Below are 203,037 nucleotides of genomic sequence, written 5' to 3' on the forward strand. Positions count from 1 at the left end.
AAGGAAGATGACCTAGATAGATATATGCAAGAATAATTACATAAGCAAAGAGGGCTGAAATGTTATTTAAGTCCTGAGAAGCAAGATAGCATTTGGAAGAGACTCAGGCAGGCTCCTCCCCGATTCACCGGGATACAAGAAAGAGGAGAGGTAAAGCATAACCAGGTTTGCAAGATTTTGTTATTATAAGCTATCTTTTTTTTAATCTGTTCAATACTGCCTGCTTCTTGGAGATTGCCTGGACAAGTCCCTGCATTTTTCTTGGCAAGGTTTGTCAGAGGTGGTTTGCAATTGCTTCCTTCCTAGGGCTGAGAGAGAAGGACTGGCCCAAGTCACCCAGCTGGCTTTGTGTCTAAGGCAGGACTAGAACTCATGGTCTCCTGGTTTCTACCCTGATGCACTAACCACTGCACCCAACTGGCTGTTATAACCTATCTTAATAAAATGTAATTGTACTCTTCCTGAAGAGTAGGTTTTCTGGTCAGATCTCCCTAGTAGGGCTGATACTATTAGGACAAGTAAAGAAGCCACCTTGTGGATCTGATCTGGTTTCTCATGAAAGAACAACATTGCATTTCTCCTTCCAGGGAGGAGAAATTGGCTCATGAAATGAGTGGCCCCAAAGCTTACTAGCCTTGGATGCCATGCACCTTAATTTGGGTTAGGGTGGTCCTTTGCTGCCCATTTAATCTCAGAGTTGGACCAACTGAAAGAAGCAACTGCATCTGCTGAATTTAACTTTTTCATCCTTACAGGGGGGATGAAAGGTACAGAAACATTGTCCAAGAACAGGGCTTTGTACACAGGCTTTCTGGAATGGAAGAGCATCTTTTCTGGCTTGGTGCTTCATTTAATTTTTGTGGAGGAGGTTTGCTTGTATTTATAATCCCAGCCTCCAATCTTAAAGTAAAGAAACATGCAAAATGGCTCAATAAACTTAAGTGATCTGGAAAGTGCAATCCAATTCTGTTGCAATTTAAGCTTTAAAGAGAGAAGATGTGAATTGCAGAAACCCTGCTGGCTATTAGTGCCCCAATGCAAAAATGCTGATGAATTCTAGTCAGAGGCAGGTGCATGAGCCAGTGGTGAATATCTAAGGGAAGATTGTCAGCCTTGTGAGGTAGTCCAGACAAGACACACATCCAGGGGTACTAGCTCTATCTTTATTGTAAGGTTACATTAACAGAATCTTGCAAGTCTGAAAGTACATCTCTCCCCCTCACCTTTACAGTCCAAGAAACTAGGGAGGGTCCCTTCTGAGATGTTTGCCACTCTCCCATTCCTTCTGCAGACTCAGCTGCCTCTTATCTGACCATTGCCTATCTATGGCTCATCCTCCTGTCTCCCAAGGTCATTCCCACATACCATTACAAAGAAGAAGGGAAAGCTTGAATTGTTTGGCTGTGAAAATCTTTGGAAGACGATATCCATCTACCAGTGATGACTAGTTCTGCATAACAGATTGGTAAGGTAATTGATATGTTCTCATTGGGATAACTGTGTTCAACTATCCAACTACAATAGGCAGATGTTAAATTATTGCTTAGGTTAAGCTTTATTTCTTCATTAAGAATGAAAATCAATGACAAACCATGGTTCTCAGTCAATACCTATAAATAAAAGCTATTTTCTTCCAGAAAAAAAGCAGAACCCTCCCTTAGAGCAATGGTATTTTATTTTATTCATTTCAGAAGGTCACTAGAATTTAGGATGGTAGTGGTGAGAAATGTAAAAGAATGAGGAAATACTTAGAAGTTAATCTTCTCTTCAGATGTTCCCATGGCTCTCAGGAGTAGTATGTAAGTTTTCCCCAAACAATTGGATAAAATGACATAAATAGCTGAGTTCATCTAAGTCACCTGGGAGATACACAAATGTTCAAAGAATCAAAACTCTACTTTAAAATGTACTATTTAAAGCATCCCACAATTCATAAGCCATTCTTTATGATGGTGTGGATGATCACTGTGGCCTCATGTTCTTTCTGTACCTTTTAAATACAACAATAATTAGCAGAAAGGTAAAACATAAAGTATTAAAACTGTACTGAACATTCCGTCCCAACACACTGATTACAGTCAATAAACTGTATATAGTTTATTGAAAAAGAATTTACACAATATTAAAAAAAACTATAGAAACTTAAACAGAAAAATAGAAAAAAGCAAAAGATATAAAAGAATAAAAGAAAAGTGAAGGACAGCAAAACGTAAAGAAAAAAGAAAGAAAAGAGGTTTAAAGAGATGACTTCTGATCTTTTTTGCAGCAGTTACAGACATGACTATTTACCATCCCAGCCCTCCCAAATTACGTATCTTCCCATAAACAACCATTTTAGTCAGTGAATCCCAAAATCCCAAATTCATTTTTATCCATTTTTCAGCAAAAAGTCCATAAAGGATTTCCAGTCTTTTATAAAAGTAATTGTTGTTCCCTCCTTAATCAAACAAGTCAATTTAGCCATTTCTGCAAACTATGCCATCTTCACAATCCATTCCTCCATTATGGGTATTTCTGTATTCTTCCATCTCTGTGCATATAATAACCTTGCTGCAGTTACCATATATAAAACTAACCATCCATGCGTCTTTTCTAGTTGACTATCCATAAGTCCTAGTAAGAAAACTTCCGGCTTCATCTGAATTTTAATTTTTTAAACTCTCTGCATCATCATATGTATTTGTGTCCAATAATTCTTTGCTTTCTCACAAGTCCACCATGCGTGGTAAATTGTCCCTTCATGTTTTTCACATTTCCAACAGTGATTAGAAGTACCTTTATACATCATAGACAATTTCTCAGGTGACATACAGTATAACAACAGTACATCATCTTATAGAAGTTTTCTTTTAAATTATAAGTCAATATGAATTTTAAACCTTTTAACCACATTCTGCCCCATTGGTCCATTTGAATATTATAATCAAAGTTCTCAGCCTATTTTATCATGCATTCTTTAACTTGCTCTTCTTCAGTTTCAAATCTCAGCAAAAGTGTGTACATTTTGGCAATAGCATGTTCACCATTTGTACATAATTCATTTTCAAATTCCGTTTTGTGATATTCTATTCCTGGTGCTTTTTCATCTGTATTAACTCTTTCTCTAAACTGTGCATATGAAAACCATTGAAAACTAAATCCCTCTGTAGTTAATTGTTCTCCTGATTTCATCTTAAGCTCTCCATTGACTAGATGCACTCATTGTCATGAGCACTGATGGTGAGCAGGAGGGGGCCCCTGTCCAGGGGGGAAAACGCATGCGTAGTAGCAAGACTTTGAGCTGTCATTCAAAGAGACACAGATCAGACCCGCCTTAACTTTTGGGGTTTATCTGTCTGGGTTTTTCCCACGCTTCTTCAGTTTGTTAGGATTTTCTGTCTAATGTGGCAGTAATAAAACACTAGAGACCTATTCCTTGCCTCAGTGTGGTTCCTGACTGTTAGGACAGGTGCTTCTGTTTCAAGAGCAAAACATTTTCAGATCTGCTATTTTTCCCTGACTGTTGACATCCACCTAGGTTTGGTAATCTGTGCTATTTTGCTTTTTTCAATTACTTCTACTTCACTTAGGAATAGCCAATTACTGCTACATTCCATGTCAGAATAGTTACCTCTGAAATTATTCTTTGGGTGCTGGTCAGTGATGTGAAACAGAGAACTCGGATATTTATCAATATAAGCTTTTGCAGGGAGTTCTTTAGCTTAGCAAGTTAATATAAAATCATTGTCATGAGCACTGATGGTGAGCAGGAGGGGGCCCCTATCCAGGGGGGAAAACGCATGCGTAGTAGCGAGGAATTGAGCAGTCATTCAAAGAGACACAGATCAGACCCGCCTTAACTTTTGGGGTTTATCTGTCTGGGTTTTTCCCACACTTCTTCAGTTTGTTAGGATTTTCTGTCTAATGCAGCAGTAATAAAACACTAGAGACCTATTCCTTGTCTCAGCATGGTTCCTGGCTGTTAGGACACTCATTGTATCTTTTAACCAGTTTGTAAAATGAGCTGCTATGGTGGATTTGCATATAACGTTAAGGCACAAATCAGGATTTAGAAACCATGTGGAATTCATATATCACAGCAAGCCTCTCACCCCCAAAGGCAAGACAAAATACTTGATGGCTTAGCCATCTTAGTTGTACAAGCTCTGTCACTGTTAAGTTTGTACTCAAATGTACCAACTAAACGGACAGTCTTACAAGTTCCAATATCGGGCCCTCTGAGAATCTCAATGACAAGCTAATTGTTGGTTCCCGTTCCTACTAACTCAGTCAATGATGGCTCAGAAGAAAAAGTTTGTTGTAAGGTATCTGACAGGATCAAGCTTGACAGAAATATCATGAATAGAAGTTACATGTATCTAGTAAAAAAATTAAGAAATTCAGGTTTGGGAGTGAGAGAGCTTTCTCAACCACAGTTGGCAACTTCTGTTCTTCTCAAAAGTTATGGCAAACCAAGGCCCAACTAGCACTAATCAGGATCCACAGACAGAGTATTATAGTCTAGCCTACAGAATTCTTTGAGTAGGTATATCCTTCATGACCTGTTCTTAGAAACCAGTGCTCTTTTCTACAAATGCTTTGACTTCAAGGGGACATACGGATCTGAGCGTCTCAGCAGATAGCAACCCGAAAGGACCTTGGCTGAGTTAGAAAGCTAAATGGGGTCAGCCCTGGTTAGTAGTTAGATGGAGGACAGGGAAATCTGGGAAATCTAAGACTATGGGAAATTCAGAAAAAAAAAAAATCCTGAAAGCAGGCAATGTCAAACTACTTTTCATTATGACAAGAAAATTTCATGGATGCCTCTATGTAAGTTACCAGTAGTCCAATTCAACTTGGAAACAGACTTTATGGATCTGGAAAGCAGGTACCTTAGTGGGGATTGATCTGCAAGTTTTCCAGATGAATCTGCTTTATCTCACAGCAGCACCCCCTTGGGGATGGACTGAGGAGCCTTCTTTCTGCCTGAGGAAGGCCAAGATCTGACTTTGCCTCCAGAAACTAATACAGTAAATAAGGATATATTAAATAAGGCAACAAAAACAGCTTTTATGTTGTACAGAAAGTACAATAGGATGATTATGTATATTTGGAACACTGATAGCATTTCTCATTCATTATCTCAGTTATCTATTTATTAACCTAATACAATTTTTCAGTTGAAAGAGGTAGGAATAGAAAAGTCATTTAGAGTATGTGAAAAATAGTTCCTTAAAAGGGAGAGAAATGAACCCAGTTCTATGCATCTTTACTCCCATCAGTGGGGCTCACCGCATGTGTGTAGATGACTGGAGACTCAAAGTCTGTGTGTCAATAGTTTGAATACAAGGGACTTCTCTGAGAATAAGTTAGCATTCTTGAATGCTTTTCATGATTGTTTCTATGAAAAGTCTTAGAACCTCAGACATCTACTGATGCTTTTCTACATTTTACATTGGAGAACTACCCTAAATCCTTTCTATTTCTTTGCCAAGACAAATGCAAAAGAGTCTTCAACAGTTGGGGCAACTTTTTTTCCCCCAAAGGAAACCTCGTATCAGTGCCAAACATTTTCTCTGTCAGCACCTGATCATTCGAGCATTCACACAAGCACAGTCAGGAGGCTGGGCTTCCTTTAACTGTTTTAATGAAGCATAATGAACGGTACAGAAGGCAAGCCGCAAATAAAGATTTCCTGCTCAAACCTAACTTAAAAACTACATTCTCTTAGTTAGTCCCCTTTCCCATGAAACCATGTCACTCCCCCTCCCATCCAGATGGTATTCCTGGCATATCTCAACCCCGTGTCCTTGATGTCCTCCATAGCCATAATAAACCACTTCACACTCCAACCTCACACCCCCTCCCATCTGGCGACACGGATTCCATTCCTTGGAGAAGGAAATGATGGGAGATGCTCTGATAAGGGTTTCTGTGAAACCTTTGATCGGGGGAATCTGACATTCTCTGTCATGAGTACTGATGGTGAGCAGGAGGGGGCCTCTATCCAGGGGCAAAAACGCATGCGTAGTACTAAGGAGTTAAGCAGCCATTCAAAGAGACACAGATCAGACCCGCCTTGACTTTTGGGGTTTATCTGTCTGGGTTTTTCCCACGCTTCTTCAGTTTGTTAGGATTCTGTTTAATGTAGCAGTAATAAACACTAGAGACCTACTCCTCGTCTCAGCGTGATTTCTGACTGTTAGGACATTCTCTTTCTTGAAAATAGTCCCAAGTTCTCTGACCCTACACACCCACTTATAAGCATAGAACAGCAAGATGCAATTCAGGTGGTAAATATGGCCAGTCTTTCCCATCGGTTGACTGGGTTCATTGTCTGCTTCCTTCTATTTTTTTCAGACTGTCTGATCTCATTATTTAGATGTGCCTCCATATAAATAAGCCTATTCAGAATTTGAAAAACTGCAGATAGCATTGATCAATTCACTGATACAATGCACTGCATATTTCATTATAAGTAGCCATGTTGATGAACAGTTACTCACAGACATGCTGGATGTGTGATAATTGTCTCTGATCTGCAATTGCCCAAGAGCAAAAGGGGTTCTTATTTCATCTGAGGAAGCTGTATCAGTCAGCAGCAAAATATTTTATAGCTATGTAGTACACAAGCTGCTCAAACTTGGCAAGAAGCAGATGAGATAAAAACAAAATGAACAGAATGTCCTTTGTCTTTTGTCCTCCTCTTTTCTTGTTCAAGCCATTAATAGGAGGAACTTGTAAGTTAGCCTAATCCAATACCTCAGACAAGGAAGCTGCCTGCCATAGAAGGAAGTTTCTTGTTCTTCTTCCGTTAGACTTACACTTTCACAATAGCAAGTCGGAGGACTCTTTGCCTGTGTTTGTACTAAACATTATGCTATAAAGGTCAATTAACAAGCATACCATTTTGTCCCTATTTTTAGCTACATTTTGTGGCTGATTATATCGACCAAATTTAAAATGGGTGCTGTTTGGGTTTCTGAACCAACAGATTTGTCTTGGACTGCAAGTCCTGGTTTTTGAAAACCCTAAATGGCAGTTGCTTAGTGGTTAGATGATAGAACAACCCATAAAGTTCAGTTAAGCTACCAAATGTGATCACTTGTTAGGTGAGGGTTCCATTTAGGGGATGGTGACAGGACCAGTCAAGATGAAGAACCATTCTCTTCCAATGGGATTTTTAACAAAAAGATATACTAAAAGAAGGGTTTCTGCACCATATAATGTTTTCTGCTGCCTTTTTTCCCACCTTACTTCCATTTCTCCAATGTATGCTTTCTTACCTTCTATCCTGCATTGTCTACAATTCTGGTATCTATAAGTCTATCCTCCATAGTTCTAATTTATGTATTCTTATCTTTTTTTCTGTTATATCACCTCTTCCTGAACCTGTAGACTTAGGCCAGTTCCTCCCAACCTATACTGCTCCACAGTCAGTTGTGTGGCTTCACTTGACTGGGTTGGCATCACTAACATAGACCTGCTTTAGCTCACCTTGGAGGTAACTTTACAGCTCTTTCCAGCACTTCAAGCCAGCACATGGACACCTGGTGAAGGTTGGTGTCAGCTGCTGCTGGCTGGCTGACTGCTGCCTGTTACAGTGGAGGCAGTGGCTGACTGCTGTTGAGCTCTCCTTTGCTTGGACCTTCTGAAGCTTCCTGTAGCATTCTTTTGATTATTTGGAACTGACTCCCCTCTGACCTGCCATTTCTGTTTGTTGTTGCCACAAATGTTGTTTCTGCCCACCTTACCCAATCCAACAGGATGCATCCCATCAGCTAAGGAATGTCAGCTGGCAGGGCCCAGAAGACTAGCTTTTTCTGCCACAGTGCCTGCCTTCTAGAACATTCTCCCTCCAGAGATCAGGGGGGTTCCAACCCAGCTGGCCTTTCATAAGGCCTTAAAGACCTGTTTCTATGTTTGGGCCTAGGGCCCCAAGTGTGTGAAGCAATGATTGTTGTGGTTTTCTCAGCTTTTTAAAAAAAAAAAATTGTATATGTTTGTTTGTAACTTAATACTGTTAGCCACCCAGAGTAATTTGTTGAGATGGGCAGCCATATCAATTGATTTAATAAATAAATAAAATGCCTGCCCAGGCCGTCATTAGGTTTTGTCAGCATCTAGACTCCAGGGAAATATGGCTGAGGTCTGCCAAGGCTCACAGTTGCTGCCAGTGTTCCATGTTGCATCATTAGCTGCTCTCCTCAGGACTCTTTTACTTCTCTCTTCTCCCCTGCACTTAGCTTCATTCTCCATCTTTACTTTCTCCTCTTCGTTCTTTGTTTTGTCTCCTCCTGTGGAGACACCCCACCTTCCCCTCAGCGGAACCCTGTTTAAAGGGCTAATTCACTGAAAAAGGTATGGATGGGGCCCTTAAAATAAGACCCACCACCTAGGGCCCACCAAATATTTCTAGCCTGAAGAAATGTTCTGAAAAGCTTCTGTGTTGACTTGACTGGTCCTAAAATCCAGCTATAGATTCTTGTTTTCTTGTGCCATTGAACAATAACATTACTATAACATTTATTCTGGAGTGTCAGTATGAAGCAGTCTGCTATAGTTTGTTCAATAAATTACAGTTAAAACAAATAATAGCTTTATGGGTTAGTGTGATGTATGAATCAAATATGGAAGCAAAATAAAGGGAAAATTTTAAATCTTTATTTTCAGGCTTCTTGCCAAAAAGATGAATTTGTTAGAAAAGCTAACGAAGGAGGGACTTGTCTTCTTCTTTCAAATTGTGTTCAGTTTATAAAGTTCCCAAACTATAATATTTAAGGCAAACCTCTATGAACAATGTGCCATAGGTTTCAGAAGACAGTGGTTCATCTTTTTCCTAGCTCAAGTGTTTTATGTTCTACATGGGAAAGGGGAGAATAAGAAATAACTACATAAATTGCTGCTGGAAGCAATTTCTTCCCCGGCTATCTTTTTCAGTCTTAACCATTCCTAAAGGGATAGCATATAGAGATTCTAATCAGGCCTGCTTGTTCATGTTGGGCATTTCAACAAGGCTGGGGGAAAAAACAGAAGCCCTGTTTCTTGCATCTAGAACTGTAATTTATACTCAAAGTTCATTTACCCAAAGATCCCAAATGTCAATCAATTTATTTCAGCGTGTACTTTTGAGGCATGTCACTCCAGAAGCATACAGGCAGAAGTCATCCACTAGATATTTTCTACTTGGACTTTCAGAACCTTTTGATAATTACATGACGTTTTGATTTTGGGTTTTGATGATTAAATGGTTTGATTTTTGAGAAGTAATGTTATTAAAAGTTTAAGAGTAAGAAATTAACTTTTTCATATGCTTTTATATCTGTAATGAAGAAGGTCGGAAGTCACCTGGCTTTTATATCTTTCTATCTATTATTGCACTGTTTTAGTTTTACTTGTTTCTTTTTAGATCTGTATTCTTTCTGTTTTATATTCTGCATTTTGTATTTTGATTATACTTCAAAAAATATTAAAGCTTTAATAATAATAAAAATATATAATTACCGGGTTCACACAAAAGGGGATAAAAAGCAACATTCTCTGATGATATGATGAATTTCTATACTAGGTTCCCATCTTTTTAACTTGATATGAATGTACTTGATTTCAGGACAAACAGTGAGGTAGCCACAATAAGGATCTTTAACAAAAGGATAACACATAAAACTGCCATCATCCATTTTCTCTTATGGATCTCTATGCTGCATTTTCAGAACTAAAAGTTCTTTCAAACCACAAAAAAATAATATGATATTGTACATCACCACATTACAGCCACATTATTTATTTATTTATATTTCACATTTCTATCACCACCCATCTCTCCCGAAAAGGGGACTCTGGGTGGTTACATTAGCTTCTATAAAAAGCTAGGAGGTACAGCTCCATAATACAAACAAAAACAAATATAACATCCAATAAAATATCAGTATACTGGGCAATCTTTGGGCCTGGAGGTGACCCCTCAACCCATTTTGCAATCTGCAACAGCAGAATTTGCCAACAGCATTGTATTTTGGTTTTCTGCCATTTTGAAGAGAGAAAATCCATGAAAACTGTAGTGCAAGCCGAAAACAGGCTTAACATAAAACAAATAAGCTATCCAAATCCCCTCTCTAATCTTAGCCATACCCAAGAATATCCTGTAGACCTCCTCATTTTGCATCACAATTCTGCCCTCCAACAACCTGAAATGCAACTCCAAGCCACTAAAATATTTTCCGTTGTGGCTTACACAATCTCAGGGGAAAAAAATCCTTATAACCAAAACCAATAAGTAAATGTACCCAAACCATTTAAAAGATGACAAAGATGGGGTCAAAGATCTTCTAAAGAGATGGTTCCTTTGGAATGTACACCCAACTGGTTGCACCTATGGACAGATCCAGAAGCAGGGCCTCTCAAGCTGATCTTGGAGGTAGGTAGGCAGGCAGGCTCATTTGGAGGCCAATGGCCCATCAGGTAAACTGGTTCCAAGCTTGGCACAGGTGCACAACTGTCTTGGAGCTGAGGACAGCATGCTTGACCTTGGAATGTCATGCTAGCGACTGCATTCTAGAAAGTAAGTGGTGTTAGAACCAACTTTAAGTACAGTTACTATTACGACATATGATCAGCTAAATTAGTTACATTGAATTAATTAATACTCTCCTTCTTGTTAAATCAATTGATTCTCCTCTTTAGGATATATTAGGCTTCAGCTCTCCCACCATCACTGAAATTAAGTGAATGTACTTGGGCTGCTGATACCACTAAGATCACAAGGAGAATAACGTACACATCATTACAAGTCTTCCTTTCCCCGTTTGTCAGTATTTGGCTGATTTCAAATTAGTACTGAAAATCTGCTAGCAGGTATTATGGTTGCTTTGCTTAAAAGGACAATTCCAAAAATGTTTGTTCATGTAACCGAAACTAAGGGCACCAACTGTTAAAATAATCTCTTAATGTGTTTGACTATGTTTACAGATGATTAAACTTAATTAGCACTTATCTGGAGAATCAAATCAGCTGTCTGTTCCCAGCTCTCTGTCTCTGATCACTTGGTGACCTTCAGCAAATCATTTTACCTTATTGGGTCTGTTTGCCCCAACCCACAGACTGACCGGCTGGTGTTTCCATTCTAATTTTCTCTCTCTTACCAAGTAAAATTAATTAACTGGAAAAGAATATCAAAGTGGTACAGTGGAGTTATAGAAAAGAGATTATTTCCCATCTGTTTATGTGAGTCCTGGTGAACACATCTGAAGCTGTAGGCTAACACCTTGGGCTAAATGATTGAATGAATATTCTTAAGAATAACTTCAGTGTGGAAACTTCAATGATGCACCTCCAACTCTTGTTTAGTTCCTATGTCAAGCCATGGTTTGCTCAACCAGATTTTTCAAATAAACCACAAGTGACTGTGGTCCCACAATGTGCTAAGCCAAAACCAAACAATATGCACCGCTCCTGCTTTATTTATTTGTTACATTTATTCCTGTATGCTCAGAGGCTTACAAGATATATAATACACAAAAACATTAAAAGATCTACAATAGGACTAAAAATACTAATAAAGTAACAATTCTAAAACCCTACACCAAATATAATCAAAGTGAAATATCAGAAAAGGGAAAAGAAAAGAATAAAAGACCACACAGCACTCAATTAAACCTGCTCCCCTTTTTAACAACTTCCTGAAAACCAGCAATGATCAGGCTGGCTTGATCTCCACCTGGATTGTCTTACCCTGTTGGTCTACATCAGTGTTTCTCAACCATGGCAAGTTTAAGATGTGTGGACTTCAACTCGCAGAATTCCCCAGCCAATTCTGGGAATTGAAGTCCACACATCTTAAACTTGCCAAGGTTGAGAAATGCTGTCTACATCCTGTCTGGCTGATAGAAGGAATATTGAGCACACCTTCCCCTCTCCAAATTGCCCCAGCAGTGTCACTGAAGAGCTGATCATTCACAGCTTCAGCGTATTTATCTGCAGCATGAAGCCTTGAGAAACAGTATCCACAAAATGCTTCCCTGTCAGCAATATCTCTTACTGTATGAAAGCCTTTGCGTGCTGCAGAGACTTGTTTTGTTCTAAGAGAGAGAGAGACCATTGGAAACAACTTTTCAGTGACATCCCTAGTTGACTTGGAAAGGAGAGAGACAGTTTACTCTTCCTCCTGTGCTGAACTGGGGTAATATGGGACCTGGGAACAGCATTAGAGAGGTTTTTGAAATGATTTATTCTTCTCTCCCCCTTTTATCTACAACCCATGTTTTCACACATTCTACAGAATTAGTATCAGTATGGTAAAAGTAACTTACTCCATTCTTGTCATTTCTAAAACATCTGTTCTGAAACAGTATAACACAGCTCCATATATTTGAAGATAACATTCTGTAAACAATCTTTGATGCTTCAGTAATCCAGACACTCTGATTCTTTCATCTCAGAAATTGTGTTCTAATGCAGACTTCTGCTGTCAGCTTTGTACCACTTCAGGTGATATTGTTTACCAGCACTGCAATTATCTATCCAAATTCTTAAATAAATAAATATCACAGAATGCTAAATTAAGAACTAGTGTTAAACTTTGATCCGTAAGCACTCAAAATGGGACAGATGGAACTGATCCAGAATTGCAAAAAATAAAAAAAAATGTGGTAAGTTATGAATATAAGAAGCAATCTTGGAGTGAGTTAAACACTTGTTTCATTTAACCTACTTCAACTTTCAGTAGTCATTCAAGGTCTCGGAGATCTTTCCCAACTGTGCTATCAGGACTTGTAATCCTTTGTAGTTTTGCTTATAAACTGTGCATTCAAGCCTGCACACTTTGCCGTCCTATACACACATTTTGTCCTGCAACTGTTGTCAGTCTCAGCTAGGATGGCCAATGTGTGAGGAGCAATGGAATACTGGGCTGGCCACAAATTGCTCATTCTTGCAGTACACCATATTGGTTATTGGGTTGGCCACTAATGACAGCTACAGTCCAGTTTCTGACTAAGCTTTTTGAGATTGTATTATTAGTGACAGAGAATGTTTCCCTATAATACTATTTTTTACCTTAAATCCTCCTTGGCTTGAACCTAGTAGCTTGATCCCAAATAAAGCTCTGCAGTTTTGTACTATAGTCATCTCAGCTAGTAATCCCAACACTCTTTATCTCTGATGCACTGCCTTTATTTTTATCCTGTAGGAAGATCAGAGCAGAGTGACATATCTCTGTTGAACATTGTGCAATCCGCTTCTAATCTAGTCACACAAGAGGATTTTTTTTAAGGGAGAAAAGAAGAAATTTTGGCTGACTCACTGTAGATAATGCTTTTGAGCAGCAACAATTTTAGCATGACTCAACAACCTGCAATATACATGAAAGGACACTTTTAAATAAATCCTACTTTTGACTCGAGCAGCACCTGCTGGCTTATAATAGAATTTGCACCATCAGCAAGGTATTAAAATCTCTGCAGTCTCTGCAAATGTGTCAGGCTTGTTTTATTTAGTTTCTAGATTCGAATTGGGAGAAGGGATAGGCATATTACATATATAGTCCCTCCCCCCCATATATACACACACACTTATGGTCTCATATATACAGAAAGACAGACACTCCTCTTATAAAGTCCTCTGCGTTTCAAAATAGTGAACTGAATTGTGAAGATCCCAGGATGGATAAATGAAATTACTTTTTCTCTGCAGCATAAGCTTAATGCAGTGACTACACAATGCTTTAAAAGGCTGGATTCTGTGGAAGCTAACACTAAGAAGGATTGCTAATCTTGATAGCTATATTCAGAAGCATGTTACAGGAGAGACCTGTTGCTCTCCCACTTATCTTCAGGAATATCTGGCTGGTCCTAGTGCTTGAGTGGGGCTTTGGCAAGTCTATTTTTGAGTCCCCTATGCTCTTTTCCTGGCTGCCCTCTACTCTGCTGCCTGGGTGCCAGTGAGAAAACCTTCTGGGTATCTTTGCTGCCTGTCTATTGTCTGATATGAAAGGGGGACAGACTTCCATGACTTCCATGTCATGGCAATAACTGCATGAAACAGGATCATATAGGCTTTTCACTGGATCCAGCAGGGAACTCAGTACATTAGACTTCATTTGCTACCACATGTAGCACCTATCTTCAGAACTGTTGCAATCCTTACCACAAACTTTAGACCACCAGCAAAGTCACAGCACCCCAAAGTCAGTAAATTATCGTTTTAAAAAAGAGTGGTTAACTTTAATCCATGCTATAAAAACTGTCTGGATTATAATATATCACACAATCTATCAACCTGGACAAAAATATTACTTGCTAATTTCTGCAGAATCTTTTGAAGTAAAATTTTACTGAAAATTCACACCTGAGCCACCAGAAAGTTACTCTCACTAGCCCAAAGGTTTTATCTGTGGGATTTCTTTATGCAAGCCTGAAAAATGTATAGCTACTTAAATTGACTTGTTAAAGCTGTGTCTCTAATTTGATTTCTTAGAGCAGCTGCATCTGTTTTCAATCTCATTGAGAATGAAAAAAGAGAGAGTTGCTTTTAAGAGGTATAATACTCACTTCATGAATATTTTGAAGCATTTCTTCCAGATCATGGTTGAGGCAATCATAAAAGTGGAAAAATCTATATATTTTCCTGTGGCCCTAAAGATGCAACATTTTGGGAGGAAAGGGTTTAAAACAGGAATTGGTATCCCTTAAGCCAGCAATGATGGATAGGAAAACATGCTTAGAAATGTATGGATAATACTTATATGCTCTGGATTTTCTATAATCATCATCATCATAAGAACTTGTAAGGTCCCTGAAGCTTTCAGTTTAATGAAAACCCAATTTTTGCCAAGTAGTTTTAGGCATATTGCTTTCTTATATAGTGTCAGACTCCCTTCCCTCATAATCTAGAAAATGAGTAAGTAGTAGTAATCAATTACGTCCCTAGTCGGATGGCAGCACAACAGCCATCTAAATGCTCTGTTGCTTAGGGTGGATCCTAAGTAAGGATAATCTCAGGTTCCAAATTTTATCCTTAGTGTTACAAGTTAGAGATCCCTTTAACTTGCAACACCAAGAATAAAATTTGGAACCAAGTATTAGACATTGTATGGTTCCTCAGGAGACTGAAAATGAGAAAGTTATTTCCTACTCAAACTTTAAAAAGCCTCTGCTTAGGGTTGCTAACATTCTAGTGATTAGGTTTGCATGACAGGTTTACTCATGGTTAACTGTGAACCATTACTTTGGGTCACATAATATCTGAAAGAACAGAAATTTGCACCAGTATTCACTATGGCCTACTCTGACAAGAGTAGACCATAGTGAATAGTCCTGCAAATTTCTGTTCTTTCGGATTTTTTTATTTTTATTTATTTTATGAGACCATATATTATGTGACCCAAAGTAATGGTTCACAGTTAACCATGGGTAAACCTGTCATGCATACCTAACCACTAGAATGTTAGCAGCCCTGAACTGTCTTTGATCAGGCACTGATATCTCAGATTAAGGACATTAGACTCATGAAAGGGATCCTGTGAGATTATCTTTACCAACTTCTGAATTCATAACAATGTGTTTTGACTTAGTTCTTTTTTTAATTAGGAAACACATCCATTGAAAAATAATCACAGCATAATCTGATACACATCTACTTAGAACTAAGTCCCGTTAAACTCAATGATTCTGGGTAGAATTGCATTTCCTACCACTTGTTTGTGGATCAAGTTTTTTTTTTCTCCCATAGGGCACCCCAATATTAAAAGAACATCAGAATGTAATATGTCAGAAAATAAACTATTTGAATTCTGACAAGTGCACAAACTTATATTTAAGAACTGGACTTTGACAGCTTTCAGTTCAGGCTGCTGAAATATATACATTTTACTGGCATTTCTCCAACAGGCCCCAGCACTTGAAGAGTGTGTTCTAGTTAAGATGATTATTATTAATCTTATGTATGTATTTTAAGCATCTTGCATGCACAGTTCCTGGTTCTTAGGAGGAAGCAGACTGGATAGCCTGTGGTTGTCATGGTGACCAGATATGTACTCACATTACTGAAAGAAGCAGCAGAAATGACATTTAAGTTGGTTATAGGGATAAATCTGCAACTGATGCAGAACCTCAGAGCAAAGCAGCTAACTCCATGCTTTGTTACAGTTTCCTGTGCAGCAGGTATATAAGCTGTTGTCTCATGGACTCCTAAATCTAGTGATTATTTTGGAATCCTCTGTTAAAAAGGTAAGCCTTCCCTGAGTCCACCATGATTCCTTCTGATTTCTTAGGTCCATGTAATTCTTTGGCAATAACATGGAAGGATTTCCCTTTGTGTTCTTCAAGATTGTTTTTTTAGCTGTCCATTTTAACCTACAGCTGCTGAGGTGGATTGAACTGATTGCAACAGGATACAAATGCAATAATTAAATAAATGTTTGTTTCTGGTGGTCTTCCACCCATTTACTGACCTGGCCTTGCATAGCTTCTAAGCTCAGTGTAAGAACTGACACCTTGGGTCCCAATAATGACTTGACTCATGCACACTTGAAATATGCAGAATTCAGATTTAATGAGAATGTGTACAGATCAAGCAAAAAGTTGTGATTGAAGACTCCTGCCTAAGCTACCTAATTAAAAGTTAGCAGACACCCTGCTCCCCCCTTACATCTCTTCCCACCTAATTCCAACGGTCTGGAATGCCAAGCACAGTGTCAGCACTAGATCATTCGAGCAGTCACACAATGACAGTCAGGAGACCAGGATCCTTTAACTGTTTAACGAAGCAAAATGACTAGGACAGAGTTAAAGCTGCGAATGGAGAATTCCCGCTAAAACATACATTTAAAACTACATTCCCTTGATTGCCTTCCTTTCCCATGAAAGTATGTTACCCCACTTCCCATCCAGGTGGTGTTGCTGGTGTATCTCTGCTGACTGGCCTTGATGTGAACCACCATAAATCTGTAGCCATAATAATACAATTCACACTCCAACCCAACACCCCCTCCCATCTGGCAACAGAGAGTCTACCCCATTGATAAGGAAGTAATGGAAGATGCTCCGATAAGGGGTTCTGTGCACCTTTTGATAGAGGAATCAGACATATTGCCCCCCCCCCCGCAGAAAAAACAGTACAAAAAAAACCCCCGATAGGCAAGAAAATGGATAGGGTGGGGAAAAATTTGTTAGTAAGGGGAGGGTTTGGAAGGGTACCTGAAATGAAATTTCTTTGTTAAGATAGGTGCATTTACATGACATGCATCAACCCATTCAGGATCTAGAAAGTGTTTCCATTTTATCAAATATTGCAATGTTTTGTGATGAAAATGAGAGTCCAGGATTTCTTTGACCTCAAAATGTTGATGGCCATCAATCATGATGGGTGGAGGGGTTGGTGCAGGTTGGTGCCACTTAGAACGGTCCGGAGCTGGTTTAAGTAAGCTGCAATGAAAGACAGGATGCAGTCACTTAAGAGAGGCAGGCAGTTGCAATTGTACAGTTACAGGGTTAATGATCCTAACAATAGGAAAAGGGCCAACAAATTTAGGGGCTAATTTTTTAGAAGGTTGCTGAGAACGGAGGAATTTTGTAGAAAGGTAAACTAAATCGCCCACTTTCATTTTCCACTCTGGGCGCCTGTGTCGGTCAGCAAATTTTTTTTGCATATCATGGACATGATCCAGGGCTTGACAAATGATTGGCCAGTTGTGGCCATCTGAGTAGCCCAATTGGCAACTGAAGAGGCAACAAAGTCCTGACCATAGACAATGAGGAAAGGCGAAAACCCAGTGCTTTGATGAACCGCATTGTTGTAAGCAACTTCAGCAAAGGGGAGATCAACCCAATCATCCTGCTGAAAGCTGATGTAGCAACATAGGAATTGCTCGAGAGTAGATTGAGTTTGTTCAGTCGCCCCGTCTGTCTGAGGATGGCTAGATGAGCTGAGGGATTGTTGCACTCCAATTAATTTTTAAAATGTGCGCCAAAATTTAGCAGTAAACTGGACTCCGCAATCTGAGATCACATGGTCAGGACATCTGTGGGTCCTATAGATGTGTGTCAAAAACAATTTTGCAAGTTGTTGGGTGGTAGGGATCTTGGCACAAGGGATGAAGTGTGCCTGTTTTGAAAATAGTTCAATAACAGTCCAAATCACTGTCTTATTTTACTCTTTGGAAAGTCCACAATAAAATCCATGTCTATTTCCTTCCATGGGGCTTTGGGGGAGGCAACAGGTTGTAAAAGTCCTTGCAGCTTCCCCCCCTTTCTTTTCGCTTGGGCACAGATGTGGCATGAGGTGACGTAGGTTTGCATGTCAGAGCGAAGGGAGGGCCACCAAAATTGTCGCCTGATCAAGTGCAGAGTTTTGGTGAAGGCAAAATGCCCCGCAGATTTACTGTCATGGGAATTGTGCAGAATGGTTTTGCACAAGGATTCAGGCACGTAGATTTTGTTGTTGCAATACCAGACATTGTCAATTTCAGTTAATTGGGCTTTGTTACATTGTAGCCAAGGATCGTTAGGGAGCACCTGAAGCAGTTCCTCTTTTAGGTCTGCCTGCACTTTCACTTTCCCAGCTGCTGCTTGTTTGCGTGTTACGCAAGCCATTCCAAGCTGTTTTTGAGAAAAAAACAGTATCTATAATCTCAGAGTGAGTGGTATTATATTGTAGAAGGTGAGAAAGTGCATCAGCAAGAAAGTTCCTCTTCCCAGGGAGGAAATTAAGGGTGAAATTAAAGCGGCCGAAAAATTGAGCCCAGCGAATTTGTTTGCCATTCAACTTCCTGGGAGTTTGTAAAGCTTGGAGGTTTTTATGATCAGTCCAGGCCTCAAAGGGATGTTTGGAGCCCTCCAGCAAATGCCTCCAATGTGTTAAGGCAGTTTTGACAGCAAAAGCTTCGTTTTCTCATATGTGCCAATTGTGCTCAGAGTCAGTGAACTTGCGGGAGAGGTACGCACATGGGCGAGAGAAATCATTCTCATCCTTTTGAATCAAAACAGCCCCTACTGCAGAGTCAGAGGCATCTGCCTGCAAAAAAAGGGATGGTTTGGGTCTGGGTGAGCCAAAATGGGTTCTTTGCTGAATAGAGCTTTTAAATGTTCAAATGCAGTTTGGCATTCATCCAACCAAGTGAGCTTCACTCCAGGGGAAGTCACTTTCCACGTTTCCCCACTCCTTCTTGTTTTAAGTAAATCTGTTAAAGGCAGCGAAATTTGGGCAAACTGGGGAATAAATTGTCTATAGAAATTGGCGAACCTGAGAAAACTTTGAAGCTGCCTTTTGGTGCAGGGTGGTTCCCAACCCCTGATGTCTTGTACCTTATCAGGGTCCATTTCAATCCTATTTGAAGAGATACGATACCCCAAATAGACTAGCTGGCTCTTGTGAAACTCACACTTGGAAAGCTTAGCATAGAGCTGGGCATCCCTTAGCTTTTGCAGCACTTGCCTAACCAGTGGGATGTGGTCTTCTAAGCTTTCAGAATGGATTAGAATATCATCTAAATACACTAAGACCCCTTTGTACAAATGGTCATTGAGGACCTCATTGATATATTGCATGAATACTCCAGGGGCCCCAGCCAACCCAAAAGGGAGGACCTTGTATTGGTACGATCCCAGCAGGCAATTGAAAGCCATTTTCCACTCATCCCCCTCCCTGATGCAAATTCTGAAGTAGGCTTCTCTGAGATCAAGCTTGGTGAGCACCTTGCCTTTTGACAGGTGTGACAGCATGTTTTTCATGAGAGGCAGAGGGTATTGGTTGGTTACTGAGATGGCATTTATTCCATGGTAATCAGTACATAGCCTTAAGGAGCCATCCTTCTTTGCCCGGAAAAGTACTGGGGTGGCCAATGGGGAATTAGCTGGTTTGATAAACCCCCTAGCTAGGTTTTTATCTATGAACTCCCTGAGAACTTTCTTCTCGGTTTCTGACATAGCGTACATTTTCAGCTTAGGCAGCTTAGTGCCTGGGTCAATTTCTACGGCACAGTCCATTTTTCTGTGAGGTGGTAATTGGTTAGATTCTTTCTCATCAAACACATCAACAAAGTCCATGTATTCGTCTGGTATGGCTACTGCTGCCTCTGGCTTCCCCACGGGTATCTGATTCAGCAGTATTCCCTCTAGTTGGGCTTCCCTCTGCCTATGTGGTAGGGGTGGTGGGTTACTAACCCCATCTTTAAATGTTAAAGAGCCAGTCCCCCAGTCTATCTGTGGTCTTCTACTTTTTAGCCATGGTAGCCCCAATATGATTGAATAGTTTGCTATGGGGGCTACAGTAAATTGCAAGGTTTCTTTGTTCCCCCCCAACCTCCTGGCTACAGTGTCAGTCTGAAACTCCATGGGGCCCCCATGGGCTATGGAACCATCCAACTGGGTAAAAACAACAGGCTGTTTAAGTCTCTTAGTTTTGAGGCTTAGTGTGTTGATTAGTGCGGGGTGTATTAAGCATTTAGTATACCCTGAGTCTAACATCGCCATCAGGTTGGCTTTGTGCCGTGTTCTTAAGTTTTTTAATTCCACCCTGACCAGTAACGTGGGGCAGTCATCACTCACCAGAGGGTCTTTGCTTTCCTCCTCCTCAGAAGCTGGCGTGTTGCACCTGGAATTTTCCACCTGCTCGCGGGCACAATTCAAAACAGGTGAAATTCGTTTCCCGCTGGCTTCTGTTCTTCTGGCTCTGAGTCCTCGCTTGACTCCAGTAGTGGTCCGGCATCTAGGTCTCTGTGGGCTAGCACGGTTGCGTCAGCTCCTTTGCATATGAGTGGTGGGGTCTTGGCTGGTTTCACTCCTGACTTGGCTGCCTCCAGTCCTCCATGGGGACACTCCACTGCTCGATGTGTGTCTTTACCGCATTTGAAGCAGCTGCTTTTCTTCCAGGTGTGGTCTTTGGTGTCCTCTTTCTCTCGGAACAGCCTTCGTTGAGCAAAGGGGAATTGCCCTGGAGCTCTGGTATTCCTCCCTGCCGCCTGCGCTCTGTTGCCTACAGAATTGGTACTGGGTGTTCTCAACCTCCCCAGCCAGGCAGATCCATTCTTTTAGAGTGGGGGGATCCCCTCTGCATAACGCCCATCTCAGGACCTCAGGTTGCAAGCCACCCTTGAAATAATCAATCTTGGTGGTCTCTGACCAGTCCATGACTTTCCCTGCTAGGGCTTTAAACTCCATAGCATACTCTGCCACACTTTTCCCCCCTTGCCTGAGCTGCTGGATGGCCGATTTTGCTTTCATCTTATCTAGTGGGTCCTCAAACCTCCCCCTCAGGCCTTTCATGAACTCCCTCAAGTTGTGTAGCTCAGGTGCCATGGCATTGTGCAGCTGCACATACCAATCTGCTGTGGCTCCGCGAAGCCTCACGCCAACCTGGCTCACCTTCTTGTATTCTGTGGGGAAGCAGGACCCAAACTCCCGCATATAAATGGACACGTTGGTCAAGAAAAACGCCAGCTGCCAAGGATCTCCATTGAATTTGACTTGTATCTCTTTTGGGGTCCCCAGGTGTGCCACTTTGCCTGCGGGAGGTCCTACCAATCCCTCTTGGCTTTCCGCATGGCCCCTACTCCTTCATCGCCGAATTGGGGAGTCGAAACCCTAGTGGGGGTTATCGTGTGGCGTCTCCCTCGTGGGTCCAGCGATGCCTCCCTGGAGAGCTGGGTCGAAATTTCACCCAGTCTCTGATGGTACGACCTTGACTTTCCCCCCTTAACCCAAACAGAATAGTTTCACACTCCTTGGTGTTCCCCCTCCCAACTGGTTCTTGACACGTGTTGACTTACCATGGCAGGTGAACACGATCAGACAATTCTTCAATCATTTGATTGTGGAGTCTGATACTCAGACCCAGTCAATTAGATTATACAAAACAGCATAAATAACTGCTCCCAATAGTCTTGAGACAACCATCTATTGCTTCTCCTATGTTAACCATGAGTTAACCTTACTGCTGCCTCTTCAAGCCTTCATCAGTTAAATAGTAAATTAAAAAGTTAAAATACTTTTCCTGGTATTGTATGTCTATTATGCAAGTTCAGAAAAAGGGGCATCTTCTTTAAAGACCTACCAACAAGTACAGTGAACAGGCCCTTGCTGGATCCAGAACACACCTTCAGATCGGAATCAAGAGTACTGCTAGCAAGTAAAATCTCAGACAACTCCATAACCTGGCACCCAATAGATATGTTGAAATATTGTAAAGCTCTGGGTGTCCTGGTGGAGTTGGCAGTATATAATATTGTAAATGTGTAATTAAATAAAGACACACACCCTCATCTCCCAGCCAGGATGCTTGATGAGGGATCATGGGAGTTAAAGCCCAGCTCATCTTAAAAGTTCTAGGCTGTGAAAAGCAGATTTAGGAAGGGAATCCTAGCAGCAGAAAGAAAACAGATCTAAGAAATGTGTATGGCATGTTGACTAACTGTTGAGTTTTGTTTTAGTTAATGGCCAGTGCAGTTACCATTATGTGCTATATAGCACATTATTATTATTATTATTATTATTATTATTATTATTATTATTATTATTCAAATTTAATTACTGCCCATCTCCCCCAAAAGAGGGACTCTGGGTGGTTTACAATAAAATCAAGCTCCAAACATAAACATTAAAATCTCATACAAGCAGTGACATCACAATTATTATGAAATACAATAAATAAATATAAAATCCAAGAAGGTATTAAATTTATACACTGCCCATTTCACTATAAAAGTGACTCTGGGTGGCTTACAAATAAAGAAGTCATTAAAAACCATTATGAAAATACAAAAATTACAAAAGATAGAAGATAAAATTGGAAAACTAAAAGGTGGAGAGAGTGTCTTCAAATCACCAACCACCCCCAGGGCTTGGAATCCCAAGCAAGTTGGCAGAGCCAGGTCTTGACACTCTTCTTCAAGGCCAGAAAAGTGGAGGGCAACCTTGCCTCAGGGGGCAAGATGTTCCACAGGGTGGGGGCAATGGCAGAAAAGGCTCTTTTTTTAAGGAGGAAAAAGCCGCCATCCATTATTCACTGACATAATAATTCCATCCTTTTTTGTGGAATCACATAGTGGGAAGAAATTGTCAGCTCTAACCCAAGTTAACTTACTTTATTTTAACTGCACTGTTCTGAAATAAAAATTCCAGTGAGAAAATCATTAAAACTAATAGAAAAAAAATCAAGAGAAACCAGGAAAAAGAGTGGGAGGAAAGGAAAACTTTCAGTTCCTCAAGACCAGAATGAAATAGTAAGCTGCAAAACAGGCTTTATATGTTGTTTGGTCCAAGTTGAGCTCCTCTTGCTGATGTTCTCAGCTGAGTAACAACTGTTGGGTATGGGTTGTCCTCCAGTTCCAGGACTGCCAAGAGGACCACAAAGGGGGAAGTACACTGGACCCACCCATCTATCAAAGAAAAATGTCTTTTCCGGGAAGATCACCACAAGGGAGTTAGGGAGTGGGGAAACAATCCCTTTGCAGCTACCCATTTACTGAAGAATGGAAAGGGCCAGATTACTCTTCTGTTGCCATGATGTTCTTTCTGGGAGGAAGGGAGTATAACATCCTAGGGATCCCTTGATCTACTGGATGGCAGGAAGGAGCAAAATCTGTGGGTCTTTTACAGCTTCCAGGTCCAGAGCTGAGGCTGTACATGTCTTCCTAAGCTCTAACTCACAGCCTTAGACAAGTAAGTAAGTGAAGAGACTAAGTGTTTAGCTCAGGATCAATCAGCCAGCAATTCCCATTTATTTCTATTTTTCCTGCCTAATAGACTTTGTGGAAGTCACCCAGGACTATCTTCATTCCCAGAATCTTACTCTAAATTGGAGATGCCATGGACTTCCCTTGGTCTTTGGAACCCAGGGGCTGAATTCTGGAAAGTAGGACCAGGACAAAGGAAAGGTCAACTCCAAGAAATGACATTTGTTTTAGATATAGTGAATATAATCATCCTAGTCTTCTTCTTAGCGTTTTTCCCGCGCTATGGCAGGGTCCACTTGTCGGCATATCTGTCTCCATTTGGCTCGGTCCAAGGCATCTTCAGGGGTGGCGTTCACACATTCCATGTCCTCCTTAATGCGGTCCATCCACCATTTCTTGGGTCTACCACAGGGCTGCCGGCCGCCAGGGTCCAGGCACATGGCTGTTCTCACCACCAAGTCTTTGCTGCGTATGATGTGTCCATACCATCTGAGCCTTCCTTCCTGCAGTTTTGCCATGATTGTCATGACTCCCAGTCATCGTCGGACGTCATTGTTCATGGTGTGGTCAAATTGCGTTAGTCCAAGGCACCATCAGAGCATTCGCATTTCCATCACGTGCAGGGCCTGCTTATGCTTTGCTGTTGCTGGCCAGCACTCTGATCTGTAGAGGGTGACTGGGCACACTACCGTTCTGTAGACCTTTGACTTGAGGCATAGGGGCATCCAGAGATCACATAGGACTCCAGTCACCTGGCGCCACTTCATCCAGGTGGCGTTGACACGGGCGCATGAATATAATCATCCTAGTATCTCCTTCTTCTATCACATTAAGAATTCCAATGAAGAAGTTCTGGGAACTGCAATCAAGGCTTTGGGGGGCCTATGTGGGCCTGGGGCTTCAAAACAACAAGGCCACCCGCAGTGAATTATGATTTCTTGTTCTGGGGCAGCACTTAATTCACTGCAGATTGTAGAATGAGGAATTCCGAAAGAACTGTTTTTTGTTTTAGTTTTAAACTAGGATACCTTAAGTGATGGATAACAAGAGAATATATGTTCATGGCTGAGGAGTTTCAGCAATCAGAAATGATGAGAAAAGATAGACACAAGTCTCAGATTAGAAACATAAATCCCTCCAGGGTTTTCTAATGTTTAGAATCACTCTTGCTTAGGACAGGATGGTTATCCATGTGCATCACAGAAATAATAATCTTAAAGGAGAGGACTGGAATTAGGATGCTACCTGTGCTATCTATTAAGGGTCTGTGTTATTGTGGTGAGCCTTGCTGAGAAAGACTGCCACATATGGGGAATGCCTTAGAGGATCACGTGTACCCCCCCAAAAATACCGGTACCTTCTTTTCTACCATAAAACACCATACTGTGTATCAAGTCGTGCATATAATAACAGCTTTCTCCCTGGGAACTTCTTTGCTTCTCTTCAGCATGTTTATTCTTCTATAATCACATTTCTCCACTCATAAGAGCAGAAGAGGAGCACCACAATCAATATAATACATTATAAATGTGAAAGACAGCAGAAAACATGTCATTACTATGATGTTGCACCTCCCCCCCCCCCTCCTCCTCCTCTGGCATTAAGAGCTGCATTCCTTGAGACAGGTGGGGCTGAAACAAGCAGTGGGTACTGCCAATAGTGCCTGGGGATAACGATTCTTTCTCCAATGTCATTGTTTTTCTCTTTCTTCAAAAGAGCAGCACTTGCAAGGAACAGATTGCTCTTGTCAAAGGACAGGACTAAAGAAAAAGCTTGGCTCTGTAGGAAATTAGGCTGGAAGCCCCATGTAGGGCCAAGGCCACAGATCCCACGTCTGGTCTTCACAATGCCTCTGAGAGACAGGGAGAATCCAATACTGCTAAATCAGAGGAAGCACCTACTGAGCAACTGGAACTTAATTCCAACCATCTCACCATTATCTATAATTGTTAGGAGCTAAAAGAAGCCAAGTCTAAGAAGCTGTAATTGTTTTAAATGGCAGTAATATATTCCCAAAATGGAAAACCTTAAATCCTTCCGCTTTTTGAGAAGCTCATATTGGATTTATTTGCTGGAGACATAGCTCCAGAAACATGAACTCTTCATACCTGTTACCCTACTGACCACTGAGGACACTAAGAGTATCGTGGCAATGGGGGCACTAAGAATATGGATCAGTGTTTCTCAACCTTAGCAACTTTCAGACAGGTGGCCTTCCACGCCCAGAATTCCCCAGCCAGCATCTGACCACAAGAATAACCTGAGCAGAGGTTACAGATGATTTTCTTGTCTTTGTGCAACTTGGTTTAGATTTCTCTTAGGAGTATCTAGAAAAATATGGTAACCTTTGTTTCTAGCCTAATCCCGCTCAGGCACCCTTTCTTTTTTACACTAGGAAGGAAGTTGAAATAATTCTTTTTATTGATTAATTGCAAAGTTAATGATAATGAAGAAGAAAGAGCAAGCTTTGGTGGCAATCATTTGCCTACATCGTCCACAATTTATGCAACAAAGCTCACTGTCTATAGTGGTACAATTTATTTTCACTTAAATAGGTCTTCTGAATCTTCCCAAATTTCAGTTTTCCTGAGAGCAGGTTGTCTTTTCTTTTCCTCTCTTATTTAGATGTAGAGGGAGTTTAGGTCACAGAGCTGTCACTGGCAAATGAAGCTTATAGAGTTTTGCCTTATTTGCTTCCTCCAATTTCTTCCTTTCGATCTTCAGCTGGAGTGGCAGCTGAAGATTCTCCAACTCTTCACCCTTCATAACTGACAGCATCCAGAGCCAGCATGACCAGTGGCCATGGTGGGAGCAGGATGGTGGAAACTGTGATCCAAAGTCTTTCAAGCACACCAGGTTGCAAATGGTTGCTACACAGAATACGAATAAATCCTGTAACAAGGAAGGAAGTGGTAAGAAATAAGGGGTGCTCAGAAATACACCAGGAGATGCAACAGAAAAACTTAGAAAGGTAACACTGAAGGGCTCAGATGCCAGTACACCAAAGCTCAGAGTATGGGGAACAAACAAGAAGAAACTGAAGTCCTAGTATTGGGGGAAGGGGGTAAGTATGACATTATTGGTATTACTTAAATCTGGTAGGATGGAACTCATGTTTGGAATTCAGTGCTGGAAGGTGTTCTGCCAAGTGTCCAAGCAGTGCTCAGGTGCTCAGACAGTTGGTTCTTTTAGAACCAGAGGCAATAAGCACACCAGTGGATAAAGAGATTTTAAACTTTATTATTAACTTAAGCAAACAGATTTAAACAGAAACATAGTTTAGATTGATTAAACAGAAGCTTACACAGCATAATATAAAGAAAGAAAAATCATAACATACCAAGCAAGTTGATACCTAATCACCCATAGGCTGTCAGGAGCCCCTTAATAAGGACAGCGGAGATACTCCAGGGTGGCTCAATTTCCACAGCATCCAGCGCTCAGGTCCGTGCAGGAGCTCCCAAACTCAAAAGGCAGTCCTATGGTTTTTATCAAAGTCTGGCCTTAAAGTCCCGTGACCCTGTTTCCTTGGCGCAGAGGCTGCAGGGTCTGACCTTGACTGGGCAGTTCCCAGGATCCAGAGCACCTGCTTATGACATAATCCTAGAGCCTGGGGAGCTACACAGAGAAGCTAGTCCTTAGCAGAAACCATCTTGAGGTTTTCTCTTCCCCGCCCCCCATTTCAAACAGAAATAAAAAACAAGCCAGCTAAAGATTAGTATAACTCAAAATAAAGTCTAAGCTTCTTTGTGTGAAGGAGAACAATTAAAATATGTCACTTAAACTCCTTGAAATACAATGGTCTTCCGCGTTGCCACTACTGAAGGATATAATTGGTTTGGGAGAAACAGACCCAACAAAAGAGGAGTGGGACTTGCAGAATACATAAAGAATGACTACAGCTGTATTTATGATCTCAAGGGTGAAAAGCCTGTAGGAAACACCAGGGTGAATATTAAAAGTGAGAGAAACAATAATGACACTGTTGTGTGTCTGTGCTACAGGCCATTCAACTAAGCAGAAGGTATACTGTAGATGCAATCTTTGCAAATCAAGCATCCTGAGATGTCCAGGAAACACACCACTGTGGTAATGGGTTTTTTCAACTATCCTGATATGAACTGGGAATCAAATTCTGCAGCAAGTGGGGCAACTTCATTGTCCAAAAGGTGGAGGGGGAACTACAGGATTGGCTATCCTGGACTTAATATTTATGCTGAGGGAGTAATAGCTGTAGGAAGCTTGGGAGAGAGGGATGAGGTAATCCTAGAATTCATCATATTGCAGGCAGGGAGAACTGAAGGTACTCAGATTACTGTTCTAGATTTCAAGAGCACTGACTTCAATAGTATAAGAGAAAAAATACAAAGGATTCCATAGATGGAAATCCTGAAGGGAAAACAGTTCAGGAGGGTTAGGAAATTCTGAAAAATGAGATAATTAAGCTCCCTCCCCCCCAAAAAAAACAACACCAGAGGAAAAAAATAAGGGGAGACACCTTATGAAACCCATGTGGCTATACCAAGATCTCTCTGATAAACTGAGAAACAGAAAGGATAAGTTTTATAATGGAAAGAGGGGCATATATCAAAAGCAAAAAATCAGGGACTAGCCTGAATCTCTAAGGGTGGGATCAGGAAGGCTGAGGCTCAGAATAAGCTGAGACTTGCAATGAATACCAAAAATAACAAAAAAAAGGGTTCTTTGAGAACAGGTGGTACAAAAGGAAAGTCAAGAAAACGGGCAGTCTGTTGGTTGGAGAAGATGGTGGAGGGCAGCAGGGAAAGGCTGAACTGTTTAATTCCTATTTCACATCTGCCTTTTCACAAATGAAAAAAATGGTCCAACCTGCCAGAAGCTGCATCCCAGGAGGCAAGAGGAATGGAGCTCAAAAATAGGCAAGGAACTGATGATGACCTTGGAATGAATTCACGTTGCTGGAGCTGAATGGATTATATCCCAGGATGCTAAAGGAACTGGCGCGTGTGATTTATGGGCCACTGACTGTAATCTTTGAGAATTCCTGGAAACAGGGGAAGTGCCAGAAGGCTGGAGAAAAGTTAATATTCTTCCAATCTTATATTTAAAAAAAGGAGGTGGGATGGGGGAGAAGTGGACCCAGGAAACTACAGAGAAATCCGCTTGTGGAGATATGTGTGAAAATCCTAGAAAATTTCATCCAACAGTGGGTTTGCGAGTGCTTAGAAAGAAACAAGGTGATTATTAGAAGTCAGCATGGGTTTGTTAAAAATAGCTCATGACAGATAAATCATATTGCTTCTTCTGACAAAGTGACTAGATTAACAGACCAAGGGAATGCTGTAGATGTAGTGTACCTTGACTTCAGTAAGCCATCTGATACAGTTGACCATTGCTTTTGATAGTCTTACTTCCAAGTAGATTCACAGTTTGTTAAACAACCATACTCAACACATGGTCCTTAAATCCTATGAAAGATGTTGAAAGCAACTTGGAGCTCCAACTGCACTGCCACAGCTGCCATCTTGACTTAGAGATAATACCTATTGGCTACAGCTTTGGTGCAAGAGAGGGAGAACTGCTGGCAAATTCCACCTATGAAGGGAATCTTGCAGCTTGTGGGGCAGCCTGAGCTGAGAGAACAGGGTATACTCAGAGTGTGATGTATGGGGTACTTCTGGGGGAGGTATGGTGAACTGAAGTTGGCTCTGAAAGTGGAGCTGATGACAGCAGTGAAGACCAAGGAACCAGTGAGTAGACTGGTTCCTTGGAACCTCTCCAGATAAGGAGAGGATGGGGGATCGCCCACATGTGCTCTGGATGGCTGCTCCTCACAAGGAGACCATAGGACAGCATTTTTCTGCAGGTTTGAGCACCAGGAGATGATGGGATTATCCAACTTGCTCGAAAACATGGCAGAGACTTTTAAAGGGCACTAAGTTTGCAAACCTCACTTTCTAATCACTTTCAGAAATTGCTCATCAACTACTTCTAACCTATTAGAGACCTTTGGACCAACAAGTCTGAAAACATTGGGTGAGTCTGCCTTCAATCCTGAATGAAAGAAAATTTTAATCATAAGGTTAAGAATTTAAAGAATCTGGGCTTCCAGTGGGAATGGTGGACTGAATGGCTGTGTCCATGGGTTCAGCAGGCACAGCTGACAACGCGGTAATTTTTTGGGGGCTCAGGCAGGCTTTCCTGAAGCCCAGAAACGTTCTCCGGATCAAGGAGAATACCTGGAATCATCCCATCTGTCCTCCGAAGGGCAGATTGTAGTCAAGATTGCAACTGAGCTTCGCATTCGACTGGCTGGGAGGCGGGGATTTCATCACTTTCCAAGCTGTGCTGTAGCCTTAAAGGGACACTAAGACCAGGCACCCTATTTCTAAGTCACCAATTTGTATTTTTTTTAAGCATATGTACCCCAAGAGAGGCTTTCTACAGTGAGGAGAAGCTGGTTCTCTTGGTGCTTAATGTTAGTTTTGGGATTACTTAAAAAAAATTTTTTTTTAAGTTTTGGATTTCATTTTCCTTCCAAATGTAAAGGAAGATTGAGAGTAAATAATTGTCTTTCTGTTATTATTTTTTGTATTAAATTTGAAGATATTAGCATTTTCCTACATGTTGAATCAGCTGATTTGAACATTCAGCTTTCTATTTTCACTTTCCCTTGAGAAAGTGCTATCTTTCCCTGCTCTCTTACTTTCACTTTATGTAATCACACTTCGGAACTTTTTTGTATCTTTGACTTTTGCTGGTTAAGCTCTTACGGGGCACCATAATCTACTACATGAGACATGGAGGATTTCAAACAGATTCTTTCTGACTTCCACCAAGATTTTAAACAGATTTCTTCTGACTTCTATCAAGCTTTTATGCAAGATATCCAGGACATTGTGGAAAATGTGAGATCTAAAATGTGTCATCAGGTTGGGGATGTGGTGGATGAAATTGAGGAATTTAAGAGCGATAGAAGGGCTTTTTTTAAGAGTGAGATTGGGATTTTTATCAAGACGCTGGATGACGATTGGATAGTGGAGTTGGAGAAATCTAAGGGAGAGAGTGATCTGCAAGCCATAAGTAAAATTGATCTTCTGGTGGAATGCCATGAAAAGAACCTGGAATCTTTGAGGGGGGCAGTTGGGCTGTTTGATTCTTTCAAGAGAAAAGCTCTGTGCACATTGTAGGGATATGTAACTGTTCTGGTTTATTCTGAAGTGGGATAAAGGTTGAAGAGTGTTCATCTGGTTTGCTTTAAGGATTTGATTGATGCTATTTGCCTTTAAAGATTTGGATTTACTGTTTTGAATTGTCTTTGTTTTTGGGTTTATTAAGATTAAAATTATTAAAACTGTTTTATTAGGGTTAAAGAATGTTTATCTGGTTTGCTTTAGGGATTTGATTGATGTTATTTGCTTTTAAAGATATGGAATTATTGTTTTGAACTGTCTTTGTTTTTGGGGTTTATTAAGATTGGGAATATTAAAATTGTTCTATTATTAAGTATAATAGTAGACAACTTATGTGCTTTTTAATTTGATTCTTATTATAGTAGACAGAAATATATAGAATAGTGGTAGGAAGGGAATAATTAAATATGTTTTATCTTTTGGAGGGGAGAAAGATGTTTAGGAGGTTTATATGACCTTTTTTTCTTTATTTTAATATAAGGGGGAGGAGTAATTGTACTTAGGTATTTTTATTATGTGTTAAAGTGGAACGACTTCTAGAAATCATGTGCTGTTTTGGTTCAATATAGAGTAAGAGGTTGATTATGGAAATTTTTATATATCCTTGCTGTTAAAAGTCAGAAACCACATCTTTTTGTAAATTTTTGTCTTGTGTTTTCACACTTTTTTAGTTTTTTTTTCTTTCTTTGTAGTTTTTGGGTTTTTTTTGTAGTTGTTATTCTTCTCTTGAAACTTATTAAAATTTACTATAAAATAAATTTAAAAAAGAATTTAAGGAATCTGAAATAAACAGCAAAACGCTAAAGAATCTTAGAAAGTTATAAATGGACTAAGAGTCCAGAGAAAATTGGAATATTGAAACTTTTACAATAAGATTTTGGAAGTAATTATAAAGAAGAAACAGCTTCTTGTGGGAAATAGATTCTGTTTTGGTTTTTACAAGATACAACAAAGATAAGCAATTTCACAATTTCAAAAACTGGACACTAGAGGGGACTAAGGTTTTTTGGTAGAGGAAAGATCTACAGGCTTGTAAAATGTTGCAAAACATTATAACAATGAAAATACTGAAGGAGACTTTTGAAGAATGAAGTCAGAAAATGGTAGCCATCAAGGATGTCCGTAATGATGTCTGCTTCTACGGATAGACTATGTTCAAAGGATATTATTGAAGAAATGACAGATGTAGAACAAATTTTATCTGAGAAGATAGATATGGTATTGAAAGTGGATTTACAACCAATAGGCCAAGAGAGTGGCTTGGAAAAGGATGTTTCACTGGATCTACAAAAGGAACTGACTGAGGTTTTAAAATTTAAAAGGAAGATACAAATGACAAACCAAGAGAGTGACCTGGGCAATTTTTTTCCTATTGAATTTATAAAAGAGGCTTGTTAAAGCCTTGAAGAACTCTATGTGATGGAACAAAAAAGAAATTAAGAGAAATCAAATCCTATGACAATATTTGAATGAACTAAAGATTAAGACTGTTTGAAATAAAAGGAAGGAATATAAAGTTGACGTACTTGATCAAGGTTAAAACAAGATGTGTTGTTAGTTCTGGCAACCCTTTATGGACTTTTCTGCTGACACCAGGACTGAAGGATGATAGTCTATGGATTTGTTTATAGATAAGAGATAGGATATGGGATCCTATATGAGGGATATCTCTAAATATATGAGATAAATATTTGTAATCTTGGAGGGGGTGAAGAGTCACTATATTTGTTTATACTTGTTGTGATAAAGGTTGGAAATTACTTCTTTATATATTTCTTTTCTTTTTATTATATACTTCTCTCTTTTTTCTTTTTTATTGCACTTTTTACTTCTTCCTACTCTTTTCTTTTTTTAAGTTTTAGTTTGTGTTAAATTTTACAATTATAGTCAAAAGAGATAGATGTTAGATAGAGATAGATAGATAGGTAGATAGATAGATAGATAGATATTGTTGAAAAGAACTAGGTGGCCTAAGAAGAGAAGGTTAAGGGGAAACATAGTAGCAATCTTCTAATATTTGAAGGGTTGTCACAGGGAAGAGAGTGCAGTGCCTGAAGGTGGGACAAAACCAATGGGTGTAAGCTTTACAGAGAGAGAAGCAAACTTGAAATAAGGAGGAATTTTCTAACTGTGAGACCTATTAAGCCTCCTGGAGTCATGGGTTCTTGATCGATCAAATGTTATCCTACCTTTCAAACAAAATCCCATTTGTCTGGGATGGTCTGAGGATTCCTGTTCCAAAGTCCCATATAATTCTCTGATTTTATGAATCATTAGATAGCTGAGAAGTATTCAAGGGTGTAATTTAAATAAGTCCATGCCATTGACTTGAGTGTTCTATTTATAATTGTCACGTAACTAATGGTGTTTGTCTTGTCTCCAAGCATTACTGTGATCTCCAATTATAAGGTAAATATCAATGATCCTTACAGCATATATAACACATATTTAATGATGTATATCCTGTTAGTTCTTAAGAAAAGCTCTGCAAGATCAGCTTTAGTCATATTGGCCACATAGTCAGAAAGCTAGACAAGAACTTTATTGTCTCTCTTAAGTACAAAATAGGCAAAGAAATTGCTTAACTCTACAAATGTACAATCAGATCCAGCATTACCTAGGGACTTGAAAATATAATAGTACTATCTATCATTAGAAAGGCATACACATCGTACTATTTTTTGTGGAACAACAGTTCCACAACACTAGTGGCCTGATTCACTCATAACAATAAGCTACAAAAATTTGGTTTACAAATCACAATGGCTGCTTCTAACATTATAATAATATAACAAACCATGTGATGGCTTAGTACTATGTGCAAATTCAGCCAACATATTCATTTATCCTCTTCTTTTAAACTCAAATCAGTCTTGGATGTTAGTCTTGGATAGTATTCAACATTGCTTCAAGTTACCATCTCTGCACTGAACAATACTTTGTTAGAATGACTAGGATATCACTCATCAGAAACACAAATTTCAGTGGATGTGACCAGAGCAATACTGATACAAAAAGTGGTAAGTGACTTGATTTCATGTTATCAAATCTTAGATCTCCTTCTAAACCATTCCCCCACACCTTTTAGGATTATGAAAGCAAATTGCTAAAAATTTAGCATATTTTCAATAAATATTGTAGCCAAATTGATCTAATGAATTTCTAACTGCTCTAGGTTCAAAATAAAACACTGTTCTATATGTTTTGTACTAAGGTATGCCTGAACTGTTTTGGTTCTTGAAAAAAGATTAGTATGTAAATATGAATATGTGAAAATACAGCTGAATACATTGTTAGGCTTGGAGAGCAAAGCTTACATATTTGGGAGGAGGTGAGCTATAATAAATATCCATCTTCTGCAGTTTATGCATTTTGTGCAAGAAAACTTGTGCACTTAAATTATACAATAAGCTGACTGGACAAAATTGTGTAAGGTAATTCATAATGCAGCAGGAGCAGCATCTAGTGGCAGAGGAAAATAATCTTTGCTTCTTTCAGAAGCCTCCATTAGTATGAGCAAAACAGGACAATGAAAATAATGCTTTCTGTTATTATCAGCATTAATGGTTATATTTTTAACTTAGTTATTTTTAACCTTAGTACTACTGTGTGGTCTGTTAATCATTTTTTTCTGGTTTAATTTCTGCTGTTTATCAGTTATCAATAGATATTTTTATCATGTGGAGTCCTTGGTTCTTTCTGAGCCTTGTTGTTTTGTTGCAGACATTTCATTGCCAGACTAGGCAACATCTTCAGTGCGAGGAGGGAGTGGGCCTTGCTCTCAGTTTATATACCGTGGCTTGCTCTGCTTGTGTTGGTTTCCCTGCAAACATAATTTGGATACATCTAACCCAGATAAAAGAATAGACAGAGGTATGGACTGAGAATGGAAATGAAAGCCTCTATTACAGTATTTCAACATCCACTGTATGTCTCATTCATATATTAAGCCTTGATTTCCATAGCTGTCATTTACTCAGTAAACCATAAGTGATGGGGATTACACAGTGCACCAAGCCCAGACTAAATATACTACAAAATGACTTCGCATGAGATGTGAACCCAGTCTCTTCTTGCTTAATTTCCATCTTTTCAGATCTGCAGTCCAACTATAGCCACAACATACCTTTAGGGATCTACATCTTAATTTGATGGCCTATATTTCTTTGCTGGTAGATTAGCTGTGGGCACTAGCCTTAAGAAATCTAGTTAAAGATGCAGAGGATGGATATGTATCCTTGGTAAACAATTAACATGTGTTGGTTTTACAATCGAGAGAAACAATCGGATAAGCAAGGAAAGACCCTTGCCTATTTGTCTTTTCAAAAAGGAAATTGACTTACTTTTGATCATCTTGGTTGGCATAGGGCAAAGACTCTCAGCCTTTTGGTCAGGTTGGCATATCATGGATACTTTCACCAAATGACTGTAATGGAGGGGATGGCTTGTCACCAAATACCCATTTAGCAGAAGACAACTGATGTATTGCTCTCCTCACCCCTCTAGCCCCCAAGGATGCTCTCTACCACCTGTAGAGGGCAGAGGGAATGGCCTTGAGGGATAGGAGGAAGAGCCACTGCCAAGGCAACAGTTAGATAAAAGAAACCTGAGTCCGGGACAGGAATGTAACATACGTAAATATCTCAAAGCCCCTCCCTAGTTCACATGAAGGGAGGGAGGGGGAGACACATTCAGACTTGCAAGATTCTGATACTATAATTTTACAATAAAAGTAATATTGGCCTACATGACTTTGGTTTCCTAGTCTAGTCTACCCTGAAGGGCTGACACCACCACCCAATGAACCATACTTTCAGAGTACCGCCATCCAGCACTTCTATTTCCTATTAATACCCAGAAGCCTTCCTGGAAGTAAGAATTGTCCTTCAGGGTGGTACTTTGCTTTGCAGCATGTTAATTATCTATTCCTTTCTTTTTTAAAACTAAAAGAATCTGCAGTAAAATGAGGAAGGCGGTGAGACTGGCAAGCTCCAGGAGAAGTGTCTGGGTGTATAGTAGTTCCTGCTCTAGCACAGGGTTCCAACTTTTGGGGCACAGGGTCAGAGAAGATGGGCAGAGTCAAGAGAAAACTAAGTGTGATTAAGTTAAACTTAATTTAGTATGATACAATTTAAGACCATATGTATACAAGGCTAAATGATATATATCAAAAATATTTTTCTTCCATTAAAACAATAGGGCTACCATATCTAGGCTGAAGAACTCTAGGAGGACACCAGAAGACAGAGAAGAATTGGAATTGTTTTATCTTTTCATTATCATCTAGGGGCCATCCAGATTTTTGAGGTTTAAAACAAAAACTACTTTATTTTGAAAAATTCTGCTACAGGGGTAGAGACAAGACTTCTATCAGGTCTTCCTTTAATGGTCTAGCTGGAAGTCAGCAAAATGTTGTTTGTACTATGGTGCTGAGCTTTGGCCAAGTTTATGTACAGATGGATGTGATTTGGTGGTGTTTTGGTCACCTAATATAATACTGAGATGAAACATGGCTAAAGAATCCTCTGGGGGCCCAGCTGGATGTTGGGAACTGAAAACTGCAGGATTGGGTGGTGAGTCCTGTTGTCTTCTTTCTCTTCTGAGAAGAAGTGGAGTTCAGTGCCTCAGGCATGGGTGAATCCTAAAAGGAACTGTGTAATGATTGCCTATTCAAATCGATAACCAGACTCACATAGAGGTCTATGGAAATCTAATTTAATGATGAATAGTATGCAGGATCACAGGCAAAGCTGAGATTACCAAAAGCGCGGGATTTCTCCCCAATAAACCACAAGCGACCCCAGACCCCTCCCCCCATTGTCAGTGCAACTCCATTCCTCTGCAGGTGTTCAAATGGTTGCTGGCAATCTTCGGGTAATGACCGTGGCCAGGCAAGATAGCCCAAATATGAATTCCTTTGCACTCGCATCGTCTGTCTCTGCCTGGTACAAACTAATAGCAGCCCCCTCCTTTTCAGCAACACATGTCAGGACCAACATGGCATGGAGACTTGTTACGATGCTTCAGGAACATTGGAACAGGAACCATGACAAACTGAGAGATAAGACACGTGCACTGAATATGGGACTGTGAATGAAAGGTACAGCCATTCTGTTTTTGTTTTTTTTTAAATAAAGTCTTGTTCAAATCGAACCTGACTCCTGCTGATGTTAAGGATGCATCCATGCAGGTGTTTTGGTTGCAGTATAGAAGTGGGTTGTCATTACCTTTACCTGGGATATTTCTTTCACTTCCCAGTCTAGCCTACAAGCTTGGTATGCCCTGCACTACTAATCAGGTCTGACCCTGCTCAGCTTCCAAGTCCAGACAATGTCACTCTGATGCTACCAGAGCAAAAAAAACAAACAGTCTCTGCAAAGTGGCCATCAGATCTGGGTTGTAAAACGTCAAGGGACTGCTAGATAGCAGCAGTGAGTTTGCATTTGATGTGCTTTTGCTGCCAGTTAGTGGCAGCCACCAGATGTGCTAGTCTTGTTATCACCAAGTAAATCCTGAAGAATTGGGTGTACCGTGATTCAGTACAGAGAAAACTAAGAACCCTTCAGATTATACCTGTGCAAAAATCTGCTCAATAACTTTATAAAATAACATAGTCTGTAGGTATCTTTGGACCTGTGCAGAGGGGGGAGTTGAAAGCACAGTGTTGCAAGGTTCTCTTCTTTTCTATGGTGTTGTTAGGGGGCAGAGATTGAATTTGAGGCCCCTGCTTTGTGGAATGTCCCAAGTCTCTACCATCTACACTCTCCGTGCTCCTCTTTAACATCTACATGAATCTCCTAGGCAAGGTCATCAGTTGGCATGGGGTAAGGCATCATCAGTACGTTGATGATACCCAGCTGTACATTTCCACCTTGGCCCAACCAAGCAATGCTGCTGAGGTTCTTTCCAGTCTCTGTGAGGGTTTGGATGGGGGAGAAAAGGCTTTAGCAAGGTTGGCAAGATTGAACAGCTGTGGATTCTGAGGCCCCCAGATCCAGAGATTTTCTGTCTTTAACTCTGAATGGGCAGCAGTCTCCAAGGGCTGGTGCACAATTTGGGAGTCCTCTTGGACTCATGACTCCTACTGAAAGAATAGATGGCAGCCATGGCAAGGAAGGCCTTGCTCATGGTGACTCACACCTGAGTCACCTCTCATTTGGATTACTATAATGTGTTCTACATGGGCCTGCCCTTGAAGAGCATTCAGAAGCTGCAGCTGGTCCAGAATGTAGTGGTGTGGGCAGTTTGCGACATTTCATGATACACTTATTAAACATGGTTGCTCTGTGATTAAGTATGCTTCCAGGTATGGTTCAAGGTGCTGGTAATGACGGGTGGCTACTTGATGGACCACCTGTCCCCAGTTGTTCTACTTGTGCCACCAGATCTGATGGGGAGGGCATGCTCTGCATCTCTTCTATCAAGCAATGTAACTTTTTTGGAGCCAGACATTTTCTGCCACAGCACCTGCCCTGTGGAAGATCATCCTCCTGGAGACTCAAATGGCTTCCACCCCATTAGCCTTTCATAAGGCACTCAAACTCTGAGTGTTCCCTCTGCAATTAGGGTCGGGATGTTGGTGGAGTGATTGGTTTTATTGCTGCTTTTTTGTGGTAAATTGGGAATGATTTTTCTTGATCCTGGACTTATATTATTGGTTATTCAATTTTATTGTTGTTTAGTATCAACTACTTGTACACCAAAGTCCCTTCTATGTGATGGGCGGCAATGGAAATTGGAGAAATGAATGAATAAATAAATACTTGTTCAGCAGAACACCTATTTAATCCTTGATACTGAGATACTGTACAGGAGGGCCACACTTGGAGTCTTATATCCTGACACATTTCCATCGTGGCTCAGGAAGTAAGTGTCCTTGATCTAGATCCAAGATCCTACAAATGTTATTCTATATTTCTACATGTATTTCTATTTTTTTCTTCTATCTGCTGGAGAAGTTAATATGAAGGTACCACATTAATGTCTCTACCATAGTCGTGTCAAAGAAAAGTGGTACTGTGTCATCAAACACTAGATGGCAACCTCAGACCAGACAAATGTCTGACTGCATAGTTCACTGAAAATGACACACAGAACAATGAAAGTATGTCAGCTGCACCTCATATATATATATATATATGTGTGGATGAATTCTAGCCTTAAATTTTATGTATACACACATACATATGCATAAAGGAAGGAGGGAATGGGGTGCTTCACAGCTGCATCTTCTTCATTTTGTCTCCTTGCTATGATAATATAACATGGTTAGGTTCATACCATAAAGTGGTATGCTCAATTTTTGGCTTAGCCAAACTATTGTGGGTTGTGAACCATAGCATAGCGTGTTGTATGAATCCTTGCAGTTGTGATCTATGCAATAACTTGGTTTCTCTATTATCTCCCTGTAAGGGATGGGGAGGCTTTTTATTTTGTAAAACAAAGAAATGTTATAAACGTGATGTGTAAACCTTACAAATATATATGTGAGTGCTTCCTGTTACCTCAATCCTATATTTCTATTGCTGTTACTTCTATACTATTATCATCAGAACTACCTCTATACTATACTATATTACTTCTACTATAGACTATTACTATTATACATCAGTTTTATAGCCGGTTCTGTTGTATTTCTTCTCTCTGGGATTTCTTCTATTTTTTCTTCTCTGTTGTTGTTGTTTAATGGCCAGCTTGTAAACTCTGCAGCTTTCCAAGTTGTGCTTTTCCTTTCTGGGTCTCTGCACTTTTTTTTGTCTGGACCATCCACTCCCTCTAAAGGAAAAATACCTTCTTTCTTTTGGCTTCTCCACTCCCTGGTGGCTGAAGAGCTCCAAAAACACACGTCACGTCACGTCTCTTCCCTTCTCTTTCTACACCTGTGTCAAGATTGCTGCTATATTGGCAACTCTGCCATGCTGATGCTGGGGGAAAGGCTGAAATGGAAGAGAAAGAAGGAGCACAGGGGCCTGCCATTGTCTCAGGCAACCTGCTCTTCCACCCAAGGGTAATAACATCTCAGGATTTAGGTAGAAGATCCACTAGCTCAATTTACTATTTTGAAATTATATCCAGGTAATTATAACTATACATGAAATGATAACATGAATATCTCACATGGAAAATGGAACTAGGCCACTGTATTCAACAAACCATGGCTTAGAGTTGGAATGAACCCAGCCTATGATTCAATGAGACTGAGTTCTGGCTAACTCAATCAGGATCCTATCCTATCTTTTTTGGACACATTATGCAAAGACCCACCTCTCTGGAGAAGGCTCTAATGTTGGGAAAGGTGGAAGGAAAGAGGAGAAGAGGTCGACCAGCAGCAAGGTGGATGGTCTCAGTTACAGTGGTCATGGGTGCACTGTTGGGAGACCTTAAAGGCCAGGTTGGGGACAGATAGAGAAAATCTGTGAGGTCACTAGGAGTGGAAAACAACTCGATGGCACATAATCAATAAAAAATCCTGTCTTTAAATTTATTGTACTGCTGTTCAGATGAGCATTTTCTTACTCTGTACTAAATTATTAACAATCTACAGCCACAATTTCCTAAATGCTACTGTTAAAATGGCTGGTTCCTGTTATTTGGGCACGAGAGTGGTTGGGTGGCTCTAGAAGAGGCTTTTGATTATTAGGGAGGTAATTATCTTTGTCTGCAGTTTTTAGCTCCATGATAACAATTGTTATTAGGAGGGTTGAAATTCTGCCTTGGAATTCTAGGAATTACATCTGGAGGACATCAGACTATATTACTCATCCGGACTTGTGAAACAACTCACTACCAAAATAAATTCAGCCATTAGGGCAAGAACTTTCATTATGTGAAGAACAGTAAAAGGGAAATCTCAGCAGCCGCTGGATTGTGGGGAATGAAGGAGGGAGGAGGAATTTACCACTTTTTCTCCTTTTGACAGCAATGTCAAGAGAGGCTTTGTGCAAAATACAAATAGCTAATTCAGAGAGGTTGTTGTTCGTGGCGATAAGTAATCAATCTTTCCTTCCCTGTGTGAATGGTCTGTGGCAGCTCAGACTTCCCTGTCTCTTACATAGTAATAATACAGACTTGCATGACACTTGCATTCACTCAGTTAACGTCTGGGTTGGCTTTCAGGAACAGCCCAATGGGCTCAGTGGGACAGGTTGATGTGTCTATGATGCAATCAGCGGAAACAGTACAATTATCACCCAGCAACAGGCAAATGTAGGAATTCAGCTCATGCATCCCTTTGACCATGCTACTTGGGAATTCTGGGAAGTCTCAGCTCATTGGGGAAACATGGCTTAGGAGCCATGACAGCATAAAATTCACTCACATATGCCAATTGTAGCTCTTTAGCATCTTCATATACCACAGTGGCATCTTTATTTTTCTTTGATGCAACTTTAAAAGTTAAGGCTGAGAGATGTGCATAAAGTATTAACTGAGATCTAAAGAATCACTTTAAGCAAGCAAATAAACAGAACTTCAATTTGAGAATAAATCATTTATATTCTGTGTGGCAAATGGGAATATAATACAAGGAGAAATCAGAAATACATTAGTAGCAACTTGGGCCATTTCACAGTTTCAACAAATTGCAAACTATTATTGATTTTTATACATAAGGTGCGAAAAAAGAATTACCAAACTTTTCAGGAGACTGAAAAACCAATATCGACCAGCCAGCAATGACATTTAGGAGAGCGATGCTTAGCTGATGAAAATAAATAGCAGTAAAATAGCTTCTCACTTGTAATTTTTATCTAATATTGTATGAGCTCGGTAGCCCTTTTAGAGGATCAGCTCATGTATCATTGCTGACTGGAGAAACATGTATAGAATGAACAAAGGGTGGCTTCAGAAGATAGCACACCTGAGCTTCTGAAGCTAACCACTTGATGCCAGGAGTTTGCTCTCTGATTAAACTCTACCATGAATGATGGTTCCTTTCCCTACACAGGTGCTTTGATCTACTTAGGGGGAACTCATGTGAGGCAGCTGCATTATACCAGGTTAGACTACTAATCCATCTTGTTCACCCTGCCTGGCAGTAGCTCCCCATGGGCTAAACCAGAGAGATTTCATATTAGCTGCTATTGTTACCCAATAGTCTTTTTTTAATTAGGCATAATAAGGATTGAATCTTGGCTTTCCACACGGACTGGAAACCATTCCTTGCTCCAGTCCAGCTCCTGAGGTTCTGAATTCATAACCCAACCCAGGTCATCTATGAGAACTTTGACCAAACTCCAGGAGAGGGAGCAGGGTGGTATGCAATTTCATGGCATTACTCTGTTTCCTCAATAGCAGTTGATTAGAGTATTTGATGATATATACAATGTAGTTAAGTTGCTGCTTTTACTCATAGTTAAGAACACAAGAAATTGCCTCATACTGAACTGAGCTACTGATCTGTCTAACTATTTATTGATTGGTAATGAACTGGAGCATTGTAGGTATTAATGTGTTGACTTGCTTTGTTTTTACAGGAACTTTTTGGTTTGTTACCTAGTCCCATTTCCAATTTAGTAACACTGTTTATGCACTGTCTTAACACTGGTGCATCAGGACACTTGCCTAGATTGCCTGAATTTGAGATAGGGACTTCTACAACAAAGAATATGCTCTATCATGAAGCCATGATTCCCCCTGACATCATGATGCTTCTGTAATTGCATGAATTGTCTGAACTTTTCATTACAAAATGGATTCTGGGATCATATTTCTTCCACAACGTAAGGATAAATGTGGTAGCATTAGAGTAGGTTGAGTAGTAATAGCAAATGTATAATTAGGAGAAAACTGGTAACTTTAATTCAACTTACTGCAGTTTTTCTGTCACAGAGGTGCCCTGACCATTTTTATCAAAGGCACCATCATTTTCCTGTCTTGTGTGTTTCACAAGTGGCAAATATGCCTAGTGCAGTAACACACATACAATATAGACACATTGCATACTCTGTGTGCTATGCTCCTTCATCCACTGCAAAAGTAACTGGAGTGAGATGAAGCTCTCTGAAGACACTGCACGGAAGGAAGACTACAAAGGACCAAGTGAATTGTACAGTAGTAACAGTGCAGTAACGGTAACTCACAGATGATATGTGAAACCTCCAGAAGCAGGCATTGGGTTCCTGAATCTCTGCTGATCTAGCACAGTGGAACAAGAGGCCCTGAAAAAGCACTGAATGCAATGTGATGATAACTGAGCAAGCCTTGAAGACTACTCTACTGCACAAGGATAGGCAAGTCAAAAACTTATAACCCCCCCCCCCCCACCACCACCACCACCTTACAGAGAAACAGGAAGAAAGGTCAGGCTGTATCATCCATTTGGGCTAGACAGTAATACCACCAATCTAACTAGCTACCTTCCAGGAGGGTCCGCAGGGTATGGTAAAAAAAAAAAAAATCAGGATGGTGGGCACGATTGGTGCAATTGAAGTTCCGCACATGCATCACACACAACAAATAAGCAGAGCTTCGACCACACCATTGTGGCTACCATCTTCACTTTTTTTTTTTATCACATCCTGTGGACACCCCTAACTTCAATCTATTACAGTTCTGAATTCACCTATAGATAACCCACCTGTAGACTAAATGTATATTCTCAATACATATGAAAGACAATTGCTACTTTGGTTAATCTTGAAAAACTAAGCAGGATCAGACCTAGTTTGTACTTGGGTGATAGACTACCAGGAAAGTATAGGGCTTTGATTAGACTAGGAAGACCAAAAAGAAGAAGGCATCACTTTTTGCCAAAAATTACTGCAAGGATTCATCTCTGGATCACAAAGAGTTGTGTTTGACTCAAAGGAAGCTTTATTATTACTTTTAAAATCTAATACTTAAATGCATTTAACCTTTCCTTTCCTTTACAATAAAAATGTTACTCAAATATCATTTAACCAAAACTTGGTTTCCATTAATCTAATTTAATATACAATAGTATCAACCCAGATTTGTAGTAAAATACTCTCCCATTGTCTCTCAGAGTAAAAGGATTGTGCCTGACCCTAGACTTCCCACGATCATGGGGGAAAAGGGAATGCAGTGATATCAGAAACTACATGTGCTACGGAATCTCAACCATATATACAAGAAGAATAAACAAGGAAAAAGCCAGCAGCTTACACTGACATTACCTCTTTCAAAGCTGGATTTGAAAACAATTGGAATCTCCACTTTTACATCCACCCACTGTTCAAAATTCTGTAATTGATGTTTGTTGATTAGGTCGAAATTCTTTTTGATCTCCAGAGTCTGAAATGGTGATTTGTCTTTGTGAAATCCTGAATAAGGTTAACACATGAAATGTTCTTCTAATAGAAATGGCATTAACTGAATGAGGAAAAAAACCCAAGAAGCCCTCTCCTGCCTGGCTTTACTCATTTGGTTTCCGTGTATCCAATTAATTTCACCCATGGGGGTAATAAAGCACTGCGGCTGTATATTTTTGTAAACACCATCTGATTTAGAGAGCTGTGATTTCTCTTAACAATCAAAACTTGAATAAGGCACAGGTTGGTTTGAAGAAACAAGTCAGCAACACAATTTAAGAAGGAACTGAGGCGTATAATTGAGTTTGTCAGGATAATTGTATTTTAGGATAGAGAGCGTTTTTAATTTTTTTTTAATTGCTAGCAAGTCTTATATTTAGGGTGCTGATTAATTCTGTTAGAGGAATTAATTAGATAGAGAGGAGAGATGTATGTTATAGATTACATCTAAATCATTGTAAACACTATCTATCGCTTGGCTAATTTTCTGTGTGGGGGACATGCAGGATATTTGCGTGTGGGTTGAATTTATGAATTAAGAGGGGTTCAGGGTTTCTGAAACAGACGAGTCCCTCGGCTTTATAAATCATTTCAATAAAAATCTAGAGAAAATATTTGATACGGCTGTTATTTACTTATTTGTTAAAGTTCTGTTTTGCCTTTCCTTCAAGAGATGAAGATGGAATGCATAGCACTTCCTTTTCACTTTTCATTTAGGATCTCCAGGGGGAGTATACAGCAGGGTTCCTCAACCTTAGCAACTTTAAGATGTGTGGACTTCAACTCGCAGAATCCAAGGCCATAACAACCTCATCTTTAACCTACTGTAGCAAAAGGCTGTACTGCAGGGTTGTTGTAAACCACACTGATGGTTTCCCCAGCCTGCATCATGGGATCCAACAGGCCCTGGGCTGGGGGGAAGAGAGTTGTGAACTCACCAGTATGTTATAGTTTTTTTAAAATAGTTTTCGATTCCCTGAAGAGTTTGTTATTTCTGTTATTCTATTTCTGTTATATTGTGTTTTTCACTTTTCTTGTACAATGCCTTGACTTATTTGATGATTAGGGAGCCTTAAAAATCAAATCAAAAGAAATTAATTCATATCAAACAAACACACACTTGAGTGCATAAGAATTAGCCTTGGTACACGATCTCTCTCTCTGAATTTGTAGAGCAGGAACTGCTGTTTTTGCTGAATCTTTTGATCAACATACTAAAATCCTCCTACATTTATCCATTCTTTGTAATGACACTTCCTTAACATAGCTTGCAAAGTACCCTGAAAATTCCCTATCCAGACAAGTACAGATATTATTCTTTCCAGCCTTGCCTCTCATGCCCTTTCTACTCCCATCCTCCTAAGCCAGTATTCGTACCATTGGCCATGCTGGCAGGAACTGCTGAAAGTTGGAAACCAACAACAACTGGGAGGCCATAGATTGCACAGAATTCACTCAGAGAGGTAGGTGGTGCTGGTGGGGTGTAGATTGACAGGGGACCATAGAGGTAATAATATTGTGTTCTACAATTCTAACCTATCAGTTGATGCTTGCATTATTTTTCATGTATTTTTGCAATGTGGGAATTGTGTTTGAAAAGGCTGAAATGAAAGAAATTTATCAAAGAGAAATCTTACATGACAGAAAAGAATGGTAATATCTTTCTGAGAGGTTGAGAGTATTGTGAGAAGGGATTTCTTAGGCCATTTCATTCAGGGACCACTGGAAAAGAGGGTGTCTCTGAATATCAAGGGATGTATCACCTAGATAACCCTGACTGATCACAAACAAACTAACCAGGGTCAGACCTGATTAGTGCTTCCAGGGTGGTAGATTAGACCACCCTGGAAAGAAACTTTCAAAAAAAATCAAAGAAATCAATGACAAATCATTTCTGAACTGTTGCCAAAAACCCCTACATATAAATATACTGTATGCATAAATCTCCAGGAGCTGAATTAAACTTGTGGGATCATTATATGCACGTAGACATCTTTTATGAATGGGAGGACTGTGGCCTGATCAGGATCTCTACTGAAGTACTGGCTTTAGGAAAATATGAGAGATGCTCTCAGCACAGTTTGGTCTAGTGGTTAAGATCCTGGGCTAGAAACCAGGAGACTGTGAGTTCTAGTCCCACCTTAGGCATGAAAGCCGGCTGGGTGACCTTGGGCCAGTCACTCTCTTTCAGCCCAACTCACCTCACAGGGTTGCTATTGTGGGGAAAATAGGAGGAGGAAGGAGGTATGTTCATCACCTTGAGTTATTTATAAAAATAATAAAGGTGGGATATATATATATATATATATATATATATATATATATATGTATATATATATAAATAAATAAAATACAGCAATTTCTCACAGATGCTGAACAATGAGTGGGCAATGGCCCATGCAGAAAGGGATAAGAATATAAAATGGTTCTTGCTAGATTAGAATATGGTCGTGAAGATCAACATCCAGTCATCCAAATCTCTAGAGACCCCCTGAGCAAAATATAAAGGCAATATTCTTTCCCACTGTTACTTCCAGCATACTGCCTTTAAATCTGAGAGATCCATATAGCCATAAGAATGGTCACTAAGTATGCTATCCATAAGATATATCCCTAGATCTTCTTCCAGTATGATTCCTTTTCATATCCATCAACAACAAACGGGATTATGATAAACTTTGCTAATTACTTAATTTAGATAAACTTGAATAGTCAGAAAGAACCCAAATGCTACTTGCAGAATTGGTGGCTGCTTGCAAAACCTAGCAGTTTTGCCTGTTCTGTGGGATCCTGGAAGTATCAAGTCACGGTTGGAAAAAGGATGCTGGACCACACAAACATCAATTGTCTGCCAGGGTAAACATGTTCTTAATTTCCACAGCTCTACTGTAAAAAGTATGTATGCATTACATCCACTCATCTACCTTATACTCTTCTAGATTTTTACTATTTACATTAGCTAACATTCTTTATCTTCTTGTTGTAATAGTCACTCAATCTAATTATTCTGGAGAAGGGCTATAGTCATTCAATATTACAGTTTATACACTGCAGACTGAAGGTCCAGGCTCCACCTTCAGGTAAGGCTAAAAAATATTCCTATCTGACTATCTGTAGAACTATTGACAGTCAGTGCAGGCTGGGGCTGCATAACATTTTTAGGCTGAGGACCACAGGTGGCCTCTTAATAGCATGCCAAGAATAGATACCAAAAAGTGGGTTGGGCTGGGATAAAAACTACATTTGATTTAATTTGTAATGGATTACAATTAAATCACATTAATTAAAGTAAATAGAACTTCTCCCCTATATTTAACAATATTCATTAAAGAGAGTAGGTGTGCCAACAAGTTATAACCTGGAGAACATACAGTCAGACTATAGTATCAATATAAGAAACAGATTTAGGATGCTGAACTTCTGTAAAACTGAACCTGAGGAACTATAGCAAGAAATAAAAACCAAAAACTGTAAAAAAACGAAGTGGAAAAGTCTTCTCAAATTTTCAAAGAGGAAAAATTCCACGTGGCTTTCAGAATGAGCTATCATGATAGCCAAAGAAAGATGGAGGTTGGAAATCTTGAGCAATACGAACAAGTGACTTAGACTCCAATGTGAAGCAAGAAAGGGCAAAGAAAGGTATCTCAGTCTAGACCAGTGTTTCTCAACCCTGGCAACTTTAAGCTGTGTGGACTTCAACTCCCAGAATTCCCCAGCCAGCCATGGGAGTTGAAGTCCACACAGCTTAAAGTTGCCAAAAAAGGTTGAGAAACACTAGTCTAGAATGCCAACAAATGGAGGACTCGAGTCAGAAAAGGGAAATAAGAGATGCTTTTAAGAAGATAACAGAAATCACAAGTACTTGTATAGATATGGTAATCACAGAAGGAATCTAACAGAGGCAAGTAAGATTAAAGATAAAACAATTACATTACATTATAGAATGACAAAAATATGTGTATATGGAGAAGAAATAACTGCCCAGAGTCATTGGAAGTTGAGCAGCATATACATTTAATAATAATAATAATAATAATAATAAAAACTGATTCTCCTAGAAAGAGAGACAGGATAAGCAGTAGACCAGCTGATGAATAGAAAAGCACTAGGCATAAATGAAGCACTCACTGAAAAATTTTAAAACTGAAGAAGCAGCGATTTAAGTGCTCATGCCCATATGTCGACAAACATGAAACAAGAGTATGTAGCCTGGAGAATGGAGAAGATTGGTGTATAATATACCCGAAGAAAAGAGATGCAAGAAAAGATGCAAATTACCCAATCGCTGCATTAATTCCTCAAATTCACAAATGTTGCTTATGAACTTACAGAAAAGAATAGAGTCATGTATGAGGACAGAAATGCCAAATGAACAGACCAGTTTTAGAACAGGCAGGAGGAAATGAGTTCAGTTAGTTAATGTATACAGTATTAAGATGGATAATGAGGAGAGCAAGAAATTACAAGAGATTTATGTATGTTTCATGGAGTACAGCAAGGCCTTTGGTTGTGTAAACCATGCCAGAATGTGCAATATATTAGGGCTAATTGATATGCCCACCTGATTATTTTTCTGAGAAAATGTTATAATAAACAAGAAACTGCTGTAAGATCTGGAGAAACAGAGTGGTTCAGAATAGGAAAGGAAATGAGATAAATGATATTGCCTCCACTTCTATTAATCTTATAGAGAAGGATAGGAAAAATACATAACTACATTAATATCCATCAGGATAAATATTACACAGAGAAAAGGAGTAAGAAAATAATAGCTGAAATAAAACATTAGTTGTTTGGAATACGCATATGATACCATACAGTATTGTTAATCAAAAGTAAAAAAGACTTAGATCTCATGATGAAAGTAAAAGTAAAAAGGGGAAATATAAAGTAAGAAATCTGGGTTATTATTAAATATTGGAAAGATAAACTGGCAGATATAAGTTTCTTGGGATTTGGGATTTTTGTCATGTTGTTTCCAGAGGGAGTTTCCTGCTCCTAATTGTTAATTGCTGAGAGCCTTAGAGATGGGCAGCATGCAAAATAACAACAACAACAACAACAACAACAGCTGGCATGCTCAGTGAATGTACAATTGACAACAAAGAAGTAAAGGTAGTAGATAGTTTTATTTTCTTTGACGCAAGAATAGACAGAGATGGGACAGTGTTCTGGAGAAAAAAGATAAGATTAACCTTAGTTAGGCAATGACAAAATTCAAAAAAATAATAAAGCACATTTCTGTGACAATGAAGATTGTAACAGTTAAAGCAGCGACCTTTCCATAATATATGGCTATGAAAGATGGTGTAATGGTTGCCTATCTTAAAGTATTCTCAGACTCACAAGCCAGAGCTTGAATAAAATCTGGTTTATTTAAGAATAGTATGCAAGTACAAAGAAAGCTGAGAATGAGCAAAAGCGCGCCAAATACAAACTAAAAACCGTCAGTGCGAATGTAAAAAGGACCTTGAACACAAACGATAACCCAAACACATTCCATCCCAATGAAGAAAGATAGAAAGCCTGGTACAAGGTCTCCCAGCAGCTCCCTCTGAACCGGAACGCGCGTCAGCACCATGGCATGCGAAACGTTACGATGTACATTAAACATTGCAATGACAAACATGACAGATGGACACTCTGAAAAAGTAACAAAAAGATAGATGAGTCAAATTATGGATTTGGAAGTAGACAATGAGAGTACCAGGGACCGCAAAAAACCAAACCAAACCACACCACACCACACCACACACCAAACCAAAAGAAACACAGTCTTAGACCAACTAAAGACTGACTGCTCTCTATGTACTGATGATCAGCAAGCAGAAACTCACACACTTTGGGCAACTGATGTGAATGGATTATGTTCTAGAAAAAACAATGCTTACATTCTTTGCAAGGTTGTGGAGAGAGGAAGAGTGGAAAACCAGAGATGATGGATGGATGTGATCAAATAAATTACTGGAATATTCTTGGAAGAGCTACAAATTATTATTAGAGACAGATCAATACAGCAAACATGTGTCCATACAGTCATCAGGAGTCAAGCACCTAATTAATTCATTCAGTCACATCAAAAATTACATTTCCATGTCAACTTTAGGAAGAGTATTCAGAGTTACATCCAAGACTTTGTGGAATGGGGGTCCATGGTGCCTTTGACTCTCCCGATATAGACAAAACTGCTGGATTGATGGTCTGACTTTGCTTAAGGCAGATTTCTGTGTTTCTAATTTCAATAAAAACTCAGGATTCTTTTTAAAAAGCTCTTAATTTTCCTATTAGATGTAAAACTTGTTTTTTTAAAAAAGCACTGAAGTCCTTAATGTTTAAACCAATGCAAATGGATTAGTCTAAAGACACACTAGAATTTGGAATGATTATGTGCTATGTTGAGGGCATTTTGAAGGGCAGGGGAGCTTGTTATATTCACCCATGGACCTGACCAATCCATCCCCTTTATGTCCAATCCTAGCATGAAATTTAGGGCTACCAGATCTGGACTGCCAAAATCTGAACTAACTACAGTAGATGGCAGAAAATACCACCGTCCCCCCACTGTATTTGGCTATCTATTGATCGCTCAAATTTTGGCAGACCAGGTATGGTAATGCTAAAAAGCTTCTCAGGGACCATCATGTTCCAGTCTAAGTATATCATTGAGAATTATATTGACCTTTTGCATACTTCGGAAGCAAAAGTGGACAAGTATTCTCCATCATAAGAGAGGCAAAAATTTGTACATAATTACAATGGTTTTCACAATGCACAACAGGAAAGAACCGTATTCCCCATTTTTAATCCTGCTGGGCTCATGCCAGAAAGGCTAAGTAAAAAAAAATAAGTTGGAATTATTTTCTTTCGGTTACTGAATTTTTTTTATAAAGAAAAATCCTCCCTTGTTTTCATGGAAGAGAAGAAATAATCTATATAACTTCAGAACAGAGATAGTTGCGCTACTGGGTTGGCAGCATATCTGGAAATTTTAAGGAATGTTGATCCTCTCCTGACATGCTCCAATACATCTCTGGAATGCTTTCTTTCACATACACACACGCCCCGCATGATACACTGGAGAAGCAACAACTATAGTACAGAGGTGTTAAGGTAGCTAGGAAAGGGATTCTGAAGTTGGATCTCATCCATCAAGATCAAGCTTCTCTCCATCTCTGTCCTGGAGGGCATAATCTCAGGAAATGTATTTTACTGTTTCAGTTATTTATTAGCATCTTTTATCTTGCGTTCTGTCTCAGACTTCAAGTCAGTGGACTGAAGCCTACCTAATACTTGGGAAATTACAATGTTAGCCTCAGGTTATCTAGGCATCCAGAAAAGAACTTGATCTCCACCAAACTGAGATAATAACCTGTACAACTCAAGTCTTTCTCTAATTATGAAAAAGAAAATCATTTTTTCTTAATGAATTCTGAAACAGGTTTTCTACTGTTAAGCACTTGGAGGAGCCTTTAGCTGACAGGCTGTTTCCCCCCATCTGTTTGGATTATACTTACCACAATTAGGACTTTAGCCAAATCATTCTACAGGTAGTCCTCGCTCAATGATCACAATTGGAACTAGAATTTTGGTTGCTAAGTGAAGTGGTCATTACACTAATCCAACCCAATTTTACAACCTTTTTTGCGGTGGTGGTTAAGCGAATCACCATGGATGCTAAGCTAACAACTGGGATTTGGCAACTGGAGTGACGGTCTTGTAGAAGTAACCACAATGTAAGGAGCATTGAATGTTCATGTTTCAAATAATTTTTAAGGCATTATGGAACTATAGTGGGCTCAGTAGTAGGATGCATATTTTACATAAGATGTATCTGGAGAAACTCTTGTCTGAATAAGATGAACCTGTTGTCCAAGTCTGTATATTAAAGCAGATCTTCATGTTCTGATACTAGCATCCTGGAATTTGTTAACAGAGAGCTGTGATGTAATACATTTACTAACCAAATTTCACAAAGGGGTGATTTCTGTTCAATGCACTGGAATAAATGGGATTCTTCTTTGCATGTATGAAATTTCTTTAAAAAGTCCATCTCTTTAATGAAAGTCACCATTTAGCTGCTAAATCACTCACTGCCAGCAGCGATAGCAGACTTCATTTCTCTTAACAAGCCTGTTTATAAATAAATCTTTTATAATTCAGCCAAAGCAAATATGAGAAAATCTTTTAGCAGAGTTAATAAATCTCAGCCCAATTCCAGCTGTCTATCCACTTCAGCTGAAAAGACTGTTCAGATAATTGAAAAAGACTTGATCAGAGGAAATTCTCATTATGGAAAGATCTGCTTGTCGTTCTGTTGTTTATGCACTGTATAAAAGTGAGTGGTTTTATACCACCGTTATTTATTGCCACATTGTTCAAAATTGCCTATTGACTACCACTGTAACTAAGCTAAAATAAAAAAGAAACTAAATGATCTGAGTGCCTACCAGAAGAAAATGCTCATTTCCTTCAAATCCCTTCGCAAAAGACTTATTTCTTATGAAGCATTTAATACAACTCCATTGACCCCAAACCATCTTTTAAACTACCTATATACACCTTACTATAAATGGATATTTCTTCCCTGTTTTATCTATTTCCCCTACTTTTCTTTGGGCATTTTCTCACCAAGGTGTCTAAAGCATTGGACCTCTGACAATAAATGTACCCCTACAGGTAGTCCTTGGCTTACGTCCATTCATTTAGTGACAGTTCAAAGTTATGGCAGCACTGAAAAAATGGACTTATGACTGGTCCTCTAAGTTCCGGCCATCACGGCACCCCTGCAGTCACACAATTGTGACCGAGGTGCTTGGGTGCCTGGCTTACAATTATAACGTTTCAGTGAGCCTGTTTTGCCAAGTGTCAAGGCAGTGATCAGGTGCCCAGAAAATTGGTTCTTTTACATCCAGATATAATGATCACACTAGTAAGTAAGGAGGCTTTACGCTTTATTGTTTAACTGTGGCAGGCAAATTAAACAGAAACGCAAGAAAGCATACCAAGCCAGATGATAATAAATTTCACTTCAGCTGTCAGGAGCTCCAGTAAAAGACAGCAGAGAGTCCCCAAGACAATTTTGCCCATAGCACCTGGTACCAGGCTCCAAACTCAAGAAGCAATCCTAATGGTTTTTATAAAAGTCTGATCTTAAAGTCTCGTGACTGTGTTTCTATGGTACAAAGGCTGCAGGATCTGACCTTGACTGGAGAGTTCCCAGGATCTGGAGCGCCTGTTTATGACAGACTGGGAAGCTATACAGATAAGATGTCATGAGTACTGATGGCGAGCAGGAGGGGGCCCCTATCCAGGGGGGAAAACGCATGCGTAGTACTGAGGAATTAAGCAGCCATTCAAAGAGACACAGATCAGACCCACCTTAACTTTTGGGGTTTATCTGTCTGGGTTTTTCTCACACTTCTTCAGTTTGTTAGGATTTTCTGTCTTATGTAGCAGTAATAAACACTAGAGACCTACTCCTCGTCTCAGCGTGATTCCTGACTGTTAGGACATCAATCCTAACAAACTCCTACTCCTACTCCCATTGAAAGAGGGAGGAACAAAGAAAAATAAAGGAGAGACATTTGGGAAAATGTCTTTGGAAAACCAGGAAATTCGGCAAGCCATCCAACAATTGGCAGCAGCCCTGCAACAACACCAACAACAAGTAGATCTCCAGATCAACACATTACAAGCAGCTATGCTACAGCAGTTACAACAACCAGCTCTGATTAACCCACAACTGGTGCCAGCAGCAGCAGCAGCTCCGCCAGTAGTCTTGAGATCCCAGGGCAGTCTACCAGAGAAGTTTGGAGAAGCAGGTCAGTTGAGAACTTTTCTCACACAGTGCACAATGTTTTTCAACAGCAGACCGGCAGAGTTTCCCACAGACAGAATCAGAGTCACCTTCATTTTAAGTCTGCTAAAGGGCCCAGCAGCCAAATGGGCTATTCCCATGGTGAACAACGACCCGATTCTCAACGACTACCAGAATTTTCTGGCAGGGTTCCGAGCACACTTTGACGACCCGATCAGAAAGGTCACTGCCAGCCGGGAAATTCGGAAGCTCAAGTAAGGCAACAAGAGAGTGGGAATCTACGTTGCTGATTTCAAGCTGTTAGCCGGAGATCTGGACTGGAATGAGAGTGCCTTGAAAGACCAATTCAAACAGGGGCTGGATGAAGAAATTAAAAATGAATGAGTGCGCCAGGGAACACCAGCTAACCTAGAAGCCTTATATCAGTTGTCTGTGGTCATAGATGCCAGGCTAGAAGAGCTCAGACAGATGCAGCCGGGGAGAGGCAGGGCCCTCAGGGCGCTTCCAGGATTTCCAGCTCTCTCCGCAGCATCTCCTTACTCAGGACCAGAGGAGCCGATGCAGATCAGGGCAAGCAGGAGGCTTATTTCCGAGGCTGAGAGGCAGAGAAGGAGAGAGAGAGCCCTCTGTTTCTACTGCGGAGTCCAGGGGCACATGGTGAGAGCTTGCCCAGCGAGAAGCCAAGCAAATTCTGTAAGAGCCCCAGGGCAAGCAGCTGAAACAAGAGCCACCTCCACCTCTACTTCCAACCAGGGAAACTCCGTCGGTCTTCCTCCACAGAGCTCAGCAGGGAGACCATCAATCAATTAAGAAGGGCTCATTCCGAGGATTCCAGGCAATCCTTTTACTACTTACCAGTCATAATGCATGTAAACCCAGAGCACCAGGTCAAGCTAGAGGCCCTTGTGGATTCTGGAGCTTCCACCAATTTTATTGATGTACAGACCGTACAAGACTTCAACATCCTGACCATAGAATTGCCACGTCCCATAGAAGTGGAGACCATTGACGGCCAGCCCCTCAAGGCAGGGCCAATTAGAAGGTTCACAGAACCTTTGCAACTGACAACGGGAGACCACACTGAGTGGATCCAACTTTATGTTATGGCATCACTTAATGTGCCTATAGTCCTGGGCACACCTTGGCTGAAGATCCACAACCCATTGTTGAACTGGACTATGGGAGCAATCTCCTTCCCAGCTAAGGAATGCCAGCACCACAAGATTCAAGCCGCTCTCCTCTCTCCAGCAACCAACAAAGCCACAGAAACGGGGGGGGGGGGGTGTTCCAGTTGCCAGCCAAGTATGCAGATTTCACAGACGTTTTCAGTGAACAAGAGGCCACAGCACTACCCCCCCATAGGGACTGTGATTGCACCATTGAGTTGATACCAGGAGCCAAGATTCCAGCAAGGAAACAATATCCCATGTCCCCCAAGGAACTAGCCACCTTAAAGGATTACTTGGATTCTAATCTCCAAAAAGGTTTCATCCGACCATCTACTTCCCTAGCATCTGCTCCTACCTTCTTCGTACCAAAGAAGCCTGACCCATTGGCACCGGCAGACCAGGAGGCACCCACGAGAATGGTCCACGATTTCAGTTCCCTCAATAAACTCACAATAAAGGAAAATTATCCCCTCCCGCTAATATCTGATCTGCTGGATCGCTTACAAAAAGCACGCATTTTTACTAGGTTGGACCTCAGGAATGCGTACAATCTGATCCGGATGAAAGAGGGGCATGAATATCTGACTGCCTTCGATACCAGGTTTGGTAAATTTGAGTACCTTGTTTTGCCCTTTGGCTTGTCTAATGCAGGAGCCATATTTTCCCGATTTATGAATCAAATTTTCTGATTTACTAGATAAGTATCTAGTCATTTATCTAGATGACATGTTAATATTCTCTGACGATGCTACAACTCATGTAACCCATGTACGTAATGTCTTACAAAGGTTGAGAGAGAACAAGCTGTTTGCCAAGCTAGAGAAGTGTGCCTTCGATTTAACTGAATTACATTTCCTGGGCTATAAAATATCAACAGAAGGCATATCCATGGATCCTTCTAAGGTCCAGGCAATTCTCTCTTAGCAACCCCCCCGAAATGTGAAAGATGTACAAAGGTTCCTAGGGTTTTGCAATTTCTACAGGAGATTCATAAATAAATTTAGTGACAGGGCTAAACCCCTCACACAGCTTTTGAAGAAAGGATCAAAATTCATTTGGGGGGAGAGAGAGCAAGCAGCCTTCCAAGAATTTAAGCAGCTCTTTGCATCCCAGCCGCTTTTAAAGCACCCTGATCCCACGAAGCAATTCATAATGCATTCAGATGCTTCCGATATTGCCATTGGGGAGGTGTTATGCAATATACAAACAACACCGAGAATACATTGCTTCCTTGTGCCTTTTTTTCACGCATGCTCTCACCAGCAAAGAGAAACTATGATGTTTTTAACAAGGAGTTGCTAGCAATTAAAGCAGCATTCCAAGAGTGGAGGCACTGGCTAGAAGGTGCAGCCTTTCCTGTGAAAGTTTGCACCGATCACAAGAATTTACAGCTTCTACAAAACACCAGATCCCTCACCCCACGCCAAATCAGATGGAGCCAGTTTTTCTCCCATTTCAATTTTGTTATTTCTTATGTTCCCGGGGCGCAGAACTGTTTGGCAGATGCCCTCTCTCGATCCATTCAGGCAACCTCCGCTACTCACCAGGAGGTACAGGCTACTATATTATAACCTCACAATTTTCAGCAGTCTATGAGGGGGAACCAGACAGAGATTTTAGCAGTAGGCAAACAAGCAGAGGACCTATTTACAAGAGTCAGAGCTCAGCAGCAACAGGACCCGTATGCCAGGGCCAGGGTGGATGACCTCCAGAGGGACCCGCAAGACACTGCCTCCCCCTTTAATGTGGAGGCAGGAATCCTCTGGCATAGCAGGCAATTATACATCCCCCCCTCATTGAGGGAAGAAGTACTGAGACTTTGCCATGACCATCAAACGGCAGGCCATGGAGGTGTTTTCAAAACTCTCCATAGAGCTCTGAGAGACTACTGGTGGCCTAAGATGACTGCAGACATAAAGGGTTACGTTGCTTCCTGTCATGCGTAGTACTGAGGAGTTAAGCATCCATTCAAAGAGACACAGATCAGACCTGCCTTAACTTTTGGGGTTTATCTGTCTGGGTTTTTCCCACACTTCTTCAGTTTGTTAGGATTTTCTGTCTTATGTAGCAGTAATAAACACTAGAGACCTATTCCTCGTCTCAGCATGATTCCTGACGGTTAGGACATAAGCTAGTCCTTAACAAAAAACGTCTTGGGGTTTTCTCTTCTCCCCCCCCTTTCCAAGCAAAAGTGAAAATAAAGCAGGTTAGACATAGCTTAAAATAACTTTAAACTTCTATAATTTTCTTAATATGAAGGAGAAATCAAAATACAATATGTCACTTAAACGTCTCAAAATACAATGGTTTTCCGCATTGCCACTACAGGGCTGCAGTCATGTGAACACCATTTATGACCTTCCCTTCAGCCCCACCTACCTATGACCTCCTCTAACCCTCCTGAGGCTTCACTCTACCCCTGCATGACCTCTGCTGGCCCTCCTCAGGCCCGATGGCCCACCCATGCTCCACAGCACCTGGCTGCGGCACCTGCACCCCCCCACGGCACCCCTCCGTTCCTTGCCTGGTACTCCTGCCTCTTCCCACTTAACAACCCATGAGGTCCTGGGGTTATGACAGCAACCAAGACTGCTGTTGCTAAGCAGTGTGGTCACATGACATCGTGCTTTATGACTGCATTGCTTTGCGACAGCAATCCCAGTCCCAATTGCCATAGTAACCCCAGGATTACCTGTATAGCTCTACTTGATGTTTAATATACTAAATCACAGGTTGCAATGGCGCTTTTATTGGGAGCTTGCAAGATTTGTTTCAAGGTTTCAGGCTCTTTATTTTAAAAAAGCAAATCATCAAAGGCAAATCAGGAAATACTGATTTTGTTCTGTGTTCTACCTCAGGTTACTTATCATTTCCCTGCCCTTATGGTATTGTAACACTAGACTGAGGCATCTTTTTACATCTTCTTTTTTCCTTTTGGTGCCTTCAAGTCAGTGTTGACTCCTGGCGGCTGCCTGGACTAGTCCCTGTTTTCTTGGCAAGGTTTTTTTGAAAGTGGTTTGCCACTGCCTGCTTCCTAGAGCTTAGAGAGAGTGACTGGCTCAAGGCAAGGTCACCCAGTTGGCTTTGTGCCTAAGACAGGACTAGAACTCATGGTCTCCCAGTTTCTAGCCTGGTGCCTTAACCATTACACCAAACTGGCCCTCTTTTCACATCTCCAACACCCTCTATTTGAGTTCCAGAGAGTCTGGGTATGTCTGTTCCCTCCCTCGATAAAAGAATTTCACAAGAACAAGAAGTTGCATTGCCATGAGCTGTTCTGGAATGGGGAAATCACCTGGAACCTGGGCAGGGGGAACAAAAGATCCTCCTCTCTCCAGGACTAAATTTTTAAATCCATGGCTCCCATTTCTCCTTTTTTAAGGGTTAAGGCCCAAATGGATTTGGAGTGTGTGGTCCCAGCAAACCCCAATATTAGAACAACAAAAAGGTAAGATATTGTTATCTGGATAATTGCAATAAAGTCAGTCCTCAGGGAAGATGGGTGCATGGGAAACTGGATACTGCATATGAAATTTAGTGATCATTAACCTGTAAGACAACAAGCAAAACAAATGAACAAATGGAAGGGCAGAGAAAGGGAGCAAAGGTAAAACTACACAGCTGGGCAAAACAATACTGAAAAGAACCACTGATAGACCCTTCTGGTTGTACTTTCCATGCCAGCTTTTTCCTTACTGGCTCCCATTCTTCCGGGACGTTTGCAAAAAGGCCAATCAGAAAACCTGCTTCTACAATCCTTACTGCTCTCAGGACCAGCAGCAAATGAGACTGGGAGAAATGACAATTAAAGCTCTTTCTCCCTGCTTGGACCCTATCCCCCTGCCTTGGATTGGAACAGGAAAGAGGCTTTATAAAAGCTGCAGACTTCTAAGAATCACTATCCAGCTTGCAGACCCATACATCTATTATGCCCTCTCTCTTCTTCCCCTGCCTACTTCAACAGATCTTTAAGAAATGAATGAATGTGAGAAAAAAATATTTGGTGATTTAGAGAAAGCATATGATAAAGTTAATAGATTTGAATTAGGAAGTGTTTTGCAAGAATATGGAATGGAAGGTTGGTTACAGAACACAGTTGGAGTAATATGTGATGGAAATAAAACGAATGTGAAAATAAATGGAATGCTCAGAGAACGATTCAATATTGAGTAAGGACCAAGACTAGGAAGTGGGATGTCCCTTAGTTTAATGTATTTATGAATAAACTCATAAGGAACAAATGTGGTGACATTAGAGGTACATTCACTGAGATAGGAATGTTCCTGTACATGATGCTGTGTTGTTGGCCGAGATCCTGAATTATCTAAAAATTAATCTGAGAATGCTCCAAAGGCCAAGGTAATTATGTTTGACAGCAAAACGAAGTAAATATTGAGTAAGCTGTATCTATGTGGCAAAAAACTAGAGCAAGAATATCAACGTGCGTACCTTGGTAGAATGCTTGAGTAAAGATAGGGAAAAAGTTAGGTGGTATTTTATGACCTGCAAAGACCTGCTGGTTCGAAATACATAGTATATGATTTACTGTGAATAATATTTGTTACAAAAGTGAAAATGGTTGTGTATAGGAGTACATGGCATTCAATTTACTTTTATGTTTCTCCCAACACACCTAATTCTCAAATTGTTATATGGAAGTGAGAAATAGGTGTGTCAAGAGAACATGAAAGTAAGTTGAATGTAGTGGAAGTTGGGTATTAAGTGTGTAAGGAAAACAATAGAGATAAGGTCAAGAATTTATAGGTGTAGAATGAATATGGACTGAATACAAAAATGAATAATTGGTATGAAAGAAGTACACTGAAGTGATTTATACATATAGAGATACTGAGGATTAAATTTCAAAGTGAACTTATGAAGGAAGAGTAAAACAATATATAAAGATTGAGAGGAAGAAGATTGAGAAGTTGAAGGAAGCTGATAAAGAGCTGAGTTTAGAGGACAAAAGGCAGTGTATGAAGCAGCACATGGATATAGTTGAAGCAAGGATACAAAGTTATGGAGAAGCAGTACAGAGAATGATATTGGCAATTTTACTTACAATTCCTTATCTCATGCCTTTAATTTTTGTGGCTTACTTCTTTTTACTGCTTTTCTGCCCTCTGTATAACTTCTTACCTGGAAAGGAAAAGTGTTAACAGAGATGTATTAATTTTAGTTTTATTGACCCTAACACAGTCAGATATCAATGTGCTAAAAAGCCGCTGCTGTAGAAAGTGCATCTCTCCAACATCTACTGCAATCAAGACTAATTATAGGTTTTCTCTCACAGATGGTTGCAGTAACTAGCCTCAAACAAACAGCTGTTTCCACCCTTTGTAGGTTGGGGGAAGGCTTCTGTAGGGCTGGCCATGAATTAACCAAAGATTAGCACCTTCAGATTATAGTCACAGCACTAAGCGCATATCATTTATCAGCTTCAAACAAGCAAAAAAAGTCCCTCTTTGTGTTATAATTAAATGTTATATCTCACATGTACTCTAGCAGGCCATCAATTCAACTATGTTTACATAGAAAAACATTTGACTTTTTAACCCTTTGAAACATTTATAACAAGAATTTAAAAAAGCTGATTGGAAGTATCAATGCTATTGAAGAAAAATAATTGCTGGCAATTTGAAACACTAAAAGGGGAACAAGGGATGTCTACAGCTACCATATCTGGACTGCAAACACCTGCATGACTGCTCAGATTATCAGTATCCCTTTGCTGCCTTCTTACCAGCTGGCTTGGTTCCTTCCCTCTGGACCTGCAGCAATGTCTTCTAGAGAGAGAGGTCAATCTTTCTCATTCATTCAGTAGTCTGTGGCACATAGTGCTGGTTCCTTTGTCATTTAGACCAGTGTTTCTCGACCACAGCAACTTTTAAGACATGTGGACTTCAACTCCCAGAATTCCCCAGCCAGCATTGCTAGCTGGGGAATTCTGGGAGTTGAAATCCACACATCTTAAAAGTTGCTGAGGTCGAGAAACACTGGTTTAGACAAGTGGGGGGGGGGAGATTTGCATACTTTCCTCCGCATTGCCTTACAAAGCATTTCTTCTCTGTAAAAACACTTGAAAAACATATACCTCTGTCTTGCACACAGGCAAAACTGAATATTATATACAGTTTAAAAATCTCCACTCCAACGACCTGAGCAAACACATTTCCTGCTGCTTTTTAATAATCGTGCCCCAACCTATTCCGCTCCTGAAAGGAGCCCGCAAAAGCATCTAACCCCACTACGAAGTCAGCGAAGACTCGGGAAAGGCTGCATTTATCCACAGTGCGCATGCGCCTCTGGAAAAGCCTTGTGGAGAGCTTCGGAGCGGCAACTGGTCACGTGATTTCAAGAGAGGCGGGGCGAACTTCTAATATGGCTGCGCCCATGGGAAGTAAGGTTGCAATGTAGTTGCCGCGTCTCGGTGTCTTTTTGAGCACGCATGGATCGAGGGGACTTCTTGGTCTCCCTTTCGGTGAGTGAAGGAGGCTTACAGTGCGCACTGTTGGTAAACCTGGTTATCAATGGATGTTTAAGTAGAGAAAACCTCTGAGGAGGCTTTGAGGACGAGAGCTTGTAATGTTGAGTTTTAAACTGCATAGCGCTGTGCCAGCTAAACTTCTTCGAAGCAGCCAAGTCTGATTTTGTATATTTGTTGTTATTAAGTCGTGTCCGACCCTTCGTGATCCCATGGACCATAGCACGCCAGGCCTTCCTGTCCTCCGCTGTCTCCCGGAGTTTACTCAGATTCATGTTCATTGTATTGGTGATGCTGTCTAACCGTCTCATCCTCTGCCATCCCCTTCTCCTTTTGCCTTCAGTCTTTCCCTACATCAGGGTCTTTTCCAGGTTCCCCACTTGGTGGGCAGGACATTTTGCTGACATCTTCACAGTGGCAAAGGACCAAAAGGCATATTTGCAAAGGCAAGGTGGAGGGGAATGCTTAGGATAGCCTTCTTTAGCTGGCAATGTCCATACTGGCAGAAGATGATAGAAGGTTTGGAGGGCATCAGGTTAGGGAAAGTGGCTTGCAAGGATTAAAGCATGCAGGTTTTGCTTTGGAGTGGAAGACCTTTGTTTCACTAAAGCAGTGTTAAACTTTCTCTCAGGACTCCTTCCCACCTTGAAAAATTATGGAGGACTCCAAAAGAACTTTTGTTTGTATGGGTTATGTTTATCAATGCTTAACAGTATTAAAAATTAACACTGATGCATTTGTAGAATATTTATTGAATCATGTAAAAATAACAATATTAAACACATTAGATATTAACATAAATAAAATGTTTTTCATGAAAAAACCTTATATTTTAAAAATAAAAATAACAATAAAGAGTGACATTTTAAATTTTTGCAAATACCTTCAATATCTGGCAAATAATTTTGAAGTTGTTGACCCCTGAGAGGGTCTTGGGGAAGTCCTAGGTCCACACTTTAAAAAACACTGCACTAAAGAATGGGTGAGAAGTGGAGCTGTCATATCTGGGCTGCCCAAAAATGAAAATGTGAGGACTTTTTTGCTGCCATCTAGTGTCATCTGGATTTTTGCAGCCAGATCTGGTATTTTAGTGAAAAGAAGGGCTAGAGAGATGCATGCTCTGTAGATATTGGGAATAGAAGACATTACAGTATTTTGAATTTGAATTTGAATTACTGGATTTGGACTGAATTGGGTTTCCTTTTGACATTGAGCTTTTTGACACTGAATAAGTTTCCTAATAACACTGATGCTGGCTATCTTCCTACACAAGACCTATCTAAAAATAATTCTTATATATGAAACCAAACGTGATAGATTTAGCAGGTGGCAGCATTTGGCCAAAGTTGTCTGGGATCAAAAGCTAAATACTGTGAATCCTGGTTAATATTTGGATGGGAGACCACCAAGGAATTTTAAGGCTTTGGGCTTGCCAAGAAGATGTTAGAAAAAGGCAATGGTATTACTATACCATTGCAAAGAAAACTTGCATGGATGTGCCTATGTAACCACCTGAAATCTGCTTTTGACTAGAAGACATCTTTTTGTTTTGGTTGTAAACAGATTACAAACACATGCACTTTGGGCCATGTTTTAAAGATTTATCAGTAATAATAATTTAGCTCCTTTCCAACAATTTGTTCTAGTGAAAACTATAATTAATTATGTTCACCATTCAGCCTTCTGTATATTACTTAGAAGTCACTGAAAGTTTAATGGGGCTTATCCACCTTAGAGACTTGTGGTGTGATGTTGCTTGCATTTTATTTGAAAAGAAATACATCTGAATTAAGTGGGGAATGGCAGGTATGTAGGAAAGAAAATATGCGTAAGATCATGCAGTAGATATCGTCTCGGTCTTATACCAGTTTGAACTACAGACTTGTCCTTGCTAGATTCAAACTACATGTACACAAACTGACGGTGGCTACCAGCTCTACTCTGCTTTGCTAGTTTGGTTGGGGGGATGCAGGCCTTTTTCTCCCTAATCACTGTAAATATCAAATTTTCTGAAATCAGGTCCTATTGAATGAACCATGAAGAAATTCTTTATACAAATTAGGCTGTTTTTCAACCCTATGCTTTTGCAGTTTTTTAGCTCCAAAACAATGGCAGAAGTAAAAGATCTGTCAATATATAGATCAGTGTGGCTGGCTGGGGAATTCTGGGAGTTGAAGTCCACACATCTTAAAATTGCCAAGGTTGAGAAACACTGATACAGATGATTATACTACTGACATATTATGATCCCTGGAAGTGATTGTGCGCACTTCTGTCTTGGTTTCAAAGATATGTTTTACTTGGATACCTGCTGTCTTACTGAGTCAGAATTAGTTCTACTCCCACCCTTTTGATTTTCAGCAAGTCGTTAAAGACCTGATCGTTCTCCCAGACTTTGGACTAGGCTGGTGGCTGAGCCACTTTGGTTTTTCGGTTCTGTCTTCCGGTCAGCTGTATTGTTTTTCTTTGATATATGTTGTTTTCTTCTACATTTCCTTTAAATTTTTAATTCTTAGCTGCCTAGAGTCCCTGTGAACTCAGGCGGCCTCATAATTGAAATAATTAATAAACAATACATAAATAATTCCTGGCAACTTTCAGATTCAGTGTTACTTATGTGGAAAGGTGTACAGTACTGTCTGAAACCTGTTTAGTTTTCAGACAGAGATTTTGAAAAATAACATTAGAAAATGGCATATTTGACCAGTAAACCTCTTGAAAGTTCAATGTTTTTGACTGATTTCAGTGTTCAGTGAAATTTGACAGTCTCACAAGACCTTGCACATTTTGAAAAAAATGAAACAATTGTTGACCTCTGACTTTAACCCTGGATTCATTCAAATTAGATGTTGATCTCTATACCATTTAAATAATAAAATTAATAGTGTGTGAAATTAGTTTCAATAAGACTAATCATTTTGACCAAATTCAATCTGTATCTTGAATGTTTTCACTTCCTGGCTATGGATTCTTTAGCTTGCTTTTCACCAACTCTTTTTGACTTCTTAGGGCCAGGGAGAATTAGACTTGAGGTTCCTCATTTGGTTTATGCAGGGTAGAGTTCTATGATTTCAGAATTAATCCTCATTTTATTGTGTTTGATTAATTGAAAAAAATGCCAAAAATTATAGGCAATTCTAAATTTGGAACTGACTTTAAAATAACTTCCACACTGATATTAGAAAAAAATATACATATTAGAACTAAATAAGCAATAGAAGTTCCTTGAGGCCTAAGAGTATAATTCATTGTAATTCATTATAATTTGTTTAATGGATGATAAATGAGCAAACAATTGCACAGAGTATTGTTTTGAAAAATTTTGAAGCCACATACATAATTTGTTTTACTCAGAAATATATTTTCATTTTTAAGTTGAATAAAACCAGTATTCTTTATTTTGAATATAACTGTTCATTTCTCTGACCTGTTACTGTTTCTTTTGTTTATTGGCAGGTTTTCAACCTTTTAGTCACAGTTTTTCCAGACTCTGAAATTCTTTAAATTTGATAAGCTGGTGGTTCAGCCTGAGAGGACTTGGTTTGCTGGTATAAGAAATTTTAGAAAAAAAGGTCCACATAAGCCAAGTTAGGCGTCTGGTATACATGTCTGCAGACAGACAGACAGAAACTTTATTTTGATCACTGACCAATAAAAATACACTCAGTAAAACAAAAAAGCAAAGTGAATCCCTAACTTAATGACTACTAGTAACCATTTATGGACGAATCTTACACATAATGTAGCAAAATTTTGCTACGTTTAGAGAGGCAGATTTATCCTTGTTATCTAACATTTCTTTATTTGTCTTTACAACATTTTGCACAACAGTTTCAATGAAGGATGACAATATTCCATTATTGGAATATTATATACAATCTATGTAAGCTATTTTTTCAATAGGTTGCAAGTGACTTCAAGTAATTGGGCCCATAAATTAATCTTTCAGTTGTTGAAAAACTAATTCTTAGCAGCAAGATGTTGGAGAAGACTCCTTAAAATACCATGGGCAGCCAAGGAAACAAATCAATGGATCATTGAACAACTTACGGATTTCTCACTTGAGGCACAAATGACCAGGCTCAAATTATCCTACTTCAGACACATTTTGCGAAGACCTGGCTCTCTGGAAAAGGCTCTAATGCTGCAAAAGGTGGAAGGAAAGAGAAAAGGACAATGAGCAGCAAGGGGAATGGGCTCAGTTAGAGTGGTGATGATTGTACTATTGGAAGACCTGAAAGACCAGGTTAGAGACAGATTGTCATGGAGAAAATCTATCGATGAGATCACTAAGAGTCACCAAGTTGATGACACATAATCAAATACAAAAAACAAAAAGTAGAAGAATACACAAAATTATAAAAGAAAAACAACCCCCCCCCCAAATGTACAAGATATGTATTTGCACACATACAGGTATCAATAAATTGGAAGTGTGATTCATAACAGTCATCCATAGTTGATCTATTTTAATCAATACTGCCAACCACTGAATAGTTGGAGCCATATGTTTATATTTCCAATGTTGAACAGTAAGTCTTTTGGCTATAAGTCCATTTTTTTGTTCAGATGTCAATTCCTTTGTGATAGAGATAAACATAAAAGAATATGAACATCTGAAAATACTAAATCTCATAGCTGAGCTGATACATGTAATTGCTTCTTACCCAAATGGAACAATTTATTTAAAGAAAGCATTTGCATCTCTAAAAACATAAATGCAGTAAGGACATTTCTGAACTATTATTTCTTGTTAAAAAGGATGTAACCTAAAAATCTATTGACTTAAAAAAAAATCTCTTTTTTATTGGTTAAATAAAGCATACAATCAAAAAATGAAAAATGAAAAAGAGACATATATATATTTAGGGATTTTGAAAAAAAATAAAGCAAAACAAAAATTAAAAAATATATTAAAAGGGCATTCTGGTAGCCCCCCCTTTTTGTCTTATTCCCCTCCCCAACTTTTTTTTCCCTTGCCACTAATTGCTACTTGAATATTTTTATACTTTGGACATTATTACTGATTTCTGTTTGGATTATGATGATGGTTAGACAATTTCTCTTTTTCTTCAAAAACCATATTCTAATTGTCTTAGCTTGCCTTGCTGTGTTGTATATAAGGGAACCATTCCTGCTTGAATTTGGTTAGACTTCTGCTGTGAATACATACAGTCAGTTTTTCCATTGCCACATATTCTTCAATTTTAGTCCCACAATCCTATATTGACCACAAGGTTTCTATTTTCCAGTGTTGTGCCAGATTGATTCTTGCCGTTGTCATCCAATGTTATGATATCTTTCATTTGTGTTCTCTGAGATCATACCTGCTAAAAATATTTGTGGTTTTAATTCAAATTTAATTTTTTGGGTGTTTTGGTGTATTTCTTACCAGTACTTTGAGTATGTTTACATAACCACCACATATGATAAAACATTATTTTTTTATTATGGCATTTCCAACGTTTATTGTTGTATGATTTATCCATCCTGGCAATTTTTGACGGAGTTATATACCATCGATGGAACATTTTGTACCAATTTGCCCTCAGATTGTAGCTTGGTGTAAATTTTATTGACTTTTCCCATAGATCTTCCATTGATCCACTGTTATTGCTTCTTTGAAATTCTGCATGCATTTAATCATATTGTTTTTTATTTGTTCTGTCTCCATATCATATTTCAGTAGCAATTTGTAAATATATCTTAATAATGATCTTGATTCTAATCGAAGCGAATATTTGTAGCTCGGGGTTGAACTGTGGAGTCCTTGGTGCTCTCTGAGCCTTGTTGTTTTCTTGCAGACGTTTCATTGCCAGACTAGGCAACATCTTCAGTGCAAAGGGGGAATGGACCTTGCTCTCAGTTTATGTGTATAAACTGAGAGGGAGGCCCACTCCCTCTTCGCACTGAAGATGTTGCCTAGTCTGGCAATGAAATGTCTGCAAGAAAACAACAAGGCTCAGAGAGCACCAAGGACTCCACAGATCTTGATTCTTTATAACAGTGTTTCTCAACATGCTGGATGGGGAATTCTGGGAGCTGAAGTCCACACATCTTAAAGTTGTTGAGATAGAGAAACACTTCTGTATAAGTATTTTAAATTCTGTCATCTTTCTCAGAGTCCCTCCTTTTTCAAGATTGCTTTTTTACTTTTCCAGTTATTTGCAAATGCATTAACCATGGTAGATGTCTTCCTTCATGAAGGAGAACCTGTTTCCGTTGGCCTGCCCTCAGTTTCCATGTAGTCAGTATCTTGTTCAAAAGAATATGAACATAGCAAACCTTGTCTCTGGTATCCTGAATATCTAAAACTGTCTCCTGCTATCCAAAAATAATGGAACTGAATTGCATAAAAAAAGCAAGTTCTGTGCAAAGCTTTCTATTTCTTATTTTTAGAGCTACAGAAGTAGTTCCCGAAAGGGTGTCGCTGTTCCTTTGCTGTCTAAAAAATCATTATTGTTTTCCACAGATGAAATAGGCATCCAGGTATTTGTACTCTCCAGCAGATGCTCCATTAGCTACTTCATGAATTTAAATTACGTTTAAGATACAAAAGTTTGAAATCCAAAGAACCAATTAGTAACTTTTGATTCATCCTTTTGCCTGATGGCTAGATTAAAATCTGATCAATTTTCTTTTTCTTCTCTTAATCACTTGCTACAGATAAGAATTCTGATGGAGAAAGACCTAAAAGGATAGGGAGTAGTGAAATCAATGCATGCAAAATAGCCAAGCAGATTAAAAGAGTAATTAACTTATTGATTAAAATTTTAACTGAAGCTACTGAGCACTTTTTGAATGAGATATCATGGCTGAAGATGACCATCCTTGGCTTCTGCTGTGAAAGAATCCAGCAGTACAAGGCAAACCAATGCTATGTGAACTAGAATTAATGACAGTTGCTTGTTGGTTTTGCATTTATATTTGATAAATCCTCTGCTCCTTCCTGAAAGAATTTGTTGTATTAGTGTTGGCTGTTATCCATCAGGATGTTGGGATATTTTGAGGGATCATTGGGTTGTTGATGATACCTGCGCCAGGCCAAGTAGGGGACTTGATAGAAGTCTTGACCCAGGGCTTGTGTGCTGCAAGGACTGGATGGGAAGAACCTAACTGAGTTTAATTCCAGTAAGCAGAGGTCTATTTCTTCAGAAGCTATTTGGCCCTTTGCCTGCTCCAGTTACAACTCTCTTCTTTTTGGAAAACAACTCCCCCAAAAGAATAGATTTGTGACTTGAGGCCCCTCTGTACTCACTGCTAGTTAGGCAAATGCTTGTGGGGTTTTGACCAGTTGTGGCTATTGAACAGCAGTTTCCTATCGCTTATCACCTCTAGAATTGACTTCTGCAGTGTCCTATGCATGGGGCTGCCTTTGAAGACTACCCAGAAGCTGAGCTGGTATAGAATGCAGTGGTCAACCTCCTGGCACATGAAAGCTGTACTACCTGTTTGGGGTACCCTGCATTAGCTTCCTGTGGCCTTCTGAACACAAGTCAGAATGCTTGTCTTAATCTATAAAGCTGTTTATAACACATTGCCTAAACATTTGCAGAACTGCCTCTTTCAGAACTGATCCATCTACTGTGTTTGTCCGTAGATGGGATTTTGACAATCTCTCTGCTGCTGGAAGTTGGGGAGCAGGAACAAGATCTTCATATTTTTCAGTTTATGCTTAGCTGGTACTCAGGAGGAAATTCAAAGTTGTGCTCTTTGACAGAGCTTTTAATTAAGTGACTTTTCTAAAGTTGGTGTGGCCATTTAATGTGGATGTTGGGACTATTTTGTGATTTTGTGTTACTGATTTTAATTATTTTAAAGATATGTGTTTTGTAAGTCGTTATGAGTCTTTTTTTCATATAATTTTTATTAAAGATTTTCACATAAGTAAAAGATAAACATGAAATTATATAGAGTGAAATTAAAAATGAAAGAAAGATAAAAGATAGAAGTAGAAAAGACAGTGCAAGTATATAAAAAAAGAAAAGGTATTGTTCTGACTTAGGCAAAAAACCATGCTGAGACGAGATTTTTCTCTAGTGTTTATTAAACTGCTATAGTAGACAGAAAATCCTACCAAACTGAAGGAGCGTGGGAAACCCAGACAGTTGTTGTTTATTCGTTTAGTCGCTTCCGACTCTTCATGACTTCATGGACCAGCCCACGCCAGAACTACCTGTCGGTCGTCAACACCCCCAGCTCCCCCAGGGACGGGTCCATCACCTCTAGAATATCATCCATCCACCTTGCCCTTGGTCGGCCCCTCTTCCTTTTGCCTTCCACTCTCCCTAGCATCAGCATCTTCTCCAGGCTGTCCTGTCTTCTCATTATGTGGCCAAAGTATTTCAGTTTTGCCTTGAATATCATTCCCTCAAGTGAGCAGTCTGGCTTGATTTCCTGGAGGATGGACTGGTTTGATCTTCTTGCAGTCCAAGGCACTCTCAGAATTTTCCTCCAGCACCACAGTTCAAAAGCATCGATCTTCCTTCTCTCAGCCTTCCTTATGGTCCAGCTCTCGCAGCCATATGTTACTACGGGGAACACCATTGCTTTAACTATGCGGATCTTTGTTCTCAGTGTGATGTCTCTGCTCTTAACTGTTTTATCAAGATTTGTCATTGCTCTTCTCCCAAGGTTTAAGCGTCTTCTGATTTCCTGACTGCAGTCAGCATCTGCAGTAATCTTCGCACCCCGAAATACAAAGTCTTTCTCTGCCTCTACGTTTTCTCCCTCTATTTGCCAGTTATCAATCAAGCTGGTTGCCATAATCTTGGTTTTTTTGAGGTTTAGCTGCAAGCCAGCTTTTGCACTTTCTTCTTTCACCTTGATCATAAGGCTCCTCAGTTCCTCTTCACTTTCAGCCATCAAAGTGGTATCATCTGCATATCTGAGATTGTTAATGTTTCTTCCAGCGATTTTAACTCCAGCCTTGGATTCCTCAAGCCCAGCATGTCGCATGATGTGTTCTGCATACAAGTTGAATAGGTAGGGCGAGAGTATACAGCCCTGCCGCACTAATTTCCCAATCTTAAACGAGTCCGTTGTTCCGTGGTCTGTTCTTACTGTTGCTACTTGGTTGTTATACAGATTCTTCAGGAGGCATACAAGATGACTTGGTATCCCCATACCGCTAAGAACTTGCCACAATTTGTTATGGTCCACACAGTCAAAGGCTTTAGAATAGTCAATAAAACAGAAATAGATGTTTTTCTGAAACTCCCTGGCTTTTTCCATTATCCAGCGGATATTGGCAATTTGGTCCCTAGTTCCTCTGCCTTTTCTAAACCCAGCTTGTGCATCTGGCAATTCTCGCTCCATGAGTTGCTGAAGTCTACCTTGCAGGATCTTGAGCATTACCTTACTGGCATGTGAAATGAGTGCCACTGTTCGATAGTTTGAACATTCTTTAGTGTTTCCCTTTTTTGGTATGGGGATATAAGTTGATTTTTTCCAATCTGATGGCCATTCTTGTGTTTTCCAAATTTGCTGGCAAATAGCATGCATTACCTTGACAGCATCATCTTGCAAGGTTTTGAACAGTTCAGCTGGGATGCCGTCGTCTCCTGCTGCCTTGTTATTAGCAATGCTTCTTAAGGCCCATTCAACCTCACTCTTCAGGATGTCTGGCTCTAGCTCACTGACCACACCGTCAAAGCTATCCCCGATATTGTTATCTTCCTATACAGGTCTTCCGTATATTCTTGCCACCTTTTCTTGATCTCTTGTTCTTCTGTTAGGTCTTTGCCATCTTTGTTTTTGATCATACCCACTTTTGCCTGACAGATAAACCCCAGACAGATAAACCCCAAAACTCAAGACGGGTCTGCTCTGAGTTTCTTTGAAGGACAGTTCAAAGCCTCTAAACTATGCATGCGTTTTCCCCCCTGGATAGGGGCCCCCTCCTGCTCACCATCAGTACTTATGACAGCTATTGCTTTTATTGTACTTTAATCTTTATTTTTTCTACTTTTATTATAAACTGTCCAGAGTTGCTCTTTGAGTGAGATGGGCGGTGACTAAATTTGAAATACAAATAAATAAATAAATAAATAAGTAGCTTCTGATCTTCTATACCGCAGTTACAAACAAATTCATTGTCTCTCCTCCCTCTTTAAAGTTACAACATGTTTCTCTTCTTTCCATATTCAACTCTTTTTAATCAGCAAATCCATAAATCACCAATTCATTTTCCCCCCATTTTTAGTAAAACGTCCATGAGAGGTTTCCAGTCTTTTATAAAAGTACTTGTTGCCTTATTCTTGATCAAACAGGTCAATTTTGCCATTTCCTCAAGTTCCACCATCTTCACGATCCACTCCTCTGTTGTGGGTATTTCAGTATTTTTCCATCTTTGTGCATATAATAGTCTTGCTGCAGTTACCATATACAAAATCAGTCTTCCATAAGTCTTACCTAATTGGCTATCCATAAATCCTAGTAAGAAGAGTTCTGGTTTCATCTTTAAAATTCTTTGTCTCGTTGTATGTATTTGTATCTAATATTTTGTTGCTTTTACGCAAGTCTACCATGCATGGTAAAATGTCCCTTCAAGTTTTTCACATTTCCAGCATTGTTTAGAAGTACCTTTATACATCTCTGATAATTTCTCTGGAGTCATATACCAATGCTATATCATTTTATAAAAGTTCTTAAGTCATCATAAGCCTGCGTGCAGTCAGTAGTAATAAATACTATTTAAAACTCTGATTTATTTGAATTGTGATTTTATTGTTGGAAGCTGCTTTGAGTTCTCTGAGGTGGTAAAGCAAGGTGCAAATCTAAATAAATAAAGTACAAGTGGGACTGCAAAAAACATTGTAGAGTTGAATGTTCCTGTTCAAAATTCTAACCAGAAAGCCCTAAATTCTTCCTAGATGATGTATTCCCTTCTGTTTTTTGCATGGATGCTCAGTATTCTCTGGTGGTTCAGCTTTTCTGATTATTCCCTTTTCCACTGGGGGCTTTTGCCATGTTTAAGGTTCTTTTGAGTCTGATAATACTTTCCTGTTATATAGGAATTTTTGGATGCATGAAAACTGGTATTTGGAAACTTGATGTTGAAGCAGAGGAGAATGAACTCAGTGCTTTGTCATAATTTCCAGTAATTCAGAAAATAATAAACTGGCTTAATACATTGGTAAAAATGCTTCACAGTCTGTTAACAATTTGAATCCCATCCATATTTGTATAAACTCCTTTTTGGCTTTTTATTCAAGAAACAAAAAGCCAAAATAATGCAGAGTAAAAAAAATTATAATAAACCAGGTGTAAGGATTGCCTATCCTAAAACACCATCAGACTCATGAGCAGGATCACAAAGATATCTGATTTATTAAAGAATAGTATGCAGGATCACAAAGAAAGCTGAGAATGATGAAAACGCACCAAATGCAAACTAAAAACCCTCGGTACAAATGAGATCCCTCCCCCCGTAGAATCTTCCCAAGCTCACAATCCCAGGTGCTCCTAACGGCTTCTGATGGTCCGCGGGAAAAGTCCTTGAGCAGAGCACATAACCCAAACACATTCCATTGAAATGAACATAGATACAGAGCTTGGCACAAGGTTTCACAGCAGCTCCCTCCCAAACAGAAACGTGCGCCAGCGCCATGGCATGTGAAACGTTACGATGTACAGTGCACATTGAAACAGTGAACATGACATACTGCCCCCCCAAAAGAAAGAAAACACTAAGTGGCAGGCTTGAAAGGATAAGCCAAGTGGAAACGGTTAACTAAATCAGGAGCATTAACGTGCCGAGCAGGCACCCATTCAGGATGAGGAAAGTGTTTCAGCTGCTCGATGCCCTTCCTTTCCGCATCTTAGACACTGACCCCTCGCATAGCGCCGATCTCTCTCCTCTTCCCAGGCTCTATAGCCTGGCCGGGCAGCAGTTGCGGCACTTCAGGGTCCCCTCATGGTGGCTGGTTGTTTTTCAGGTCATTTGGTTTGCATGAAGGTATGCTGGGCGTGCTCAGCCTTGCCGGCCAGACAGATCCACTCATACAATGTCTCTGGGCCGTCTCTACACAACGCCCACCACAGGACGCCCCTGTTGAGTCCCTCTTTAAACCGTTCTATTAAGGTTGACTGAGACCAGTCGGGGATTTTCCCAGCTAAAGCCTTAAACTCCATGGCATAATCAGCTACAGACAGTTGGCCCTGGGTAAGATCTTTCAGTGCCTTTTTAGCTCTTGCCTTGGCTAGAAGATCCTCAAAATACAGCTTTAACGCCCACATGAAGTCCTCAAAATACTCAAGCTCAGGGGAGTCAGCCTCACTTAATTGAACATACCAGTCAGCCGCTCGTCCCTTCAACTTGGTAGCAATGGCAGTTATTTTAGCCTCTTCGGAAGGGAAGTATGGTCCAAACTGCCTCATGTAACTTTTAGCATTAGTGAGAAAGAAAGATAACTTAGTTGGATCCCCATCAAACTTGACAGAAAAATCTTTTACCCCCACTCCTGTTGGAGCTGAACTAGCGGCTGCTTGAGTGGTTGGGCCTCAGGTTACAGTAGTTCTCCCTCCTCGGGGTGGGGACACTGATGGATGAGCTCTGCGGGGTGGAGATTCATCCCGGCGCTGTCTCCGGCCCCGCTCCACCAGCTGTCCGGGTGAGGGGATGGAGGATGATTGCGTGGAGCTGGAATTTCCTTCGCGCCTCGGCTGCCCCCCCCCCCATGACAGAGACAGGTTTCTTAGCATGTACTCCATCGATTCTATTTTGGCCTCTACCACTCTTAGCCTTTCAGGGGTTTGAGATTCCTCCCTCCCTTGCGTGTTAGTCTGTCTCCCTGTTGATACCGTGGTAGATTCTACGTTTGGGGCCAGCGGGAATCGATACTTCCAGGATGCCTGGGACGTCCCTGGCTGGGGTTCTCCCATTTCATCCCAGGTGATCAACTCTGCGGGCGATTTGCTGGGTGCTGGTTGCTCTGGTGCTCTCCCATTGTCGGATTCCTCCACCTCAGGGCTGGAATTCGAATCCTGGTGGAAACCTGAAGGTTCTGGGGTGAGGCTCAGTTCTCCACTCTTGACCGTTGACTCGGGCATCAAGCCAGTCGGCTCCTCAAGTCTCCCGGTCATGAGCTTGGACTCGGCCATCGTTAACTATTTTCCCTCACAAGAAACTAATCTTGGTAGGAGCTAACGGTACAACTTTGGTGATTCTCAGCTTTATGTAAGGATTGCCTATCCTAAAACACCATCAGACTCATGAGCAGGATCACAAAGATATCTGATTTATTAAAGAATAGTATGCAGGATCACAAAGAAAGCTGAGAATGATGAAAGCGCACCAAATTCAAACTAAAAACCCTCGGTACAAATGAGATCCCTCCCCCCGTAGAATCTTCCCAAGCTCACAATCCCAGGTGCTCCTAACGGCTTCTGATGGTCCGCGGGAAACGTCCTTGAGCAGAGCACATAACCCAAACACATTCCATTGAAATGAACATAGATACAGAGCTTGGCACAAGGTTTCACAGCAGCTCCCTCCCAAACAGAAACGTGCGTCAGCGCCATGGCATGTGAAACATTAAGATGTACAGTGCACATTGAAACAGTGAACATGACACCAGGGAGGAAATACAAAAGCAAATGAAAGGGAGGGGTTGGGGAGAGAAAATAAAGACTTTGGAGTAGGTATGCACATGTGCACACACCTTTTATGTGGTCTTAGGCAGAAATAAAAATGCTTTAAACATATTCTTTTTTTTTTCCAGAATGGCCTTTTACATAAATATATTATCAATATTTAGTTTTGCTGAGCAAATCCTTTCCTTTCTGAGTCTTGTTTTACCCCATAAATAAATATGTTCTTGGTTGTGCTCACCTTGGTTGGCACAGCTTTGTTTCCAAACAGATGACTATTCTGTGCAGATAGTCCTCACTTAGCAACCACAATTGGGACCGGCAACTCCGTTGCTAAGTGCCACGGTTGCCAAGCAGAAAATCATGTGTCCGTGATGGGCTTATGACCTCGCTTTGCATTTGGTCATTAAACAAAATGCCATGGTCATTAAGTGAAACATCATGTGACCATGACTTATGATTTTACTTCTGCCTTCTCTATTTAACTCTGCTTGTTACAAGCCAGTTGTGAAGTGCCAAATGGCGATCACATGACTGTGGGGTGCTGCAATGGTCATAAATGCAAGGACTGGTCGCAAAGCTGTTTGTTTTACCTAATCATAACTTTGAATGGTGCTAAATGAGGCAGTCAGTAAGCGAGGACTACCTGTACTGCAGTGAACTCCTGGTTGTACTCTTGGTTGCTGGCAGTTGCACTTAACGTTTGTGGGTGCATGGTGAATGGGTTGTTTATGCAAAGTGGGGAGGTTTGAGCCATGCGTGGTTGGGATCTTCCCCCACTTTTGAGGTGTGTGGTTAACTAAGTCAATTTTCAGACTTAAGACTAGATTTATGAAATACTTATTTCTTGTTTCAAAAGGGTGAAAAGTCTTGCAAATTAGATATGGCAGTTGTGGTAGAAGATGGCCTCTGGGCCACAAGAACGTTTAAAGCCTGGGGCCTTAAGCTGACACCCCGCACCCACCCACTTTACAGAATTCACACTTTTTGTTTCTTAAGCTCTCCTCCTTGTCTCAACTGAGACAGAAACAGTAAAGAGAAGACTGTATAGTTCAGGGCTTAGCATAATGTTATCAGTGAATAAATGTTAGCTCTCTGATCATGTCTTGTGGCTGTTAGTGCTGCATATTTATCTTTCGGAACTGTTTCTTGTGCTAATGGCACATCATGCTGACATCATGTTTGCATATTGTAATGAGCTTTCCTGGATTTTACCATCAATATTGGAATAGCTGATTTGCGTCTGTCATTTCACCCAAATCAGAAAAGAGCAATTATGTCCAAATGAAGTAATGATTAAATATTGAGTTAGTTTTTTTTTTCTTCCCAAATGGCACTACATGTTGCTGGAAATCTATAGCTCCCATTTATTTTATTTTCAAATAATCAGTATAAGTATATTTTAATTTTAATTTGTTTGTATGTTTTGTTATTGTTACTGTGAACACCATTTTAGGTAGAGGAGTTTGTTGTTTATTCGTTTAGTTGCTTCCGACTCTTTGTGACTTCATGGACCAGCCCACGCCAGAGCTTCCTGTCGGTCGTCAACATCCCCAGCTCCCCCAGGGACGAGTCCGTCACCTCTAGAATATCATCCATCCATCTTGCCCTTGGTCGGCCCCTCTTCCTTTTGCCTTCCACTCTCCCTAGCATCAGCATCTTCTCCAGGGTGTCCTGTCTTCTCATTATGTGGCCAAAGTATTTCAGTTTTGCCTTTAATATCATTCCCTCAAGTGAGCAGTCTGGCTTGATTTCCTGGAGGATGGACTGGTTGGATCTTCTTGCAGTCCAAGGCACTCTCAGAATTTTCCTCCAACACCACAGTTCAAAAGCATCGATCTTCCTTCGCTCAGCCTTCCTTATGGTCCAGCTCTCACAGCCATATGTTACTACAGGGAACACCATTGCTTTAACTATGCGGGCCTTTGTTGTCAGAGTGATGTCTCTGCTCTTAACTATTTTATCGAGATTTGTCATTGCTCTTCTTCCAAGGATTAAGCGTCTTCTGATTTCCTGACTGCAGTCAGCATCTGCAGTAATCTTTGCACCTAGAAATACAAAGTCTTTCACTGCTTCTACATTTTCTCCCTCTATTTGCCAGTTATCAATCAAGCTGGTTGCCATAATCTTGGTTTTTTTGAGGTTTAGCTGCAAACCAGCTTTTGCACTTTCTTCTTTCACCTTCATCATAAGGCTCCTCAGTTCCTCTTCACTTTCAGCCATCAAAGTGGTATCATCTGCATATCTGAGATTGTTAATGTTTCTTCCAGAGATTTTAACTCCAGCCTTGGATTCCTCAAGGCCAGCTTGTCGCATGATGTGTTCTGCATACAAGTTGAATAGGTAGGGTGAGAGTATACAGCCCTGCCGTACTCCTTTCCCAATCTTAAACCAGTCTGTTGTTCCGTGGTCTGTTCTTACTGTTGCTACTTGGTCGTTATACAGATTCTTCAGGAGGCATACAAGATGACTTGGTATCCCCATACCACTAAGAACTTGCCACAATTTGTTATGGTCCACACAGTCAAAGGCTTTAGAATAGTCAATAAAACAGAAATAGATGTTTTTCTGAAACTCCCTGGCTTTTTCCATTATCCAGCGGATATTGGCAATTTGGTCTCTAGTTCCTCTGCCTTTTCTAAACCCAGCTTGTACATCTGGCAATTCTCGCTCCATGAACTGCTGAAGTCTACCTTGCAGGATCTTGAGCATTACCTTACTGGCATGTGAAATGAGTGCCACTGTTCGATAGTTTGAACATTCTTTCGTGTTTCCCTTTTTTGGTATGGGGATATAAGTTGATTTTTTCCAATCTGATGGCCATTTTTGTGTTTTCCAAATTTGCTGGCATATAGCATGCATTACCTTGACAGCATCATCTTGCAAGATTTTGAACAGTTCAGCTGGGATGCCGTCGTCTCCTGTTGCCTTGTTATTAGCAATGCTTCTTAAGGCCCACTCAACCTCACTCTTCAGGATGTCTGGCTCTAGCTCACCGACCACACTGTCAAAGCTATCCCCGATATTGTTATCCTTCCTATACAGGTTTTCTGTATATTCTTGCCACCTTTTCTTGATCTCTTCTTCTTCTGTTAGGTCCTTGCCATCTTTGTTTTTGATCATACCCATTTTTGCCTGGAATTTACCTCCAATGTTTCTAATTTTCTGGAAGAGGTCTCTTGTCCTTCCTATTCTATTGTCTTCTTCCACTTCCGCGCATTGCTTGTTTAAAAATAATTCCTTATCTCTTCTGGCTAAGCTCTGGAATTTTGCATTTAATTGGGCATATCTCCCCCTATCACTGTTGCCTTTTGCTTTCCTTCTTTCTTGGGCTACTTCTAGTGTCTCAGCAGACAGCCATTTTGCCTTCTTGGTTTTCTCTTTCTTTGGGATGTATTTTGTTGCCGCCTCCTGAACAATGCTGCCAACTTCTGTCCAGAGTTCTTCCGGGACCCTATCTACTAAGTCCAGTCCCTTAAATCGATTCTTCACCTCCACTGCATATTCCTTAGGAATATTAGTGAGCTCATATCTAGCTGATCTGTGGGTCTTCCCTAATCTCTTTAGTCTGATCCTAAATTGTGCAAGAAGAAGTTCGTGATCTGAACTACAGTCAGCTCCAGGCCTTGTTTTTACTGACTGTACAGATGTCCGCCACCTTTGGCTGCAAAGGATGTAATCAATCTGATTTCGGTGTTGTCCATCTGGTGAAGTCCATGTATAAAGCCGTCTCTTAGGTTGTTGGAAGAGAGTGTTTGTTATGCAGAGTGAATTGTCTTGGCAAAATTCTATCAGCCTGTGTCCTGCTTCGTTTTGTTCTCCCAGGCCATACTTACCTGTAATTCGAGGTGTCATTTGACTGCCCACCTTAGCATTCCAGTCTCCTGTGATGCAAATAACATCTCTTTTAGGCGTGTTGTCCAGTAGGTGCTGCAGATCCTCATAGAACTGCTCTACTTCAGCTTCTTCAGCATTTGTGGTTGGGGCGTATATTTGGATCACTGTGATGTTAGATGGCTTGCCCTGAATTCGAATTGAGATCATTCTGTCGTTTTTTGGGTTGTATCCAAGCACTGCTTTAGCCACTTGACTATTAATTATGAAGGCTACTCCATTTCTTCTGTGGTCCTCTTGTCCGCAGTAGTAGATCTGGTGGTCATTTGATGTGAAGTGGCCCATTCCAGTCCATTTCAGTTCACTGACGCCCAGAATGTCTATCTTTAATCTTGACATCTCACCAATAACCACATCCAATTTGCCCTGGCTCATAGATCTTACATTCCAGGTTCCGATGGTGTGTTGATCCTTAGAACATCGGATTCGCCGTTCACCACCAGCACCGTCGGCCGCTAGCCGTCCTTTCGGCTTTGAGCTAGCTGCGTCATCACGTCTGGGGCTAGTTGAGCTCATCCTCTGTTCCTCCCCAGTAGCATTTTGACCATCTTCCGACCTGGGGGTCTCACCTTCCGATGGTATACCGACATATCTCTGGTTGTACTGATCCATTTAGTTTTCGCGGCAAGAATACTGAGGTGGGTTGCCATTACCTTCCCCAGGGATCGCATTTAGTCTGACCTCTCTGTCATGACCTTCCCGTCTTGGGTGGCCCTTCACGGTTTAGCTCATGGCATCATTGAGGTGCTCAAGCTCCAGCACCACGACAAGGTAACGATCCTTTGCTGAAGAGGTAGAGGAGAGCAGGACAGTAATAACTCTGGATAGTTACAAGTTAAAAATTACTCAAGTTTTCATTCTCTAGCATTAATAATCATTCTTCTTAATTTTTGTTTTACTTGAAAAATTGGCTGTTTGATTCCTGTTCTGAAACTGGTGACATGGAATTATGTAGTGGTCCAGAACAGAGCAGGAACTTAGATTCTGGGCCATCCATATCAAAGGCTGATTTTGAAATAAATTGGCTTATATAGTGTGTTCTTCACTTCTAACAATATTCTTGCTTTTTTTGTTAATATTAATAATACTTTTTCTTGCTTGTCTCTTTATTTTTTGAAGGCTGGTGGGCTAGCTGGCGTGTGCGTTGACCTGACATTATTTCCTTTGGATACAGTCAAAACTAGACTGCAGAGTCCTCAAGGATTTAAGAAGGCTGGCGGCTTCCGTGGTATCTATGCTGGTGTTCCTTCTGCTGCTGTAGGATCTTTCCCAAATGGTAAGGCTTTCTGTACAACTGCCTTTTCCAGTTTTTATCCCAGGCTGATCTCCCTCTAGCTGACCACTGTTGAGAAGTCTGAGAGTTGACATCCACACATCTTTGGGACTCCAGGATGGGAATGTTGCCTTTATAAATTTTGCTGTGTGCATTTATTGCTGGTAAGAAGCATACGCCTGGATTGCTTTTGAGCCACTGTAGCCCTTAAACTGCTTGAAGCCATCAAGGTGACGAGAGAAACAATGCTGTTGTTCAGACCTTTTGTTGGTTTAGTTTGTCTGATTTGCATTAATGATAGATTATGGTGATACATAACATTTGTATGTTTTCAGATGACTAAAGCAGATAACATATAGTGTAAAGTTGAAATCCTTTTAACAATCTACAAGGCAATTGTTGACTCCCATAGCAAATGCCAAGATGGATTAGACTAAAGACCTATCTCTGTTCCCATTGTGGCCAATCAGATGGCAACAATGAATCCATAAGCAGCATGGTACTCCTATATAATAGCATTCTCCTGGTCATGTTCCAAATCAAGAGTATTTAGATGCTTATTCCTTTAGTACTGGGATGTACTATGTAGCTGTGGTGACTAGCCACCAAAATCTTATTCTGTATTAGCTTTTCTAAATCCCTTTTAAAGATTTGAGTTGTCATCACTACCTCTTAGAAGTAGAGTATTCCATAGTTTAATTATTTATGGAGTATGGAGTGAAGAAGTAAGTGTTGAGTATCGTTCGAGGTTAGGAAGGAATGGCTTATCTAAGGCTTAACCTGATAAGTTAATGGTTGATATGAGATTCCCACTGGGGACTTTTTGATTCCTAATCTAGCCTTTCAGTCCCTGTTCCACACCAGCTGTCTGGTCAGTGTGTGACCAACCTGTCACACACTGCAGATTGGTATTCTTTGCCCATAGGATGCTGCCTTATACAAGTTCAGGCTATTTATCCACCTGCCCAGTATGATTTGTTCTAAGAAACAGTAGCTGTCCTGTATCCTCTCATCTTCTGAGACCTTGCCATTTCAACAGGAGAGATTGGAAATTGAATCTGGCACTACTCTTAAGGTGATTTTGAGAAAACAGCGAGTTGCCCTCTAGATTTTAAAGACTGCTCTGGACCTGGATATTTGCTATTCAGTGTTAAGTCTTGCCCTTACTAACAGCCAAGGCCAGATGCCCCCATGGACACTGTTCTAGATGAGGCCTTTATGACTGATGCTCATGTTACTTAATCCCTGAAAACTAGATAAATTATCTAGTATATTGATTGTTTTCCCTCTACATGCTTTGGACTGCAAAAACAAAACTGGTGGCTGTGCTTGGTTTGATGGGCTAAGCCAGAGCTGTCCAGTGCAATGAATTTGGCTGGGAAGAGATACTTTGGACGGGAGAGGAAATAATACAACACCTGCCTATGATTCATTAAAGCAGCTGTACCTGCGTCCAGAATTGTGCAGCTACCTTAATAAGTTGCAGACAATAGCTGCAATCACAGTCCAACATAATCTGAATGTCCTCTTCTGGTCTGAATTCAGAGTGTTTCAAAGTTCTAGTCACTATTATTGTGGAATATTTTGTTTTTCATCCGTAAGAAGCACATTAACAGTTCTTACTATTTAAGTTGATAGGTTGTGGCTGGGAAACTGCTTGCTGATTGCATTTGGGCAGATGCTAAATTTTCACCAGAGGAGCTTATCTCACCCCTAAATAGTTAGCTTAGTATGATGTTACAGGTGCTTTCTCTGTTCTTTTTTTTTTAGAGATTTTTTATCCTGCCTTTATTATTTTTATAAATAACTCAAGGCGGCGAACATACCTAATATTCCTTCCTCCTCCTATTTTCCCCAGAACGACCCTGTGAGGTGAGTTGGGCTGAGGGAGAGTGACTAGTCCAAAGTCACCCAGCTGGCTTTCAGGCCTAAGGCGGGACTAGAACTCACAGACTCCTGGTTTCTAGCCTGGTGCCTTACCCACTAGACCAACTTTTTAAAAATATGTATGTTGTTTCATATAAAACCTTAATAAGTCTACTCTGGGGAGCCAGTTCAGATTCAAATTTCATTGGTGAGTTTTGGCCAACCAAACTCACAGAACTGTCAATGGCATAAAGTGAAAGGAGATCTCCGTGAATGCTGCCATAAGGGTAAAAATTCAATAATACACACATCTCAATCAGTTTGAATCAGTTAGCAAACCATGGTTTGTCAAGGACCCAGAAGTCATGGTAGAAATGTGGAATTGGAAGAAGAAGGGTGTTTCTCATATGTGTGCCCCTTCCCCTGATGAAAAAAGGTTTAAGGTCCTGCTGAGAGAACTGCCACAGTTCAGAGAAAAAGAAACAATTTTATTGTGCAAGTGGATGTCTGCTTTGCGCAGTGTAGGGTTTCATCCTGTTTGATATTAACACCTGAACTTCTAACTTTCTTAAACTTAATTTTGCTTTTTAACCAATGCAGCAGTGCTGTCATTCTTTCTAAGCCTTTTCTTCTTCTGATGGTGGATATTAACATAAGTTTATAGAAACGTCCTCAGGCATCTTTCAACTTACTAAGCTGTTCCTAAGATATTAAATTTTTCTGTTTTTTTTTTCCAATCTTCTGTCTCCTTATCTTCTTTTGGAGAAGATAAGCATCTTTTGATTAGCAACAGAGGGCAACAGATGTAGCCCTGAAACAGAATTAACAACTGTTCCTTTTGGCAAGTCCACCATTTTTCTCTTGCACCATTGGCATTTTTAAATTCTGAACTTTATCCTGTTTTTAGGGGTGCAGAAAAATTTACCTGAAGGCCTGTAGAGTTCAGAAAGCAACATTTAATATCAGGGGATGTTACCATAATGATGAAGCCTAAAATTCCAGCAGCATGAAATGAAAGACTGCATTATTAGATGGAAGCAGTATTTTGCACTGGCAAAAACTAAAATCAAAACATAAATTCATAAATTTATACCTGGAATTTTAGGCTTCATTATTAGCTTTTTAATAAAGGTGATATTAGCATTTTAGCATGGCATCCATGCCTCCTTTTTTGGTTCAGGAAACCATGTTTTCCTTTTACCCAAAGCCATTTCTTTCTTTTACGTGGAAAAACTAGCCTTTTCAGCAACTAAACAATAGACAGCGTATTCTGAAAGTCCTTGAATACACTTGCAAGTTTAAGAAAGATACAAATCTGGTAACCCATAAATTTGCCACTTGTGGAATGTTATTTGTAATCAATGTTTTCTATTGTTCAATTCTCACGTGTAATCAATGTCTTTTATTGTTTGATTAGTTGCTTTCTGACGTATCACATATACCGAATGTATGTATCATTTGTTTCTGTACCCTATAAAAAGATTTGATCCCCTTAATAAATGCTTTTTGCTCTGCCTGAAGTACTTGTGATTTGTACTGTTGGGAGGGACAAAAAACCCACTTTGCAAAATTAGTCTCTCTTCCAAATTCAGGGATCTAGGTTTTTTTATTAGCTCCACACCAAACTCAGGTGCCTGAGGTTTCAAGGCAACCGGGAAATGGATGTTTTGATTTTAGTTTTTGCCAGTGCGAAATATTGCTGCCATCTCATAATGCAGTCTTTCATTTCATGCTGCTAAAATTCACTGCTGGTGAATTTTAGAAGGGAAAAAAAAAGATATTTAAAATAGCACCTGGCAATCTGGGCTGAATTGCAAATTTGCTTGTATATGTGCTTTCTTGAAGCAGAAGTCCTCAATTGCTTTAAAAACTTCTGTGAGTGGAAAAAGACATGTGTTTTGATTTGAAGCAAGAAGTAGAAATGTTTTTTACCATTTTTACCTCTGTTTTTTTTCCCCTCTCTCAGAAGTTCCCATGCTAAATCCTTCAACTGCATTTTAAAGTCAGGGAACTTTTGCAAGTTAGTGTGGGGATTCAATGAATGGGATAGATGATAGAAATAAAGTGACATGTTACACCGGTGAGTCTTTGGAAGCTCATAGTCTCATTTGTTTGATCAATAAAACAGTACCATGTAGGATTTTTTATTATTTTATTTCGGCAGCAACAAAAAGTATTGCTACCTGAAGATAGGACTTAAATCATATTTTGATATTCTGCCTCTGGATTAAGAGCGCCCAGGGTATTTTTCTCTTAAAAACTATTTTAAAATTGCTGGCTTCAGTTGAAACATATTAAGGCCAATGTTTAAAGGGACACAATTTTTCAAAAACTGTTGAAAAACATTTTAATTCTAGAACACAGTGTTAGTAAGGTGGGATCCAAAGCTACGCAGGTGAATGGTAGCTGTGTCATGCAGTTAAGGAGACACTCAGGGCCTATTTTCCTGGAATTACCAGGTGAGACCAGGGAAAGGACACCTTCTTTAAGGAGCCATTGACAGATGCTGCACACATCTGTCACCTGCTCTGAAACACCTTTTTGGCTTTGGATCCAAAGTGCTGCTTATGAGTAAGTAATTAATTAATTGTATTCAATTTATATTGCTGCCTATCTCACTGTAGTGATGGTGGGCAGCTAAGCACAGAAAAAAACACCATACAAAATAACAGCAGAAACCAACGAATACATAAAATATGTAATGACCAGCAAGGTAAACCCAATCATTAAAGTAAAAGAACCCACAAACTGCAACTAACCTCCTGAACCCCATGCCTGTGAACACATTGAGGTCTTCAAAGCTTTTCGGAAAGATAGCAGGGTTGGGACCAATCTAATCTCAGGACACAGGGCAGGTGCAGCAACAGAAAAGGCCTGTTTTCTTGGTCCCCAAGAAGGCATTCTTTAATTGATGGGACCCACAGCATGGCTGTTCCTTGAACAGAAGCTGTGAGTCTAGGAAGATCCCCAAATTGTGCACTGGTTTTGTTTGGGGTGCTGCAACCCTATCCAGAACTAAAGATAGAAAGTCACTGGATCTGGGTGGCCCTAACCCCCAAGCCACCCCCAAGCCTTACTAACACTGTGTTCTAGAATTAAAATGTGTTTCAACAGTTTTTGAAAAATTGTGTTCCTTTAAACATTGGCCTTGATATGTTTCAACTGAGGCCAGCAATTTTACAATAGTTTTTAAGAGAAAAATACCCTGGGTGCTCTTAATCCAGAGGCAGAGTCTTGCCAGGGTTGAGCTGAAGCCTGTTCTTCCTGATCCAGGACCCCACAGCCTTCAGACACCAAGAAAGCATCACATGGTTGCCCCCCAAATGTCCAGCTTTTTGTGTGTTGGTATTTGTTTTATTTCCAAGAAAACGATAATTTCAGTTTTTTAGTTGTCTTACTATGTTTCCCTATTTTAAAATTGTCATTTCTAGTTTTTTCATTTTTGGATCCTGCTAACTTGAAAAAAAGAAAGTTGTTTTGCTAAAATTCCATCTCTGAAAGATTGCATGTTAGATAGCAGGGGACACCATTCGTCTTGGTTGTTGGGTGTATTTGGCAATTTGACAACAAGATGAGGACTATCATAGAGAGAGCTTGCTAATCCATGAAATGGCTATCATAGCAGCATGGCTACTTAAAAAAAAAGCTAGAGTGGGGGAAAAGATGGATGGTACTATGAGAGATGTTTGTAAGAATGGTAGTTCCTACAGGCAAAGGGGACCACCTTCTTCTTGTACTTGACATTTACTGTATATTGTGGAAACATTGTATATATTCATAGGGACTCTTAGGTGACTTAAGAGACATTCTGTCTTCTGTTTCAGCTGCTGCCTTTTTTGCCACTTATGAATATACGAAAGCTGTCCTCCACACAGATGCATCTCCATATTTAGCTCCAATAATTCACATGTTGGCTGCCTCTTTTGGAGAAGTAGTAAGTAGCAGTTTATTTTTAGTGCTATATGACTAGACAAGCCCATTGTTGTGTTTTTTCCTACCTCCTGGAGTAACAGGATAGTAGTATATAAGATAATAAAATGATTATATAACATTATGAAAAAATAATTAAAGCATATACTCATGAAGTATATTTAGGAGCTACATCAATGACAGTCTCAGAGTCATATGACTTCCCAATGCCAGGTAGAGCAGGTTGGACTGTAAAAGTTAACTAAAACTGTATCTCCTAGAAGAAGGATGCATAATTGTGGTTCTGCTATGAAATGGCCATGTCTTAAATCACTACCCCACAAGGTACATCAACATGATCAACAGCAATAATAAAACATGGATTCATCAGTACTGAGAGAGACATAAATATCAATGAAAAAAGTCCTTTACAGAATTGGTGTTCTATGGTCATAAAATTAAGCAACTACGTTCTTCTTAAGAGGCAAGATCGGTTTGTTTTTAAGAGTAGTTTGTTCATTGCAATAGTTCATCTCTGAAGCTATTAGAGTGTGGATAAATCAATCCACACAATTCCAGTTCAGGAATGGCTGGTCGACAGCCTAGTTCTGAACCTAGTTGATAGCCTAGTTTTTCAGGAATTGGGAGTTGAAGTCCACATATCTTAAAGTTGCTGAGATTGAGAAACATTGGTGTTGAAAATGTGCAACGCCCCTTCTTATTACTAACACCACCTATACTTCAGAAAATAACTCTGTGCTAGAGAGAGACATATGGACATGTTTCTTCCCACAAACAAGCATTCTCCAGGAAGAGACCACCCACCCACAGTATTTGTGATTTCACCTTATTGGGCATCACTACTACCTCCAGACACTTGCCTGGCCATTTAGATAGAATGGACAAATGGTAGATGGGTTTTCCCTAACTTAATGGTTGCAAATAGCTGAGCCAGGAATATGGAGCCATGGTGTGCTGGTCTCAAAGCTGGCACAAGTGGGTGAGTCTTTCTCTCTCTTGTTTCCTTCTCTGCTGCTAAATACTGTTGCACTATCTTTGATTGATTCTTCTTTGTGTCCCAAATTGCACACAAAAGGGTAAAAATTGTAATTATAGCTTTATTGATTAGTCATTAGGCTTTAATCAAGCCACAACCACAGGGAAAGACTATTATTTGGTAAGCAGGCTTCAACTTTCAGCACTCCTTTCTCCTTTTTCTCCCAACACTTTAATTGCTGGGTTGTAACAAATGGCTGCTATATAGATGTGCAGTAATAAAATACAGGCACAAGCTAAGATTCCTGTGAAAGTGCTCTTTTATGTTCTCAGAATGTCTACTTTATTGCAAAATCATGGCCCTACTCTAGATTGTTCCAACTGAGCTAGAGAGCAAGCTCTTTTATTGGCAGTTCCTTGTGAATTCTCATCAGGAGAGAGATGACTTCTATCCTGTGGTTTTCTGTTGGAGAACCCAGGTGAGTGACCCTTAAAGCCTGCTCAGCTAACAATTGGGATGCTCTCTATTTTAAGAAGCAGCCATAGCTGAGTGGTCCAGTGCATGCTTTGCTTACAGAAGTCTGCCTGAAACCTGGAGAGCCACTATGGTGACTATAGACAATACAAGTGGTTTAACTCCTTCTTTCACAATATGGTTTGTTTGTTTGGTTTTGAATGACTGTGTTGTGTGAACCCAGGTGCTTGGGTTTATGATTCAGCAAGTTATGGGAATCCAAAAAATTGAGGCTGATTTAAATAAATAAATAATAAACAAACCATAGCTTGAACATTGAATCAATCAAGCCATTTACCTGGCTTGAACAAGATACTAAGCTTTAAAGTATGGTTTACAAACCATAATGGCTAGATTCACATGCTGCTCCAAGCCGTAATGTAGCTTGTTTTGGTTTTGAACATTGTATGAACCTAGGCAGCATAAAGCAGATGTCTATGATCCAATGTGTAACAAAGGGACTGATAGGACATGAACAGCGTCTCTTGAATGAATCACAGTAGGTTCTGAAATATTCATAAACGGTGGGGATTGTTCATGTCATAAAGATGCTAGGATTCTGCCAAGCTCCTGTGCAAGAGAGCAATTCACACATTGTTAAAAGTGCTGGAGAGAAAATGGGATTCTGCCACTAGAACCTGGTGGAGAAAAAGAGGAGCAGTTATATTGGGAGGGAACTCAAATTACAGCTGCAGCTGGAAATTGCTTGTAAATAAAGACGAATGGAAGCAGCGAGTTACAGGCAATGCCAGCAGATTCATCACACAATTAAAGGCCTAAACCAGCAAATTAAGAACTGTCAGCTATCTAAGCAGCTGCCCCCATGGTTTTCATGGCAATCGTATTCAGGCACGTTCCCTCCTGTTTTCCTATTGCTTCAGTTTATAGGATTTACTATATGTCTGTGGATGTTGTTCCCTCCTAACCCTTAAACCCCATGACTTTTTTTTAAAGTAATGAACAGGATAGTAGTGATATCATTTGCACAACATAGCCTCTTATGTTAACAACACTTTTACCAGATCCTAATTCCGGCAAGAAGGATGGGTATTGTGTATGCCATATTAAAACATTATTTCAGCCCTAAAAATTGTCACAAACTGACTAGTGATTACCTTTATCAACTGTTTAAAAACGTAAGATGGAGGTGAGAATAACTTCAGTCACCAAATTCTAAGCAGTGATTATTTAAAACAAAAAGAAGTTGGTCTGCAGGATAAGATTTGAAAGCAAACAAAAAGGGAGGAAGTTCATGATGGCTTACTTTGAGGAGTCTCCTTAAGGTAATAAATTTGTCCTATTTTTCCAGATTAATTTAAAAAAAATTGTTCACAGCAATGATTTTTGAGTTGTCGGACTCCTCTCCTCATATTGGGAAGGAACTTAATGTTACGGTCTAACTGCAAGACTCTCTTCCCCAGTCCTAAATTATTAGAGCATGTGCAAAGTGCCTAAACCACCAAGTCTATGCAGATTTGAGAACAAAGAAGACAAACAGCTGTTTGTCCTGATACTGTTCTCAGCATGAAATTAATGTACCAATCGAAGCGAATATTTGTAGCTCAGGGTTGAACTGTGTGGTCCTTGGTGCTCTCTGAGCCTGGTTGTTTTCTTGCAGACCTTTCATTGCCAGAGTAGGCAACATCACTGAAGATGTTGCCTAGTCTGGCAATGAAACGTGTGCAAGAAAACAGCCAGGCTCAAAGAGCACCAAGGACTCCACGTGAAATTAATGGCTACACCATTGCAGTAATGGGAATTGGAGAGAAGCAGTGAGCAAGTTTAATGTAGAAACTACCAAGTATGCCTTCTCTTCTTCTATATGCTCTCATACCAGAGAGTTTTCTGATCTTTCTTGATCTGAGTCTCATGCTTGAGGCCTCAAGACCGCTTCTTCTTAAGGGGGCTTATGTAGCTAATACAACATCCAAAGTTTAACGTCTCCGGTATTTGAGGATGGTTCCTTAGAACTGCTGTGCTTGAGTGATTCAGTTCCCTAGCCCTGATATTTAAGGTTGACTCTTTTGTTTGTTTGTTTCAAGCCCCAAGTGACTAGTCATCCTTTTGCTTTGATTGTTTGGCCTTCACATTTATAGATGTGGAACAGAGGGTTAGAAGCAGCACGTGCGGTTCCTGGGTCCAAGCGTGATGGATGTTTTCTTTAATATTCTCCTCTTGAAGAGCACTTCCAAATATGTTACTTCGACATAACCCTTGTTGTGCTGCAGAATCTCCCTGGTTTTGTGGAGCTGGATGTCCCAGTGATGCTGCAAGGATATGTAATGGCAGCTGGATTGCAATAGTTCTCAAGCATTACTTCTTTGGGTGTCATCCGTTCTCATGAATTCTTTGCATGCAGTTGGTGGCCACTTAGCCCCAAACTAAACGCAGCAGCACCACCAGGATAGTTAAATATCCAGGATATGTTTTTAAAAGTACCAGTAGTAGGCATGGATAGATATTTGGGATTGCAATCCTGGTTTGGTGGTAGACTTCAGCTGTTTTCCCCTTTCCTTGCTGTAGCTGTGACCTAGGTCATTACCCCCTCCCTTACAATTAGCATATTCAGGATTTATTTTTTCATAATTGGCCGTTTAGTTTAACTCTCAGAAGAGCTGTTGAAGTATGATCACCAGCCCTCTTCATCCAGGTGCCCTCCAGAATTGTTGGGACTGTAACTTTCAGAATTGCCAAGCTAGTTTTAATGCCAATAAGACTAATATGACTACAGTTCATATTTATTTATTTTTGTTAGAGATATATGCCTTTATTCCAGGGTTTCAAATCCTTGCATCTCACCCTCCCTCCTCCAAGTTCATTCCCATCATGATACAGGTGGTCCTCACTTAACGACAGCTCAGAGATACAGTGGGGCTAAAAAAAAGTTACTTACGACCCTTCCTCAAAGTTACATTATTGCAATTTGGGTGCTTGGCAACTGGCTCACATTTATGACCGATTGCAGCATCCTGTGGTCACGTGATCGTGATTTGTGACCTTCCTAGCTGGCTTCCAACAAGCCAAATCAATAGGGAACTATTGATTTGCTTAACGACTGCCGTGATTCACTTAACGACCACATGATTCGCTTAATGGCTGTGGTAAAAATGGTTGTAAAATTGGGTCCAGTCACTTGATGCCTTGCTTAATGACTGCATTGCTTAGCGACCAAAATTCTCGTCCCAATTGTGGTCATTAAGTAAGGACTGCCTGTAACCTTGTGAAATGTGTTGAACTAAGTTTCCCAGTGGACTTCCACAGCTGCAGAGAGACCCAAACCCAGGTTTTCCTGTCCTAGACAGAGACCGCAACTACTACAGCATACCAGCTTATTACTTCAAGAGGAAGGATTGCTTCACTCTGGCAATGTCAGGACACAGTACGCACATTTTTGTCTGGGTCATAAGCAGCAGCTTCATAGTTAGCTTTCACCTCATGCTTTCTGATAACACCTCAGTCTGTCTCCTCTGATTAGGTGATGAGTTGATGTGATAAAAAAGAGTGATTGATGATATTGGCCTGTGATAACAAGTTCACACCAAGCAAGTTAAATGATGGAATTTTACTGACGAAAAAACTGTTTTTTTTGAGGCATATCTGTTTTGAAAAATTCTTGGGGATTTTTTTGGTAGAGGGTTTAATCTTCTGAGTGCTAAAAGGAGGTTTATAACCTAAAGCTTAAGGTAAAATGTGCTCCACCAAACCAGACAGCAGAAATTATTGAAGGGATGAAGAGTAAACAAATTATCCATGTTTAATATATTGTTGTAAAATATCATATTTTGGAATCCAGAAGTTAAGGGGCTGCGTGGCTGGTAAAAGAGCCGTGTTGAATTTTCTGTCCTTTTATGTATTTGGGGGTGATCTGTAGGAGATTTAAAGGGCAAAATAGATGTTTTAAGGCACTGTGAATGCTTAACGTGCTTATTTTGTCCCTTATTTCTGCAGAAAGCCACACTGCTGAAAATAGGTCGTTTTTCTGCTGAAGTTTTGGCAGCTTGGTCTAGGAGGCGCTTGGGCTAAATGGGGTTGGGGATTGCATGTGGCCTCTGTGGCTTTCTATTATTTCAGTTTAGATTCATTTCATTGCCTAGTTCCCACAGTGGGCACTGCAATTCAGGAGTTTCAGTTATTAACACTTTCAAGTATATTGCCCAAGTGGGCTTTTATTCAAAATTTTGTTTCCTGTAAGCTTAACATACCTGGATGCAAAAATAGGCACAATCACTAGATGGCAGCAAAGACAGAAAACTTTAACCTTTTCCAAACATCTAGTGGTTCTCTGGCTATTGGCAGCCCAGATATGGTAACCCCCTCCCCCCCCGCCTTGGGTTAATGCAGCAGTAGATCTTTTGAATCTCTCAAAATATTATACAGGTAGTCCTCACTTAACGACCATTTGTTTAATGATGGTCCAATGCTGCAACAGCCTTGGAAAAAGTGCTTTATGGCCTGTATTCACACAACCATCATAAAACATCACACCACCTCCACAGTCACATGGTTGCAATTCAGGCACTTGGCAGACAGTTCACATTTACAGCTAGTTGCAGCATCCTGCAGTCACATGATCACGATTTGCAACCTTTTTTGCCAGTTTCTGGTTTCTGGCAAAAAACGTCTGTTGGGGAAGCTGGATTCACTTAACAACTCATGATTCGCTTAACGACCGTCATAAATGGTTGTAAATCGGGTCCGGTCATGTGACTCACTTAACGACCACACCACTTAACAGCCAGTCTTCCAGTCCCTATTGTGGTCATTAAGTGAGGACTTCCTGTAATACTTTATGGTATATACAAACATCACAATATTAAGGATAGTGTTTTCTGTGTTCTCCAGGAAGTTTTCATCTTTCTTTTCATTATTTCAATCCGCAGGGCATCTGTAATACTTTCTGAACCTTTCATCATCTCAGATACTTCGCTGCACTTCCTTAAGTAGTTATGTGTTTTCTGTCCTTCTTTTTAAAGAACAGAAAATTAGATATAACTTTGTCTTCCGAAGGGCATTTGGGCCTTGATTCCAACTCAATTTGGTTATTGTTTGGTTTGGTTATTTTATTCTGTTCTATACTTTTATTAGTTTGTGGACCTTTCTTTTATATTTATTTATTGTTTCATGGTTACTGTATCTTGTAAACCACAGACAGCCTTTATGGATTTGGCAGTCTAATGCCATGATTAATAAGACAGATAGATAAATTGTCACTTACAAAGTTAAATACTTTATTCATCAGTTCATTAGCTTTATATCCTGCCTTTCCTCCAAGAGTTTAAGGCAGCATTGGTGGACAGCAGTTCCTCCTCTAGTTTTTTCTCACAACAGTAGTCCTGTGAGGTAGGTTGGGCTGAAAGAGAGGGACTAGCCCAAAGTTACTTAGTGACCTTTCATGGCTAAAGGGGGACTGAATCTGAGTCTCACTGATCGTAAACGAATTCCTTAATCACTGTACTACAGGTCTATTAACACTCCAGACTACCACTATCTTGTAAAAGAAATTAGAGCTGACCTTGGGGAAGGTATGAAAGAGTAGTTAAGGGAAGAAGGAAGGAACAAGCTGTTACATGGAGGGACATGGACAAGCCATTATGCAGTCCAGAGATAGGAAGTATGAGAAAGAAACTCAAAATACATCCACCTTGATTTTGTTTAATATAAGTCCTGGAGTCCCTGTAGTGTCTGTTTCTTACCTGGCCAACCTCAAAGGCTGATCTCAGGATGGGGTAGGGAGTTCCTGAGGGCAGGTGTTTCCTGGGTCCTGTCACATGACATTCCATAATAGGTGGGACCCTTCTGATGGACCTAGTGGGGCAGATAGAAACAGTTGGGGAGAGGCACACCCACAAATAACCTGCCCCCATGCCCTGAAGGGCTTTATAGTGGCATTTTGAATTGCACCTGGAAGAACCCTGGAGCTTGCAGAGCAGAGGTGTAACATGGGCGTCCTGAGCTGTAACCGTAACTTCCTGTACTGCCACATTCTGGAACAGCTGAAACTTCTGGATGCTCTTCAAGAGCAGTCCCCTGTAGAGCTCATTCCAGTAGTCACATTTAAGGTAACCAAGGCATGAGTGACCATGAACATGACCTCCCAATCCAGGAAAGGGTCACAACTGGCGCACAAGTTGTAACTGCGCAAAAGCTCTCCTGTTTTCGGCTGCAGCATAAAATAGCCTGGCTTGTATCAGATTTGTATCGATTTGAATCAATCAAACTATTTGCATTATATCTTCAATAGCATTTTGCGATTTGGCATTCTAATATAAACTTAAATAAATCAACAAATAATATGGATCTTTGGTTTTCTTTTTCAGTAATTAACATCAACGCTGTACATTTATGTTGAGCCTTTATTAATATACTGGAGTATAGTGTGCTTCATGCATCTCTCTGCTCCTGGAAAGAGCCTTCTAAAGTAAAACAGTCTTGTCATCTATATTTCAAGTAAGAGACTGATACTGTGGAAGTTATTACTGCACCTTCTCTAATTACAATGCAGATTGCAATAGTCATGTGCATTCTTGCCAATGTTACTGCAAAACATTTGAAAGAGTTAGTGTCAATCTTTTGCAACAAAAATAGACCTGTTCATATGCAGCAATGAAATCCTGATCACTAGATGGCAGTATTGACACATATATTGAATAATAAAATGTTTAAGGCCCATGTCCTTTGACAAATCAATAACGTTTTGCAACAGAAATCAAATATGCATATGCTCACCTCCATGTTCTTACCTGTTTCTCAGGTAGGGTAGGTAATCCATTGATACCTTTACAAACCCTAGAATTATACAGATATGCATGCAGGAAGTCCAGGCTAAGCAAAAGAAGCATTTTCTTGCACAATATACAGATTTGGATCCAGCATCCCTGTAAATAAAACTCCACTGTCACGAGATTCCTGGCAGAAGAAAGGAGAGGACACTTTGGTTGACAATTTTCTCCCACACCCCCATTTCAGACCCTAAAGAAAGGTATTCTGGGTGGCTAGGAGATTTTTCTGGAATAATGCAGGAGTTGCCCTAGGAAGGAGTTGCCAAATGCAGGAGCTGCCAAAGGAGGAAGAATTAGGCAAAGTCATCTTCCCTCCTTCCTCCACAAAATCTCAGCTTGTTCTGCAAATGGTCTGTATCCTCCAGTTTGTAGGGAAGCTGCAAAGCCTTAATATGGTTTGTTTGGCTTTGAGTGTATTGCATGAACTCAACACTGCAGTTAATAAACAGTGGGTTATGGTTTATTGCAAAGTGTGAGTCAAGCCATCGTGGCATCTTCAATGAAATCAGTTAAGCAAAACTTGGCTTAGAGCAATGTGTGAACCCAGTCTCTGAATCCCACCCAGGGTGAATGAAATTCACTGCCGTGATATGTGATAGTAGTCATGAGTTCAGCTGTTTCTAAACAGGACTAGCTGGATGGGATATTGAAGATATGTCTATCAAAAATTTTCAGCCATAGCAGTAAAATTTATTTCTTTATTTAGCATATTTGTATACTGTGCAGTCTCAGCAGGGCCAGCTCACAGTCATTTCTAGCAAATACAATAAATAACACATCTGAAATATAAGGCCTTTTGGTATATGCAACCTTTTAACATATAGCAATATAATAAAAACATCCCAACTGTTTATAAAGGAAATGTACATTTTCAGTGTCACTAATTTTTAAAAGCAATTGCTGAGAAATGAAGAACAAATCATGGCTACTCTTTTCAAGCCCTGTTGAGTGGCATCTAGCTAGTCTCGATGAGATTAGAATGCTGAATAAAGTGGCTTAGCTCCTAAGTATTCATTCAGTGCTCACGCTTAGTCCTGCATTTTCAGTCCAGTTTGGGATATGATGGTCTTTCCTTGCTGCCATTCTTGCTAGACTTGCAGTTAGGGTATTCCTTTTCCTGTCCAGCCATCTGATTGTCTCTTGAAGTTAGTTCTGTCCATTTGTCACTTGTGATTGGTTACGCTGTATAGCAATAATCACAGTGCCTATGTAGCACTCTTGAAATGCCAAATGGGTCTTCTGGTAAAAAAAAAGGTGGGGGGGAGTCTTAGTGCTCTCCTCCAGTCACAATAAGCACTGCTCAGGGCTCTTCTGAGAAAGAATGGCATGGAAATAAATTAACAGTGAAACATATATATCCTTTGTATAAAAACATTAAAGCATCTGTGTTATGTGCATTAGTGGTAAAAGCTTCACTAAACAATGCTGACCCTTCTCAATACAAGTGGCCTCATTTAACAATGGTAATTGGGATTGGCAATTCCATGCTAAGTGTGATGTCACATGACTGTGCCAACTTATGATGGCAGTTGTAGGTTGCTGTTGTTAAGCAAATCCTGCAAAGTTGCTAGGCATGACAACATGTGATTGCCATTTGCAGCCTCCTGCCAGCTTCCCCATTGTCTTTGCTTGTTGGAAGCCAGCAGTGAAGGTCGCAAATGGCGATCAAGTGACCACAGGATGCTGCGACCATCGTAATTGCAAGCTGGTTGCCAAGTGCCGGATATTGCGATCATGTGACCGCAGGGATGCTGCAATGGCCACAACTAAGAGGACTGGTCATTAAGTCTCCTCATTCAGCACCATCATAACTTTGAGTGGTTACTGATCTTTAAATGAGGACTGCCTGTAAGTATGCATAGGATTGGTCTATCCATTTTTGAAACAGAACTATATATGTTTTCTAAATTATAAATTACTCATGGATGACAACAGCAACCCCTCCTCTCCTTCCCTGGGACTTTGACTGGTGTAGAACCTGAAATCTGGGTAGGCACAAGAGAGGTACAGCCCTCTCACAGCTCAACCAGGTCTTTGTTAAACAGGCCAGGTCAGCACCCTCACCCACGATTAAATCATGAATGATGGCAGCTGGTTACATACTGACCTGGCATTCAGTAGCAGTGGCCAGAGCCCAGGTCAACTGAGGACCCAATAGCCGGGTGCTGAGGGTAAAAGCTAGGGGTAAGACAGTGGGGCTGCTTTCAAGCAACAGGCCCGGTGTCCCCAGGTGTGGCCTGCTTCAGGATTCCTGCCATATTTCCCTCTGTCTGTCACTGTTCCGATGATCCAGCCTGTCCTCTCAGCTCTCCATCCCTCTCCCACTCCTGCTCCCAGGCTGACACATTCCCCCTCCCCACCACCACACACATACCCAGACCAAGCCCCTACAACCCACCCTGCCACATCTAGCTGTGCCTGCTCAAGCAGTCAGCAGTCTCAGGGGTCAAGCAGGAGAAGACCACCTGTGTCTTACCACCCCGCCCTCTATTACCCCTTAAATTCCACTGCCATGTCATCGCTGGTTCCAGAGCCTTGGGGTCCACAGTGCTAGTCCCCCACTGCTGATATCAAGACCACAGGCCTCTTGGCCAGCGCAGACCTTGCTGGGCCTGGCAGCTCCACCAAGGTCTTACTCAAAATTATATTGTTTTTTCAGGTTGCTTGTCTAATACGAGTTCCAGCTGAAGTTGTGAAACAAAGAGCACAAGTGTCTCCGTCTTCCAGCACCTTATGGATCCTTTCTAGAACCATCTATGAAGAGGTAAGAGCTGAAGAAAATTTAATTCTTACAATTATAATTAAATTAAATTGTGTCTAAATTATGAAATATTATTTGAAATAATTGAATATTTTAGTTATTAAATTGTAAAGTGGCTGAAAAGGGAAACAAAATAGAAAACAGAAAACATTGACCATGACAATAAAATCAGTATAGTTAAAAACAATATATGTAATTTTTCCTAAATTTAGCTTACTTTCTTTTATGGTATATATCTTGAATAGCTAATGGTTCTAAGTGTCAGCAATAGTTTCTTTCTCTCCTGGTTCTTCTAGGTTACTAACTATATATTATCCCTTCCATGATGAACACATTTGAAAGTGGGGATAAAAGTCAGGAAGTCAATATGTAGTGTGTTTATAATCAATATTGTCAATTTCCTGGAAACCATTACATTATCCTCAGTAAAGCTGTTCTGCTTGTCATGTAATCCTCAATACATTTGCAGCCTTTCCTAACAATTTGCAATAGTTGATGGGTTTTATTTGTTGATTTTTTAGGGTATCCTAGGACTCTACCGAGGTTATAAAAGCACAGTATTAAGAGAGGTAACAGAATTTGCTTTTCTATCTCGTAAAAAAAAATCATTGATAAGGAATGAATAAAAATGAATTAAAAATGCTCCTTCACTAAGTGGAAAAAAAGCCTCATTGAGGAAGAGATTGCATTGTAAACTTCATAGTACTTAATTTTGTGTATTGCCCTGAGACTTTCAATTATGGCATGATTTAGAGGCTGGATAAGTAAATGAATAATATTAATAGGAAAAATGTTAATATGATTAGTCCTGACATTGCATTGAATACATTCTCTATTATGGAATGGCCTGACCTGGCAACTTTATTGTAATCTTCCTAACATCTGACATTTTAACTTGTGTATTCATTTAAGTAGCAAAATATTAATTATTGCATGTTCTAGGTGATTGAATGAATTGCACAGGGCGCTCAAATTCAAAATGAAATTAAATACTTCAGATAAATTAAATGCCAACTTATTAGGGGCATCTTCCTTCCTTGCTAACAAATAAGCTAATTAAGGAAACAGTCTGGATTTAATTAAAAAGTATAATTTGTTCCATAGTTGAAATCCAGGTTAACTATCTTAATTTGCAGTGATCTGAGTTGAACCATTGATATTAGCAATTTTTTACACCATCAACGCAATAACCTAGTTTTTTAAAAATACGTAATTTATTTATATGATTTATATAGCTGCCCATCTCCTACAAGTGACTCTGGGCAGCTTACAAGATTAAAATAAGCAAACCCACCAAAGATAACACAACCCACCCACCCACCCTCCAGCACACAAGGATAACCCATTCATCATCAATAGTAACAGAGCTCATCTACCTCGTGACCCAAATGCCTGGGGAAATAGCCATGTCTTCAGTGCCTTGCAAAAGGCTAACAAGTATGGGATTTGGAGTGAACATAGAGTGAATTCAATGAAAGTGAAAAACTAGTTGTAATAAAAAGACACAAAGGATGCTTCCAGACCAAGAGACCAAGTTCACCTGTGTTATGTTGCATTTATGAGCTGCAGTAGTATTTCCTTGATTCAAAAGTACCTGTTCTCTCATACTCATTCTCTTGTTCCCATGTTCACAAATCACGAACACATCCCCTCCAGCAGCCTACCTCCAGATAAGGAAGTATTAACACCAGACAAACAATCAAGCAGAAAACAATCCCCTAATCAAGGAACTACCAAGGAGATGGAATTCCTTCTTTCCTTTCTGAAGGGTATTTGCCCTATTTATATTCCATGCTAGGCATTCATTTGAAATATATCTCTAAATGGTAATCATTTTCACTAAAATCTTCTACATTTCCTTTATCTGTGCTTTTAGTTAATTTGTCACTGTAGTTAAATATGAAGAGTTTCAAGCGCTCTTATTTTTATTTGTCTGATGTTAAGCAACAATGTAAAAGAAAGCTGGGGAACTCTACAGCAGTGCTGGGTAGTAGGGAGTCATCTCACTGTGGCTTGTTTTGCACAACAGAAGCTCTAGTTTGTCTAAAAGTGAACAAAACTTAATTGAGAATTAAATTTGGTTGATGCCTGGAACAGATTTTGGAATTTTTATTTAGCAGAGATGTTGGCAAACTATATATGATGTGTGTGTCTGTGTCTGTGTGTGTGTGTCTGTTGTCTGTGTGTATAGTGCCTTTGAGTCAATGTTGATTTCTGGTGACCGCCTAAACAAGTCCCTGCAGTTTTCTTGGCAAGGTTTTTCAGAAGTGGTTTGCCACTGCCTTCTTCCTAGGACTGAGAGAGAGTGACTGGCCCAGGTTCACCCAGCTGGCTTTGTGCCCAAGGTGGGACTAGAACTCCCAGTCTCCTGGTTTCTAGCCTGATCCTTAAACACTACACCAAACTGTCTGTCTGTCTTCTCCTTTTGGGGAGGGGAGTAAGATAAAAAGATTGGGCACAATAAAGCCAGGAGATTGAAATGTTTTGCTTGCTTCAACAAAATATAAATTATGAAACAGCATGGAGTTCTGTGACATCTGAAAATTGTTGCTTGAAATGCCAATTGCAAATATTTCTTCAGTAGTTTTTCTGTTAAATATTTTCCTCTATAGGGTTTGATCAGATGGTAATGGCTGTCTTGGGCTGAGGTAGAATCGCAATAACTTTTTGTTCTGTGTAAATGCAGTTATATAACTGCAAGAAATTTCACATGTACTTTTCTGGGGAAATGGGAATGGGGTGTTCTTTGATCTGGCACCTCCGAATGCCTCAAACATTATTTATTTATATGAGGAGATGACACCTGCTTTTCTCAACCACCCTCCACCTTCATCCTGTACTTATTTTCTGGCTCGCTAACCACATGTTGCTTGGTGGAGGTTTCATCTAGTTGCAGACAGAGAGAGGGAGAGAGAGAAAAGAAGATGAAAAGGCCAACAAGACTTTTTGATTTCTCTGAGGGGTTCTGAATAAATGTAGTTGGTAAAGAATACTGATTTGATTTCTTTTCTTTTCTGTATCCTATCAGATAAAACACCCACTTGCAATTGAATGCTATTCCCTCTCAAAAATGTGTTTTGACATGTATCAGGGTGGTAATTAATTTTCAGACGGGTCTCTTAGCATAAAACCTGACCCTGCCGAGAGACCTTTGTTTACTGAAAATGGCAACATTTTGTTGGAATTTAATTGGGGCCTTTTCCATTATGTATATTCATAAAAAGTTCCTTCAGAACCAATTTCAGTTGAAATATTGCTTTTTGGGGGCAGGGGGGAAGCATCTGCCCAGATAGAACGAGAAACAAATTATTGTTGAAATGAAATGCGACTTCACTGAAGAATGAAACAAATCACAAATGATCAGTTGTACAATGCTGTTAGTTCTTCTCGAATGCTGTACGTTTAACTCTGTGTTAAAAGGCGGCTGTTTCCCAACTCAAAATATTGCTGATTTGTTGGAAACTGTCTGTTAAATTGTTTGGCTTTTTTTATATGGGCAAGTTGTGAATCCGTATTCAGTTTGGATCTGTATCAAAAGAAAATATAGACATTATCATCTTTCTTGAAATAGGAAGAAGTTTTGTCATGAATGGGAAGCATTTTATTAATTATTGAAGATTACTTTGTTTTTTTCATACTGGTTTTGGATGTTGATAGGACAAGAGTTATGTTCATCTCTTTTCTGGCCTCTGATAAAGTGTAGAGTACAGGTAGTCCTCACTTAATGACCATTCATACAGCAACTGTTCAAACTTACGATGCTGAACAAGTGGTACTTACGACTGGTCCCCATAGTTGCGTCCATTGCAGCATCCCCACGATCATGTGGTTGCGATCCAGGCGCTTGATGTTGCAGTTACGACATTGCAGCATCTCACGGTCACATGATCTCCATTTGCCACCTTTGCTGCCAGCTTTCAATAAGCAAAGTGAAATGGTGACCACGTGATGTCATGCTTAATGATGTCAACTGAACGTGCTGAAACTGCTGTCACTAAGAAGCATGGTCACGTGATGTTGTGCTCTACAACCATGTCACTTGTGACAGAAATTCCAGTCCCAATTACCTTAATTAAGCAAGGATTACCCGTAATCTTTTTCAACCTGGTGGCCTCAGACTAGGTAGTATGGGAATTCTGGGAGTTGAAGTCCAGCACATCTGGTAGGGACCAGATTGAAGAAGGCTGGGGTAAAAAAAGAATAAAACAAAACACAACAATGGAACAATGGAAGCAACAACGATCTAGTTTCCCCATAGCAAATGGCAATCTACAAAATGCGGGAAAGTTGCAATACGGTCATGTCAAGCTATAAACTGTATAATTATAGAAATTCCTGGAAAAAGGAAGACGAGGTTGTATAGTGATTCTATTTTTGGCAGAAGCCAGGAGGTACTGCATTTAAATTCCATAAAAGTGTGGTGCTTTGAAGCTCATAACTATGGTTTATATGTAGTAGTAAGGAGATGACAAAACCGTAAAATCCCATCCAAGTCTTTTAAAAAATGACCATATCTTTTCCTGTGTGGGTACTAAAATGAAGATGAGGTAATGGAGTTCAGGGAAGGATCAGGCCTTTCTCTTACTGGAGTTTGCTGATGGTCATTTAACAGTGATGAGATGGTCAGTATTTTGAATTATCTCATTCCTATTGTGGAATGTTTCCCTGAACAATAGAAAGCTTACCTTTTTTCTCATTCATTGATTGCTGTGTCATTTTTAATGGCTTGGATGTTTTTTAACAAAATGAATATATATAAAAAAATTCCCTTCTCACCTCAGTTTGAGGGTTCTGCACAGTATCTTAGCTGTTCCTAGTGTGTGTATATATGTATGTGTATGTATGTATGTATACACACACACACACATACACACACAGTATGTATGTATGTATGTATATATATGATGTGTGTGTATATTATATATATATATATATATATATGAATTTTTAATATATATAAAATTAATAAAATAAATTATGCTGTAAGCATGGGGAACCCTGATGCATAAAATAGAACTGAGGAATATTGACACAGCTTGTGCTGGGAAAAAGAGAGTATGGGGGGTAAGTTAAGCCACAGCAGGGGAAAAACTTTCCATGTGGCATTCACACACCATTTTTGCCAAGTGTGATCACACTGATAAGGCCAATGGTGTGGGGAATTGAATGTCCTTGGGCTCACAGTTGGATGATGAGCTGGTGACATCTATAGCTCCTCTGCTGAAAGTTTATCCTAGTAAGCTGAGCCAGGCTTTTCAATTTCTGTTGAATTTGTTTTATTAACTATGACCAAGGAGAACATCTGTTAGAATTCCATTATATTTAGTTCATGGGAAAAAACACTGAGAGGAGGGAATCCCTCCGTTGATCCTCAACTCTTCTTTTACCAGATGTGTAAAATGGACATGGTAATGAATACAGCTGTAGAAATAAAAAGCAAGTTTTTAATTTAATTGTAGTTTTACTGTAGTGTGGTGCTTAATGATTTGTCCTGTGTAACTATAATGTAATTAAAATTAACACATTTCTCCATTAACTTGTTGAATGTAGTGTTGCAAATTTTTATGGATTAGGCTGTTTAAAAATCCTTTGACTCATAAGATTTTTAGTCAGTGATATAGTGAAACAGAATACAAGAATACAAGAAAATCCACTTCTTACTGAGTTATTGTTGTCTTCTTTCAAAATTACTTTTAATACGGGTAGTTTGAGAGGATCTCTACATTAATTTGGCCAATTGCATGGCTGCCTTTCTGACCAACAGGAGACTGAAATATGGAACTCCACAATTTGAACTTGAATCTGCGTGCCTGAATTTGAGCCATGATTCCAGTAAACCATTTTCTTAAAAACAATTTGATAGGTTCCAAACCTATGGAAGAAAAAAACGTTAACATGGATTGTTTATGTAACTTCTCTTAAGATTTCCCTGTGAACAGGATCTTATTTTTATTGTGTTTGCAGAATTGTTCAGTGATCCATTATATGGATAACCTTTTTAGCACATATAGGAAACAGATGTGTAAGGGTTCAAGGTAATTTAATGGTAACCCAGTTCATTCATTTACCAATAGCAGTCTTTGAAAGTCTAAATGTGGTTACAATTTCTTTTTGGATGGATTTTGAAGGTGAAACTAAATGTGTTTCAAGCAAATACTAGTTTTGGGTTCCTGAAATGTGTATATTCCTTCAATAATCTGTATGTGACCTGACAAGTAACTATTTCTGATCATCTAGATCATATAGTGACCTCCTTTAAATTGTTGAGATCAGCATCTCCGCACAGATCATTTTTTCCCCCAAAACATAAAGAAGGTAGAATCTTAGGCTTATAACTTCAGAGACTTACTGTTCTCTAGGATATGCCATTAAAATGTATACTCTAGGAGTATAATGTTTTAGTGTCCTAGATAATGCTAATCCCTTTCCCAGTAAATGCTTGTTTGGGTCCTCTTCCCCCTTTAAGTGGGGTCCTGTTCCCTCTTGCTTCTTTCTCATTTTTTTTCTTTTGAAATACTCTTTATTTCTTGGTCTGCATTATCTTTATGGGTTATACTGATATTCCTCTGTGCTAGTGAAGCTACACATAAAATTAAACCATAGAATTCTGTTTCTTACCACTGTTCTGCAGCATTTGATTGGTCCTAGGGCAATTTGAGCTTTAGGATGAATACGACAACTTCTGGTATATAACTGTATAACTTAAACACCAAGTCTTGAATAAGGTGCCCTGTGCTGGTTAATGACTGCAATAAATATTGAGTTGATTTGAACCAATTAAACTGTCCAGTTTTTTAATCCTTTTGTGTACCCTTGGCTCTCTCCAGTTGCTGCTGCTGCTGGTAATGATCAGTTTGGGTAAAAATCATACTAAGTAGAGTGGATAAAGTGTGAGAGAGTAAATGGATGGAAGAAATCATGGGAAAAAAATGGATGGGATTTAAATAATTCTTTTAAAAATTATGGATGTACCTACTTTAAACTGGACTACAATCCAGTTTTTTTTAAAAAAATAAATGTTGCAAATCTCAAGAGGTCTCTTGAGAATGCAAACATCCTGGAAGATTTAGTTATCTCATGAGATTTTAGCCATTCCTTAACTTTTTTTTTAAATCACAAATTCAGTCATTTTAATTTTGAAGATCTTTGAGTGTCAACTACTAGAGTCAATGATCCACAGTGCTTGTTGTTGCCACTTTGCTAATTGCAAAATGTTCCTTTATAGGACACTCTGACACTGAAATCAGGTGTTTCTACTTCTGAAGTCCTCAGAATAGTATGGTTTGAGGTCAGAACAACCTGAGGTTGAACCACTTCCAACATCCCAGCCTATGACTTCTCTTGCTAAGCATAAAGTGCTGATTTGCCATGATATATGAAGTGTGCGGATATTGGTATCTTCATACAATTATATGTTTGGAACTAGATCCCTGAATCTTAATATAATTTTATTAAAAAAAACACTCTTAAGGTGATCGTTAGGGTTTAGTACATTCCAAAACCTTAGTTGTCCTGGCTTTAGAAACAATTTTGTGCCAATCACCATTTGCAGTATTTTTTGACCATTTGAATGTGTTGATACATTATAGACATTTGGAGTTGGCATTCCAGTCTCAATTCTGATTTCATAATCCAGTGACAAAGTGCCTGAGCTGTTGATGTTTACATAGCAGAAGCCAACTGGAATAACAATTTAAAATAATGGCTCTATTAAATGCAGGAGGCAAAAAATTTTGCCTTTTATTTTCATTTGCCCTTTTATTTTAAAGGCAACCAAATTATGTTTATGAATGGATGTGTTTTTGATTTTTATTTGTAACTGCTGTGATCCACATGTTGTTATATTAAGCATATGAAGATGGATCCCAAAGTTTGATCTAACTATAAATCTATAACTATAACTATATTCCTCAGTGTCAAACAAGTTGCCTGTTTTAGGATTTTCTGCATACCATGGGCCTACAAACTTGTTCTCTTAAAAAAAAATAAATTTAAAGTAAATATTTTAAAGTAAGTATTTTAATTTTTGTATTTATGATGGCAGTTTGTTTTTAATTTATTTTAAGAATGGTCGCTGCCCAGAGTTACTTGCTGAGATGGGTGGCCATCCAAATTGAATGAATGAATGAATGAATGAAATTGTGGTTTGTAGAACAGCCACATAGCTGATAGTCTGACTATAGAAGTATGCTTGTCCTCCATACATGGTCACACAGAACAGTGGAAGGCAAACAGTACAGTGATTGTATTACTTGGTATTGTTAGGAAACGTATTCCTAACTTATGTGCCCTTTGTTTTTGCTTTCCTTTTTGTTATATGCCACCCCAAGTCCTTTGGGATTGGAGTGACAAATAAACAAGAGAGAACTCCTTGTGAAAAGTAGATTCCACCGTACTGTAGTTTGACAGATTTTAATTTCAACTCTGAAGGTTTATAGTAATTTAGTAATTTATTTATTTTATTTCTGTTAACATTTTATAACTTGTTCATGTGTTGTTTTCATGTAATTTTTATTCCACTGATTTCAGTGGATCTAATCTAAATAGGACAGCTTGGATTTCTCTTTCTGTTCAGATGGGGGACAAAATGCTTTCCATGTTTACAAGAAGCTCTTAAGCTGAGGAAAGGAATTCTTTCTTGGAGTCATATTTGTCCTTGATTTAAGTCAGTGGAAGGTTTCCATTTTTAAAAAATTCCATTCAGACTTTAATTATCTTAGAGATGCATTACATGCTTTCTTTAAGAACCTGAACCTTAGTCTCTTGTCAAGCAACCAAAATTTGCAGGGAGGGGGGTGGGATTTCCAAATAATTTAGACCAGCTATAACAACACTGGGAAAGGAACGTACAGATGAAGGGTGGATTGGAAAGGTAATTAACATGTGGTGATTGTGAATGTAAATACCTTGGCAGGCTCTGTGAAAATTGTGTGCTGAACCTTCACATAATAGACTTGATTTTCTGTGTGAGAGTATGCAGTCTTTTAGGGTTTGGGGTAAAACAAAACATTTAAATTGAATAATTTCATGGATTCTTTCTGACAGTGAACACTTACGATGTTGACCACCAGTGTGCAAGTGCTTAAATAAACTTATTGCAGTACTTTGATACGGTTGAATGTGAAAAAGAAAGGAAGTGATATATTTTCAGAATAATACAGATTTTTTAATTTAGTTGCATACTATTTTAATCTTAATTTGATCTAGGCATTTCAGTTGTCCCCCTCCCATCATTCCTTTATTTTAGTGAATAATAATGTTTCAGTGGCTCTTCTGAAAAAAATTGTATTATTAAGTTGTGGATTATATCTTTTGTTAAGTCTCTTTCCTCTCTAATATTCTGATAGGGGTATTAGCAATATTCCCTAATGATTGACAAAGAGAAAAGAACCTTTGTTTGGAAACTTGGATCCTGTACAGTACTCTTTAAGAGTACTTTTCTTCAGGAAAAGGAATAATATTTTTATTCCTTTTGAAAAGGAACATGAGCTTTCAAAAATTTAAAGCTGCTTTTCATTGTAGTGGCTACATAAAGTCAGTGAAAAAACTAGGCTTGTTGGAACAATATCACGACAATTCTGTGACAGTGCACTAGAGGGTGCTTAATGCCTAAGCTTTGTGTAGTTGGAAAGTTCTCAGAACAAAGATATTTAATAGAGAAATCAGTTCAAACAACATTTTTAAAGCTTTTTTTGAAGAACAGAAATAGTAGTCTTGATTGTGTGATGGATTTAGAAAAAAATAATGCAGTTTATATTTGGGTCACAGTAAATCAGCATTTTGCTTTTAAATTAATGGACTTTAGTATTCCAGATTTTCAGTTCTCCTGTTCATTCAGCTGAGTTAATTCAGCTGTCCTCTTCTCTTCCCTTCCCTTCCCTTCTTGGCTGCGAGTACAGGTTCCCCACTTTCACTGGAAAGAAAGAATAAATTCCTTAGGCAATGCAACTTGTATAGATGAAATGTCCTGCCCTCCAGCTCACTCAACGTTATCCTGTAACCATATGGAGAGTCTTTGTGACTTCTATGTTTGCTAATTGTTCGCTAATCAAGTGAACTTAACATAGTCTTTGCATCTCCATCTCCATCTCTTCTGTGCCTTTGCAGAAACCAACTTCTGAGTAGACTCTCTAGTTTTGGATTATCTGAAAACAACTTTGCTTGGATTCCAGGATACTTACATTAGAAACATTGGAATTGGCTGAATGCACATATTTCCAAACCAATGTTCCACCTTATACTCCAGAGGAAGCGTATAGGCAGTTAGTGTTGGCTAGTGTATGTAGTGTACAGGCAGTTAGCATGTGACTCTCCAGTTATTTTAGAAATCTGTTTTCCACCAGCCCTGGCAATTATGGCCAGCAGTGAAGGTTAATTAAAGTTGCTCATCTCTGTATAATATCTTTAAACCTGATTAAGGTCTAATATGTCCCTGCAAAACCTAGGATTACTTCCATACTCTTTCCTTATTTTATCAGATTTAGGATATGATAATTGAGGTCTAACACATGTTGAGTACACCAAGTTGTTGTTTTCTTTTAGGTGGAAAATTCTAGGGACTGCATTGTTATTTCTTAAAAACACCAGATCAGGAAAGGCTGAGCTGTGGAAATAAAAACTCCCCACTTCTTTCCTTTTTCATGGTGTGAAGAAGTTTTTAATTTAATATAAACAAAATATATATGATGAAAAATACGTTTTGCAGTGGCACACTGAAGTCTTGTCAAGTCCATAAAGCTGAGTGAGGTTAAAATTGTAGGGGTTTGCAGTCACCTTGTTGGCATAAGACTTCTACACCAGAATCAAATGGAACTGTTGAAGAATGTTTCATGAATATCTACCAGACTATCCCTTAATCTGTGAATTAGCTTAATGATATTAATAATATCTATGAGCTATATTTTCCCATATTGATTTCTAGACAAAGATCAGGTGTATTTTTATAGAAAGACAATTGCTTTGTAATATATCAGATAATTTGTCCTTCTGAACCATTATTACCTGACCAACAATGGCTCTCCAGTGCTGTTATCTCAAGCAGATATAATTGTAATCATCTGCTGATGCAATGTTGCCACATATTGAATTTGGGATTTTTCAGATGCAAATTAAGTATACCACATAATTATATGTTTGTCTGCCTCCACAAAAATGATTTTCCCTGCAGATTTTCTGAAAATAGTTACCAGTCACCCAGAATACCCACTCAAGTTCTAGTGAACAATAATTCTTATAGAGTTGACTTATCCTTCAACTTTTGCTGTGATCTAAATATATATATATGTTCTTGCTAATGCTCACTAGCCAATTCTTTGCTAAATCCTGGTAATAGTTTTCTTTAAAAACAGCTTTCTAATTGTCTCATTGTCAAGAAGCTAATTTGTAGCAAATAAAGACTTTCCTTTGCATATGTTACTCAATTAGTTTGACTAATTCTTGTTGTTAAAGTCATTTGCCTTATATGGGAATGAATATTAATTTTAAACATTCCTTTTTTATTTTAAACTAGCCTGTCAGCTTCTAGAGGTGTTTGAGACTTTCAGATGCCTGATTTTATTGGCAGTCATTCTCTAATATACTTTTAGAAAAGATGGGTAGCTTTTCTGAGATGAAAACTGGTTTATTGGTATTATCAGTGTTTGTAAATACTTTGCTTAATGTATGATGTAATAACTGTGTACGAGTTAATAAATATAACTCTGAAGATGTTTGGTTCAGGTCATGTGGTTGAAGATCATGCACAGATCATCCCTTTTAGCTGGGCAAAGTTGTGGTGGTCAATTTCCCATAACAGATTACCTTGGTAAAAGTTTTGACTGTGCAGTTAGGTTAGACAGTTGCTGGCAAATCACTGTGTAATTTTTTAAAACAACCTCCCCCCTGATCGGTCAGCTCCATAGGACTTACCCCAGAAGTAAAAATAAGGGACTCAGAATGTGGTTTCAGATGCAGAAGTAGACTTCCCATGACATCAGAATTAATCCCCTCCCCACTTGAATTTTTATATTTTCAAAATATCCCAGTTTAAATGATGTCAGTATGATTCATAGTGTCACCTCAAAAAGAAAGTTTAGAAGTCTTATCATGGGAATTTCAAACTTGTTCCTGGCTACTAAGGATGTTGCTTGAATTGAACTTCCTAAATACAAAATTTTGCAAACAGTAACTTCAAGGGGGACTAAAGGGGGGGATGTTCATGAACAATCTTCAGGAAAATTAGTTCATTTTGGCACCCTCTGTGGATAATTATATCTGTTTTTGAAAGTTTATATGTGTGATAACAACATTGCACATAACCTTTTCCCAGACTCCCATCACAGACACTACACCTTTCTTCCTATGTTTTTCCTGCTTTTCCTTCATCCCTTTTCTTCCCCTGCAAGAAAGGATCACAGCCATCAAAATTGGCAAGCATTAAGCATGTTAATTAGTTCAATACACTGACCAATTCTCTGAATTACAAGTTCAAAGAAGCATGTGGACATGGATGAAATCAGATTTTGGCATTTCTCACCCGAATTGTTCCAGGACACTTGGAGCTTCTTTGATCTGTAAATAACTGATGGGTTTTAATGCTTGGCTCAAAATACTTCAAACACATTTTGCAAAATTTTGTTTTTAGACTTACAGTTAATTTTACGTTACACCCTTGAACCTTATTAGTAAAATTATTCAAGTGTTTTAATTTCAAGGAGCACTACATTTTTTGAAATTACATTAAAGATTTTTTCACCTTTGTTTATTAAGCAAGATCCAGTACATGGATGTATGCATTTTTGTATTTAATTTTAAGGCCTAAATTATTATTTTTTAATGCATTTCAACTGCATTTCTGTATCTACTGTTCAATACCATAGTCTTCCCAAGGCGGCTTATGGTGTAAAAACAGTACAATATATAATGTTGAATGTAAATAATTTGAAATAAAACCAACTCTAATAAAATAACTATCAAGAAACAACATCAGAATGTCCATTAAATAACTAGGACAACACTCTTTTAAAAGCATCCACAAAGGGAGCCAACTGTATTCATCTGGAAGTAAATTCTTTATTATAAGAGGGAGCTGCCAAAAAGGCCAACTGCAGTTACTAATAGTTTGTGGCAAGTGAATAAGTATGACATCCAAAGCTGGTCTTAAAACAAGAGCAGGTTCAAGTGGGAATGGATGGGTTTTTGATATAAATATAAAGCATCTGGTTCCTTAATCACACAAATTATAGACCTGCGTTTATTTTATGCTGCTCTTTAAAATCAGGTTTCCCAAGATGGCTTACAAAGCAATTTATGAATTTCTGGTCGTTAATTCAGTTCTTGGAACTATAATAGACTTGTTCTCTTACAAAACTGAGATTTGAAGTACAGGTAATCCTCGAGTTACGACCATTCCTTCAGCGACCATTCAGAGTTATGGTGGCACTGAATGAATGGTACTTATACCTGGTCCCTGAATTTATGGCCTTTGCAGTGCCCCTGCAGTCATGTGATTGAAATTCGGGCGCTTGATAGCCTGCCCGCACTTATGGGGTACTTCAACTCCCCCCCATCTATCTCCCCTCATCTCTGCCTTTTTGGCCCCCTGTGCTCCACAGCCCCTGCTACCCTGCGCCCTGCTGCCCCAGCTGACCATTGCTGTCTTCTTGCTCCCACTGCTGACCAAGCATGCCCAGCCTGGCCCTTTGCGAGGCAGCTGCTGGCGTGCCAGGCCTTCTTCCCAAGGTTGTGCATGGCGACCGAAAGGGCAGAGATGGGGGAGAATAGGTGGTTGGGTAGAGTTGAAAGGGAGGCAGTCCCTTACCTTGGAAGAACCAAGGCTTGGGGCTGGGAGGGACCAAGCCAGGAATGGCTTGGATTGGGGTGGGTCCTTGGTTAACAACCGGTGGACTCAGTTAATGATGGCAACAAGGAGTGCCAGGACTGCTGTCGCTAAGTGATGCAGTCATGTGACATCATGTTTTACGACCATATCAGTTAGCAATGGAAATTCTGGTCTCAAATGCCATCGTAACTTGAGGACTACCTGTACTTAACCTCCCCCCACCACGTTTGCTTCTAACCACAATACAGTAATTAGAATGCAGTTTTAACAAGAGTTTTGTTTTTAAGTATATGCATGTTCAACTGACGCTGTTTTTATTGTGCAATTCGAAGCTGGATCATAGCTGGGTGTAATCATGAGGTATAATTCCCCAATGCCTAGAACATTTTTATGCATTGGTTTATGCTTGGACTATGTAGCCAATTTGTATCAAATTTTGTAAAACAATGTGTAGCTTGCCATCCTAAAGTGTATATACTATTGCTTACAGCAGTTAAAAGCCCTCTACAAAATTAAAATAATTTAAAAGATAAACAAGAGCAGGGTTTCAAGCAACTATGAAAAGATTGCCTCCTGAAACTGTTTAATAAAAGCATGCAGAAGGAAGGGGAAAAAAAAAAATCAGGTGAACTTTATTCAATCTATGGAATCCTTATGAGGATTGTGATTAAATTAATACCCACAACCAATTAAAAAAAGAAAGCTGTGTTTGATATTTGATCATCCCTAACTTGATAACCCACCTAGTCAATAACCTTTTAGCTGATGTGCACATAAGATTACTCCAGTAAACTTGGCCTGCAGAAAGTTGACAAATCAGTTTTAAATTACTGATGCATGTGAAGACACCCTGAATCTCAATCCCAGTTTCTCCACTCCCTTTCACACATCTTTATTGGAAATCAATGTATTTCATAATGTTTTTACCATGGCTGAAAGTTTTCTTGGGTGACATGGTTTGGATGTCTTTCGTCTCAGTTCCTGATTCTCATGTAGGTTAGATGTGGTGTCCTGGCTGCTGCTGCTGCTTTTTTTTTTTTTTTACCCCACATATAGAAATGAAATAAACTAGTAGGAAAGAGGTCTGTGAGACAGCATATGGAATTCATGTAGATCTTGACTTATTAAGCTAGGATTTGATTATTCACTGGGACCAATGGGGATTTTGGACTTTTTTTTTAGTTTGCTCTGTAAAATAATCAGTTCTAACCTTCTTTTAATAGTTTTGGAGCAAAGGTTAAAATAAATTGCTTAGTTTGCCATGTTTTGGAACAAAATTCAGTATGGTTTTACAAAATGTATTACAATCCCTCATCCTCATTTAGGGGCTGATTTGTGGTAGAGCAGTGTGTTGTTTATAAAGCAATAACCAGGTGTACAGCCACAGAAAGGAAAAAAAAATGCAAGTAGAACATTATGCAGGGATGTTGCCTTTTGAGAATTCTTTTCAACTTTGGAACAAATTCATTGTGCATCTGCTATGATTTGGCAGTGAGGCCCGTTTCCATTTCGTGAGGAAGGGGGGGGGTTGTGGGCGTGGGATGGACATTTAGTAAAGACACTAAGGTCCATATGCACAGCCTGAATATGAGAAGGAAGTAAATAATATTGTAATGTATTCTGAAACATTCGGGGCTGGTGGTGGTGGTCAGTGTTTCTCACATTCAGCAGCTGAGTCAGAGGAAAACCTGAATGTGGTGTCAAGAGTATGGTGGATGAGGAGCAGGAGAAAAACAAGTGGACTAACTAGAGAAGTGAGGCTGCCTTTCAAGTTAAGACGAAAGAGTGAAAGAGCTCTTCTTCAGACCATTTCTGAGATAGATCATATGTTTAAGCAGGCGAAACTCTTCATGACATTGAGAGAGCTTCCTGTGAGATTTTTCTCATGCATGGTCTTAATCCCTTCCAGGACTAAGGAACAGCATCACCTCCCTCTCCCAAATTCTTTCCTTCTTTCCCAACTGTCATTTTTCCCAGCCACCATTTTAGTTTGGCTGTTGAAAAAACGGTTTGCTTTGATACCCCCTTAGAGAATTAGCCTCCATACAGTGTGTTACTGTAAGAATCTCCAATTTAGAATCAGCCTGTACCCATGCAGTTGTGTAAATATAAATTAAACCCCACCTTAAAGCTTTATGTAATTCATTTTTTAACCTAGAATAGGATATGGGGAGAGAATTTTTAAATTTTATTCCTGTTTTGGGAAGGTTGTAGCAGGAGGGGAGAAAACGAATGTTACTTTTCAGTTCTAATTTGATAAACCCGAAGGTAGGGTATATGACTGTTTTGATGTCAAGGAATGCACTACAGTTACATACTTAATGTTTGACTGGCATGCTGGGGGCATTCTCAAAGCTATCAGGACAGAGACAAAAAAAATGGAGAGGGCCAGAGGAAAACTAAATTTAATTTTGATTTAAATATTAATTTTACTTACAAATACATTAATTTACAGAAAAACAGAATGAAATATGGCATTAAGTGCTTAGAAAATCTCAGAAATTCATCCATAATTTAAAATTTTTTGAAGTTTCTCCTATAACAAAAGTGCCATTTTTAATATAGTATAAATGTAGTACACTGTAGTAGTAAACTGTAAATATGCAGAGTATATTATTGTATACTGTTCTAATACATGGTAAAGTAGTTACAGAAACTTTTACTATGGATAGAGATTTCTAAAACTGAACAAGGTGAAAAATATCCTTCTTCAATCAATATGGCTTCCCTGTGAATTACTTTCCTTGAATTAGAGTATCTGTCACCAAACAGATTTAAAGGCTGCATTTTATGTCTGATTATCTGGGAATAAACCCTACTGGACTCAGTAGAACTTACTTCGACATAGGCATGCATAGGTTTGTAGCGAAATAGATTAATGTCTAAAATAATTTGTCATTTGTTGAGACATTACCATTTGCTAAATCCAGATTTCAATCTGGTCATTTGAAATTATTGAATTCATATGGGCAGATTTATTTTGAAGGAGCCTTCAGTGCTATTTAGATTTCACATATGCTCTCTAAAGGTTTGAATGTAAGATACTAGAATATCTCCTACGGAGTTGGTCAGTATGGAGGCTATTTTCCTCAAACTTTTATATCTCTTGCCTGTGAATGTGAGGTTCTTCCACTAAAATTATTGATATGACTTCCTAAAACATGATGCTTTACTAACTAGCCATAATGAGGGGAATTAAAAGTACATTTTGCTCAAGAGCTGGCTGTCATGTGAAATTTTATTTATTTATTTATCTATCTATCTATCTATCTATCTATCTATCTATCTATCTATCCATTCATTCATTCATTCATTCATTCATTCATTCATTCCTCACATTTATATGGCTGCCCATCTCACAAACAAGTGACTCTGGGCAGCATACAACAAGGGTAAAAATAATTAATATATATAAAAAAAACAATTATTATTAAAAACTTTAAAAAACACAAGGCTAAGAGAGAACACATATTAGGCTAAGAGCAGATGTTAATAACAGTGGAGCCACCTCCATGTAATTTCTTCAGTGTTCAGTTTGGAGTGCTGTATTCTATTAGTGTTGGTATTTTGGGAGGTAATACTTAACTTTTTCTATGAGTATTTGATAACATCTGTCATCTATCATGAGCTGTATTCTTAGTATTATATTTTGCGATCTGGTTTTGACTTAATATTTTAATATTTAATTCATCAGTGTATGCAGGTTTGTTATAGTATGATTTGGAGCAAACAAAACAAAGCCTTATTCTCATCTGCAATTTTCAAATTCTTTTTATAGGCTTGCCTCTTAATGAAGGAAGAAGCATATCCATATGGAAGGCTTCGAATGCTTTCATTAAACATTCATTTTCTCTTTTTCTTTTAACCACTGCATTTTCTGTTTTCCAGCTATATAAAATTAATCTGAAGGATTATTTCATACAAGCAGCTGTTGCAGAAAAAATATTGTCATAGAATGGCTGAATGGTAATTTTGAAGCTAAATTTCCTGTAATTGTGTTTGACATTTCACTGAAGGAGAATGGGAGAGGGGATTAATTCTATAAAAAAATAAGGGGATAACTGAAGAATTCCAGGGGAATGTCACGCAATGGTCCCATTTCTCTGAAAAGCTGGTGGTAGAAACTCACCATAGCTGGCCTTGCTTCAATTTCTTGCAGTTATGCAAGTCCACACACTTTGCACCAGCTTTTATGGCCTGTTTCTCTAAGGATGTAAAAAATATGCAACCTGTTAATTTAGTCATCAGAGCCCCCTTTTTTTTTTTTTGATGGAGCATTTGGGCTTTGGCTAGGCTGCTCCATCTTTGCCTGGTAAAGGGTCATTTGCTTTACAAGTCTTTGATGCTTGCTGTATCAGCTGTTTTATTCTTTGTGTTTATAGTCCAGCTGTATGGAGGCTTTTTTGTGTCTATTCATGCTGATAATTCATTTGAACTTCAAAATCCAACAGTTCAACTGTTCTTTTCTTGTTATTTGGAAATGGTGGTGGAAAATACTAACCTCAACTTCTATTAATCATGTAGACAGTACACATTTTTAATTCAGGTAGTGATTTCAGTAGAAATCAAGGATTGTTCTATACAGAGGAGTCGGGTTTTGATGGCCTTAGGAATGCATGTCTATTTAGAGAGAATGTGATTTGCATAGTGAAGAGTTCTGATAGATATTTGTGCCCTGATTAGACTGTTGTTCAGGTGCTAGTTATGATTCTTATGTTTAAACTGGGCTGCATAACATGAAAGAGCAACAAGTGTCCTTTCTCACACTGGAAGTCTAACAAAGCAACTACATCCTGTGAACTGGTGCTGATTGTTCCTAATCATTTTGTAATTTTAGGTTTCTGTATGCAGAAGTAGTATCTTCTCAAAGAGAAGTATAAGTCTTTCTGTGATGTCCCTTGTTTGGACAAACATCTGGTGATGTCCTCATCCTATCAGTGTCTTACTCTTCCAAACTCTATTCAACCCTTTCATCCTTTGTTTTCTAAAAATTGCATATACTAACCACCTTCATTATCAGAGTGTTCCACTCAAAACAATTCTAGTCTCCCTGAAAAAACACACAAATTTCTTGGTAAAAGTGAAAGGGGTGATATCTGACCTTGCATAACTCTGGTTACTTAATAATGCTATAGAGAAAGCCTAAGGTAGATTCTGGGGGTGGAAATGTTATTGCCTTTGCAAAGAATCAGGCTGTTAGGCATTTTTTTTTCTTTTGGCCATCATAGTGAATGTAATGTATGTGGAGGGATGAATCCAGAGCTATAATATGGTGAGTTCTGCCTGCAGACCAATACGGCATATCCCCCTCTTTCTTTCTGTCTCCCACACTCATGTCCATACAAATGTATATACTCCATTTTCTACTTGGAGGCATATATTGTTTTCATGCTATCAGTTATTCTGCAGGAAATGGCATCTCATCCCTTCTCTGTTACTGTGGCACATCTCCTTTAAGATGTTCTCTGGGCTTCATCTTGCTCAGGATTTCTCTTCTATTTTTCCAGCTATTTTTTCTTTGTCATTCTCAATTCATTTCCAAGTACCCAAATCATTCTCCCCCTTGTTATTTTTCCATCCCATTCTTACTGTCTTCCAGCTCCATCCTCATTCAGCCCATTTCTCTTCATAGGCTTCTGTTGAGGCACCTGGTACACCTGTCTACAGTTCTTACTCCACTGTCAGGGCATCTCTCCCAACATAAATTGATCTAGCCCCATTTTTGCTTCTTATCAGAGCATTTAACATTTGCTTATTGGATTTATATTCCATCTTTCATTCATATTTCCACCACCTTCAATGATTTTCAGATAACAGATTTGGCTTCAGCTAGTTTCCAAGTTAGTGGTGAGCTCTTGACCCTACTGCAAGTGCTGGTTTTGGCTGAGCTTTGGGGAAGAGAGACAAAGAGGATCTTCTGGATTCCTTTGAAGGCTGATGCTAAGGCACTTCTTTGTACACAGTCACAGAGGGGTCGGTGGGTGAAAGTGTGGAGGAAACTGGCAGAGTGGTGGGCCACTTCGTCAGTCTGTTCAAGAGCCTGATGTGTCCAAGAATATTGTTACTTTACTCCCATGGCCCATACTGTACTGTACTGTACTATACTATACTATGTTAAAATATTAGAAGTTTTGCTTTATTTTCCAAAGAAAAAGGTAAATATTGGGTTTTTTAATGGGGGAAAGGAATTTTTTTTTTAATGTAGTAGCAATAGGAGAAGGATCTCTCCACAAATATAGTGGAAATAGCGGTAGTGGCCTTTTTTTCCCACACCCAATATTGGTATAATTTTTAGCGTAATGAACCATAAAACTGGGTTTAGCTATGGAAGTCAGAAGAAATGACTTTGAATGGGAGCATTGATCTCTGGAGTAACAGGAAATTCCATTGGTTGCACTGCATTGGGCAGTTCCAGAATTTCCATCAGAATGTGGCCAGACCAATACCTGATCTACCCCAAAACAAAAGTTAGGGAATCGAGAATCAAGGAACTTTTGAATTATTCAGAATTCCACGAAAGAAACCCTAGATCCTATACCAAGGCTGTATTTGGAGAACTACAATGACAACCATCACAAAAGAATGTGGATTAATGTTATGCTCCTAGCTATGAATTATGTCTGTGAGACCAGAGACTCAAGAGTTTGCTGTGATGTGGAGTTATATGCTTTTGTTTGGATGAATTATGGTTAGATTAAGCACCCAAATTTTATAGATTTAAACATGATATAAGAAGGATCTTCTGAGAGGGGACTGAGAGTAGAGAATATGCTTGTAGTTCCCTGGAGTGCCATATGACATGGTTTTGAATTTGGGACAACCAGGATGTCCGTGTCACTGAGTATCTAACTTTTTGTTTTAATGTCAGGCTTGCATAAATTTTGTCCTTATACTAGAAATCTGATCTTTGAGTGTTCTGGCAATGCAGTTTTATAGTCTGTAGTCTGAGGTGAATAAATTCCATGATCCATTGGGCATAGACAAACTTCTTTTTCTCTCTCTCTCTCCCGAACTGAACAACTATAACTTTTTTGTGTTCTACTGTTTCTCTTCTTCTCCTCAACAGATGCTGTGTGTTCTGTGGAAAACTCTCATCTCTGTTTATTATGTCTTGGGCTCTCTGTATATGTCTGCCTGTAGCTGTTCCTGTCACTCTGTCTCTTTCAGCGGGGTATCATAAGGGCAGAAATGTCAGTTCTTGACTCATATAGGCAATTGTCCCTTTCATAGTTTGGTTTTCCAGGTGCAGCATCATCCGTTTCATGCTGCTGTCACATAAGAAAACCATGGTCTCAGTCATGAACATAGACTCATAGGGTTGGAAGAGATCTTGAGAGGTCTTCTAGTCCAGCCCAGGGCAGAAATCCTCAGACCATCCCAGACAAATGGCTGTCCAATCTTTAAATATCTCCAGTGGTAGAGCACCCACAACTCCAGGAAGCTAACTCCCACTGCGCAATAGCTCTCACCGTTAAGAAATTCCTTCATACTTTACATTTGGATTTCTTTCAGTATAGCTTCTACCCATTGGTTCTTGTCTTTCCCTCCCACAATGCAGAGAATCAATCCATACTTTCTTCCATGCGACAGTCCTTCAAGTATGTTAGACAACGTAATTTGTAAGCCATTCGTGGCTTACTTTTTGGCCTTCTGTCATCATAGGAGCAATAACTTGGTGTTTTGCTTTCAGAATTGCCCAAATGTAACAATGTTTCTTAGGCAAATGTGCTTCACTGATTAAGCTTACTTTTAAAGAAATTATTTGAGAATAATTTTTATCTTCATTTGTTCTCATGAAGGACTCAAAAAAGAAGACTTGAATTCCTGAGGAAACACAGAGCATTCTTTTCAAGGGCAGGAAAGTACAGATTAAGAAAATACAGATTAAGGGGATAACATGTAGTGTGAAGAATTATATTATATTTGATAAAGCCCCAAATATAAATATTGCTTCTATGTTCTTTTAACGGATAAAATTAAATTTCTGCTGGGTTCAGTACCATTATGTTTATATCAAGATGTAAATGCAGTAATATTAGGACTGCATGACTCAGTGTTTGAATCACATGACTGAACAGCCATGTATGTATGAAACTAACTTTTTCCTTCGGCCAAAAAGGACACAGAGTTACGTCTCAGATTAGTTGTGTGGAGTCCCTGGTGCTCTTTAAGCTTGGTTGTTTGCTTGCAGACATTTCTTTACCTGACTAGGTAACATCTTTAGTGCTAGTGAGTGTGGGGTTTGCTCCCTATTTATGTACAGTAGCTTGCCCTGCTAAAGTTGATAATCAGCCATCAACAGACACATAGAGATAAACAACATTTACACACCATTCTAAAGAGGCAATGAAAAAAGCTAAGAAGGAAACAAAAAGACCAGAACACACCCTCTCCTGCAGCCTACACCCAGATAAGCAGGGATTAACACCTGATAAGCAATCAAGCAGACAATACCCTAATCAAGGAACTGCCAAGGAGAAAACCACAGCCTAGCAACACTGGCAGGGCAAGCTGCTGTATATAAACAGGGAGCAAACCCCACACTCACCAGCACTGGTGATGTTACCTGGCCAATTTTCCACTAACCAAACGCATTCTATGCAACTGTAATTCATTTAAATTTTAGATTTTATCACTTCTTTAATTTTAGATGTTATTATACTTACATAATTTTAGTGTCTATTTTATAATTTACAGTAAATATAGACTGCTCCCTGGAGCTCACTCATAGATGTTAGTTAGGTTATTTTATAAATGTATTTTAACTTTGTCTTAAATTTTATTTCGTTCATTATCTGTTAAGATAGGTTTATATATATTCACTGAGCACTGTGCTTGTACCGGTCTACGACCGTAATAAATTGAACTGAACTGATGATGTTACCTAGTTGAGTAATGAGACGGCAGCAAGCAAACAACCAAGCTCAGAGAACCCGAAGGACTCCACAGTTCAACCCTGATAGTCTCTTCTATTAGATTAGTTGTGCTTTCCTTCTTGGAGAATGAGCTTTGTAGTGAAGTTGGTTGGAATTGTAGTGGCCACACAGGACCAGAGTAGAGATGGATGGACAGGCTGTCTTTACAATGCTAACTGCAAAGCTGTTCTCTTTGTGCAATAAATCAGTTGGCTTTATTTAAAACACACACACACACACCACAGTAAATCTCCTAGCAGTTCTTACTTTCTTCTGTGGTTAGCCCTGGGAATTTAAGTTTCTTTTATGTAATGTCTTCAATAGATTTGATGATCTGATTATAGTATTTAAACTGTTTCATTTTCTGACAATCATTTTATAAATAGCTTGGAGATATCTGTTTAAATATATTGTGCTTCCTTAATTGCAGAATTTAAAATCCCTGTTCATACTTAATAGTTTGTTCTTTCTTTACTGCTGCTATCTGCCCCCGGGTATTACATTTGGTTTTGCTTCTGCTCGTTCCTTAGTGGGTGGTGACTCTTGCCTAAATTGTGGAACTTAGATGTGTAATAGCCAATTTATTTTTTACAAGATACGAAACCTCACAATTGGCTGTAGGTCTTTTGTGTTAATTGCTTAGTTCACGCTGTCTAATTTTAATAAATACATTTTCTTTGAACGTTTTACAAGAGGTGGAAGGAGATAGGGGAATTTAGGTGTGTTCAGTTTTGGCTCTAATCCAAGCATACCCATGTACTAAGTCAGCAAATGGAGAGAATTTGATTCTTGGCGTATGTGGAATAATCCCACCAAGCAATAGCAGATGTTCATTGAATTCTCCAAGGAACTAGATAGGACTAAGTCATATCATTATGGCTCAGTTGTAAATTTATAGTGGAAAAAGAAAATTGTGACCTTTGCTTTTCCTTGCCACTATGTAGCCAATGGCTGATCAATTGGTCAACCCTCTGATGCGTGATGCATGGGGTGAATCACTTGTGTTGCAACCCATATCAGCCCTCTTGTATACTGTTCTTCTTTGTTGCATGAGATAGCTGCTAAATACAATGTATTGTAAATTGCTCACTGGTTGACTTTTTTTTTAATTTGCCAGTTCTTGAGTGCATGAAGTTACTTCTTTTCAAAGAATCCACTTACGCGACTGATTCATTTTAATCTAACAGTTAAATTTCCAGTAAGGCAAAGTAGATATCCTAGTAGAAGGCAAATAGAAGAGAAAAAATGTATTTGCTATGCAAAAAAAATAGGTCTGTTCTTCTTTTCACTTGAGTTGACTATTTCTTCAACTATTTAATTGTTTGGAAGCAGGAGAATATATTACCCATTACATTTAAATTTGTCACTTTAAATCCTGCAAAAAACACATTTATTTATTTATTTATCATATTTTTATCACCACCCATCTCCCCCACATGGGGGACCCTGGGCGGTTCAAAGTAAAAACAATTTAAAATTCAATAAAATTATAAATAATACCAATATTTCAATAAATATAAAATACAATAAAATCCAAATAAGGGCAGATCAAATTCAGCCCATAAGGGATAAGGCTGGTCCCTGCAGGGCTAGGAAACTAACCAGCCCCAAGAGTGGCTCTTCCTTTCCCCACTCCAGGCATGGTGACAAAGCCAGGTCTTCAGTCGTTTCCTGAAGTCCAAAAGGGTGTTCGGGGGAAGGGTGTTCCAAAGGGCGGCAGCTCCTGTGGAGAAGGCCCGCCTCCTGGACCCCGCCAGATGGAATTCTCTTGCAGACGGGCTCCGCAGCATGCCCTCTCTGCATGACCGGGTGGGATGGGTTGATGTAACGTTGATATTCACCAACTGTTGAAAAACAGGAAGGGTTAAGCTATTTGCTTTCTCATTATATGACTCTAAAGAACTGATTTTAAAGTAGAGGAAGAAGGAAACAAATATTCCTCCATCTTTCACTAATTCAGTAAAGGTAGTGAAAGATATGAATGATGTTTGGTTGATGATGATGATGATGATGATTAATGGGTATAGCTCTGTGAAAAATCCTTTACCCCTCTTGGAATTTCCTGAATTTTTGGATATCTTTGCCAGAGAATTTTATCAGAGTTTCATGTAGGTCCTGCTGAGCTTGTGTGAATGTACCAATTGAAGCGAATTGAAGCCTGTGTGAATGTATAATATCAAAGTTTCAAGCTTGTTTCATTTATTCCATACTCAAAGTTACCTAACATGCAGTACACCAGTGTGGAAAAGTATTTCCCACATTGGATTCCATAACAGATTGCATCAACTTTAATTACAGTAGCAGCAACCAACACTTCCTACAATTGGTGGTGCCTCTCTCACTTCTCTTGTTTGAATTTTGACTTGTTCCTTCATGGTGAATGACTTCAACTCAGTAAGATTTGATGGTTTTCTATAATTAAATGCTTGTTTCAGGTTCTATGGAGTTTAGCTTTGGACTCTGATTTGGCCATTCCAAAACATTTAACATATTATTCTTCATCCATTATTTTGCATGTTTGGGATCATTATCTTGCTTGATTGTTTTGAACATTATTTTGCTTGTGTGTTTAGATCATTATTTTGCTGCATGGTTCATTTATGCTTCTGCTTCAGCTGATGGACCAATGGCCTGATGTTGTCCTGTAGAATTCATGTTTTCTTCAGTGACTGCAAGTCATCTAGGTCCTGGAACATTACTACTTCCATGCCTAACAGTTGGTATGAGGTTCTTATGGTGGAATGCAATGTTTGGTTTCCACCAAACAGAATGTCACCCAAAGTTTCAGTTTGGACATATATCTATAGAATATTCCTTCAGGAGCCTGGAGAGTAATCCAAAGACTTTTCGGTGAACATGACACAAGCATCAGTCAGTGTTCTTAGTCAGGAATAAATTCTGCTTTTTACCCTTCCATTAATTCCAGTTTTACCCAGTGCTTTTGTAATGGTAGAATTATGAATGCTGTCTCCAGCCAAGGTGAGAGAGGCCTTCAGATCCCTGGAGGTTCTTCTGGAGTTCTTTCTAATTTCCTTGATAATTTTAGGATGTATTTCTGGAATGATTTTAATCAGATGGCTACTCTTGGGGAGATTCACTTTTTTCCTACATTGTTTCCATTTCAAAACTCTGTGGATTGTGGATTAGTGGAACCCCAAAACTTTGAAATGGTTTTGAAACCTTTTGTAAGCTGATAGGCATCAATGACTATTTTAGGGAGTCTTCAAACATTTATTTGGAGTGGGACATCACATGCCTTTGGAATCTTCATGGTTCACTATGATGAGGGGAGCCAAAGTTCATGAGATTTATATAGGGCAAGGCTGTCTCAAGTCAACTCTAATTGTGTAATGAAATTATTACACAACTGGTCCTAGTTATTCCTTTAAATGGATTGATTGAATTAGAGTGATTCCTTTTTCTCACTGGGACATCACATGTTGGGTGGAAATAAATGAAATAAGGAGCAAACTTTTTGTTTTGTTTATTCAGACCCCCTTTATGAGACCCTCATGAAGCTCAGTATAGGACATTGAGTGGTAAAGATCTGTTAAACTTCACATAATCCAAAGGGGATGAATATTTTTTCACAGAGTTACATATGGGTGCTAAGCCAATAGTTCTGTGCAAAAACTATTTTTATATATTTAATGCTGTCATGTATTTTGGAAAAGTTGTATTGCCATGATGACGTATTTTAATTTAGGTTTTTATGTTTCAAGAATGTCATGGGATTTTCCTCCCAAACTTGAGGAAGGATGAAATTTCATGGCTGTTTTCCCCTAAATAAAAACACTTCAGATTTTCAGAGACTCCTCTCCTCAAAAAAGATTTCATGTAATAAAAAAGAGACATGGCATTATTGTATCCACAACTGAGCCAAGACATCCTTTAAACTAACAACTTTATATATATATATATATATATATATATATATATATATATATATATATATATATATATATATATGGGTGGAGGAGGCTAATTGTCTTCAAGAAGGTTGGAAGGGCTGTGTTTTTTTTAATTCCAAAGACAATCATGCAGATCACATGCAAAATGCATACTACATACATTAAAAAGCATAACCAAATTCAAAAAATGGTCAGCTTTGTTCAATAATAGAGCCTAGGAATCTATAAAAATCAAACAGGCTTTCTTCAGAAGTGGAAACTGATTCAACCAATTATGAACTTGACCTTGGTCTTCCCAAGGGCATGATTAGCTGAGTGTGGCTTTGCAACCAGTATGCTGCTGTATCAGTGACTGAAACATTCACATTTTAGTTTATATGATGATGTTAGGCTTCCACCAAGATGAGTGAACCAAATGTGGTGGCAGCAGCATCAGTTTGGGTTTTACTTCAGCTATTGAGGCATTCTTCTTTTCCTGTACTATGGAACTGAGGCATTTGAATTCTTGTTCTAATAGTACTCCATTTAACTTTAGAACTACTGGTAAGCCAACAGTGATCAGTACTTTTTCCGCACTGATGGAAAGAACTAAAGAGCTGTGCTGCCTTCCTGATGTTACGGAGGATATCAGTGGCTTTCACTTTGACATTGGCAAAACCTGCAGTTCCATACGTATACATCACACAGGTGATAAACTCTCCCTGGTCTTCACACCTACTTGTGAAGACTTTTCTCATTATGGCACTGGTTGCGGGATTGAGTAGCAGTGGGGACAGGACACATCCCTGGTGTACCTCAGTGCAGATCATGAACCGTATGATAGTTCACCTTTGATATGAACCCTGCTGATTGAGCCATCGTAAGTGTGTTGTAGAAGCTGTATGATCTTATTTGGCATTACCTCAGCTGCAAGCATTTTCTAAAGAGCTGGCTGATGGACAAAGTCAATGAATACTATGATGATAGTTCTTCCATTACATGTTGTACTGTAAATATCTGGTCACAGCAACTCAGGTTTAGACAGAAACTGGCTTGTTTTTTATTGGGCCACCTGTTCTCTTCATTTTTGTATTCAGAATTGGATAATCTTCATGAATATTTCACTAGCCTTAGAAAGTAGACTGATCACGCAGTAGTTTTATTGTTTCCCCCCCGCTTGTGGGCTGTCTCATTTTTAAAGATGGTGACTATGATTGCCTGCTTCAATGTGCTTGGTACTTCCTGTGATGTCTAGATCAACTGCATTAGCAAGTTCAGACAGTGTAACAAAGGTCTGTTGTTTCAAAATTCAGTGATGGAATGTAGAAAGGTACCACGGGAGTTGTGAATTTTAGTACTGATACTATTCATGCAACTTCCAGCACAACATAGTGTAGAGCGTCTGTATTCTGGTTGGTTGCAGCTTCTTCCAATTCCATAACAATATTATCCCAGTATTGTCTTCATTCCAATTTCAGAGGATGCTGATGACGTGGTGGAGTTGTTGGTATTGAGATGCATTTACTAATTTGCAGTCAGTTATGTCCAAACATATATCAGTCTTACATTAGAAGTGGCTACAGTACAAGTAGAACTCAGTTTTTACATTTGATTAGAAATCAGAACAGCTACCTCTCAAGATAACATGCATGTGGTTTAATAATAAAAGCAATTTATTCATATAATAATTCATTTATGTCAATGCAATTTATCTATTGCTTCATTCAAATGTGTGCAACTACTGCTTTCCTGCTGCTTAGCATTTTAACAATAATAGGAAATGGACTTTGTTTTTTCCAAATGGTGGAGTTTTAGGATGTTTGTCTGAATATACTTTTTTTCCTTTTTTCTCTGCACACTTAGCACCCTTTCCATAGTTCTTCATAATTCAAGCAGCGGCTTGTCTCGGTTTTCACTGACTGCAAGCACCCTTTTCATTTACTGTTTCACAGGGCTGCATATTTGTTTCCCACAGTTTTCTGCATGTTTGTCTGAAATGAACCGTGAAATGATTCAGTGCCAGCATGTGTTTCCAATAACTAGGGAATGTGGGCCTATGGAAGGATGCGGAATTTTCAGTTTGATGTTCAAAGTACATAACATGGGTTAAAATTCCCTGTGGATTTTTCTATGCCACTCTTGGCTAGGGATAGTTAATTATGTTAAGATTATGTAATGTCTTGCATGAATCTTCTGTAACTTTCAGTAAGCATTGAATGAGCTCAAAAGCAGGGTTGTGAATAGATAAATTGCAAAAACAAAAGCAAAAAAATTAGAAGAGGCTTTGTTGGATCAGCCAACTAAGTTCACAGAATTAAAAAAAAGTTTGATTTGCTAGCCTTCTGTGTAGATCCTTATAATGCTCATTCTACAGACCCATTCAAATAAACTTTCCTCTTCTTGTCCTTGGGAAGATTCTCTTTTCACATCCCCAGGGACAGGCTGGGCCTCTATAGTGATATGAAATATTGCTACAATCCTGGAAAGGGCTGTACTGCTTTAGTCAGCGGTCAATTGGACTGTCATTTGACTGCTTCCTAAATGCAGAACAATCACAGGAGAGAAACCCATAAAGATCGTAGCTCAGCTCTTTTGGTCTGCCCTTCTGATTTTCTCTTTTCAGATCATTCTTGCCCCGTTCCCCACCCCTGTGTCCCTTTGCTTGCACTGTAGTGTGAAGCATGTTTACATGGTGATCAAACCAGAATCCCTGCATTCGTGGTGGCTTGTTGGATGCATCTCCTTCACTTATGAACTTAATTGCACCAAGAATGATCTCAGTGGAGTTACTGAGGAGCTTTCTCTTAAATGAGAACTGAACAACAGCATCCTCTGGCTCATTACAAGGGGAGTTCACCTGATCACACATTCCTTTTTCCTTAGAACAAACTCTTCTTTAGTTACTAACTATGTTCTACAGATCGTGAATTTCAGATAGAGGGGGATTATTCTGTGGTTTAGGATTAAGTATAATTCCTTTTCTAATAAAGTTCTAGAATCTTTGGGTTGGTTTCTAAGACTTGTGCAACTTATTTTTAAATATCATCCCCCTGCTCACTATATTTTAGGGCCAAAAGTCTTGGATTAAGAGAAGGAGGAAGGCAATGGTAAATTTACTTGTATATCAAGAACAGAAATTGTAACATCATGAGTCTTTCTCTATGCCTGTGCCAAGCAAGCACAATTTTGCATTGCTGTGTGATAAATATATCTTAATGCCAATCTCTTATTCCTTTTAAGGGTATGATTCTAGTAATAAGAGAAATTTTAAATATTAAATTGCTTACCTTAAAAATAATCCATTGTACATAATAGATGGCTAATAATAGTCCTTGTGCCAGTGGATCATTCCTGAATATTCTTTGCTTAGATAGGTTGAACTGAGTCTGTTCTCTCTCTGCCACAAGCTACTCCATAAATGGAGAAAACTGGAGCACTTTTATTTAGTTTTACCCCTACTGAGAGAGTTGCTACCTGACATATATATTTGTTTTAAAAATTTCCATAAAGTTTACATTACTTTCAAGATGCATATAATATTAAAAATGAATAGCTTGCATTTGACTTGTGTTAAGACACCAAGGATTATGTGGTTTTCCTTTAAAGCCTGATAACTAGACAACATGAAATACAATATGTTAATAGATGACAATGAACCATTGGTCACTTCACTGCTTCGAGAGGCGTGTAAAGGCTGCATTGATTTTTTTAATGATTATCCAGTTTGCTTGCTTTTCTGAAAGAGGGGGCTAAAATTCAACCAGGCTTCATGAAACAATAGCAGGGACAAGGTTTAGGTTGTGTGTCTGTGTGTGTTTGTGTGTGTACTCATGCACACAGACATGGAACTTAAAGAAAACCTTACATAGATAAATTGTACTGTCCATCAACCCAGTCTGATGTTCTGTCTCTGCTAAAAAGGGGCTCAGGACTTTCTAGGGCAGTCTGGGAATTCCCCATGCTGGCTGGGGAATTCTGGGACTTGAAGTCCATATATCTTAAAGTTGCTGAGGTTGAGAAGAACTGCTCTAAGGCCCTCAGGGTGCGCCATTCAGGTAGGAGGAAGAGGTGTGGTGCTGTTGATGCTGTGACACCAAAAGTAGTTAAAATACAGCACTTGCTGTTGTTGCAGCAAAGCAGCAGTTGGGAAAGTTGTCTCCAGGCCCACTTCAGAACATGACAATAGAAGGAAGAAAATGTAGAAATGCTGGGCTGTTAGAGTTACAAAGCAGCCAAAATGACTCTTAAAAGGTTAGTGGGGAGGCAGGGAGCATTTCTGGCTTTGAAGCTTGCATCAGTGGTGACTAGCTATAATCTTAAATAAATGGGAGGTAACAAGCTGAGGACAGTTAGTACTTGAGTACTAACTCATAGATTGGTAGGAGATGAGCAACTGCACCTTCCAGTTATGGATGTCCAGGAAATTCTGAGAGTTATAATCTTAACACATCTGGAGGGCATCAGGTTGAGGAAGGCTGGGATAGAGTGACTGACCCAGCAGCCGCTGATGAGCTTCATGCTTGAGAAGGAGCTTGGATCTGGATTTCTGTAGTCTTCTGTACATTCAGTATTCTAACTTCTTTAATTTGAATTGCATGTTGTAGGCTCCTTTTAGTTTAATATAACAAAACGTATTTGGAATAATATGAGTTGCTATTCATTTCTCAGTTTCCAGAATAGTTTAAATTGTGAACACAGGAAAAACTGCACCTGTCTTTTTTCTCTATTTTCCATTGGCTGATTAGTCCTCCAGAAGACCCATGGGGTCTGCATGGGGTGTCAAAGTAGTAAAGATGGTGGGCGCAACTGTGCAATTAAAGCCCTACTTCTTTATAGCTTGTGTCATTTTGATCATGCAGTGGTGCTTGCCATCTTGACTTTTTTGACCAGTCCCCTCCCCTTGCAAACACTCCTACTAAAGCTACAGCTTAAACAAGGGTGCTACGTTCTCAAGGCTGTCTGAAATATAAGCAGCTTTCTTTAAATCAAATTTGGAATTTTTGGATGGAAGATACAACTAGATTTTAGATGCCAATCTAAAACTGGATTCACACAGTGGCTTAGGATGTTATGGTTAGTAAACAGTGGCTTTACAGTAATGATATGTGAAGCCAGCCTTTGTATCTCACTATGTAGGTATCTTTCTGGTTCATTATTATTAACATTTACCCTGAAAAGTTAGAAAATGTGTAACAGGACAGTAATCAGCAGAAAGATGCCACAACACTTCTTGTAGGCATAAGTTCACTTCTTCCTCTAGTTGCTTTTGAATTGTTTTGAGCAAGTCTTTTACATTTACTGATATGTAGCAAAATAATTTGATTTTACAAAAACATGTGCTCTTGGTTTAACTGTTATACGCCTGTCTTTTTTAAGGCTTGACTGATGTGAGGGCAAAAGTCCAAGAAGTATCTCAGATAGTTCTGTGAATGGATTATGTTCATTTATCTCTTTTTGCCTTCAGACATTCTGAAGCGAGCATGTAATCATGGCATTTGCGTGATTACATTCGAGCATATGTGTTGTCATTTTGGCATCATACCAGTTTGCTTTAGATACTTCTGCCTTTAGCTTGTAAGAGGTATGATTCTGGAAGAACTCTGAAGTCTCTGCTGCAAAGCAGCCGGGACACTGGAGGGTGGATTTTAAAATAATGTTGAATATTGCTGATGGCTGCTGTGCAATTGGAGGAAATATAGTTAAATCTACTTTCAGCAGCAGCAGCGGCAGGACCAGCTCATCAGCTGCCAGCAATTAAAGGAGAGTAAACAGTTTTGCATCCAGTTCTGTGATAGGCCGCTTTCTTCTGCAGGAGACGCTCAGGGATCTTCCGTTTCCACTGGATTTGGCTAATTCTTGTCCAAGTAGGATTTTTCCATAGAACAAACCTCTGTATCTGAAAGTAATTCAAGTGAGTGCTTTTATAATATTGCATCTCAGGGTCAGCCTTAGTGCTCTGTGCTGAAACGCACTACCAGGAGATGGCCATTTAATATATTTCACTTGATGCTGTCATTATGGAAACTCTGTAGCTAAGTTTATGAGAACTGACAAACTGCAGACAATTAATAGCAGCCAAGATGTGTTTGTGGCTCCTGCTTATCCTTAATGAGCTCAGGTTTGGAGACTGATATATAAAAATTTTCTTGGTATAAATGGAAAGTCTTTTTGCAGCTGCTAAATTCCACTAGAGGATTTTTTTTTTACTGGATTATAGAATTTTTGGAAATGCATTGCACAAAACACAGGAGGCAAGATGAGGCACCCTGGAATGTTAGAGAGAGCCTCAAGATATCTGTAAATCCAATGTGGGCCCTGGTTTTCTTGAGATGCAGTTGTCCTTTTGTAGGCCCTCATTTCATTTCCAAACCGTTTTGAACGGTACACATTGCAGAAATGAATAAATGTTATGACATGCCCTGAAATAACTTCAGTTCCACTTGTATAAATTCTACATGTGCGGTAGTTTTGGAACTTGACAGGTGGAATGTTATTATGATTCTGTTTAGCTCTCTTGACATAGTAAAGACTTCTGCCATTTATCTTATGGCACTAGATGTTCCAGAGCAAACGAGTAACGTTTTAGATTTGATTTTTAAAAATCAGCCTCTTAAAGAAAAAAATACCATTGCCTCAGAAAGCTTAGAAATGCATGGGCAACCGCAGTGAATGCTGATATGATAGGCCCAAGTGGCCATTTTCAAAGTGTGAAACAAGCAGATTCCCCAGAGTGGTATAGAGGGGCTGTCAGGAAAGATAGCTGTGACCTTTTGGTAGGTCAACTTAGCTGGGTCAGACGGCAGTAAAATTCTATTCATCGCTGATGATATGATGATATAATAGGCAAAATTAGGTCTGGAAACTGGAGTCCAAATGCCCAATTGTGAAGTTCCCTGAGGGACCCTGGGGCAGTTACTATCTTTCAGTTTCACCTACCCCTTAAGGTTGCTTTGAGGATAAAATGGAGGAAGGGCTATTTATACATCCATGCAGTTTTATCTGCTGCCTCATCCGTCTTGGACTCTAAGTATTTCACAAATATTAAACTAGCAATAAGAATAACAAATACAGTCTGAAAGGAAGCATTCATAATAACAAAAATATAAGATCTAATAATAAGAAAATACATATACAGACTGAGAGCCAGCTTGCTGTAGTGGTTAAGATGCTGGCCTAGAAACAGGAGACTGTGAGTTCTAGGCCTCCCTTAAACATGAAAGCTGGCTGGGTGACTTTGGGCCAGTCCCTCTCTCTCTCTTAGCCCAACCCACCTCACAGATTGTTGTTGTGGGGAAAATAGGAGGCAGGAACATTATGAATCCTTCCTTGAATTGACCGAAATAAAGGTGGGATAAAAATCAAGTACATAAATATACAGTACATGTGTACATAGGTATTTATGGCTCTATAATCAGTCTCCAAAGGCCTTCTGGAAAAGATAAATTTATATTGGTTTCCAGAAAATCATGAGCATGGGAGCCATTCAGTGTCAGGCTGTTCTGGACAGGTACCAGTGGGAACACCTGGTAGGTAGGGACGCTTCATAGGTGCTCTCTGCCTGCCTGGGTTGAATGGGAGAAACAGTCTCTTAAATACCCAGGCCTTGAGCCATAAAGGGCTATAAAGATAGCAATTACCTTGAATGCATTCAGAAACATAATGGCAACCAGTGCAGTTCTTCCAGCAGTGGTGTAATATGACAGTACAGAGCCTGGCCAGTGAGTTGCTGCACTCTGGACCAGTTGAAGTTTCTGAGTAATCTTCAAGGGCAGCCACATGTAGAGTGAATTACAGTAGTCTAATCAGGAGATGCCCAGAGTATGAGTGACCAACCTCCAAACATCTTGTTCCAAGTTAAGGCTGCAACTGGAGTACCAGTTAAAGCTGGGAAGGGGGTTTCCTGACCATGCCTTCCACAAGCTCCTTGAGCAGGAGCTGCAGGTCCAGGAGGATCCCTAGGTCAAGAACTTGCTCTCTTGACTCTAGTAAGAGTCAAAGATACATTATTGGAGTAAAAAAGACTTCTGAATTAACAGCCACTCTATCTTGCTTGGGTTGAATCTGAACCTGTTTTTTCCCCATCCAGTTTCTGATGTCCTCCTGCCACTGGGACAGAGCTTCTATGTGTCTTCCATTGGGCCTCAGGGATGTGAGGGTGTGAATTGCCTCTCCCAGTGCTTTCATGTAGATGTTAAGAGGATAGGGGAAATGACTGTTATAGATCTCCCTATAACAGAGCATCCAAGGACCTGATATCTGCCCACCAGCCACCACTGACTGAAATTGTCTGCTTAGGTTGGAGTGGAACCATTGTAGCACAATGCCTCCAACTTCTAATCCTTGCAGTTAACTCAGAAGTGTGATGGGATATCTAACAGATCCCGAGAAAGCAGAAGAGGAATCAGGACTGTTTGAAAAGGTCACCTCATCCTGGGAGAGGGGAGAAGCATGAGATAGGGACTTATAGCACCTCTGCCTTAATTATACTAGTTATAAATTAAGGGGAAGAATTGCTTTGACAGGCGTTCAAGATTCCTTTACATTATCCTACTAGCAATAAATATCTTTCCAGAAATCCAAGTAGTTCTTGTTTTCTGAGATTGTTAGCCTTGCAGGACTTGGCAGAAAAATACCGTGGTCAAGAAGCTGCTGATAGACCTAGGAGAGCAAGGATGGTCACATTCCTTCTATCCATATCATTCCACAAGTCATCCATGAGAGTAGCCAAAACTGGTTTCCATCCTATGCCCAGGTCTGAAGGTAGACTGTCATGGGTCAAACAATCCATTTCCTTCAAATTCTCTCTGTAATTGCAGTGGTATTACTTTTTCTGAGATGTTCCTCAAGAGGAAATTGCATGGTAGTGATTCATATCTGCTGGGTCCAGGCTGATTTCTTGAGAAGTGGCCAGACCAACACCTCATTCAGGGCTGCTCTCAAAAAAGCAGCAGTCCAGCTCCCAGTCTCTTCCCTAGCTGCTTTCATCAGTCAGGTGGTGCAAAGATCCAGTCCAGAGGTGGTAGAACTGAGGTCACAGAGAACTCTGACCACTTATGAGTTTCATAGAATTATAACCTCACAAGATAACACCTCTGTCATATCACTAGATTCTGTTCCTCCAGCTTCCAACTTGGACTGAATGAAAGTGATGTTATCTGCTGAATACTCGGCATGTATCTTGCTTTAATTTTATCTTTTCAGAGGAAGGATCAGAGAGGAGTCTTTATTGAAGTAGGGCACTTCATCCATTAGGTAACCGGTTATACTCTACTTTATTACAGTTAGGGACCAAAGCTGGGTACAATTTTAAGACCTTTAGAATAAAATAAACTAAAACATTGGGGAAAAAAATGGTCAGATATTAAAATAAATCTAAAAGTTCCAAAATTAACTTATGGAATTACTAAAACTGTTAAGTAAACTATCAGTTACTAAGAACAAAAGTAGTAATGTACTTACATTTTAATTCAGTAGTGATTGAAATTTTAGGCCACTTAAGAGATAGCACTAGGAAGATGAGCATGAATAACCGAATGGTATTAGTGACCATTTGTTTTTGTTTTGTTTTTTAATTATTGCTGGGTATTACTTAACATTGTAAAAACATAAAATAACAGTTTTTGAATTCTGTCTGAGGGTCCATAAGTTTCTAAACTGGTATAACTATGTTATACTCTACTACTTTCACCATTTTTGTTATTGCTGCTGTGGCATCCAAGAAACAAAATCTCCTTTTTTCAAGATCTGGATTTTCTGTGAGGTTTTTTTTTTTCCACCCCCAGTAGAAGCATCCTGTGATTTCATGTAACACTCTTCTCTTTTTATTTGCATCTTGCAGTATGTTTTTGATTTGCATTTCTGTTGAATCCTTACCTCAAAATTTGTTAGCACAATTGGAACGGGAGCAGATGATGTAGACATACCTTTGAAGATGAGCCCTCAGGATGAACTTCTGGCATATTAACTTCAGAGTAAGCCTCACTGAAGCCCCACCAAAAATCCAGAATTCATAATAAACATGCATAGGCTTGCACTCTGAATGTGATTTCAGTGGGAGTTCCAAGGAAGAATGTGTGTTTTGGATTATAGCCTTGAACTTACGGACTTCTGCTCTTAATTAGCTTTTTGAATAATTTGGCATTTACTCAGCAGTTTCAACATTTTAGACAAAGTGGTAGGTTTTTTGGCCTGTTTCATTATTGCTTTCCAGGGTACCCCATATTAAAAATCCAATTTTACACGAATCTTCTGAATCTTATCTCAAAGCTTTGAGAGATGGATCTCCAGCTAATGGAGAGGAATAGATCTCCACACACTACTAAATAGCAAAGATCTCCAATCAAGGTACATTACTAATTGAACTGGTAGAAGTAAGTTTATATCTAGAATTTTAAACAAAAATTCTAGATATAAACTTAATTCTACCAGTTCGATTAGTTAGAAGTTCTGCTTCTAAAGGATACATTTCAAAGAAGTTTAGCTATTAAAAGCTCTTTTGTTTGTAAATGAAAGAGAAATTACGCATATTCCAATTGTCCTAATCTTAGTTTTACAGTTTGTATCTAATATCTTTTTCTGCTGTTCAGTGATGGGTTCAAACTTGGTATCTTTTTGTTCCTGTTATAAGTATTTCATCTTTATAAGCTACTGGGAATCCTCTCTAGAAAAATAGGTGGGAGTTGGAAAACGTAAAAAGCAGCACAGAAACTTATGTTTTACCAAAGACTGTCCTTAGTAAATAAAAAAAATATTGTATGTAATTTGCTAAAGGATCAGAAAGTGAAGTGGTAGGAAAGGAGTGGAAGGTAGGATAGAATACGGGACTTCTGTTAAGTTTTCTGTTGGAGTTTTATCCTTGGGCTCTGTAGAAATTATATGTTTGTTAGTGGGTGTGTAGAGAGAGGAGGAGAAAACAAGAAGTCGGGTTTGCAGATTTTTCCGTTCTATTCCCTCTACATATCAAAGAAAAACATTCTCAGTCAAGTGAACACTGAGAGAGTGCTAGAAGAAAAGCATGTATGAGCCTTCTGAAGTTGGAGAGAAGAACCCAACCTAAGAAATGCATGCAAGTGTTGAAAATTATTTCTTTAACAGCAACAAAAAGATTACTGAAAATACTGATTATTAAATTAGCAAAATGTGCAGATTTTTTAAAAACTTGCAAGATATTCAGAGCATTTGAGCAGGGACATTTGGAGAATATGCAGTTTTCACTGGCAGATAGGCCCATAAATATTAACGGTGATGTCATTGCAGTGGCTTTTGTTTTCAGAGCCTGAGAAACATCTGCGATAAATTTCTCAGCCACATGATGGAGATGGTGTAAGATAAAAGCAGTATGATTTTTCTAGCTGAAAATGTCTTGGGGGAGAAATTAATTTGTATTCATTCTCTTTAATGCACAGCAATGTTATAGTCTTAGAATTATTCCCTTTTCTTCCATCCTGGGTTAGAAAATGTGGAGCTACATTACCTGCAACCAGGGTAGTTCATTTGTGGTTGGCATGTCTTGATTAGCACCCACTAACTGATGTATCTTTTAGGTGTATAGTGAATATTAATGACAATTATTAACATCCTATATCAGTTAATTCATAGGCTGCATGAATTCCATGCACTTTTCATTCCACTTTCTTAGATGGTTGGAATGTGTTGTTTCTTTGTGAAGTCCTTCACAACTCTTGATTTACTATCTTAGTCAGGTCCCCTTAGTTTTCATGCATTAGAAATATTTTTCATTTGCTTCTGTAGAAGGTACATATTTATTCAGTTCTGATGTGCTGGGCATAGATCAGGTCCAGCAGGATGGGCATGCTCCAGGTCCTGTCAGCCAAGGAATGATGTTCGGTGAGCACCAGAAGTGCCTTTTCTGTTGTAGCGCCTGCCCCTAGAACATTACTATTTATTCAAATTTTTGCCACCGCCCATCTCCCCCCACAGGAGGGACTCTGGGAGGTTTACAATAAAAACAATCAATTAAAACAACCATCATAAAATATAAATACAATTGTATAAAATATCAATACAGTCATCACATATAAATATAAAATTAAAATCTCCCTCCTGAGATTAGGATGGAGAGGCCTTTTGGAAGGCCTTGAAGGTCTGTCTGTGTGCCCGGGCCTGGGGTCCCAAGTGTGTGAAGGGCCCCATTTCCTGGCTATATTGATACTGGTGGATTATAGCATCTCTTGGCTGCTATTTGCTATTTCTTTTTTGTATTGTCTTTTAGCTGTTTTAATTGTTTTTATGATGGTTCTCCACCCAGAGTCACTGGTTTGAGATGGGCGCTTTACAAATTGAATAAAACAAACAAACAAATAAATTGAAAGTGTACTCTGTAATCACAGTTAAGGCACATACACCAATTCTGTAGTAGGTCTATTAGGAAGTATAAAGTTCAAAAAGACTGGGTGATGGGAATTTCTCATTAAATTGAAAGAGAATCTTGCTTGTTGCTACTTATACATTGATCTATTTCACATTAGCACTCATGGAAAATTCAGTATTTACAGACTGCTTTCCCGTGCAGAGTTTAGCATGCCAAGGTTGTTCAATTCATTTTGAGAGTTCCTTGGATTTAGGTGTGATCAAATCAGTATGGAATGTTTTTTAATCAATATTAATTAGCAGTTATTATTGTATTATTTTTAAATATTATTTTGCTTTACATAGGATCCGTTATATTCAGTGAGCATGTCCTAGACCTAGAGTCCCTACGTGACGACTGTGGGTACCAATATGCCTATAGTTATCTCCCTTGGCACTCCCAGACTCCCTGCTCCACCTGACATTTCTATTTAAAAAATAATAAATATTGAAAAATTGGGAGCTGGCATGTGCCAAGGAAATGCTAGTATGTAGCATCATCTTTATTTCCAAGAATACCTCTGGACTCCAAATAGATCTCATAACCACATTTAGAAAATAAAAAAAAAATAGTGCTTGCTAATATAATGGGTACCCCATCAGGATTTGAATGTAAATGCATGTACAGTTTCAGTGTTAAGGCTTTTGGGGAAACCTTGTCTTCTCATACATCTGTGGGTCAGAAGCCCCCCCCCCCCGCACCCAAAGAAAGGCCACATTCCATACTCAGGGGGTTGGCAGCTATGGGGTTTTTTTTCCTCCAGTCTGAACAAAGTTTCAGCTTCATGGTCCTAAACTCAATGCATGTGCATGACTTAAAGGCATTACCTACCAATAAATAGGAGATTAGCTGCGGCTTGTATATTTCCTGATCATGTCTCATTTTTTCAGATGGCTCATTGTTATCCTGTTTCCTTTAACGATGGGACACTCTAATGAGTTTGCCATCTGACATACATCTGCTTCCTGTTAAACAATATCTTCATTCTTCCAGAACTGTTAAACTCATCTGTTATCCTATGAGATTTGTATCTTTGCCTTGAAAACAGCAAGTACAAGTGGATTGCTATATATTCTCTTTCCCTTTTAATGCCTCCCTCTTTGTCCTCCTCCTTATGGTCATATTTTTGTAAATGACCCCTAGAACAGACTGGAAATCTTAATAATCTAGAAGACTGCAGACAGTTTGCATCTTTTGGTTGCAAAGATACAATTAGAAATGTAATTTCTAATTGATGGCTCCCAGCTCCCAGCTGAAAGGCATATTGTACCATTTTCATAACAGCATATTCCAAATATAAATAATTTGAAACCAGTTCATGCAAAACTTACAGAAGTAGCTTGTGATTGGGTGTATATCGTAACATTTTGGCACTATAATAAAACAATTCAACATCTATGGTAGATCTGGATCACAAGCTACTGTATACTGCCTATATTTCTCTGGATTAATCCTGACAATGAATAAATCAATCAGTCATTTAGACAAGTTAGTTATAGAAAAATGGTAAAAATCAGTCATCTTCTTCCCTTAAGGAACGCAAAAGAGGAGAAAGCCTCTAGAGCAGTGTTTTTCAACCTTGGTAACTTTAAGATGTGTGGACTTCAACTTTCAGAATTCCCCAGCCAGAATTTTGGGAGTTGAAGTCCACACATCTTAAAGTTGCTAAGGTTGAGAAACCCTGCTCTAGACTGAGTGAATGTACAACTAGGTTGTATTGCTATATATCTCCTTTGTAATTTTATTAGAGCTTAATTTATTATAGAACCTGCTCAGTAAGGCTTGAGTGCAATTGGCATAATACTTTCAGATCCTCAGTTTTTGTGTGTATTAATTTTTTTGCTCCTTTCCTGTCTCTGTCATCAAGGGGTGGGGGAAAGCATTCATTCATGACTTTCCAGAAATATCCAGGCTGCATCACATTTATTGTAATTTATGAATTGAAATTAGATGTTGCTATATACCAAAGGGGGGAAAAATGAGGAAAAGGTGGGACTGTGTTACATAAAATGGGCTGATGGGAGGAGTAAACAGAATCATCGTTTTGGTGTATTCAGAGTTGACCACAGACTGAAATAGTTCCTCTGGCAGGAGACTGTTTCTGTATTTTGGAACATTCAACAGAATAGAAGGGAAGCCTATGAATTCCTCCCTTTTCCTCAGTATTCAGTGAGGCAGAATGATTCCAGATGGAGGACATAAAATTTCAGGTATGTTAATTGAGCATGTCTGAAAGCCACAAGCCAAATAGGGGTCATGCTGGTCATTGCTAAGATGAAGGCCAGAAGATATATGCTGTGGACAAGACTGAGTGGTATGCATGCATGTATTTTATGTGTGAGAGACACATGCATATGCAGGTGTACTGTGTATCTGACGAGGTGGACTGAATGAACAAAACAGAAGAAGCCTTACCAAGAAAGTCCAAAGCCAGGACAGAAGCTAAACAATAATTCTGGCCCATGAGCATGAAGTATAATTCAAGATATAAGGCATGAAGAGGTCTAAGATCAGTAGTTGGGCAACCTGGAAATATCAAAGCTGATGTCATTCCAATCCTGAACCATTCCCAAATGAAGACTTCTATACTTTTGCCTCCAACGTTATCTTTCCTTGAAACCAAGTACTCTTGTATCTCTTCTGCTTCTGGATCCTGAAAATGGGAGTATTAGGTGGATTTCTACCTCTGAGAAAGACTAGCAGCCAGAAATATAGACATTTCAGAAGATGTACCTGGTACTAGCCTCTTCTATTGGTCCTGGATTCTTAGAGGATGAGGTCTCCTCCGAAGTGAAATGGTGTTACCCAGCACAGTCTTACATATTGTTGATCCATATATCTCTGCTTCAAAACTGGGGACCTTTGGTGCTACTGAGGTAGTTTATGTGCTGTCAAGTCCAGTTACTGTACAGCCTCTACTCTACCTTATTGTTTTGCTCTTTGTGTTTTAAACTCAGAAAACATATTTCTTGGTTTTTTGAGTGGAGTTAGGGCATCCTATAGCAAGTATCTCCCACTCACTCCAGAAGCAGGGCTACAAAAACTTTTGCTGAAGTTTCTGGTGAGAGGAGATACCTTCCTGATTCTAGCCTGCCTTGCTCCAGAAAGCTTATATGCTTGTTGGCTCCATCTAGGACTTCCTCAATTTAAGCAGATTTTTGCCTCTCCCCTTCCCTTCCCTTCCATTCAGTCTCATCATGGCCATCAAGCAAATGGAAAATATGCAGTCTGGAGAAATTTATTTATTTATTTATATTAGATTTCTACCCCATCTTTCTTTCAAGATCTCAAGGTGGCGTACATAGAGGCTCCCTCCTTTTCCCCACAACAACAACCCTGTGAAGTAGGTGGACTGAGAGGGGGTAGCCAGTTCAACCCAGTGAGCTTCTGTTGCTGAGGTTGGAGCAGAAGCTGGATCTTCCCACTCCTAGTCCAACTGGGGCTGAGCTAGAGAATGAGTAACCAGTCCTGCTTCTTGACGTTCTTCTCAGGAAACCTGGTTAGCTCCATGGCTGCCAAGTCACTGGCCACAAGCCATGCAACTGTCACAGCTGCTGAGGGTACTGGAGGGGGTGGAGGTGCCTAATCCTCATACTGCCTTTTGCTGAGGGAACAGCAGCCCGTAATCTCTGCATCTGAATCCACAAGGTAATTTCCCTCCCTGAATCTGCTGACTTTCTCATCCCCAGAAAACCCAGGGGAAGGCTATGTCATGCCAAGTTGGGATCTGGCATTGGTCTCAAGTAGAACTAGAAATGGAATACTATCATCTCAGGCCTGAAGCAAGTAAACAGCCATATCAGTACCACAGGTTCTGGATGGGAACTCAGAGATCTATTAAAGAAAGCCTCCAGAAAAAAAATGCCCTTGCATCACTGTACTTACAGGAAGCCTATCTACACATTCCAATCCACCTGTCCCAATCCATCCATCCTGGGGTTCAAATAAAAGGGTTGCAATTAACAGTTCAAGGCTTTTCTATTCCATTTTGTCATGCCTAGTTATCAGGCACAGCTATACAATTCTGTCTTTCTTTCAGCTTTCCATTTCTGAGCAGGTACAAAAAGGTTAGCTAGGTAATTTTACTGCAGAAAATAAGAAAGACTTATATAGGAAGTTCTGCATAGTGCAAAGGGAATACAAATCAGTCCCATTGTAAAAAATCCTGGGCCTCTTCTTTCTACCTTTTTGAGTCAACAGATTATTGGTTGCTCTTTTCTTGGCCTGGAAGCTGTAACTAGCTTCTTTACAGATGAGGCCTTCTTATTAGTTCCAGATCTTCACAAGTGGCAGCCTCAGAGGACTGGAGCACACTGCCAAGGCCAAGTAGCTCAGGAATCTGGACAGAAGAAACCCAAGGTGGCATAAACCTCCTGGAACTACATGCAGCACCGCTTGTTCTGAGCAAGTTCTGGACTCTTCTAAAAGGCCAACATAACCTTCTAATGAACAATGTGTCCACTAAAGCCCCCATTAAGAGAGCAAGAGAGAGAGAGAGAGAGAGAGAGAGAGCTCTCCTGTTGGTCAAGGAAAATATACCATCTGTCATAGCTGAATACAACCAGGGGATCCACAACATGACAATGGATGGGTTCAGTTGCGAAGACCTGATCCTGCTGAACCTTGACATCAGGGTGTTCAAGCAAATCACATTAATTTTGAGAGGCCAACAAGAGATATAGAAACTCCCACCAGTTATAAGGTCAAGGAATTCATCTCACACTTTCCAACTGCATGCCTGGAGATTGAGTGGGGTCATTTTGCCAACCTAGGATATTTACTAGGATAGTAAAACCATGTAGACCATCCTTCATCCTGAAGAGCTTCCACCATTCACTTACACATCCTCACATGGCAAGGCTTCTGCAGATTGGCCAGAAAGTAGGGGAATCTCATCAGTATAATCCTCTCACCCCAGGTCCTGTTCTTCTTACAGGAGGCCTTAATAAAGGATTACAACCAAACGCTCTCTGCAGAGTTTTAACCTCTCCTCAGTCTCAATGCTGTGGACCATTGGGGTTTTCTCATCATATAAGGGAACTCCCCTGGGGTCTCCCTTCTGAGACCACCCACTGTCTACCAGTATCTGTCATAGAATTCCACTGATCAGAACCCAAGTTCTGTTTGAACTCTTGGGTGAATTATCTTTAGAACAACTGATGTGGAAAATGACATTTCCAATAACTATAACTTCTGCCAGACAGATGACAAAAATAGGTGTACTCTCTGACAAAGAGGAGTTCTGCATCATCTAGCTGGACACCATAACTCTGTACCAGATGATGCATCAGACTTACCATGAAGGTTGGTTTTCTACCATGGGGACAGGGTGTTTGGCCAGCCAGGCTTCGACAGAAAAGAAAGAGGTCCATAGCAGTATTTGCAACAAAAAGTATGTAGTGTGTCCCCAATTCCTGCATTTTTCAAGTTCTCTGTCTTTTAAGTTATCTTCCTGGCTTGATATTTCAAAACTGGAAATTGTGATACCTCCTTCCACTGCAAGCATCATCAAACCTTTTTTGGCCCTGTTTCTTAAATGAATGAGAAGGAAATACCCATGGTGGGTCTGCCTGCCTCCAATATACAAAACGGATCTTTGCTGCAAGCCCAGTTCTGCAATTCTGGTGCTGAAAGCTGAATGAGGAACTGAAAGAGAAGCTATATGTGTTCATGTTCTGTCATCATTGTACCTACATGTGCTATACTAGAACTTCCATCATCCCTAGCTACCAACCAGATTGATGATAGCTGATACATGTTGTTTATTCGTTTAGTCACTTCTGACTCTTTGTGATTTCATGGACCAGCCCATGCCAGAGCTTCCTGTCGGTCGTCAACACCCCCAGCTCCCCCAGGGACGAGTCCGTCACCTCTAGAATATCATCCATCCACCTTGCCCTTGGTCGGCCCCTCTTCCTTTTGCCCTCCACTCTCCCTAGCATCAGCATCTTCTCCAGGCTGTCCTGTCTTCTCATTATGTGGCCAAAGCATTTCAGTTTTGCCTTTAGCTGATACATACTTACTGCTTTTTTCTGGAGTGATTGAGATTTTCAGTAATCCAATGGAGGAAGAGGCAGATGGTTATAAAAATACAATTTTCTGACTACTAATAAACATTTCTGTACCGCTGGCTTAGGAGAGTTCATGGGTTTAGAAAAAAAATTGCCACTTGACCTTTGGCAGTTCCTGTATTGCCCTCATTGCTTTGTTTAATTCTTTGCTTTTATTTCTTCTTTGCTCATATCTACTGGGCAAAGGGAAAATGCTTCATGAGCATACATGGATGACTAGTTTCCATGTAGTTGCAAACCATTGCTTTTCTGGAGTCTTCATCTGTTTAAGTTCTGCTTGGTGATATATTTAGCCTCTCTACAGAAAAACATAGCTGCACCTGTTGAATTAAACAAAGCCTGCTGTTACTGTAAGGTGAGCTAGTTCTCTCCTGAGGCTGTTTATACAGATATTCTCTTCCAGTATTTACTTTAGAGTTTTGCTAAAGGACTTAATTTGGAAGGCAAAGACTGTCCTGCTTCAGAAACAGACAGAACCTGAATAAACAAATGCTTGCTGCAGATTAGTAAGAACATCTGTAGTTTTTAGATTGTTTTGAGAGCACATACCATTGTTTTCATTTGGGGTGGGGGGGCTATCTTGTTTGTCCATTTTTTTCTTCCCATTTTTTTAAAAAAATAGTAACAAAGGATGAGGCCGGAAGGCACAGCTGCACTAGGCATGTCATGCCACTGTTTTAATTCTAAGTTTTCGGGCCCCAGCAGAAGAGTGCCTTTATTGTATCTTAGAAGAGAATAAAGCCACATGCAAATTCCAACCATGGACATCTGTTTCCTCTTGATGTGAAGAATTCTAGAATTTTGAAGGCTATTTCATTTCTGAAGGAATCTTTCTCATATTTTGCCACTATTCAACTAGCTTTGCCTGTTGCTGGATTTCCAAAATCCTGCTCAACATCAGGCCTGTTTAGACCCTGAGAACTGTGTTTCTCATCTGTTTTGTTAAGGTCCACATTGTCTCCCAACTGATTTGCACAAATTAACTGCAGCAAATTCCCACACTTGAGCATTACTGCAATCTATCTTTTCTGACCTTTTAAAGTGAAGTTGTAACAGTAATACAATAGAACTCTTATGCATTGTTGAACATACTGCTTTTCAGTCTTTTATTATAGAAGTGTACCAAACTTCTGTAGCTTTAACAGAAATGTTTGGCTCCTATATCCATCCCTATTGTCTCCTATTTGGTGGAAATAGGACAGCAGTGGAGAAGAATTAGTTCTGCAGTTTTCTTCTTTCTAGGGTTTCATCAGAGTAATCAACTTTCCTGTACAAATAGGATTGGAGTGGTAGAAGAAATCTATGGATCCAAAGGCTTTGTGCTCTCCTAGTGACCATTGACCTGAGCATGGTGGGAAGGTCTGTTAATAATAACCCTGATGTTTAAAATTATGTTTTCCATTATCCTGGATGATTACTTCTAGCCTAGGGACTCAGTAGTCACATTGATTATTGATTGTGTGCCATCAAGTTGCTGTTAACTCTTAGTGACCACACAGATAGATTTTCTCCATCTAGGAGAAAGGAAGTTTGGGAAATGCAGTATTTCTTATACACGTATAACAGATGTAGCTTGAACATCAAGAAGGATGTAAGATTTCAGTTAAAGCTAACCAAAACAGATTTAAATTTAGCCCTTCATGGCATGGGGCTGGGTTATTTGAGGGACCACCTCTCCTCGACTGTGCCTACCTGTCTCATCAGATCCAGCAGGAGAGGCATGCTGTGGGTTCCCTCTATTGAAGAGGGCCATTTGGTGGGACCCAGGAAGAGAGCATTTTCTGTTGCAGCACCTGCTCTTTAGAGCTTCATCTCCTGGAGATCTGGCAAAGCCTGTGGGTTGGTTGGGCTGATGGTTGTGCTGGCTTTTCACTTTGGCTGCCAGTTTGTATTTATTGTGATATTATTGTGATATTGTGTTTTTTACCTGTTGTTAGCTGCTAGAGGCATGATGTTGAGATGGGTAGCCATATAAATTGAAATAAATAAATAAATACATGCCACTCCTCAAGATCTGACTTCATTCAGATCTATTATTTCCTCCCTCTTCCTCTAGTTTCACAGGTATACAATATTTCCTCCCTCCCTCCCTTCCTCCCTCATTATCATTCTAAATCTCAGTGGGGCATGTGATGAAATTGTGGCTGCTTTTTGATGGAGAAGGTATGGATAGATTACCAGCCTTAGTCATAATGATGCTATATCAGCATTTCCTGTTAATAATAAAGACAGAATTTTGGCACATTTTGCTGGTATGCTATAAGCATGCAACCAGTGCTCAGTTTTACCCTAAGCATTATTCATTAGTTAATTACTGTCTTGCAAGCCAACATACCGTTGCCTCCATCCCACATCTAGGAAATATATGCAGTGTGCTGGCACACACACAGGAAACATAGTATGGTACTCTTTCATATTAACTATTCATTGTAGCACAGGCTTTCAGAGACCCAAGACCTTAGAAGTAGGTCATTTAGAGGTCAAAGTTGATGTGACACCAAATGCATAGTGTGCATCAGTTCAAATTTTGTGCTTCTTTTATGACTATAAACACTTACCATGGGAGGGCTGACAGTATCTGTCTTGCTCACATGCACATACATGTTTGCACACTCTAAAGTAGTTCACTGTAGAAGGTGAGCTTCCATTTCTATTAATGGAGGCTTCAATGCTCTAGCAAAAAGTACTTTGGAAAGGTAGATTTTGGCAGGCCATGATGAGAGTTGGTGGTTTCTCTGCTGTTCCAGTGAAAATAGAATGTAAGAAGAGATACAGCATGTTCAGAGTTATAGTATACTAAGTTTTGGTCCTAAACATGATAACTTACCTGAGGAAGAGGAGGAGTCAACACGGCCAGGCAGTGTTAAGAATTTGTAGTCAGCATGTTTGATTCCTACATAAAACAGAAATGAATGCAAGTTCCAATCAAAAGAATAGAATCAAATTGAATGGGACACTAAATTGTCATGGCAAAACGAAAAGCATATACAAACAACTAAGGATCTGTGCTGGTTTTGCTCTGATAAACACAGCTACTCCTCTGGAATCTGTCACCCGGGAAAGACAATTTACTGAACGTTAGTTCTTTTTCAGAACCAAATGTTTTGTAGAACGCTGGCAATGCTTCGCCACCCAGACAGGCAGTAGAATTCTAGCCCAGCCAAATTTGTGGTGACTAGAAAAAAATATGTTCAAAAAAATGTGCTAATTTGGTAACGTGTGCAGCCAGTGTTGTGTCTCAGAAATAAATACTATGTCCCTTAAAACAAGTGTAGATATGAATACAAGCTTTAATAAGGGACTCTGTATAATTAATTTGAACAACAAAACCTGTAAAACTTGCAACATTTGTTGCCATAAATTGGATGTTGTTGTTGTTGTTATTATTATTGATGTGGAATAAAAGTCTGTGTGACTGATGGAGAATTGACAATGCTAATCTGTAAAACATTCTGCAATAATTGATGTCTGTCTGGAAATAATTCCAAGTATTCGTCAGCTCTGTTGAATAATCAGTACAGTTGTATAACTTCAAGCCAAACAGGCTGAAAGAGCTGGTACTGCAACGTCTGTTTTCTGTGAACATTATAAGGGAGTTGATGGAGCCAGCCAGCCCTTTGCTGGCAGAAAGTTATGCACATGTGGGAAACACATTTTCAGTGTTGTTTTAACATATTTCAGGTGTAAATAGAAATGCTTGGCAGGGCGTGATGATTTTCTGTTTCAGTGATTTCGTTAGGAAAATAATCACAGAATGCAATCAGTTCACAAACCACCCAAAAGAAGCTGCAGCAGCAGCAGAAGTCTTTTCTGGTGCAAGACATTTTAATTGCTTTAATTGTGGTGAAGTTGTAAAAAAGCTTGTGGTGAATCCAATCAATTTTTGTCAGTCTTTGAGTGACCTCGTAAAGAAAGCAGGCTTTGTATGTGTGACTCAGTGTTGGGGGCCTCCCTTTTTCCCTTCAAAGGGTATTCTGTTCAGATGGTGTCAAAACATAGACTTTTTTAAAAAAGAGGATTTTACAATTTGTGTGGAATTGCAGCTTGGGAGAGCAAATTGCATTGGATTTCTATTGTTCCTTTCTTATTATATGAGGACTTTTCTCCTAGTCTAGGAAAAGCACTATATGAATATCAGCCATTAATCATCCATAGAACTCTGTGAGCATGACAGAGCATCTGTGAGCTTTTCTATTCCTTCTTCTGTATTCTTGTACTAGCAAGAGAAAACACTGTCAGAAAGCTGAAGAGGGTGGAAATAGAGTTGCTCAACTTGGCATCAGAGGCTCCACAGTCAGTCTCCAAAGGCCTTAGGAAAAATTCAAATATTCCTAGCCTCCAGAAGGCCATTAGAGAGGGAGCCAGCCATCTCTGTCTTGGGAGACAGGCTTTTCCAGAGGTGGGGAGCTACCTTAGAATTCCCCCACTTTCCAAATTACATTTGAAAATGCATCAATAGTCAATGCATCTTCCACAGCAGCAGTGTCACCTGACAGTAACAATCCTGCCTACAAACACACAGGCTGCTGCATTTTGAACCAGCTGAACTTTCCAGGTGGTCTTCAAGGGCAGTCCTATGCAGAGGGAATTATAGCAATGCAGTCATGAGATGATAAGGCACAAGTGGCTGTCCTTACTGCAGCCTGTTCCAGGTAAAGCCTCACCTGATGTACCAGCGATAGCTGGGCAAAGGCCCTCTTGGTAACAGCTTTCATCTTTTACTCCAGCAGTAATTGTGAGTCCAGAAAGACTCTCAAGTTACAAGCCTGCCTTCATTGAGAGAGTTTGTATTATCCTGAAATCAGTAGGCTTCTGAATTAACAAACACTCTGTTTTGCCTGGGTTTAGTCTGAGCTTGTTCTCCCCATCCCGTCTCCTAGTCCTGGTAAGGACTTCTGCCTCATCCCTGATCCAGACTGATATAGATACATATGATTGAGTATCTTCATATTGGTGATGTCTCACCCTGAGCCAGCAGCTTCATATAGATGTTAAACAGGATTGGAGGTCTGAGGGCACCGCATAGTGGAGGACTCAACCTCCCTTTTGCCACCACTGGCTGACTTGCCCACTCAGGAAGGAATGGAACCACCATAAAAGAGTACTTCCAACTCCCTATCCTTGCAGGCAGTGCAGAACGATACCATATCAAATATCAAAGGATGATTGCATCTCCCCATCCAAGTTCTACCACAATCATCAATGCGAATTGTGCAGGAAGCACAAAATAGTATTAATTCTGCAGCAGTGGCTCCTCTGCCAGTAGACTGGTTGTTGCATTCTAATCCAGGTATAGCTTCAGGTTGTCTTCAAAGCCTGCCCCATTTAGAGTACATTGCAGTAGTCTAGATGTGTGGTGATCAGGGCATCAGTTGCAATCACCAAAGCTTCCTAGCTGAGGTAGGAACATAACTGTCACACCGGCAAAGCTGACCATGGCTTCCACTTGCTGTTCAAGTATCTAATATCCTTCATTAACTCTAAATTAGAAAATAGGTAGTGTCTAGAAATAGAACAATGCATTTCTATGTGAAGTCTGCATTATAAATTGCATAGAAACACTCATGATACATAATATTAAGTAGAAAGAAGGAAGTCCAGTCACACTGCAGTTTAGAATCTCAAGCAGTTAGTCTAATCTCAAAGTGGGTAAAAAAAAAGACAGTGGCACTCATTTCACATGCCAGGTAATGCTCAAGATCCTGCAAGGTAGACTTCAGCAATTCATGGAGCGAGAATTGCCAGATGTACAAGCTGGGTTTAGAAAAGGCAGAGGAACTAGGGACCAAATTGCCAATATCCGCTGGAGCATGGAAAAGGCCAGGGAGTTTCAGAAAAACATCTATTTCTGTTTTATTGACTATTCTAAAGCCTTTGACTGTGTGGACCATAACAAATTGTGGCAAGTTCTTAGCGGTATGGGGATACCAAGTCATCTTGTATGCCTTCTGAAGAATCTGTATAACAACCAAGTAGCAACAGTAAGAACAGACCATGGAACAACGGACTGGTTTAAGATTGGGAAAGGAGTATGGCAGGGCTGTATACTCTCACCCTACCTATTCAACTTGTATGCAGAACACATCATGCAACATGCTGGGCTTGAGGAATCCAAGGCTGGAGTTAAAATCTCTGGAAGAAACATTAACAATCTCAGATATGCAGATGATACCACTTTGATGGCTGAAAGCGAAGAGGAACTGAGGAGCCTTATGAAAGTCAAGAGCAGAGACCTCACACTGACAACAAAGGTCCGCATAGTTAAAGCAATGGTGTTCCCCGTAGTAACATATGACTGCGAGAGCTGGATCATAAGGAAGGCTGAGAGAAGGAAGATAGATGCTTTTGAACTGTGGTGTTTGGAGGAAAATTCTGAGACTGCCTTGGACTGCAAGAAGATCAAACCAGTCCATCCTCCAGGAAATAAAGCCAGACTGCTCACTTGAGGGAATGATATTCAAGGCAAAACTGAAATACTTTGGCCACATAATGAGAAGACAGGACACCCTGGAGAAGATGCTGATGCTAGGGAGAGTGGAGGGCAAAAGGAAGAGGGGCTGACCAAGGGCAAGATGGATGGATGATATTCTAGAGGTGATGGACTCGTCCCTGGGGGAGCTGGGGGTGTTGACGACCGACAGGAAGCTCTGGCATGGGCTGGTCCATGAAGTCACAAAGAGTCGGAAGTGACTAAACGAATAAAAAACATAAGAAAATACAGATCTTATTATGGAGTTTGACAGGCCATTTTGTTGGTTAAAAAAATTCTAAGCTCATGATGGTAATAAGAAGCTTTGCTGCAAAATGCAACCATTCCTAACATTTCTTGTCCAGCTCTCTAATAATGGTACTGATTTTCAACTTCCATGGCAACCAACCACTGCTTTATCTCTTTCCTGGCATTGTTGTTTGGATGCATAAAATGAGATGAATGGTTAATTTAATGAATTGTGGTTAATCAGTAGTGGTTTATTGAGGGGGCTCCTTTTTCCTTTATTGGTCTCTGTTTTTGAACCACAATGGGTTTAGAACTCAGTGTCATGAATGAAGTGATTGCCTGGGGAAGCAATGACTCCAGGAGGCCTTGCTTGTGTCAGCCTTTGTTACTTTGCAAAGTGGCAGGGTCGGATGAAAAGCTGGAATGAAACTAGAAAAAGCCAGCGTTAAGACACCTCATTTATCCAAAAGGAAGTTGACCCCAATTTTAGGATAATTACCCTCCCCACCTCCACAAAAGGAGGAATGCACAGGAGCAAACATTATAGACACGTACAAAAATCCTATAGAAAGCCCAACTTCTCCATTTTGGTTTCAGCTGAGGTTGATGGCCAATTGGAGGTTGAAGATTTCCTTCTTAATAAATGTGACATGTAACACACAAACACACGCACACACACACATGACAAACTACATAGGAGCAGAAAAAAAAAGGAAATTAATCATTGTCAACTGAAATTATTTCCCTGTAAAATAAGGCATCCCATTTATTACATTAATTTTACCCCATTTTCCTATATATGCTGATCACCTGTACAAACACATACCCAGAGAGTGCAAAAAAGAGCTAAAGAATTTTATGGAGAAAACATGAAGAGAAGGGGTAGTGGCAATGAGTGGGTAGGAAAAAAAGGAATGAAAAAGGGGGGAGGGCTAAACGGGATGGAGACAAGGGAACAGGCGCGCCAGTGAAACAGGGAAGGAAAGAGAAGCCATATAAAAACGTTAGAAAGAGCTGAAATTCTTCAGATAAGCAGTAGGGGTGAGCCTGCCCCACCCAAGTCCTGCCGGTGATCTCATCTTCAAAGACATCCAGGCTTTCAGCATGGGATGTGAGCAGGTTGGGAGGAGCAGGATTCATCTTCGCTGTTCATCTAAGGCATTTTAGCTCTTTTTGTTAAAAATGGGCAATATCTGAACAGGACTAGAAGGTGAATGTCTGCACTGAGGCCGGACAGGAGGAAAACAATGGTCATTATTTCTGCTGTGCCATCCATTGACTCTGGATTTCCTGTTTTAGAGTACTCACTTGCAGGGAAGGCAGGAAAAAAGCATTTTCAACAGTGTCTGTTCCCTTTCAATAACATCTGTCTCTGTGACTATAAAGCAACCTTTCCCCTCCATATCTATATTTCAGTGGTGATTATTTGGGAGGAACACCTTGTCTTTCTGTTAGGTAAATAAGGTATGTGAGAAACCAGATTGCTTTCTGTACTTTGTTAGACACGGTACTCTGATCATTAGGTGTCTTGGTAAATCTGCCTTGATGCAAACTTTCTAGGTGTCCAGCCAACACTTTCACAGAGAAAAAGCGGTGTCCGTTTGCATTTAGTGAGTGTGAAAACAGAAGCATAACAACTGATCACACAGCACTGTTTTACTATGAGTGCATTAATGTATTTCCCGGAATTGTTGTTCTGAAATAGCCCTCTGGGTCTGAGATGATTCTGTAGCATCTTCAAAGGGTTCAAAAGTAGTATTCAGAATGACCCCTGCAAGTTAAAAATCGCCACTCATTACACATTGAAATACTTTTAAGAAGGATTTAATTTCATCCAGTGATAAATTAGAGAGTATAACCGTTCTTCTGTATGTGAGTCAACCTGGGAAGAGCCTGGTACATTTCTCTCTTGGCCAGATTCCTCTCATATGTTTCCAGTCTGACACAATGGGATGACCATTTGCTTATGGAACAGCTATTCAGAACATGCTAGCTATAAATAGAGATTATGTTTGTGACAGAAAAATCTTGGCACAGAAGGAGAGTAAGTGAGAGCGACTAACACACAGGACCATGAACAACTTTGACTATAACATTAGATAGATTAAAGTGGCTGCTTCAGGCAGCAGAGGCACTAGGAAGACAAGATGGATTTGGTGAACCAAAGTTATGAATGCCCTACAACTGGCTTTCTCCTCCTAAGCTAGCCTGCTGCCCTCAGATGTGGCGGAAGATGTTGTCTTGCTGATGGTGTTGAAGTATTATTCAGATATCAGCTTGCTCTGGTATGTTGGGGGATACCATAGTATCTTAGTCCCAAGGAGAAAAATGACTTAATATGGCTATGACCAGGAGAATGGTGCTGTTAGCAATGGCATCCTATTTAACTACTATTTGAAATATAAGTAAAAGACAAGTTGCATACACAAAGTGGGTTTTTTCCGCCTTTTGGAGGCCTTGAACGCATAACTTTCTGTGTCGTTCCCTCCCCTCCCCCTAATACCACCAATTACCTTGTTTGTTTGTGTTTTTTATTTGCAACTATTTTTCTTATAAGCCACTTGGGACTTGTCTTATTCTGAAAAGCAAGACACAAATTAATAGCTGAGTCATTATGCCCTTGATTTCCATTGTTTATGAAATGGCCAGATCACCTTTGCCCTTCCTATTTCCCCAAAGAGTCTATTGCAAATATGTTTCTGTTGGCAAAAATAACCAAAACTGATTTCATGCTATGAACGTACTAATGTTTAGAGTTGGAGCTAGTCCGGGACTGGCCTTACTTGCAGGATATGTGCTCTGCAAAATCTGCTGCTGGAATCTGGAACATCCAATATGAACATTAATTCAAATTAGAGAACAGCATGTGATTGATTAGGAGAGGGTGGCTGTTGTGGGAGTTGCAATCTGGCATATCTGAAGGCCACCAGAGTGGGGAAGGTTCTTAGATTAATTCCTTGGTGACATCAAGACTATCTGACTATTGCCTGACAGGATGCAATTGAGAGGAACTAACGAACTGTGCTAAAATGTCAACAGTTATGTTAAGTTAACTCATTCTTTCTACCAAGAATAGTAAGGTAAACATTTTCAGTAGGGTATGACAGTATTCATACTACTACTAGCAGTAGGCAAGCCTTTCAGGCCTGGGGTCACATTGGGAGTTTCGAGCACATGTCAGAGGAACTCTGATAAAATGGTTGCCACAGAGGCAGAGTTCTCTGTTTCCTGAGTTTACCTGTATCTTTTTTTCCCCCCCGTGGACAGATTTGCACATTTCCATTATCTTCCCACCCCCCCAGACATTGGTCTGCACTATCCACTGCTTTTATTTTCTAAAATGGATTTTTTTCTTAGATTTTCCTCTGCTTCTTCTTCTTATTTAGTGTATGAGCCCCAGAGAGATTCTGGTTAAAAGAGACAAGCTAAACGTTATGTTAAAGTTTGGTGTTTTGCAACATGGCAATTTGTATCTTATTTGCCTTTAATTGAAAGGCTATTTAAAAAGTTTACTCTATTGGGACAGGAAACCCTGTGACCATTAAAGCATTAAAGAAAGTGTCTCTAACACACATTAGTGCCTACTGACATATCCTTGCCTATCCTTCCTCCATAGACATAGGCACACAAGTGTATAATGTAAGTGTAGATAGCATTCTAAAGCCCAAGAATTTACAAGCATGCGCAATCTTTACTTGATGGCTAGGAGACAAGTAGGTTTTTTTTATTTTTAACTATGGTAGGTGCTAATACTGGGGCGCGGTGGTGCTGCGGGTTAAACTGCTGAGCTTGCTGACTGGAAGGTCGGTGGTTCAAATCCGCGTGACAGGGTGAGCTCCCGTTGCTAGTCCCAGCTCCTGCCAACCTAGCAGTTCGAAAACATGCAAATGTGAGTAGATTAATAGGTACTGCTTCAGCGGGCAGGTAACAGCGTTCTGTTTAGTCATGCCGGCCACATGACCAGGGAAGTGTCTACGGACAAACACCGGCTCTTCAGCTTTGAAACAGAGATGAGCACCGCCCCCTAGAGTCGGACACGACTGGACTTAAAGTCAAGGGAAACCTTTACCTTTACTAGGCGCTAATAGGGAGAAACAAGGAGATTGAATTTTCAGGAAGATAAAAGCTTTCTACTGTGTAGATTGGAAGAGAGGGAAGAACACACACTTGACCACTTCCCCAAGAGAAGAAGCTTTCCTTCCTTGAAGAGAAGGTAGTAACCAAGCAGGCTGGTAGAGGAGAGAAGGAGCACACCAGTCAAGAAACTTGTTGAATAGAAGTTTGACAATTCTTCGGGTTACATAGTACATTTTGTTCCGTTTCCTCTAAGGAAGTTTAAAGGAGATATACGAGCCACAGATGACACATTCCTTTATAGTTCCATTAAGCAGCATACAAAAGTGGGAAAATAGATAAATAAAATCTGCCCAACTGTATGGGAGCACCTGGCTAATCTAACCTGGCTGATCTTGAAAAGCTAAGCAGTATCACCCCTAGGCTGTATTTGGATAGGAGACCTTTCCCGATGAGGGCAATGCCAGCTCACTACCATCTTAATGCTAAGAAATCCATGTAGACGTGTCTACGGGAGCCAAGCTGAACTCAGCTCAGAGAAGCCTAGCCATTTTGCTCATACGTATTTCAAGCTTATATTGAAAGCTGCAAAGATTAGAAAATATAAAAGCAATTGAAAACCAATTATTGAAAGTCAGGCTGTTAAATTTTGTATTTCTGTGATGTGAACAGCACTCTTATTTAGTAAAAGGGCACCACCATTTTCTTCTTCAGCTGAAGCTGGGAATCCATAATACAGCAGCACTGCGTTTGCTTCAGTAGGACAAGGCAATCATCCAGCTAATTGCTGCCCGGGAACAAGGTAGCAAGCAAGAATCTCCTCATAAATATATTATACCTTTTTGCTGTAAAACGAACCAGGCTTTGGTACCTGAAATTGGGGCTTGGAAGAAACTTAATCACAGCACTTGCGTTTCATGGCCCTGATAAATAAGAACCATGTTTGACCTTTACTGTGGGGTTTCAAGGTGCCACAAGGGAAATTCTTCCTTGTTTGTGATGCCAAATTTCCTATGAGATTTCAGTCTGTCAGCTCAGTGTGCAGCAGTGACATTGATTTCTTCTCCATGCCACTTCCTGCCAATCCAGATAACAAATTTCCCTTAGCAGGTGCCTGTCAAGCTGAGTTTTGCCTGGTGGAGGAATGGTGTAGCCTCATTTATTAATCATTAGCTGCAATGTGATGAACCAGACCTTAATCTTTAACTCTGGTGGTATAGAAAAACATGGGGGAGGAATGGACAGAGGCCTTTCTGGCTACATGGAGAATTTTATTGTGGAAAATAATAAGCAAACCCCTACTTTATTCCAGTTTTTTTCATACTTACTTTGTACATAAAGCTGTGTGTCTTCCCATCCCCATGGAAGAGATCTTTCTGTGTGCTGTTCCAAAGCAAAGTTTCCCAGCTTTTTGTCTCCCAGATGTCATGAGTGCCGTTGAGCTGAAGACATCAGCGCAATGGCACACATGACAATAGCAAGGAAACAGGGGAAGGGGCTCAAGATAAGTAGCCATCAACTCACAAAGACTGAAGGACAAGAAACAATGGCTAAACGGATCGCGAGGCACACCCAAGCTGTTAGCGCTAACGCAACGGAGATCGCCCAGCTGACAGCAATCACCGGAGGAATAGAGAAACCGATGATGGGCGATCCCGGAACGCCAGCGGGGCCTCGCAACCCCTCACCTACCGGCAGGACAACGTGTTGGACAAAGGGGGGTGACGTAACCGCGAGTGAGGGGGCGCTGACCGGCGCGGGGTATTTAAACCCCGCACCGGCGCGCTCCTGTCACTCTCAGCTTTTTTCCGATACTGTACCTACACCGTGAATAAATCAGAGCCTGTTCCACAGAACCAGTGTCTGAGCATTATTCAGAGGTAGGCAGCGCATGACACCAGATGAGTAGACCTGTTGGCAATTTTGGGAGTAGAAATCCCAATTTATGCAGGATGTCAAGTTGGGGAAAGCTGCAGTAGAATGCAGAGTATTTTTAATGGGTTTATTGTTTTTGCATACCGTAGAACAAAAACCTATGCAAAATAAAAGAGCACCTCCATTTTCATCTTTATTCAGCACTTTATTCATCTCTATTCAGCACTTGAAATTCAAAGGCAAAAAACGGTTTTGGAGCATCTGGGACGCTCAGGTATATCTGTCTGCAACTCCTTTGATCAGGTTTGTTTTCATTGGATTGTGTGGCTGCCCAGTCCAAAGAAAAGACACATTTGGTTGGATGAGTTGCAGACAGCCGTTACATGCCTTGCATGGCCCTGCACACACTGAGGCATCTTTGATTATCTTGACACATCAGAAAGTGAATGGAATCTTGGACTTCATAATATTATACATTCAACTTTGGGCTGGTACTGAAGTAAGCAACTCATAACAGTATTATTTTATAAACAGTTCAAAGCAAGATGAATGGAGGGGTTAACTGTGCATACCATTAGTTATTATCTGAGAGTAGACTTTTCATTACGGTGAGATAGGGCCTCTTGGTTATCCAGCGTAGAAGTGGTATCTGAACTGACTTGTCTTCATTGTTCCTCATTTCTTTTACACTTCATATTATACATTCTGTAAGTCAAGAGAAGGACATCTGTTTCTGAACCAGGATTTACATTTAGCCCTTTGAGTGTCATGTAGTGATTGCACTTCGAAAAGTAATGTGTGAGTCAGTGCGCAAAATAAATTCCTGGTTAATTAAAATTAACTTAGATGTAGTTGAAGGGATTAATCTTGTGTCATATATTTCATTGGGCTGAGCAAACCATTTCAATGCTTTGCACAGATATATATATATATATTAGATTCTTTATCCCGCTTTTATTATTTTTTTTTATAAATTATTCAAGGTGGAGAACATACCCAATACTCCTTCTCTTCCTATTTTCCCTGTCTGCTGCATTAAAAATTGTAATTATGGGGCACAATTTCTGGAAGTCTTTGGATGCTTTTGCAGACTGTGTGCAGCCCCATGACCTCAGGTTGTGTTGGAGTTTCAAGGTCTATGAGTCTTCCTGACTGAATAGCAGGACTAAAGTTTTTTATGTAGATAAAAAAATAACTGAGAAATCATGTTATGACTGTTCTTTTATAGTCAATAAAATAAATTGATGAACAAAAACCTGGTGTAGCTTTACTAAATTATATAGAAGTGTGAAGCATGAACTACATTACTGCAAAAAACTAAAAAACAGATAGAAATTAACTATGCATCTTCTGTAGCAAATCAGTAAAGAAGAGAGAAAAGAAAGGAAGATGGAAAAAGAAGAAAAAGTGGTGGAAATAACCCCTTTTGCACAAGGACTGAACCTCAGAACTGATCTCTAAACCCAGTGTTTTTTGGGAAAGTATGGAGGGGCACCAGAAGGAAAGGAATCAAGCCAGACATATCTCATTTGGTAGGCATGGGATGGATTTCATTAGAGCGTTCTTGCCCTCTCAAAGCTACGTAAGAGCACCATAGCATCTTCTGCCAAGGAATTCATTAAATGGCCTTAAAACCTTCAGGATAGGATCCCAGAGTCTCAGCTAGATTTTAATGAAGGTTTCAACAACTATACTTTCAGAAATAGATGGATCCTTTGCATTGCACCTGAGAGGTTTGAGTGTAATGTGCTCTACAATATTATTAGACATGTGAAAATAGTTCATAGCAAAAATGCCCATTTCCCCAACCTTTTAAACAGGGAAGTCTTAAAATTGCAATATATGTGAATTGTATTGTGTTAAGTTTCCTTTTTTGGAAGTTGAAACTGAGAAGTAGATAGATGGTGATGTGGACAGATAACAAGTGGATTTTGTTTTGAGTGAATATATTAGATTAATGTTAAATGGGTACATCTGTTCCTCTGCTGTTTTGTTAAAAATGTATGTATTAAGTTAGTCATCTTCATAATTTAAAAAAAGTGTAAACAGTTTATCTCAGAGTTTTTGAACACATTTTAGTGTCACATTAAATTACATGTCATAATAAATAGCTTACTGCATTCTCATCTTCACTCTTCCTTATTATATGTCTGTATAGATTTAATAGGACAGCTGTAGTTGTGACATAAACTAAAATGAAGCTTGGGTTGACAGTCTTGCTATAATAATGTTTTACATTTGAAAAATCGTAGCTTTTAAGCAGTACAGGTTTTGTAAAAACATTTTGTGGACACATTCAAATAACATGAAAAAGTAATGAATACACTAAAATAACAGTGGCTACATTGCATTGTAAAATCTAGCATTCTTGCTGAATTCAGATGGGAGTAAGCTAATTACCTGTTTGCAGCCACATACATGTAACATAATAAATAGACAATTGTCTCTCAGGGTTAACACTTTCGTTGAACATGCAGCTTCTTGTGAAGAAAGGTTTAAAACAAAATCTGGAAGAATCTGACATACTTCACCAGAATTCCAGAGATTAAAAATTCAGATGCGCAGTAAAACAGACATCCCAGTTTAGTATGACGGACTTAAAAATGGATTCTTACAATCACTTTTTCCTATCACAAGATTTTGCATTTACAGTATCTGTAAATGTTAGATCCCCGCATCTGCTAAAAGATTCTATGATACTTTGTTACTTTTTTTTACTGTTACTGTGGCTTTACTGTTATTTTGTTACTTTGTTGCTTTTTTTCCAGGTGTACCAGAAACTTGAATGTTAAGAATGACTAGGTGGGCAAGAGGTTGTTGAACAGTCAGTAGTGATGGATAGGAAAGCATGTGTTTTTCAATAAAGAAAGCAAAAATGTTTGCCATACAGGGATCTCAGTAGATCAGTATGTGACGGAAAGAGGTACCTTCTCAGTGTTCACACCATCATTGTTACAGGTAGTCCTTGCTTAATGACCATTTCGTTAGAGACTGTCCAGAGTTACAACAGTGCTGAAAACACTGACTTATGACCATTCCTCACACTTACGACTGTCGCACCATCCCTGCGGTCATGTGATCACAGTACGGACGTCTGACAACTGTCACACATTTATGATGGTTGCAGTGTCCCGCAGTCACGTGATAACCTTTTTCGACCATCCCAGCTGGCTTCTGATAAGCAAAATCAGTAGGGAACTGTGTGATTCGCTTAACGACCACAAGAAAAATGGTCATAAAATCAGGTCTGAATTTGCTTAATGACCGTATTGCTTAGCAACCTAAATTCTGGTCCCAATTGTGGTAGTTAAGCTAGGACTACCTGTAAATGGTTGAATTTTTAGGACTAAGAATGAGAATTCATCACAGAACTTACACATGGCATGCAGCTTCTGGAAACTAGCTGTCCCATAGTCCCTTGGGGTCCCAACTAATGAATAGACTACAGAGGATCACCGTTTGCTGGGAAGAAAGTAGAAGACATGTTTCCCCTTTAACTCTAGCAAAAGGGAATAAATCACTGTGCGTTTGCTGTAACTTGCAGCAAACAGATGGCAACTTTATCACTACTGATTGGGGGAAAAGAGGAATCTTGGAGCTTGCCTGTTACTCCTTGCATTTTGGTATTAAAGACAGAGCAAAGACTTCCCTTTTGTTGGAAAGAACACCCTCATGGCCAGTCTTTTTCCCCTTAGCAAAGTGATGGGCATATACAGTATGTGTGGAGGGGATATCTGTTTGGGTGCCTTAGTGTGTGCTAGGAAGGGTGGTCTCCAAAGTTCTGGCCTGCTGTTTGATACGTCTCGCAGGCCAAAAACGGTTACAACCAGTCTCCTGCTCTAAACATTTATATATTTGTGTTGAAAAAAATGGGACATGAATGTTTGCTTTTTTCAGTGTAGTTGACTGTTTGCAAAGGATAGATGGCAGCCCCCCAGAGATACAGTTTCATTCGTGAATTGACAGCTTTCGTTCCCAGGAGATTCATCACTTAGAGATCTCTATTTTCAGCGGTCAATATTGACCTGAGCTTCCTTGTGAAAGTAGCTGAGTCTTCAGGTAGATATGGCTCTACTGAGCTGCAAAGCTGATCAGGCACCTCTTTGGCAAATCATTTCTGTGTGTACCTTCTCCGCTATTCTCTGTATCATTTTCCCAAGCCATTAAAGTTCACCATACTTGGTGGTGCCAGTTCTTACTCTCAAAGCCCGCTGTAGTTATAATGCTTGATAATAAGTCAGAAGTTCTGTAGCAAACTAGCCATCAAACAGTGCTGTGTGTGATATAATACTCCAAGATTTATAATTTTAAGAAGCTACACTTCATTGAATGAATGATTCCCCCCCCTCCCCAATTTAGTAAGCTAACTGTATTAAGCTTAATTGTGCTTTTCTTTTTTCTTTTTCCTTTCTTGAACTCCAGATTCCTTTCTCTCTCGTACAGTTTCCTGTATGGGAATCCTTAAAGGTAAGTCTCTTTATACAAAATTTTGAGAGTTTGATGTGATTTTTAAAAATATAAACTATTACAGGTTAAAAGAGGAGAGGTCCTGGGTTAAAAGTACGTTGCAAAATTTTGCAGAAATAAAAAATACAGGAAAAAACAGTGAAAAAGACCAAGAAAAAAAACAACCTTAAAAAATGCCAGAAGACTTTTCTACAACAGTTGGAGGTATTTTGATGAATGTGAGATCATCAACATACCTATGTGCATTTGGAAATTTGTGCTAGATAGGTGGGGAAAAATAGATGCTTTTGAACTGTGGTGTTGGAGGAAAATTCTGAGAGTGCCTTGGACTGCAAGAAGATCCAGCCAGTCCATCCTCCAGGAAATCAAGCCAGACTGCTCACTTGAGGGAATGATATTCAAGGCAAAACTGAAATACTTTGGCCACATAATGAGAAGACAGGACACCCTGGAGAAGATGCTGATGCTGCGGAGAGTGGAGGGCAAAACGAAGAGGGGCCGACCAAGGGCAAGGTGGATGGGTGATATTCTAGAGGTGACGGACCCATTCCCGGGGGAGCTGGGGGTGTTGATGACCAACAGGAAGCTCTGGCGTGGGCTGGTCCATGAAGTCACGAAGAGTCGGAAGCGACTAAACAAATAAACAACAACAGGTGGGGAAAAAATGATTTGAACAGTGGAATTGTAAGGGTTTGGTTAGATGGACAATCTTCTCTTATGTCACATATTCTTTTCCACAACTTTCTTTCATTATTCTAAAGCACTGTACTATAACTTTAGAATAATATTGTCACCATATTGTGATACTTCTGAAGTGTGGAAGAAAGGAACTAATTCAGTTTGTGGCATCTTCAAGCTGGCCTGAAAAAAAGCCTGTATCGGCTTGAAAGCCTTCTCCCATCTAGGTATGCGGAATTTAACTCAATTTTTTTTTTACAGTGTTAATAGCGGCTGTGGAATTTGGAGAGTTAACATCCACATATCTGGAAGGCTGACCTGATAGATAATGTCAATATAAATTATATCAAATACATTTTACAGGCTTCACCTAAGTATTGTTTTCTTTACCATGGCTTAAATACTGCAGTGCACTCTGTCAGGTGACCCTTGATAAGTGTCTGGAAGTTGCATTTAATGCAAAATTCAGGAGCTAGACTGCTACCCTATACAAGGTACACAAATCCTGTACTGAAAAATCTACGCTGGTTGCCTATTGTTTACTGTACTGCTTGCCAATGTAAGGTATTCATATAGACAAAGCTAAATAGTGCTGGGCCTAGTTAGTACTTAGATGGGAGACAGGCAATTCCAGGATGGGAAGTCAGAAAACATCTCCTAAGATGCGTGTAGCACACTCTTCCTGTATCCTGCCAAGAAACAACGTAGACATAACCATATAGTCACCAGGAGACAAGCTCAATTTGAGGGAAACCTTTATGACTTTTAAACCCTAAATGGCTTAGACCTTAATTATCTACATGGCCATCTTTGGAACCTCAGCAGGAGAGGTTCTTTTGAAGATGCCCTTACAATCAGAGACCCATCTTTTTGGCATGTGGGAGAGGACCTCTCCTGCATTGGTCCAACACTATGGACTACACTTCCCTGGGAATTGTGTTTGGCTCCCACTCTCTTGATATTTAAAATATCTTAAAAGATGCATATCTTTCTCCAGGCTTTTAATTGTTAAATGATTTCAGGACCTATTTTATTGCCAATTTTAGTTTGTATTTGAAACTGTTTATGCATATTTTGTATGTGTGCATGTCTTCTTGGAATTGAGAGATAGATAGACAGACAGACAGACATATAGTTACCTTGAGAACTCAATAGAGAAGAAAAATAGCATAAATTTAAACAAAATCAATACATAAGACTTCTCTTTTATCTCTTCCTTTCTCTGTGGCACCTCCCTTCCCCTGTCTTAAATGTATACAGTACAAATCACCGTGAGGGTTTATTCTGACTCCAAATATGGATTGTCTTCTCACAGCATTTACATGTTTTTAGGGGCTGAGATGTATTGCAAAATCCAGCTGCAAATTATAGTTTTCCTAATTGGTTATGAACTGTGGTCATACATGAATCTTTTGCTTAGGACAAGTCTATAAACTGGCTTCTTTCTGAAAATCAAGCTTCAGGTGATCTCCTGAAGTGCCATTTACTTAAATTATACTAGTGGGTTTTGGATGTTGAAGCCACCTGCCTACTTGAAGTGTGATATAGACCACAAAATATTTTTATCAAGATCTGCTGTCAGATGCTAGCAAATTTCAGCCACTACTGTGCTTTGCTTAGGAACTTTAAGAACCAGTTTGGTGTAGTGGTTAAGGTGTTGGCCAGGAGACTGGGAGTTTTAGATCCACCTTAGGCATGAAAAACCAGCTGGGTGATCTTGGGCCAGTTACTCTCTCTCAGCCCAACTCCACAGGGTTGTTGTTGTGCAGAAAATAGGAGGAAGGTATATTGGTATGTTTGCCCCCTTGAGTTGTATATGAAAAAAAAGACAGGATAAAAATCTAAAAAAACCATAAACTTTAATGATATGTTCTCCATTTAAAGTTATCTGATTAGATGAAAGTGTATAGGTGTAGCTTCTAATAACTGTAAATCAAGAGAACAGTGTTACTAATTATACTTACTTTTATTTGAATATCTTATTTCATAGACTGCTGTAAGAGTATCCTAAGGTTTCTGCATAGCTTCCATTAGCAAAACTATGCTTCTGAATTCTAAAAGTGGGGAAGGCTCATTTTGAATGCAAGTTTCAGGGATTTTAAGGAATCGGGTTCCTCAAATATCTGCAAGGCTTATGGCTCAATTAAAACATCTTGAACCACTCAAAACTTTTTTTTGTTTTTAAAGGTCTACATTTTGCCCCACCTATTCTTTGGAACTCTGGAAGCCACAACTGTGATTCTGGTGGGTTGTATCTTTGCTAGAAGCCATTTAGCTGGATCTGGGAAGCTGGCTCCTGAACAGTGAAGCAGACTTTTTTCAAGCATTTCATCTTAACTAGATGTTTTAACTTGAGAAACAGGAATGGCTCTATGGGATCTATGGTCTTGGCTAATACAATATAGAAGTGGTCTGAGAACATTTTCAGGGAAGGAAATCCATCAATTCTTTGAATGGCCCAAGTCTGTTTACCCTACAGTCCTTTGCTCAATTATCTAGAACTTTGTCTCACTGAACAGAGCAGGGGTTGCCAACCTTTTCAGATGTAAAGGGTGCCTTCCCTCAAAGGGAGGAAAAAAGAAAAAAGAAGGCCAATATTGTTGCAAGTTGGCCAAACTGGTCTCCAAGGTTGTTGTTCTCTACATTGACCTACATATTCAGTAGCAGCTTGAACCCTGTCTCTTCTTGCCTTAATGGCTGACAAAACAGCTTGAAAACATATCCCAGTCTCCCAACTTAATTTCTCTATGCAAAACATCTTCAGATGCTCCTGTGGCACAGACTGTTCTTATAAAGTATTACAGGAACTGTTTTATTTTTAATTATTAGTTATGATTTTCTTAATCATTTTTTCACTGCTCAGATTCTGTTTCTGGCAGCTCATGGTGAGAGTATTCTCATGCACAGGTTAAACAAAAATCAAAACAATATTCTATTCTTTTTGGCAATCCCAAATTTTTAAAACACTTCCTAACTGATATCCTCTTGAATACCTTTTGCCTCCATACTTTTCTTTATTTCTCTTTCTTCTGCCTCTTTCTCATTCTCTGTTTATAGCCCTCACCCTTTCCTCCCCCCCACCCCCAAGTCAGCTTTCCATTTCCCTTCTTACTGTTCTCAGTGGTGTTAAAACTCCGGGTAGATGAAACCCAGACAAAGCCTTAAATCCATTTCCTTGCAAACTGCGCAATAAGTGTTCTACCATCCATTTCTCCATCTTAGTGTAACGACTGTGCTTCTTTGGGGGATTAAACCCTAATCATTCTGTTACACTAATGTGTCTGCCATTTGGTTGGGTGCTCTTTCACCAAAACCCGATTTCTAGGGCATTGTTTCAAAGTAGGTGATGTCACTTCCAGACAATGGGAGTGGACTTGCCACTCACCTAATGGCTGCTTTTTCTCCCTTCCCTGTCTCCCCACCTGCGCAAAGAACAGTGTAGCCCCAGCTGTTCAGCAAACAAGCCTTCACTTTATTCATGTCACAAGAATGGTTATTCACAGCAGCTCTAAAATATTGTCAAAGACATTCTTGTGTACCATCTGCACATAACAAGAGCAAGGAGAAGGGGTGTTTTTACACTGCATTACTGGCAGTGTTGAAGCACCCATTGAAACCACTCAAGAATTTGGAAAGAGGCAGCCTGTTGAAAACGGGCTGCCAAAGGACAGAAATGCAGGGGGTTCTCCGTGGCTCCTGAACCCTTTAGGATGGGAAACTATCCTTTTTCTAGAAGAGGGTCTCTCTGCTTCATTCCAAATATGTGAAAAAGAAATGAAAATCCAAAATATATTTGTTCTTGAAGTGCTTTGCACTTAAAACACCAGCTTGGATAGCACCATGAAAAAGGGTAGCTCAGTGTGGAGTCAAACTTTGCATTGCCACAACCCCTTAAAAACGCTAGATGAATTTTCGTAAGAATGAATGAATGAATATTTCAGTGGGGCTAAGGTTGTGCAAGAAATAAAACATCGTATTTTAATGATTAAACTAAATTTTAATCTATATATTGCAGGGGTTCTCCAATTTGTGGTGCCATAGTTGCCACTGCAGGCTTGTTCAGGCAGAGCAAGGAACAAAGCCTGACAGGAGTTTTGACATTCTTCCTGCTTTATCCTTGCAAGCCAGATTAGGTTTTAAAACATTTTGCAACTTCTGTTTAAGTTGCTCACAGCCCCCCCCTCCCATGGGTTGTGACCCCTAATTTGAGTGGGTAATTTCTTGGTGGCTGTGGGTGTGTTTATGTACTTGATTTAACCCACTTTTCATTCAGAAACTCAAGGCCACGTGCATAGTTCTCCCTCCTCCTAAGCACATCAGCAGACTGAGTGATGATCCTAAGTGTACTGTGCTGGTCAGGATTTTCCTTTTCACCAGTTACTTTGGGGATACAGTAACTGAGTCTTCCATGAAACAAGTCATGATTGAGCTGTAAACTTTGGCAGGCAAAGTTTCCAGGCGTAGCTCTAGGGTATCCTCTGTATCACTTGTCCAGGCTTTCAGTCAATAGCTTTTGTCATCTTTCTTGACTCAGAATGGCAGGAAACCTTTCTGCTAATGTTCAGCAATGCCACTGCAGTGTTCAGCGGAAGACCAGAGGGGATTCTGGAAGTTGCTGAAAGGGGGGCTACTTGGATATGGCCCTAGTGAAGTAACCCTGTTGATTCTGACCATTGGTGCAGCAGGCACAGGATGGCCCGTTTTGAGTGGCAGTGGCTCTCCAGGTTGTAATCTTATCAGCTGGAATTAAACCTGGGAACTTCTGAATGTAATGCATGATGATGATGATGATGATGGTGATCTCTATTTCTGTTCCCCTGGATCATCATGGCAAATTGAAAGGAATCTGATTTTAGGGCTGGGCTTCCAGCCTGAGGTTTTGCCCCTCTCTTTTTAAAAATTAAAAACTGGGTTTCACTAGAGAGCAGAAACTGAGATCAGCAACTAGCAGCTGAGTGTGAGAAATGCACACTGCACCATAGTAGATTTTTAAAAGGGTAATGTATTTCATCTTACCTGCTGTTTGAAGAACCCAGAGGTTCTGCTTCTGGGTTTCTGAAGATTGTCGATTTGGCTAGTATTGGTTTAGGCTTTGGGGCTGCTTAAGCATGACTATTATAGTGAGATAGGTGGTGCATACATTTAATAAAGAAAGAAAGAAAGAAATATCCAGTTGTCACTTTTCAACCAGAAAAAGCAAGTCCAGATTTTTTGAAGAACTGTTAATGAGAGACTGTGTTCGTGCTGACTGTATCAGGAAGCTTTCTGAATAGTGTACAAAGAGGACGGAGTAATCTTCTGAAATTGTCATCTTAATCCATTTCTTCAGTGGAAACTCTTCCGTTTCCATCATTTATGTACTGCTGTCCCAAGTGTTGAATGAGTATAAGTTACCTGGCTACTAGTGAAGAAAATAAAAATAAACTAGAGTGAGAAGGCTTCAGATTACTATATTGACACTAAGGAAGGAAATAGAATAGCAACATGTTTAAAATTATTTATGTAAAGTATTTGAATCGGTTTTTACAAGACTGTTACAGTTTATTCTCTCATTTGTGCAATCATGTACAAAGGTTTTTGTGGGTATTTCAATATGTTAAACATGTTGGAGGACTTGCAGAAGATTTAACGTTATTAATGGGGTGGCTTGGACTTTTAAGATTAGTTTCCCTTGCCCAAAAATAGTGAAATGATGTCTGTATTGAATGCAGCAGTGTGCCTTTTCCTTCCTTCCAAGAGAAGCATTACTATGAAACATAGAAAGGAATAAGTTGAGACTGCTTGAGGACTTCAAATGTTGCAATACTAGACATTATAGCAGGTGGATGACAATAAGCTAAGACCCATATGGCAAAATGTAGCAGAGGAGCACATTTAAATATAATCCAATATAAGAACAGTCTTTGTCTTTTGAGAAAGATGCACTGTGTATCTTACAGAATACAGAAATATGCTTGCATTTCAGCACAGTTCATGCTTTGGAATTATTATTATCTAATAATAAACAAATGGAACACAGCACACAAGTGACCTAGGAAGAGAAGGAGATCCCAATTGTATGAGTTTCCATGTGTTTCATCCCAAAGATTTATTTCAAATTTGTTATTCATAAGGGAAGAGCACAAGATTGGGATGGATTCTTTGAAGTGGAAAACAAAGTCTTCTTTTCAGTCTTGGATCTAATAAAACACACATGACGCAGGCTTGGCATCACCATCTGTTTTAAAAGTGCACTGCTTGTCATTTTTTTGCTTTCCAGTACAGGGAACACTGGTGGGAAAAGGTATTGCCCTGGAACAAAAACATGGTTAATTATATCCTGCTGTCTGCAATAGTACATGCCCAAGGCAATCAGGTAAAGGAATCATTAGAAAGAAATAGGGTGAGTGAATCCTTGGGTACTTGTATTAACACCTAGCCGGTTGATTTTTAAGTTCAGAGATAATTAGACCTAAAAGAAGCAGATAAATAGCGTTTGTCGTTTTCTAGTGTATGTCTGTGTACATGTGTGTGCATATGCACAGTTGGTTTTACTGAGGAGACCAAAGTAATTATCATCTTATTTGACTATTTTAGTTTACGGTTAATCAGGTGACTGTTTTTCTGGGCAGATTCCTACACTTATTAATCTAAATTTGAAAGACTGGTACTATCCTGTGTTATCCCGTGGTAGACTGTTGATTATTTGGGACTTAACTCCATCTGAACCAGGACACATACTTTATCATCCACGGGCCAATATAGCCGTTTCTACTGTTGGCATCCTACTAATTCTGCTAATCTCTATCAGAAAGAGACTTACAATAATATTTGATGTTGATTACAGTGGTGTGTTATCAGCATGTAGTATCCTATACTCTGGGCCAGGAAACACAATTTTTGGGGGCATCAGAGTTTGGGATCTCACAACAAGGCAGCAAATAGTCTGTTATGCTTCATAGTATAACATATACAGTATATAACATAGTATAGTATAGAGCCAGTTTGGTCTAGTGGTTAAGGCAACGGGCTAGAAACCTGGAGACTGGGAGTTCTAGTCCCGCTTTAGGCATGAAAACCTGCTGGGTGACCTTGGGTCAGTCGCGCTCTCTCAGCCCAACCTACCTCACAGGGTGGTGGTTGTGGGAAAAAGAGGAGGAGGAAGGAGTATTAGGTATGTTCCCCACCTTGAGTTATTTATAAAAACAATAAAGGCGGGATAGAAAATAAATAAATAAATAAAATAGTATGCTATTGTGATGTAGCCAGTACTTTGTGGATTTCTGCCTCCAAAAACAGTTCTATGTTTTGAGAACAAAACAAAGAGATGATTAATTTTGCACTTCAAAAGGACTGCCAATTTGCACTAGCAGTGTCTGTGTGCATGTACTTCTTTTTTCTTGTCTCCACTGATCTTTGTACTTTTTAGACACATTATATCTAAAAAAACAATGTACATACCTTAATTAAGAAATACATTATTGTTAAAAGATGCTAATCTGTTGGAAAAATAGTGCTGATAGACTTGCTTAATGCAGGATTGCCACAAACCTTCAATCTGTTAAAAAAAAAAAAAAAAGCAGTATCTACAAAGTGCAATAAAGCAAAGCTCGATAAAACAAGCTATGCCTGTATTATATTTGGGGGCTTCTTAGGAGTGATCTGAGAGAGAGCGATTGTCCCAAAGGCACCCAGGAAGAAAACAGAAAAAGAAAGAAATCAGAGAGAAAACTAAAAGTGCAAAAAAAAAAGGAAAAGGAAAAGGAGAAAAAGAAAAATAGAAAAGAAAGAAAAAAGATACAAAAAAATGGCTTATGATATTCTTCACAGCAGTTATAAGTGCAATTATATTTTAACCTCTTTCTCTAAAGTTACATCATGATTCTCTTCTTCCTATAAACTATCCTGTCTAATCATCAAAGCCATAAATCACAAGGTTTTTTTTTTTCATTTTTATGCAAAAAGTCCATAAGGGGTTTCCAGTCATCATCGGAGGCACCCAGTGAGCTTCTGTGGCTGAGGGTATACTTGAACCTGGGTCTCTCTGATGCTAGTCCATGACATTAATCACCACAGTGGTTCTCGTTTCTGTCAGGAAACCAGGACAAGAACCACACTGAGCCGGTATTCCAACTCTGCTTCTTTACTATTCTCACCTTATAGACAGGATCTTGCCAGACTAAGGCTGCTCAACTAACCTAAGGGAAAATAACCCAGAAGGGCTCTAGGGCGGAGCTACCTTGAACCTCTTAACCTTCTCATCAACAGAGTCAGGGTTGTGAAGCCTCTTATCAGTCTGGAATGCGTTCTCCCCCTGGGAACCAGTGGCAGTGCTGGAATCCACCACATCACCCCCTCCTTCAGGAACACATTCCATCACAGTATCAGGGGATCCATGCATATAGGTTAAGGCATATCTGAGAGGTACAGTATAGAGATACCCTTGAGACTTCGTGTCATTTTTTAAAAAATCATTTCCAAATGAGTCTTAACTTGGCTTTTCAAACATGGCTTGGCTTGTTGTAGCTGTAACCCTTCTGAAGGACATCAGATTTGATAAGTCTTCCCCTGCCAGACAATTACTTACCATATTTTCAGAGAGAAAAAAAACCGTTATCTGATCTCTTGCCTTAAAAGCATTCACCTTATGAGATATTTGGAAAAAGTAATTAGAACAACATATATGATAAAGAATTTGCTACATATTTGACAATGAAGCAACCTTTTTAAGACAGAACATCTAAAAAACAGTATGGGGACTGTACCATACCTAGACTAATCCTTGTTTTTCCAAGTGGCAGATTATGAGCTATTATAACCAACATAAGCAACAGACTCCAAGTGAGTTTCCATTACATTAAAAAGTCCCCATATTATTGTGGGATTCCCTTCTATCCACATATATCTTCCCATGCTCCCAATGTTATAGCATAGGTGAATAAAATACCATGCAAAATTTACATATGACATTCTGCCTAATTTAACACAGGAGAGGTCAGCGTGAGAAGGAAGATGGAAAGGGAAAGAAGGGGGTGGGGAGGACTGATAGGAGAGAAGAGAGGCAAGGGTGCATGTGTGGTGGGGAACTAGACCTCTGCAATTGATTGGCTCATATCTCATGTAGAAGCTATCTATTCCACCCTGATACATTTGCGGAGGGGAAGAGAGTGGAAAGAGAGAGAAGTATGTGTGTAAAAGGAGGATTGATAGAAGAAGTATGTGTATGTGGGGGGTGGGGTGGGGGAGGACAGAGTGAGAGGCAAAGTAGAGAACTCACTCCTTTAACTCATTCCTGGATTAAAGGGGTACATGCAGACCCTGACAGCAGAATGCACCCCTCAGGAAAATATATACTCATCCTTGTTCTCCAGGTAAAAATTCCACCAAACTTTGTAGGCTTTCACTGATGGTTGTACAATGTTCTCCTCCCCTCTAGCAGAGGGGTTTGTTCCTTCTTTCTTGCATATTTTCAGTTGGATCTCTGTAAAACAGGGAGATGGAACGAAACATGTTAGCTCATTTATGTCCAGTGCCAGTGCAGGAATTATTCCCTGTGGTATGTTCTCAAATGCTGCATTCTGTGGTCTGTTTTTAAATGATTCAGATAGTAGGGCTTTCCCTGCCTTGCTGGGGAAGACTACACCATGATTAAATTGGCCTCTTTGTAAGGGGATTAAGTTATTTCCTGTTGGCCAGTTTGCATTCTCCCTTTGGCCATGCTCCTCTAAATTGCTTTGGGCTCTTTTAGGGAAGAGGGTTGCCCATTTTTCTTGGTTCTTGTCTCTCAGTTTCAACTTTTTAAGAAGTTGGCATGTACCTAGGTTAGAGGTCATACTGTCTGTGATAGCCCTTCATAATATGGTGCCCTCCAGATGTTTTATAACAAGACTTTCACCATTCTTTACAACTGGCCATGCATCTAGGGTACTCCAAAACATCTGGAAGGCATCACAAATCCTGGCCTAGGATTTGAACTTTTGAGTCTTAGTCTTTCTCCAGAAATAGTTGTGGCTTTTGTGGTTGTGTGGTGAACCTTACTTTGGCTATACCCTATCTACAGATACACGACTCTCCTGTGAATTTTCATTCTCCAGCATTCCCCAAAACTTAAAAAAAAACTGGAATTGGGGATTGCTGCTTTGGGAATTGTTGCAACAGTCTGTCAATCAATTTTGTGGGACGACTGGAGGAAAATGTGCTCGTGATTAGCTTTTATTTCTGAAATTGTAAATTGGCTTTTAGTTTAGATGTTTGTATTTCTGCCCAAAATGTGGGTCAGGTGGGGAATACAGATCCACAGCTGAGCTGTTAGGTGTATAAAATTCTATACCATTTAAACGGTGTTTAAATTTCAGCTTAGCTATATAGTTAGAGCAAGGGCAATTAGTCTAGGGCAAGTTACTATCTTCTGGCCATTTTTCTGCATCATTAAGACCACAGTTAGTAGTGCTTAGCTTTGGGACTGGTCAACTTAATATGTTCTTAATATTAATATAGGCCAAAGTGTTGGGTATGGTGTAATGTGGAACAGTTCTTTGGAAATGGTTTTGCTTGGCATGAATATTCAGTTTGGAAATCACTGCTGATATTTTTTCCAGTATTTTTTGTTCATGTTTTATCTTCCCAAGAGGAAGAAAGATCCGGGCAGTATCTGCAAAATTGCATTTCTCCAGCCTGAAATGAATATGCATTTAACTCTCTGCAAACAAGCTTCCTCTCCTTCAGTGCCATTTATCATTCCCAGACCATCTACTTTTACGTGCGGTCTTTTGGTGGGGGGACGGTGGGTACAGGAGATGACTTATTATGTAATTGAAAATACCACAAAAATAGCCTTTTAAAACGCCAGCACCCACCCTCCTGGTAGGAAACTAGCAAGCTAGAAATAAGGCAGACACTAACGTTTTGTTCCCCCCCACCCCCACCTCCTGTCTCTTTAAACGTAGGAACTCTGGTCATGGAAGCAAGGACACGTGGTTGATTCTTGGCAGTCGGCAGTCTGCGGAGCATTTGCAGGTGCAAAGGATTATGTGTTATCCTGGGAAACACTGAAGAAGAAAGGCGGGGAGGAGGGACAATGTGGGGAGCAACGCAGCAGCATTCTTTTGTAATTCCGGTTTGTTTAGAGTGAAGAAAATGGATCGTGCTGTGTGGAAGGGTGGGGCGGGGGTGGGTGGGGAAGGGGAGAAAAAGGTGAGGCTAAGGAGCCCAGGCCAGGGTGTCTGTTTGAAAGACAGCCAATTTGTTTTTGGCAAATTTCTGTTATTGAACAAACAAGGCCTGTCAGTCAGCTTCTGGGATTATCCAAAGGTTGAGCTGTAAAACCCCCAATGAGGAGAGTGCGCATTTGGGTGCGGGTTTGTGCAGCTGCCTGCCCTGAGCTCCTCTCCAGGCTCAAGGGCTTTCAGCAAGGCCCATGATTCACTCTTCATGTGACAGCTCTGACAGCCCTCTAGATTAAGGAGAGTCGGGAGAACAGAATGTCTAAGCGCAGCAGCCTCCAGGCGGAAACTTTCCACAGAGGAGAACCGGAGGCTGAAACATCTGGGCAGTCTCCGGACACTATCCCTGGAATGAAGAGCGGCAGGACGTGTTCTTGGATGATTTATTGCAAAACAGACTGGAAGTTAATTGAATTCTTAAAGAGCCACCTTGCCGTATTATAACAGCCTGCTTTAAAATAATTTCCTTTCAGATGTCACAAGTGGCTCATCCCAGACATCTGACAAGGAGCAGGGAGGGGAAATGTAATGGTCTGATAGGAATCTCAGATTTGGGGCACTGAGGATTGAGTGGCAAAAAACTTTTTCCAGAAGGAAGCAAAATGCGCAGCCTCAGGATCTGAAGGTGGAGGGAAGGACGTTGCAAATAGGGGTAACAATGGTACTTTTGGGTTGCTGATAAGCAAAACTCACCCAATTTTAATAGTAACTTCCTCCTCCTCCTCCTCCTCCTCCTCCAAAAAGGACTTCCTCCCAAAGTGTAAAATGCAGCTAGCGTTTTCTAGCAGCCCACTTAGTGGGACTGGTAGTCTACCCATACAACTAATCATAATGTGTGATAGAATATTCTAGTTAATGCTTTCTCTTTCCTCACCAATCCTTTAGCCTTTGATATTGATCCATCCCAAATTCTTGTTGTTACTTCTGTACAGTTAGGCCTTAACACTGTGCTTCAATTATTTTAGTTGGAAGTACGGCCTGTTGATGTCTGCTCTGGATATCCAACTGTCCGTTGCCCCCCTTCTTCCACTCTTGAACCCCTTTGTCTATAGTTATACCCAAGACTCCCCAAGACCATCTGCTGTTTCCAGTGCTTGCCACTATCTATTTCTTTATTCCCAATATTTTAGGTTTCCTCCTCAGGATTCTTGCTGTATTTTATAACTTCAGTTGTGCAGTTCTATTTGGTATCTGCTTGCCCTCTGAACCAATTAATCCCTTTCTATCCTTTCCCCTTATGTTTGGGTTCTGGAAGTGCTATGAAAAAATTCACCACTTATATTCCAAGGATGAATTTTAACTGATAGTCTTAACTGTGTCCACTTATTTCATGAACACGTATCCCAAATCTTTCAAACTTTTACAAATTAAGACAAGGCTGATTTTTGTTTGTTTGTTCTACCAATTTACTCTTTCTGCAGTGATAGTCATCTTAGTGCTCAGAGGCATTTGTTAACTTTTTGTTGTTCTTGTCGTTACCGGTGAGATATCTTAAAATCTGGAGTCTTTTCTTAGAAATGAACAGTTCATTCAGATACAGAATAAAATAAAATTGTCTGAATGATTAAATAGCTGTAGATGCTATAGTAGCCTTCCCCAGGCCAATTATGATATACTCCATCATGACCAGCCTGTACAGCAGGTTGTCAAGGTGATTGGGGATGACGAGAATCATTATTCAACATTTCTGGAAGGGTCAAGTTTGAGGAAACTGCTAAATGTAATTATATTTGCAAATACTAGTTCAGTTATTCAATTCAGTAGTGTAGTTACTTACATTGCATGAAATTATCTTAATACATCAGTCTTCTGTCCCTCCTTCATGATATTCCAGACTTCTCCCATGCTTTTATATTTCTCTTATTTTCAAACCATGTACTTAATGTGCTTACTCATTAAAAGGAAGCCTGTTCCATCTTTCCATTTTCTTTGCCAATATATGCAAAGTCAGTGGAAGAAATCGTTAGGTACTTATTAATATTATTACTATTTCAGGCAATGAAATTACTTGAAAACATAACTTGCAGATCTCAGCTTTTGTTCCAATTCTGTTTTAAGACTCTGTAATCGTTATTTTTGAAACATTGATCTCAGAAATAGAAAAAGGAATATTTTTCCCTGCCCTTTTCAATGTCATCTTGAAATCAAACCACTGAATCAATGAAACAAAATCAGAAGACAAATTTTCTAGTATAATGTCTGCACACAGCTTCTATAGTTGTCCTTGGATCATTAGATTCTGGTTGCATTGCTGTCTCCTTGTCTGAGTGAAAAGCCCCTTTCTACTAGTAAAAGCTTCCTAATTGTTTTTATGAACAACCCACAGAGTTGTATAGGTACTGCTTTTTTTAAAGAAAGAACTGGGACAGACTTAATTTGTGGGTTTTTGCCAGGTATTGGAGTTCCCCTTAACTTTAATAAGATTTTGGAAACTTGAACTGGACCTGATTTCTCAGTTCATATGTAAGGTAGGCTATAAATTATCCTCTTTTTAATAGAAAAAGGAATGCGCTGAAAATAGGGACTGAAACCTCCGGCGTAATCTCTCTTTATGCACCATTATGGCAAATGCTTTCTCCACATCTAGCAGGCAATTCTGAGAAGAAAAAGGCTTGAAGCCTATTCAGCTTCTCTTATATTATATAAAACGAACTCTCCTCTTTTGTATAAAAATAAGGCACCTGCATGGATTAGAAATGGGCATCCCTCACTATTTCCCCGTCTTGTATAGTTTTGACATACCTTAAATTTTTAGTTTGTGTCCTAAGTGAGACATGGAATCCCACCTGAGATATTGGTGTTCTGCTTTTCATGAGCTGTGATCTGGAGAGCATTCTGTGATCTGTGAAGAAGCTTTCTGTGGTCTGGGAAGAAAGCCATTGCTGAATCTCCAAAAGCTGCTGAAATGCTGACTTTCCAAACTGCATTTTGAAGGAGTCACAAAGAGTATTAACAGTTGCTGGACAAAAGCCAGTATCGTCACTTACTTTTGTTCTCACATTCCCCTGCAACAGATTCTGGGCTGTCTCAATCTTTTCATATATCTTGCAAGAGATTGGAGAACAGACTCTAGGCAGAGTTTTTATCCCCCTTTCCCATGAAAATTTAGCAGCCTAAAATGCTTCATCTACTAAATTGCACATGGGCCATGAATGGATGAAGATATATAACTACATTTCAAAATTTAACCCTACTTATAGTATAAAATTAATTAAACATACATAAGTAAGTAAGATCAGTTGCCTCTGCATTACCTAATTCTGTTACAGTTTTTTGGGGAAGGAAAATAAAAATGTATAAACTCAAGCCATGGGCCAATCTTTAATGGAAGCAATGTTGCCAATACCACAAAAAGTATATTCAGACACTATGACAGTCTCAGACTCCCTCTGTGCTCATGTTCTTTGCTTTACCACAAAATTTACTTAAAGTCTTTCAGAGGGCAGAGGAGAGAAAAAAAAATTAAACAAGGTAAATACACCCTCTGATTTTAATCTCTTATGTTAACCAAAAAAATTACTGGCTCCTTTCTTAACCATAAGGTTGTATACTTGACAAAAAAAACAAACATTGCTGCTAAGTTAAATCATCAACATTGTCCTTTACTGTTTTTAATGCCTATAAAACTCAAATGGTTAAAGTCAACTTCCTATGATGTTTTAGCAGTTTGCAGTATATTTCTTGGTTATGTTTACTGGTATGTCTATAATTCCATAAAGATCTAGGAATACAAACTTTAAAATAAAATAAGAAGCCTGTAATCAAAGAATTTTCTGAGTGATTGAAATCAATACATAAAATTATGAACTGGTTCCACCACTATCTTCTTTGTCTTCCATATACTACCTGCTGTCTATTTTGCTCTTCTCTACCTCATTGAGTCTTTTTAGGTTCTGCTGACTCCTATCTCCAAGGCTCATTAAATTTTAATTCCAGCCAAATTGACACCGTTTTTTTCTTTTCTAATAGCAGGTAGAATATGTATGAACATGAAGAATTATTGAACATAAACGTATGGATGATCTTGAAATCAGATAATCTAATGGTAATCTAATTGCCAGACTACACAGTTATCGAAATTGCAAGTAATAGCAGACCTGTTTTTTACACTAAGATTTCATTATTATTTATTATTCTTTCTAAATGTGCAACCAGACACAGAATCTGTGGTACAGGAACGTACATGCCGTTCCAAGAATATTTGTGCAGTTGGGCTCTATTTCTATCTGAAAAAAAATGACATTAAGCACCAACATAAACCCTAAAAACAAAAACAAAAATGATGGGTGTGCTTTAGTTGTACGCTCTTTCCATGTGTATTATAGTCACAAGCTACAATGTATTCCCCACCACTGGAAAAATTCCTGTTGGAGTCTGGAATGCCCCTGTCTGTAACCTGGAAAAATGTATTTTAAGTTTAAGTGGTACAGAACTATTATTTTGAATCTTCAGAAGAGTAAAATAGATCTCTCTCCTTCAGAAAGCCAGTTTTGCACAGTACAGGTAGTCCTTGTTTAATGTCCACTCGTCTAATGACTGTTCCAAGTTATGATGGCACTGAACGAGGGATACTTACGAGTTGTTGTTGTCCTTGTAGTTGCAGTTGTTGCAGTGTCCCTGTGGTCATCTGATCATGATTCTGGAACTCAGCAACCAGCTTGCAATTATGTCGCAGTGTCCCACGGACATGTGATCGCCACTTGCAACCTTCACTGCTGGCTTCCGATAAGCAAAGTCGATGGGGAAGCTGGCAGGAGATAGCAAATGGTGATCACATGACTGCGGGATGCTACAACCCTGTGGGATTCACCTAACAACAGCAACTGGGACTGCTGTAACTGCAGTCATAAGTTGGCACGGTCACGTGATGTGCCTTACGACTGTGTCATTTAGTGCCAGAGTTCCTGGTCCCAATTACCATCAGTAAGTGAGGACTACCTGTAAAAAGTAAAAGTTAAAAGCTTTGTTCAATCAGAAGATCTTAAAGACTGTTATTATGAAACCAGAGGTCCTTAACTTGATGCCCCGGGACTGCAAGCAGCCCTGAAACATTTGCGTCTAATCTCCAAAATCTCCAAAAGAATCAATAGATTATTATACTTAATTATGATTGAGTTTATTATTATTATTATTATTATTATTAACTGTTGTTATTACAGTATTTCCAAAAATACATTGCTTAAATCAAATGCAAATGTAAATCAAATCAAATGTAGTTATTGTCTTGCAACCTCCAGCCTGCTACTTAAAGGACCTGAATCCCAGAAATCTGCATTCTGTTCATGTAGGTTATGATAATCCTGGGTATCAAACCTCTAATCACATAGATATCAAGATCCCTAAAGAAGAACTCAGTACAATTCTTGCAGGAGATAAACATATTCTTTAAACATTAAATAGCAGTATTGATACTATCAGTAAAAAGGAACTGGGAAAGGGCTCAAGAACATAATGACTAAAACATTTAGTTTCTCTTCTGAAATGAAATGGTTATCATACCACCTAAGAGGGAAGAAAGGGAGAAAATGAGTTAAGTGGCTTTCTTGACAACTTCTGAGCTTTTATAATGTCAGTGAAAAGGCCAAGTCACTCCTGGCTATTTCTACTGCCCTTAATGTTGAGGCCCTTATACTACTGAGTCATCAGCTGTTTTTATTAAGGTGGCTTTGCTTAAAAACAGGGTTTGTTACATAACATTTTCCTGTCTCCATCTTGATTTGAATATGAAAGGTAAAATTCAAATTGACTGAGCTGGGACGATGCTTCCTATTCTAGGGGAAATTTTTTGAGTAGCACAAGGTCTTACAGAAAGTAATTTTAATATTCAGTTTCACTGTTAATACTGATTATGTTCCATCAAGCTGGTGTTGACTCTTAGGGGCAACATTGATAGATAAGGGGATAGGTATTATTATAATACCTTATATTAGATGTTTGGAAGGTTCAACAGTTAATTTTTCTAGAATGCCCCTTTTGCTAGCCACCCTGCTAAAATTATCCAAAATGGAAGTACCTTAGGAGCTTTTAAGGGTGCCTTTACCTTCAGCTCAAGGTTAGGAATTAGTATAGTGAACTATGTTCTGTTTCTCATTGTTTTAGATAGCAGATTCAAGCCAATTCATTTATATATTCACCTACTTGATTTATATGCTGCCTTTCCATTTGAAATGAACACTCAAGGTGGCTTGCAATTTACAGGTTTTTTAGTGATGACTGTACAGATAACTATCAGTATTCATCATTTTGATGTGTACAATTTTCCACATACCATTTGTCAACTCGTATTCTTTGCTTAGTTCTCAATTTTCCCTTTAACAAATCCTTTGAGTTGTGTCAAAATATTATAACTGTAGTGGAAATAAACTATTTACTGGTTAGCATCATTCAAGTGTTTTCCCTTTGGGAAAATAAACCCCCAGATCAAATTATCCATTGATACTTCTGCTGTGATAGGAAGAAGTTGCAAGGCCTTAGTACTAAAAGGGATTGCAAAGCTGGCCTTTGCTTAAAGAAAAGAATTCAGGAATAAGAAATTGTCTTATAACACCTTAAAAGGGAATACTCTACGATTCTGGCAGGATTGTTGTGAAATTTGTGTCTGCTATAATTTGAAGTTTTGCAGGAATTTTCAGAAATTCATTCTCTCTCTCCCTCCCCGCCCCCCCCCCCCTCTCTCAGATGGTTCAGGAAAACTGGCAAAGCCTAAGCTGCTGATTTGAACCTTGCAAGGTAGAGAAATTTTATATCAACAACCAGGCACCTCTGCTTTCAGTTCTTTGTACTATTATTAACAGGCTTGGTCTCCTGCCTGCCTGCCTGAATACAGCAATAATAGTCTCCAGCTTCAAAAAACGAAACAAAATGAACCCAGTTAGCTGCTGACTTATCATTCTCCTCTTGGTTGTAGGGAAATTATAGGCCAGATTTCTAAGCAAGAAACTCTTTGTGTGGGCTGAGCAATAATATCATGGAAGACAAATAGAGCACGTGGTTGTGACTCTGGCCCATTGCTTGGTAGGAACACAAAGGTGGCTGAGAAATTGACTTAATTCTTTGGTTAATTTCCTCTCCCCCAACTTTCCTTTTGTGCCTAAACTAAGATGGTACCAGTTTTATTCCCGGGTTTTTGTGCCTGTACTAACATGGAAGAAAACCTCCATAGGCATATGCCCATAGTTTTTTATCAGGAGATTATATTATTCAGCCTCTAGATAAGAAAGGCTTGGACAGTGAAGTCAGGTTTCTAATTCAGTTCCTATTGTTAGAAGAGTTAGATAAAACTATGTTTCAGCTCCAGTAGTTTTAAACTGGTCTCATAATTGATAGATTCTCCTCAATTATGAGACCAGTTTAAAACCTTGTTCTATCTCCTGTTTCTATTTTCTCTGAATAAAAAGTGTCATTGTGACTTTCACAAAGTAAAATCTAAAACGTGTGTGTGTTGGATTGTTACTCCACTGGAGATAGAGAAGCGTTATTTAAATACTCTGCCTGACAGACCACCAAGCTCTGTCCCATGAATAGGTGACATACAAATGTATATAAATAAGTAGCTTAGTATACTGTTGTTTAGATGGTAATTCCATATTCTAACCAATAAACACGATTGCAAAATGTATGCTATTTTTCATTCAAAAGTGGAACCAGATTGGAAAAAAAAAAAAGTTTTCTGGTGAAATTTCGGTTTCTTTCCTATATTTATATTTTATTTAAATGACCTTACTGTTATTCTCTGTGTGTGTGTTTAAGATTGATCTGCGTGTGTATTAAAAACATTCAAGCCAGCAAACCTTTAAAAAGTGGGCTATATATCTGCTCAGTGCCAATTTTACTGGATCCACCGTTTCTATGCTCTGATATTTTCACTAATAAAGATCAGTATAAATATTTTTTTCAGCTTGTGTCTACTTTGCAGGACTCAGGGACACACTATGAATTCCAGCATGCTACACAAAATTTTACTTATGGATGATTAAGGATTGCTTTTAATGCTCCTCTTAAAGGCCTTCTGAATATGAAGCCTTCTTACAAACTGTGCTTGTCAATCCTGAGCCTTCAACAGAATAAATTTAAAGGACTAAATTAACATATGTGAAACATATGTAACCGTTGGCATGCCACAAATTTTCAGTCTATTTAAATAAAGCAGACTGAAAGAGTTTTCTAGATGTGCTTTTCTAAAACAAACTGATGAGGATTTCTTTTCTCCTTCTACCCATTTTGAATTTTCTAGGCAAGATTCCAAGTTTTTTCTCTTGAAGCCAAAAAGGCTAGAAATATGTTAGGCAGATGCTACATAGGACAGTCAAACTAGCTTCAGCAACTGGAGGTTTCCCATCTTAATGTCACTTTGCTGCACCCTTGCTTCACTGCAGCCAGTCCAAGTGTTGAATTACAATCAATGCCACACAAGTGTAGTTTTGCTCATGCAAGGGGTCTCCTCCATGCCTCAGATACGTTCTGGAGAGTCTTCTAATTCTCTGTACTAGACTGAATGGAGGTGCACAGGAGAGAAGAGGAGGGGGATGTGGAATGACACTGTTGGATATGGGCTGAAGGCCTCGCTTAATATTGGGAGGAATCAAAGACCCTCAGTGGGTAGGTGATCGTGCAAATGGGCAGGGTTTTCATCTTTACTTTTGTGTTCATGGTTTTCAAAAACTATATTAAAACTATTCTAGGGCTTATCCTTCAGTTTTAATGTGCTTTCTGTGTCTCAAAGGGGCAGAAAACCGCACCATTAATTTTCAATAGTTATTGTCAGAGGGCCATCAAAAGGGGAAAAAGAGCACAGGTTGCCTATATTTGCTAGAATGGTTCTTCTGACTTACATTAACACAAGAAAGAAGCAGTTTTAAAAAGGAATGATGAGAGGAGGGGAAGGGAGGGAAAGGGAAGGTTGCCCTGCATAAAAACTGGGTTTTTGTAGCTACTGCTTCTCTAGATGAAGCAGAGGCCTGGACTGGATGCAGCCCCCAGAACCTCTAAATCCCCTGGCTGATAAGTGAGACCAGAATGGTAGCATTTGCTCTGCAATCCTAAAACAATTATCCCAACTCTTTGAATTGGGCAGATTAAAATAGGCTAAATTGTCCAGTTTAGTTTGTATTTTAGCAAAAGGAAAACGACATACTATCATGATCAAGGATGTGGAAATGGAAAGTCCATGTTCAGAGGCAATGCAATCCTACATGTCAGATGCCCTGTTGAGGCAGAGAGACTCAATGCTCTGTTGAGAAAAGCCAGGGGCTGTACTTTTCTGCAGCTTGTGACCAAAGGTTGGAACTGACAGAACTCAGAAGGAATCAAGGCTAGATCCCCAGGGAAATCCCCAGAGGGAGAGAGAGTCAGTGCATGTGGGGATAGCTCAAACCAATAATACATTACAACAGTCCTCACTACTGCTGCATGTGCCTTCTCCAAACTTACAACACAAGCAAGTTGGTGCATCTCTCAACAGGCATGAAGATGTTCTTATAAAACGTGTTTGAACCAAATATTGGTCTTCTCTAGTGAGTTTGCAAGGCTAGAACTGTAATTTCTCACCTTAATGAGGGAAAAATATAAAAGCCTACCCCTCAATCAAACATTTTAAATGCATTTAATTTTTAAGGCTCCCCAAAAAAGGTTAGATATATTGAATGTATTTTTGTTGGTGTATTATGCTTGCCAGGGGAAGTCACAAAGCAATTCCTGCAAGGGCAGGAATCAGGTGCTCTCGATGAGAAAGAAAAGGCGGCTGCTGAGTCAGGTATAAAGACAGTTATCTATTCTTATCCTGTTGTTCCGGTGTGTAGAGGTGTTACTTGTGTAAAGGCGTTTTTGCAGTTCCTGTGTATGCTGACTACGGGAAAGATTCTGTGGGAGGTTCTTCAAGACATACAGTAAAGAGCCTGAAAACTTTTGAAACTATTTGCTTGTAGCTGTTGTAAAGATTTATAGCCCTTCCAGGGAGCTGGAAGAGAACTGTATATAGCATTGTTGTTGTTTATTTGTTTAGTCGCTTCCGACTCTTCGTGACTTCATGGACCAGCCCACGCCAGAGCTTCCTGTCGGTCGTAAACACCCCCAGCTCCCCCAGGGACGAGTCCGTCACCTCTAGAATATCATCCATCCACCTTGCCCTTGGTCAGCCCCTCTTCCTTTTCCCCTCCACTCTCCCTAGCATCAGCATCTTCTCCAGGGTGTCCTGTCTTCTCATTATGTGGCCAAAGTATTTCAGTTTTGCCTTGAATATCATTCCCTCAAGTGAGCAGTCTGGCTTTATTTCCTGGAGGATGGACTGGTTTGATCTTCTTGCAGTCCAAGGCACTCTCAGAATTTTCCTCCAACACCACAGTTCCAAAGCATCTATCTTCCTTCTCTCAGCCTTCCTTATGGTCCAGCTCTCGCAGCCATATGTTACTACGGGGAACACCATTGCTTTAACTATGCGGACCTTTGTTCTCAGTGTGATGTCTCTGCTCTTAACTATTTTATCGAGATTGGTCATTGCTCTTCTCCCAAGGTTTAAGCGTCTTCTGATTTCCTGACTGCAGTCAGCATCTGCAGTAATCTTCACACATAGAAATACAAAGTCTTTCACTGCTTCTACATTTTCTCCCTCTATTTGCCAGTTATCAATCAAGCTGGTTGCCATAATCTTGGTTTTTTTGAGGTTTAGCTGCAAACCAGCTTTTGCACTTTCTTCTTTCATGTTGATCATAAGGCTCCTCAGTTCCTCTTCGCTTTCAGCCATCAAAGTGGTATCATCTGCATATCTGAGATTGTTAATGTTTTTTCCAGCGATTTTAACTCCAGCCTTGGATTCCTCAAGCCCAGCATGTCGCATGATGTGTTCTGCGTACAAGTTGAATAGGTAGGGTGAGAGTATACAGCCCTGCCGTACTCCTTTCCCAATCTTAAACCAGTCCGTTGTTCCGTGGTCTGTTCTTACTGTTGCTACTTGGTCGTTATACAGATTCTTCAGGAGGCAGACAAGATGACTTGGTATCCCCATACCGCTAAGAACTTGCCACAATTTGTTATGGTCCACACAGTCAAAGGCTTTAGAATAGTCAATAAAACAGAAATAGATGTTTTTCTGAAACTCCCTGGCTTTTTCCATTATCCAGCGGATATTGGCAATTTGGTCCCTAGTTCCTCTGCCTTTTCTAAACCCAGCTTGTACATCTGGCAATTCTCGCTCCATGAACTGCTGAAGTCTACCTTGCAGGATCTTGAGCATTACCTTACTGGCATGTGAAATGAGTGCCACTGTTCGATAGTTTGAACATTCTTTAGTGTTTCCCTTCTTTGGTATGGGGATATAAGTTGATTTTTTCCAATCTGATGGCCATTCTTGTGTTTTCCAAATTTGCTGGCATATAGTATGCATTACCTTGACAGCAGCATCTTGCAAGATTTTGAACAGTTCAGCTGGGATGCCGTTGTCTCCTGCTGCCTTGTTATTAGCAATGCTTCTTAAGGCCCATTCAACCTCACTCTTCAGGATGTCTGGCTCTAGCTCACTGACCACACCGTCAAAGCTATCTCCGATATTGTTATCCTTCCTATACAGGTCTTCTGTATATTCTTGCCACCTTTTCTTGATCTCTTCTTCTTCTGTTAGGTCCTTGCCATCTTTGTCTTTGATCATACCCATTTTTGCCTGGAATTTACCTCCGATGTTTCTAATTTTCTGGAAGAGGTCTCTTGTCCTTCCTATTCTATTGTCTTCTTCCACTTCCACGCATTGGTTGTTTAAAAATAATTCCTTATCTCTTCTGGCTAACCTCTGGAATTTTGCATTTAATTGGGCATATCTCCCCCTATCACTGTTGCCTTTTGCTTTCCTTCTTTCTTGGGCTACTTCTAGTGTCTCAGCAGACAGCCATTTTGCCTTCTTGGTTTTCTTTTTCTTTGGGATGTATTTTGTTGCCGCCTCTTGAACAATGTTGCGGACTTCTGACCAGAGTTCTTCTGGGACCCTATCTACTAAGTCCAGTCCCTTAAATCTGTTCTTCACCTCCACTTCATATTCCTTAGGAATATTAGTGAGCTCATATCTAGCTGATCTGTGGGTCTTCCCTAATCTCTTTAGTCTGATCCTAAATTGTGCAAGAAGAAGTTCATGATCTGAACTACAGTCAGCTCCAGGTCTTGTTTTTACCGACTGTATAGATGTCCGCCACCTTTGGCTGCAAATGATGTAGTCAATCTGATTTCAGTGTTGTCCATCTGGTGAAGTCCATGTATAAAGCCGTCTCTTAGGTTGCTGGAAGAGAGTGTTTGTTATGCACATTGAGTTGTCTTGGCAAAATTCTATCAGCCTATGTCCTGCTTCATTTTGTTCACCCAGGCCATGCTTACGTGTAATTCCAGGTGTCATTTGACTGCCCACCTTAGCATTCCAGTCTCCCGTGATGAAAATAACATCTCTTTTAGGCGTGTTGTCCAGTAGGTGCTGCAGATCCTCATAGAACCGCTCTACTTCAGCTTCTTCAGCATCTGTGGTTGGGGCGTATATTTGGATCACTGTGATGTTAGATGGCTTGCCCTGAATTCGAATTGAGATCATTCTATCGTTTTTTGGATTGTATCCAAGCACTGCTTTAGCCACTTGACTATTAATTATGAAGGCTACTCCATTTCTTCTGTGGTCCTCTTGTCCACAGTAGTAGATCTGGTGTTCATTTGATGTGAAGTGGCCCATTCCAGTCCATTTCAGTTCACTGACGCCCAGAATGTCTATCTTTAATCTTGACATCTCACCAATAACCACATCCAATTTGCCCTGGCTCATAGATCTTACATTCCAGGTTCCAATGGTGTGTTGATCCTTAGAACATCGGATTCGCCGTTCACCACCAGCACCGTCGTCCGCTAGCCGTCCTTTCGGCTTTGAGCTAGCTGCGTCATCACGTCTGGGGCTAGTTGAACTCATCCTCTGTTCCTCCCCAGTAGCATTTAGACCATCTTCCGACCTGGGGGTCTCATCTTCCGATGGTATACCGACATATCTCTGGTTGTACTGATCCATTGAGTTTTCACGGCAAGAATACTGGGGTGGGTTGCCATTACCTTCCCCAGGGATCGCATTTAGTCTGACCTCTCTGTCATGACCTTCCCGTCTTGGGTGGCCCTTCACGGTTTAGCTCATGGCTTCATTGAGGTGCTCAAGCTCCAGCACCACAACAAGGTAACAATCCTTTGCTGAAGGTATATAGCATATACCTGCATAAATAACTACAACTGAATTACTGAAATGCCTGGAGTCGTTAATGGTCTCAACTGCTAAAACGCTTTCTGATACTCTGCATGTGTGTCAATAACACACACCAACAATTTATTGGCTACCCTATGTCCCAACTTCATTACTGATTTTTTTTTTTTAAGTATTGGTATGATGGAGTACTCCGAGAAGGGAATTCTTTGCTTTCTGAAGGAAGCTCAGACCTAAAGGTTGCTGTTAATAGGGTTCTGTTTTGTTGTTCTTTCTGTCCAGTGTAAGGTTGTCCTACTAGTTGGATGGTTGATCTAATCCGTACTGATGGTTTTTATAATACGTTGGATCCACAATATTATTTTCATGCATTTGAAGAGATTGATGAATGCTGTTGTGCTTTCGCCTTCATTCTGCCTATAAAACATATTCCTTCTCAAGTCATGGACATGTCATAAGAGCAGAAATCTATTGAAAGTGAAGGTTGCAAACAATATAATGCTAGCAATGGCTTTTTTGCCCCATAAACCTGGACAGCTGCCTTGGTTTCCCTTCTGCTCTAATTAGCTCTGACAAGTTTACAGTGCTGCGTTTAGAGAGTTTCCTTGCCCATACAAGGTATTTAAAGTCCATGATGACATCTCCCTTTAGTAGTGACTCTGTGCAGATGCTCAAGACAGTTCTTCAAATCCTAAATTGGTTAAATAGTTACAGATGAAATGCCCAGTTTTGAAGTTTCTGCTCCTATTGTGTCTCCAATCTTCCTTTTATAGAATATCCAAATTTACTGTCCAACTGATGAAAGTCTTCAGAATGCTGTATTGTTAGTCCTCCAAGAGCTTTTAATTTGAACTACAAATACTTAAATGAGATATTCTTAAATGTAAGTGTTTATGAGACCTTAAAGGGTGGTATGGATTTCTTTCAGAAGTACGACTTATGCAGTAGTCAGGAACCAGCAGAAAGATTGCCCACTGGGGAATAGGTACCATCATAGCCTATAATTGTCATTATTAATTGATTCCAGATGGATATTTCCTCTAAAGATATGTTAGCAATTAATGTTGTGTGACCTAGACACCAAGTTGCAGGAAGCAGGATTCGTTGTTTTTCCATTGTGCTTCCATGTCTCACCTGAAGTTAATTCTCCTAGCAGTGGCCATGAGAATCAGAAATGCTATGAAGCAAAAGCTGGTGCTTTGCAATGTTACATGGACAGCATGTTGTTTAAATTGTCATTGCTTTATTACTTTGTGCGTGATCTTGGTAACATTGATACTGTTTGCTAGAGGAACCAATTACTGTGTTTTCTTTTGCCAAGGCACTCTACTAAAATATAAACATGTCTATTGATTGTAGACCTTATATCTAAATTAAGTAATTACAGTTGAAAATGCCACAGTCATGAAGTTATTGGTGTGTCTGTGTGTGTGTATGATTTCCCCAAGAGCATAGGCCTTTCGTTTCTGCAAAATATAATGCTAGGATTTATTGGCAGATTTTCAATTTTGGGAGCATGCTTGGTGTCTGCAAAATGGTGCTGGGGATTTGGTGTGACCTTCTCTATTCAAAGAGCATTTTGTTGTTTATTCGTTCAGCCGCTTCCGACTCTTCGTGACTTCATGGACCAGCCCATGCCAGAGCTTCCTGTCGGTCGTCAACACCCCCAGCTCCCCCAGGGACAAGTCCGTCACCTCTAGAATATCATCCATCCATCTTGCCCTTGGTCGGCCCCGCTTCCTTTTGCCTTCCACTCTCCCTAGCATCAGCATCTTCTCCAGGGTGTCCTGTCTTCTCATTATGTGGCCAAAGTATTTCAGTTTTGCCTTGAATATCATTCCCTCAAGTGAGCAGTCTGGCTTGATTTCCTGGAGGATGGACTGGTTTGATCTTCTTGCAGTCCAAGGCACTCTCAGAATTTTCCTCCAACATCAAAGAGCATAGATCTTTTTAATAGCTCTTACTGCATCCTTACTGTTTTATTGCTATTGTCTTGGAAGTCTGACCACCCAAAAGAAGTTAGTGGCCCACTGTTGGGCAGTCTCTTGATTCCTTCATTACTGTTTGATGCTCCTTAATGAGGTCTCCCTTTTGCAGTGTTATTTTTTTTTCCAGGTATATACAAATAAGTTTGTGTGGTTTGCTGAGAGCCAAATGGTTAGCCCTTTGGAAAAGGAATCTAGAGGCTAGTCATTTATGGGGCAAAAAAGTCTGTTAATTGGCACTAGATGCTACAGCCTTGTTATATCAGTGCTTTGTAATCTAACTGTAGCTTCAGTATTTTTATGTTCAGAATTAAGTGTTAATATTAATCTTTAAAATTATATGTTGTGTGGGACCAGGTTAGATGTTTCATAGAATGTATAAGTTGAAAAATACCTTATAAATCATTTGATCCATCCTCCTGCTTGGTGTAGAGATCCACTAAAGCCCCCTCGACTGTGGCCATCTAGCCCTTGCTTGAAAGTCTTCAGGTGGGCACCCGTGTTCTAGATGGGCTATTCCACCACTTAACACCTCTTACTTTAAGGAACTTCATCTTCATATACAGCCTGAATCTCCTTTCTTTTAATTTCAGTGCAATCCTGCTTTGAGCTTAAGCAAAGAACAGGTCTGCTGCTTCTTGTACGTAACAACCTTTAGATATTTGTAGACCACCATCATCTCTCTCTTTAGTCTTTTCTTTTAATAGCTACTCATTTGTAGCTCTTTGAACTATTCTTCATAGGACTTGGTTTCCAGACCCCTTATCGTTCTGCTAGCTTTCATCTGAACCACTGCTGCTTCCCCATGCCCCTTTTAAAGTGTGCAGCCCAATAATACTCCAAGTGCAGTTTAACCAGCTCAAAGCACAATGGAACGGTTGCTTCCTATGACCTTGACATAATGCTGCTGCATCCCACCTTTGGTCATGTTCAACTGGTTGTCCACTAATACTTATCCTCCTAGGTCTTTTTCACATGCATTTCTGCCAAGCCAGGTCTCTATTATGCAGCTGGTTTTTGCTTCCTAAAGACAAGACATTTACACTTGTTATAATTAAGCACTACCTTGTTGTGTTTTACTCAGTATTCAAAACCTACTGAATATTAGCATATGGGTATGGTAACAGATGACAGTCCTTTTGTTGTTATTTTCTTGGACAGATAAAGAAAGTGTGATTTTCCTTTGTTACTTTCTCTGAAATCATACCTTGAGCACTTGAATATTGTTGGTAAAAAACTGGCGAGTTCCAAAACAGTGCTGATGAAGGAGAATACTTGCATTTCTTGGTTCCTTATTAGGTGGGCAAACATCCATTTCCATTTACAAGAGAGACTGGAAATAACTACCCCACTCAACTTATCCTTTCCCTGGACCTTGGATACTAGCAATTAGAAAATCTATAGCATCTGGGAAAATCAAAGTCTGCTCTTAGTTAGACATGTTTGTTGTATATTGGCTACATTACAGTTTGATCTACCTGCCTGGATATGAATATTTTAGTATATGAAGTTAAACTTATAATATTAGTTGGAAAATGCAGTTTTCAGCCACTACCGATTTAAATATCAACCTCCCACCTACACTTTGGAAAAGCACATGCCTTCTGTATGCCAGAAAACTAGGAGGAAAAGCCCACTATTTATAGATACCTCCCAAGTCAATGTACTGGGCTGGACTTTCTGGAACTTGTGCTCTGATCTTGGCTCTTAGTGTGCTATACTGTACTCTCCTTAGAGAAAATTGTGCTTTTTTAACCTCTTGCTGTCTTTTCTTCTTCTTTTCTTTCTTTTAGTGCTGTGATTCTTTTCTTAGCTAGAGTTGTATCAAAATCTCACTGTTAGAGCAGAAAATTCTGTTCCTAATTCTAAATGCATTAGTGATGTTACTGTTTCGGAATTCTCCACTTCTTTCAGCAGCATGGTTATATCTGCAACTCAGAAGGCCAGTAAATATTTGTATGGGATTGTTTAAACCTAGTCAGTTTTGTTATAATGAGCACATTTAGGAGTTACATTTAGCTAGTGATCCTGGCTTAAGAAGTCACATTTGTCATACAGCTCATTCATTCTTGTCTTTTCAATAACAAGTAAACCATACAAGTATATTTCTGTACTGGGAAGGATTCTGGATAACCCTGGATTATTGTGAGCAGGTTATTTGCTCTTGCAGAGTTCTTCCCATTTCCTCTGCATGCCAGGTATGCAAATTAGAGTTAATACTAGTTATGGATCTGGCTTGTTTGGGAATGACAAACAGAATCCTTACTTGAGATGACATGCTAAACTTTACCAATTTATTTAGCTCTGTCCCATCTTATCAGTCTCAAGAAAAATGAACATATTTGATGGTTAAGACCAACTTTTCCCAAACTGGTCATTTCCAAATGCTTGGGACTGTGGTTCCCAGAATTGGCTGGTGCCTAAGTTAGCAGATAGTGGGGAACACTTAGGCTTGTAACTCACATTACTGTACAGCAATTGTGTTTCTGGAGTCTTAGCTTTTAGGCTCCTCTGTTGAACTTTCTAATGAAATTGGGGTCAGCGCTCCTAAGAGACTGTGTCTCCTGTTATGATTCTCCCGCCCTCTTGAATCAGCCAGAAAGGTTTGGCTACAAACACTATTTCTGCATCTTATTCAAATGATTGGTATCCAAGAGAGCTTTCAGTGTGATAATTTGCCAGATGGGTGTGAATTCGGTACAGGCAGATAAAGGCTTATTAAACAAACTTTCATTGACCTAAAGTTGATAGATGATAATCTGGTTTGTATATTGAGTAGTGCTTTTTTACCTGTTATGGCCTAAAAATACCACATGGCGTTAATTGTTTAACTTAATGTAGCATGTAACGACAAGAAGTCCAGAATAATTGACTAAACAATGTAAACTATAATATATAACCAATCTAAGAAGGACAACAACTGATTAATAAATGAGTCATAAAAGCTTCATTTTAGAGGTCATGGTAGAGAAGATAGCTTTTGCCTTTGATCTGGAAATTTGAAATGTTGAGCTGGCAAATCAAGCCATCTTGTCTTTAAATGGAGAGGGGGGCACTTCGTAGGCCCATGCAATGCCTCTGCTTCATCAGATACCCTGGCTCATGAAGCATCTTGGTTATCCCCTACATGGCACAGGATCAGGACCAGCTTGTTTGTGGAACTGCCTTTCTCCAACAGTTTCTGCCAGTCTCACACACTCTAATGCGGTGCATGTGCTTCAGCTTCCATTGTTGAAACAATGTCATCTGATGGGAACTAGGAGGCATGCCTTTTCTGTTGCAGCACCTGCCCTCTAGAATGATCTCCCCACAACATACGGTTTGCCTGATCCAGCTGGCATTTCAAAAGACATGAAACACTTGGTTGTTTCCCCAGGTGTTTGGGTCAGGATGATAGGAGATTTCACCTTGGGAGATGTAGTCTGTACTAAGGGTTCTTCATTGCCTATTAATTGTAGATGTTGTAATTTTAACTGTATTTCTATTTTTGCTTTTTCTCACTAATGCCCACCACCCAGCATTCCATTTATTTCAGTTGCACGGCCATGTAAATTCTGTAAATAAATAAATACCTCTTGAATTGAACCTCTATGATGAGTAAATGAATAGGTAAATGAATCTACTCAATGCCATGTTCTTTGTGCTTCATTTCTTTCATTTACCTGTTGTGGAATGCTGTAGGCATGTCTAGTGAAAGTAGTGATGGGGCAACTGTAGTCCACCCTACTTTGTGTTTTAAGCTTGTCCCTCTTTCCAGGTTTTATTTCTCTTCCACCTCCTACCTCTAGCTATAAGTCTTTCTCAACCTTTCTTTTTCCTTTTTTAATCCCTTTTTTCTTCAAACAGAATGGAAACCTAAGCTGGGACAAGGTTGCTCTGAATCCTGGGCTCACCTCTTCCTCCCCCCAAAACTGAGAAAACCAGACATGGAGCAAATCAGAGACCCCCCATAATAGAGTGCCCCCTCCATGTAGCTGGTCCAGAAGGATACTGTGGTCGATGGTATTGAGAACCACTGAGAGATCTAAGAGGGCCAGGATAGTCATGCCTCTCCCATCTAGCCTCTCCCATAAATCATCATCAAGTGGAACGAATGTCATCTCAGTACTATATCCAGACTGAAAAGGATCCAGATAATCTATTTCTTCCCGGGTCCTCTATAACTGCAACCTGACCAACAGTATTCCTCTAAAAGGAAAGGTTGGCGACTAGACAAAAATTGTCCAGAGCAGTTGTATCCAGTATCAACACACAGAGAGAGATACAGATGTGTTTGTGTGTGTGTTTACACAGACACATACACATACACATAAATGTTTGGACTGATTGCCACAAGTCAATGTGGCTCTATCTTTAGACAAATCTACCCAGCTTGTGAGGTGAGAGACAAGGTGCAAGAGTAATCATGAAGTGATTTTGGCAGAAACTGTGGGAACTATGGGGCTAAGCAGCCTGCATTGTAAACTAAGAAAGTCTTGTTTGTATTTGGCATTTTTATATGCTCAGGTGGATTTGCAGCTGCAGTCACCACCCCTCTGGATGTAGCCAAGACAAGAATTATGCTGGCAAAGGTAAGAACTTGAACAGTGTAGAGATGGCTGGCAAGCTTTCAGATTAATAATTTTGGCATTTTGCTTAGTAGCAGCAATAAAACTGAATCCAGTGTCTATTGGTAGTTTTGGTACAAGAATCATGAGAATACGTATCTTTTATTTCTGCATAGAATAGAAGAACTGCTACATTTCTGTTCTTCAATAAACTTATATACATACATACATACATACATACATACATACATAAAGTTCTAGGAGCAGACTCGTATCCTTAAAAGACCAAGCAGCTTTCTAATTCACTGGAGGGTGGCGGGGGGTGGTGGTGTTGGTGGCATGATGTTCAGTAGGAGGTAATAACTTTTTCAATACTGTTAATGATGAGGATCTGGTAGAATAAAATGGAAAACTAAGTGCGTGGTTCTGAACCATAAAGCATATTTATTAATTTATTAATTAATTATTCACATTTGTATTACCGCCCATCTCCCCCCAAAAGGGGGACTCTGGGCGGTTTACAATAAAATTCTCCTAAAACCCTCAACATCATAAAATCACCGAGTCAACACCTTCAATACTAAAATAATAAATAAATATAAATATGGAATCCAAGTGGGAAATTTCCATTCGGTAGGGAGAACTCTACATCACCAGCCACCCCCAGGAAGAGCTGTTGCCCTTCCCATCCCAGGTGAGGCGGCAGAACCAGGTCTTCAAACCCTTCCGGAAGGTCGGGAGCGAAGGGGCCTGCCTCACCTCGGCGGGTAGAATGTTCCAGAGGGCGGGCGCCACTTTTGCAGATAAAAGTTTCCCAGTTCAGTCACTCTCATCTCCAGTGAAAGGGCTGCGAGAGACACAGTGGTCTTCTTGGAGGCAGCTTCTTATATGTATGTATCTGTCTCTTTGTCTGTATAGACTGGCTCCAGAAATGCAAGTGGGAATGTGATGTCAGCTCTTCAAGGTGTATGGAGAACCCAAGGGGTATCTGGGTAAGGATAAATGGGCAGGGAGGGATTGAGGAATAATGTGAATACATTTTTTCAGTTGAAAGTGGATTTTTCTGTAAACTTCAAAGCAAAGCAACATACATGTATATTTTTTTCACATAAATGTCCCATACTTTAAAGTTTGTATATGTGCTGTCTGGTGATAATTTGTGAGAAGTCTTTGAGAAAGTTAAATTGATGCTAGCTAGCTAGTTTTTGTGCAGGGCTGTGAACCAAGTAATTTTTTCATAATTTTTTGTACATTGTATGAGTTTAAATAGTTCCTGATGGGAAAGGAAAAAAGCTTTTGAGAAGCCAACAGTCATATTCTGTTATGTGACTGGTATTTGTCCATTGTTAGAGCATTCTATAGTTTATTTTGAATCAAAAGATAGCAGAGTTTTCTCCATAGAGCACTAGGAAAGTTACAATTAGCATCAGTTACTATAGATCTATATATTCTTTCCTTATTTCATAGATTTATTTCCTGTCTTTTCTCTAGGAGTTCAAACACTGTATCTTTCACACATTCCTCCAGTTTTATCTTCCCCAAAACAACATGAACTTAGTTGGGCTGAGAGAAAATTAGTGGCCCCAAATCATCTAATGAGCTTCCATGGTTGAATATAGACTTCAACTTGAGTGTCTTTAGTCCTTGTCTAACACCATGACTGCTTGCTTTTAATTTGATCTAGTAAAATAATGTTTCATTAGTTGCATACTGCAAAGCATCTACCACCTCTGTTGTTTCTAGATATACATGTGTGTGTTTTTCATTAGTTTTGGGGTAAAGAATGAAATTATAAGGATCTAAAGTTTGTGTACTGTTTTCTAGCTACCTCTTATTTTTCAATAAGTAGACACCTTCTGCTTGGTGAAATGTATTGTAGAACGGATGCATTAAAACAATATTGTTCTTTCTAATTTCACAGAATAAGTCAGCAGGTTCCATCCCCCCAAAATAAACAATAGCAATGAAACAAATAAGATAGCTGGGAGGTGAAGGAAATGGAATCTGTGGACCCCTTAGAGAAGGTTTTTGTCTATGTGAAAAGTTTGTTATCTGCTATTCTCTCAGCCTGCACGTATCAGGGTAGAAGAACAATATGTACGCCTGGACAGTCATGTAACACAGTGACAGACAGTGCTCAGCTGCCACATTCTGCCACAGCAGCATTGAGCCCCACAGCCCTTGTTAGCTCCCCAAACTCTCCCCTTCATATGGATAGGAGACACCGGTGGAACCTTAGATCATAAAGGCATGGATGCACAATATATTGGTTGGATATATTCCTCAAAATAATATATTTTTGAAGAATATATCATTTTGAGGAACCCAAGGCTACAGTGAGCAAAGTCATGATATAAAATAGATGGAACAGTATCATGGACGAAGAGGTGATGCAAATCAGCCAAAGCTAAGATATTCTGAATTCCACTTATCCCTGCTTTTTAGTGAAGGTTTTCTTCTAAATGTTTAAAATGGTTAAACATGTTTAAATGCACACTAGAGTAGCCATGTGTTTCTATGGCAGAAAACTGAAAATTAGTAATGTAGCTGCTAGTAGGGGTTGTATGTGGCGGAAAGATTCTGCTTGCCTGTCTTAAGAGATGGAGGCCTTTCAGCGAGCATTTCTTTATGATGCCTTCCTGCTCTGGGGTGCTGCTCTGGCATGATGATCCTCATTGCAAATAGCAAAGCATTGCTAACTAGAATGGATAAATGCAGAAAGGTTGAGGAATCATTGAGGAATACAACCTATATACAATCGCAGCTGAAAAATCAGATTTAATTGATGAACTCCTTCAGCTGCAAGGCTTGGAACCTCCAATTACATTCCTTTGTCTGTTCTGGGGATTTATTTATTATTCTGGTGACTGAAATTTGTCTAAGTTCAGAGAGCCAGAAAAATCAGCTCTGAGCGATGTCTAGGAAAGCAGAAGTGGCAAGCTGGGGCAACTTCAAGGGAAGATTTGGAGGGTGGTTAGAAATATTGGAGGCCAATTCTGCCAGGCCTGCTACCAATTATAAATTGTTAATCAAAAAAGTAAAACCATCAAGCATTGTGTTCATTTGAAACTGCAAATGATGACTGCCTTATCTCATATACTGTTATTTCACTGATAACCAAGGGAAACTATAGAGCCTAATACTGCAGACTGCCACCTTATTAAAACCAGAGGCTGCATATTTGCTTCCAGCTGGCACTTGAACTGCGGGCCAGTGGTTTAACATCCCATCTTGTCTGTGCTGCTGTTAAATCTTTTTCAGTCATAGCTGTGATATAATGGGGGGTTATAAAAAGAGACTAAAGGACCATAAACCAGACATAGACTTGTACCAATTTTGTGCTTTCAAATCTGTGCCTGGATGAGTGGCTTCCAAGTTTGGTCTGTCATTTCTCAAAGCCTCATAGCAGTATTATATGCAGCCGTACAAAGTGCCAGGCAGTACCTATTAGCTGAGATATTTTGGCCTGCAGCTGGTGCAAGACTTGCAGTGGCCAGGGTTGTGAGTTTAATACTTTCCCTATTCCTTCCAATCCTAAACTTTAATCTGTTGGCCATTAGAACCGATTGGTGGGCAATGAAGTTCTCTGTGCTTCTCTGCATCAGTCAACATGGTTCGAGCTTGTAGGAGTTGGCAGCCATTGTGAATGGGAGGAAGAATTAAACTTGTCTATTCTAGATGCAGCCCTAAGCTTGCCTATTTGGAGATATTGTTGGAATTAATATGACTAGATTTAGGCTGGACCTAACTGTAACACACTTGGGCAGTTGACTGCATTCACAGATGTGTTCTTCCCAAAACTGGGCTGGCGTTCCAGATTTAAGTGACACAACCTGACCTATAGGGGTCAGCACTGCTGACAGACTTGAGGCTTTCCTTATTTCTGAGATTTCACACTATTTTCTCTATACAATAAGGTTTTTAAAGATACTCATCTTTTGAGACAGGAAAAAGCTATCAGAGAGAATTCCTGTGGATCACACCCTAGCATCAGGTCTTGGTATTCATATGAATACTAATTACGAATTATTTTGGATGATGCCCCTTTATAGCTTTATTTAGAAACTAGACAACCCATGACCCACTGAGTCATCATTTCAGAGGCATTTCCTTACCAGACTCCTCAATGCCTTCAACAATGGCAGAGCTTCTAATGTGCTGCCTTGACTGGAAAAGTTCTTAAAAATTCAGGGAGATATTCAGAGCTGTATCTGCTTTGAAAATAGCCTGGGTCATCCATATTGAGCTGTATAGCGTAGTCAAACTTCAGGATTTGACTGCAGGAAATGTTTTATGGTATTGTGTGTTATGTCATAAAATGTTTTATGATAATTTTTATTTCATAATTTTTTTTATAAAATTGGTCAAATTTCAATTCCATGGGAGTCATGAGTCCTGGATTTTGGACACATTCTGTAAGTTAGTCCAGTTGAGGTTCAAAAATTGTTGGCCTATGATGCACTGTCTCGACCAGTTAAAGGTTACATGCAGACACGAGAGTTTTTGTAGTGTACAGATAACTGCTCCTGACTCATGTCTTGTGAGCATGCCTTATTTAGTACTGCACCTTTAATAAGATTTCACAGCATGCTGAAGCAGTGAGGTGTGAAGTTTATAAGTTCAGTATTTCCATATATGTTTCACCTTATTCCTTTTAGCGGCCTGAGACTGACCTACAGATAATAGAAGTCTGCTGTATCCCATAGAATATAATAGAGTTACATGCCCCTGGGAAGAACGTGAAATACTCCAGGCAAATCTGTTTCCTGCTTTCTTTGCTTTGCAAGAAACCAAACCAAAGTGTGTCAATCTTAAAATTTTCCTGTGTGGAAGGAGGATGGAGTTAAAAAAATCACTGAACTGCAGTCAGAACAAGAGATGACTTGGTAAGCCATTGATGATACAGCATTTGAGTAGAGAAATTGAAATGAGAAATTGTTAGTCAGTGGCAATTTCTTTGGCTATGGATGAATGCCAGATTAAGGCATGACCTTTTCCAGTAGGATTCTTCTAATCCTCAGATACATATTTTGGTACAGATGTACAGATCTGCTCATACTTCTGTCAGTACTTGTCTTGCTACAAATTACTTAGCTTTAAAGCTGTAATTATGGTAATGCAGCAAACTGCTGTCTAGTGAGACCATAAAACATTTCCATCTGCCCGCCACAGCCCTGAAGCAGAGCTCATTACCGCAGACAAGTGCAGCAAGAAGGATAAAGAAAGCTGAATCTGACTTAGCAATGACTTGAGGATGAGAGAAAACTTCCTAAAAGGATGTTGTAGAATTTGCCCCACACTTCCCAAAGCCCACCGATTAATCTGGAAGCTTTGATCTTAGCGTGTAATATGGCTGGTTTAATTAAAAACAACAACAGCAAGCTTTTCTTTTAGGACATCAGTTCTGATGGGCTTCTCAGTTCTGATGGGCTTGTTTCCTATAATGAAGGCATCCACAAGAAATGTCAGCTGGCTATCAAATCTGTTTGATTTTTAGAGGAAGGATCGTATGGTCTGTTGAATGAAATGGAAGAGTTATGGTATGGAAATGAAGTTATGGGTAAACATATAGTTGGGAATGGGTAGATCTGAACTTTAAATAGGCTTAGGGACTGCAAATTAGGCATTTAAATGATTGATGAACAGGCCTGGGAATTAAAAACTGTCACCATTTGGAATTACGTATATCTGCTTTCAGAAGTATTGAACTCAGTCTCAGAGCAACCTATAACTGACTTTCAGAACTAAATGTGTCTTTCATATGCAGAGGATGTAATAGTAAATGGCAGAATGGAGTGTGCTCTTGAACAGTTGTCTCAAACCGAAAGCAATACTTTTCACAAGCATGAGGCGCACAGAATCTTCTTAACAAGATTTATTGAAGACAACGGAGTCAGTGGTTGAAATGGCTGCTGTGGTGTTGGCATGGGAGTGAGCGGTATGGAAAATGCTGGGTTACTGCAGGACTGGAATAGAGGTTGAATTGCAGAGGCCTAATATGCAGAGGTGTCAGGAGATAGATGTTGGCTTGTGGACTGCACTGAAGTGATCTCTTGGGTGGACTCTAGTCTGGGGCTTTAGCCCAGGACTTACGCACTCTTGCCAGCATTAGGGGAGAGAGATCTTGGTCAGAGAGTTTCCAGCTGAGGAAGTGCAGTGGACTGAGCAGAACTGTGGCTGTAAGAATTTTGGCTGCCTAGATGTGCTAGCCCTCTAGTGGAGAACAGCAACCTGAGTCATGGCAATGAAAAGTCTGGGCAGCAGAAGCCGGGTCAGGCTGACAGACATGTATATGATCAGATCAAGCCTTGCAGCTGCAGAGATATAAATCTATTGTACCTACGCCTGAGTCTGGGTTACTCTGGAGGATCTGTGTTCATCTGTCAACTATTGGGATCACTTGTTGGATTGCTTGCCTACTGGATAGATCTGGAATCTGCCCTGGACTGGATTGTGGATTGGGAGGTAGAAACAGAATTGGGCCAGTGGCTATATCTGATAATTGGGGGCTAGCAAGAAGGGAAGCGGATTGCATGGCCATGTATTTACTTATTAGATTTATGTGGTCACCTGATTTTTCTCTGAGATATGCCTGCCTGGGTCTTAAGGCTGGCACCAGCCATGACCCCAGGGATGGGGTAGCAGTTGTCATCTGGGAAGCCCTAATGGCTTTCAGAGGCTCTGCTGGAAATAATCAGATGCGAAACCTCTTAGTTGAAGTCGGGTTCTGTGGAGCTGCTGAGTTTGTTAGTGCTGTATCAACTATATCCCTGCCTGAGCTGCTCAGCTCTGTCACCAGGTTAGCAGTGGAATCTCCAACACCAATAAAAGCTATTGGAGCCGTTAACTTGTCCTTGTATGATGTAGAGTCAGGAGCGGCTCAGGAGTTCATGGGCACCATGGCAACTATGGACATCTCCCAGGACTGAACATACTCATGTGGTTGTTAGATCTTGGTTTTGTCTCAGATCTGTGCTCCTTCTGGCTGGTTAAAGCTACCTGGAAGATGAAATGTTGGGTTTGTGCAGTAGTGAATTCAACTTTAAGTAAGGGAGTGATTCCATCTGCCTTGAAACTGGTGATGGTATACCCCCACTTCAAGGAGCCATCTCTGGGCTCAATGGTTCTGGACAATTTTCACCCTGCCTCCAACCTTCCTTTCTTGATAAAGGTTAAGAAGATGATTGGATTGCAGCTTCAGAGGATCTGAAATAAATATATTATCTGGACCCTTTTTCAATTGGATTTCAGGGCAGGACATAGTATGGAGTCAGCATTGATAGTACTTGTTGATAATCTCTGGTGGAACCAGGATGTGGGTGGCACAACCAACCTGGTTCTCTTTGATGTCGCAGCAGCTTTCAAAACCATATATAATATTATCCTTCTGTACTGATTGCATGGATTGTGAGTAGTGTGGTGTTGCGATGGTTTTTTTCCTTTCTTTCTTGACAGTTCCAGTCAGTGTTGACTTGGAGTGGGGGGAGAAATCAAGCCCAAAGCCCCTGGTTTGTAGGATACTACAGGGCTTGGCAATCTTGCCTGTCACATGTACATGAAGCTGCTGGGTGAGATCATCTGTCAACATGTGGTCAGATATCACCAATATCTGGATGATATTCAGATGTATATATCAACTCTTAGTTGACCACGAGATAATATGAAAGTTTTGTCCCAGTCCCTGGAGCCTCTCAGGGTCCAGATGGGGAGGAATGGGCTTATGCTGATCCCTGACAAAACTGAGTGGTTGTGGGTTCATAATTCTTCTGGTGCCCTGGTATTTCCATCTTTAGTTCTGAATGGGGTTGCAGTGCTCCAGACAAAGCTGACACACCATTTTGATGTCTTCCTGGACTCCCAGCACTTGCTTGAAAAGCAGGTAGCAGCTGTAGCCAAGAAGGCCTTTGTACAGATTTGTTTTGTGTGCCAATTGTTCCCCTTCTTGGATCAGGAGACCCCTTTCATGGTTACTGATGTCTTGGTTACCTCATATATTGACATCTGCAATGTGCTGTATTTTGGGCTGTCCTTGAAGACCACTCAGAAGTTTCAGCTGATCCAGAATATGGCAGCATGAGCAGTTATAAGCATGCCGGTATGCCCATGTAACACCTCTGGTTTGTGAACTGCGCTAGTTACTGGTAGGTTTCCAGGTGCAGTTCAAGATACTGCTTGTCATCCACAAAGCCCTACATGATGTAAGGCCTGGCTATCTCAGGGACCACCTTCTCCCATTGTTTCTGCCCGTCTTTTAAGGTCCAGCAGAGTGCATTCTCCAGGTCCCACATGCTAAGCAGTGTCACTTGATGGGACCAGGAAGCATGGTGCAATAACATCCCCCAGAGATCGAGCAGCCCCAACCCTGTACTCCTTTAAACAAGCCTTGAAGTTGTGGCTCTTTTCCCCAGGCTTTGGGCAAGGATAGTTGCAAGCTCCCTTTCTAAAGGGTTCATATAGCTATTCTACTGGAATGACCATCTTTCTTTTCTTTTACCTGATGTTTTCCTGTTTTCCTAGTATTCAATTTGTATTTGAGTTGTTGAGACCCCTTGTGATCCTCAGGTTGCCCGTGCTTGCCTAAGTTTCTCAAATCCATGCCTCTTTCAAGAAACGTGCACAAACCTGTTGTGAAAAATAATGCAGTTATATATTTACAAAATAACCACAAAGCTTTTGGATATCAGAAAACACTTATGTGCAGAATTTAAGCAAAAACTCATCTCTCAGAACTGGAAAGAAAACATTATTTTGGACACATAGACAAGAACTTAATCTGAGCCAGAGTTCAGCATTAAAATCTATTTACTTGCGAATATTTAATAATTTTCTCCTCCTGTCACATTACAGTTATAATTTGGTAACAAGTTTGGTGTTGTTGGAGACTGTATTGGCGACTCCTATATTGGAGGAGGACAGTGGTGGCCTCAGGGGCCCATTTTGACATCCCTTTTGTGGCCCCCAGAGCCCCACATTTTGACACAAAGCTTGCAACTTGATGCAGTTTTGAGGCAGGAAGGGCCCCTAACTCACCCCACTAAAGTGACCCCACCTCCAACTTGCCATCATGAAGCCCTCGGTTGCAAGTAAGTTGTGCTCAAGTTAACATTCAGGGAAGCGGCTATAAAGCTGAGGGGAGCATATCTGCACATATTTGTGGGGGTTGAGTGATAGAACTTCCCAGTGAACTTTAAACAACTTTTGTTCTTTCTTCCAGCTTGTTTGCCGGCATCGTCCCTCGAATCTCTTCCATCAGCCTTGGAGGCTTTATCTTTCTTGGGATGTATGACAAGATCCGAAGCTTGCTTTTGTGATTTTGGACAAAACGAACAGCTGTGGAGCTGCTTCCCCCCTCCCTCCCTAAATCTAAGAGAAAACACACATTGGTGGAAGTTCCTCCTTTGCCTTCCCACATGTTTCTGCTCTCCCCCCCCCCCGCCCATTCCCCCCTTCCCCCTCTCCCCACCATTCCTGCCTCCTGTAGCTCAGCAGCTGTTCAGCAGCCTGGACCTCATGCTCCCTGGTTAAACAGGACAAAGAAACCCCGTAACTCCATTTCCCTAACAAAAATGTCCATGTATGGAGAGTCCTGTTCTAGTGGTGAGCTCATGGAGAAGAGTGTGCCAAGAAAGGCAAGCTTGGGGGCCAAAACTTGTTTAGGGGCTCCAGCCTAGGGCCTGAAAAGCGTTATTATTCGAAGTCACTTTAGGGAGCATGATGTGCAAATGACAACTTGGTCTCCATGGCATAGCAGCCACAAAAAGAGGCCTTTCTTTATATTGTGGCATCAGAATGGCCACATAGAAGAAAACAGCACCATTTACATGACTGAAGACTCGCTACGCTCCAGAGGGCAGATGGAAGAGGCAACCAGTTTTTTCTTCTTCTAAAATGTATAGAAGGGAAAAAGCCATTTGTTTCTTGCTTGAAACCCATTTGGAGAATTTAGACCACTGTTCATACCTACAGGTGCATAGCAAGCATTCTTGCTTGGATAAGCAAGACTGCCTTTTTTAATTAGACTCAAATTTCTTTAGGAAAAGTACAATGTTGTATTATTTTGCTGTCTAACAATGTTGCCTGTGAAAAAGAGATCAAGCTCTGGGTTTTCCTTTTCTTTCCCATCCCTTGCCTCTAAAGAATCAGTTTGGCAGAAGGTGAAAACATGAAGATTTGGTGGTACTGAGAGTTGGGGGAAGAACCGATGAAGGGTGAGGAGGGGAAAGAAGATGCCATCATCTCCTGCATGCAGGTCAATTCCTTTTCTCTAGGACAGTGTCACAAAAATGTGTGGGCTTGCTTGAGAGGCAGGGAGTGGGACAGTGGTGGGCTGCCACAGTTGCTGAGTCCCAACAGAGCACAGTGCACAGGGGTAAGGCAGCTTGAGGGCAAGGAACACTTTGGGGACTTTGAGGGCACTCTTGCAAATCCACCGGGTGTGGCAAAGTCATGTTGGTGGCCATGACTCTGTAATTGAAGCTCCATACACATGTAAAACGGGGTGAGGTTTTGATTGCATGCCACCATCTTGACTATTTTGAGCCCCATCCCAACACCAGTAGGTGACCCTGACTGCCATGATGATGGCTCACCCCACAACGGCTATTCACCCTAGGTTACTTTTGTCTGCTTGTGTTTTGCCTGGTGGGTATCCTTCCAAACCAAGCATTGGGTTGTTGCCATTCACTATTTGCATTTCCTAAGAAAACCTATAGAGCCTGTGTAGGGATTGAAGACAAAAATAGTGTTAGTTTGTTTGCTTCTCATGGTACAGCGTGCCAGCTCCACTTAGCTGATTATTTAAAAGAATCTAAAAATAACACTGGAGGGGCAGGGAGCTTGGCATAAACTAAGAAAAGTGCCCATGGGCATTTTCTTGCTTACTTTTATTGCAGTGTGTTAATTTTTGTATCTGCTGCTTTAAACTGACCCTGAATCCAGGAGTTGCAAAAGACCTCTGCTGACTTCATGCCATCTGCATGCACAATTTGAGTGCCTTCCCTTCAAAAGAGAGTTCCAGTTTAAGTCCTCAAGCTGCTGTAAAGTTTAATTCACTGAAAACACAACCTATACTTTTTACTCAAAAGTAGTCACTATTGAGCTTATTTCCCAGACAGATGTTGCAGAGTTGGAGCATAAGGTAATGGTATAAGTAAGATTGCTTTATGCTCAAGGGAACCACCCAATTTTTAAAATTCTTTTTAATCCCACCTTTATTTTTACAAATAACTCAAGGCAGGGAACATAATACTCCTTCCTCCTCCTATTTTCCCCACAACAACCACCACCACCCTGTGAGGTAAGTTGGGCTGAGAGCGAGTGACTGGCCCAAGGTCACCCAGCTGGCTTTCAGGCCTAAGGTGGGACTAGAACGCATGGTCTCCTGGTTTCTAGGCTGGGGCCTTAACCACTAGACCAAACTGGCTCTCTTTACTGGAGGTGGTGTAAATTTCTTGTTCTCATTTAAAAACTAAAGTCTCCTTCAAGTTGAGCTCAGTTCCTGGTGACATGCATGGAAATATCTAAGCAGATATCTGTTAAGAAACATGGAAATGGGCAGCTATTGCCATCTTCCAAGATGATAAAAAAACCTTTCCAATTTAGCTTAGTCCTGAATTTTCCAGATGGTGCATCCAAGGATTAGCCCCTTCTAAAAGGAGCTGGGTGATCCAATAGGTAACAGAATTAGAGACAGGAAAGCAATACATTGGACAAAAGCAGATGCAAGATCTTGCAACTAGATTGCCCCAAACTGATTAAAGATAACTTCTACATTTTATTGAGCTAGGGGAGTGAACGACTCAGAAATGGGCCACATCCATGATCCTAATTATTCAAACACAAGTTTCACTCTGTTCACCCTAACCCATTATTAGCGGGTTATGAATTGGTCATAGCCTTAAAAAAAGTCTTCAAAATCCAGGAAGCGTGGCAATGCAGAATTTCATTTTGCTTCTCAAAACAAAATTATAAAAGCACAGATTGGTTAATCAAGGCAGAATTATTGGTATTATAAATGAACCTTTATTAAAGACACTTCAATGCCATTTGTTAAACACTTCCAATATTTTTACAATGTAATCT

General features: G+C 39.8%; 1 protein-coding gene across 1 annotated transcript; it reads left to right on the forward strand.

Moving 5' to 3' along the window:
- Positions 1 to 61,441: 61,441 nt before the first annotated feature.
- Positions 61,442 to 201,045, forward strand: SLC25A26 (solute carrier family 25 member 26). The gene is made up of 10 exons (XM_063291543.1): positions 61,442 to 61,554; positions 80,164 to 80,320; positions 86,008 to 86,117; positions 97,041 to 97,145; positions 97,664 to 97,711; positions 159,297 to 159,341; positions 170,945 to 171,014; positions 190,916 to 190,980; positions 191,875 to 191,948; positions 200,171 to 201,045. The coding sequence occupies exons 1-10, from the start codon at positions 61,522 to 61,524 to the stop codon at positions 200,265 to 200,267; spliced, it is 804 nt and encodes a 267-aa protein (XP_063147613.1). The 5' UTR covers positions 61,442 to 61,521; the 3' UTR covers positions 200,268 to 201,045.
- Positions 201,046 to 203,037: the final 1,992 nt, after the last annotated feature.

Source organism: Candoia aspera, chromosome 2, assembly GCF_035149785.1.
Source record: "Candoia aspera isolate rCanAsp1 chromosome 2, rCanAsp1.hap2, whole genome shotgun sequence".
In the NCBI taxonomy this organism is placed as follows: Eukaryota; Metazoa; Chordata; class Lepidosauria; order Squamata; family Boidae; genus Candoia; species Candoia aspera.

What these genes read in the sequence shown, in the direction of transcription:
- SLC25A26 (XM_063291543.1), top strand. Translation starts at nt 61,522, where the DNA reads ATGGATCGAGGGGACTTCTTGGTCTCCCTTTCG. An exon ending in CTAGAACCATCTATGAAGAG is followed by an intron (nt 97,146 to 97,663) that starts GTAAGAGCTGAA and finishes TTGATTTTTTAG; the next exon opens with GGTATCCTAGGACTCTACCG. An exon ending in CTGTATGGGAATCCTTAAAG is followed by an intron (nt 159,342 to 170,944) that starts GTAAGTCTCTTT and finishes CTTTAAACGTAG; the next exon opens with GAACTCTGGTCATGGAAGCA.